Here is a 273,728-nt window from a genome sequence, read left to right on the forward strand (position 1 = left end):
TTGATGTAATGTTAACTATCAAATAATAAATGATGTGATTCACATTCAATCTGTATCTTTAAAATCGACTCTACTTACATTGTTTGATGCTGTCCCTGACCCATATACACCTACTATTCATCACAATCCTCTCATTTTATCTGAACACTAACAGAAATGCTGTGTGAGTATTACCACACACACATAAAAACACACACACTCTAACAGGCTCACTCTTTCATTCAAATGAGCACTTCATCCTGGTGAAAAGACCCTCTTCAGTTGTGCGCCGCCCCAGATTTCACTCCTGAAAAACACTGTGGCTGTGCAGGAGGTGAGAAATTCTCTACCAGGTAATAGAATTGGTCCATTTCTCTCTTTTCATCTCTGCGGACATAATGGAGATATGTTGAGATCTGCTTGCTGTGGCAGAGTGTTTCAGCTCAGCACTTACTGAGAATTGAGAAGCTGTGGGTTAAAGAAAAGAGGCAGAAATGTGTGTTGAACCAAGTACATATTATTATTGTGTTTGAGTGTGTGTTTCTATTTCTGAGTTTAGAGACGCAGTGTCTCTACATTTATATAAGTGTAAAAACATACAAATGTAAAATATGAAGAAAACGTTCTACTCAAGGCCGTTTTATCTTTGTCTGCGCTTCCATTGTTGCACACTCAAATGGTTTTATTTGCATTGGCGTACAGCAGGAAAGGAGGGGGAACACTTGCAGGACATCTTGTGTGTTTGATAAATGAGTCTGAGCTGCTCCCCTGGGTGCCATGGTACAAGTGGTGGTGTTGGTGGGAGGGGATGCAGAACAATGCGCATGTCAGAGGCAGAGATTAATGGTGGTTCCCTCTCTGAGAAGAGCAGGTCTGGCTATGCCCATCAAAGAAACAGGACCAGCTGCTAAATTACCTCTTTTGTTGCTCACCTGTCAGAGGGTCATCTGGCATTTAAAGCAGCAGATAGGAGGATTGTCACCATGTAGAGCTCTTGCAAAATAGTTTTCTTCCATTGTGTCACTGTTACAGTCGTGAAGGTTCCTGTTGGAGAATCGGAGCTATGTTCACTCGTTCAAAAGAGGAGACAGAAGGCTTTTTTCTGTCTGTGAACATCTGGCAGCTCCAAACACTGTTTCACTGCTGCACATGATGTGCTTTTGCATTCTGCTGTGTGATAGTGTTTTCTCTTTACTGGAGAAGTAACAGATTTGACCAAAGTCCTGCAGTTTTTTGACAACTAATCAGAGAAAGCAAAACTTTCACATTTTTGTTCATATTATAGTATTGTAAAGCTCTGTTTTTGTCTATATTTCTTATCTGTGATTGGGCCATGGACCATATAAAACATGGACATAGTCATAGTTACCCATTTTCCACCAAGTCAGTTCCAGGGCAGGTTCAAAGCCAGTGCTTAATCTGGTTCCAGAGTAGCACCAACTCCTTGCTGGGCTAGAAGAAAGAACCGCTTACAGCAGGGGTTGGAGGTGGGGTTATCATGAAGTGGCTCTCTTGTGGCCCGTGGAAAAGCAAACTGGTTCCAAGGAGATTCTCAAGTTGAACCAACTCTGAACTAGTACTAGCACCAGCCCAGAACTGGAGCAAGATCACTTTAGAGGAAAAGAGGTAAGTGACAAATCATGGCAGAAACCACATTGGGAATGCTAGCTCAACCTAACTTTTGGTCAACCTTTTCCTCCACTAGACAGGGCAGCTGAAGAGAAACAGCTAACGTGGGACATATAGAGTGGGGGAAGACATGCAGCAAAGGGTCGTATCCAAGAGTCAAACCAGAGACTGCCACGATGAGGACCATTGCCCCCGCAAACTTTTTAAAAGGATTGTGGACACCCCAAAGATCAGCTGTCTCTGGGTATTGAAAACTTAGTATTGAATTATGTTAATTTGAATTAAAGCTGCTGTTGGTAGGAATGGTGTAAAAAACTGTACTTTTTTTCTGCTGGGTTTGAACAAAAGGTCATAATACCCATCAGTACTCATCTGTAAGTAATTTGAGATTATGGCGAAATCTCTGCGTTTTACAATGCCTTTGTATCAAGCGATGTTATTATTCCCCTCTTTCCTGTTATCACGGACCAATCAGATCTACTCCCCGACACTCTTATTTGGTCAAGTGGCAGCCCCACTGTGTTGCCCTGATTGGCTGGGAAGCCACTACTTCCTCATAAAATGCACACAACAATCTATTGTGTGCGGGGTTACGGGTGGTGAGAGGAAATCAGGTGGGGTGGTGTAGTGTTGACATTCGAAATCTCTCTTCGAACTGATGTTAATATCAGACTACCAACAGCAGCTTTAAGCTGCTACATCACATATATAATTTGATATAATAATGTATTCAGTGACATGGTGAAAAACTATGTGACAAAGTGAAAGGTGTTGCTCATGAGATGATAAATATACAGAGACATATTTCCTGACTTTGCTGCTCCCTGTGGCTATATGGAGCTCTATAGTGCGTTTCAGCAGTTTTGCTCTGCAGCTCGGTACATTACTTGTTTGATTAACTTCTGCTCGTCTTACAAAGTTGTTTTTCGCTGTAGCTGTTTTCAGCAAGATGCCTCTGGTGAGAGACCAAGAAAGCAGAGCTCAGATTGATTCAATTAATGTTGGACCTTTTTGATTGCTTCTTGTCATATTTAAGCCGGTTATGTCATTATGTAAGCTGGAAATTACGTTTGATGCTATTATTTCAACCTAAATAAATTGTTTTTTTTACACTGACAGAGTTGTTTTCAGGTATTTTAAGCATTTCACAAATATAGGTGTCATTAGTGCAGCAATTCAGAATTTAAGGATACCCAAATAAAATGTTTGCCTCACCAGGAACTTTCTAAATGAGACATGCAGAAGCTGTATTGTATCACTGACCTTAATTGCTGCTCTAAGCTAAGTTTTTTGTCACATTTTAAAGCACTTAATCTCTGCTTGATGTCTGCCCCGGCTCCCGAGGACTGTCCACACGGGCCTAATTGTACAACAAGCACATTACGAATCACTTGAAAACAACAATAGTGTCTCTGTACTAAGGACCCAAGGCTCTTTGTGGCGCACACAGTAAGTACAGCCACCTCCGTCTTAGGTGAAATAGCCCCATGGATCTTCATAAAGAGGCTGCAGCTTCCTGCTGCTGACATCCATCTGAATCTCCCCGAAGATGTGGCTGTGCTTGTGTTTCATTTGTGACTGTGTTTTGTGGTGGTGGCAGGGAACAAAAAGAGAACAAAAGAGATGGGTGAGATTGCGACATGCCCTGTGTCTTTGATATGAGTTTTTCACTGTATTTATCACACTCACTTTAGCATGGAGACTAGATAAGATTGCTGGTGATGGGATACAGAGGGGTAAAGGGTTAAAGGTCACAGGCAGCTATGTAGAGGAACAGCAGAAGAAAAAGATTGGGAGACTGACCATAAACAGAAAGAGATATCAGAAATAAATTAGGAGAAAGAGATTAAGCGTTTTGATGAGAACCCCCTTCCACCCACACAAGCATGTTTTTAGGGATGCAATTTTTACCAGCATGCTTGACTTGACTGGCTATTGCGAAAAGAAGTACTGTGAATGATTTTCATTACTTTTTGTGGCCTGGTATATCCTCAACTGAGACACTTTCTTACACCTTAACACCTCCTCTGCAAAACAAAAATCTCTGCTGGCTAGAGGATTTAAGTCATAAAACAGTCAGTCACATGAGCTCTTACCGGGGGCGTCATTCTATTTGACTCTCGCTTCCTTTTTCCATTACAGCTCTTTTTTGTAACTGTGGGAGGTTTTTTAATTTACATTTCTTGATCAAGTTTGATGCATGAATACTGGGCTTATCCTTTTTTTTTGCAGTTAAGAAATAATTGAAATCCATTTTTTATTAGGTCTTTTCTGCGTTATGACAGAGATGTTCCTTTCTCTATATGGATACTTAAACTAAAAGCAAGAACCAAATGGATTTTACTATGATGCAAAACATAAACGTTCTATTATATAACAGATGCAGGCCTATAATATTAAATCTGAATCCCTTCATTAAAACTGATTTCTAGTGTCAAATATCACCAAATTGTTTTGTTTTTTATCTTTAATGAGTCTTACATTCTCTGCTAGTTTTACATTGTTGTTTTTGTGAAGTTCTATGATAAATTACTGGAGATAGCAGTAGCTGTTTGAGGTAGATACATAAAATCCACAATAGCACAGCCGTGCAGATTGGTGTGTAGGCTACTGTTTTGGAGTAAAGATGAGGACGTGGTTTTTGCTGATACAAGTTTCTCCTTTTCAAGAATAATAAATGTCGGTGTGTGATGGTGCATAGATTAAAGAAGGAAGAGGGAAAAGATTGCACCTTTAATTTTTGGCCATTTTTCTGCCTCTTTTGATAGGACAACTCAGGAGAGGCAGAAATCAGGGGAGAAAGCAGGAGATGACATCAATGAATCAAGCAGTTCTTAGTTTTATAGCGCCAGTGTATTACAACAGTTATCTCAGACACTCTCCAAATAGAGCAGGCATAGACTGTTCTCTATGTGATATTATTTAGAGAGATCCAACATTGATCCCTCATTGGAAAAACACTTAGTGACATTTGGCAACAGTGGCAAGGCAAAACTTCCTAAGGAAGAAACCTTGAGCAAGACCTGATTACAGACTGTATTAACATGCCCCTGTGACATTACCCCTTGGTTTCTGAATAGAAGTTTTGAAGCACAAACATATTGAAAATGCTGACTCATCCAATTTCCCATCTAGCAACGGAGGTAAAGCTATGGCAGCCCTTAATCCTGGCAACCAGCTACATCACACCGCAGCCTTGCCCCTGTTTTTTGTGTAACACTAGGCCAAGATTAAATCAAAACAGATGCATTTTTTTTTAAAACACTCACCCCTGTATCTCAGGGTCTTGTTCGCGAGTGGGGGTAAAATGGAGCGTGAGATCCACAGGCGGATTGGTGCGGCGTCAGCAGTGATGCGGACGTTGTATCGGACCATTGTGGTGAAGAGGGAGCTGAGCCGGAAGGTAAAGCTTTCGATTTACCAGTCGGTCTACGTTCCAACCCTCACCTATGGTCATGAGCTGTGGGTCATGACCGAAAGGATAAGATCGCGGATACAAGCGGCTGAAATGAGTTTCCTGCGAAGGGTGTCTGGGCTCGGCCTTAGAGATAGGGTCAGGAGCTCGGAGTAGAGCCGCTGCTCCTCCGCGTCGAAAGGAGTCAGCTGAGGTGGTTCGGGCATCTGATAAGGATGCCTCCCGGACGCCTCCCTTTAGAGGTGTTCCGGGCACGTCCAACTGGGAGAAGGCCCCGGGGTAGACCCAGAACGCGGTGGAGGGATTATATCTCCCGCCTGGTCTGGGAACGCCTCTGGATTCCCCAGGAGGAGCTGGAAAGTGTCGCCGGGGAGAGGGATGTCTGGGTCAATTTGCTTGGACTGCTACCCCCGCGACCTGACCCCGGATAAGCGGAAGAAAATGGATGGATGGAAGGATGGACCCCTGTATAATGTGTATGATAGAGAAACCAAGCTGTATTTTTTTTTATTTCTGCTGTAAAATCTGCTTTGACTTCATTTTTCAGCTCAGTAGAGTGCCGCTTGGATCACATTCATGGTGGTCATCCATCTGCTATGGCTGGATAGCCACAGGCAGCAAAGGGCCAAAGGTTGAAGTTGAGCCCACACTGAGAGGCACACGTTCTCACCGCTAACATTACCCAGCCCCAAGGTCCAACATCTTTCCAGAGGGAGTTGAGCAGTAAGTAGTTACACATCCCTTTTATCACTAATTGAGGTTCCACATCCGATAACGATGACAAATACAAAAATAAGCCTCAGACATCGTGTTTGTTACATATCAGTTCTGTTGCGAATGTTAGTGAGGGCTCAAAAGTCCTTTCATTTAATAACATTTCATTCAAAGACAAATGCGGCACACCTCAAAGTGAGGGACCACTTTTGTGTTGATTCATCTCTTTCTAGCAACCTAAAACCATCATACCAGGCACAAAACATTAATAATAATAGTTACAAATAATGATAATGATATAACTTTGAATGTCATTAATTACTTTAAAACAGAGCAGCAATTAAGTTGTGAGGGGTACACGTCTGCCAGCATGACAGATGCAACCTGGACAGCAAACAGTGCACCATGTGTTCATTGTAGCTGAACCTGTATCTTACAGGAGGTTGAATTTAGCTGTGGTGGTACCGTTCTTAGGACTAAATTGTGTAAATATGCATAAATAGAAATGTCATTTCAGCTGTTAAATGGTGTCTTGGACTGTTTAAGGTTAAAGTGTCAGGCTACTCACTGGCTTGTTTTTTGCTTTAGAAGACTTCATACCTACAATAACAACTGGATTACTTAACCTTTGCCCCTAACACTGAAATTGGTCCTACAGTGAGTCCGTGATCTCCTGCCATCCTTCAAAAACTTCTTCTTTTCCTGGAGCTCAGCAGACTGTAGTTACATAACCAGGAGTAGACATACTAATCAACAACAACATGTTGTTTGTGCAAGTGTTTGACCTATGGCTCCAAGCCTCAGACAAACCATCTGACTGGTTTTATTGAAAAGGTGCTGTGTACACTCGACTGGTCTGAGTGCACCATGGGTTAAGATGAGCATTACTGTGACAGAATATAGGAGGTTATTAGCAGCTAATGCCTGGAGGCAAGAGAAGAGACACAGGAGATAGGCTCGGAGTGTTTTCTGCGGGCTGGCTTCCATGCTAACCATGGCTCTTTTACTTAAATCCTCATATTAAATTATCTTATGGCCATGAGTTGCAGTGGATACTGGGACTTAAACATTCATGTCAGCATGTTAGTCACGTGTTTTCTGTTAGGTCATGTGCACTGTCGGGACATTACAATCACATGGTACGTATACTGTGCAGAAATGTTTTGTTGGCAAACACAGATCATTTGTAGGGAGGTGTATTTATGGAAAACCTTGTTACTAACTTGAACAGGTGAAAATGATTAATCTTACAAAAAAAGAGTGAGTTGGGCGCTTTAGAAAGATTATGAAGGAGGATGGCTCCCTCTGCTGTTGTAGAGTGATATTGTTTCACTAAGCTTACATATTTTTGACAGAGACTGAGGTTAATACAACAATTGGGATGATTCATGGTGAACAAAATGTAGACATATACTCCCTGTTGTTTTAGTCACAGGTGTAACCACTTGCTTTATCAGATATCCTCTCAGGCCTGTGCGTGTGTGTGTGTGTGTGTGTGTGTGTGTGTGTGTGTGTGTGTGTGTGTGTGTGTTTGTGTGTGTTTGTGTGCGTGCATGTGTGTGTATTTGTGTGTGCTGACTGCTTGATTAACATCTCTCTCACTCTCCCTATAATTATGTTGCCTATAACGAAGACATTTTGACACATCTCAGTGGGCACTTGTTTAATAAGTAAATAAATGTTGGCGATTTTCCATTCAACAACTTTGGCTCCAGCATGCCATAGGCATTTTATTATCTCTAACACCTGTGCTTTTCCTTCCATGACAGGTCACAGTGGGTATAAACTGAGCAGACTTCTAATTAACATAGAAAGAAAAAAACCCTCTGGGTTTCAGGGACTTTAATAAGTATCAGCACACACCTGTATAACCACAAAACAAGACAAAAATTAAGTGGACACCTGAATGTTATACTCATATGTGACTGTTGAATATCTTTTGGCAAGTCAATTGGTATCAACCTGCTGCTATAGCAGTTGTCTCTCCTCTAAAAGTATTTTTTACAGATTTTGGCAGCAGGCTGGAGGGATTTGATCACATTCAACATCATACATTTTAAAAACAGGCCCCAGCTCATATACTTGGAATCAAGTTTTAACCCTGGTTTTTACTTACTTACTTACTTACTTACTTACTTACTTACTTACTTACTTACTTACTTACTTTTTTTTAACCTGAAAATAAACAGAGATCAGGGGTATGTCCAAAGAGGTTGCATGGGCCTCCTTTCAAATTGTGTCGGCCATCCTTGGTGTTACCCCAAAATCCAAAATCATGAACATCAGTAATGACAGGCTCCTGTGAAGTCCAGTCCAGTACTTAAACAGAACTTTGTTATATGGATCTTGCAGTATGCAAAGGGACATTATGATTGGTTGTGATTGCTATTTATCTTGTAAGGTGTGGTAAAGGAGTTCTAGAATTATTCCAGAATAAGTTTCACTTAGCAAACAAAGTCTTGAATAGGCCAGGGAAGAGTTTGGGGGAATTCTGTCAACGTATTTGTATTGATAACACACATACAATACTGTATGGTCGTAGTCGCTGTGTTGTCACCTATTGGTTTCTGAAGTAGGTGTTTTGAAGCCTTGAGATACAGTAATGGTCTCCATATTGAAAATGCTAACTCGGCCTAGCTTCCCTTCAACCTAAACACAAAGAGGTTGAGTTGAGGAAGGCTTTTAGCTTCCTTGCAACCAGCTACAACGCACGCACCTGCAAGTCTACTCAGCCATGGCCCCAATTGTGCAAATGTATGTGTAATTCCTGCCCTTTATATGAAATCAACAAATGCCTTAAAAAGATATTCACAAATAATAAAGGAACTACATAGACCAATGTTATCAACCAGGCTGTAAGCAGGTTTATTTTTGCTTAAACGTTGAGCACTGTAACATGGGACCTAGACGAAAATTCCTCTGATTTTTAAGCCAGCCTGGCTATATTTTTCAACATTGGAGTTTTGATTTTTGTAACCATTTTTTTACACTTCAGCATTCCTTCATTAATGCATATTTTTTATTGTTCTCAGAGATGTCTTTGTTTTGGATGTGATTCTGTCTTCTGAATGCATTCATATACCTCCCAGAAATTCCTAGAAAATATGTACACGTTGATAAATGAAAGCTTTTACTGAAATCAAAGATCATTTTACACGTAAAAATAGATATGTAAATAAATACAATAATATATTTTTCTACAAAAGCTCTTTAACCTAATCACGTCTAAAAGTATTTTTTACAGATTTTGGCAGCAGGCTGGAGGGATTTGATCACATTCAACATCATACATTATAAAAAACAGGCCCCAGCTCATATACTTGGAATCTAGTATATTATACTATTTGCAATCCTTAAAACAGGAACAGAAAAGCAGAGTGGCAAAGTGAAGCAGATAGATGATCACCTGTATATTTTCTATTATCTTTCACTACTTGCCACTATTTATAGAATATTTATGATAGCACGTGCCAAGGTTTTAAATATTGCATTTCCATTTAGCGGGCACTTTTAGGGGCTACAAGTTGCTCAAAGTGCCACTGTTGCCGTGGGTGGTGGGAGCATGTCCGCAGAAACAGACCTCCTGTGCTGCTTTGTGGGATCTCTACTTCCTTCACAGCCTCCATACATAACTGGGACTGCTGGTGCACAAGCTGACCGCTCAACTGAAACACAAAACAGACACACAGAGTAACCAAAACATCCAAAGTAACCATGTGTTCAGACATATAAAGAAACTATGTAAATCGCTGCCGTGCCTTTATGAACTTCCACTGGTGTCCACTGCTGGTCGGTCGCTGTTTTGGGCACGGAGACATAACCACCCGCTCTCCTTCTCTGTCCAAACACAGAGCCCCCATGGGACCCCACCGCACCTCAGAGTCAGAGTTCAGGTCACAGTGCTGTGGTGACAAGAGAGATCATCTTTGCCACTGTGTGTAGCCTGTCTTTCTCTGAGTGTCACAACTGTTGTCATGGTTACCTGGCTGCCTGTCCCGCTGCAGGGCGCTACATTCATGACAGCACCTTGCAGACCCTGCACCCGCGGGAGGTCTGCGCAGCTGCCCATGCCCACATTGTACAGCTAAAAAGAAGTCAGTCTGTCATGTTAATCAGAAACAAAATAGTATATTTCAATGTCAGTGTGTGTGTGTGTGTGTGTGTGTGTGTGTGTGTGTGTGTGTGTGTGTGTGTGTGTGTGTGTGTGTGTGTGTGTGTGTGTGTTAGTGTGTGTGTGTGTGTGTGTGCTACCTCTCCTGAAAGAGCAGGTCTGTCTTGAGGGATATAAAGTTGCGGGTAAACTGTCGTCAGGTACCAGTGGAAGTTCCTGCAGCCAAGACTTCTTTTAAGATGCAGACGCTCTGTGATGTTTGGACTCTCAGACTGATCCAGAAAAAAGAAAGTCATACCCTTTTAGTCTTCTTTTCACTTACATATCAGTAAATTTCTTGACTAAATCGAAGCACGCACGCACACACACACACACACACACACACACACACACACACACACACACACACACACACACACACACACACACCTGTCTGATGAAATGAGCGAGCGTATCCCTCCTGTAGAAGATCTTCCTGTATGCGTCCATCCATGTGTCTGCAATGCGAATCTTGTTCCTCTGAAGAATTTCCTGATCTGGGAAGCGGTAAGGCAAGTGGTGATGGTCTAGGTGAGCCACACGGGAGCAGGGGACTACCTCCATGGAGCCCCCGCAGGACCAAACCTACGATAATAAAACAATTTAACAATGGTTTTAAACTTCAAAATAAAATCATGAGAGAAAATGATGGAAAGTATTTTCACAGCTGCAGGGGTGTGTCTAAAAAGATGCTAGGGGTGGCATGGGCCCCCCCTGAGAGATCTGATTGGCCACCCTGAACAACTAGAGACAAAAAGTTTTCAATACATTTATTATTGATAGACTGTGTGCAAGACTCTGCTTGCAACTCTTGATTACTACAAATTATGAATTTGGACAAACATCTTCTTTGGATTCCTACAATTATTATGTTTAAGATTTATATGTTGCCATTTTATCATGTGACTTAATGAAGTAAAAAAAAATCACAGACATAAAACTTCCTTCAGATACTTTAATGTTAGTAGCTTAAGATGATGTAGGATGAGATAGAAAGGACAAGTAAATGCTATTCATTATCTATTTTGTGTTGAACCACTTTCATGCGGCCCAGAACATACTTTAATAACACATTGTGAGTTTCAAAGGTCACCAGAGGAAAAACAAGTGGTCAAGTAACATTTTCCTCTCATACTTGAGCATTTGTCAACTGGCCCAGACATTCCCAGACCTCTATTCAACCTGAGATTTCCATTTGCAAAGTGCACAATGTCCCAAAACAACATTCCTGAAGTCCTGACAGAAGGCAACAAAATTATTTTCATTAAAGCAATGCAGCAGAAAAAGTCATTTCCCTGTCCTTTGAACGTGTGATTTGAAGGATCAGAGTGGAAAGCTGATGACGGTAAGTTTTCTATTTACCCTGATTGACAGCTCAATCTGTTCTCCTCCCCACAGCAGCATGCCCGGATCGTAGCCCCCCACGCTGTGGTAGAAATGTCTGTCAATGGCCACAACACCACCTCCTAATACTGGGCTCCTGAAAGACACACATTAAACATGCTTACTTATGTTTTTGGCTCGGCATTCAAAAAACATGAAAAGTAAAGTTGTGATTTCTTGTTGTAATTTGGAATAATTTTTTACACAAGAAAAACAGCAAAAATAATCTAAACTCACTTCAATGGTAGAACTGCTGAGTCTGCATCTTTAGGTTTTAGCTGAAGATTTGATTCCCAGTGGAAGTCAAGCCTCCAGTCAAACACTCCCCTCACTGGCCACTGGGTGGCATTGTACTGAAAGGTCTGCCAGTCTATCACATCCATGATGGGGGACACCACTCTGGTCCTATGCAGAAAGACAACAAGTTCAGCTGAACAGAAAATTTGATATTCGGATCTGTGTTTTTCTTCTTTTGTGTTTTCAAGTTCACTTGACTGAAAATGAGGAGTTCTTATGAATTAGAAATGTGCACCTTTCAGTCAGAGATTTGGGTGAATAAACAGACTTAATATTCTATTCTTTATATTTGTACTCAGTAGTCAATGCCAGTGTGTAGGGATATTATCCTAATAAGGGGAGAAAAAAGTTCCACACCAGAGCTTGTGTCAGTAGGCCAAGTTCAGAGACACACATCATCCTTTGTTGGGGTCTGTTCTGGTGCACATATGTTTTTTGAAATATTCCTCCCAATTGGCCACGTATCATCTGATGCTCACAGGAAATGGAGCAAAGAGATTAAAGGGGAAAAGGAGAACAAGAAATAGAAAGAAGGGTCAAACATGTGGCTGAGTGTTTGCAGATTTGAGGTCTGGGAGTTCAGCCTAATTAGCCAGTGTGATCAGAGGCACGCTGCAGGCAGCCCCAGACACAAGACCTGAGCCAAATCATGAGAGCACACATGAAACATGTATCCCGTGTTTGACTAATGAAGGAGGACAACTTATAACTCTCAGACCTGCATCCTCTCACTTTTATCAAGTGCTCCTGTCAAACATAAGAAGACAACAGAGGACCAGGCAGGGAGAGTTTAGGTCCAGATGCTAAAATGGATATTTACATCTTCATCTTAGCTAATCGTCAATACAGAATTCTGTCTAACTTATTAGAGGTGTTTTCTGCATTTAACCGACAAATCAATTTACAATCAGTGTGATTATAGACCAGTTAAGTAAAAGAATAGGAAGGATTTTGGACTATGTTCATTACTGTTGTTAATAATTAGTTGGGATGGATCAAGGGTGACGCCCAGGATGAAACCATTGACGTCTGATTGGCCCCGATAAACTTTGATTGGCTATCTAGCTGATCAGAGGTGGGAGTTAAGTTCATTCCAACTCAAGGGACTTTTGTGACATTTAAATTCAGCACAATTTCTTTTGTTAGTACTTTGTTGTAACTTTTGGTGAAGGCAATCTTATTTTGGGTGCATTTAATAATTTATATTGTAACTTCATTTTGGTTTAAAAAAAATGTACCTAATTGTCCTAATTTTGTTTTTTTAATTGTGCAAATACCATCTGTGATGTATTCTTAATAGTGTTCCACTGAGACTGGTATTTTGTATGTAACACGAGCACCCTTCCTGTGCTCCCTGAATATCGTTGCTAGTCTCTCCTGGCCTCGTGGTAGGTTTATTAGTAATAAACTCTGCAGAAACATGTTAATAAAACTTTTATTCTATTGTTCATGTGGTATAAGAGGGAATATCCATCTAACACTTTTGTGGCGATATTAAGATTTTTGTAGATTAGCTAAGCTCACACCAACAGTTAGCTTTTGCCTAATCTTTGATTTTCGTGTTTTTGTAATTACTTGGGCATAGAAGTTGCCACAGAAGTTGTTGTGGGAGACCTAAAATTCTTCTATTATTATCCAGAGGTAGTGATTTCATAGCCTATATCATGGTCAGTCGGTTATATCCTATCCACATGAATTAATGTGTGCAGGTACCTGTAGCGAAAAGAAGACTACCGATAGCCACTACAGTACCCAAAGTAAATGTTTATGCTTGGTTCATTAAACAACAGAGAGTATCGACCACTGGCCAGGGATGTATGCCTAACAACTGTGATTAAAAATGTTGAATGGATTCTATATGTCTGGGCAGTGGCGTGTACAGAGGGGTGGCCAAGGGTGGCACTGGCACCCCTTGAAATCCAATTGGCCACCCTAGGGGCCACCCCAAAATCCTAAACTATGATTGGCTATTTGCCTTGTCAGAGGTGGGGTTTCTGTTAAAATCTATAATTTGGGATGAGTTGAAAGACTGACAGTAGATTTCTTTGTTAGTGCCCTCAAATGTGACTTTGAAAAAACATCTTTTGTAAGACCTTAAAGACTTAAGCTTAGAAGATTTATGCCACCTTGTCATGTTTTGTTTTTTTTAAGTAAAAAGGAATATCACAACTGTTTAATACTTTAATGAAAGTAGTGTGATAATCTGACTTAATTTGACTACTTTGATAATATCTTATTGCCTATAGAGATAGTTATATACTTTATAGAGATGATATGGCCAGTAAAGGCCTCATTGTATCATGTCACCTCAAGGTGTACTGTAAGTAGGTCAGCTGAGAGCACTGTTACCGTCAGATGATAAGAGAAAGAAACTTGTGGTTATCAGCTCTGCTTCAAGGACAGCCGAGTGCCGAGACACACACACACACACACACACACACACACACACACACACACACACACACACACACACACACCATATTCATAATGAACAATAGTGAACAATAAACAGTTTGTCTGGAAGACATATATATCATTTGGTACATACTGTACGTGTTAGAAATTAGGGCCAATAGAAGATGGCTGCGTACTGACACCCAGCTGTACGCCTCTCAAGATGATACTCTATTTAAGATTATCATATCCTGGACTTGGGGCTCATTTTGCTGATTTCCTCTCTGTCATTTTGAGACCAGCGCTGTACTTCTTTACCTGTGACCACAATACATGTTTTCTGAGACCTGAACGAATTCTCCGGTGTTCATTCTTAAGCTGTCAACAAAAGAATTGGGGCTAAGGTTGTGAAGACAGAAAGGGTAAATGTTATAAATTTGTAAATGCACTGGCCACCCCTGCCTACGTGAGAGCTTCATTTGGGCCACCCCGGTCAAAAAGCTCTGGACACGCCACTGTGTATGGGTACAAACATATAGCTCATTCCTCCTTATCACATCAAGTAAGAGCTTTATTGGCCAACCCAAGTCAAAACACTCCAGAAACGCCCTGATGATGAAATTAAAGATTACCTGTCCTGGGCCACTCTCTCCAAAAGCGGCTCAAGCCAGCCCTTCTGACATTCACAGTGGGAGTCCATGAACACCAACACCTCCCCTGCAGCTCGAGCAGCACCCAGAGATCGACACCCTCCGACGCCCAGCCGCTTGGTGCTGCGTATCAAACGCACCCTGTCCAGGTGAGACACATACTCACTCAGCACGCTCTTCAGGTGTCCTGGGGAGTTCACAAACACACTGAAATGGGCATGAGTTTAATACAGGTCATGCGGATGTGTGTAGACGAATGAAGAGACTCACCTTGCGTGCTTAGGTCGTCCACCAGTAGGACCTCCTGCAGATACTGTTTGGGTGCGGTGTCCAGCACGCTGTGCATGGTGCGCAGCAGCTTGGACCAAGCCTCGTCGTGGAAACAGATAATAACACTGCTTGACGGCAGAGACTCGCTGTACTGCTCCCCTAAACACCTGTTAAGAGAGAAACGTGCACAACAATCAAAGCGCCAACTTAAATTGTTTGATTTTATTTAAAGAAGGGTTTGAGCACATCTGCAACTCACCCAGGATGGCGCACGTCAGGCAACCTGCGATGCAAAGATATTCTTTCACTGATTACCTCGTTTAATCCAAATTTCTGCACCGCAGAGAGCTCCAACTCAGTGTATTTGTCCCTTAGTTGTAGCTGGACTTCATTCCCAGTTTCACTGTGCGTCCGTGGCACAGGAGCTGCGGTTTCCTTACTAACCCCTGGTAGAATCACCTTATAACTCCCCTTCCCCTGCAGCGGACTCTTTGTGCCCTGCGTCGATGGAACAAATAAAAGCTGGTCTTCCTGCAGTGATTCCAGAGCGGCGACATCCACACCGAGCTCTAATGCAGGGTCCCAGGAGTTTACAATGATCTCCAGGTCCGGCGCACTGGGGATCCGCTGGAGGGGTCGGCGAGGAGGACCAGGATTCGGATTCGGATGACCATGATCCCGGTCCTGGTTAAAGAGATCTGAAAGGGCCAGACCGACCAGGGCGAAAACTAGGAGCAGCAGCCAGAGGCAGACCACCCTCCTCCGGACAGCTGCAGCTCTGACCCACAGCCTCATAATAAAAAATTGCGAGGAGGAAAAGAAGGATCCAGTGCTTAGAAGTCAGCCCAGTGTTTCCTCAGCTTTCCCATGTTTGAGCTTCGATTCCACTTTGAAGTCATCCCAGAAAGGTAATGAGACTGCAGGAATTATCCAGAAAATGAAATCAATCACCGATCAGCTCTTTGAAGTGTAGCGCAGCATCCATGGAGTACCAGTTCTGGAGCAAGAGAAGAAAAGGTAGAATCAGGACACACTCTGAACTTCAGTCTGAGAGGTGCGCACACTTTGTCTCTTATCCAGCTCATCCCGTGGTCCTAAAGCCCGCGAGGGAATCTCAGCTCACAGCTTGAAGATGCACCTGACACACCCACCTGCTCGTGCACTTGAGACCCGATTCTCAAAGCAACCTCAATATTAAAGATGGTAAGATGGGTTGAATCAATGAATGTAGGCCTTGTTTGTGTACTTTTCAATGTATATCACTGTCGATTTGGGGGATTTGTAAATCGCTTAAATGTCCAGTCTGTAAATTCTTTGTTCATGACTTGTGCAGAATTCATAAAATAAAGTTATTTAAATGTTTATTTTACTCCAAAAACTCACATTTTCTACCAGGAACAAAACTAAATTCTTCAAACAAGCTCAGACCGTTAAGGAATGATACGGTTTTCCGTTTCCTCTGGGTAATTTCTGTCTGTGTGTGTATGAGAGAGAGAGAGAGAGAGAGAGAGAGAGAGAGAGAGAGAGAGAGAGAGAGAGAGAGAGAGAGAGAGAGAGAGAGAGAGAGAGAGAGAGAGAGAGAGACTAAACTTCAAAGCTATTCTCTACGGCCAGCTGGCGGCGCTTCGTGCGGTCCCATGACCGGCTCTCGTTGCCGGAAAAGTGGGCGTCCGTGGCTTCGATCTCCCAGTTCTACGAGTAGAGCTTGGCACAGTGGGTTGCTTTTTTCAACTGAACGGATACAAACAAACACATTTTTTGTGTTTTATTTTCTTTTTCGTTGTCCCTCTTTTTTTCAAAAGTTGAAATTCTCATGAATCAGTTTTGACAAGCTAATTTGTTTTCTTAAACTGCACATGACGCCAGCACGGCACCAAAATTAGATTATGAAAACTAAGTTAAGAGGGAAATGCCCAAAATTCATGTAAAGATGTTCGTGGAAAATGTTTACAATGTGACCTCAGGATGATATTTTATTTGTGATGATAGCCAATAGGAGGTCAGACAGTGGGCAGCTTATCTTCACCACACTACAAGCAATAAAGACCTTCAGCGTCAGCGTGCTTCACGAGCTCTGGTCTGTATTGTGACTGACTGGAGATGTGAAGGCACATGTAACCTTGTCGTGCAGACAGAGTAGATGTGAGGCCAGTTTGGCAGCAGCAAGAACACCGGTGGTGATGGTACTGAAGGTGGTGGCCCTTTTTTGAGTGGGGGGTGGGGTCCCTCAATTTTACAAAAGGATCCTTCTCTGTGCGCAAGATGACAGGGTAAAATGTCTTCAGATGAGTCTGATTACAGCGCACAGAGGAGGGGAGGGGACACCTGCAGAGACAGATTGACAAGTTGAAAGAACTACAAGGGGAGGGTGTTGTAAAGAGTGTAGAAATGAAAGAGGGACATGAACGAACAGGGACAACGAGAGTAAGAAGGGACCCACGTCTGACTTGTGTGCTCTTGTGGGAAAATGTTTATAAGCCTCAAGACTAGTCAAACGGAAAAATAGCTCCTTCATTTATTTCCAGAGCTGCACAGTGAACACTCCCATATGTTTCTATCCTGCAGCCAAAACACACTCACGCTGTGGGAGTGTCCACCGCCAGCAAAATCTGCAGACACACGTAGACACAAAAGGAGCAGGGACACACGGACACACACACGCTCACAAGACAGAGAAAACACATGCATACTTAAATCCACATTCTAGGGAACGATCCTGCATTCCTCAATGTGAGGCGAAGCCAGACCTGCAAATGAGAAAGCACGACAAGCTCTCTCATCCACATTGAGCAGAGACAGAGAGACAGAGAAAGACAGAGAGCAGCGCCCATTGGCAGCGCGATGCAATCCTGTGTTATTGTTCATTCACATTTGTGTTTCGGTGCCGATGGTGTCTTCTTTTCTGGGCTGAAAAACAGACGAAAGAAGAAGAAGAAGAAGAAGAAGAAGAAGAAGAAGAAGAAGAAGAAGAAGAAGAGATCAAGCTGTCCTTTGACAAGTGATTCATCGTTCAAGGCTGTTGTTTTATCACTAAAGATGCCAATTATTAACCAGTTCAAGCTTCTAAGAAGTAAAAAATATTGTTTTTGGTTTTCTTCCATTTTCTTCTTTTATGACAACTGGATTCTGGGATATTAAAATGAACTCTCTGCTCTGTCTCTTGAATAGAAGAGACAAAAAGATTGATCAGTTAATGATAAAAGTTTTCCAAAATGAAGATTGTAGTTTGCTGCAACCATGCAATATTCTGAATGTTAGGTTAAAAGTGTTCCTTGTCTTGTTTATTTGTGTTACTTTGTTATCTAATTAGAGGAAATAAGCTCAGTACTGCGTGATTAAGCTTCGGCAATGACCAAAGATTAACAAACTATTACAGAAAAAGAAGAGTCAGAGAGAGTAGGGGAGTAACTTCTGAAGCTGTACATCTGCCTGTGAGCAGCAGCGGAGAGGTGCTGCCCTCTGTCGGAGGATCAGCAGTACAGCCGTAAATGTGTTTTTTTTCCACCTGTTTGTTTTAATAAAACTCAAAGTTAGGGTCCACCTGCTAAGAATTCATGCAGAAGATTCAGTCACATCTCACGGTCTTCTTCATCGGACTGACTTTGTTGTCCGTTGTCAAAGAGGTAAAAGAAAATGACACGAAAAAAAGATCCTGTGGTTCAAAGTCTGAGGTTCTGATGCTTCTTGTGGTCATAATATTATATTATTTTTGTTACCATTTGGGTTTATTCACACTCAATGAATCATAACTACTAAAATACAAACAACTGAGTGTCATGGCATATTTTAAAGGCTATAATGTATTGGACTATTTCAGAAGAAAATTGACCAATTTCTCTGCTTGGGGCGCGAGGCTTTCAGAAATCTATTAAATGGCTATATTTCGAAGAATTGAACCTTTAATTTACTCGATACGCATTACTTTTTAAATTCTTGTCATATTTTTTTTCTATGTGTCGCCATTAGCATTATATTTGAGTCCAACCATATTGTATAAAGCAGAAACGTGTCTGTTATTTTATAACATTTTACCTGGTAAAATAAAGGTCTAATATACAATTGTGCTCGTAAGTTTACATACCCTGGCAGAATGTAGGGTTTCTTGGGTAGTTTACTGTTGTTTTTATGAAACAAAAGAGTAAACACAGTTGTTTGATAACAATTTTGCAAGTTTTTCTCTTATCATTCATATTCTCTGAAAAATGCCCCCAAAAAATCACAAATTCTGTAAACTTATGAGTACAACTGTATGTAAGCATTCCTCATTTGTAACACTGGCTGTGAATCCGCTTTAGTTTCGTGTTGCTGAATTTGCCCACGCCCTTTGAAGTAGTAAATTACATTTTTATTCAGTGGTTACTTTTCAGTTTGTGAGCCCTTTGTTACAGTTTCCAAACTCTCCTCGTTGCAACAGAAGAGCCGCTGAAATAAAGATGATTATCACATGCTGGATTGTGTTGAAGGCGAGTGCCAGTCTCGCTGCTGCCCATCACACACTTTCTTCTGCTTTTTTCAGCGTCTCACGCGCTCATTCAGAGTGAGTGTGTCACAGTGACACAGCTCCATCAGACTCATGCAGGCTATCAAATCAAACAGTCACGGGCTCAGCTGTCACGCGTGGACATTTGAGGTTAAAAGTCTACGGGATCATTAATATCAAAATCGATAATTGTAGGACATTTGTGATAGGCTACATTATATTTAAAACAATTAGACAAATCTTGACAAGTCGTTAAGACATTTGTAGATTTCTTTGAATAATTTCTTTTTTCAAGGCAAGTAGAAATATCCAAAAATAATCAAATACTTTGCAAAAATTTACTGTTTTTGTCGTTTGTATTTTTTAAAGCCAAGTCTCTCACAAAAGTATCCGGGTAAATCCGTTTACTGCATGCTGCTTTGTTACTTTTTGTAGGAGACTACAAACTTTTCAAACAATATCACAAAACACAAAGGTGAAGACGACAGGTGATAAGAAGTAGCTTTATACCTTTTCCTTACTGACGGAGGCATAAACACTATCTGGGATTAAAGCATGGGTGGATTAAAGGCTCGCTTTGGGTAGGGGGTCAGGGCGCGTGCGGACGCAGCATGTCCGCGCGCATCTCATCACTCATGTGTTTCCTGCGTCCAGGACTCTAATGAGGAATGAGATGCGCCCAGTTAGAAAACATCACATGTTTGTGCGCTCATCGGCCCCCAGATTAAATTATTGTATTTGAGGACAGACAGGCAGAGGAGCTGTGAGAGCTGGAGCAGCAAGGAGAGGGGACACACTCGGTTCGTGAACAGACATACTGATTTCTGCGGTGGAAAGTTTATTTTTTCTTTTACATTACATTTAATTTATTTCTTGTTGGTGAGTGAAATGGAAGCCCAGCATTTTGTTTTTCTCCTGGTTCTTGCCTTCTCTGTTTATCAAGCTGATGGGCGCAGAAGTAAGTGCTACTCCATTAAACTCTTGTTGAATTGTATATATTATTTTGAACTGTGAGTCTCGTCAGGTAAAGCATTATTAACTGTAGAATGATTACATGTTTGCTTGTTTTAAATGTATGCTTTCATTTTAACATTTAACCTGAAGTAACAGGAACTGTTTGATGTTATGGTTCTTGAATTTTAAATAGTTGTGGCACTCTAGTTCACAGGTCTGAAATACATTTTGATATCCGTCTCACAGTTTGAGCAGGCCTAATAATCTTGTCATCAGATCTCTGCACTCAGAGTCCCATGAGCTCAATTAAGGCGAGGGCCCTGGCTGACAGTCTGTAGCCACATAGAAATAATCCACCCAACAGAAACAACTTTTTATCCCAAAAAAGGGAAAAAATAAAGTTTTTTTAAACTTTAAAACAGTTAGTGAATACACAAAAAATATTTATTAGTTTGTACGTGATCCAAAATGAAGCCTTAAACACAAACTATTTTAAGAAATGACATATCTATTCTAAGGCTGTCTGCTTAACCTTAATTGTGTCCTTAGATTCTGCCTCTCTGAATTGAATTTCATAACACAATTTGTGCTGTCCAGCAGCCAGAAACAAATGCAATTATACTGAATAATTTAATTATCAAATTAAAAACTTCTGGTATAGGAAGAGATCAGTTCTTCAAGACAGACATTTTGATTGAAAGCAAAGGGATAGACACTGTCATCAGGTATCAAATGTATTCTCATCTCCTTCTCAGAAGAAAGACTTTTAAGAGTTAACAGAGAGAGAAAAAGAAGTGGAGCTACTTTTGAGGTCGTCATGTTTTCAAAAATAACACATGATAATCTTGAAATATAAAAAGAGAAATTTTCTTTAACATTTTACAAAAGTAAGGTGAGGGAAAACTCTTGGGGAACAATTAAGGGGCCCTTGAGTCCTAAGTTTGCTTTGTTTCTTCTTTTCAGCATACGCTGACATTTTCCCACATAAGCATGATATAGCTGGGAAGATTCCATTTCCAATTCCACCAATCCCTGGCTGGGACCCTGACACCAACCCATGGGACGATTACCTCTACCCTCCCCTCAACCCAAAGCCCAAAGAGCTCATGCATCACAAAGGTAAGAAAAGTCAGCTCTATCCTCTTAAGTGTTTTCAATTTTTTAAGATTTTCACTTTTTTACTCACATGTTTTCCTGCAGGTAAACCAAAGGTTCGTCTGACTAGTGACAGCCCAGCTCTTAATGGATCTTGTGTCTCCTTCACTGCCAAGCTGGAGTACCCTCCATGCCAGAAAGAGAATGCCAACGGAGACCTTATTTGGGATGAGCACTGCGAGGACGGTACGGAGCTGGAGGCCTCAGGTGCTGTCAAAAAGCCCGGCCAGGCCATGCACACAAACAAATCCCGGGTTCCACAGCCTTGCAGTACACCAGACCACCATACAACACCAACTGTGTACTGCTGAAAAAAAGACTATTAAAGCAGGATTTATGTTTTGATCACTTGGGGTGGTGTGAATCACTGTTAACACAGCATCAACATATTAACAATCACCTTGTAGAAAAACAAAATTTACCCTTTGACGCAAAATCAAGCAGACAAAGAGATAGATGAGCAAGTGCAGTTAACTGATTGTCCACTTGGTCAATCACAGTCCTATATTCACTTGATTTAGCTCCATTTTGGTCTCCTCTCAGGCAGTGACAACCTGAATGCTAAAAAATTGAAAAGCGTAATAATAAATAGAAAATAAGTAACTCTTAGGGTGCACAACAGGTCATCAACCTTTTATTGTGTTTCTAGGATAAGAGCAACTCTATAGTAACATTAAAAATACCTAAACAGACCTTTTGACAAAAATGGGTGAGAAACTAGATGATATATGACAATTACTGCAATACGCCTATGTGATAAGAGAAAAAATGAACTATTTTCAGACTTTATATGAACTTGAACTTTCTTGTGTTTTTGAATACACTACTTCTTGCTTCCACCCCTTGCCCTGTGAGCAGCTAATGGACAGGTGCGTTCTGGCTACGTGTACAACTGGACCTCCTGGATAGACGACTACGGCTTTGGAAAGTGCACAGACCTAAAGAAATGCAATGTGTTCCCTGATGGGAAGCCCTTCCCTCAGAGCAACGACTGGAGCCGCAAAACCTATGTCTACGTGTGGCACATGATGGGTAAGAACACAGGTTTAGTACACACACCCACAAAGACACCAAGATAAGTCACAGTTTTGCTCTCCATTCACAATATTCACGTGGTGGGTGGCCATTACCCCCTAGCATTCAATTCTGGGTGGAGCTCTAGAACCCAGAACACATAGGCACAACACAATAACGAGTGCGGTTATTGTATTGCACCTATGTGTTCCAGGTTGAAAAAAAACTTATGAGATAAAACGTGTTGAAAAATTAGGTATTTTTCGATTGTTAGACTTTTGAAAAGTTCTGTTAGTCTTGTGTTAGTTACATTTTCTCATGCCATTTCTCCTCTGCACTGCAGGAGCCTCACATTTGTCAGCAGTGCTGTCAATCACAGCATTATGCTCCTTTTCAGCATCAAATAATTAATAAAATTTAACTTTGGAAGACAATCAATTGAAGAGTTATTATATCAACAGAAACCACATTTGAGAGAAAATTACCTCTAATCATTTTTTTGAAGTGTTTTCTGTGAGTTTAGAAAATGACCCATGTTCCCTCTGTGAACATGGATCAGATGAGGTTAATGACCTGTACTGCAGCCAGTCAGAAGGAGGAGCTCCTCTTGTTTTGGCTTCACGTTTAGGGGGCTGCCATGCTGTCCATGTTTTTATACAGCCTGTGGTTAAACCCTTTTGTATGACTCATTTGTTACCAATAGCTATGTCACAATAGTTAACATTAGCATTCAAAAATGCTTTCCATAATACAGGTAAATTGCCACAGGACAGTAAGTAACACCTCTCCTATTGTCTTTAAGCTGCTGGTCAATCAGGGAGCAGTGAAATACTTTTGAAATTGTCAGATTTACTTCAGTTATCTTCTTAGCTAACACAGCACTATAGCATTATAACAACATCTGAGCTTCTGACCCTTAATGTGAAGTTAGAGGAAAATTACCATTGTGTGAATTTTGTCCTTGCTTTGTGTCAAAGGCCAGTACTCTGAGACATGTGACGGCTCCTCCTCGAGTGTGACCATCAACACCACCAACATCCCTCTGGGGGCAGAGGTCATGGAGGTTATGGTCTACAGGAAACGTGAGCGCAGAAAGTACAGCCCCCTTACCACAGACAACACCATCTTCTACGTCACAGGTGAAGAGAATCTGGCACATTCAGCTTGTACAGTTTTATCTGTCAGTATGCTTCAGCCTGAGTGACAGAAACAAACACAAGAGAAACCTTGACAATGAATTATTTATGACTCCTCTTCACTCACTCTCTCTCTCTCTCTCTCTCTCTCTCTCTCTCTCTCTCTCTCTCTCTCTCTCTCTCTCTTTAGATAAGATCCCAGTGGCGGTCGACATCTCTCAGAAGGCTGCGGTCAACCAGTCTGACAATGTTTTCTTTCGTGGCGAGGACGTGGTCTTCAAAGTCCAGCTCCACGATCCCAGCGGGTACCTCAAAACCGCTGCCTCCATTGACTACATCTGGGACTTCAGAGACGGCAACCAGGTGGTGACACACCGGGACCTGACCACGCACACCTACAGCAGGCTGGGGAACATGAGTGTGAAGCTGGTGGTGGAGGCTGCGTTTCCAATAGAGTGTCCACCAACCGCTGCCACCCCGACCCATCTGGTCTCCAAGTCAACACCTCCAACAGGTACTGTTCAACATTTATATTTTGTGGTATTAGGGTAGGAGCATAGGGGAGGGAGGGGGCTACTTCTGACTGAAATGTTGCAACTATAAGAGAGTGATATATAATACCAGTAGTCCAGAAAACAATGTGCTGTGTCATAGTGGCTACATCCACTTCTATTTAAGTCTTATTAAGACTTTGGAAAACAGTATTTACTTGTACTCACCCGTTTTCACTTTCAGCAGTGTAATATATGAAGACCTTGTAATTTGATTGAATGGACCAGGAAAACTATTAACACTGCTACACTCAGATTACAGTCTGATGCACTGCTGTTAAACTTTGATGTTCTGCTTCAGGAAGATAAAGAACTAAGACGTGACTTCCCCTGCACAGATTGCTGAGGTGTTACACAGCAACTTAGATGTGTCATAACAATTTTCATGTGTCTCCTCCCCCAGAGGCCCCCACAGCTCCTCCAGGTACTCATGCTGCTACTGTCAAGACGGAGACCACACGGGGTGAGTTCAACCACTAACTGTGTGTTTGTGTGTGTGTGTGTGTGTGTGTGTGTGTGTGTGTGTGTGTGTGTGTGTGTGTGTGTGTGTGTGTGTGTGTGTGTGTGTGTGTGTGTGTGTGTGCGCGAGGAGAGAAAACAAGCAAGAGAGACGGGGGCAGAGCATGGATCTTGTTAAATATTAATGCAGAGTCTAGTATGAATATAAAACACACTTTATCAAACACGCATTCTTGTCCAATGAGATCAAACATGCCACTTCTTTCTTGCTTTAGCACCACCCAGCACCAGCCGACCTCTCCCCTCCTCCTCACCCTCCTCGTCTTCCAGTGCCATGCCCTCAACAGAGCCCCTCCCCCCTACTGTGGCCAGCGTGACCCCAGAATACGACCCCACCACTCTGCCATGGCTCCTCACTAGACGCCTCAACAACAATGAGTGCTTCCGCTACGTCCACGGTACCTTCATGGGCAACATCACCATTGTTGGTATGTGGGAGGCTCCGTCTACTGTCCAAATGAAGATCTTTATTGGCCTTTTGTTCATCATATTGTTTGAAGTGACTTCCACTGGATGGCGCCAAAGCCAGATATATATTTTAGTCAAACACAAAGCAGTTTTAAAGATCCTGTAAGGAACTTTCCAGATGTAGCATATTGGTAATCGTGTCCTTTACATGTGTAAGTAGTGTGTCAACTAGCAGCCTGCTGAATGGTTGAGGCCTATCAGATTTCAAGGGTAGCCATATCACCCCTGGCCACCCCTTTGGATCCAACCCTGACTTTCTGCCCAGTTGTTCACCTGCATGCTTGACAGCCTTAGAGGTTTTGATGAGTAGACGCTGGCTCACAGTTAAATTCTTCATTGGTAAGTACGGTAAATAGGATCAGCCTGACCCTAATGACTGTGGAAGTCCCTAACCTTGCTCGAACTGCTTCCACGAGGTTTGGATCTAAAGATTTGATTGAAATGCCGTGAAACAAATAAAATCCTCTGTCCACTCTCGGGACGACTTATCATCTAGTGCCATCATCAGGTCAGTGTGTTTATTTTCTAGTGCCTTAGTTTAAATGGAATAACCATAAAACTAAGAGCATTCTCATCCTCTTTAGCTAACTTTGTGCTTATTGGTAATAGGAAAATACTAGCATGCTGACGCTCAGGATGCTAAGATGTCAATGTGCTAATTTAAGCAGTTTGGCACATTTGATTACATTAAACCAAACAATTCATTAGTGTTATCAGAGAGTGATTTATCTACCCTTTCAAAATAAAAGTAACTCAACTCCCTCCTCGTCATTTCGGATGAGGACACTTGAGGACAGGATAATAATTGGATTGGATAAAATATTGATCTATTCTAGTATGGTCAATTTTCCCTCACTTCAACTCTTTGCGAAGCCAGACACATATTCGTAGACACACAGAGCCCTCCACTGAAAACATCTGTGCTTATTCTTATCATTATTCTTTATTCAGATCCCCATTAGCTGCCACTAACGCAGCAGCTACTCTTCCTGGGGTCCACATAAAACAAACGTAACATACAAAATATACATAAAATACAAAACTAAAAATTCTACAAACATTACAAAGAAACATTAACATGTCATGAGAGGATGATTAGGCATCTAAAACCAGAGTCATTATTATGTTTTCTGCAGAGCCCAAACACACACTGAAAAGCCAGCCTAACAGACGCATTGTGGATGTTTCCGCCTCCAGAGTGACCAACACTGACATCAACTTCTTGATCAAATGTCTGGGCAGGTTAGTAGATCAGTATTTGAACAATATTAGTGGATGTTCAAGTGAAAGTGTTTATTTCAATGTTCTTCTTTGCATTCTGGACAAAATACAGAAGTGTGTATTCATAAAGGTGCTTTTACTTTATTAAATAATTAGAAATATAAAAAAATGAAGCACAGTGATTAAAGGCTTCACTTTGATTGGAATTAAATAATGTATACATTGTATAACAAACTCTAATCATGTTAAGATTTCATAAAAATTAGATGCAGTTCAGGAAGCTACAGCTTCATTTGATGAACTATTTAGGTACTGTGATGTTTCTTTTAATTTCTTGGCTATAGAACACATTTCTTGCATGGTAATACAGCTGTGTTTGATCAGAGCTGAAGGTCACTACACATGAATATGACTTCACGGGAGTTTTACATGAAAACTAGTTTGATTCTTTTTTTTTTACCACCACTTTTCCATCCCACTCCTTCAGCATCCCTACCTCCGCTTGCACCATCGTGTCAGACCCCAGCTGCACTCGAGTGAGTAGCATTATGTGTGATGACGTCCCCCCGTCGACTCAGTGTGAGGTGCATCTCAGGCGGACATTTCTGGAGCCCGGCACCTACTGTGTCAACATCACGCTAGAGGACTCCAGCAGCATGGCCCTGACCAGCACCACTGTCACCATCAACAAGTCCCAGGATGCACCTGGTTGGTTAAACAGAGACACTTGCAAGCCTTTTAACAGCTTGGTTTTCTGTTTTGATATTTATTGAATACATTTTTTTCTTGTTGTCTGATCTATTTAGTGTCCAAGAAGTCTCGTGCTGCAGGCGTGGTGCTCTCCTCCAGTGCTGTGCTGGTGGCTGTCTTTGCATTCATTGCCTACATGGTCTGCAGGTGATGTAGAACTGTTTTCAAATACATTTTTCATCAGTCAACTCTGTCTTTATACATTATGATATTTGACTATCCCGCACCTCAAATTTTCCTCCTTTTTTCATCCTCTCAGGCGTTATAAGGCGTACCGTCCAATTCGCAGGTCACTGGTGGAGGACGCCAGCGGCCATGCTGAGGTCAAAGGTCGCATGGTCCGTCTGAGGGAGGCGCTCTTCCCCTCCAGTGAGGAGAGCCATCACCTGCTTACTGAGAGACGCCCCCTGTAGGCCCTCATGGAGCTTCACCAGAGCATGTCTGTGCTTACTAGAAGAAATACAGATGCAAAACCATGATTGATATGCAAATTTAAGCTGAAGTGAAATCATCTTAACATAAAGGAATCATTGATGGTTGTAGAGAAATGTAAGTAATGAATACTAATGATATGTTCATGTCTAAATGTAATTGTTAAGAAGCTGTTGATACGTATATCTCGAGCACTGCTTCTTTTGATCTGCTTCTCCTTTTTTATTGGCCAGAGTATTAATTATTTCTGTTCTAGCTAAAGGAACTACTGAGTGCAAAACCTGTGCATAATATTGATCTTTGACTCTAATTATAATAATCTGAAAACGGATTTCTAATATAAAATGTTTTCTTAGAATGGTACCTGCATGCTCTTTTTCAGTCAATTAAAATTAAGATTTTCAATTGTAACTTTCAGAAACTAATTCAGAGAATTCACTGGAGACTTGACACCAGGCCTGTAATAAAGGTTGTGAACTAACGGCTCATCTTTTCAACTTGTGTTTCCATGGGTTTATAAGATGAACTCCATGACTGATATTACTTCACTACACTTACAGATCATGCACAGGTACCTCAAGGTCTTCAAGGTGAAATGGAGCAAAAATATAGTTTAAATGGCTTTTTAAAATCAAGGTTAAAGCCATTGAAAGCCTCTGAGCATCATTGTGGCAGATACACTACCCTTTATATCCATCAGTGACACTTTAGAGAAATAAAAAGGTATCACTTTGTCAACAGGGGTCGCCAAAATCAACACAAACTGAAAGATCCTCACAGGAGCCTCAACTAGCAAACTGAGATGTGGAGTGTTTGTTCACTCGCAAATTCTCTTCCTTCCTCTCTTCTTAAGCTAACTGTAAGATTGACCAAAGATATGGTAAGCGTTAGAATTACACTATTCCAAAGCTGATAAATGAACTTTAAAAGATCACTTACTAGAGATACATTCCACCCAACAATAAAAAAAGTAATGGTATGGGCCCCCCTTTAAAATCTGTTTGGCCACTGGTGGTGCCCCCCCGCAAATCCATTACTATGATTTGCTACTTCCCTCATCAGAGGCTGGATTTGCATCAAGATCAACTGTAACAACTAGGAGTAGATTTCTTTACATATAAATGAAGTAAATTATCTTGTGTTGGTATTTCAAATTGAAGTACTACAAAATCTTTTTTTTTGTCATTTATAAAAACCTATTCTTACTCAAGGTTTTAAACACAAGACTTTCATCTGTAGATGAGTGTTCCCAGTGTCTCATCCCCCTTCATCTTAATCTTAATCCATCTACCACTGCTTAGATGAAGATATTTAGTGTTTTAGTGTGTTGACATTGAACAAACCCCTGATTTTCAGGTGTATTGTCCGTGTTCCTTTTTCACTACCAATGCCATAATTAAGATGCTGGAAGAGCATCTCAAATTTACTAAAATAATGATTATAATACAAAGTAAACCTGATGTAGATGGCAATCAAACCATGGACAGCTGTCTTTGAAGTCTTGCACTTCCAACAGAGCTTTCAAGAAGTGGCTGTTTGCTACCTTTACACTGAATACACTGCAAATAATCCAGAACAACAAATTGCCAACCATGTGAAATCAAGGTACGTCTTCCAGCAATTTTTAATAACAAAAAAAAAAAAAAAATCAGTCTTCACCACAGTATTTCTCTAACAGAAAAGCAACATTTAAATGGTTTAATGTTCTTTTTTGGTTCTAAAGAATTCCCTTTTATAAAAAGGACAGCATCTGGTCACAGATTAAACATGATAATCATGTGAACGTGGCATACAGATATACCCACACACAACACAAACAGTCACACGACAAAATTTGATTATTTTTTTTTATTCAGAGGCATTTGACAAGTGGAGCTGTGTGTGAAGGGGAGGTGATGGGGCACAAGCATGGTTGCAGAGAGGGGGAGGAGGGAATATCATGCTGAAGTTAGATCACTTTTCCAAAAAAACTCAGAGACCCAGTCCCTCAAATCTGTCTCATACCAAGAGGATGTTTCACGTTACACAGCCAAGAAATGCTAACAGAAGAAAAACAGCTACCAAATCAGCGAGTGAGTGTAGCATCAGTGAAAGACAAAAAGGGAAAAAAGACAGGACTTGTTATCTATTTTGAAGTCTTACAAATCAGAAACAAAAAAGAGACAGGCCCTTTTTTTAAGAAAAGAAAAGTATTTTCTCATTTAACTATTGAATGCAAAATCAAACACGTGATTTGACCTTTTTTTCACAAAAAACCCAAGCAAAAGTTCAAATACATGTAAGCCACACCACCAAAAAATTAGAAATCAGAAAGAAAGAACCATCGTTTGAGGATTTCAATTAAGCCAAAAAGAGTATATATAAACACTGGCAAAGAAAATATTTTTGATCACTTTTCAATTTTTCTCTCAATTCTAAATAGTACATGATTTTAGTTTAATTTTCATTTTTATCTGGGAAAGCATGGGGGGCAAAAAGGAGGGGTGGGGGGGCTAAATCCTAACAAATAGAAGAATGCCTCTACTTCAAATACATGTCTAAAGAGGTAGATCAAAACAAACTGCAGAGGAGGGGAGAGGGGTGAGATGGGGAGGGGGGCAGTTTGGCGGGAAAGCAGGAGGTGTCAGGGATAATTTTAAGTATCACTTGGGCCCCTCAGTTAAGCGCGGTGTCAGGATGGCACGCCCATGTAGAAAGAAGTGTTGGGAAAGGGAGGGGAGGGGGGCTGAGGTATCAGTGCGCGCTGGCGCTCAGTGGGGGCAGGGTGGGGTGGGTGCCTAGTGCCACAACAACCCCCCACCCCCTCAGCTGAGGTAGACGGCGTTCTACTGTGGAAGCATGGATACACTCGAGCACTTTTACCACAATCAACATATTTACATTCGGCATGAAGAGACAAAATGAAATAAATCGTATATTTATTAAGTTTTGGATTCCTTTCCTTTTTTCTTACCCCCAGTGAGAGTTCAGTCAGTATTTGTGGGCCTTTTCTGGCTCGTTTTCCCTGTTTCAACTAAGAGTTACATTTGTGGGATACAGAGAATGTTTAAATCATTGTTTCCTATAGCGCAAAAAACAAAACACTTATGCGTCTATCAGTGTGACTCCCCCTACCCTCACCATGCAGTGAACGACGGTAACATTGACTCTGATGGCCTGGCTACAAGGGCCACTCTGAGCTGACAAAGCTTGCTCGATGAAAATAAAACCTGCTCGGGCTGGGACCTTGTTGGAGGCCATCGTAAAAGAAGGTGACAGATGGTTTGAGAACAGAACAGACAGAAAACAGACGCTCTGAAGGAGCGTTACAGTCCATACTGCCCTGACCACAGCCCTCACAGGAAGGCAAAAAGGATCTATTTCTGACAAATTAAAGTACCATTACCAATAATAATGTCAATCCCAAAACTAAATGGCATTGCTGCAGTTATGTACTGTTGGCATTATTTGCATGTCTTAGTTGTTTTGTAGTTTTTCTATTCAGAAGATGGTGGACCCTCAGGGGAAAAACTGAGGCGATTTTCTCTCGATACTCCTGTCAGCCGCCAGCTGAGGGGGCGCCAACTCGTGCTTCGGGGCTGCTATGTACAAACAGACTTTATGTACAGGGTCATCTTAAGTCACACATACACATGAACAATGCCACCTAAAGCACCAGAGTTGAAGGCAAGGTCAGTTGGCAGCTGACCAAATTTTAAATTTTCTTAAAAAAATAAAAATGTTCAAAGACTATCAGCTTTATAAAGTATACAAAATACCACAAAAGCAAAATAAAAAAGAAAGGAACATTTTTTCATATATATATAATCATTTTCTTTTCTCTTCTGAGGTACTAGATCCTGAGGTAGTTAAGTAAAATGCATATTAAATTGGTTTTCCTGGGCAGCAGCAGTTCGGCACTGTTTCCCTAAGTGTCAGTCATGGCGCTGCCCTCACCTCTAAATATATATTCATCTATGTATATAGGTCTATCTATAAAATGCATCCAAATTTATAAAATGCCACTATCATTACAAGGGCAGGACGCCCAATATAATCCACCCTTTCAGGGGTCCTGTCCTGAAACAAGAATCTTTCCCCTAAACATGGCCCACCCAATCTGAGCCAACCCTCCCCCAAAATAAACCTCTCTGTTGGTCCAAACAGGACCTCAATAGCAATGCCTTTTCCTTTCCACAGAAAAAACTCATGAGAAAGCTTCATCAACCAATTAAACACTAAAAAAAAAAAGTTTCAACTAAATCTGAAGTCAACCAAACATCTTGTCAGGTTTGAAGTACCACACCGAGGAGGTGATAGGAGGGGGGATCCTTATTTCTTCTTTGTGTTTCTAGTGTAAAAATAGGACAAAATATAAATTCAACACACCCGTGGGGGAGGGGGGAGGAGAGCGGTCGAGGGGTGTGTACGTGTGAGAGCGGGTGACGTTGTTGGTAGCCCTCAGAAGTACATTCTCACAGAGATGCAGAGAGGTGAGGTGAGGTGGAGGTTCAGAGGCGTGGGGTCTCTTTATAGCCACACTTGAAAGTTCTCCAAGCAAGACAAAAAAGGGGCGGGTGTTTGGTTAGGTTCTGATAACCTTTGACCCCTGAGATGTGTGTTACGACCCCTTGTCGTCTCCTTCTCCCCCTGGACTCTGCTGCATCAGTCCATCTGACAAGTCTTCTGGCAGATTCAGTCACCGTTCCTCCAGGTCTGCTGGATCTTCACTTCCTGCGGGGCACTGGAGGTTGGGCTCCAGGTGCAGGCTTGACCTGCTGTTGTCTCCTCACCTGTGCCAGGATCTCCTGAATCTTCCTCTGGGCCAGCTGGAACATACAGGAGAAACAGAATCTCAAACTTAGGAAGCCTGACACCTCTACATCATAGACTGCTCTCATATATTTCAGTCTACAGCTGTGTTGAATTCCTGTCCCTGATTGGTCAGTGGCAGCGCTCTAGGGCCTGCTGTTTGATAGCAGACTGTTGCTATGAAGAATTGACTATTGCAAGAGATGCAGCTTCAGTCATAAACTCTGTCTTGGTCTGACCACTGATTTGGAAAGAAAAAAATCAGCTGAATGACACTAGAATCACTAAGTTTGAAAACATTGACAAAGATGACAATTACAGTTTTAAACTGTCTGGTGTTTCAGTGATGGACTCAAATTCCATGTATACAGCTTCAGATGCCTGTTTAGTGTCAAAATAAAACTGGATTTATCTTTTATAAACTGATTTCTTTCAGTTTTTGTGACAGAATGATGCTTCCCTTCACTGGAAACCTTCATTTAAATTTGCTTTTATTGACCCAATCCAAACAAACTGCTCTAACCTCTGTTGGGTCTAAAGGGTTAAAAAAGAAAGTGTCATATGGCTCTGGGTGATGAGACACCAGACCTACAGTACATCTACCTGAGGTAATGCCTTACTTCATGAAAACCCACCTGGCATGCAAAGAAGTGACCGCTGATTTTCACTATAACCTGGTCGTTCTCATCGGGCGTCTGGTCCCTGGGTACTACCACCTCTGCACAGGTCAGGTTCTGCAACTCGTTTACCTGCAGGCACAAAACAGAACCAACATTTAAAGATTAATTATCACAATGATTTTCATACTTGGATGGAGAAAAATGTATGAGCACGTATTAAGAATTCATGTCCTCTATTACCGTTTTTCCTCCTTTCCCAATGACCCGTCCAGCAGCAAAGGAGGGGACCTTGATGTGTGCCTCCAGTTTCACCTCCTCCTTGGGTCCAAAGAAGTTCTCCTCCTTCAGCTTGCCAAAGAGGCGACACTGAGCCTACAGCCGGACAAGTACATATTACTCATGCTGCACTGAGGAAATGGGAAATGATTTTATTTGGTAAAGAAGCCAAAGAAAAACACATTTCTGTACTGGCTGTAAAGAGTCACAAATACACTAATAAAAAGAAAAAAAGAGCTGGTTAACAGCTGCAATCATCAAATTTTACTATGTGGCTCTGTCTTTTATTTCTACCGACAATGTCTTTATGTGTTTATGTGGCTGTAATGAGGTACAACACCTTAAACTGAGCCTCTGGCGGTCCAACAATGATGACCATCCTCTGTTTGGCATCCATTCCTTCTGCTGGGGCAATCTGACGGACGGCAGACGGCAAGCATTAAAAACAAAAGCAACAAAACCTCATTTATGCTTCCAATTACTATCAATCAAAATTAATGCAGGTAGACAGTTGGGGTAAATGTTATCAGTGAGATACAGAAATTTGCCTTCTGTCCGTCACTCACTTTGATTGAGGCTCCGGCAAAGTGTGACAGCTGCTTGATATGTTGACCCTGTTTTCCGATGATTGCTCCCACTGCGAGTGCAGGGATGAAGAGGTGCACCGTCTCCGACTCTGGTTGTCCCTGCTGGGGTGAAAAAAACAATGTTACAACTATTGTGATTGAGGGATCATAAAGCACAGCTCGTTGAACTCCAACCATGGATGGGGAGAAGCAGAAACAGTGGATCTAGCTAAGGCGATTTAGACCTTGAAGCTATGTTACAGCTCATGCCCTTTAGCTGGAATCAGCTGGTTAGAAGACACATACCTGTTCCACAGTAACAGAAACACACATCTTTCCACGCACACTTGTTTTTAGAGTGTGTGATTGACTTGAGCTCAGTCAGGGAGGCTGTTGCATAGTCAAAGAGGAACAACAAGTAGCACTGTTGGTTTTGGATGGAGCCCAATAATCCAATCAATGAGTCAGCTGAGGGCACACTAACAACTTGCTTTGGCAGCTGCTGAATCTGGAGAAGGCCTTTCAGCGCTGAGGATGTATTACTCGCCGTTACAGAAACATTCACCTTGATGAAAAATGCTAATGTGACATATTTGGCACAAGCGTAACTGTGAAACATCTGGTGAAGCCGATCTAAAAACAAAGCCATTGTTGCCCTACAGGTCTTTTGTCTTCCCATGCATCCGACTTTAAACTGCACACATATTAGGGCCTCGAAAGGTCACAGATGAAGGGGCAGCCAGAAAGACAACTTTCATGTAGCAAACCCTGCCCCCTAATCCCGCAGCGAGCAGCCACAAGCCGTGCAAAGCACTTTGGGACGGGTGACTTACAGCAGGGGGCGGGCTGCTCGCCGACAGCATAGAAGCCCAAAATGGCCCCTCACCCCCATAAGGACTGCACTACAGGGAAAAAGAAACATCAAACTGAGTTGCTAAAGACTAGAAATCAGCTTATTTTCTAGCCGGACCCAGGATTGTTCAAAGTATCAAGACGTTAATGAAAAACAGCTACTCCTTGGTTTGCATTGGTCGTGTATGGGGAACAATGAAGAGCTGCATGTGACAAGGAGACTTACTCCATATGACGGGCATCCACCGTGGGCTCCAGGAGGTGGGACGCTGGACATGGAGGGACCCATGCCTGGTCCTCCACCGGGGAATAAACCCAGAGCGTTCAGATTCAAACCTGGAATCAGGTTAGACTGGAGCTGCAGAGGAAGGAGAACATTTGTATTAACACAATATAAATTACAAGACGTGTGTGCTTGTTCTCGTCAAGCAAAGTCTTACCACTTTTAGAAGTGTGAACAAAAACTAAAATGGAAAAGTAGAATTTGTGGCAGAAGTGTGTTCATATGCCTGATATGTGTACATCGGTGTATTCCAGGTGTCCACATCATGTGGTATGTTGCCACAGGGCTTTAGACAGTCTACCATCTTGTGCAGGTGCAGTCAGGAAAAACAACAACTTGAAGTTGGGGAAATGTCTTGTGACTGTGCAACTGTACGCTGTCAGCCAACCGAAATTCCAGCTTATGAGGCTGTGATCAACCCTTTGCCATATGTACAATATGTGGCAAACGACATGCGATCGGATAGTCTTCAGAATCAGTTGATCCATATAAGGTTGGCTTCAATTTGCATTGCGTATCCCTGGCCTAATACTTCATATCAACCTTTACATCAGCAAAAGAGACACATTTCAGCACAAACTCTCTGACCCAAACAGTTTTACCTCAAAAAGAAATGCCTAGACCGTTTCCATCTGTACATTTTACAGCACAGATAGTGCTTATTGCGCTACATTTTCCATCTGACATTCCCTAACCGTTCTTGTTCTTTGTATCTTTGGTTCAAAGCTGCATCAAACTATATCAACAGTCAAATCTGGACTCCAGACAGTAAGACAAATTGAAAAGAAAATCAAGCAATAAAGCAGAAAACCTTGAAAAGAACTGCCTGATGTGAGCAGGTGTGTTTTAAAACCTGAGCAGTAACAATTGTTTTAAATGTGAGCCTCACTCAGATTTCATTCTTTATCATGGACATTTTATGTGAACATTTTTAATCAATGTCCAACTTTTAAGACCGGAATAAACACCATTCTAATCCTTTCTGTTTGAAGCAGTAAAGGTGAGAATTATTCCAACAATTAATGAAATATTGTAGGTCTTTAAAGATCCTCCAGCATGTCAATTTTCACCTCAGAACAGCCTTGTTCTTCTGCAGATTAAGAACAACCAAATCACCCAGAAGCCCCTGGTTCTCAAGTTTGTCAGATTGTGGGTGCTTATATAACAGCGATTCAGGGTATAAAAGTTCTTCTGACAGATTTGTTCCCAGATTTCTGTTGTGTGTATCCACTTTATCTGATTCTCTTCCTGAATACAGTTTCTGTTTTCTGGTTTCATGTTTTCTACACACTTTGTCAAAGTAGTTTTCCACACAGCAAACTGTCTCCCTCTTTCAGGGCTATGAATTCATCCCAACTTAAGTTTTTCACAATCATGCAACAGAGTTGTGTTTCCTTTTTGCAGCGTATACTTACATTCATAGCAGCCATGTCACTATCATAGGATTCCCTGATCTTCTTCATCACCTCCTCCTCGGCTTTTGCGCATGCCTCGATGGGGCCCTTCACTGTGATGGTCCGCTCTGGGTTGTACAGAGTCAGTTCCTGCAGGCTACGCAGCATAATATGAAATAAAAAGAAGTGATACATGAGAACAGTTGTTAGAGTATAAATTCTGACAACAAAGCAAATACAATAACATTAAATATGCATTGGTAGCAGGCAGCACTTTTGTGAATGAGCTGCAGGGACTACGAACAGAGCAGTGTCAGTGGGAGAAGTCTTACGATGAGATTGTGATCTTGCAGCCCGTATCCTGCTCGATTTTCTTCAGGTTGCGTCCTTCTTTCCCAATTAATCTTCCTACAAAGTTGTTGTGTGCAAGTATCTTCAGCGGGATCTCCTCAGTACTGAACGAGACAGAGCTGATGGTTAGTGAAATGCTCAACAGTAACTCAACATTCGAGTACAACCTTGTCTTCTATTGTTTAATATCTTTTCTTTCCACTTGCCTCACAAAGGAGACATGAGCATTTATCTTAAATCATCTTTTCTAATAAGACAGTTGTGTTCACAGCATTCCTTCCATCTGGAATTATTCTTGGACTGAATTTGTAAAGAGTTGAAAACATTAAGAGGTTATAATAAGAAGCAGATAGGAACATTACATGACTTTAACAATTGAATTAAATCCCTAACTGAATCAAGAGTTTATATTTGAAACAAATGTCCACTTCTGGTGTTTCACCAGTTAGTTACCACATCAGATTTAAGGTCCAGTTAAACCAAAGGAAACATTCTCTCTTGCTTTCATTTTATTTTTAAGGCACCCAAACTCACAACTTTGTGTCAATGGCCTCCTTTGCCATGATCTCCATGATAGCAGAACAAGCGCTCGAACAGCCTTCAGGGGTGGAGTGAATTGTGATTGGCTTCTCCGCTGCACCTGCATTCTCTTTCCTATGGATGTCAATCCTGGAGTGAAGGGAAGGCAAATTAATGGCATCCTCTGGTTACAAGACATTTCAAAGTGGCGTGAGGTTTTCTCATAAGACATAAGGCATAAAGACAGGGAACAAGCAATAAAAATGAGATGGGGAACATGAAAAAGCAATGTATGACAAGAATTAGGGAATAATTACAAAATGTGTTACCTACAAAAAATACAATACATACAAATAAATGTCAAATAACTTCAGATTGAGAATAAAAATGTGTTTTGGAGTATTAAACAATGGAGCTGATGGGATGTCACCATTTCAATGGATCCACTAAAAAAAGACATTTTTTCCTGGCTTTCTTACTTATCATGTGGCAGTGTTACATACTTGATTCTGATTGGTCAAAAAAAAACAGACAACAGTTATTAGTTATGAATAGCAGAAGGCAACACTTTGGACAAGCTTATCACAAGCATAAAATCAATCTCAGGAGGAGTTAACCACTTTCTGTTGACAATCTGAAAAAACGTCATTTCCGATTGCTTCAGTAGAATTTTTAATATCACCAGCAGAGACAGAAGATGAGAGAAGTCAAGAGACAGCAACAGATGTTTAAACACAGCAGGAGCTGAGTGAAGGAGACATTGATCAAACTGAAGAAAACAGACAGGAAGAACCACAAACCACGACACGGTGTGGGGCTTTTGCAGAAACAGTAAGGGGACCTTAAACAGGTGCTGCTGTTGTTTACTGCATCGGTTATGAATACCAACAAAAAAAGCCTAAAGTAAAAAATTCCCCATTAATTAAAAAGTATGTTTTAATGTTACTCTGACCCTTCAGTTGGCTGGAATAAATATGGTTGCACCGATCCTGAAAACTGAGACAATTTCTTTGCTGCATAAATAATCTTGTCTCACCCTGTCAGGATTTTATTTTGCATAACAACCAGCTAACCACACATTATCCCTTACATATGGCAAAACAATTGTTTCTGGATCACTTTTTTTTCCCCCCCAAGAGTGGCTCAATAATTGAATTTCAGGGTCTGTGGGGAGAAATCAAAAGATCTGGCATGCAGTTTACATTGAAGGCAAGGCACCAGGAGGAGAATTGTTTCCTCCAAAGTGTAATGGCTGATGGGATCCAACTGTATCATACTAATTGAATTGGTTCTACGTGATAGAGACCATACACTGGATTTTAAGAAACTGAGAGCTCATCTACATTTCTGATTTTTTTTTCTGTGAAGGAAGATAATACACTTCAGGTTTTACTGACTGCTGGCATATGAGCTTTCTGATCATATTATTAATATACATATGAGGAATGCTCATTATTGGCTTCGGTAATTACATCAGCAGGACTGGTTTGCACTCATTTCTAAGTTAGATTTTTTTTTCGTCAATACAAAGCCTTTCTAGAGTGGTCATGCTTGAAATATGTTTTTCCCCATCTGTGTTAAGCTTTCCAACACTCATGAATTTCAACATGCAAGGCTGTTTTTCATGCTGCTTCTTTATTACCAATGAGTACCTTTACCTTAAAAGGAAGGGCAGGATAGAAGTCAACAGTACAGAGAAAACAAAGGATACAGCACATTGCAGTGTTCAGCATAAATCTGACCTCTGCTTACGTACTTTGAGTGGGTCTGTTTGGTGATGTCACGGATCGTAGTGCCCTCCTTGCCGATAATTGCCCCGACAAATTGTGTGGGAACCAGGATGCGCAGCGGGATGTCTGACTGCACTTTGGGCCTGGCGCCCAGACCAGGAGAGCCAGAACGAGGGGTTCCACGGGCGTTAAAGCCTCTCCTGCCTCCTGCTGAAGGACCCTCTTGGGCTGCAGTCTCATCTGGGATATAAGATACTTTCAAGGCATAGTTTTCCATCATAGATCCATTCAGCTTCTCCATCGCCCTGAGGAGAAAAAAAGAAACATTTTTTAAAACTCCTGATTGCCTCTGAATGGGTGATTTAGGAACATGAGAAGGTATGGAGTGAAGGATAAAATAATTTCATGACAATGACTATCAAGGTTTGGGTTTGGCTTCAGTCTAATCTCTTTATCAGTGGGGATATCCAAGGAGCAGGGACATTTTTACAAAGTTAAGAGGATGATGTCCAAATGTGTACAGTCACCAGCCATAATGAAGACCACAAGGGGTATGGGGTGATGCTCAAGCTCAACAAGGCAGAGAGGCAGTGCTTCAAACATCACTTGTCATGAGCTAAATAGAAATTCCCTCCACCCTCAAGAGCATCCACACTTGATACCTGTCTGCTTTGTCAGCACCAGGATTTAGATTTGCACTGAAACAATCAATCATGCCTGGAGACTACTACAACCACCCATGCAGTGAGCAACACTGCAGTAAGATTCATCTACACCAGGGGGCACCAGATGGCTAATTTAACCCCCTCCCTCTCCAACAAACATACACACACGCACACACACACACACACACGCACACGCACACACACACACACACACAGTTCCCCCTCCTCCCCATCATCATTGCATGTGAAATAAACTGGACTGTTTTTTGGAAGGAGGAAATCAGGTGCAGTGTAAGAACACTAGACAGAGTAAGTTGGTGTCATTTCCAGTGGAGGATGCTGGGTAAAGTGAAAAAAATACAGCAGATACATATCAAAGACATGAAGACAGATAAGCGGGAGTATATGCTGTGAACACACTGCATATGTGTGTGTGTGTGTGTGTGTGTGTGTGTGTGTGTGTGTGTGTGTGTGTGTGTGTGTGTGTGTGTGTGTGTGTGTGTGTGTGTGTACTCACAGCCTGGCCTGGTCCTTGGTTGCATATCGAACATTGACTACTGCAGTCTCTGTGTCAGTGTTTACTGCGGGAGATCACACAGCACAGTCAATTCACACATGTTTAGTGACAGTGACACAATTTACAACTATGGGCTACTTTTTCAAAAGTGAACAATTAAATTATGTGCTTCATTAATTTTGCAATGATATATTTATTTAAAAAAACAGATACTACTGTGCTGATAAAATATGTTGCAAAAAAAAAAATATTAATGCTTTATAAAAGTGTTGTGGCGAGGTGGTGGAGTCATTAAATGGAAAAATTGCTACAGACAAGGAATTTTATTTACCTTGTTCACAGCTCTCTACTGCACCATACGTAGCAAGCATACCATCCAAAACCTGCGAGAAAAGAAAAGAAAAAGCATGATTATGAAAGACTTTGACCAGAACCTGTTAGTGAGCAGGAGCTCATCTGTGGGAACCAGCTCTGCTCACTGCAAGGACACAGTCCATTAAATCTGAACCCCAGAGTTCAATGTTGAAGTACGTGGAGAAATTGGCTGCCTTCTTGTAAAAGGCTTTCTATCTCAAATTACAACTCTCTCCTATGGGAACCTACATGCAGCTCTGGGTGCTGTGATAGTTTTAAAAAAATCTGTTTTTGAACAGAACGTGTGTAGTGATGAAAAAATAATCCTTTCTAAGAAACATTACATTTATCATCAAAGCACTAGTCATTGAAAGGCAGGAATTTAATCATTCAGGGAAACACGTCCAGGGCTTTTTGCTTTCACTTCTTAGGCTTTCTTGACATGCTGAAAAATAAGATAAATAAAAATTCCCAAAATGTTGAATTATACACATGAAAATTAAGAGAGCAATAAAGTGTTTGTTTTTTTTTTAAATAGGAAATTCATCCAAATAAAAAGTCCACGCAACGCTGGACAACAGCCCTAATCTGGAAACCAGAGGATTTCAATTCATAGATGTGATCAACTGTGGGCGAGAGGGGGAGCGAGGGTTCTAAGCTAAGCTAAGACATCCGACCATGCTCATTCCAACGCAAGGCCACACCCCCAAGAGCTCAACCCCACTTTCTGGCCAACAAGACAGCGTCCCTGCCCCCCCCCCACTCCACCAACCCACCAACCAACCGAGCAAGCAACCTCCCGCCTCCCTGCCACCTCCTCCCCATCATTGGCTGCTCCAGTAACGTTATGAGTTTCCTCAAGCTTAGAGTTGCCGGCTGCTTGCTGGATTCTCTGCCTGTCCATCCACTGTGCCTGGCCAATGGGAATCCAGGCCATTCAGGAAAGGGTGGGGTACATTCCAGCAGGAAGCAGGGGCTGGGGGAGGGGTGCGAGTTCATGCTACACATTCTGTGAATCGGCGCACATGGAGGGGAAGGGGAAACCATCCAGGCCCACCCACCCACTACAGCTTATGAACACACCACTACTCTCGCCAGTATTCTCTCGCTGCAGGGCTTCACACACTCTGACCCATTGTCTTATCTACCTGATAAGATACATACAAGGCCTTTGCATCAAAAGAGCCTTTTCTTTTCTATTCCTGCATTCCTCCAACCCCTCCCCCCTCCTGAGGGACAGAAACCTCCATGTCACCTTTTTGAAAAGGCAAACAGCTCGCTCGCTACATGCTACGAACATGGGTGGATCTAAAGCTGCAGTTGAGGGACATGCGTAGGCAAAACGAGCCCACCATTACAAAACACTGAGCCTGACCGTAGCCATTTGATCACCAGTGAGTGAATCATGATGAAATCTAAAGACTCCCAATTCAAGACAAGACCAAACAATTGTTTGTAATTCAAGAAGAAAATTCCCATTTGGCCTCAATGCTCTTTATGGAGCAGAAAATTCAACCGAAACACTGCATGCACACACTAGGTAAGCCAAACCTCTGCAGAGGAGGAAAAAAAAAAAAAAGTCACATAAAGCTGCGTTCATGGCACATAAGATCCCACACGGAGGTTAACAGTGGGATATGAAGCCTGACACAAATTAGTTCTGATAAAAAGGTTCAGTGAAATTTGTAAAAGTATGCAGAAATAAAAGAGCCAAGCAGATCAGAAAATCAGAAGAATGTTTAGCTGACACTGAATACAAAGGAGTTTTAAATTGAACTCTTATCAGAGAAGGAAAAAAAAAAGACATGGAAGGAACACGCATACGCACACACACACACACACACACACACACACACACACACACACACACACACACACGCACAAACCCACACACACACACACACGACTGTTGCTCAACACTTTTTTTCTCTAATCAGGCAGTGGCCTTGAAATCTGACCACGTTACAGCTCACCAGTTCTATTGATATTTTTCATTTTTACGTGACATATTTTTGCCCTTTAACCCTTTCTGGAAAAAAAATCAAAACAAGTGGATTGAATCTGACTTTAACACCGACCTTGAGCGTCAGTTTTTACAGCGTAAACTCTGCTTAAATCCTCTACGGACACCCTCCACCATCCAGTGAACTCATACGAGGTAATCTTATGTAGCTCAGACAGTTACGAATGATCACTTTAAAAAGGGTTTCCATAGAATAAGTCAAGTAAAATGTATAGGTGTATTTTTTTTTTTTTTTACCTAGAACACACCAAAAAAAACACTTCCTATTAATCCATTATGAATTATACTAATTCAAGAAATATAAAATTACACCATGGTTGTTTGTAAGCACCATTTTCAAGAGGATTATAACAGAGTCAAATGAGGGAATTTTTAACTCTAGAAATAATTTTCTCTCTAAACATGATACCTTTATTATAATAAACACGCTAAAAATGGTAGTTTTCTTCAAAGTTCACTCTGTGCCATCACTGGATTGTTTACGTAGTTTGGTAGAGTTTGAGTTGTACCATTAGTGTCAAGAGTATAGAGCTATGAACTGAAGTGTTTTTTGACATTTATGAATGTCATACTTTTAAATAATAACAGAAAAACAATGCATCTATGTGTTACTCAAGACACAAAGACTGACTTTCAATTAACATCTTTTAGACTCTTAATTTTAAGTGTGTGACTGTCAGCTCATCTAGCATGGCCCTGTCATTGCTGACTGGATTTTATGAAATATCGTACGTGCGTCAATTTTTTTCCCGATCCAGTACATGTTAAGGACACACCGACACATAAGCATCCTCAATCAATTCACAAACAACCCTCCTTCTACAAATGAAAGCAAAACTGCATCAGCATCACAGAGCACTTCACTCAAATACATTTCTAGTCTAGGAAAAAAAAAGAATATGATATATAAACCCAATAAGATGTGCGCACTCTGGCCAGCCAAGGGGCCATGCCAAACCTCGTCTCATGAATGTTTCACAACTCAACAATATGTTTAGTTGATTTTGCCCTCAAATGTAACAGGAGCTTTAAGCACAAAACATACTGTATATATAAAAAAGGCATTCGTGCTCAACCCAGCTCGTAGGGGTCTGTGCTGAAAGACACCCTGACAGAACAATTCCGTCACTTTCCCCCACATCAGATCCTATGCACCTCTAGAATCAATTCAAATCAACTCAACAGCAAGGGTTGTATGGTTAGAAAACAGACTTCATAGTAGCCGACATGTGTAGCAACTAAATGCGACAAAGATCATGCAACTGTTTAAAAGGTACAGTGTGAAGAAATGGGAATATATAGCAACAACTAGCGGTCAGATTATCGACTGAACGCTCCCTTGCTCACCCCTCCAGTTGGTGACGCGACAGTGGCCTTTGAGGAAAGAAGCTCCTTGTGATGGATAAGTAGGATTTAACGTGTATCAAGCTTATACTTTAAAAACACCTATCAGCACACATTTGTTTGTACAAAACAACATAATCTCCCGACCAGTGAATCTTGCACAGCCACTCGCTAAATAAAAAAATGCACGTTGCTAGTTTGTCCATTCTGTGCTATGGTAGAAACATGGCGGTGGATGATGGCAGCCTCCATTGAAGGGACCCTGCTCTTCAGTAGATACAAAAGGCTCATTCCAAGTTAAAGCAACATTACTTTAATATGAGGTGACTGGGTGAAGTCTCCTCTGTGTGGACCTCTCATTTCACTAGAGACCCTTGTCTATTGAGTGACTAGAATTTATAATAATACTGTACAATCTTCTTAATAGCTTTTCCAACTTGTATTTGTAATCAGTTCTGGTCTACCAATCACAGTTCCACCCAACGGTTGTTGCGTTACACCTGCCTCATCTGCTGCCTTTATTAAATACATCATCAAACTCGGCTTAAACCCAAAAAGGAAGCAAAGGTGACTCCAGTGGCCACTAATCGAGAGCCCAGTTGGGCTGCCCGATGGTGCCCCGCCCTGGAAGCATTCAGAAGCCTGTTAGCACTCACCTCCCACTGCATGTGAGGCGGGATGTTCCTGATCTGCAGCTTACAGCTCCTGGAGGGAGAACAAGGGAGGAGGAGGTGGGGGATGGACAAGGGAGGAGGGGGAGAAAAAGGAATTGATGGAGGTAGATGGAAGAGAAGAGGGGGAGAATAGAGAATTAGTAGCTGACAATAAGCACAATGATACAAATGACTGCAAAAGGTGTCTTATTAAAATGAACAAAAAAAAGAAAAACAGCAGGTCTTTCTTCTCTCCGCCTTTTGAGTGAAACAGAGCAGGGTGGAGAAGCTGCAGATATGACTTCTGCTTTAATTCCATTCCCAGCCCAGCAGGTGTACCAAGGCACCCTGGGTAAAGCAAGGGAGGAAGTGATGGAGAAAAAGCAGGCAGAGGGGCGATTTAGAATCACCGCTGGGTGGCCTAAATTGAGGTGAGGATGCTCAACATTGAAATTAAGCTAAAATGCACCACGCCCTTCATCCCAAATCACCGAGTGTGTCACACAGGGTTAGAGGAACAAGATAAGCAGGAAACAGGATAGAGAGGGGAGTCCTACGAGAGGAGAGTGGGGGAAGACGGCTGAAAGAGGCAAGATATGCTGTATCAGAATGTTTCGGCTACACACTTTAAGTCAAGGATGTGCCCTGTGGCATTGCGTCATGAGTTACAAGCACTGCAAGGTTCAACCAATAGAGACACTTAAGCATGAGCGTTCGGCTGTTGAATCAAAAATGAGTGACAGGAGGGGCGGAGGGGTGTGCAGGTGCAAAAAAGAAGCCAACGGGAATCTCCAGTAGTGGTAGTGCCACAATACATAGGAAGAACCCAAATTGCATGCCCGTTTGTAGAGTGTGTGCGCTCAGCAGAAGCAAGTGGAGACCAGCAGCCACAATGGCACTGCTGTGCTAGAAACAAGCAGGACAAACATCCCCAATTCATCCTTTTTAGCTTGAAGCTCCCCCATTTACGAAGTTTGTGTACAGCAGCATGTTATGAATGCGTATGAGTATACTGGCTGTGTGTGGAGGTCATGCAGACAATGGAACTTGTGGATCAATGAGTCACAGAGTTTCACAAGTGTCCGCCTGCATGTGGATGTTGTGTAAAAATGTGAGAAGGGTGCAGGACACTCCAAAGTCCCCCTGCACGCTGACACATACACACACAATCCTAAAGGAACAAAATGTACATACGGTCAAGAGAGAGAAGTCAAGCGTGAACACACACAGTGTGAAATCACAAACTCTGACCCCAACCCATTTCCACACCAGCCTCTCACTCACCCTACTTGATATATACATGCTGCTCATTTATGTCCCATAGTTTGAGGACACAATTGTGTCTTGTGTGTAAAAACTTACACAGCTAACACTCCACACGTCTCTTGTTCTTTCCCTCAGGCTTCACTGAGCTGTTAAATGATGTCTAAAAATGCAGCTCATCTACTTGCTCCACTTGTAATGGTTGTTTTGTAATCTGCTGTGTAGAAGATAACACCTTACAATGTGCAGCATTTATAAACTATTTACACCATGAACTCAAATGTAACAATAAAAAAAAGTGTTACAGAAAAAGGTCATTCAGAAAATAAAAATCACATATAAGAACATCTTCAAAACACACTGATCACATGCAACAAGGTCTGTTGCAGTAGCTGAGATTCCTCAGCTTAGCCAGGGCGACCATAATCAAGCTAAGAGAAGCTCAACGACGTATTTAATTTGGGACTTTAGGGAACTACTTTATTCTAAATGGCAAATTGTAAAGAAAATTCCCAAATAACTTCCAAGAGGAATTCCAGCCCTTTCCGGCCCACTGTGCCATTCCTGGCTGATCCTGCGCCCCCCTCCCCTCACATTCTGTATGCTCTGCATTGCGGTGGGAACGCCATGCGAAATGTGCAAATGCACCGAGCACTTCCAGTCGGATTAACCTATAGCTCCACACACAGAAGAAGTCAGCCAGGGTGTGGGGCGGGTGGGGGTTGGGGGTGGTATACATTCCCCAGTCCCAGCCTTTGATTTGGGGAAGGGGGGTGGTGCGAGAGGGGTGTGGTGTGTATGTGAGGTTGGGGGCGGGGGTGGGGGGCTAGCCCTGTTTCAGGCAAGGGTAACAAGGGCCCTCTCTGCCCTGTGGGGGTGGGGCTCTGTTACCATGGACACGGACAAGTCCACTGACAGGAACATGTAGAGCGGGGGTTAAAAGTGGGAGGGGGGAGGGAAGGAGGGGAGGGCCAAGAGTGACTGGGGTTGGCTCGTCATGTGATGGCCAGGAGGAGACCCTGCTCCTTATTTACTTTTAAAAAGGACCAAACATTCTACATGTTTCGCCCCCGTCTACGACGCTTAGCTGACACCTATGGGTCCCCACCATGAGGACACGAGTGAGTGTGTAGACGGATACGCAAACGTACACACCATCAAAACACACAACACAGAGGAACTCACAAGATAAGCTCAAGACTAACCCACACCTGAATTCAACTCCATTTGTCTTCAACCTTTGCTTTTGCACTCTACGTCAGCACCAGCAGGGACAGTGTGGGACACTCCAGATCTGTGCTCAACGCCCATCCATCCACAGCCATTGACTATTCAGCATGCAGAGGTTCTGAATGACTGACCTCCACACAGTCTGGTTTCCGCTGCCCTCTCACAGGCCTTTAATGCAACCAATGAGCTCCGTTCAACAAGTTTGGGTGGATTGGTTGAATTCCCCTCGGAGAATTCCAATGTGCTGAATGTCAACAGTTTGAAATGACTCAACTTCTGCACAGATGACACGTGTTTCTTTTTCACCACCTCATAGAAAATAAATCAAATATGTACATAAGAGTAAGCCAAAAACACAATGACACTGATTTGAGCCTGGTAGGAGGGAGAGCTAAGGAACCTGTGCCTGCAGTCCAAGTAAAACAAGGGGCCACATTCATAATTTCCGTGGCACCCCAAGTCTTCGTCCCAAATCTCAGATTTTTGCAGGTGGGGCCCCACGATGACCCCATGACCCAGAATTCTTGAAATATGAGCAAGGAGCCACTTCTTCATACAGCCTCAGTAAGATCTACACCATCGCCACAAATTTAGAATATTCCCTTCAATGCTTGCTTTAAAAAAAATAAAGATTGCTGTGACTTTACAAAACTAACTTAAAAACAACTGCTACGCTATAAATGTTGAAAGAGAAATCAAAGGTGCATACACATGTTCAACATCCATTTCCATATTGCTCTAGTGTTCATACACACACACACACACACACACACACACACACACACACACACACACTCACACACACTCACACACACTCACTCACACACACTCACACACACTCACACACACTCACACACGCTTGAGGCCACCCTTTCTATAGCCATGCCTTTTATTTTTCTTTACGTTCATACGAGTTAGTGAGTATATTGAAGAGAGAAGGGCAAGCTACATTCACATTGTTTATTTTACCCAACAAGAGAGGACAAGAAGTCCAGTCAGAGCCCATGCAATACTGGCACTTCTGAGACTAACTTATAATTTAAAAAATTCATAAAATTTAAAAAAATATTTAGATAAATATGGAAACTCTTAGTCAAGGGACTGATAGCAAAACAATATTTTATGCAGCTACTTTTTTCAAATTTGGATGCGTAAAAAAATGCCATTTAAAATAATCCAGTAAAATTGGGGAAATGGATTTTTTTTTTAAGTAAATAGACCTGTAAGGTTCCAGTGGATGCTATTTTTTCTTATGGTCTCATTTATTCTATACTGAGAAGACAGTAATTTAAAGTACAAGACATTGTCAATAACGGTAGGGTGTGTTCTTTAAATGCCAGCTTAAAAAAAAAAAAAAAAGCCAAGCACATAACAGTATCAGAAGTCAAATGGCCATAATATGGCTGAAAGATTTAACAGCTATGAAGATAATTGCATCTACTGACCTGATTTATCAATTAACTTCTTTTGCTATTCTTTGCTGTTAATTCATATTTTTCATTGTTTAGGAGTTACCACAGAATTTAGCAGATGTTTTGCACAATACACAGGAGATAATTCTAGTGGGCTTTGGGCCTCAATCAAGTCAAATTCAGGAAGAATGTACATCAAGATGCATTTTGCCAGAGCAAAGCACCAAACACAATAGCCCATCATCTCAAGCAATTCCATCTTTATGAGTCCCAAAACTGAAGCTACCCCACCTCGATCTCTGTGTGCTACAGCACTTCCCCTTCCTGGGGGGTTCAAAGGTTAAGCCACAGTGATTGGCCCAGCCCCCAGTTGATATTTGCAGGTTGGAATGCAAATAGGAGCCCCAGTGTGCGAGTGTGTGTGTGTTTAGTATATAGTCTACTCGGAATACTGTTCCCATTCACTATTACTATGTTCCATGTTGTACAAGCAGGGCACGTTTTACTTTTTTTGAAGTGTGGCTGAAACTCGACTCTGGTGCAGCCATAGCCACACAGCGAGCTTCAGTAACACACAGCAACGTCACCAGCTTTTCGTGATCAGGAAAATATGGAGGAAGGCGTCAAGATTTCACGCAAAATTCCTCAAGTAGCTCATCAGGTTTAATTATTTAAACAGCAATTTCAAACAAACAGCCAAAAAGCTAGCAGGGGAAGTCGGAATGACCTTCAGGTAGAAAGCACGTGAAGAATACTATCTAAAATGTCCTGCTTTACTTAAGTCACATATTTCAGCTCTTCCTTAAAATCAGTGTAAGACACGTGAAATAAATTTGAAGCCCACACATTCCCCCTCGATATTTGAAATGGCAGTTTTTACTATACGTAAATCAGTTTATAATTGTATCTAACTTTAAAAGACAACCCCATACCTCTAATACCACAAATAAACCATTCTACCAATTACAAAGCGAGAGCCATTTTGATTTAATTTACGAAAATGATTTATAAAAAGGGAAATGCGTCAACAATAAAAAAAATACGCCACAATACCAAAAAGCTCCAGAAATATACGTCCTCAGCCCAATTTACGATACGTGGACTTAAAAAACATAGTTTTGCTACACTTGACGTAAATCATAAAGTGAAACACAATAGCTCGGTGTGTTTACGGGGTTGACTTAAGAGTTCAGGTTTTCTGTGACTTGAGCCCCAAACCTCCCATTCCAGTCGCGTTTGGGAGTCCATCTCATACAACAGCAGTACAATGTGCAGAGAAGGGCGGAAGCGTAGGGCAGGCAGGGAGAATGACAGGCAGATCCATCTCAAATGGACGACTCCACAAGGCCTTTACGCCTGCACATACTCTGCACACATTTCAGCATTCGCACCCAGCCTCTTACTTATCGTCCTGAGGTTTGAGCTCACATAAGGTCAAGTACAAAACGTATACATGAAATAGTAGGGGATGGGGCGACAAGATACAGGCATGTGCACGACGGTTTTAGGAGCACCCCACAGTCGTGGTGAGAGGAGGGAGTACACAACCATACGCCCCTTTTATTTGACCCCAGAGCATTCAGAAAAAAGACACTATAACTAAAAGAAAAACTCTCACACAACTGAATTATCAGTGTTCAACAGCAACATATGTAGGCCGAATGTGACTTGAAGGAAAAAATATCTTGCAGAAAATAATTTAATATTTATCTGAAGCTCCCAAGAGTTGAACAGGGCACTATAAAATTTAACTCAACCTACCTTTGACGTTTAGGGACCGAGTGCTCCACTTCGAGAACTTTCCCATGAAGTTCAACTTTACCTAAAAAAAAGAATTAAAAAAAATACAGCTGTTAATTTCACTAACCCATTAGACTGCCTCACTTTCTGCCTTTAAGGAAGTGTAATTTAGCTTAGGGTTTACTTCTCATTGTATGTAATGTGGTCAAATTTGCCTACACTTGGAAGCCCTAGATGTTTTAACATTGTGATGTTAGGAATACGCATTGCTTTAAGTGTGTGAGCATCTAACAACACGAGGACACAAACAGGCTACGTTTTAGCCCAATACGTAAAATAACAACACTTAAGCTAAATTGTTACGTGGTCTTCATGGACAGGCTTTACTTCAATTTAAAAACAAACCACGAGACTTAGTGAATAACACAAAACAGCAAATGGTCGTAAGGCTCTGTTAGTTGGCCTACATTTGACCAGCACAATTAAACCACCTGGTGTGTCAGCATGGGCGAAATGGCTTCATAATGTTACGAGTTGTGGTCACAGCAGAAGGCCTGTAGTTTGAAACCTGGACGAGAGAGCAAGTTCAAACTAAGGCGAGAAAAAGCAAGCAACACTGTACAGCCTCTGCTCCTGTTGTGCCAAAGTGCTGTGTGATAAAGCCCACAAAAAGGTTCACTTCACGGCGTTCACAGCCCGCTGCATAGTCGCCCCACAGTTAACGGCACACAACCTGCAATGGGGAAACCTTAGTATTCTCTTCCTCGTGACTGTGTTTACCATTTTATCAAGACACACTCTAGTAAAATTACAAGAGCACAATTTCACTCAAACTAAGGGCAGCTATTTGCCTGAGCCCACGGTGTCAAAAGGCCAAGTAAAGGTTGTGTGAGAGAAAGAAACGCTTGGATACACCCCCACCCTACAGGACCCAAGTAACGGCAATCTCCACACAATTGCAGCAGTTCGTGCGTTTTTCCAAATGCCACTTTTTTGTACCCACCTGAAAGAACATCGATGGCCTTCATTGCAGACTTCTCGTCCGGGCAATCCACAAACGCATAGCCAGTTTTGACAAGAAATGGACCAGTATACGGAATCTTCCACTGCACAAAGATAGTTTCTAACTCCTCCTCGATCACCTCGACGTCCACGTTGCCAATGTATAGCTTATTCATGTTGTGCGCCGAAAAGGGACAATCTTTACGCTGAGGGAGAGATAGTTATTTGCACTCTCGGACGTGCAGTGTTTGGAGTAGCCTAAATCGCCTTTACTACTACGGAGTGGCTGTGGCGTGCTTCCCGGTCGTTCAAGCCACAGATAGATTTAAACTGGCAGCCTCACAGTGCGTTCGCTCTCCCTCGCCCCTCTGTCTCTATCGCGCAATAAATAAATGCTCAATTATTAATCTGGTGTCTCCAAACGATGGCGGGCTGGGTGAAAAGGAGGAGAAACTACTTTGTGTCTTCCTCCAAACCCCTTGGCAAAGAGACAGAGAATGTCACACACGGTAAGGCTGGCGCCCGCCTCTAAGTCTAGAGCCTAGAATAAGAAGAAGAAGAAGAAGAAGAAGAAGAAGAAGGGGGGAGAAAAAAAATCCTCCGCTATTCCGGCTTTTTTGAATGAGCCACGTGTTCAAACTACAAATCAGCCCACACGTGAGGAATCCCAATTGCTCAATTAAGTGTTTGGGATTGGGGAAAATTGCACGGGAATCTGGGGTGGGGACAGCAGAGGGGAGTGGAGAAAAGGGGGAAGAGTGGATTGGTGTTGGGAAAAAACCTGGCGAGCTATGTGCGTAAAGGGATTCCGTGAGAACCCAGTGTATCTTTACTAGAATCACATTCGTGTGCTTTTCTCTGCAAAGGATTCTCATTGGTCAGTTCAGGTAGTAAGCGGTAGTGCACTCACGCACGCCCATAACAGGGAGACGCTGATATTGCGGGGGCTTGTGCGCACGGCTGTGTTAAGTGCGCTGCGCTGATGACACACGAGGAGGAAAAGGGGGTGGGGCACATCATAAATGATGTTGCACTATATTGTTAAATTGTATACTGGACATATTTATGTTTGAAAATGTTGACTTGGGAGGGCACTGTGTCGCTCAGTGGGCCCTCGCGCAATGTGGGAATGACACGTACTACAATCCACATAACGGCATCCATCTTCTCCAGCTAGTGTGGAGCCATGCCCTCCCTGATCCACAACTCAAAGTCCAACAACAGGCCCGACTTGCCCGTGGTCACACAAAATGGCTTTCAGGGGTGTGTTTGGGTCAGATGAGTGCGGCTTTGCCACTTGTTTGTTCCAACTAAAAGGCCGAAAGCGAGAAACCCCCGACCATGCGGTCCGCATGCACATGGCGATTTCTCCCTGCTATACCTCTGGCATGGACTTCCATTTACTTTAAGAGGGAGGGGTCTCCTACACTAAGGTGCCCCTAGCGTCCTATGTAACGCACGGTCAGATTCAAGCACGTGCTGAATGCATGTCTAAAATATTACACAACTGTCAGTAAGATCTTTTGGAAATCAGAGGGAAAGGCTGATTGATTAGGCGGAGTGCACTCTGCAGAGAGCGGCCATGTTTGCAGGACTGCTGGGTAGCAAAATCCGTACCTGTTGATGACACTGGTGTTGTTTCTGTTACAGCATGGTCAGTTCCACATTTTCCAAATGTAAGCCCCCCCCCAAAAAAATGCACAGAGTGGTATGCATGTGGATTGAACGAGACCCAACGGATGCGTAAGGAATAAATAGAAAGGTAAATAGGCTACATGATATCTATCTATCTATCTATCTATCTATCTATCTATCTATCTATCTATCTATCTATCTATCTATCTATCTCAACAAGCTAGTTGATTAGAAAAAAAATCTGTCAAAGCTGTCTTGTGCATAAGTGCATTATCAAATTTTACCTTAATCAAGGTTGTAATGTTGCTCTTTTTTTTAACATAATGGACATTTTTAGGCAGCTATTGTCATGCTGATTGACTATATTGTGTGCTTGTGGGTGGGTTTGCAATAAGAAAAAGACACTGAATGAACAACTCCTTATTACGTGATCAGCAAAACATAAATACTGAAAAATGTCCCATAAATTGATATTTATTGCAACACTTTTCCATAATATTGCATTAGTTGTGATTTTTGGAGCTAAAAAACAGAGAACTGAGTGCACGTTAAAACATTTTTCAAGATATTGAAGGTTTATCTTATTTCTAATCTCTTTAGATTGTAATTTCTGCATTTTGGAGTGTAGCTTTATAAACTCAACAAGCATGACATCCATCAGTACGTATTGGTCTTATGACATAAGTGTTAGACAGTTAAAGACGTGATTTAGATCCTATAATTAGGCCAATGCATTATCATATGCTTCAGGCTATGACCTGTATTTTGTGAGTTACGAGTTGTGCATCAGAGTAGGGCATGTAGCCAAGAAGTGACTATGTAAATGTTCAAAAAGTCAATAAAGCTAAATAATAACACTTCAATTCCATTTCCCATTGAATGTTTTTATTGCAATTTACTGATATAATTTGCCAAAGTAAGCCTTTAATTTGATTTTGCTAATTCCTTCTGCCTTGTGCACTGTTTCAGCAGGAGAAAACGTGCTTAAGTTTAGGTGTGTTTAACCTCCATGTAGCCCTGCTATTATCAATTCAAAAGCTCTGCATTTAGCTAATGTGTTAGCTCTGTGTCCCTGCACTGTTCGCTAATTAAAAGGCCTAGGTGTGCACGCTCATATAAAGCAGGTTACAAAAAGCAGTGCTGGGTTAGTGGGCCCTTCAGCCAGTGGCTCAGACTGGGGCCATGGCTGTCTCAGTAGGTTTACTCCTCTGCTGCTGAACAAACAGACAGAGCTCTCTGATTGGCTGAGGAGACTGACCAACCAGAGGGCTGCAGACCCGCTCCGTACTACTGCTGCTGGCTCGGCCTCAACGCGCTCATTCATTGGCTCCTCGACTCGACTATTCTATATGAATCAGCGCGCCAATTATGCATTTCTCCCCATGTTTCCTCTGTTGAGCTTTGTCATAAGCCATAAAGATCTAACGAAGTACGAGTCGGCAGCCAAGTCAGTGAAACTTTTCAGAGCTCTGCTAGACTTTTCAGGAAGTTTATGTTGTGTTTACATCCATGGGCTGCTCCTATACACGTGTCAGCTGGTAAACGAATTAAAGAGTGGGTTTAAATTCCACTTTTAGGGCACATCCTACTTCTCTTAAATTGTATAATAATTTGTTTCAAGTTTCAGCGTCGGAAAAGTTTTCTAAAAAGTTCTCCCACAGATATTAGATCCATGTTTCTTTCTGTATGGGCCAATGCATGGAATTTATAAAAGCAAAGCGGCTTCCGTTGGCCTTGTTAGGCTTATACATTTTTTTATAACCCACTTTGTTTGACTTTATTGTTTTCTATCGCACATAAAGTAACACAACGCCTGCAAGTGTCATTTACTCTTTTACACTGTGCATTATCTAAGGTTTATTTAACGTATGGGTGTAAAAAGCAGTCATATGAGTGCTCGCTCACTCTGGTCGTTTAAACTGTTGCATGGCTGCAGCCTATCTGCGTGTGTGGCTACACTCTCTGCAGGAGGAGTAGTGAATGTATCGCTGAGGAATGCACAGAAAGTCTCCCCGCCCCCAGTTTCTGGACTCCTCGCTATGGACAAATTCCATAGGGGGCAAAATACTGACATAAAGTTTCAGACTAGACTGCATCCTATGTGGGAAGATTGCGGTTAATGTCAGTGCAGGAACAAGAACTGACAAAATCGATCTGGTGAAACACAGTCTGGGATATTTCTAGAGAGAGAGAGAGAGAGAAAGAGGAGAGGGAGATAGATTATTTAAGTAAAGCGCAGCTTATAGCCCAACTTTGAGCTGCTGGCCTCACTCCAAGATGTAGACTGTCTACGTCGCCAAACGCGAGGCTCTTTCACAAAGCCCTTAGGCTACATTGAATCAAGGGATTCTGGTTTCCGGTGAGGTTGTTTTAATTTTTTATTTATTCTCAACCGACTCTAACCTTTCACTATGTTTTCTTTCCACTTGAGTTGTTGCCATTAAATCCACTGACTGACCGCTTCGGACACAGTCAGGAGCACTGTGGTGTGCGCCATGTTGAGGAGAATCTGGAGACTTACAGTTACATTAACTGATGGAAACAGTGACCTTATCGATGCTAATACAAGGCTTTTTTAGGGGGGTCCAAACACATGCTTTCTATTTTTAGCAAGAGGTTTCATGCAGGCTCCAAAACACAAAAAATTGATGTGTTTTCCTCTCAGTCTCTCCTGTGGGATGACACCCTCCATCTCATTAGAAAATGGCGGTTTGTGCCCCCTCAAAACACATGTCAAGAAACATTTCTTTAAACACAAAATAACGAGTTAATGCTTCATGGGAAAATATAAAAAGGCACACATATTTCAGCTACTATCTATGTTATTTTTAAAACAATAATGGTATTAAAGAAACAATGTTTTTCTCGCTTTCTCGTCACTTGCATCACTTCTCGGAAAACAAAGTAAAATCCTGGAAATTATAAAGAAAAACTAAACCCCCAGAATACGAGGGATTATTTAAATGTAAGGAGTTTTTAGGACAGAATGCTGTCTTAATTTGTAGAAATAAACTGAAAAATCTAAAAGTAGCAGACTGACGTAGTTGCCGTCACACTATTGTTCAGATCCACAAGTGGCAGCAATTATCCTTTTATTTTGTAGTAATGACATATTTGCTCAATTGCAAGCAATTATATATAATCATTTCTGCACACACTGCAATGTGGGTGAAAGGAAGAAACGTGAAATTATATTTTGTTTATGATCATTTTTTCAACAAAAATATTTACATAATTGTATTTAAACATATGCAGTTTTTTGTCTTTTTATGTGATTGTAACCGGATTTCTTTGTTTGTTGTTGTTGAGCTTTTTATCAGATTTCCTCCACATGTTCTTACATTACAAAAAGTCTGATGGAAGTGGGAGTTTTCACGCTCAGTCACATGAATATTTGGTGACTTTGCCTCACATTGCAGCCTGTATGCCCAGGCTTTAGCATGTGTCTGTTCTATAGAAATTCTTCCCCTCTGACTGCTGTTGTTGACTGGTTACAGAATATTGGTTGATTTGTTTCACTGTGATTTGTGTTGAGAAAACTTGTCTGGTAAAAATCAAAAGTAATCAATTTTGTCCCAATCCTTTTGTCTTAAAGAAGAGAGAAACCTGGCTTGTTTAGCTTAACACTTGTGATTAACATTAAATTGTGTTAATTTCAAAATGTGCATGATTTGTCCAATCAGGAATAGCACTCTCCTTATCATGCTTTGCATGAAGAATTCCATACAATGTTTTTTTCAGTGCAGCTTTTATTTTCTGTATGTTAATACTAGTTTGACCTAAAGTGTTAAAGCTAATTATTTATCATCTTTGTGATTTTGGGAACTAATTCCAGTTAAGAAATACATATCAGTGAGGAGGATATGACTCTTTTGGAATGGGCATCCTCCTGCTTTTGCTGATTAAATAGATTTCTGCTGTCCATTGATTGTCTCATATTTAAATCTGAGATGTATTTAAGTGCAAAATGTTAAATAAGAGTTGCAAACAGTTTTTAAATTCATCATACATATTTTAATGTGTTTACTGAAAGGAACCTAGAGCGTAAAACAAACTATTTTCACAGATTTCTGGAACCGTAAAGAGCTGTTTTTACACTGAATCTGGACACATTTCTAGGTGTAAACATGAATACAGAAAACCTGAAGTGTATTTTTCAGAAAAAATCAGATAGTTTTTTGTTGAAAAACTTTAGATGAGTGGCTGGAAATGTAAGTGAAAAAAATTACTGATACGTCTTTTGTCTCACAAGAGCTCTGTCGGATAATGAAGATAATCAGCGTGTAGTGATGAAATAGCAAACAGTTGTAAATGTTTGTTGTTCGGAGTGGAGCCTCATGTTTACTGCTCTGAGGTGGGAGCTTTAAGTCCTCACTCCCCCCTGCCTGTCCCCCCTATCCATACTATATTGAATACATACACATGCAGCCTGTTAACGTTCAGATATTGTCCTGTACATTAGCACAGTACCTCCCAGTTTTACTCAATTAATCTAAAAAAAAAAAGTGATGTCAAAGCTACAAGTTTCCTTTAGTGTATGTCAGATGTGAGGTTTTCTGCCAGAAAATGTAAACCTTCATTAATGTACAGCTCTAAATCAAAGTTGATAGAAAACAGGAGATTAAAGAATGTTATATGAAATGTATTGCATGTGTCTACTCTCCAAAGTGATCACTGTTTGCTCTCATAACCTTCTTTGTAAAGTGCTTGTTTCCTCTGAGCTACAGTTAACTCCACTTTTAATATTTATCCTTTCTCTGAACCAGAACTTAATGCATCTAAGTGAATAAGCTCCTTAGATTTCATGTTACATAAATTCGAAATGATATGGAACTATCTTCACACTCTGTCCCCTACTGGTGGAGCTGTTGGTGGATGACTCTCGCCATGACACCTGCATCATCCGTACGATCTCAGTTTAGAGAAAGTAGCTCATGCATCACAATCACACCTGCATCCAACCATCCAACCATCAATCCGAGTGAAGTACATGTTTTTTCTTGACCCTGAATGTTATGTGTCATTGAATTTAAAAAAAAAGAATGGCAGCACTAGATGACTTATTGGGTAATAACATAGTTTTAGTTACTTTCTCATACAAACCTTTCAAGAGAAACACCAATGAGCAAAGTGAACTTCATCTAAAATCTTCATGTATTCAACAAGAATCTGGCTTTGAGTGTTGAGTCTTTACAGAGACAGACCTCAAACTTTGACCCTTCTATCTCTCCAGTGGGCAGTTACCTTGGAACCTGAAGAATTATTTGAGTCAGTGGGAATTAATGCATAACTCTGAGGGGCCCCATGACTTGTCAGCAGTGATTATTAACCCCATTTGAATGAAGTGCCGCATTATTGGGGCTAAGGTACAGATAAAGCAAGCTCCATTTCTTCAAGTTTACTTTGGTGATTAGCACACTTGGCTTCCAGATCTCGTTTACCCCCATCGTGTTGAATATCTAAACCTGGATCTTATACTGGATGAAAACTCATGTTTGGTTGGTGCAGATGACACTTGACGTGTCTCACATAGAAAAAAACGTAACTGTGTTCACTCATCTAAAGAGTATAAGAAAAGTCCCGATTATTGCTATGCCATCTTATTCATAAAGTGAAATTAATCTCAGGTCATATAAACGTTATTGCATCGTATTAGTTACAGGGACAGGCATTTCATTGTACAACCAAGCTTTTGTTGTTGCTATAAATATGCAGAGAAATGAGCCTTAACACTTTATACTCTGATTCAGAATATTCGGTCTAATCTGTTTCTGATGTGTAGTCTTTGTGTTTCATGTACTTTAAAGCCAATAAAAGTATGTTCAAAGTTCTTCTCTTCATGTTTTCATTGGTGTCACCTGAATGAGAGAAAAACTCAACATTAGGTTCATCTAAATTTTATATCCAGTACCTACATTAACTTGAAATGGACAACATCTTGCCGCTGGTCCTCTTCTGTGAAACTATCATCTTGTTTTCTCACCTCACCCACTCAATTTAAAGTATCAACTCCCACCTGTACAGCCAAGCAGCTCAACCTTTATTTCATGCAGAAAAAGTCAGAAAACACACAGCGAACTTTGGAGTTTTCATGTATTTGTATTGCCATAAAAAGACACAAACCATAAAAAAGTGATACATAATGAAATTCTCTGGAGGAACTCTCAACATGATTCCCTTAACAAAAAAAGTAGCTGAATGTGAGCAGAGAATCAACACCTGATGGTGGCAACACTTGTTTTTAAAGCCCAATACGCTGCGTACCAGTAAACTTAGTCAGTGCTGGGTTAAACTGGGATTATCTGTTATTATTAATGATATTTTGTTTTTTATAAAATACAGGTTGTAAAAACAAGTGTTACAAGTATACGAAAATAAAGTGTTCTTTACCAATAGACAAGAACATTTTAAGACTCTTTGTTAGAGCCAGATTGTAAAACTAATAAGGTGAACTCAAAAGTGTTAAGAGACCTGATATTAATTTCTGAGTACTAACTATGAAATAACCTTGGATTAAAGTTAAACTTTTCAACAAAACAAAGATTAAGGTCACAAAATTGCAAGAACAGAAAGGGTTTCTTGTTCGTGTCTGACATGAAACCACATCGCATCAATCTTCAATTTTAGATATGAAAACAACACTTCAAAATCGCCTTGCCATGACTTTTAGGATATGGATGCATGACCTCATTGATTTATGATTAGCTTTGGAATGATGTGATATGAATAATCATTAAAGCAATATTATGCCTAGAAATTAGGCTTTAAAAATTACACTTTTCCAACCCACTTGATAAAATTACACACATTTTGAATCCAAAAAAGTATTGAGGGATGTTTTTCATAAATCAAGTTAGAAAAATGTAATAGTAGAAGAGAAACTTGGGGCACTTCACTAAAAAAAGTTCAAGAACAGGTGTGTTTTGTTGGCCTAATTGAGTAGTGTGTAGCTGTAGTCTCCTCAGTTAACACACCAGAGAGAAGCGACTCGGATCCTGGATGATTAAAAAAAAATGGTTTTAATTTGAATTTCTGACTTTAATCATTGAAATCACATTTCTCTCCCACAGATGATAACCAAACTCCTATCGTCTGACATATGTAGTCATTTACTTGAATTTCTCACCGTACACGACAGCAGTGATCAAAGCAACAAATCTAATAATCACATGACAGAAAAAAGCATCATTGCTGTAGAAAATACAGACACGAGAGATGAAAGTTGAACGAGGCCAGTTATAAACAGTAGTTGAGTTCTTTGCTCACACTCAGCTCGGTTGCGTCAAACATTAAAAAATTAAGACATCTATTGCATGTAAACAAGAGCGTTCACAAACTGAAGAGTTGTGTTGAAAAACGCATGCTTATTGAAAATGTCCCCAACAGAAAACACAGTGATGAGTCACACACCATCAATTATTGGAGGGAAGTTGAACGCCAAAAGGAGCAACTTAGTATCGTCCTGCAGAAAGAAAAGATGACATTTGGATTAGTACAGGTGTAAGTTTGTTACTAAGAGGATACACCTGCTTCCACTAGTAATGGAGGTACATTTATCTGTTTGGTAATACGTTGTAACATCAATCTGGTTTATGTCAGATGCAGTTAGGCAAGCTTTTATTGTTTTCATATCTCTTCACACTTACGAGGGCTGTAGGAGCGAGAGCGTGAGCGAGACCTGTACCGACTGTAGTAAGGTGACGGAGAGCGCCTGCGACTGCAAAGAGACAAAATATCAGACATGTTCTCCAAAGTAACAGCTTAACAAGGACTTTGTACCCACAAATTTGTACTCACCTATACCTGTAATCATACTCCTCATATCTGTCACAACGCTCATAGCCGCGATCATAATGAGAGTCTCTCCCCCTCCTGCTGCTGCTGCCACCGCCACCGCCACCGCCACCGCCTCCGCTGCCCCCACCACCCCCGCCGCCGCCGCCACCACCACCATTACTGTAGAAGTAAGAAAGACAAGGCTGTGATTTTAAAGGTGGCTTATCCCTTGATATAAACAAACATCATGTCAAAACAGGTTGCTACAAATCACGAATATGTTTTAAGAAGAACAAACAAAAAACTTTGACACCCGTGTTGATCTTACTGAGTCGGTCGGCCCATGTAAATTCCTGGTGTGGGGGTATGTGCACGTTTGGTGATGGAATAATCCACTCGGATTCTCCTGCCATCCAGCTCCATGCCATTGGCTCGCTCCATTGCCTTTAAAAACATGTCACCACACTATTAAAGGATTTTTTGATAAACAGTATTTAATTCACATAGGCCCACCTACATCGCACACTGTTACTGCTCACTCTGGGATTCATGACTGCAAGCTGATGGGAGATTGTGGCAAGGCAGACACCTAGTGGTGCACATGTGCAATCACACTTTAATGTAAAAAAAAAAAAACAAGGGTAAAAGTCTGAAGCATGGACTTCTGGACCTGCATGTAAGCTATGAAAACAGAGTGCCAAACAGCATGAAGTCTTTAACAACTATATATGAATGAAAATGATGGTTTAATGCATCTTTTTTTTTTAGTCTTTCATCTGAATCTTTAGTCTTAAGTTTGAGCTGAATTCAATAATTGGAAAACTGTTCAATAACTTGACTCCATACCACAGAAATACCTTTTCCTCTTGGTTCTCTATTTTCATAACCAGAGACTATTTTATGCTTTACAACAATAGATGATTGAAATTAACTGAACAACAAAACAGTAAACACATACGTTTCTTAAACCAAATATCGATTGTTTCCAACCAATACTCAATGGCACATTTCTCTTACCTCCTTGGAGTCCTCAAGTCTCTCAAAGTAAACAAAGGCAAAGCCTCGGGAGCGACCTGTGCGCTGGTCATACACCACATTGACCCCTGCCAGAGGTCCGTAGCGCGAAAACACCTCCCTCAGGTCTCGCTCTGTGGTGTACAGGCTCAAGCCAAACACACCCACACATGTGCTGGGGTCAGGGTTTGCCTGGAACGGTCAACAATAAGGGTCAGGGTTGATGGTGTGGCTTGCAGCAACTACCTGTCTAATGATTTGCAGTCAATCTTTTCACTGGATGCAAAACCTGTTCCTTTTTTCTTATTGTAAATATTAAATGCACTATGCAAATAGCCAGAAGTATAATCATCCAGAACTCGAGCAGAGAAAACAACACTGTGCCAAGGAAATATTCTTGTTTATTTCATTTGGAACTTCATTATGGCGGCTTGTGATGAATTGAAACTGTTGAGGAGGGGGTTCAGTACTGAAAAAAAAGCATTCTGACATGTAACAGCCCTACAATCAAGCCAGCTGCTGGGTTAGCGTTTAAAGTTCAAAAAATCTTTATACATATTCTCAGTGGAGCAACAAAATGTTAACTTGTCAAACAGTATGTGTTCAGTGGGTAAACTATGACAGATTTAATAACCCCTTAAACAGCTTTCAAAAAGATTGGAGTAATGCAACAAACGAAATCACTTCATTTGCCCCCCGCTGTGACAGAAATCTCCTTCAGTTTCTGTTTTTGCAGCAGTGCACAAAACACGACTGATGTGAAGCAAACTGCTTAATGGGAACAGGTTTTTCCTTTACTTTTCCTGGTTTATTTCTAAAAAATCCACATTCCAAAGACTTAGATGCAGTCCCCACAATTTTGATCCTTTATTTTAAATGGCTGTTTTGTCAAAACTTTTGGGTTTCCCTTGAAAATGTCAGAGTCTCACTAGCACAGGAAAATGTAGCTTCTGAAGTATTTGTTAGGTAGGGGATGCCCTGACTCGTTTTAAATGCAAATTTTATTCTTATTTTTAATATATTTCTAATTTTCCTTTTCTTTTCTCTTTTATTATATTTGTCATTTTAATTGTGCTCTTTTATGCTTGCCTGAATGTTGTGTATGAAATGCGCTATACAAATAAAGTTGCCTTGCCTTGCCTTACTGATGTCAGGAGCCAAAATGTGTCGTGTTGCTCTAATGTTTGCAAGCTAGAGTACCTCACTACGGATTCAGAGAGGAGGGTTTTATTGGGCACAAGATGTTACCTATTAGGCAAAGTGATTTGTTTTCATGGGAGAAAATGCAGGCAATGTGGGAGCATTACGCAGTCTCTGAAAAATATCAGTTGTTGATGCAGTTGTTCTGGTGACATTTCAAGAGGAGGGAGTAGTAGCAACCATTTAGATACATCCTCTCTAATTCTCTCATTTGAAAAACAGACACAGAGAGTTACAACACAGAAAACATTGAGCCCATAATCAGCTATTAGTTACAATGTTATTTCAAGCATCCCATCGGCCTTCAGTGACGTGGTTGGTGACCCAATGTACAGTACAGATCTGAAAATCAGTGAAAGATGTCCGACCCTGGGAGCAGCACCTTTGACCCACATACACACATTTCATCACTCTGTCTCAAAATATTTTCAAGGTCCACATACCCTAACATCAGCGTCACCACCACCGCCATGACTGCATGCTTCTTTTGTGTTGTCATGGCTCTGTTGATATAATGAAAGGAGGGGAGAGTTAATAAATAGGGGTTATTAAAGGTCATTTCACGGTGGTTTCCCACAGCATCAATTACAAACACTTCCTCATGTATAAAAGAAATAGAAAGGCACTTTCTCCTTTCTTGAAGTGTTACGCAAGTTGTCAAATCCCTTTGATTAAGTTTTGATAATGCAACTAGATTCAATGTACACATGTTTTATGCACATTTGGTGAAATAAATATAAATCTTTTAACATGCTGGAAACACGGGAATTTGCCCCAAATGAAGACATAGTTCTGAAAAACCCGGATAACATTTGTAGCTTAACTAACGTATTATTCAAATTGTTTGATAACAGGCAGTACACTTCATGCATAGGACCTCACTGGTTTTCAGCAAAGTTTTACACTAAAACAATTTCCCCAAAATAATTATTTCCCTTCTGTTGCTTATTGTTCTTTCACACTCACTCTGCTGCCAGTCTGACGGCGACGGCTGGACGTCGGGGAATTGCTCTGGCTCTTCTTGCGACGGTATTCCTGGCTGTAGGAACGGGAGCGGGACTTCCTTCGGTTGGAATAGGAACGGGAGCGTGACCGGCTATAGCGCCGGTTTGAGTGCCTCCTTGATTGAGACCTAAAAGGATAGAGCATGGGTGTAGAAGCATCAAATTTAAGGATGACTAAGGCTGAAAAAAAGGTGACATACAGGAGCAATCATGATCTGGATATTTAGAATTATATGTGATAGCTATTAGAAGACTTTAAAAATATGGCAACAACTTACCTCGATCTTGAATGAGAGCGGGATCTGGACTCAGAGCGTACAGAGGCCCTGGCTGGGCTAAGGGAGCCGGACCTGCTCTCTGACTTGACCCGATCCAGACTCCCACGATCAGATTTAGGCGGGGAGCGTGACCCCTATTGTCAGGGCAGCATGTTAACAACTTTCTCATGGACAAGTACACTTACTTCTTTGCACAGAAAGAAACTAAAACAGAGTAGTGGAGAAGTATGTTGTACACATACAGTACACCTGTCTAAAAAAGCACAACTTATTTACTGTAAAGAAAGAGTTAGAAACTTTATCATTTCAATATATCAATCTTTGGTGTACATTTATTAACCATTTATATTAAATATGTATATGACAGGTTAATTTGCATGTCCGCCTGGGTCATTAAGGGGAAAAAGATCAAACATGCACTTTCAAGAAAAAGACATTTGTGACACAAACAGTGTATTTACTTAACCTAGGGACACATTCATTCTTCCAGATTCTTTACACGCTACTCCCTTCTCTCAGGTTTTCTATCCTTCTTCGTTCTTCTTTTTTCAGTTTTCTCATTTTCTGATTCCAGGTTTTTCCTCTCTTCACCCAAACTGACACCAGTTTCATTTTAGCCATTACACTGCAAGCGCTTCTATCTGACACCCGTCTTCCGTCACATTTCCTGCCTTTTCCACTTCTATGTTCTGCTCTGTACATGTTTTCATTAGCCTTCTTTTATCTTGAAATTTTGTCTTCATCATTCTTGGATAAAACTCTTCAAATCCTTCACGATCAATAACCTTAATGAAAAAAGAACATTCAATAAAAATTAAGATCATAGCTTTAGGAAGAGGAAAATAACTGAAATAAAATGAAAAGGGAACACTGAATGCAGTACAATTATACAGAAGCTCCAAGCAGACGTGAATCTAGAAGTCTTATTTCCCCTGGTTTCCCCTGACCACATGTAATGTCACTGTCAGGTTGTTTTCTTGAGCTCTTCACCCTTTGTTTCGGGGATAGCAAAGCTAGTTGTCTTGTTTCAACAAATTAATTTATCTCATTGTGCCAAGATAACAAATGTACCTGAACATACCATGCTTCCACACTGATAAGTTTAGCCCATTTGACGTAGGTTTGTTTTGAGCTCTTGCACCTCTGCAGAAAGGAGTAATTGTCATCTGACATGAGATCTCAAGAGAACGACTGAAAGCACAGGAAATACAATGTAGCGACGCACGTCCGCTTAGGGCCTCCGTACAATTACATTGTTGCTACATTGAGTTTTAATTGTCCAGAAAATAGGCAACTGAGCATATTTAAATAATGACCACAATGAAAAGTCTTTCATGTGTAGGAGCAATGTGTCAGTTCTAAAAAAAGAGGGTCAGGAAAGGAAGAGTGGCTGAGGACATGAGCTAACATGAGGACAAATACTAACACGGTGTAGATCAAGAAATAATGTTTAGCTAACTTTAACCAAAGTGCAATAAAGGCTGCATTAACAACAGTGTTATCTGCAAAAGAGTGAAATACATTAAATTATGAATTGAATGAGCCAGGTGTAACATATTCGCGGACACAAATAGGACAGGCTAAAAAAAGACAGGTCTGTCCCCAGGGGTTTAACTAAGCTAGCTAACATTAATGAGTCAGATTTCAACAGTCTCACCGTGTTCTTCGGTAACATTGTTTGGCAGAGACATTACACGGACATTTATCTATCTATTTAATGTAATTAATGTGATCAAGACAGCGTGCACAGCTCGAGTAAACAATGGGCTAATGTTTTAGCATTGGCTCAAATGTAGCTGTCACATTCCCTAAGTGTTGTCTGTCGGCAGCCACGAAGAAGGAGAGACTTCATCATTCGATGCAGTTACTTACCCGCCTTTGGTAGTTTCCTTCCTCAGTGTCACTCATTGTTCTGTGTAGCTTTTACAAGCAACTTGAGTTAGATAATGTTCTACACTGGCTGAGGTTACCAGTGAGAAGATGGCGCGTGAGGTGGGTAGTATGTTTATTAGCTGCAGTCTGACGTCATGTCCCGTCTCCTTCCGGGTTCTAACCAGTGGGAGACAAAGTACACAGCTTCATTACTTAAGTCAAAGTATAGATCCACTTGGTCAAATATTACTACAATACAAGTTAAAGTTGTTCTGTCTAATTATGACTTGAGTTAAAGTACTGAAGTACTTGCTTTTAAAAAAAACTCAAGTATTCAAAGTATATCTCAAAACATTGTATTTTTACAAAGCATGAGTGCAGTCAAGAATACATGGGGTACATTCTGTTACATTATGTTTATCTAGAAACTATTACTTGAAATCTCTAAAAACTATACCATGGAATAAAAACAGAAACTAAGTTACTCCAAGCACAGACACCTTAGTTTGAAATGTTCATCTGGAATGAAACAAATGTTACGTAGCTCAACACACTTTCTCAGGTTGGACAGTGAATTTTTGTATGTTTGGGCAGAGTAGGAAACAGGGAGAACATTTCAAATGATACGTATCATTCTTCATTTCAAAAACCTCTAACACGGGCTGAAGATATGGACATGGGTGCTCAGGTGAATAATTATAGCCATCATTATCACCTCTAAATGAACTGCCTGATCTGAGTGAAATTTGCTCTGTGTTTGCTCCATGTTCAACCGTGGAGACGAACGATATACAGGTACGACTAAACCACTGATACAAACAGAACTACACAGACACATTTTACGGTCTTTGGGATCAGATTTCAGAAAAGAGAAGGAAATTCATGAGCTGACTTAAAAAGTAGTAACTAGAGCATTGATAGAAATGTAGTGGAGTAAAAGTAATTAGTTCCTCCAAAAAACAATACTCAAGTAAAGAAAAGATACTCAAAAAATGTAATCTACAGTACTCAAGTAAATTTACTCTGTTACTGTCCACCACTGTCCAAAAGGGCATAAACACAATAAAAGAGCAGTAGGGTGACATCAGCTAAATTGAGCCACTTTTTGGTTAATTGCTTAGGAAACTAAGAAAAAGCCATGTATGACACTGAATTGTGTTTTTATAGTTAATAAGGACTGTTTTTAATATTTTTGTGTTGAATTGATGTAAAATATATGAAATATAATATAAATAAAATATAATTGTTTAGGTCTTACAGCTCTTGAAACATCAGCTGTCCCACATTTTTTAGATGATCAGTGTTCAGGTAAAATGGGCCACCCGATCAGCTAAAATGAGTCACTGAAGCTGTAAGACCTAAACAGTTATATTTTATTACATCAATTCAACACAAAAATATTAAAAACAGTCCTTATTGTGCAATATATTTATTCCCCCGTGTGCCGCAGTGTAATGATTAAGTCCAGCGAGGATTCCCTGTAAACATGTAATTAAACCTAACAGTACCTAGCAGACGTAAACAAACCTATGGCCCATCATTTTAACCCATGCACAATACATTTAAACAACATTTAACGACAAAATAGGGTTATTGAAAATTATAAACTTGTAAGATGTTTTTGAATACCTTTGGCAAAAACAGGTAATTATGTTATATTCATGTGAATTTTTTTAGTGAACTTGAAGAAACAAACAAAACAGAGTAGTGACATTTAATTATTATAAGCTTAATTATTTAAGGATTCAAAAAGTATGTCTAATGTAACAATTTGAAGTGCAATAAAAAAGGTGTTCTATGAAATGCAAAGAAAGCCACCAGCAACAGCAGCAGCAGATGTAACACAGCCTAGACATAGGATTTTAATAGAAGTCCTGCCTCTAATAACAGAAATAGCCCGTCATAGTTTAGGATTTTGAGGTGGCACCTTGGTTGGCCATTCAGATTTCACAAGGGAGCCATACCCTGGCCAACGCTTTAGATACACCCCAATTAGAAATCCTTCAATTACAGGTAAAAGCCTGGGGTAAATGTCAAGGTTCACCATTGTACATGGTCAGATATGATTAGGCTGGTAAATTACTACACCAAGTACACCAATGTTTTGCTTTTGGGTTGAGTAAATCTCTTGACATATTTACGTCTACAAGCACAAACATAATTGCACCATTTATCGGATTCACCTGGAATGATGAAAGCAAATAAAACTGGCCTTTTATTTTCATGCAGATAATGAGTTAACAAAACCCTGTGAATAAAACTCAAGATTTGTTTTCAGACTTACTTTAATCCATGAAAATTAAGTGCAGGACCTGATATAAAACACATTGATGATGGGGGATGGGGGGGTATACAGCCATATAGGCCATTTATTAGATCTATCTCACAGTAGCTGAGTGGTCTACCATCTTTTCTACCATATGAAGCACAGAACATTAATTGCACCGCTCAGTATACACAGCCAAACCACAGTGTGATAATTCAGTCTAGAGGCCATCACATTCAGTTTAAGTTTGTAATGCGAGAACTACACCATGAAGAAACCTTTTTCTTATTTTCAAGTGCATCACCCTCATTGACCTTAAATACATTCACCAAGCATCTTCTATGACAATTATCTTACCACACAGTCTTCAAGTAGCACCCCCTTCTACCGCTGGGTGTTCTCTGCATCAAAGAAATCATACCGTAGACCCTAGTAGACGCTGATAGAATAAATATCCCAAAGCCTCATCTTCATACCCTTCAAATATCCTTAAAAGGCAAGGATGGATGAGCCCAGTATTTTTTAGGAAATCTCTGTAGAGTCACAGTGCAACATGTACCCTGAACATGTGTAAGCAGTAGGTCAGTTTACTTAACAGCATTACAGGGCTAAAGACCGACTACACAGTACATTCAATCTGCTCTGAACCTAAATTAAACTTTTCTGAACAGCTGGCAGGGGAAACATTGGATTTGAACTCAGACATAGCACTCATCACTTATTTTTTAGTGGCAAAAAGGCATCGTCTCATCATATTCTGGATGAACCTCCAACAGTCTTGCAGCGAAAGATAAATACATATTTTTACTTCCTTCAGATGAAGTGCAAAGGACATTCTTTGGATTAGCTCTGTCAGAACTGACTTCAATCTGTTGTTTATGTTGAGGCTAAAAGTAGAATATAGCTCATTGTATTGAGAAACTGCTCCAGCTAAAACAGATGTTTGTCTGTTCCTAAATATGACAAGTATATTGTTTCATTCAGCATTTTGATATGTTGAAGAAGTATTTAACATGTTTAACAATGTTGATAGGTGAGATTTTAAGCTTTTTTACAATGAAGCATATGTGAACCAGTTACAGAGTGTTGAAACCTAGTTGTTTTTGCAGAAACAGGCATAGGATTTAAATATGACATTGTAAAAAAAATGCTGAAATTGAAGCCAAATAAAACAAACAACGCAAATATATAAAAAATCTGCTGGATATTCTTGATAAAAAATAAATAGATATCAGCACGCGATAGGAAAGAGCATTATGAAGTCCTTTATCTTCCCTCTGAGTTTGAAGAACCTTTCATATAAATGTTCACACTTTCAGTTTATTGACGTCCATACATCTCAGTATTGCTTGTAATTTGTCTGATGTGATTACATCAATGAAAGATGCTGGAAAATGTGATGTGCTGAACATAAAAAGAACTCTATCAAGACTATACTCCTTGATGCGGTCGAGGCCTGTTGGGGATGTGTGGGTGAAGGCGGGACGCCCCCGGGTGGCTACCAGGTGTTTCATGCTTAGAGGATTTCTGTAGGGCAGCAGGCACAGAGGCAAGTACGCCCCCTGCTGTGTGGGAGGTATTGGTGGAGGAGGCATTGACCACAAGCTCAATTTTTCCTTCCAGTTTGACCAGTCGTGTCAGAATATCATCCAGTAAAACAGCTATAGTCCTCTTGAGATCAGCTAGGTATAAGGGAAACAAAAAGAGGGGGGAAACACTAATTATTGTTAGGTTTAATGAGAACATCACATACAGACATAATCACGTCAAATCATTTGTACTTCTACTTTAATGCTTACCATATCCAGCCATGGAGGTTCCCTGCATCCCACCTGGTAAAATCTGGTTCTCCTCAGTCAGGACTTTGACGTATCGCCTGCTGAGCTCCAGAATCTGCTCCCGTAACTCGGCGCTGCTCTGATGGCGAGGCTGCTGCACAGTGTAACGCAGCAGCATAAGTCCCCATGCCAGGCCGAATACCAGCAGCAGCACACTCAACTTCTGTGACATGTTCCTCCGCAGGAGTGCAGCCAGCATGGTACTAGGGCTGGCAAGGGGGGAGGAGTGCTGGAGGGCCTGATAGGTCTTTTCCTGAATAGATTTACCCCAAAAAATATTGTAGATTCTTTATTCCAGCAAGAAAATTCCTGTTTCTTCTGTCTGTATCCACAGAGAGGTCAGAGGTTAAGTCCACTACAAAGCATTCCTTGTTTGCAGTGGATTCATTCAAGTTATCTCCAGCAGGACATGTGCTCGCACGATACCCATACAGCCCAAAAAGTTTCTCTAACCACTACAGCATCCTGCTACTCCTACGAGCTTTTGTGAAAGTGTTGAACAACAGCTGAAGCCAGGAAGTGGAAACAGAAGGAAGCTGACACCCACACTGCCTCTCAAAGGCAGTCAGGGGCTTTTGGAAAGGTGCCTTGTCGTCATGAAATCTAAGTTCAAATCACTGTCACAGACTCGGTGTGCAGAGAGGGAATTCGCAGACATTACTGACTGTTGGAGAAGAAAACAAAGATAAACAGAGAAGAGTAAATCAACAAAAGAAAGTCATAGAGATATTTCTTGTTGTCAGCAGAGATTAACGTGGCAGTTTTTTTTGTGCAGTGCTGAAATTCTATTTATTGGAAGAAAAAACATTTTCAACTGTCTACCAAAAAAGCACTTCAAGGGAAATCTCTGCAACCATTCTTTGTAAACCCATTTTGGACTCAGAGCCCTGTCGAGCATTGTGGGTTTTATTCATTCTGACAGTGAGGATTTCTGAGTAGACAAATGCAAAAAGATTTTCCACCAGACACAAAAATACTGATGTAGATGCTGGAAGAAGAAGAAGAAGAAAATTAATCTCATTATCACTGACAAGAAGCTGGTGGCTACATCAAAGTGACTGCCTGGACTACTTGACAATTATTCAAGACAGGAATTTGCTATGTTCGCACAAAACCCCCTGATTAACAAATGATGAAACCTGATGATTACCAGTTTAGATTTCATGGGACCCACTTTGCATCTCAAGAATGGAGGGGGGAAAACTGAGGCACAAAAGGTTTGCATGTTGTCTTCTAATCCTGCCTCTCAAAGGTTATTTGGCAAACAAATAGTCTTTAGGTGAATTGTGCACATGCAGGGGAACAATTAGGCAATAGATTCTCAGTTGTCATCATTTTGTCAACAATTTGATTCTCCTCACTCTCTCTTGGGTGTTGGGAGTGTCACTTCCTATTGAGGTCAAAGAGGGGGCATTGACAGAGAGAATAAATTATGAAAAGAATGGTAACAGAATCCGGTTTAGCGGTGCTTTCCTATCTCTATCTCTGTCCATGCACACAAACATGTCCTTCCTGTGACCTGTGGTGGAACTGTGACTGTTTTCAAAACCGCCTACTGTACTAGAAGTGTGTACTGATTTGGCCAAAATTCAGCATGTAGTTTGCAGTATGTGAACTAGAGGAAAATCTGCAGTATGCCAAAACTCCCCGGATGTCTACTGATTCGGGAAAATGTCATAGTATGCATCGGACCAGTCTGCCTGTCGTACTGTTTCGCATAATGCACAGCGCTCATTCTGCTTTTTCTTTTTTGACGGGGGGGAACTCAGTTTTTAGGTGCTGTGAAAATCACATAAAAACAACTTCCTAACTTTTTAAATCATAAGCGGATGCTAAAGAAGCAGTTTTCGCTACCAGCTTGGCCGTTGTTTACCTCCGCTTTCCGAAACCGTAAATTCAGTGACGTCTGGCCCAGCGTACTGCAACACAGATCCAACAGAACAGTCTAAATTCGAACGCAGTATGTAGTAGGCAGTACCTACTGTCTACTGCATTAGTAGGTAGGCAGTATGTAGCAGGCCGTTTTGTATCAACAGGCAAGATGTAGAAAGGAAAGGGGTAACGACTTGATGAAAGTAACAGCTGAAACCAGTCAGGGAGCAAAACATGATTGACAAATATGTAACAAAACTGTAACTTGGACACCCTGCCAGCCCCTATAGAAATTCAAACTCTCAGATTCTAGCTCCAATAAGCAGCTTACTTTTTCAGCATTATATTTTAAATGTGAAAAGCAGGTAACCTTCTGCAGTTAACCCCGAAACTTTCCCATGTTCAAGGTTAACAAGGAGTTCCTCCAGACGAAAAGAAAAACAAACAAACTTTCAGGAGGATTTTCTGTGCCTGGCTTATGTCAACAGATCGTATCAATCTTGCTTTTACACAGCGCTGACACTGGATGACTCCCAGAAGAGTTATAGTATTCAGACACTCCCTGTCTTCACTGTCATGCCAGGCTATTATTCACGTGGCCGGATCATTGTTCTGAGGAAAGGCACACCATTTAGGGCCAGGCTGAAGACAATGAATGTTCCAGTTGTGTGGAGAACAGCTCGACCACAGTGCACCTAACGGGATGATTGACAATGATACGGATCTTGGTTCTGGTCAGAATAGCTGATCTACAGGTTAAATATTGACCACAGACAGCTGCTACCCGTGACTCAAGAGCTTGTTGGCATCGCAATAGACTTAATCGGCTGACCTGTGGTGCATAAATTGAAATGTGGGAGTGGAGTAGGAGACTTTAGTTACCATGCATATTAGAGCGCAATAACTTTGAGACTGCAGCTGCATAAACAGAGTCAGAGTGCAAGCTCACGGACTGATCACCTCTTCAATGTTCACTTGCTGAACTTTTCAGGATGGGTTGCAGTTACACATTGTCATAATAGGTTACACATCTAAGTAAACTTGAGTAGGCCTACACGTAGCAGACAAACACGAAAAGATGCATAAGCTTGGGATCCTCACTTTAAAGATTTCTATAACTTGATAGTGAAGGCGCATGCGTAAAATTTCGTATAGACAGGTGCGTAGCAGAAAATATTAAAACGCAGAACAGTGAAAACTCTCCCTGCATAACAAGTAACAGGACAGCATACAGGGTATTACTCTTCATGTGAATTTTCCTCTTAAATGTTTTTTTAATGAATCACTAGAAGTCACTCGAGCTCAGTTAAAGCTGCTCCAACTAAAACAAACATCTCGCGTTAGCTCGGAATGTTAACTGAGCTGTGCTTTAACTTTAAGGTTCACAAAATGCAAAAGCAAATGATTAAACTGAGACTTCCCTCCCCTCTTTCCCCCCAATCATAATCTGATACTTTACCCCTGTGTGTTGTCTGGAAGGCTACTTTGGGGTTCAGACAGGAATGAGCAGGCTCCAGAGACGCAGGGTCGGACCGCCTGTCTGAGCTCCAGCTGCTACCTCTGGCTGACACTGAATGATGCTTGTTGTTTGGCAACCCAGGGCTGTAGTTCCTGTCGCTGGACAGAAATGTCGTGAGCAGCCCTCTGACTCCGTTCTCACCAAACAAAGTATCAGCTGAGATTAATTTTGAGGTGTCAGTTCCCTCTGTAAGTCATTTCGGGTTCTTCTTCCGTGGTATTGAAAACGACGAGGTCCTTTCAAGCAAAAGTCGGTGACCAGAATTCCAAGCATGCAATTCTGCTGACTGTCATGGTTCCTTCTGAACGTCTGCTGCGTGCGTCAGTGCTACTGCATTGTGGGAAATGTAGTCTCACTGCTCGTTCATTCTAAGCTTGACACGAGGCGAAGGGCAAAAGGAAGAAAAGTGACAGAAACACTTTTATATATGTTTAATACTGACTGAAGGCAAACATTAGAACTGCAAAAAAATGTTAAACAGTCAACATTAATTCCAGTTCACTGGTGAAATTCGTGAAAACATGGTGTTATCGGTGTTACCGAAGTAAAGCGATGTGGCGTAGATGTTGCCAACTGTCCTGTATTAGCCGGGACATCTCGTATATTGGGCTAAATTGGTTTGTTTCATACGGGGCCTCAATTGTCCCTTACATTGACTATTAACTCTTGTAAATACAGCAGACTGCACTCTACAGATCCTAGATCAGATAAAACAGTAGATCACGTGCCAATCACACCGCCTGTCATCCAATCACAAAGAAAAACAAAACAAGATTCCTTATTTACTTTTGTGCATTGCCTTTGCACTGCTTTTCAGTACCTGCATCCAAATGGACTTGAAGCATTTTTTTACTCGTACTGATCGGGTTTCCTCTTGTCTACATCTTTGCTTGTGTTGTTCTTGTTCTCGTACTGTACGTCACTTTGGATAAAAGCGTCTGCTAAATGACATTATGACATTGTAACAGTGTAACACAGGCCCCCTCACGCGCATCAATTGTATACAGCGCAGATGCGTCAAGTCCTGCAAAAAAGTGTGGAGAGGATTTTCTCTCTGATGGCCATTAAATGGTCAGATTCAAGAAACAGATGCAGCACAGAGCTGATCCAAAATGAACTTCAAATATCTGTAAACTGTGACCTGTCACTGAGGACTTCTCTCCGACTGTGCAAAAGGACAAAAGACTGCTTGAGTCAGTCAAGAGCAGGAAAAAGTATCCATGGAAAAAGTACATTTGGTGAGTCATACTCCTCTTTTGCAGTCAATTTTTCTATTGCCTGTTTTTTGATGTAAAGAGCCAAATTGTTTAATTTAATCAAGTTTTTCCTGTTAACTTGTGTGTTTTGTGTTTGTTGTTCACTCTCTGACCATTAGAGGGCCCTCTACGACCATTTCCATGGCAACTACAATACTGTAAACAGCAGTTCCATGCTTATAGCTCACAGAAAAAGCTAACAGCTAATTACTATCAGATGTTGAACAATGGAGACGATGACTCTAGATAAATCCGCTTTAAAAGCCGTAGATGACTACTGGGAGTATAAAAGGTTTGTCTGCTTTCCTATTTATCTATGGAGTGCGTTCATACACTACACACATACACTGTTTCTATTGTCATTTGGTGACTTGCAGGCCAGCTAATTGTATCTTTAAGTGATGTTTATGTTTATATATCCTTGTCTTAAAAAGGATTGTGGGCGATGATGATGGAGGAAAACTGTTCACCCCAAAACAATATGAGGAGTACAAAAGAAAGATGATTCCTCAACGGATGAAAAACAGGCTGTACGTGAGCTTTGGGGTGCCAGGAGGTATTGACTGCAAACTCATTGGCCCTGAAACACAGTGCTTTTGTGCACATAGGTAACAAGGACATTACACAACCACACGTTATTTCTCTATTTACACTCTACCACACTCAAATAAATATATGACTAAGCATATCTAGGAGAAATGCATTTTTCTGTGCAGGTACAAGCAACACAAGACCGATTTTGAATTGGTTTCTTCTGAGCATCCTCTTGCTCTACCATGCCAGGCCAGTGGATGTCGATGTGTGACCTTTCAGTATGTGCCCCGGATTGGGCCAAACCCTGTACGCTGCAGGTGTAAACACTTACCTGAGGATCACAGTGAAGCTGCTGGCCTCTTGTGCAAGAAGTGTAAGTCAGTAAACATTGTGTTTGAGGGCTGTCACCAGTCATTTAGACCACAATTGACCCTGGATGAAGCATAATAGAAATAATGATTATTCTAAAAGACACGTTTTTTTCATATACCTTTTTTTATAGGCAGTTCTTGCCCTGGGTATCAGAGCCCCTACACCTGTGGGTGTGGCAAGCCCAGCTTTGCTCATCGAACCCTGGTGAATATAAGTGATTGCCAGACAGAGGTCTTCTGTGTAAAAATAAGAGAATAGGATCACACAATATTAATACAATGTATTTGCAGACATTTTTATCACATGATTTGAACTTGCTTTACATTATTTTCCTGGCAGATTGAGACAAAACAAGAGAGGGAGACACGAGGTCAGCCTACAGGCAGGGGTGTCCCTTATGCTGCCATGGGGGGGCTGACAGGCTTCAGCTCTTTGTTGGATGGTTATATCGCTTTGGAGGCTAGTAGCTCAGGTCTGAACCACATATGAAGCCTTAATGTGATGAATTAATCTTTGTCTGGCAGCATTGGGATCAGTTTTTATATTTGTGCAAGTGTTATAACTTTTACATTCCATGCACTAGAGGGGGGGATTTCACATTCCCCTGAGTTTCTCATATTTCCTGAGTTGAGAAGTTGTTTTTCCAACATTTGGTGTGCATGTAATGCTTTGTAGGGAAAAAAGACACTATGGACAAAAATAATGTGTTTTAAAGCTACTCAGAGCTATTCTAGGTTCCTCTACATGAATTGTAACCAATGGCCACAATCTAATACAATGTATACACACCAGCTAAAAAAGATGACAGGAAACATTCACTATGGTTTATTGTATGTTATCAGCTTTGTTTTCTTTAGTGTTGGTAATGAGAGGCATCTGCATGATTTTTTCCTATAGGGAACAGATTTTTCCTTTAATCCGACACCAAATGAATGCAGGATAAGCGTCCTTCGTCCAGCCTACCTGAACTGCTCAGTCTCACCTTTTTTTCTTCAAGGAAAAAGTCTTAGTTTGACTGTTTGTTTCGTGCATAATGAGCTCCAATGAAGAACAAACACAACCATTGCTTTGTTCATTTTTATTTTTTTTTAAGACATTTTTGATGCGTCAATATTTTGGTCATACAGCTTTTGTTAGACTGCTTCAGATTTCTGCAAGTGTGTTTGCAGACATGCCTCTTGAAGGTGGAGAAAGTTCCTTTAAGAGGCATGTGAGGGCAGCAAAGAGCAGCACTGAATCTAGTCTGCAGATTGGGTTGTCTTAGTCTGAAAAGTGTATTCTAAAAAACATCCTTCAGCTTACCGTACATTTTAAAGGGCTGTTTGGACTAAACAAGATGACACATTTCATATTGAAGCATGATTTATTGTAGTTCATTACTTTTACCAGCCTCACTTTGTCATCATTATGAAAAATGTCAATGTTACTTTAATTTCAACCAGAAAGCTTAGGTACATGAAGGAAGTGTAGAGATTCAAGTAAACTCTGAGAAATGCCCTGCATATGATTTAAGTTTGGGTTATATAAAACCAATCAGAAAGTGTTTCTTTTACTTTGTCTGAAAACCATGGCAATTTAATTTATGACAGGATGTGCAACATTCATTTTACAATCCATTCTTGTGTAGTAAATTATGTATGATTTAATATTCTGTTGACTGATTATTTAATGATTTAGCATTAACCTTATGCGACCCATAGCACTAAAGTAGGAGTTATGTTCAGGACTGATGGTAGTTAAGTAGGTGCATTTAAAAAATTTCAGTTTTGGTTTCCAAACAGTGAGACAGATTCTGGTACAGTTATTAAGTCCATCCATGTGAGATACACAGCACCCACTGCTTGAATGCATCCCATTTCATTTTCATAATCTCTGCTACATCTTTTTTCAGATCAAGTCAGAGAAGATGGCTGCCGTCAGAGACTCTCAGGATCAAGGATCAAAGAAACGTCTCCTAAAACATCACACGCTCTTCACTGTAAGAGACAAGCAAATGACTGAAATGCATCATTCTGTTATATGCATCAAACCATCTATTACATATACAATAATTCAAATGTATGATATTGAATAAATCCCACATATGTGATCAGTAACACTTTGTCTTGTCCAGTGTTCTTTCACAGTGAAACTTTTTTCTTTTTCAGTGAAGAGTCTGTCTTTGTCTGAGTCGTGACGTTGTGGGATATTCAGCTGTCAGCGACAGTAGTGATTAAATCCCACCTCAGAACTAAACAGTCATCTGACAATGCATTGATACAAATTGAGGTTTGAGTGTGGGGAGCCAAAAGATGCATTACTATAACAATTCATATTTTCAAACTGACAGAGGTTTTTTTTCTACTTTTTAGACAAAATCTGAATACATCAAAATTTAAAAGGACCTGTCTACATTTAAATACAAACTAACAAAGACATGTGTTTATCATTTCAACAACTGCCATCAGACAATTTCAGGAAGTCTTTTTTATTGTAAGGGTTAGTATGTTGAATTTAAAGGTTACACCAAAGACCACAAATCTCTATGACTTGTCTGAGTCATAACTAATACCCAATACAGCCCATTCCTACTTTGATTAATTCGTTTTTCTAGCACTGGCTCATTTTTCACTCTTGATTTATGTTCCATAAAATGGTCAGTTTACGCATTTGAGATCCAAATGATTGATTTTTTTCTTAGTAAGAGAAACCACCCACTCAACGCGTCACCAAAATAACAGCAGAACCATAAAGCTACATGCTCAACGATGAGCAACGCTTTTAATTTTCGGATTGATGTACTGTCTACGACTGATTAATCCCATTTCTCACGGCAGATCAGCAGTGATGAGAGCTGATTTAATCCACGCACTGAATGGAGATTGAAGCAGGTTGTTTTCTCTCCTCCATTGGCAGGCACACTTACAAATGTCTTTAACTATGAAACAAAATTAACAGGAATCTAAACAAGGATTCACACCCACTCCACACTGTGAGAATGGTACGTCAAACTGGATCAGCGTCTGCACTGGTGCTGGCCAGTGCATCTCAAGTCACCTGTGCTGTAATGTAAGCATCACCCGAGGGAACTTGGTGTGTTTGTATGTGTGTAAGTGAGCTGAACAGGTGGTCATGAGTCAAAAGACGTGGGGCTACGTCAGAAGGATGGCATGGGTGCACCTGGGTCCCCTCAGGAGGATGGGAGTGGAAGGGATCCCATCTGAAAGCTAACACTTCAGATTACGTGTGTATCTTCGATGACCATGGTATCACAAAAACGCACACATTCACAGCTGCATAGACTACTTTAACCAATCAGGTTTCCCCTTTACTTCTCAGAAAAGCTTTGTTTACTGCTAGAACAAGGCATCCTTTAAAAAAAAATGCTTAACCTGTCTCCAATGCTTACTCCGGGACATTTGTTCTCTCTCAGAAAAACCCAATTAATCTCAGAAGCAAAGGTCTGACGCATTAGTGCGACACAATTACAATTTAAGCTAATAGCCTCTCCACAGCAACCCCATTTAGGATGCAACAAGGGAAATGACTTTGGACATTGTTTAAAGGGAATAACAACTACACCTTTCTTATCCCCATAGAAACCACACCCAGCTTGACTGATGGATCAGTCACTACAAATAAAGGTACAAACATGGGAGGTTAAATTGGCAATTACTGCACAGGGAAACAATTACCCCAGTGACAGTTAAGGCAAGCTCATAAAGACTCAACTGGAACGGAAAAACACACTTCTCGAATTTCTATATGGAAGTAAGAAAGACTCATTGCAAAGGATTGACAGGTACTGTCATATCACAGAAAAATGTTAACCAGTCCGAGCTAATAGAAAAAATACAGCCTCAAATTCAGAGCAAGAGCATATTTTAGGTGCATTATTGACAAAGTGTTGTCCTCTAATTATTATCATTGGGTTGGACAAGTTTTAAATTAATTGTGTCTTGGTACATGCTGTCTGTTTTCTGCTTTTTGTTTGCATTTTAAGTTATCACAATACTACCCTAAGGAGCAATTTAGAATCTTTATGCTAACAATTTTAGCTGTGTTATTTTGTTCACTTGACATATTAGCATCTTCCAACTTGTTTTTGTTTGTTTGAACATATTTGAGCACATTTTAGCCAATAGTCTTAGTTGTTTTGTTTCTGTGACAGAGCTTGTATTGTAGCATCTTCTTGCTAATAGTTTTTTCTTTTCATTTCTTTTGTTAAACATTAACAAACCCTTTTTTTTCATCCTATAACTGACAATTCTGATACATTTGTATTTAATCAGTGTATTAGCATTTTCTAGCTCATTGTTTTGGTTTGGTTTTGTATTAGATAAGCACCTTTTAGATAATGATTTTGGTTGTATTGCTTTGTGAATAAAGTATTCATTTGTTATGCTTTTTGTCTTGGGTGTGTTTTGTTCAGAGTTTTTTAGAATATTTTATCATATACTGCAATTGCTTTACTTAGAGCAACTTAGCATATTCCAGTACATCATTTGGTTTTGTTAGCAGGAAAATATAAGCATCTTTATGCTAATAATTGTGCCGCTCACTTCACCTCTCATAACTATATTTTTATGACCCAGTGGCCAGTGTATTATGCTACATACACTTCTTCAACTCACTGTACAACTCTCAAACACTATAGGAACGACACATTAAGCAGCAAGCTCGCTAACGTAGCAGGGAACTTAGCTACTAAAATGTCTGATATTTATCTTAGGGTTGGTGAAGACCTGTATGACAGCTACAGGAGACTGAATATCTGACTTACGACTGCCAAGTAAACACAATGAGACTCTGCTGGAAACTTATATCAGCAACTGTTTGCCACCATGTTAGCCAAACACTTATACACCTGACCAGAAAGTTACTTCTGTCCCTAAATGCATCACTGTAGGTAACAATGTTAAACTGGTTTAATATTGATAAATAAATGATGTAATATCAATCATGTACTGTGCCCTGAATATTTGTTTTATCACTCAAGGTGCACAGTTGCAACAGCTTTCCTGCACAGTATCACTTTTCAATTAAAGATTTTTTTTAAGTGACCTATTTCTTACAGCATTTACCAACATTTTCAATTCCATGCTTTCTCTTTCCTTTAAGAATCCTTTGATAATAAGAATAATCTGCTTGTTTCTTAGTTAGGTCAGATTTTATTTTAACAAAATACAGCGTGTTCTGTTCCTTATTGAAGAAGAAAGAACCATCATAAACTCCTATGTATGACTTTGACGCACTGGACTGTGTGTGTGTGTGTGTGTGTGTGTGTGTGTGTGTGTGTGTGTGTGTGTGTGTGTGAGAGAGTGAGTAAGTTGTGATTCCTTTGTGATACAGCAGAACTTGACAGAGCAGTGACTTCAGAGAGGCTGTGTCTTGATCCCTCCATGGACTGACAGACTTGGAGGAGGAGGGGGAGGGTGTTGTGAGAAACAGAATTTGCTTCATCACAAAGCTGTGACTGAAGGGAAACTGATTGTTGATTTAAAAAACAGTTCTTGTATATTAGACCAACAAAAAAGTTTTTTTAATCCATTAAAATACGCACCAAATCACACAGACTCTTCAATGAAGTGTTGCAATGCCATTAACTCGTAATTGAATAGTGTGACAAAGTGAAAGTAAAGATAGTAGTATTTAAATTTCCATGTACCTAATGTAAAGGCTGCTTCAAGACACAATATAGTTCTGGGGAACAACCAACGAGATGGGTCCTAAAGCTATCTATTAAAACAGGTTTTAGGGACTTGGTTTATATTATCTATAACCAAAGAACCTTAGAACTTTTTTCTTTTCCAGCACATAAAAAAATAGAGATTTTAGGAATCACAGTCAATCATTAATCTAGAAGTCAATGACACCCTTTCATCTGTACATAGTGTAATAAGCCACCACTAGCAGCTATAGCTTTGCAATAAAGCTGAATAATAGGAACAGCCTGACACAGTCATAAGGTAACACAATTTCTTAAAGCGCAGAAAATTCTGCCCAAAGTTTAATGGAGAAATTTGATCATCAGCCACAGCTCTCACTGCTCCAAACTGGCATTAGCTGTAAGCATTGGGTTCTGTCTGTGCATTGTAGTTAAAGATCAGTCAGGAAGACTATATTTGCAGTAGCCTTATTCTCTTTTCCCCACTCATGCTTGCTCACTCACTTTCTCCTGCTGTCATTGCCTGAGGCTATCATTGGTTAATCAGCTGCTTCATCAGTTGCCTCTTCATCCAATAGGCACACCCTCATTGCTAGCCAATAACTTTTCTGCTCCCTTTTTAAATTAGATTCTTTCTCTGCTTCTAGTCCCTTAATGTTGTTGTTACACAAGAGCCCCTCCTCCTCTCCATCTCTGCCTGGTCTCTGCAGAATCATTAGTCTTCATTCATCATCCATCCGGTACCATCAAGTCATCAGCCACCATCATCACCAGTGGTCCAACTGGTCCCAACCAGTGTTCCTGCTGCTGCTCAGATGAGACATCCTTCGAAATCAAACCAAACCAAATCAAATCAAATGAAAGACCTTCTGTCAAGTCACATTGTTTTGATGTTTGCTGTAATACAGATTTCTTTAACTTGTCTCTCCTGGTTCAAATATTTTTTCTCAAATTGAAACATTGTCTCAATCTAATCATGTCTTTCCATGGACTTTGATGCAGTTGTATTTTCTATGACATCTTCCTCACTCTCTATCGTAACTTGTGCTGAAAAGCTCCTTAAATTCACAAACACAATTAAAAATGTCAATAAGAATTTAAGGGATGCTATGGATAGATTTTTTGGTTTTACTTTGGAAGTAGCCAGGCTGTTTCTAGTCCTAATACTCAACTAAGCTATCAGTCGCTAGCTTTCGTAGCTTTTCCCTTTGCAGGCATGAGAGTGGCATTAGTTGAAATATTTAATTCTGGTGATGAGATCAAACATAAATACTCTGCAAAACCAATCCTTCAAAGAAAAAAACTATAGGTGCTTTTAAACAGCAGGAAGTTTCCCAAGGAACTAGTGACCTTTTGAGGAACTCTCTGCATTCAGATAGCTGGTACTAGGGTCTAAATTTAGTTCAAAGCTAGTTGATCTACCACTTGAAAAGCCCCTGCTTCAAGGGTAATACTTTTCAAAGGTGCGAGGGATGTATACGGTGGAAAGTCGCTTGTGAACACAGTCACTCTTTGAACTTAAACACCAGTTAAGGTCTGCCATACCTTTGGGTGTTTTGAATCCGTTTAGCTAATCGCGCTTGTGCCGCTTGTCTCCTTAAAAGTGTTGATAAAGAAAATCCAGTTGTAATGCAATAAAACTTGATCAAAAACAGTACAAGTTGAATCTCCTCCATACTAAAAAGCTAACTGTAATGTCGCTTATGACCAAGCGGCAACCTCCGGTCTCAAAATATGAAGCCCATGCGGAAGTGTTATAAACTGCAATACATCGAAAATCCGCTTGAGGCTGGCTGCAGAAACACTGGAAACCACATAGACATGAATGGGAAAAAGATGATATTTGCAGCATTAATAACCATGTTTACAGCCTGGTTCAAAAAACGGCTTGGCCCTACAGAGCTAATCTCTCTATCGGCACACACTGTACGAGGGGTGAATTTATTTCTAATGTGACGGTTCAGAAGATGTTTGCCCAAATAAGGACATGACTGACGTGACTCCTGGTCTGGAACACATAGCTATTGGCTAAGAGGCTCACACTACGTCACACTCTGCCTGGTTGAGTTCTGCATTTCCAATATGGCTGCCGCCATCAATTTGCTTCAAAACAGCTCTCAGGAACAAATGGGTGACGTCACGGATACTATGTCCATATTTTATACAGTCTATGCTTATGACGATAACAGCTTGTCTGGCACCTTATATGGTGTTAAGTTTGTTGTATGGCCTTCGTCATCCCACTGCCTTCTATTGGACTGTTGGTGAAGTGCGATAAATTGCATTGCTTCTCTGGCCTGATTTGCATAATCTTCATGGGCCACAGAAACCATTTAGTTCCTTGAAGAGAGGTTCCTGGAACTAAAAGTTCCTGGTACTTCTGGTCAAAAAGCCCCTTATATTGCCTGGCTATAACGTTGCGCAACAATACATTTGCACAAATCAGCAACTACAGCTTAAAGCCCATTAGAGGTTTTTTTATGAAAACATCCATTTGCTGCTTCAGCATGAGAGTGTTGTGTGCCCCTTGTGAGTCTGACCTTGTGTCTAACAGCTTGTGTCCACAATAATTTAACATTACACAACATTCAACCAGCTACCCGAACATATACGCTACAGTTACCTCAGAAATGCCTTTAATTTGCAGAATAACTATTCAGACACAGTTAATGGCTGATTGACAGCAATGTGGAAAAAAAGTGTTTTGAACGCTTTCTGCCACTTTCTAATGCATTAGCTGAACAGCTTAAATCATACATTTACCATCCATTATCAGGCAACTCTTCCATGAAGCATGCATCTACAGGCTAGTACATTTAACCTGGCTGTACCAGTTGTTATCACATTTACTGAAGAGGCTCAATACGCTGAGGGGCTGAGGAGGTGCTCTCCATATTCAGCAGACATTAAAATGTCAGACCACAACAGTGACGTAGTTAAGACATTGTAGCATCCTTCATTTATACTATGCATCTTGTATTTAAATACGTTGATTTCTCCATAAACATGAGAGCCAGTTTTATGGGGTTACATAATTTCAATTAAAGTTTGCCATTTAACCCTACATATTACCCTGTTATTTTTTATTAGATGATAATATATTAAAATGTATTCAACTTATTAGGATAATTTCAAAAGACATGCAAAAACAATGCACGTTGCTGCAAGGAATTGCAGCTATAGGGGTAAAGAAAGCACTTATAAAAATACTGTTAGACAACACTCATTTACAGTCTTTGAGATTCAACAAATTGGAAACCTGACAATGAGATGATATGTCCAGACTCACACAGGTCACAACAGTTAAATGATTTAAGTTAAGTGTCCCTTTGACGTGGTTACAACTTTCATCAGCTTTCACAATACCAAGGCTCAGGCCACTAACCTGCACACCTGAGCCAAACCCACCTGTCTCAGCTTGACATTCTGTCCGTCTGTCAATCAAATGACCTGAGAGGCATTTCTCTTGACAAGACGTTTGTGCTGCTTTCATCCCGGAGCAGATGTGGCGAAGACGCATTTGTAGACACACATATACACATACGCACACAGGCTCACATTGTGTAATCTGTGAGTGTGTGAAGACAAGGTGCATTGAAAAAAGAGGTAACGACATCTAAATTAAAACATTGCGACGAGATAGGGCGACTCTTAAAGCAGTGGGGGTTTAATTAGAGTGATAGAAGAACAAACGGGAGAATGACAAAGGACATCATTTCTGCATTGAGCAGTTGTCAGTATTGTACTTACTCTGGAATAAAAGTGGTGAAGAGCTTGTGCTCTGTGGGATTTTATTTGGCTGAATAATTGCTGTTGATAGCTGTCAAGTTATGTCAAAGGAAAAGGAAGGAGAAATAATTTTGTGAAACGCTTTTGAGGGGTTGATAGCTCACTGCTCAGAGAAATGGATAACAAAAATGATACTAAGACGAATTGAGTAAAAACAATTAAATTATTGTTAGAGCACTGTAAATTACATCAAATCAGTTCTGCAACCTAAAAGATGGATTTGTTCTGATTTGATTCTGATCAAATTTGGTTTTTCATGAAGTTTGGACTTCTACAGCAAACATCCCTTAAATATCTAATCTGTGTCTACCTCAAGAACCTTTTTACTCATATCACCTGCAGTTTCATGCTGCAGCCCACGTAAACAAAGAGAGGCTGCTGATGCTTCTCTAATAGTAGTGCTTGCTTACCAGGAGTAACATATTGTCACCGTAGAACAATAGTTGAGACAGAGGCACTAATTTTCGTGTCAGACTTGTGTGTAAAAGATGTGCAATAGCCATGAAAGCACCAAAGTGCTATGATATACGGCTCTTTTCCACATGTCCTCCCAGTCTGTTTGCATGCAACGGCCTGATAGAGAGGATGCACCCCGTCGGCTGTCAGAATTTCCTTCTGCAGTTGCACATACTGCAAAATTGAAAAGTGTGATTCACAGCGACAGAAAATTACAGGCCTTTTCATCTCAACATATCTTGGGAGAGAAACTTATTGTCCAAAGGAGGCTGATGAGAGGAGGGAAAAACTAATTTGCATTTAAACAGCTCGCTCTGTACAGGACTCGGGATCTACAGACGTGATTTTCTGATAACGACAAATTGAGCTCCAAGAAATTCTCCTACACACCATTAACAATAAGGTACATCCACAGTCGCAATGCATCAATGTTACATTAATTGTGGGTATGTTTTCTAAGACTCATTAAGGAAACAATTCTCTTGTAAATGATTGGTAGCCATCTTCATAATAGCATTGATATTATTACTGCTGATGTTGATCTGAATTGATGTCTTGTTAATACTCCATTAAGCCTGTCATTTTGCATTTTTCTTTCCCTCCAGCTGGAGGAACGGTGCCCTCTTCCTTCATTATGCCACAAAGAAATCCAGCAGATTTCCGTTGTTATGTTACATTATGAATTTTTCACTAATCATGCTTAGGCTGACGATATGCAAAACCAATCCACTGTATCTGTAGTGTTAGGTGAGGATTGAATGTAAGAAGATAAAGCTGCATATAAGAGGAAGTCTTCAGGAAAACATATCTGAGCTTTGGTTTTATGTTGATTACATTTTTTGTGTATTTGAGTAAGACATGGACTCTACATAGAGGTGGGAGCCATGTCTCCACCTACCCTTGTTGTACAGAGGTGATGCTAACCCTCCTAGTCTCACCAATACACACAAAGGAGCTGATACCTTGCACTGGTGAGATAATTGGAGCCAGAGTCTGAGCAATAAGGATTTGCTAGAGGAGCAACTGACAGAAGAGCCAGGTTTGTTAACAGCACTATCAATCCTGGCTTATTTCATAGCATCCAAACACTAATTCTAACTTAACTTCTCATAAAAAAATGAACACTAATTGATATAAATCAGCATGATAAGAACAAACATTAACGACAGAAACCATATTTGAGAAAAATGAATTTCTGTTCCATTTGATCTGAATCTTATTTTCAAATTTTTTGTCCTCACTGTTTGGGAACTGCATTACATCCATCTTTTTATATGGTCGGCACTATTTCAAGCTGTAGATTAATACTCTTTTATTGCATGAGTGAGCACTATGTTGGCATCTCAGACTTGCACATAATATAATGGGTCTAAGCATCGATGTACTGTACCTCATTTGGCATTTTCAGATAGGAGGACCTTATTTTAAAATTTCACACTTTCTATAGTTCCCACATTTATGTGTCTGCACTGCATGTACTGACAATGATTATATTTCATAAAGTGCTGCTTCAAGGACTTTTGTTCAGCACAAGATGAGGCGTAAATAGGGTAATCTGCAATGATTGTTCAGAACATACGACAACGTTATTCCATCCTCAACGACTATCCTCTAAAAACCCCAACAGCTTGTAACATTAGCCAAAAAAAGAATGGACCAAAACATACAAAAAAATAACAAAAGTGAAGCCAAAATGTGTATAACACCTTTCACTCTCCTTTTTCTTTTACCGTGAAACCCACAACAAAACAAAGCATCCCCAACCACCAGCTGGCTCATGTCACCATGTTCAGTAATCAAACATTACTTCTTTTAAAACTCTAAATATCTCATGAAGCGTGTTCATGCAGAATTGTGTTTCCGTGTTTCCGATTCGTTTTGCTAAAGTTGTACTAAGCTTCTCGCTCTGGGTGTTTTAAAGCTACTGGTCTCCTGGTGGCCCGGATACATGTTTAAAAAGATAAAACGCGCTCCCCGAAGACATGGATTCATCTGTGTGTGCTCTGTAATCCTGTATGACAGGCATATTTGCTTTGGCATTCATCCAATATATTGTCAACATTCTGTTACAGAGCTGTACGAGTACAAGAGAGATTAGTGTCACTTTGGTGGGGCTGTTTGAGTCAATAGCACACTATTTAACTGGAAATATTTGGGTTCACTGTGATCATAAATCACTACAGCAGCAGTAATGCAACATTCAACAGATACCAGGGAGCCAAGTTTCACACCTGTTGACAGCAGACATGTTGGATGTACAGATTTGTTTGATATACTTTTCAAACCCTTATGCCATGATAGCAGTGTAGCTTCTTGGGTGGTACAGTAGGTCTGTCTACCACTTTTGGTGGTAGTTTGGTCTAGACGTGTTTTCTTGTAAAGTGTGAGAAAACACCTTCAGATGTGGTTGGCACAAGTTGTGTTTGTTTTGTTATTTTTGGGAGCCAGAAGTGACCTCTGACATGGAGGTGAATACACATTGCGACCTCTTTATCCTGCTTGTCTGGTAATCTTTGTGGTGACTTGTCAATCACGGGTTGCCAGGTATAAAGCCTGTCAATGGAGCCATTTATATGCTATCAAGTGAGGCCTGAAACTCAACAGTAACATATATACTAAAGTAATAAATCAGCTAAGAAGTAGGGTAATTTTTTATCTGGCTCAAAACAATCATAATTCTAACAAGCTGTCAAAAGTACATTTATTGGCAATGTTTTGAAACCCAAATGTTTCCAATAAATGTGATTTTTAAGAGTTAAACAGTGTGCAGGAGTTCGGTTGCACTTCTTTATAGACCATTACCTCGCCTAACTAACTCATGATCTTTTGAAATAGATGAAGTAATTTGTTGGAGTTTCAAGCACCAACAAAAGAAAATGTGCTACATTAAAACACAAACAAAGCTACGAGCAGCATGTTGCAACCAAGCGACAACCTCCGGTCAATGTGGAAGTGCTAAAAACTGCTATGGTTGCAACCAAGTGGCGACCTCCGGTCTCAAAATATGAAGCCCATGCGAAAGCGTTAAAAGCAGGAGTTCATTGAGCGTCCGCTTGAGGCTGGCTGCAGAAACACGGGAAACCACATACACACCAATTCAGAAAGCCAATCTTTGCAGCAGAAATAAACATGTTTATAGCCTGGTTCAAAAAACGGCTTCTGTCAGAATAGAAAATTTTTCTATCGGCACACTGTACGTGGGGGGGGGGGGATTTCTTTTAATAATGCGACAGTACAGAATATATTAAGATTACGAGTTTTGCCCATTTAAGGACATGACTGACTTGACTTACAGGTGGGAAAACTTTAGCTGTTGGCGAGGAAGCTCAAAGCCCGCCCCTTTACCTCACACTAGCTCGACAGAAGTAAGGTTGCGCTCAGAATTTCCAATATGGCTCCCGCTGACGGTTGCCTTCAAAACAGCGCTTCAGAACAGATGGGTGACGTCACGGATACTATGGCCATTAATTATACAGTCTATGGTTTTAACATGTGGTTATGACTTGGATTGATATCATTTCCGCTCTGCTCTGTGTTGGTATACGTGTGGTGATCACCTTTAGCTAATGTCCTCAGCTGGTCAAATATTTCCTTTATTCAATCAAGCCTCAGCTGTTTAGTGATTTGCAAATGTCAGCATGATGAACTGGTGAACCTGTTAGACAACATAGCATACCTGCTCTACATCTGCATGTCATTCAATGCTAATTATCAGTGTTAAAAGTAATGCATGGCTATGCCTGAGCATGCACAGTTTCCCAAAGCTGACTGAAGACGCCAAGTGATGTTTGTCTCTCAGTGATAAGAGTGACATGTCCTCTCCTACTTTAGCCTGTCTGCTTCAAGGATCAATGAGTCGTGTATTTAGAGGGGAAACATTTCATCAAATGTCAGCTGTGCAAAAGACTCTGGAGCTGATGCATCTATGTTAAATGATCATATTCAATTTACTTTACACAATCATGCGTTTATGCAAACACTAACTGACCTCACACATTTGTCAATATGCTTTAAACATCTTCTTCACTCAGATGCCAGGTTCTTCACATATTCACATAGGCTTAGGTTGTTTGCTTAAAAAAGGTGTTATACCTCCAAAGTGAGTCACCAAGTGTGTGTGTGTACCCTGAAGAGGACTAGAAGTACTAATTCCTGCCTGCCATCACCACGATTCGGTCATGACTTTGTGCTCCTCACTCTCTCTCTCACTTGTGCCTCATTCCTCGCCTTCCTCTCAGCATCCTGTGTCATACAAAAAGCTCTTCACACATCCTCTCTGCAACTTAAAAAGCAGCTCAGTTGAAGAATGCTGATTTTGATAGATTATATGGCGACGAGCTGGTATACAAAAGAGTTATGAATGGGAGGTAAATGAAGCACTCGGGGATACAGATTCATCTGAAGTGCTATTTGGGTTTTCTTATTAAGTGGGTTTCTTGGAGATCAGGCTTTGCTTTGAGCGATGCGTCTCTATATGCACATTTAAATCTTTTTGTTCCCACTGAATATCCCAGTATCTCTTCATGTGATTGAGTGAACTCAGAAATGAAATTAGTGGACTAATTCAGTCAAACAGCTTCTCAAAAAAAACGTCTCGTCTATGTGTTCGAGATCTTTTTAGCGCTGATCATCGTCACACGAGCATCTTTTGGTAAGGAGGCTGCATGTGAGAGATGTTTTTGAAGTTCACCCACGGTGTCACATCACTGCCATTCTTTTGTGACTTCAGATGGGATTACTGATCTCATTGATGCAGAAGAATCACTACTTGATTGTGGAATAATTTATCACCTTCTTCCTTACAGAGAAGCCTCAGAAATACCAAACATCACACTCAGTCTGTGTCTGTTTGACAGGGTGTGTTTGAATGCAACAGTTATTAGAAGGGCAGGCTATATGTGACAAATATATGTGTGCACCTGTTTAAAGACAACACCTGCATCTGGGATGTAAAATGTGATGTTTTTAATGTAACACCAGTTCTATTCCTTAGGAAAGTACTTTCAAATTTTCCACAATGCTATTTTTGCAAAACATCCATGATGCCTTATTTTGCCTAGTATTCCAAAATATAACTGACTGAGCTTTAAATACGACTTGATCTCTAATCCCTCTTGGTCTCATTGGAAACAAGTCTTATTAGCTCACTCTATTTTTACTTTGCATTGTTTGTTTTACGTATTTAAATAACGGGGATAAGGTGTTGTGCGCCAAACTAATGACAGCATCATTGGTGACGTTCACACAAAGAAAGGCAGAGACTTGCGGTAACCGGGGCACAGCTCTGACGCGTTTTTTTTTTTTTTTTTCCTGCAGCGCTTTGGCGCACACAGATATAAAACCCGCTGCGCACCAAGAACCCAGAAGAGCAGAAGAGACGCCACAGGACTGCGTGGAAATTTGCCATTGATTCTCTGAGAAATGTAAGTAACATGATAATAGATTTACAAAAACCTTTGACATGCAGGTTTTAACTTATTCTAACTATCTCCAGACTACTTTTGGGGATCTCTATAAATTATCTACTTCTAAAAGTGCTGGTTGATGTATTTTTTTTAACTATGCATGTATTAATACTCCCTAAGTAACGACTTTGAGGCTGAACAGTGATAAGTCTTTGCACAATCAGTTGTAATAGTTCATTTATTAAAAGCATAGGAAGGCTTAAACACTGCTTTATGTACTGGACCAACAGTTTTGTTTTCTCTCCCTCAGATGCATCCTAACTTAGTGAGCTGGCTCGGTACTCTGGGCTTCCTGCTGTGGGCGCTGCTCTGCCTGGGAGCCCTGACGGAGGGATACCCGGTGAAGCCGGAGAACCCCGGGGAGGACGCTCCGGCGGACGAACTGGCCAAGTACTACTCAGCCCTGAGACATTACATCAACCTCATCACAAGACAGAGGTAGGCGGACTAATCACACTTCTCTGTTTGGATAGAACTCAAATATTGAAAACGGAGCAACAGCAAATCTCATTTCAAATTTAAATTAATATAATGGAGTACTTTGAGATCATTCTTAATTTGATTACTGCATTGATTTCATTTTTCACTGGCCACATCATGCTCTATAATATTTGAGTTATTATTTTATGTTCATTTGTGCAAAGTTTGTTAATTCTGCAAGGATTGTGAGGGCTGCCGTTCCTTTTATCTGAAGGCAGACCAAAAGCCTAAAGTTAAAGGTAAAATATATTGTTAAATGGTGCTTGATGCATGTATTTTTTTTTACAGTTTATGCCATTGTCTATGTAGTACTAAATAATTTACCAGCAACAAGACTGTACCGTAGGAATACAGGATTTTAGTTTGAGGAGGGTTGCCTTTTATCTTGGTAGGACCAATGCAGATTGCACAAATACAAATATATATACCTCTGTATTTAATGTGAAATATGTATTTACCCTAATATCTCTACCATTATACACTTAACAATAGTCTTAGTATGAATGTGTCCTGTCATATTCTTGTTATAGTAATCTGAAATTGGAGCATTTCCACATCAAACAAACTAAATAATAAGTCAACCTTGAATTTAGCCTGTTGAAGCTGCAACAGCGGTTCAGTCTGCAGCTTCTGACTTCTTGTTAAAAAGCAGGGAACACCTGCTGTCCATTAACCCCTTGTTAAAAATGACACTGAGGAGAAATAACTGCCAGCGCCAGCACGCCGTGTCAAATCACTCACAGTTTCTTAGCTTTCTTCTGTATGTTAGGGACAGGGATATCTCTGCAGGCGACCAGACACCCATAGAGACAAGTGCACGATCACGGCTTATCATCTGAGGGACAGAACAAGAAATATTACCACCTGTGATGCAACTCCTGTCTGCCACTGCTGAGTCTCAGTATGACTGTTTTCAGCCTTCACTGAGCTTATAATTGGACTTATGACATGAGGACATGCAGAGTACTAGGTTCAGTTTTTTACTTCTGCAAAGGTTTTTCTCTTTTCATCATCAACCAAAAGGTTCAAGTTGGTGCTGCACCCCTTAACCCTCCCCACAAACTCACAAATCATCTCCCTGTTTGCATGTTTGATAGTCTGTGTCTCTGTGTGTGTTTCAGGTATGGAAAGAGGTCCAATCCTGAGATTCTGGACACACTGGTCTCAGAGCTGTTGTTGAAGGAAAGCACAGACGCGCTTCCACAGTCTAGGTACGAGTGTTGAAAAACTGAATGTAAGACTTTCATGTTGTTACAACTCTCTCAGTTGGCTTATCTTTACTTTTACTCCCTTCTCCTCAGATATGACCCGTCAATGTGGTGATGCTGCCATCAGTGTTCACACAACCTCACGGCTGACATTCTGACCTCTACACACCTGTCACTCAACACCTTCCCGTCTCAAAATGACAACCCTGTCACCGTCCCGTTTACCTCTCAGTCGCCACGCAAAGTCAACCCCTCCTCCTTCACCCATCTGCTACAGTCACAACTGCTTCTAGTATGTGCCATAAAATTGTAAATAGTTTATTCAGAGTTCTCATCTGTGGCACATTAAAGTAAAGTGGAGGAGGGAGCGTTGATTGTATTGCATTATTGTGCTATTAAAGATAATTGTTTGAAAAAATACATTTCTTTGCTTCTGTATGGTAGAATAAATGTATCATATATATATATATATATATATATATATATATATATATATATATATATATATATATATATATTGCAAGATTTAAGTGGTTTTCTTTTAACAAAAGTGAGTCATTGTATGAATTTTTAAACATACAAAGTTTGTCTTATAACTGTGAATCTCAAATGAGGAATAGGTGGAAAATTTGAGCAAGACCAGTAGCTGTCATCATATTTTATATCCAATGTGATTTGTTATTCATAGATTAATTATATCCTGTTGTCTGATTACTGTGAACACTGATTCTGAATGTTCCCCTGACATGAAAATCGTTAGCATCTAGCCCTGACTCATCTCAGACACTGTTTGCTTGATTTTTTTCCCTCAAGATAGATCATGTCAGGACTTGCTGCGCCACACCTTGCCTCCCAGCAGAAATCAATGACTGTAGTGAAGCTAATGTAGCTCAGTGGTTCTGGATGATAAGGCAAGTGCATGAAAAGTGCATTTAAACTGGGTCTGACGAGCATAAATGGTCTACTTAAACCTCATGGGCTATGATCATAAAAACATCACTCAAAGCGAAGCTACCAATTAGGTAGCTAATGGCGCCCTCTTGCGGCAATGAGGATAAGTACCTGTGACGGTAAATGAAGGGAGAAATTGCATTTCCAGGGACATTACCTGCAATTAAACAAGTGGTTAGTCTGCCGCAACCGGGCAATGAATCAACCAACTGAGCACAAATCAAGCTGTTACAGTCTGCAGTGGAAACAAAATAGCCCCATAACTGTTAAGCTATCCAAATGACTCTGACAATGAGAAATATTCACTTTAGAGCTGCAAACTGGTGTTTCGGTTCAATGAGTGACCCTGTTAACTGGTGTCTTTCAGTCCTCACCAGAGCATTGTAGTCTTTTTTTTTTTTTTGTCACGTCAAAATGTACTTTTAAAATATGTTATTGATTACAAACCAAAGACATTCACCGTGGAGTGTTCATTATGCGAGCTGTTGGAACTTCAACCACTGACGCATTCAGCTGATAGACGCCAATTACCATGGTCACTCCTGTATACGAAACACCGGCACGTTTGCTAGCTGTCCTATTAGCGTAGCATTTAAATTGTCAGCATCAACATGGGTTTCAACCGGTTTCAACATGAATTTATCTAGACGTCAAGGCTACAACGAGAGGCTTTTGTAGGCCATTTATTGAGGCCAAAACTCCGTGGGTTTCAGCACACGTGGATTTGAGTAGCGGTGAAAACTACTAAACATTGTTACAGACTCCTTTAAATATGCCAATAGTATTATAAAGCTGGACATTATGATATTTTCGGAAAATATTGACCAAGTTGATCCTTCAGTTGTCTGCTGTAGCCTGGTTAAATATCACTGTGGCACGTTTCTTATGCTAAGTTGTATTTGTGTGAATGGACGTGATTGACATGATAGAAAGAAAATACTACATGCTATAATGTACTCACTCAGAAAGGGATGTACCTCGACGGCTATTGGTAGACATTTTACAACGTCAGTAGATGAGGCGGGGCTTGTCAATTTGATTGGCGTCGTGTTCTCTGGTAGTCTGCTGCGGGACCAGGACAGACAGCTGAGGGGGGCTTGAATGTCCAACCGGGACGGTCGGTAGACCAACGCGAACTCGCACGCACAACTCACAGGTAAGTCGCAGCTCGTGGTCTGATATGTGATGAGAACATTTTGAATTCATTCATCCTTCGGTATACAAATGGCAGACAAAGACACTTTCCCGTGTTTGAGGCGCAGTAGAGTTTGACAGAAGGGGAGGTTTACCCCCCAGTAAAGCCCGCTGTGCTGTGAGAACAGGATTTATTTCAATATCAGTTCGCGTTGGATGTCCGTTGTGCAGCTAGATGCGTCTTTTTCTCTTTCCTTGAAAATCATGTGGAAGAACACAGCGGATGGGTTGTAAACGTAAGTGTGCGCACGCCACAATGGCTCGGATGGGTAACAAAAAATGGCCGCACGTGTGGTGAGATCGGTGTGAATGTGGAGTTGTCTGGTCAAGCGAGCATTTGGCACGGATCTGGCGCACGGTCGAAGCGCACGGATGTGGTTGTGGCGTCGATACATGACTTGGGAGACTTGATTTAAGAGCTGCAGGTAATAGTTCTGACATGATGAGGGGGTTTGAACACACCACAGTCCCAGAATGATAGACTGAAAGACAAGCAGTAAAGGGTGTTGGGCTTTAAAAAAAAAAAACACAGAAAACGCGCATCTAACTGTAACATCAAGTCACACGGAAATCTGCTCCAGGTAGTCTATTTCACCGACTTTCTTGTCCAGATAAACTTTCAGATCACATACAGGCTAAACAAAGCTTAATTTGCATGAGACGATGCTTAATGAAAACGGAGAAGGGACTTGGCAGCCAGACACTCCTATTGATTTTTATGATTTGCCTCCTCCAATGAGATGTAAGTGCACCGTGTAATAATAATGCACTGACATGATGTCAAAACCACTTTGTGTGAGCACTTAATCGAAACGTAAAACCACTTATAGATCACAACAGACTGTGCAACTCTCAATGAATCTTTGGTCCTCCTTGCTGAGAGGAGCACGGGGTCACTTGGCAAGGTTCATAAGCTGTTTAGCCTCGCCGCACGTGATTGGGGAAGCCCATGTACATACGCAACATCCCTTGGGATTCTTCTTAGGCAGTTGACACAGGCCACAAGGTATCAGAGAGGGATAGTATGGATCTTGTTGCATCCAAAGCAGGTTCTGAGGGTCTTTCTTTCATCATTTAAATCTTATTATAAAACCAAAATCAGATTTGTTGAATGTAACAGGAGGAACAAAAGCAGGAAGGGAATCTGACTGAGTCGTTTTAGTGCATTAGAGTAAATCTAAAGTCCCTCAGCAGAGATATCCAGTAAGTCTTCTGAGTCAAGATCCAGGATGACCTTTATTGTTCTGCTTAAGTAGGAAAAGAAAAGCACAAAGTTGGACTGCTAAGCGTACATTTACATACGTCTTCCTGTCAGTGTCAGCTGGGCGGAGGGAAACATGGATTTCAAGTTGTTCAAATGTTGGAACACATAAGAGTTGTCAGTGAGTCATTCAGAGACCTAATCCAGCACTCAGAGGCTTCTACTTTTTCATTATTAATATGGGAGAGATGTTACAGAAAACAAGGAAGGCGGAGGCTGAGCAGGAGAGAGATAAAGACGCACACACGCACATATGCTCACATACACATAAATCTTTTCTTGAGTGACTCAAACCTCCCGGCTATGAACAATACATGTATCAGAGGGCTGTCATCTACACACCTACAATCAGCCCTCCCTGCAGCAGGCTGCTCCTCCCTGCAGTTAACACATAATCATGAGCTAGTTGCATCTCTGTCAGGAAAATACACAGCTACATACAGGCCGGAAGGACCTTTATATTAAAATGTACTGTTACTCGAATGTAAGAATCTTTACAAGGCAAGATAGGGCAAGTGTATTGCTGTTTTTGTAGAGCTAGTGCAGTCACCAGATTTTACCCAACAACACTATTCTTAGTTGCAGATAAATAATATTCATCCATGATGTTCAGTTTAACACAGAACACCTAAATAAGGAGAGACATTGTGAATCTGAAAAGAAGACCCAATAAAAATCCACAGAGACCACAAATATGAGCTTGTGTGCTGCAATGATTCACTGATAAGAACATCATAAGATTATTTAGTTCCAACTGTTTCATTATCCATGGATTGTTTCTGTACTCTTTCAAGCAAAAAGTGTCTGGTTCTAGCTTCTGAAATGTAAGAATGTGCTGCTTTCTGTCGTTTGGTTGATAAAGTCTTTAGGTTTTGAAATTTTTTGGTTGACAAAATGTAAAAATTGAAGATGTCACTCCAAGCTCCTGGACATTGTGATGAATATTTTCACAACTGTATGGCATTATGTTTACTAAAGACCATGTAGTACATCTTATAAAGAAAAGGTAAATTATTTTCTGTTTATTTAAACAAAAAAGGAGGAATGGACAATCATAGCCTCTCGTGTGCATTTGTGATAACCAGCTTTTTTAAAAAAAATCATCTGCAGTGAGTTTATCTTAGGTCATCATCATGTTAGCGTACCAGCTCATCTTGAAGTCTCACTGATTTCTGCTGGAGCAACTCCAGCTTGATACCAGAGTATAGCTCTGCATGTGTTTGCATTTCTTGGCAGTATTTAAAATATGACAGGGTGAACAAAGAGAGAGGCAAACTGGCTATGAAAATGCAAGAAGTGTTTCTTGTCTTATCTCGTCCTCCCTCTCTCTTCTCACATCCCGTTTTCTTCATCCAACATCATTTCTCTCTCTTTTAAACTTTGCAGTTAAGAGCTGTTGCATCACTTTGCCCTTCCCCTTCCCTCCTATCTCCTTTTAGACTAATGAACAGGAGCAGGATGCTGGGAAGGGAGAAAAACTGAGAAAAAGCAGACGCGACTGCCATGTGGCACGTCAGATTATGTCATGAGGTGCTCATTATTAAGATTGCTGCACGTTCAGTGCTAAAGGCGCTGTGATGAGCTGCATGTAATTGTACCACTCCACGCTGTTTGGCAAAGAACAGATATCCCACCAGCTGGAACATCAGCGGGTGGAGAATGAGGTCATAGCTGGTGATGCTGGGAAAATGCAGCGATGCAACAATTGATGTCTTTGTGTTAAACGCTGGTAACTTAGACAGCAGTGTCAAGTTAAGTGTGGAGGTAAGCATGAATCAGCACAAAGTCAAGTCTTATTATTTGTGGTGGATTTGGAGACAGAGCGGATTGCATCAACTTTCCACAGACAGCAGCATCAGGAGCTGCAATAATGGAGCGAAAACTGGAGGGAAATATGATAACTGTAAATATTCTGCAGATATTGATCTTCAAAGATGGCCATCTTGGGGCCAGCAGTGTAATCCTCTTATTTGAGCGGCTGTGTGAACACAGGGAGTGACCTACATAGAGTTTGTCTGGAAGCAGAGGGTGATGGGTGAGGGCAGCACAGGACTGGGTTGACTATCAGGGGGTTGGTCATATGAGTAACCAGTTCGTACACACACACACACACACACATGTAGCTCCACAAACGCACACTTCTTCCCGGATGTGTTGTGTTTCTCTGGCTTCTGCTGCCATACTGGTGTCATGCAGTGGAAGCGCTACAGCTCACTTCACAGGAAGGTTTAATAATTGCGCACTGCTTCCCCTGGAGTCAGCCAATCAAGTGACATCTGGACTCGTCTTCTGGCCTCTTTTGTGATTCTCAAGTCATTGAGAGGAACTGAGAGTGATGGCTGCACTGAGAGCCCTGCTGCGCCCTCGGCTCCGTTGTGCGCAGCTGAGCAGAGCCTTAGTTTTTGTTAGTGAAGAGAAAAGGGGTAAAGAGAATATATAGACATGGACTGAATGCTTTCTCTTGGATGGATACTTAATGAACAGAATCTGACAATGGCAAACATGCTGCTACAATCCAGAGAATCCCATTAGAGGAGGCTACACATTTTAGAAGTGAGGCAGATTCAAAGTCACATCCAGAAATCTAAATGTACAACAAAAACATGCTAGGAATGAAAGAATTAGCTGAAAAGAGCTGCAAAAAATACATAAACAATGTAAAGTTAGAAACACACAAACATAGACAACAAATGCAACTGGAAAATCATAGCAAGGGAAGTGCTCCAGGGCTGTAGGAGGCGCTCTTGGAAGTGAGTTTTGTTGAAATGTTTTTTATGGTGAAAATATTTACCTAAAACATTTGGGGCACCCAAATGAAGTTTTGATCGATCCCAGGTAGGGATGAAAACAGCCACTGACAGTGTGGAATACGGTATGGAGGTAGTTTTCTTGCAGGGTTTAGCTCTTTGCACCCCAAGCTAACCTCCTCTTAGGCTTCCTGAAATGGTCACAGACTGATGACTTTGGACTTAACTCAAGTTCTCCTCTTAGGCTTTTCAGGTAGTGAAATTATTAAATAGAATACTTGATTCTTTCGTCAAGCTCCAGTTAGCGCCCCCTGCAGGCCTAAAGTAGCACTGTTGTGATGGTTTGTGTGTTGTGAATGCAGCAACTTCTGTTTTATTCATTTCCTTGGTTGGTGTTTTTGACCTTGCATCATTTATGTTTTCGCTTCTGTTTTAAAATTTCAGTTTTATTTATAATGGGTAATTATATGTATTATTGAATTTTCCTTCTTTCTGAAGTCTGAACTTGCAGCCTGTTTCTCCTAAGTGAATTCTTGTGGGCCGCTGCAGCACATTTGCCCTTGTTGGCCACCACAGTGTTCTCCTTGACTGCATTATATTAACGGATTTCAACAGGGATAAAGCCTTCCATCCATACTCCACCAGGGACTATAAATTCACAAAATGTGCTCATTGAAACACTCAATGTGACGTAGAGGGAGATTTCCTGCTAGCGTGACAACAACTGGAGGAATTAAAAGGACACAGAGCCGGCTGATGTTTGTCTGTGCTTTTAATAGCGTGTAGTTGGACACACACACTTACGCATTTACATGTGAGGGAGCAATGATGTTTTTTTTTACAAAAACAAACCCTATGATCCCTCCTTAATCCCCCTTCCATGAGCTGTGCATCATCTGAGTGTGAGGGCACTCAGAGGACGTTTGTTGACTATGTAGCGGCCAATGGCAGCTGGGATCGCAAATGACCACTTCCTGTGTTTTTTTTCCTCCTGCTGTCCCAAGAGGAGGAAAGACAAAAGTCAGTGATGGTCACAAATTTTAAAATTACTACAAAAAAAAAACATCTACACAGGTATTCTATAGTATTAATTCATCAGAAAGCATCTATGGGCATTCAGTCTGTCATGCAGCTGTCATGACAGAAGGTAAAATTACCTGGCAGTTTCTCAAGACTTTTTTATGTGCCCCCTCTCTCCTCTTTATCCTTCAAAAACTTGAGAGGCTTTGCCCACAGCTCTGCCTAATCTTTAAGGATTCCTCTTTCTTTCTCTTCACTTCTTGTTATCTATTCTTTATTCTCTTGCTCTGTATCTTTTCTCTGACTCATCTGGATTTCTCCAACTGCTTCTACCTGCTTTTATTCCATCCTCTAAAACCATCATGCATGACCCTGTCTACCTAATTCTGCTCCCTGCCTGTTCAGACTGTTTTGATTGGCCCTGTCCAGCTTCTGCTCTTTCGTGTGGATGATTTGACAAGGACTTGCCATGGTGGCTTTTTCCTCCATTAACATTCTTCCAGAGGATATCCTTCACTTCCAATAAGCGTGCTGAGCCTGATTGTAATCTGTGTTGTGTAATGAATCAACCCCTCATCCATTCTCAATCTCTTCCTCCATTGTTTATCTCACACAATTAAGGACAAATTAGCTGCGGCATAATGTGTGAAGAAACCCCTGTTTAAGCAATAAAAACCCAGATAACCCAAAATTGATAGACTCTCTTTTGTTGTCATCCTAATGTTAATATTTTGGCATCTGTTCCAGTTGAGATTGGGTTAGCATGACCTAGACTAGAGAGGAGCCCAAGATCAGAGGTTAAATCAACAGTTCTCCTAGGTGTGTCTGAGAGAGAGTAATTATTCAGATTGTTAGGACATTTAACAATTGCTCTATCACATTTAAAAATATATATTGAGTAGGGGTGGGATAAAAAATTAACACCACAACACATTGTCAACCTGACTTGTGTGATACAATTTTATTGCCAGTGCCAAATATCGATATTTAAGTAACTGTAAACATACTCCCGTTCCAGTGTAACTTGCTGTGTCATTGTCTTATGACTCTGCATGGTGGAATTAATTACATCAATCCTGTGCCTCATCTTTGAGGGGATTTGATTATCTTGCAACTTTTCATTTATCATAACAGAATCGTATCGAGATATTATGTTATAAAAGCCATGTATTGTATCGCATCATCAACATATACCATACCCTATCCTACCTTATTGTAACCAATCCTTTACTATAGTACCGTATCACATTGTATTGTACCCAATCCTATACTGTAGAACCGTATCGTATCGTTTTGTACCCTATTGTACTGTATTGTGCCCAATCCTATTCTATGGTATCATATTATATTGTATTGTATTGTACCCAATCCTTTCCTATAATATCGTATCGTATTGTATTGTATTGTACCGTATTGTACCGTATGGTACTGTATTGTACTGCATTGTACCCAATCTTACCCTATAGTATCATATCACATTGTACTGTATGGAATCGTATTGTACCCAATCCTATCCTGTCGTGCCATATTGTATTGTATTGTACTGTACTGTACCGTACCGTACCGTATTGTGCCCAATCCTATCCTGTAGTGCCGTATTGTATTGTGTTGTTGTATTGAATTGTACCGTATCCTATCGTTTGGCTTCGCATCCCACTGCACTACATGGATTGTACCGATCATATCCAATCATACCGTTCCTTATTGTGTCTTATCGTATCATTACCAAAATGTATCGTACTATTCTGTTCTCTTTATAATACTATCCAATTCTATCGTATATCATCCTATTTTACAGTTTTGTGTTGTGTCGTGACGTGTCGTGTCGTGTCATGTCGCCTCACCTCACCTCAACTCACTTCACCCTATCATTGACCAGAAAGAACCTTGGATTTCCATATCACTATCTTTCTAGCAACTTCCCTTTCCTTCTTTTCCTCTGGCCATGAGAAAAACATAGAGCGAAAGAGAAAGAGAGGCTGAACGAAATGAAGCATGCAAGAGTGATAATCTATTGTTTTGTGGGTGATTGCAGCCATCGGTTATTTGTAATCACACCATTTCATTGTTGTTTTTTCTGCTGGCTTGCATTTTCTAATGGTTCATTACACAATGGCTATTCAGAGCAGCATGAATGGGTTTAGTGCTGCTAGACAGTACAGTTCTATTGGAGAGATGATGATTTTCAAATGGTACTGCTGGGTTAGAGAAGGTCCTTTCCTTTAACATTCAGAGTCACTTTGAAGGGAAACCAGAGTACAAGAAGTCTCAAAGGTTTTGGGGCTAATGCATGATTACCAATGCTTAGTAAATTTAATACTGATTCATGAAGTTAAACATCAAGTTGTTTCTGCTGACTTTGAAGCTTTTAGTCATTTTTTGATCAGTCCTTGTCAGCAGATGACTCTGATATCATTAAACTAGGATTGGTTTAATTATCTGGGGCACCTCTGGGATTCTTTGTAGATGTTAGCTTAAAAGTTAAAAGGTCTTTGTTTTAATACAGACCATGTGATACAGTCAAAAGAACACAGACCAAGTGTGTTAGTGAACCTAAATTTCAGATCATTTCTTTGTCATTTTCTTTGATGGGCCAGTATCACCAGTAAGATACAAACACACACTAGAGATTCAACATTGTGCACATATACATGGGGTGTGTGCATGTGCTTGACTTTTCTGGCCAAAGTGAGAGGAGAGTCTCTAGGGTACTGAGTACTGGCCATTTACTATGACTGTGGCGCATTTCCAGCTTATGATGCAGACATCATGGGATTGCAGAGGACAATGAATTGGCCTGGGTGACTCGGTGTATCAGTCTGTGAGAACAACAGTCTCAATATGCAGACAAGAGTGCTATCTTACAAGAGACGGGGATGGCATAGATAGATGATACCGATAATCCACTGGGGAAAGAAGCAACTGTGTGTGTGTGTGTGTGTGTGTGTGTGTGTGTGTGTGTGTGTGTGTGTGTGTGTGTGTGTGTGTGTGTGTGTGTGTGTGTGTGTGTGTGTGTGTGTGTGTGTGTGTGTGTGTGTGTGTGTGTGTGTGTGTGTGTGGGAGATAAAGCAAGAGTATGTATCTGAATGTTAAAGTAATAGTGTGTGTGAAGAATGATGAAAACTAGTTTGCAGAAAAGCTAGTTGGACTGAATATTTGGGAGAAAAAGATACGCCTCACAAACTTTCTCACTTCTCTCTCTGTCTCTAGGTCTTCACAGTTGACTGATGAGCAGCCAGTAGGACGGGGGTTGGGCTACATCAACTGGCACAGGTAAACACAACTTTCACAAAGCCCCTAGGAAAAATGTTTTCTGCTTGCTGACATGATTTTTTAGTTAACCGGGAGGACTGCCAGACTTTGAAGCAAAGATGTGCAGTTCAATGCCTCTAAAGAGAACCCTAACTTTTAAGAAAGTAAGGAAGCAGCTGGTTTCCCTGTTTATCAGTATATGTCCAAGTGGATTACACAGTTGATACTACTTTCTCCAGACTTTGAAGGCCATACTAATATTAGTCTAAGACTGAAGTTTAAACTCAGTCTTTATATAAAGAAGACTTTAAGATTTTCAGTTACTGCGTTTAGACCAGCTGAAAAACACATGTCAGTGCTATGATCATACAGAAATGTGCTTACAGAATAAGCTCTAAAAGAGGGACATTAGGTTGACATTTTAGAGTTAGGTCATATTTCTGATCAGCCCTATATCTTTAATTATTGAGTCATATAAAAACACAACACAGTTATGATTTCAAAAGAAAATCATTTACTTCCTTCTAGACCATGGCAGAGGAAAAGTTGGACATAGGCCTTTCAGCCACATTAATGAAAGAACACTACTGCAAAACCTGGCAGTGCAGCCAGGCATTCTCCCTGCAGTGATGCTTCAGCGCTGGATATGCTGAGAGAGGGAGATAGAGAGATTCTGTAATCTCGTGCTTTTGTGACTGGATTAAAATCCCATGTCCCAGGCTGGGGGAGGGGTTGATTTGTCCTGGCGAGGATAGGGTGCAGGGAGAGGCGGGGCGGATTAAATCCTACAGATCTGCTCCTTGCCCAGCTGTGATGCTGTGGGAGGAGCTTAATGGATGCTGAAAGGGTGGAGCATATATTGAACGACACTTAACACTGGGATGTATCAGCAACAAGAAGGGTAACCAAAACATGTCTGCACAGCTTTTTCAGTTTTGTTTAAGACAAGTGGTGGATAGAACTGAAGGTTTGTGATAGCTCTTGGTTCTGACACATGACAGCAGACCAGCAGGGCAGCTCTATGATAACTATAGATGTGGGTCCTTCAGTAGACTCAGCCTATCATGATTGGATTTATGGCCATTTATCAATGGCCATTCACTGTGCCATGATGATATACCCTAAATAATCTGCTGTTCTCTGTATTGAGCACCAACAACAGGCCAAGGTTCTCATATATATTGAAATTTCTTAACAGGTGCAGGATGAATACCAGACATTTTTAACACTGACATTCATGGTCCCCACTAGATAAAATGCTTTAACTCTATTACCCTGCCGTCTTTTCATTTTGCACCTTCATAAAGTTCCAATTTACATGAATCCAATATTTTAGCCAATCATCACGACTCTACCTTTGGTTTCTGCCGTATTGTCAAAACTGTATGCTACCTAAATGTTGGTGAGCATGTTCATGCCTCACGTTTGGTTAACATTTTGGGTATGTTAGTATGCACATGCATTCAGGTCAAAGCATTCCTTTGCCTTAGTTCAGCCTCAAAAAGCTGCTTGCATGGCACAGACTGTCAATGCAATTTATTTCCAAGACTACCTTGATTTAAAATGCACATGCATTTATTCTGTGTAGGGATTTACTCATGTCTAAAATTTTCATGTAAATGAATCACCAGGAGAGGAATATTTATAAGACAGTATTGCAGCCAGCAGCTAGCACAAAACCCTCAGGGCTCATGCATTGAGCTATTTAATTTGCAGCCCCAAAATGTGCAGAATCCAGTCACCACCTTAAGTCTACTGACTTAGCAAGAAGAAAGGTGGTGAGGGCACATTAGTTTAAGGAGGGAGGAAGTCCAGAGTGAAAAATGAGAGAGAGAAAAAAATCTCCCATTAGGCGGATTCATGCTGCTTTAAGGAGGTGGACAACTGCTGAGTGAATGCGTACGAGCACAATCTGCACACGCTGAGAGTTTCTCCACATTCCTGCTGCGGGGTGTCCAAACCAAGAGTGGTGTGAATGAGGAAAAAGAAGGAGGAAAAGAGTGGGAATGTAGGGTCAGGCCCCCTTCAGTAACACTTACTTATGTAAGATTACTTACATAATGACACATTGGAGTGGTGTGTATGTGTGTGTGTGCCTATGTCTAGACAAGTGGGGCAACTCAGCTTTGGGTGGGGTCAGGGGAAACAAGAGGAGGGGTACTCAAGCAAGCTCTCAACAGCAGGAGAGGATTGTGGGATTATGCGAGCGTGTATGTGTGTTATCAGCAGAGAGGAGGGGTGAGGGTTGGGATGGGAAGGTATTAAAGCCGGAGTGGAGGGAGGGAACTGACAAGCATTGAACTCATGTCCACATCTGTGTATGAGATCCAGCTTTCTACCTCTCTCTGTCTCTCTTCATGCCTGACTCTCTGAACTTATCTTCACATCCGCCACATCAGTTCTTCTTACATTTCTCCCCTTCATCTTTCCTCATCCTCACTGTTCCTCTCTCCCTTCTCGTTTTTTAATATCCCCTGATCTTAATCCCACTCTATTGTTGCCCTCTTTATGTCTCTTTGCTTCTCTTTGCTTCTCTCATTCTATGTCCTCAATCCCCCATCTCTCTCTTTTCTCTCCTCTTTACTCTCTCTTTCTCTGTGTTTTTTGGGAGTTTAGAGGGTCAGCAGTGCCAGACAAGACGATTGGAGGACAGAAGACATAGTTGCAGAGCTGCTGGTGGTTTACTAGTGGTTAGCCGTAGCATACTTGTGGCAGCAGGGAGGAAGAAGGAGGGCTTGGCGATGGTCACGGCAATGGAGGATGCGTGTCCCAACGGGGTACGCGAGGAGGAGGAGATGACGTCCCCGGGACAACCTGGTGTAGAAGGGCCCTCTGCTGTGCAATCCCCCCAGGAGCCAAATACATCTGGAGGTGAGGAAAGGAGGAGGAAGATGTGTACAGTGTGTAGATAAACAGAGAGATACTGTAGACTGTGATTTGGAATTCAATGTTGTGAAGAGATTGACAACCGCAAGAAAACTCAGTGATAATTACTTCAATTACAAACCTCTGTCGTTAATCTATGATGTACTCTGACGGCACTATTGGATAAACTTAATAACCTCTTTGTTGCCACGGTCTGAGAGTACATTCTGAAATTACTTTGAAATAGAGACTCATTTATCAAGAGTTTTAACTCTTCATCCATTTATTTTAGCTAACTTTAACTTCCTCAACTAATCAGTCTTTTCCAAGCAAATAAAACTGTTTACCTAACTTTAGATAACTATGAAACTGTTTATCACTCAATACATTGGCTAATACATTAGCCTACTTGTTGCTAACTATTTAAACTGTTAACTCATTACTTTTGGCCAACTTTTTAATAGCTTATCCTGCCCACTTGTTGCCAACAATTTAAGCTGTTAAGCCTGATCTTTACTTTAAGCAAACTGATGCTAACTATTCACACTGATGTTAGTTTGAGCTAATTGTAAGTGTTACTTTAAGCTAACTATGTTAACTGTTTTGCCATTATTTTTAGCTAACTATTTTAGTTTTTCCCATAGACTGTATAAAATATGGATTTAGTATCCGTGATGTCACCCATCTGTTTCTGAAGCGCTGTTTTGAGGCTGATCATTGGCGGCAGCTGCTGCTATTGCTGCCGTCGAGCCAGTGTGGCGTAAAGAGGCGGGCTTTGAGCCTCCTAGCCAACAGCTACAGTGTTCCCGCCTGTCAATCAAGTCAGCTGTGCCTCTCATTGGAAGACTAGTAATCTCAATATCTTCGAAATTGCCTCGTTAGAAAAAACTCACCCCCCTACAGTGTGTGCCGATCGAGAAATGAGCTATCCAGACTACACTCGTCTTTTGTACCAGGCTGTAAACATGTTTATTTCTGCTGTAAAGATCAGCTTTTTTGAATTGGTGTGTATGTGGTTTCCAGTACTTCCGGAGCCAGCCTCAAGCGGATCCTCGATGAACTGCCTTTTTTAGCACTTGCGCATTGGACTCGTATTTTTAGACTAGAAGTTACCGTTGGGTTTTTCCATTAGCCTACTTGATTCTAAAACTTCAAACTGTTTCGCTTACAGTTTCCTTTAGCTAATTATTAAAGCAGTTGACTCTTTAGTCTACTTGTTGCTAACTATTCAAACGATTTAATAATTTCTTCAAGCTCACATCTTCTCGCCATTTTCACTTTTTCAACCATTTATCTGCAGCTAGCTAGCTAGCTAGTAGATAGTGTGCACTTTCAATCACAACAGGAAACATTCAAGTGTTTGATTTTTGAAAGTTTTGATTTTTGAAAGTAGTTTGCCTACTTTACAATCTCACCACGTAACCCCCAGCAACTGAACTCCTTGAGGTACCCCTGGATGAAATCACTGCTTCTGTAAGAGTTGCATTTTTTTCCCCTGAGGCAGTTCAAATCTTTTCCTCCACTACTGAGAAAATACACTGAAACATACTTTGTCAATAGTGATGTTACTTCTGTGCCAGTGAAGGTGCTCCTCTGATCTTCTGCCTGTGAGCTTGAAAATAATAGTACAAATTTTAATCCAGGATGCCAGGTCCTTTCTCGTGGGATTTGTGTCGCATTCGTTGAGAAACAGAGTTAGGAATTATTAAGCAGACAGTCCCTGCATTGGCATTCACTGCACACCTAGCGCTGGTAGGTGAACATACAGAGGCGGTAGTTGGATGGTGAGAGGGACTGCAGACAACCCAGAGGGAGGAATTAAGAGCAGGTAAGCAGGATGATTCATTATGTAGATGAATGAACTGCTCCACCATAACTGGCCTGCTGTAATCTCTAGCTTTTACTACTTCTTCAGGGTAGGCTTAGCGTAAGGCTGGTAGGTGGTTGGTTGTATCTCCATGCCATATTTCATGGGATTATAGAGTCTTTAGTAAGGAGGCTTTAGTTCATTTCCAATCTCTCACGGGATGGAAAACCACCTCTAGGTTTTTTGTTTGCATGAGTTATGTACACAGAAGTATATGAAACTGGGGAGGGGTGATGGATGAGCAAACATTCCTGCGGTTGAGGACGCAGTGACACAGTGAGCTGACCAAGTGGATAAAGGTCAACACAGAGAGCACAGAAACTCAAATGTGAGGAGGGCTCCAGATGTAAGTGTTTATTTTTGTGTATTTTTGATTTCTTGTTGTTAGATGACTTCAGCTTGGTTGTATTGAAGGGTTTAGTTATTGTTTGAGAAGTAAGCGTAAGTCTCTCTTAGTCATGCTCTTTTTTTCTTTCACAGAAGCAAAATAGGGATGCAGCTTTTAGGAAAATGCTTTTTAGTTACACAAATGGACAAAGCATAATGCAGCAAAGTTCATGAAGATGTCTGGTATAGCTGGTGTAGTGCAATCAAGGTGGTGGATTTTAGTGCTGGCTTACAGTATGTGCTATGTGCTGTGTCACATGGGGTTTTATTTATTCTAGGTTGTAAAACATAGTGTGGGCTCCCCAGAGGAACTACCAAACCTGTTCATCCAAAGTCTAAACCTGAGCCACATCTTGGATTGTATTTTTATGTGATCATGCAGCAAATATATCACTTTAAATTCAAGATTAAATGGTCTGCAAGGCAGTTTTAACCTCCTCCCCTATTTGTTCTTTTTTTGTAAGAGAATCATAAATATTTAAGGTTTGTTTTTGCACCCAGCCTGCTCTTTATGCAGTCTGTCTGTGATCTTTGCTTATCAAGCCACAGTCAAGTTTCCTCCACATTGTGAGACAGATTGTATTTTCACCTGTCTGTCTCTCCCTCTCTTTCTCTTTTTAATCATGCACCTGTATTACAAAGTGAATGCATGATGGATGGATGGTGGATGATAAAAAATGACCCTGTCAAGCTCTCGTTTATCTGATGTGAGGATTTTTTTGTGCTGCAAACTCAAAAAACAGCAGAATTTTAAATGAGCCTTGGTTTAAGACACAGAAGTGCTTTAATTTTGGATGAGAAATCCAACCAGCCTTGACAAAAGAGGAACATCTTGAATTCATATTTTAACTGATGAGTTGTAGTTTTATTACCACAGATGATGCAGTAGAATCTATGTTATATCCAAACCTGTATAAACAATTATGTAATGTTATTTAATAAAATAATGTTACTCAAGATATTACATGTAAATCTTTTCAACCTTTACACGTATTTGTGAAATGTATGTTTTTAGATTAGGTGCCTTAAGTTCCATACTGCATATATTCGTATTGGTAACTTGTGCGTCATTGTTTTACAAAAGTACACTTATCTCTCTTGACACAATACCACAAACGGCTATGTGTTGTGCGTCGTATTTCTTCAAAGTAGTGATTTAGAATGTGCCACTAAAGAGCCGATAGAAGAATTAAAGTACGACTTTGTGACAAAGAACGTGAGCCAAGGTTAAACATAATAAAAGGCTAGCAGTGTACACCACAAAGGTCATGGAGTATATCCATTGGGTACAAGTGCTGACTGGACATGTTTACTACCCGTGTAAGTATATAATAACACAGAGAAACACACACACACACACACACACACACACACACACACACACACACACACACACACACACACACACACACACACACACTCACACATTGAAACGCACATTCCCAGGGATTTCAGTGTCTTAGATGGGCTTATGTGGGCTTTGAGACCCTGGCATTAGGGGTGTTAGCTCACTGATACCAACCGTCCATGCCTCTCCCGCTCCCTCTATATGTGTACACAAGAATATTATATCAGCTGAGAACACTTGAATCCTGGAGTTTTATCCATACAGATGACGTGCAGGTCTACAGTCCGATGACTGAGTTTCTATCCTTTTTTTTTCTTTTTTTCTAACTGTACCTCAAAATAGAGCTGCAATATAGTATATTAGAGCGTCCAGCTTTGTGATTTGACTGGACTTTTTATAAAGGGAGTGAAAGGACTACAAACATCGCAGAAACAGGAAATAAAAACTCTACTTACATGATATACATATTTAAATAATGTATATATTTTTTTGAAGCATTTTTGTCAACTTCTGTAGATCTTAGACATAGGAAACGTCAAGACATGTACCCAGACTCCTGTCCCTTTTATCATCTTAGACTTAGATCTTAGACTTTATCATTGTTTTGTGTGTGTTTATGCTTTGTATGACTTTCACACCTAGCTGCTTATCTCTCATTCTCTTTGTCTATGTCTGCACCTTTCGCTCACGCCCCGTCCATCCAGCCATGCAGCAGGTGTTGGATAATGCGGCTGAGGCTCCCACCTCCGCAGGCGCCAAAGACATCGACCTGCTCTTCCTGCGTGGCATCATGGAAAGTCCTGTGGTAGGCTCCTTCGCTCAGGTAGCACACATTCATACATACACATCTCGGGATGAGTGACAGCGAAAAAGCTAGCAGACAAACTGCTACCCAACTCTGGTGTTGCTTGCTGTGGCTGAGGAAACGAAGTACAGTAAGGCTTTGACTCACACATAAATCTCAATGCATCTGTTTGTTGCAAATATAGACATTTTGCCAGTTACCGGTGATGTATTTTTACTCTTATAAGCCTTTTTACTGACAGTGCATGTTTCACACTTCCTCTGCGCACAAACTGTTTGCTCTGACACACTTCTTCACTGCTGTCAGAACTCGGAAATGTAGAGAGCGTAGAGTTCAGATAGAGGACAGCTGTAGCTCCTTCTAGACAAGCTGTTGTCATTTTCCGCCATTCAACTACCTCCCACAAGACGGAACACATAGACACAACAGTTGACTTAACACAAACAAATACTCATTTAGCTGTTCACTCTGAAACATTAGGCAGACAGCTTGTTTGCTGGAAAAAAAGAAACCCAGAGTAAATCAACTCTTACCTGAGTTTAAAATCTGATGTAAAGTTGGAATAAAAACTAAACATAACACTAAGGCTCACCTCTTCCATCTGTGCACATCCTCCCTCTCTAAACTCCTCTGTCCCCCTCAGGCTCAAGAGCAGTTGGAGGAGCCAAAGCTGGAGGCGGTGCAGGACAACAACATGGAGCTTGTGACCGAGATCCTGGGCGACATCAGCAACCTTAAGGTTAAAGATGACAGTGCTGCTGAGCTGTCCAGGATCCTCAAGGAGCCTCACTTCCAGGTGAGATGGAGAATCCACTTTTGATACAGACACTCAGGTAAAAGTAAAGAAGAATAGAAGTATGGAAGTATCATACATGTGCCAACTGTCACTAATTTCAACCACTTTTTATCAAATATTTTTACAGAATTTGTTCCCAGATTTCTGTCTATATGATTGACATATGAGTTTATTATTGTGTCCTTTGAAAGTTTATAGTACAGCAAACATAACATTTAGCCTGGAGTTGTTTTGACTGTAGTTACAGTAGCTACAGCTGATGTTTTGGATCCTCTCCTCATGCATCAGTACATTAACCTTTATCCTTGGAGCTACCAGGGGCTTTAAACTGCCTCGACCAATAGGAGGGACACTATTGCAAAGCCTCTGCGCCAATCAGAGCCCTTTGTGCTGTAAGCTGAAGGATAAGACCCTTTTGACCTAGAGAGAGAGAGAGAGAGAGAGAGAGAGAGAGAGAGAGAGAGAGAGAGAGAGAGAGAGAGAGAGAGAGAGAGAGAGAGAGAGAGAGAGAGAGAGAGAGAGAGAGAGAGAGAGAGAGAGAGAGAGAGAGAGAGAGAGAGAGAGAGAGAGAGAGAGAGACTTTTTTACATCACTAATGAGTGAAAGAGTTCCACAACTTGATTTCTCAATCTAGAAAATGTAAGTTTGTCCAATAGTTGGATGGATATTTTTAAAAGTAGTACTAGCAGCATGTCAAGATAACAGGCTGTGATGAAAGTTAATGGATGGATGTGGATGAATAGTGAGCAACGGATTATTTAATTGATTACTTTTGGGTGGTAATCCATATTTCGGATTGGGCCATTAGATTATTATTTTTTAGTATGTTTTTTCATAACCAAATTTTTAGCACATTCAAGACCTCAAAGTGAAGTGTCCAAACAGATTGGTTAGCATATTTTTTGTGAAACATTTTTGTAGAAATCACACCCTGAAGGGGGAGTTATCCTACTTTACAATTCATCAAATACATGACATATACTTCACTAAACAGCTGTCTGCTTATTCATGCTTCACAACCTAAATCTGAAATGTGGTGATGCCATTTATTTAAGTTGGGCAGCATCAATGGTAGGATTCCATTAAACATGTGTAAAATCTTGATTTAAAAAAAAAAATTAATATATATTTTTTTTCTAGTGTATATACATGTAGTTGATACAGACATACTAACAAGTACAAACATTACAAGACATGGAAGGACACATTTATACACGTGTGAAGAGAGAGAAAACAGAAGAGAAGAGAGGGGGAAAAGGGAACCAAAAAAAAAACTAAATAAAACAAAACTAAATAAAAAAACAGATGAAAAAAAATAAAGACAATAATAATAGTAATATTAGCAATCAATAAGAGTAATAACGTGGCAATATATTATAATAAGACTAATCAATAAGTAAAATAACTCTTAAGACCAAAGGGGATGAAAAAAAAGAAATAATAATAAATCAATTGAAAAGGAAAAGAGGAAAAAGTGAAAGAGTGAGGGAGAAGCAAAAAAAAAGAGTAAATACATGGAGGGTAAAATCTTGATTTAAAAAAAACAGATTTTGATGGTTTTCAAATCATTTTAAGTTTATGTTTGAAGACAACACATCAGATTCTGAAACAGAAAAATGTTATAAAATGATATATGCTCAATCTTCATGTGATGCCAGCAGCAAGCTTTAAAAAGGTTGGCACAGGGGAAACAAAACACTTAAAAAGTTGAGTAATGCTAACAAAACACCTGGAGGACCATCTCTCAACTTATTAGGTTCATTTGCAACAGCTTAGTAACATGACTGGGTATCAAAATGACATCTCACAGAGGCTGAATCCTTCATCAAAGAGGGAAGAACCTCCTATCATCTTTACTTTTGGACTGTGTGAGGAAATAGTTCAAGAAAGAATTTGAGTATTTCATCATGATATCATCAAAAGATTCAGACAATCTGGAAAGGGAAAAAAAGGACAATGCCGATAACTGGTACTAGGTGGTTGTGATCTTTGAGTCCTCAGGTGGAGCTGCATTCAAAACAGACATGACTCTGTAGTCGAAATCATTGCATGGGTCCAAATTCACATCCAAAAATCACCGTCTGTGAACTCTAGTTTGTCAATGCATCCACAAATGTAGGCTAAAACTGTATCATGCAGGAGGAAACCATGTTTAAGGATGATCCAGAAATTTTTAGAGTTGGGGTTGTAGATAAGTGGAGAAGCATCAGCGAGTTAGCAAACTAACCTTGTAATGTTGCTCAGAAAGCAAAATGGTTGCTTAAATCAGCCAGCATATGCAACTGTATTACTATCCTGCATGTATGTCTTACCATCTTACATGTGTATGTTATCCTGTATACATATGTTACTAGGTTGTTATTATTCTGCATGCAATATGGTCATGTGCCTTGTGTCTTGATAATGATAATAAAGTACTTTTATTTGTATCCTAACCTATCCTATAAGACTGAGTAATTACACAGCAGCAGAACCACCGAGCTAATTTCACTGAAAATATATTAATTTCTAAAATGTCTATTTCAATATTTCATAATAATAATAATAATGTGCTTTTTCTTCCCTCAAAACATCCACATTGGACGGAGACTGAGTATCATCTTTCTCATTCTGACTGTCCTCCTCTCTGCCCTCTAGTCTCTTTTGGAGGCACATGACATGGTGGCATCCAAATGCTACGAAGTCCCGCCCCCGACCGAGATACCCAATGATGCAGCGGTGAACAGCGCTCTCATGCAGGCTGATGCTGTGCGCATGATTGGCATCCGAAAGAAGGCCGGCGAGCCACTGGTGAGCAGAGAAAGACGGTCGGGGTGTGTGTATGTTTGTGCGAGTGTGCGTGCATATTACTAGAGGGGAGTGAGTGAGTACACAAATGACCCATTAAATCGTGAAGTGTGTGAGTGGATGCCAGGACTGAAGGAATGTGGGTGAAGGTGAACCAAATAAGGTGTGTGCACACGGTAATGCAGATTGCAGGGGATAAACATCACTTTGTCCTTCCATTCAGGGCGTGACATTTCGAGTGGAAAAAGAAGATCTCGTCATCGCTCGAATCCTCCATGGCGGAATGATTGACAGGCAGGGTCTGCTCCACGTGGGTGACATCATAAAAGAGGTGAATGGAAAGGAGGTCGGCAACAACCCCACCGAGCTGCAGGAGATGCTCAAAGACTGCAGCGGAGGGATCACGCTAAAAATCCTCCCGAGCTACCGAGACGCTCCCGCTCCTCCCCAGGTAAACACACACAGACACTCATTCACAGGCGTCCAGTGAAATGTAAGCACAAGCACGCACACTTATGTAACGGTGGGCAGATGCTGGGCAGCGGTGCAGGGCTGGTGATCTGTCTGAAGGCCCTCCCACAATCCCCTGCACAGGAATCTGAACCCTGGAAGCCCTATTAATAACACTCCACATGTTAACTAGGTCACACTAACCCTCTTGAGCACACACACACACACACACACACACACACACACACACACACACACACACACACACACACACACACACACACACACACACACACACACACACACACACGCTTATGATAATCTCATGCTCCCTCACATGGACATAATAGTTATTTTCATGATATTTTTAATACATTTATACAGTCTTTACTCCCGAGTTAAAAAGAAGACATCCTGAAGAAATGGTGCATCCTCAGACATAAACTTTGAAATGCTTGTGCTTAAATTGAATGAACTGCAGTAAAAACTGATTGAGACATAATGCACACTCACATCCTGCCCTGTGGCTCGGGGCGGGCTGCACTCACACTATATTTTACTGGCTGCTTTTATTACTTCCTTTGGCTGCTTGTTTAATCTAATACACCGGCCTGGGCACTTACCCTTTCTGGCAGAAGTCTTCACTGTAGTTGGCGCAGCGTGAACAGCTGTGTCGGTTGCAGAGTGGGACGTTGGACGTAAAGGGTGTGAATGAGCTACTGTTACTGTGCCAATGTGTGAGACTCCATGCCGAGCTGGAGTCTCTTTTATTTTTCAATTTTGAGCTCATCTGCACACTTGGTCCACAAGTTTTATATCTTCATCAAGACAAACTTTCCTACAACCACAACCATGTTCATTTTCTGTCACAGGTTTATGTGAGGCCATACTTCGACTACAACCCAGCCAATGATAACCTGATCCCTTGCCGAGAGGCGGGAATGGCCTTCAAGAGAGGCGACATCCTTCAGATTGTCAACAGAGAGGATCCCAACTGGTGGCAGGTGAGCATTTTTATGATCATATCCATGATTCAGACACATGCATGTTGAAAGTTCTAAAACTCCACTGAACGGGTCTCTGATCTTTGCCAGGCGTGCCATATGGTCGGAGGTGCTACAGGACTGATACCCAGTCAGTTCTTGGAAGAGAAGAGGAAAGCTTTCGTCCCTCGAGACTTTGATGGATCAGGTATGTTCATTTATACTTTTTTCAGTAACACTGACGTTAGAGATGGATTACTCCAAACACTGTGAAATGGCTCTCTGCCAGACTTCCTTCATTTCTGCACTTCTGCTTTTAATACTGTGAACTGATTTATGGCAGCAGGACCTGTTTAGACATTGGTCTGACCCTGCCCCCTTCTGGCCAAATACTGCAATAACATGCTACACAAGTCCTTAAATGCTCCATCTTGTTTTGCAGGGATCCTTTGTGGAACTATTGCTGGAAAGAAGAAGAAGAAAATGATGTACCTGACAGCCAAGAATGCAGGTCATACAGCGTGCCATGTTTTTTATTTGACAGCTTCAGAATCTTTCTCTTCCTTACTGTAATGATTGCTTCTGCGTTCTTACAGAGTTCGACAGGCATGAGCTTATGATCTACGAAGAAGTGGCAAAGGTACCCGCATTCCAGAGGAAGACACTGGTTCTGATTGGTGCTCAGGGCGTGGGTCGACGCAGCCTCAAAAACCGACTCATGGTTCTTCATCCCACACGCTTTGGCACGACCATACCCTGTATGTCAAGCTTGTTTTTTTTCATATTTCAGAATCCAGTCACACCCTAACTTGTAAAACCTGTTAAGATATTCCCTTATTATTATTTTTAGACACTTCTCGGCGGCCACGTGACGAAGAGTTGGATGGTAACTCCTACCATTTCACCACAAGGACAGAGATGGAGGTAGATGTGAAAGCCGGGCGGTTCCTGGAGCACGGCGAATACGACGGTAACCTCTACGGCACAAAGATCGAGTCCATCCATGAGGTGGTGGGAACAGGACGCACCTGCATCCTGGATGTCAACCCACAGGTAAGAAGAGGTTCAGATGAGGTGTAACATATTACTGATATATTATTATCAAAGACATTTTTGCATCTTCTACGGCCTTCCTTCAAAACAACTCAACAAACTACAATATATCCAGAACTCTGCCGCCCGCCTGCTCACCCACACCCGCTACCGTGACCACATCACCCCTGTCCTCCAAAACCCCCACTGGCTCCCTATCAAACAGCGCAAACATTTTAAAATCCTCCTTCTCACCCACAAAGCCCTCCATAACCAGGCCCTCTCTTACCTGACCGACCTGCTCCACCACCACACCCCCTCCTGTAACCTCCGATCCTCCAACGCCCACCTCCTCTCTCTACCACCTGACACCAAGCACCGAACCTGGGGGGACAGAGCTTTCTCTGTCGCCACCCCCACCCTCTGGAACGCCTTACCACTTAACATTAGAAACTGCCCCAACCTGTCCACCTTCAAGTCACTCACCAAAACCCACCTTAGAACTGCTTTTAACGTGTGATTGCTTTTAAATGTATTTTGTTCATGTTTTTATTATTCTGTTGTTTTATATGATGTTTTATCCTTTATGCAGCGTCTTTGAGTTTTTAGAAAAGCGATTTACAAATAAAATGTATTCAAATTATTTTGCAACATTGTCAGGCAGATGATAGAAAGAGATGTAATAATATTTGTGTTGCCTCTTGTCCCGCTCCTCAGGCTCTGAAGGTGCTGAAAACAGCAGAGTTCATGCCTTACGTGGTATTCATTGCAGCGCCAGATTTTGATACTCTCAAGGGCATGCACAAAGCTGTGGTGGACGCAGGCATCACAACCAAGCAACTCACGGTAAGTAGAAACACCTGATTATACATTCACACTTTCACTCACAGGACTGAGACATTTCAGCGTCTTAATGACTGATGTTTGATTTTTAAAGATGTTAAGATTGAGCTCTAAATAAATACATTATTGGTTTGTTTATTCAGTAATAAAAACATGAACCCATCACAGTTCTTGTGAGTAAAATGTTAATCAGAAGGACTGTTGCTTTCCTCTACTTGATTTTCTTCTGGAACGATGTAGTTCATAATTGACCCAGTTAAGTCCAACTATATCAAAAGTGAGTTTGTCAGTTCATGGATAAGTTAGAAAATGTTTGACTTATCATATTCTAGCGTTAAGTCAGATAAAACATATTCTTGAATTTCAGTACCCCCTCCCCTGCCATGCATTGGATCTATGAGCTAGCTGGCAGTGACGCATTATAAATAGATGGTACCAATACACAATCTATCACTGATTAGTTAGTCAGTTATTGATGAAATCCTTTGAGCAGTAAATGTGACGTAAGCAGGGGTGTGTCCATACTTTTTTTTGACTGGGGTGGCCTAAATGGGGTGCTGACATACACAGGGGTAGCACAGTGTATGTGGGCAAACTTTAAAAGTAACACAACAGAGAGGCAACAATTAATTATTTGAAGACTGAAAAAGATGTTTGTCACAAAGTCATAATTTAAGGTACTCAAATAATTGTAAGTACATTCATGCACACAGTTTAACCGTCAAGATTTAATTTATGGAAAACTTTCCTGTACAATAACATTGTCAATTAATGTCATTTTGACAGTGAAGACAGTGTGCAGGAGTTTGCTTGCAATTTTTTGATGGACTGATGATTCCTTTCCTACGCAACTGTCTAATGAAATACAAGTGTGATAGATGAGTACTTTTTCTAAATTTGAAATAAAAACAAAAGAAAACAAGCTACATGCAAAGACAGCTAGCCTCTTGTAACGCAAGTCTTGCCTCTGACAAAGCAAATAGCCAATCATGGTTTAGGATTTTGGGGTGGCACCATGGCACCCCTGGCCATCCTCCTAGACACACCCCTTCAAATGAGTAGTGTTACCATCAGTGATCTGTACATCCTTCATCCTCCCCTTAACTTTCCTTTGATGGTCTCAGGACGTGGACCTGAAGAAGACAGTAGATGAGAGCGCTCGGATCCAGAGGGCGTACAACCACTACTTCGACCTGACCATCGTCAACGACAACTTGGACAAGGCCTTCGAGACATTACAGGCCGCTGTGGACACGCTGTGCAACGAGCCCCAGTGGGTCCCGGTCAACTGGGTGTACTGAGAACCAGCTGCTGTGTTCACACTGACCACTCTGAGCGGGTCGGCATGACCCACCAGCATGTGTGTGATTTCAACCTGCAAAGGCCAAAGAAGAGGAGGAGAAGTAATAAAAAGAAAAAATTCTCTAATAATCACTCTTCCTCCTCTCGGGCCTGCACGCTGTGCAACTTTTTTATTACTCAAAACTCAAAGGGAAAGAGTGCTTATTTATTTTATAACTTTTTATGAAAGATCTTTCTATTCAATGTGGAATTCCAACGATTGAAACAAAAAAATCTGGTTGCGTTACGCGGGCCATATTTTTGCATTAATTTATTGTAGTTTTATTTCGTAGTCGTTTCTATTGTTTGATTTCAAGTATTTGTGTCAGTTTTTCTTCATGGACATCAAGGATTTATGATCACCATCATAACCTCAATCAGAAGACGAAGAAAGGAGATGGATTAGAGGAACTTTGAGCGGTCATTGTCCTAGAAACCTGTGTCACATGTCTGAAAATGTCTAAAGATCTGTGTAGACGTTTAATTTTTGCTTCCAAACAACTTAAATCCTTTAGAGTTTTATGTAGCCGACCCTAAACACAGGATCAACAGTGCAGAAATAGAGGTTCAAAGGCTCACATGCGCACAATACAGTCAGTATGTAAAAGAAAATCAACCTTATGATGTATTTTTCATGATCAAACACTCTGTTAATTTCGTTTACGTTTGTGTTCTTGTCCTAGTTTTTTTCTCAGTGATTTTTGATGGTGTCTCATGTTTTCTCAGGCATGATCATTTGATTAGTTTTTGTTTACTTTCCTCTTACCAGCCTGTCTGTGTCTGACGTTGTCATTGTCTCGATAAGCCAGTTTGTTAATGTTTGATACTTGTAAGTGTGGCACAAACCTGCTCTCTTTTTACCGTCCTGATCTTCAGTGTCGCAGTATGCCAAAGCCCTGATCTTACTCCAAATAAAGATGGAAACTCATTTTTGTTCAATCAGATTGGTATTCCAGCTTCAGGCTGTAAAACACGTGTATGATTTTTACACCTAACTTTGGATGGTAAATCATCCAGCAAAGCCAAAGGGTCAAACTTGTGCTATTGTTCGTCTCACATTTGAAAACGAGTAAAAACAGCTCTGTTAATTTGTTTTGAAACTTGAGGACAACACATGTAGGCCCCTGAGAAATGACAATATGTGGATTTTGTTTGCAGTATATATTTCTATATATTAAGTGGAAGGTCCTGAGGCCACTCTGTGCCACGTATTAGAAGAACAACCCTGCGGTCTGTTGAACTATTTTCACATCAACCTCATGTCTACTGTTGTTTTTACATTTTTATCAGCAAAGCTATGACGAATAAACCTTAACAAACCTCACGAAACAAGTTTCCTCTTTGAATCAAGAGTCTATCATTCATAATGTATACCTATCAAGTGCATTGCTGGGTATCAAACCTTTTTAGGTATAGTTTGAAGATTGGTAATGCACATTGTACTATGTCAGTCATTTGTGGAGACAGAATTTAAATTAATTTATTTACATTAGTGGATAAAAACCATGCAGAATCCTCAGGTGTACAAAAGTGAAGCCAATGCAAATTGAAAAACAAACACTGCAGGTCCACGAGTGTCCACCTGAGGCTGTAACTGCAAATCCATAGAAGCTGATTAGGCCCCTTGTTAAAAGCAGGAATAAACATGTTTACTGCCTGGTTTGTTGTATGTCTGTGTAGCTCATTTCTTTATTTGTGCACACTGTACTGACAAAGAACTTTTTATAGTGCATCCATTAAAATAACATAAAGGCTAACAGTTACACATACATTTGCAGAATTAGGAGCACTCCGCCTACTTTACTGGCAGTACGTACTGATTTGGCCAAAATTCAGCATGTAAGTTGCAGTATGTGAACAACAGCAAAATCTGCAGTATGCCATAACTACCCAGATGTGGTACTAATTGGGTAAAATTATTCAGTATGCAGTGGACAAGTCTCCCTCACTCTTTCCTACATTGCACAGTGCTAACGTTCCGCTTCTTCTTTTTTCAATATATGATGGGGGGGCACTCAGTTTTAGGTGCTGTGAAAATTATTACATGCCATATGAACCACTTCCTAACTTTTTTTTAGTAATAAGTGGATGCTAAAGAAGCAGTTTCTCTATCAGCTTGGCCATTTTTTTCCTTCCGCTTTCCAAAACCGTAAATCTAGCGACCTCTGACCCAGCATACTGCAGAACAGATCCAACAGAACAGTCATACTACATACTACCTTCATACACAGTATGCAGTATGCAGTACGTACTGCATACTACATTCGTAGCTAGTATGTAGCAGGTGGTTTCGGAAACAGCCCTTGTAGAAGGCAGTAGGTATTACCTACTACATACTGTGTTTGAATTTAGTCTGTATTATGACTGTTCTGTTTGATCTGTGTTGCAGTACACTGGGTCAGACGTCACTAGATTTCCAGTTTCGGAAAGCGGAAGTAAACAATGGCGAAGCCGATAGAGAAACTGCTTCTTTAGCATCCACGTATGATTTAAAAGGTTAGGAAGTGGTTTATATGTAATTCAATAACCTTCACAGCACCCAAAAACGGATTTCCTCTCGTCAAAAAAAGAAGGAAAAAGAAAAAGCGGAACGAGCGCTGTGCATTATGGGAAACAGTACGCGAGGCAGACTGGTCCAATGTATACTGAGATATTTTCCCGAATCAGTAGACATCCGGGTAGTTTTGTCATACTGCAGATTTTGCTCTTGTTCACATACTACTTACTACATACTGAATTTTGGCCAAATCAGTACGCACTGCTAGTATAGTAGGCGGTTTCGGAAACAGCCAGCATTTCCAAAATGGCCACCACCGGGCTGAGAAACACCTTTTCAGGTGACAGGAAGTGAAGTCATAGAAAGTATTTTTTATACAGTCTATGATGAAAATACTCCTCAATGTGTGACTATCAAACCGTGGCCATTTGATAGTCACTGGAAGTCTCCATTAAGTGGAGACTTTCCTGTACTATGTATTATCCTTTCCCGGATAATACATTTGAATTTGGTCAAGACAGATGGCTGTCTAACACGAGTCTGGTTCTGCTCGAGGTTTCTGCCCATTAAAGGAAGTCCTTGCCACAATAACTAGCTCAATACTGCGTGGTGCAATGCTCATGGAGGATTAAGATGAGATAAGACCGTCCTGTCAGTACGAGGGGAATGGATCTTATCCAGTCTTGACGTTGGGTCTTCATTAATCATTTAACATAGAGTATGGTCTACACCTGCTAGGTTTGTAAAAGTGTCTTGAGTATCTTGATGTCTTTGTTGTGATTTGGCACTATACAAATAAAGATTGATTGATTTGAAATTGCAATTTTCTGTGGATGCCCCAGCAATGAGGAAATATTTGAGCATTGCTCAAAAGAGAAACTTAAACGCTCTTTCAATCCATCATGTAACTTCATTAGTTACATACTGGGTTGGCCTGGGACACTTTGTGTTTTTAAGACTTTCCCCTTTTAGCCGAAGTTTATTTTTGGATGGGAGTTTGTGATTTTCCACTTTCTATTAGAAAAAAGTCACATGCACACTTTCTTCTTAAGTCACTGACGTATAATATAGTTCTTATACATCTATCTTACTAGCAGATTATTTAACCTACAACCTCTTAACTTCAGCAACAGGTCTTTAAAGCTTCATTTGAAAACTAACAATGACATACACTAAATATATTTTGAACGTGCCAGGAGACAGAAGAGTGAATAATAGTTAAAAAGAATATAATAAATATCATTGTAATGGTTCATATCCAGGTTCTTGCTACTCTGAACAGTCTCACACAGTCATAGCACACTGAGAAACTTCCACTGAAAACAGCCTTGTATGGAAAGTAGGAAAGACAAATGGATTGGATAATGAAAGAGTCAACACGAGAAGTTTTTCAACATTTTTATTAATTAACGCAACTTACAGTCAAGCCAAAGAGTGAACTATATTAAGTGATACGTATTCACATTATGTCCTAACAGGGTTTACAGCATATCTTGTGTTCTGTAAGTATAGTTGTTAACAAACAAAAAAAAAAAATCAGGAAATGAAAAATAGAAATCAAAGCTCACAACTTTACAACAACAAGAACAAGGAGCTTAGCAGTGGATGTGAACAAATTATAAATGAGCAACATAAAGACCCTCACCAGAACAGGAATGACAGCAAATTCAGTTTTGGCATGTCGTGGTTTAAATAAGGGAGAAGAGAGAGAGAGAAGAAGAGAGAGAAAGAGAAATATATAAACAACAACTCAGAGCTGAGCTCAAAATGACACAAATGAAGGGAGGTTTGAATTCACGCGGCTGTGCTGGGCTGCCTTCGTAAAGAGACTTTGGTCACTTTGCTTCTCCATCATGGCTTACAATTAAAAAAACAGTGAAAATGAAAATGGCCAGTGAGGGAAAAAAACGGAGTGCCCTGGAATCAGCTCTATGTTTGGATGAAAAGGGGGATATTTGACATTTTCAAGAATCTACAGATGATTGTCTTCTTTTCTTTCAGTTTTGCGGTGGACTACAATTCCAGGACAGTCCCTACATTCATAGGAGGTAGATAACATGGCAACGCTTCAAAAAAATGTGTCTGAATCAAAAATGGAGCTTTTTCTGTCAAGTCTGTGAAATTGTAGTGCATAATTTGTTCAACTTTTAAGGCCAAATAGGGACCTCACATGTAGATCTAAGGCTATATTAAGACAAAGGTGCAGGGGAGGAGGGGGTGGTAGTGATGGGGGATGCAGTATAGCAGATACAGCCCTTTCACGACAATACCTGAGTCAACAGTCGTGTTTTATACCACAGAGCCTCGCAGGAGGCTTCTTTGTCAACTAAACCCGATATTTTTTTTTTGGCTACACAGACACAGAAAATGCACAAAAAAAGTAAAAGACAGAGCACAGAAATATGATGAAGCTACAACTGAGAGTGACTGATGAGATTTGTGTAAAAATTGCATAAATGACACATTTTCATTTGGCCACAAGGTGTAACGAACTCATTTGTTACAACAGAAGTCGATCATATTTACGGGTTGTGGCGTGTGCACAGCCTGTAGTGACATTCAAACCTCCCAAAAAAAAGGGGTAATTAAAATTTTATTGGACATTTTGAAGTACACTACAGAAAAAAAAAGTCAATGCAGCATATATCAGGCTTATGAGGTACTTCATGAATATATATAGATATATCAACCTTTTTAGAAAAGCTCTTCAAAGTCATATTATTCCTTATAATTCCTATTGATAGCATAAAATACCTCGTCAGTTATTTCTTTTTACTTTCTGCCCTCATGTGGGCCATTTTTTATTTGAGACTGCTTGGAAAGTGCAAAACACAAATACTGATCGTTCTATGCAGCATCTACACGCAAGGTTGCATGATAATTAAAAAATGGAAAGTCGATTTTTTTATGTGGCGCACAAGATTTTTGTCAAATCTTTCTTTTGAAAGAATCACAAACCAGATGGAAAAGAGAGAGATCCGACAAAAGGCACACATAAAAAGAAGTACGAACACGCTGGATGTTTTCAGTTAAAGTTACGACAGACTGGCGTTATTCGCCACACATCATATGTACCTTTCATTGAAGTTTAGGTTGTAAAGTGTGTTTAAATGTGTATATTCCCTTTGTAAGTTGTTATCTTATACCCTTAACATAAATGGCATTGAGTCTGGCTTATTACAGGATAAGTGGAAAGGAACTGAGAACGAATGGTTTTATTGCAGTATTGGGTTGACACGGCAAAGATATGTAGGTATTTGATCATGTGGAATGGCTCTATCCAGTATGAAAACGACATATATTAACTTTCTGGTCAAACCAATCCAGTACAAACTGGTTCCAAGAATGAAAATAAACTTTTTCATGTCTTACATGTTCACTGAGCAATATCTGGACTGGCGTTATAAGGACAGACTGATGTTCAACAAACAAATTACCAACAATCCGCAGCCAACACACCAACGTTATTGCTGTACAACACCTTTCCAACAAATCTCAACCATACTTCTCAGTTATACCAGTATTACCTCCAATAATCAAACACTGTCATATGGAAAGAAATTAATTTCTGATGGCACGTTTGCTGATAAATGATTGGGTCATGATTACAGTCCTGGATTGTGCCGACTGTTTTTGAAAAATAATGAGTCAATAGAAACATGATGATAACCCCAATTACAAAAATTTGGTCCCCTACAATGTAACCAACTAAAGCAACCAATCAGTCGTACACGATGACTTGGTTTTTCCATTTCTTAAGGTTCAAGGAAAGAACAGTGTGCTCTTACACTATATTGGCTTGTATTGGTTTGGTCACAACAATTTTTGATTTTGTTACCATTGTTATAAATTAGGGCTAATATTAGCTAGCACCTGACACTGCTCTGAGGTAGTTTCTTATCCAAGTTGGTAAATAAGAAGCCAAGTCATGCCGAAGACTAGAAATGCTTTTAAAATATAAAATACCCACAATGTGCCTTCCATGATTGGATACACGTACATCAGCTGGATGGCCTTGGTTTGGTTTGGTGAAGCTCGGTAACAGTTCTCCACAGTCAGCATTACATTTACTACAGAACCTAATTCCACTTCTTATGTCCACTGAAGGAAGCTACGTCGCTGTCTGGTTCAGTCACAGCAGTCAGAAACTACTTGTTCCAATCAACGATGATGTTGGATCTCTTTGCTCAGCTAATCTTAAATGTCGGGGTCAGTTTCGTTAGAGCAGATAATGCTCTTGAAGTCTGACTTCATTCGTGAATACACAAGTTCATATTGTTGCAATTTTGAGCCGATCATCTCATCCAAATCATTTACTTCAGCTGTTCTAAAATGAGTACAATTTGCTGCAGAAAGTTAGCGCACCAGTAACTTAGCTTAGTAACTAAGTAACTTGGTAACTTTAGCAACCCAGTAGCTAGAATATCAGCAGTGTGGCAATATTTCAAACTAGAAAGTGAAAATAGTCCAACAGCCACGTGCAATATAAACAATCATTTTGTGAGGTGGTAGCAGTAGAGCTGCGTTCAATACTAATGTAACAGATCGCCTTGTGTTTGGCGAGTGTCTTTGCCTTTTGAACCATATGTCCCTAGAGAGTTACCGTAGGCTGCTGTGAAGCAGTTATTGTTGCTGTAATATGGCTGGCTGTGAACATGTTTATGATATAAAGTTTAAGCCATGGTAGGAGTTCCACATTGATGTCCCGTTTATTATTATTTTCATTAATATATACAGTTATACAAACCTAGAACGCTTGGCTACCGACCAATGGGACAACTGAAATATAAACATGCTCAGAATACAGCGTGTTCACTAAAGCAACGGAGGAAAAGGTTGCTGCGCCAAAGCAACAAACTCTGGACTTTAAAAGGAAGGACAAATATCCTTGAGAAAAACTGGATCCAACAGGACCCAAAAAAGCTGATTGGGAGATCCCTACTAGGTCATTGGGATCTGTTCTTTTGGGAACAATGTTTGAAGAGAGTTTTATGGCAATCCATAGAGTTTTTGAGATATCTAGGGTCAGATCAAAGTTACCCTCTGCATAGTCGCACTGCTAGTATAGCGAAAACAGTCGGCGCACCAACTCGAAACAACAATGGAAATTTGTCTGCCAAAGGACTGCTTTAACACACGGAGAGATTTCCTTAAGACGTTTTCTAAATCTCTCTTTTAAAACAAAAGGCTCAACACGACTGTTCAGTGGACAAAAGGAGCTATGGTAAGGTCAACACCAGGTTCAAATCTTTACTAACTGATTCAGATTTTGCTTTAACTGCTGAGACCTTGTGTGCACTGCTCCGGTGTTAAATGGCTACAGGTAAGTTTGTGAACATGATAAAGAATGACTGTCAAGGACAAAGTGATGCTTCAAAAAGTTTCTTCTAAAAACAGGAAGAGAAAATAATTCTTGCTGAAGCTGGCTGAGTGCCTTGAAATTAACAAAAGGTATCTTGAATATCTTTAAAAAAACATCTGCGTTGTCACACAATCACCAAAAGTAAGGAACAAAACAATACCCGGATAAAAAACCTTAGCTTGTTAGCTTTCAAGTGGCACTGCGCTCTGGGAGGATTTTGGGGATTTTACAGGACAACTCTGTGACATCAGAGGAATATATGACTGAGGGCTTAAGCAGAAGCCAAAAACTAACAGCAAACACACACCAAAGCAACAATCAAATATACACGCACACGCACACACACACTCACACTCACACACACACACACACTCAGAGCTCTTATGTTACAGCACCTCACACAATCATGACTCCAGAACATACAAGATGACAACTCTTTGCACCAGTGTGAAATGTTAGTCAACTACAACTACAGTAGCCAACATCCAGAGAAAGACGTCGCAACTGTATACTCGGTTTATACCTCCTGTGGATCAGTGAAAACATGAATGTATCAGCGGTGATGTGGGTGATATCTAAATCCAGGAAATATCAAAGAAGAAAACGTAATACTTTCTGCAATTATTAAAGCCTATAAATAGGATAAAACACGGAAAAATAAAAAGGCTGTACACAAGAAGCAAAGTATAAATGTACTGGATGGATAGCCTATACAATATTACAAACCACGCAGGCTCTGAGTACATTCATTGTTATTATTTGGAGCTAGGAAAATAGGTTCTACTCTACAAGAGGTCTCTTTATATTAGCAACAGATTCTCTACAAGAGACGGATGAGAGGCGGAAAGATACTTTACAGAGGAAACGTTTTAGAAGGAATCAATGTACGAGTTGCTGCTTCATCTAAAAACAGACTTTATTTTAATCCTCACGAACAAGAAATGTAAAAAACGCTGATCGTTACAACTTAGGAGGAATTTCATTTCAGCCTTTTGAAACCAGAAATGTAAGCAAAGTTACACATGAAAAAAATACATACTGACTTGTCAATTCAATTAGCTTATGATATGTGTATGTTTAAAAACCAGCTGTGTGCCTTGGCTTTCGCCGCTTTAAAAGATAGTCAGCCAAACTGAGGTGAAACATGAGACAAAAGATCCTGTGAGATCATTACCAGTGCAGCTGTTTTGAGTTCCAAACTGAGCACCTGGGGCACCATTAAATTTGTGAAACAGCGCCACAATCATTCAGGCTGGTGTAGTCGTTTTTGTTGCGTACACATTCTTGACTTCTTGATCAAGCAGATGTCTGAATATTGATATGTATAGTCTAGTGATACTCATATAGACAGAGGCCTTCCTTTAAAACACACATACATAAGTCTTCACTCAGCACTTTGGCATTCATGTCTCCTCAGAAATCGTGTCTTTTCGACACGTCAGTTTTGCATAAAGCACCTTTCTCTCACCTCACTGTACAAAAAGGCAACCCGTCCACAAGCTTCACTCCTATGTTAACATTTAAAAAGGCAGAAGGATATTTCTCAAAAGATGAAATGCTGAATGCTGGTTGGACCGGTAGACTCGCACACAGAGGCTCTCAGGCCCGTTGGCTGTGTCCCATCAGTGTAGTCTGAAAAGCCAACGTCTAGATCCAAACAAAGAGGCTGCCCGTCTGCCACCTGATGAACACTCTTAATGCCGAAACAGCTACAGAAGTCCATTCTTGTTTAGTGCAAAAACATCATCAAATGTTTGGGGTTTTATTTTCCGGGAAAAAGAAGCAATGCCATTCTGATCTGCTGTTTTAAGGTGCTGGTAAAGGTCATTTCAAACACAAACAGAAGCAGTAACAACAAATAAAACGCCATCTCATCAAACGATGATGAATTTCAGCACATTATTATTTAGGACACTTGTTAACCTTCCCCACTCTTTACACAATATGGCAGGCGTTTCTCTGAGGACATTCACACTGCCAATCACAGACCAACACCGGCGATCCACCTGACACCAGCCTCCATCAAACAACATCTTTCGTTCTGGTCCTGTCGCACTTGGATGACATTTGTCGGTACATGATTGGATGATTGAAATACAATGTCCTGTGGTGAAGTTTCACTGGTTAAAGGCCTGCTCATCTTTACATGAGCATATTTTAACATGGTTTTCATCCTGTGCTCTTTGTACTTTTGTCAGCTTTCAAGTAACTTTAACAGTCAGCACCACAGGGGTTAATTTACAATTTGTCCAGGCTAAGGAAAAACATTGATCAAACCTTGTGTGGGCTTTGCATTAGTTGGTGTCTGTCATTTCAATGGTGCATAGAATAAATGGAAAGAAAGAAGGGAAAGCTGCGTGTGACTACAAACACACGTCAAGAGTTTGGTCGTACAGCTCAACGCTCAAGAAGGACAAAAAAAAAGAAGACACATTCTCTCTTATCAGTTTGAGTTCAACTATGGGAAAATACACACCTACATAAACTGAGAAAGCGCATATAGCATCATGCACACCAAGCGTTTCAAACCTCTACTGTCAATGCAAGACTCCAAAAAAATGCCAATTTGATAGATAGCAGGGGTAATTATGCAGAAATGGCTCGCAGTGTGATGTTACCATAACACTTTAACAGGTAACAAGAGGTAGAACACGCGGCCATTTCCGTACAATTACACCAGTGTCACGCAATATGGCTGAGCCCCCCCGCCGCGATCCGTACGTAGAAGTCGCACCGAGGCTCTGCTATCAAAAGTGCATCCAAATTTTACATGTTGTGAGACCAGCACCGATAAGAACAATATTGACATCATAACAGTAAATATCAAGTACATGATTTTTTTTTTTCAGAATGCCCCACAAACACAGTCAGTCGGATTTCTATTTGCTTTACAGGTAATAATGAATAAAAAGGGTAACACAGAGAGGTCGTCAGAGGGAGACAAAAGATCCTCGACATGATGAAGCATCTTTTTAAACGTACATAATGTCAAAAGCCTTGTTGACCAGTCCAGTGAGGATTTAAGGTGGTTTACAGTGAAAACTTCTAGCACCTAGAATCAAGATGTCCTTTTGTTTTTGTGCTTACGTGTCTTTTGAATATTAATCATGTAAAAATTTGTAATCTTGTTTGGCTAAGAAAGATTGCGTGTTACAAAGGATACACCCAATTTTCAGGCTATAAAATCTACACGGTTACAAATGACCACATAAATACTTCATCCCGTAAGAAAGGCATGAAGATGCTGAAACGCACTAAGAAACACTACAAAATGCAACATGCTAAAAAACAAAAACAAAATAAAAGCCCTGATTATCTACCTCTAGGAATGACCCAAATTCATGTGAGATGCCCTCACTGCTAAATCTCTTGGTTAAAAATGATGCATAGTTAGAAAATGTAGACTACTCGCCTCCAATCTAGACTACGAGAACATTCGCCAGCTTAACTTAGTAGTAAAACGTATGTGGGATGTTAGGAAATGTCTAGTATTATTGGTAAGACTGTAACAGTCTTAGAAGGCAAGAGAGTATTTGCATTTAAAATCTGTATACAAATAGACAGTGTTAATTTAGACTACATGTGGGCCGGTCATTTAAAAAAAATCTCTATTATATTTCAGCAGCCTCCGCTGAAAGCTTATTCAAAATATACCTCATTACCAACTTTACTATATAGAATAAAGACTCACAAAAAGTCATTTGCATAAAACCCAAGCTTTTGTGCGACGACTGCTCCAAACTTGTGGAGCAAACACAGTTTTTTTTGTTGTTTTGAGGGAATTTCAATCAGTTAAACTCTAAAAATGTTGCAGCTTTCACTCCGCTGTACCGAACGCCTGGATACCGAGCGCCACAGAAATATCCCGCTCAGACTAAAGCACTGCAGAAAACACTATTCTGCTGCTATTTACATTAAAACATAAAAGAAGGGTTAATGTATATAAAGGAGGAAATAAAACGAATATCACAAAAATGCCTATATGTCTAAAACATGAGTCAGCTACATGCATATTCACTACAAAGAATTGATTGAAATTAAATTAGACAATAAAAACAGACGGAGGGTGGGGGGGGGGGGGGGGGGGGGGGGGGATTTCATCAAGTTCCCCTCTATGTTGATTTCTACATCATGTGTCTTTTTCTCAACATGGCTCAGAGTACATTAGAAAGGTGTCCTTGTTGGGAACCAGTCCCAATTAAATATTTCTGCAGATTGGAATTAGATTACTGATGCAGCTCTTTCAGTTCAGACTAACAGGAGAGGCAGAGTAGAATAATATCGCTGTTTTTCAATCTTTATCTGAGCACTGAAAGCTTCGGGAATAAACGAAAGTGTTGGTTCAAGGGTAGATGATAAATCTGATGCGGAGAATCCTTTAGTATGTTATCACCAGATTTGGCATTAAACGGTCATCACTGTCAATCAAGGACAAATACTGAAAACCCCAGCAGACGTGGGAATAATAATTCATAGTTTTACACAGAAAAGACGACAGAAAGGTGGTCTCAAATGGCACTTCTCATCACATAGTGCCCTATGTGAAAAATCACACACAAGCCTCAACATATTAAGTACTTAAAGTCCTGATTGAAGTACCCATTCTGGTCAGTGCACTTTGCTTTGATTGGCTGTTAAATAATGTTTGTCAGAGGAGTAAATCAATAGGCATTTAAACAGCAAACAGACCCCTAATCTTTTGATAAATTTGATCCTTCTCCCTTCAAGCACCGATGCCCCAACAAGCAATGGAGACAGGAGGAGGAGGGTGAACTTCTGAATTATTAATCACCCGAGTGTAGAATGATACTGTCCTCTAGTTTAGAAATGATTTCTTCCGTCAGTGTACATACTTTTGCGTCCATATTTTGCAACATAATTCCCTACGACAAATAAAAACACACACTAATGCACAACATGTAAAGAACACCTCTTCCAGCTCAAACCTCGAGAAAAGAGGGATCATTATGCGTCTTACAGTCTAACAGCTGGCTTTGTTTGGGTGAGTCGGGGGCTGAAGTACAATTGTAGACATATTGGTGACTGACAGGTCTCTTATGAGGGAGATCACCACTGTGAACTATCTACAGCTGACGGTGAGACAGCAAGGGGTAGTGTGTTTCATCAGTGGGATGTCACCCACGCCAACCTGGGGTTGTGCGCTCTCAGGCAAAGTACATGGTGCGCAGAGTGTCCTGGTGGATCTGGACGGCCTTGGCCAAGGCCTGTTGGTCCCGCCCATTACTCTGGCCTGACGTATGGCTGCCCTCAGCACTGAAATGACAACATCAAAATATTATAGAGTTGTTGAGGGCTGTTGGATCTACAAGAATACTTATATATGCAGCAGGTATAGCAAACGACTGGATCTTTACCTGTCATGCTCTTTGTCCACCAAGTGATAGCGAGCCCGAAAAGCCACCAAATGAGCGTAGTAAGCTGGTGCTGGGATGGAGACTGACCGGGTACAACGCACATATGTGTGACATAGCTGGTACGTAAGGACCTGCAGTTCGTCTGAGGAGAAGTGGTTGTCGTCCCAGAGCACATGGTAGTGAGACGGCCGGCTGGTACCCTACAATACGTGAAAAGAAAACAAAAAAAGTTTAAAATGGTTGTTTTGTGCCTTTAGAGTCAGTCTTATGTTCTTGGCCAGGTTTGCTGATCATCAGTTTACAGGCACATGAGCAGCTTAACTTGTCATTTTGGATATATAGGATACTAATCCAGTTCTTACCTGAATGCCAGCGTGACTGCAAAGGTAGAAGTCAAACTCTGATGGGTGGGTGATTTTGGTGTCCACTGTGGTACCTGCAGGAATGTTGCCACTCTTCCCAACCTGCATAAACCAAAACAGAAATAGTCAGAATGATTTCAAGTCAGCGGCCATGTATTGGATGGACACGACCAAGCCCATGTTTGACTGAGGTACTTGTACTAGTGTCACTTACTAAGTTACGAGAATCTAACTGAAGAGGCATCATGCAAGAGCTGCTAGCTTGGGTACATGACAAAAAAAAAAATTGTACTACTGCTACAGATGCTTCACTTCAGTCAATACGGTAACCCAGATAAAGAGCCAAACTAGAATTACAGTTGTTCAGTTGTATGCCTCTGCCAAGCAGGGAAGTCAAGCCCCACTCATTTACAACATCACTCTCTTCTTCTCACTGTTTCTCTCCTCCCGGCATGTGGCTGTCAGATTCTTTGTACAACAGCAGGTCAGGGAGGGGTAGACAGAAGGGATTCATTTTAAATGACCCTCCTCCCAATGACACAATACTGACCCTCTCGTTTCGGTCCATGCAGAACAGTCTGGTGTGGTGTCTCTTCTGCACCACCACAAAGGTGATACCGGGCTGGTAGTCTTTCTCCAGTTTGATGCAGGCCTCGCGGATAGCTAGTAACTCATGCTGAAGGACCTGCATTTTCACCAGTGAAAAGATTTACACGTGGACAGCAGTAGTAAAGTTATCAACGCTTTTTGTTAAAAATGTGCAATAAATGAAGAACACAGCATATGTAGCTAACACAACAAATACATATTCCTGATGTTGTTGATTCAGGATCATTCCTCCTCTGAGTCTCACCTGGTTGAATTGGCCCTCGGAAATGCCGTCACGGTAGTAGATGATTCTGGTGGGCTTGAAGCGGGTCGACTTATAGAACTGGATGAGAAGCTCCCTCACCATGGCAGCCAGGTCCTGGATGATGTCCTGGCGGTGCTGCTGCACCCGGACTGTTGCGCAATATCTGCTGGGATGGGCATCCATACTACCAACGACCTGGATAGGGAAATAAATATCAGTATTAAATGAGGTGAATTTACTACTGTCAAACACTATTTTTAATGTGATGTTACTCACAGCAGCGATTGAAGGCTTTTTCCCATCTCCAGCAGGAGGATGAGTCACATCTGCACCCAGGAAAATCACAGGCTGCTGGAACACCAACGGCCTGGGATTAAGAGTGCAGAGTAACGGTAGAGGTGAATATCCGATGGAAGAAGGTTATCACTGTATTTTGAATAGCACATAGCAGGATTAACATTTTATTATTAATGTCATCATTTTCACTAACCTGCCCTGTGGGAGGAGGATGTTATTGACCCCGCCCAGCTTGACGTTAATCTTCAGACACAGGTTGGAGAGGGTCTGAGGGGTTGTTTTTTGAACGTTCTTCACCTGCACACACTGGGTGGCCATGCCAAGTACTGTGTCTCCAACACGTTTCACCTCAGCTAAAACAAAAGGGAGAGAAATAGTTCAACATGGTGTCAGATACAAAACAAATGATTTGTGATCCTGTTGTGGTATACACAGACTGTATAAAATATGGACGTAGTATCCGTGACGTCACCCATCTGTTTCTGAACGCTGTTTTGAGGCCAAACGTCATCGGCAGCCATATTGCTGCTGTCGATTGATTGTGACGTAAGGAGGCGGGCTTTGAGCCTCCTAGCCGACAGTTACAGTGTTCCGGCAGGCAGATGGGTCTCTCATTGGAAGACTGGTAAACTCAATATCTTTGAAATTGCCGCATTAGAAAAAAATTCACCCCCCGTAGTGTGTGCCGATCCAGAAATGAGCTATCCAGACTAGACTCGTCTTTTGTACCAGGCTGTAAACATGTTTATTTTTGCTGTAAAGATCAGCTTTTTTGAATTGGTGTGTATGTAGTTTACGGTACTTCCGGAGCCAGCCTCAAGCAAATCCTTGATGAACTGCAGTTTTTAGCACTTCTACATTGGACTTTTAGGGCGGAGGTTGCTGCTTGGGTATTCATTATTAATGCAGCAATCAATGGTATGTGATTCTTGATGTTTATATAACAAACCCTGATTATAAAGATCTACTTTCTCTGTATGAGCAAATATTCCCTCAACAGCACATTGTATAAGGGGATCCCTCACCGTAGACGGGCGTCTTCCCCGGGAGGATGACGACCACCAGCTGCAGGCCCTGGTAGGTGTACTTGAGATGCCTGAACATAGGCTCCACACTGTCTGCTCCCTGGGCGTATTTACAGAAGCAAGGCTGACCCTGGATGGGCATCCCTGCATCCCTTGAGATCTTTCGAAGCTGATCTGTGAACGCTCTGAGAAAAGAGAGGCACTTGTTTAGTGAGGTTTAGGTCGTAAGAGAGGGTAATGGCAAGTGACAGGTAAACATTTAGGCAGACTGAGGAACTGGAGCTTAAATGCTTCAGTCTTTATGGGGGCTACAGGGGTGAATCATTCTGAATACAGGGTTGTCATGACAGTTGAGGACAATCCAACGATGTGAAACATTTTAATATGATAGCTTTGAGCTATCTAAAATATCCTTGTGGTTGAGGTCCTTTGTCTTCTTTCAGGTGTGTTTACTGGGCTTTCAACTTTTCACCACCAGCCTCTAGTTTCGACCCACCTACCATCAAAGAGGCCCATGGTCTTACTGATGTGAAACGACATTTGCACCGTGCTGGAGCTCTTTACTTACTTGAGCAGGAGTTCAGTGCACTGTCTCTGTGGTGCGAAGCAGGCGATGGCCCACACTTTGATCTCAATGCCAGTGTGGAACTGCTTGTTTCTCATGTCCCAGACTCCCTGGATCGGTGTGGCTATTGCTTTGTTCTGAAATGAATAATGACAGCATCCACATAAGTGGGAGTCCCTCTGCACAACATGAGGATACAGCAATAAAAATGCATACCAGTAAATGATGTATTGCAGCAACTCCAGGTCACCATACAAACACATATCCAAACTGTGGTTGACTCACCCTGCCTCCGTACAGAATTGAAGGTGCTTGAAGGACTCGGCCGTTTACTTCCGTCATCTCATCCCTCACCATCACTCCAAACTCACGAACGTATGGGTCAGTGTTGAAGTTGGCACTTCTCATCTGAGGAAAGAAAAAAAGCTGTTGTATTAGATTTCAAGATGATGATGTCATACCAGCCCAAATCCCTACATCCTAAACTGATTTAAGATGTCATTTGTGATGTTTCAAGTTTTTTCTGGAATGTAGTCATGAAGGGAGATGTGGTTGTTGTACATATCTGTTCAGCTTTCTTTTACAGATGTATAGAATCATTTAGTTAGTATATATACACATGTATAAATGGTTTGATATTGCGTCAAATTATATATCAGGCCTGTTCTGAAATGTATAGCATAAGCCAAGATGTTTTTGTATTTCAAGAATTAATTAAAGATCCATCTAAAACATGTTGCTGGCTAAGATAACCATGCATATTAGATTGTAATGTGCATGGAATAATGCATGTTATTATGAAATCTTTTTTTTTTAAATCCAAATGCAACACAACAACACGATATGGTCATTATATATGCGCCATCACTATTACTGAAAACTATGGCAGGAGCAGGGTTCATGACTCCTATGATAAATTAGCACACACCCATGGGCCTGTGCTGGGTGTCTCACTAAAACCTTGGCAACATGGGCGGAAACTTCCTTATCACACTAGAACACTCTGAGTGAAACTTCATTTTCAGAATGAGTATGGGAATTCAGCCACTGAATCTTATTATGTTTTAACAACATAGACAACAAACCTTTGTGTAAGTCAGAGTGACACGGTTGTAAAAATGAAAATGTATTACGAACATCATTTCAAAAGATTGCTGTTTTGGTGTGTTATGTGTCACAGGTCAGACACAACAATCAATGTAACAGACTTCATCTGTTTGTGCTTATTTGGTTAGCCTGGTGGAGCATCAAGCTGTTGAGTTAACAATCTTGACATGGTTTGTTTTTGGAGCACAACTGCCTGGCGTGCTTTACTGGTGAATCCCTGTAGGTAGCATCTGGCTTCTGCATTTTTACAAAACGAGCTTCAAACTTTTGGAAACCATGAGTCTTGACAACTATGGGGTGTTGTTACATTCAGCAAACACTTCCTTCAGTCACTTACCAGTTTACTGATCTCATCCTGACGGTCCGGTGCTGATCGAGCTGTGGCACGGATCATAGTGGAGGTCTGATTGTCTGTCAGCTTTTTGATGCAGCGCTGTCCTGCCACTATGTTACACACCTGAGGTGGACAAGCAGGACACAAAAAAGGGTCAAGAGAAACATTAACCATGAACCGGGTGACCCATCACAAAGACAAATAAGTAGAGGGGGGGTTTACGGTGCTTACCTCTAGAGGTAGGTAGGTGTGCTTCTGCTCCTGTCCCACCTGTAGACACGGGAGGTGGGGGTATCTCAAGATGAGCTTGTATTTGTCTTTGAAGTACTGTGCTACTGTGCATTCAATGGTTTGGCCGTTTTCCTGCTGCAGGGGGAACCTGAGGGAAGAAAGCACAATGGGAATGTCAGAGGGAGAGAAATACAGATACCTTTGTGCTTTGCGGCTATGTTTCTATTGATATGGACAAAGAGATATAGGGACAGGGCCTTCTCCATCTGTGCCCCAAAACTGTGGAATTCTCTTCCCCCCCACCGTCCAATTCTCCCCCTAGGTCGAGACTTTAAAAAGTCGTCTCAAAACGCACTTTTATTCATTAGCTTTTAACGGCAGTTGTTTTTATTACTGTTAATTTCATTTTTAATTATATTGCGCTCTTACTGCTCTTCTTTCCCTCTCTCTTCCTCTGTTTGTGTTTTTTTATTTCATTTTCTCTTCGTTTTCCTCACTTTCTGCTGTAAAGCACATTGGATCAACTGTGTTGTGTGTAAAGTACTATATAAATAAAGTTGATTTGATTTGATATGCAGTTTCAGCATCACAAAAGTCAGTCTCAATGTTCACACCATCAAGCTAAGCTTAGCACAGTAAAAAGGCAAGTTTTGCAAACCATCTACATGTGATAATGGAGGGAGAATAAACAAACATTTAAGATGGACACAGAATAGATAAAGGTATATTCTCACGTTTGGTGGCTGGCTGGTCTTCTGGTCACATTGCAAACTCGGTACTTCCTCTTCATCTGGCCGCAGTGTGTGATCTCCACCTTCAGGCCTGCATGCAGGAATCATGTGAATAGACAAAACGGAAAGGCTAACTTTAAATGACGCAAGATACTGGATTGTCTCCTTCCATGATGTAAGACAGGGTAGGAAAAGACAAACAGAAAATTATTTTCTTATTAGAAAACAGCAGCAATCTGAGGATACAACCTTTGAACATTGATCGCCTTTTTCAGCCTTATTATGGTTACTTTCATAGAGAAGTAACCCAAAGAAAGAAAGAAATCCAATAAAGATCTAGAGCTCGTATCCCCGGGCTTCACCTACCTTTGATTTCTTTTGTAAATTTGACTCTCTGAGAGTCGGTTAAAGGCTTCTGTTGTTCTTCAATGCTTTTAAAATCCAAGACCTCGCACATGAACTCGATTACAGGCTGGGCTTTGTAGAACGCGGTGGCCGAAACTGCAAACAGAACCAGCACACACGGATGAGATTTATAAAGAACAAAACAACCTTCCAACCCTTAAGAGTCGAGGAGAATCAACATGAAAGTCACCGTCGATGTTGAGCATCATTTTCCAAAGGGAAGGCCTGACAGATTGGTGGAAGCCAAACCACACCTCTCTGCCGCCGCCCAGAGGATTCGAGCATCCCTCTGAGGGCGTGAAGAAAGAGCGGCCCACTGGGGTGTACCTGAAACACACGACAGTCGGCTGTTAGACGTGACAACTTCACAACATTTACTTCTTCAATGCTTGACCTAGTCTTATACGTTGTTTTCATTACAAGATAACCTTCATGGTGAAAATGCAAGAAGTCCATCACATATCAACGAATCAGGGTTCAATCATTCCAACCGTACCTCATTGAGGGCAGATGTCTCATGACCACATCCAAGGCTTGGACTGTCTCAAAGGGGACGCTGGGTAGCCGCCCTGCAAGAGCCTCGTGCAGGGCCTGAAGGCTTACACAGGACACCCACTTGATTGAGACTTTGAAGCTGCGATCTTTGCCTTCACCAGGGATGGTTACCTCAAGCTCCACCTGTGTGGCAGATGGCAGGGAACACAAAAAGACAGCGACCATTACTTTTTTGAAATCTGGAGGATCGACTTGTTGAAGGTTGTCCTACATACAACCACATACCTTGTCTCGGCCTATGGGTAAGGGCATGGCAGTGTAGAGATTCTTCCTCCCGTCGTACACCGGCTTTCGATCTCCAAAGATTTGAGTTTTAAAGTGCTGGACCATGTGCTCCACAATCTCACTGAAAACAAATTGACAATGAATAAGCACAATGATTAAGTAATGCAGAAACACATGCAAGGGGCTGTTTATGAGGTATAAATGTGTACACACCGATTCACCCTCCTAGGACATTTCTCAGGCTTGATGTCGATGTCGTAATGGTAGACCTCCAGTTTAGGGATTTCCATCTCAAAGAAGTTGGCTTGGAGCTTGATTGTCCGTCCCATGGTGCCAAAGTCTGGCCGGGATGGAGGCTTGAAGACATATTCTGGCACTGGAGAAGATGGGGGATCTGAATCGGGAGGGTAAGATGAAGGTGAGCTTAAGTGTACCATTAGGACTTAATTATACAAACACTACAAAATGTCCCAGGGTCTATGAGACACAATTTTTGTTGTCTTCCCTAATAAGTAGTATTTTCATTTCATTTCTGGACAGTGGGCATAAAATGGTCATGTACTCTCTTTCAAAAACAATATTTAGGGATAACATAAACTCTAATAGTTGTTTGTTATTGTTTGTTTTACTTTGTTATCATTATGCATGTTTTTGGCAGAAATCACAAATCATCAACATATTTTCTTGCCTTGCAAAGCAGATTTTAAATCATGAGCCCAAAGGGGCTTTGTCTGGGGTGAAGTGAATCTGTGATGGAGGAATGACTCAGCAGGCAACCGGATACAGCTGATACAAATGTACATTTTATGGCAGCTCCAAGACTGCTCCTCGTTATGAAGCCCTTATCATGCACTCTTGTGAATGGACAAACATGACACCGTTAGAGACATCTAATCTTTGCTTAACTTCACATTAAAGCTGGAGTGACAGGCATGAACGTTGTTATGTATCTGATGATTAGACCTTCACAGCTCCCGACAGGAACACCTGTTTGTCCTCTACTCTGACAGCTCTTTCCTCCGTCGTGAAGAATATGCATCACGCTTTCATCACTTGTAGTCGACCTGAAGGCTCCATATCTACAACTAGAGCAAACTCGCCATGCCCATCACAGCCTTATCTTTGTGCTGCAGCTCCAGCTCTGTTTATTCAAACTGAATAACGCCAATAAAAGCAAGTAATGCATAGCTTTAATAACCTTTTATGTGCACAAGAGCACTGCTGTTAAGAGCACAGAATGAGGTGCAGTCAGGGTAAAGTGACTCTCTAGAATGACACTGTCCACTTTAGTTACTCCCATGTACAGCTAAATCACCTGGGACACATTTCCTGTGCTACTTATTGTTCAGCCAGAAGGTTAAACTGTACTTCACGTGAGAAAATACTGTCATGGTGGGATATAAAAAAGTTAAGTGTTGCCATATATACTGGAACAATAGGGTGGTCAGTAGTGGTCTTTTAAAGCCCAAATATGGAATCAGAACTTACCAGAGCTTGCTGACCCGGAGGACCGGGGTCCCTCAAGCATCTCAGAGGCTACAGAGGACAAAAATGACATGTTAAGAACTCAATGCAACCCCCGGATCTAAAGCACAAAGAGCATATTTCTAGAAGAAGTGAAAAGTACATTTGCACGTCTTATCACAGGAGCTTCAATTAAAAGGAACAACTATTCCTGATGCAAATGTCTTTTTCACGATCGCCCATCAAGGACGACTTTTCTTCAAAACTCTTATCAGTGTGCACACAGAAGGAGTCCAGCAAGCTGGCAATCTAATTCTGCTGAAGACACCCATTCTCCCAGAAATAGCCTTATGCTACAAGGCAAGACGATGAATAATGGAGTCCTAGACAAGAGACAACAGAGATGTCTCCCACAACATATACATCTTCAGAAGCCTCGGGGCAGACATGGAGTCAGAATATGCAATGTAACTTGTTTCCCTGTTTCAAGGACTTCATTTATTTAAGTTGTATTCTTCAGATCTTTACATCACATGATCATAACTTGCATTGCCAAAGATGTAAAAGCACCAAACAAACAGAATTCAACTTGACATTGGTGTTGGAAATAGCTGCAGAGCATACACTACCAGTCAAAAGTTTAGAAACACCTTCTCATTCAACAGTTTGTATTTATTTTAATTATTGTAAACACTGTAGATTAATACCAAAGACATCAAAACTATGAAAGAACATATATGGAATTATCTAATGAACAAAAAAGTGTTAAACAACCCAGAATATGTTTTATATTTTAGATTCTGTAAAGTAGCCCCCTTTCTCCTTCATGACAGCTTTGCACACTCTTGGTATTCTCTCAGTCTGCTTCATGAAGTGGTCTCCTGGAATGGTTTCTAATTAACATGAGCCTTGTCAAGACTTCATTTGTAGAATGACTTGCCTTCTTAATGTGTTTGAGACCATCAGTTGTGTTGTTCAGAGGTAGGGTTAGTACACAATGGATAGCCCTATTTGACTACTGTTGTAATCCAGATTATGGCAAAATCAGATTATTTCAGTTTTGATGTCTTCAGTATTAATCTACAATGTTGAATATAATTAAAATAAATAAAAAACATTGAATGAGAAGGGGTGGACAAACTTTTGACTGGTAGTGTATGTTGGTGTGGTGGTCAGCTTATTAAACTGTTTTATTAAATGCCGAAAATTATAAAAATAAACACAAACTCTGTATGTTCAATCTGTCATAATGGGAAAACTACCTTAGTTCTGCAGAGATTACAAGATACCTTAAATAGGGCCAGATCTTGAAAAACCAACTGATATTAAGACACTATCAGGTCATTAGAGAGTTAATACAATGTAATGCATGCAAGTCCACTTATGGCTTCCGTAGAATCCAACCCCTAGGTCAAAACATCAATATAACAGAGGGATACATCCAGTTTATAAATCTATGTATGAACATTTCCTTCATTAATGAAACTTTGCCAAGTTTCAGCCACTTCATGCACATCTCTCTTTTCTATCTGTGTGTTCAATATCATAAAGCCTGTCTTACACTGTCAGAGTGATCTAATGACGTTCGGGAATGCACATGTTAGTAAAACAAGAGGCAACATTGCTTTAATTGACCACTTTAAGTAGTCTACAGTAACCGAGCATGGCCCCTGGAGGTGATGAGATTAGATAGCATGGTCGGCCGCTTCAACTCTCTGTTTTCACTTCAACAAGGAGACACTCAACGAAATCATCTCTGTGTTATATTCATTAAGAAAACACACGTCCATCAATCTAACTTCATATCATTAAATTGTGTAGCTAACAACAAGTTGAATAAGAGTTCTCGGTGAAGCTAACATGGCTTGTTGTTGCACGCTAGCTAAGCTTGGGACGAAATGTTCTTAACCTCAGGATTTTCTTACTTCTGTAATTACTACATACATTAAAAAATAACTGAGTTTGTGTTTCCACGATAGCACAAAGCACTGAAACACAGAGATGTGAAATGAACGTGTTGTTTTTCAGCATCGTTTAGCCTGGTGTTAGCTGTAGCACTTACCTCCAGCAGAGGAATACATTTTGTCGACTTTTGAAGCGTGTGTCGTGGACGTAGATACTCCACTTCAATGTGGCCAAATTCCACCTAAACTCATACGTGGTCGAAAAGTAAATCTATAAACAAGAGCAATTGAGAAAGCCCAGTTCAGAAATGAAGATATTTAATAAGCCAAGTGGTAAATATTTGGAGTGTCTCATCCTCGGCACGGCCCCATCCCCCCAACACACAAAACGGGAGCCGAGAGAAAAGAGAGCACGGAAAGGACCCATGCAGGACAAGAGGAGTCCCTCCGAGGTACTTCCGTATTTGGCCACTTCCGTCAAACACATTATTCCTCTTCGTCTTATTACAGTATTCTCAATTGCTAAAACACACATTTCTTGACATCCACCACGCTTTTCTCAACACTATAAGCACAAAACCCAATTTTCAAACTACATTCACCAAACCTCTGACTCTTCCAGCAAAGCCAAACAGTGTTGTCAGATCATACCCCAAGAATCAGAATCAGAATCAGCTTTATTCGCCAAGTATGCTTGAACACACAAGGAATTTGACTTTAGTAAACTGTGCTCTCTTTGTACAAGGCATAAGAATAAGAATAAGAATAAGAATAAGAATAAGAACTACAATAAAAAATAAAATAAAAATATAATAACAATAACCTTAGCTATAAATACAAAGAAACAACAAATAGGCTTGACTAATATGTACAGGCTAAAATACTATGATAAAGTGCAGTGGTGAGTTGCAGAGGTAGTTTTTACATTATAAAAATAGAAGTTAAATAATACAAAAAATAGAAATATGGAATTCTGCTTGGAGAATTGTTGCATTGTATATCTACATGTATATTTACAGAGAGTGTTTATCTGACAGTTATGACACTGTTATGGTTTAGTGTTCATCAGAGTGACAGCCTGGGGGAAGAAACTGTTCTTATGGCAATCAAAATTAAGTCAATCAAAATTAAAAACAATACTGAGCAGTCATTACACACTACATCAAAAAACTGAAAACACAATGCTCAGGACATGAATCTGTAGAAATAATGTTTATTGTTCACAGTAGGCTCAATGAATTTAGCAAGAACTAAAAATATCCTCTTTGAATGTCGCACCTGTATCCAGTAAAAATAAAGTCAAAACAAATGTAAATGAGAAGAACATGATCTATCACAGAAGCTCAGATTTCATCAGAATTTACTGTTCTTTGTCTTTCTCGATTTTGCTCCCTTCGTCTTCCTCCTCGACCACCTCTTACATGCACTCTTCCTCTGCCTCTCAGATTGTTTAAGTCCATTGTTCCTTACATCATTAGCCGCGAGTGTGATCAGTTTTGAGTGGTTGTGTTTCAGCTGTGACACCTGTGCTTCAAATGTCTTTAACTTTTGCTACCTGTGCTTAAAATTATGCAGCACAAGTGCATCACAGTGCAACGTGTGTTTTAGTTATTGAGAATGTGTTTGCACGTTGTGTCTAACCAGGTGAAAAGTGCTTATGGTTTTGACAAAAGAGTGACTGATTCAATACATGGGTTCAGACCGCTAAGGAATTTGGTTCAGACGACAGGGTTTAATGTTTTAGCAATTGAGAAATACTGTAAATGGCGGGTGGCAACTAGCGATTAAGCTGAGTTACTGCCATCTGCTATGCCAGAGTATGGACCAAAGTAACTTTTTTTTATTAGAAGACAATCAAATATGTCAACCCTCAAAAGATTAAGGAAATAAATGTAATTGACTTAAAGCTGCTGTTGGTAGGAATGGTGTAAAAAAACATTCTTTTTTCTGCTGGGTTTGGAGAAAAGGTTATAATGCCCATCGGTACTCATCGGTAAGTGGAGTTATTTGAGACTACTGCGAGATCTCTGCGTTTTCCAATGCATTTGTATCAAGCAATGTTATTATTCCCCTCATTCCCGTTATGACGGACCAATCATAGCTAATCTCCAATCCTCTGACCTGATTGGTTAAAGGGCGGCCCCTACTACATCCTTCGATTTGTTATGAGTCCGGCACTATCATGACTGCACACACCGATCTGTGTTGGGGGGCTAAGAGTAAATCTGGTTGGGAGGGATAATGTTGACATTCGAAGTCCCTCTCTCTGAACAGATGTTTACTCTGTGACTACCAACAGCAGCTTTATATAAACCAGTTTACTTTATGGAAATATCTTAATTGTAGTAACTGTCTTGTTGTAACTGTTTGCTCTCCTGTATTTTGCTTTTTGCTTGCATTCCTCACACTTTTCGCTGTCATTTTTAAAGATTGTGTCCGTGAACTGGTGCCCACACTGTAACATAGGCAGTCTGAGTAGTGCTTCACGTAGTTCATATAGATCATCTGATTTGCTTTGGGATGACATTGACTGTAAGGATATCAATGACAATGAACCTGTACATTTATGACCTTTTTCAATTTATTTTGCTCCGTCAGGTGTAATTCCATTATGATTGCCATCACATTTATGTATTTTCCGAAACGTTCATGTTTAAGTCTGGAAAGACAAAGGCAAACACTGTAATATTGTTTCTTAGAGCATCTGCATAAATAGGGATGAATGTTTTATGTGTATTTTTAGTATCTTGTCCACTATATCTGCCCCTGAAAAAGTAATTGTATTTGAAATAGAGAAGAGTTGGGGCCCAATGTAATATTTTTTCATGGGGCCCAAAACCTCTGGCAGTGCCCCTGTTTAAATAAACAGGGGGAAATAACTGTAACCAATGGGTAAGGTATCTTAGCCTTGTATGTTCTTCAATGTATTCCCATTTGTTTAGCCATTTTTACACACTACTCAAACATAACATACTGCCTTTGGTTTCCTGCTCCCCCAACAGAAGAGCCTTCATGGTTTGTTGCTCCTCTTTGTGCCCTTTCAGTTTTCCCATCAAGCAGACTTGTGGTTCTTCATTTTTTTTCTAATTTTTGTTCAGAAGAAATGTATGTAGGTACCAGTGCAAATGTTTACCATATGTTGAGCTGTCAAAAGTGATACTGTAGAAGTTGAAGTATCAAATCAAGCTTTTTACTGAAGTAAAAGTGTAAATGTACTGGTTTCAAAACTACTGAAAGTATAATAGTAAAATTAATGTTAGGGGAAAAAATGCCATTAAGGACAAAAGCTTAGGCTGCACCACAGGGGCCTATAGTGCACTAACCTACCTCCCCCAAAAAACATTTTTCTAAAGGCCATAATGACTATAATGTTGTATCAATATGTTAATGTATCATGTTTATACTTCTCATCCAACCACAATCAAATTCACTCTTTTGTGTGTTTTTTTTGAACGATGACAAGCTGGAATTAAAAAAGCTGAAATGTAATAGGATAAACGAGGCTATTTTTAAAATGTAAGGAGTAGAAAGTACAGATAATTGCTTGAAAATGTAAGGAGTAGAAGTAAAAAGTCGGCTGAAAAATAATGACTCCAGTAAAGTATAGATACCCAAAATTTCTACTTCAGTAAGGTAACAAAGTATTTGTTCTTCGTTACTTGACACCTCTGAAAAGTACTAATGCTGAAAGTCTGGGCTTTGAAGTTTGGCTGAGGACACCATCATATTTTGTCAACACGTCCAGGAGGCGAACTATCTTGCTGGCTCAACTCTTCAGTGACGTCAGACGCACGCTGCGCGCTCTCGGCCTTGACAAGAATTCAAATCTGAAAATCCCAGAAAGGGTCGTTTTGCCCTAATTGACTTGATTGCGCAGCATTTCTCATACGCCGAGCCACATGGTTATGTAATGTGGAGATGAAAAAATAAAATCCGTGGTTATGAAAACTTGAAAACAGGCAAAACAGAACCGGAACGAGTTCTTTACGCGGGCGAGTTGTGTTTCCGGGGCATCAAAGTCAGGTAAGTAAATACTCCTTTATACAGTCTATAATAAAACAATCTGCTACAACATAAACAATGTACCGCATTTCCTCCGTTCCTTAGGTGTACAACTTTAACATTTTGTACTGAGGAAGGAATTGTGTTGTTAGAATGCTTACCGACACATTTTGAGCAGCGAAAGAAAACACAAAATGTAATTTTTTTCTGTTTTTAGCTTGGAACAAGTTTCAGATGTATGGTACATTTCTTTAAACAACGTTGAATTTTTAATGATCAATTAAAATATTTTAGTCCCTACAATATTTTTTGGGTCCAGTCACTCTTAGACATTATTCCAGTTTATTGTCGATGTAATGCTTATGCTTTGCACTAGTCTTTCTCTTCCGCCCTTCTCTTTCTTTAATTATATTCCTCAGTGATAGCAGAGGTAAAAGTGCAGAGGACATCACTTCACTATGCACTGTGTATGAGGTACATACTTTTAAAACATGTTGCATATTGCATCCCAATCCTCATTTCAGTTTCATTTTGTGTCATTTCTACGAATCATGTGATTTATTTCACTCGTTTGCTTTTAACCTGCACTATTTTGTGAACCTGTTTCTCTGCGGGTGTCCCTTTGGTCTGAGGAGTGCAGCTCCTCTGTTCGCCCACTAGTCGGCGTTGTTCACCGTTAAATGTAGCCCGACTGTGACTCTGAGATTTGATTAGACATGCTCCTTTAACTGTTTAAAGATGAGATTAGATTAGATGGATCATTTGGGATACTTTTGGGTAAACTGGTAAATGTCTTTTTTATTTTCAAACAAATGAAAAAGCAGCCTGCATGGCTTTGGAAATTCGTATTTTATATTAAAATAAGTAGCTTATATTTTGTTTTGGTACAGCAAATGAAATACATTGGTTCCGCTAATTTAATATTGTTTGCATAGGACCTTTAAACATTATGTTTAATAACAGAAAAACAGTGATGTGCTATAAAACCTATCTGTAATCAGGTTTAGCTTAAATGTTAAATTCAGTGTTAAAATAGAAAGAAAGGTTAATTAACATTACATTATTCTCTTGTATTCCTCTTTCTATGAGAGTGTAAACATGCTCAAGAAATTGATAAAATTTCACCTTTTTAAGAAAAATGCATAAACAAGTGAAGACAATGTTAATAAGCGGTCGGTCTCAAAGCAGGAGGCCTTATGGGTAATGAGGTTTTGTCTCTCTAATTCATCCATCTGAAAACGTCGATTGGCCACGCGGCCAACACTTAAATTGGCCCCATTGATTGATAGCATAAAAACACAACAATGCAGCCACATAGCCCGGGTGGTTTCCCCCCTATAAGAAAGCTGGCGGAGTGAACTGGGTGTAGCTGTGTCTGTGTGCGCCTTGGCCAATGGAACCAGATCCTCCCTGCAGTGCGTAAGAGCGCGATTTAGGATTTAACCAAGTCTTTGCTGCGGGGCTGGCTGCAGTCTTCACCAGAGCCCGACGGCCTGAGAGCCTTCCGACGATGTCAGTGTAGTTTTCGCATCACTTTGGAGTCAGACTGCTTTTGTTTTTTGATCATTAAATAAAACAAACCCGAGCGTTTCTTCTCGAAGTATGACTGGAGTATTCGACCGGAGGATCTCGAGTGTGAAACCCGCCGACTTTCAGAGCTCATTTCAACTCTCCACCATGCACCATCCGTCTCAGGAATCTCCTACTTTACCCGAGTCCTCCGCCACGGATTCTGGCTATTACAGTCCGGCCGCTGGAGTCACACACGGGTACTGCTCGCCCAGCTCCACTTCGTACGGGAAACCCCTCAATGCTTACCAGTACCAGTACCCGGGAGTCAATGGATCCGCTGGAAATTACTCGACAAAAACCTACACTGATTACAGCTCGTACACGACCCCCGCCTACCACCAGTATGCTGGGACTTACAGCAGAGTGCAAGCCCAGCCAAGTCCTCAAGGTAAGCTACGGTCCGCAGATTTTTACATTTTTATAAGAACAGAGTATAAGTGGGTAACCTCATATACTTTACAAATAGGCCAAGTTTCACGTTTAAGGTTTATTTTGGTGTTGCTTGTGCGTTTTTTCTGACAGTTCTCCTTGTATAAAATCGTTAAAAATGCTGTTTGAAGCTTAATGCATCAACAACAATATATTATTTATATTATTAAGTGAGATATTGAATACGATTATATGTATGAGAATACTTTTTTCCTATTTTTGGAATTAGATTTGTCTATGAAATTTCTTTGTCATGGAAATTTAAAGGGCTAAGGCGACAGCCGATGCAAAGAGTTGTTACCAAAAAATGGTAATTGCCACAATTTTTAATACTTGTTTATTTTATTTTATTTTGTTTTATTCATAGAAAAAGAGATCAGCGAGCCAGAGGTGAGGATGGTGAACGGCAAGCCGAAGAAAGTGAGGAAACCTCGGACCATCTACTCCAGCTTCCAGCTGGCCGCCCTGCAGAGGCGCTTTCAGAACACACAGTACCTGGCGCTGCCGGAGAGAGCCGAGCTGGCTGCCTCACTAGGACTAACGCAAACACAGGTGAGAATACATGTGAAATTAATTTTTTACCTTTTTAGTTGTTTTTTTATTATCGTTTTCCACGCCTCTTTGTTGACGATAATGATGGACGTTGGAAAGCTTTGTGTCTGTGCGCTTTTACGCATGGTGCATCTGTTAACTCTTTTGTTTCTGCGCTTTTATTCAAGACATTAATGCTCCTGTTTGTCCCATTTTTCCCCAGGTAAAAATCTGGTTTCAGAACAGAAGATCAAAATTGAAGAAGATCATGAAAAACGGTGAGCTTCCCCCGGAGCACAGCCCCAGCTCCAGCGACCCCATGGCGTGCAACTCCCCACAGTCCCCTGCCGTTTGGGACACACAGGGCCCCTCCAGGCCGCACAGCCTGCAGCCACAAAGCATCAACTCCACGGCTGCTAACTTTTTGGAAAACTCGGCCTCATGGTACACCTCCGCCGGAAGCTCCATGACCCCCCACCTGCAGGCCCCCAACTCGATACAGCACTCGTTGGCTCTTGGAGCGGGGACGTTATATTGAAAAAACAAACAAACACACAAAAAAAACTTGTTGTTCATTTCAAATCTTTTTTTTTCTCCTGCTTCTATGGGACTCGTGTTCAAATTTCAGAGGAATATGCAATGTATTTGATGACAGTCATAGAAGAAACGTGTAAAATGTGTAAATGTGTGCATGTAATTTATTGCATTTTTGGAAGACTATTAAACGTTTAAATGGACAATGGACCTTTGAACCCTACGGCCTCTCTGCAGTCTCTTGTTATTTTAACCCTGCTATTTACACGGAAAATCACGACTTAGACTCACACGCATAAATAATGTCTGTGAGCCTCAGGTGACATTTGAACACACGGTTGTAAATCACAGCTGCTCAGTGGTGAGATGACTTTATACTGTAAATCTAATCTCTCAGTCGTTTTCTTTTGCCATAATATTTTAAACCTATATTCATTCCGTGATTTGAGGTTTGTTTTATTAAATACTTATATTTCACATGGCGAAGATGTAAAAAAGCTCAATCTATGTGGAGAACGATCCTTCCCTTTCATCTGTATTGGCAACAATTTAAGGGATATTATAATAATACTATTTCGTGTCTGCATTAAAGGGTGATAAAGCAATAGTGTAGAATTATACAGTTTGTTTCTAGAAAACTTGGCCTCTAGGCTGAGCCTCAACATACCGTGATAATTAGACAAACCTTAATTAAATACTTGTGTTTCCTGAACTGAATTAATTTGCCCATTTCGATGTTAATTTTGTGGTTTAAGCTAAATATCATTAGAAAAGTCTTATGTAATATTGCATTGAGACATATTAACGATGGAAGTCGATGGTGGCCCTCATAATATTTTTTTAATAATCTTACTTATGGTGATATTTTTATCTTGTTAGTGTTTAATAATTGTATCTGTGATACACCTGTGATCATACTGTACAAACCCAGTATTTTATATCCTTCACTCTGAAATTATTTTCGATTATTATAATAAGTATTATCATTATTACATGCACTCCTGCCTCTGATCACCTTTTCTCGTACATATTATATTTAGTTGGAGATCCTGATCGTGTGTTTCAGCCTGCCGCTCCTCAGTGCAGAGAAAAGCCTCCTCCTGCAGCAGACAGTGTGCACTCGCTCGCGCTTTGTGTCCCCTACAATTAGCCGCTTTGAATGGCAGAGAGGAGGCGAGGGGGGCGGCACGGAGATCTGAGACAATCCGCATTCCTGTGGGGGTAGACCGGCTCCAGAGCTCTGCCACTCCCGGCCGCAGCCCACCTTCCGGGTAAAATGAAAAAAAGTAGAGGGAGAAAAAAAAGGAAGAAAAGAAAAGACAAATCCTCCACGATTTCACCATGTTATTAGCAGGCAGTAATACCAGCGCTGCTGCTGCAAAACCGCTAAACAAACCGCAAGGCTGAGGGACATTTGAAAAGTGATCTAATTACATTTCAGACGACATGTGCACAAAAATCATCTACGCTTTTACAAAGCATGTAGCACAAAATCCCCATCCCCTCTGAATCTCAGACTAACAATAAACAACACTGCATCTGACCCACACACTGACCCATGCTCGTCACCATTCCCACCTAACACACACTCCTCTGTCCCCTCCTGATTGCAGTGACACTTCCCCATAGTACACAAACACGAGCAAAATGCTAATGCTAGTAGAAATCTTCTTCTTCTTCTTCTTCTTCTTCTTCTTCTTCTTCTTCTTCTTCTTCTTCTTCTTCTTTGTCTCCTTCTTCCTCTTCTTTCTTTCGTGCTCTTCTTCGTGTAGAACACCACCGTGGTTGTTGTTTTCCACCATTCCTCCTTTATACTAAACGGTTGTGGCGCACCTTAATTGCCGCGAGCAGCAGGTCACTCGAGAAATTTAGAGTTTTAACACCTGTTCGTGCATAGATACACAGAGACCCCTATATCTCCCTCATAAACACACAAGCTACTGTATGTTCCCCACTATTTATCTCACTCGCACACACACTCTCTGTGTAACACACACATAAACACACAAACACACACTCGTGCTGCCATTATATCGAGAGCCCCCGTTTATTTCCAACCGAACATTTTCCACTCAGCTAGTTTCCCCCCGTTTTGCAAATCGAGTCTAAATAATGACAGTTAGCTTTACTGGACAGCTTCAACTGTAACACTCCACAATAATTATTCTCCAGGATTAGGGCCTCCATTATCATAATCTGGACATTGACAATTACCTATAATTTGCAAAGATGCGCTTGGTTCTTGATTGCAGAGGGCTTTTTTTTTCAAGCTCGCCATCACTAAACAGTGACAGTAATAACAGCTAATTTTGCAGGCAATATATAAGAGCTTACCGGGGTGTGCAAACACTTTCCCACCTGGATTTGCTTATTCAACCAGCAGCAGGAAAAGCGTGCGGAGCTAGCTTTTGGGTAGTCTGTGAGTCTCAGCAGAGCGGAGAAAGGTAAGGATGACTCTCATATTTTCTATAGCCTGCTAAAGCTGTGACACCCTTGACTAGAAACTAGACCACAAGGGTTAAGAGAATGTAGTATTATATTTTCCCAAAAGCTGATTTAAAGCCATTTGTTTGAGTGAAATTTTGATTGTGAGTGTATGGGAGGTTGTGTACTGGTGCTTTTGGATGCAATCTTGTCAGTTGGTTGTACATCAGAAGCCCTCTGTGGTGCATGAAAAAGAATAAGGAGTGAGACATCCCTCTGTGTATTTCCCTCCCCCATATCTGTCAATCTGCTGCACTTTGCTTCTATCTATCTATCTATCTATCTATCTATCTATCTATCTATCTATCTATCTATCTATCTATCTATCTATCTATCTATCTATCTATCTATCTATCTATCTATCTATCTATCTATCTATCTATCTATCTATCTATCTCAAGGGTTTTTTCCATTTATCTATCAAAAGGCTTTTTACCATTTGCACCACATGATAAGATGCCACTTCTCTGATCTGAATAACATGACTGTGTGTTTGTGAGCTTTGTTGATGTTTACTCGATGCTTCCTCAGGCTCCCTGCAGCCTGAGATCAGAGTTGCAATGGCCTAGGAGCAGATAGTGAGTGAGGCCCCATGTCTGAGGATGAGGATTGGGTGGGTGGTGGGTGGGGGGTCTCCAGGTATAGCTGAATGTGCGCCAGTGGGACATCCGCGACTTGACAGCTGCATGAAGCTTTTCAGCGTCGTAATTTCAGATAATATCCAGAGCGCTCACTCCTCTCAGCAATTTGTATATGAATAACCGAATAATTTCCCCCTTTTGTTCCATCTGTGCTACCTCAAATCCAAATAAAGATGCCTTTTAGTATTAAAAGTGGTAGAAAATTACAGGTAATTATCTTTGACGGTAAAAACGCTGTAATCAGCGGGCTACATCAAAAATTACCCTAATTATGCCTGCATTTATGAGAATGGAAAAAAAGCCTCACTTGGATAAAAACCCACAAATTGTCCCAAATATCTCCTTCATATTGAACGCCGCTGCAGCTGGCTGCTTTGTTCAAACATCGATCCCGTGGAGCTTGGCATTTAACGGCCTGCATTAGGACGGAGAGAAGGGAGAAAACATTTTGTCAATACTTCTAATAATTGAGGGAGGAATGACAAGATGAGCTGGACCTGGAGCAAATGTCTTTCGGGGTGAATGTAGACAGCAGCAGTGCAGGGTAAGTTAATTTCCTCCGCTGTTTGATAAATCTATATACTGTGGCGTTCTTTGGATTTATTCAAAATGGGCTTTTCACTGCAGAAATGTGTCATCAGCTAATGTTCAAATGTCTGCTAGAAGCTCGTGCACACCAGGGGGACGGGAAATAGGCCTATAATAATGTCATGTTGGCCCAATATGAAGCATGGAAAACGGGGCCTTAAATGAATTTTTTGAAATCATGCAACAGCAGGCATCGGTTTTGAGTCACGGTTTACTCATTCTGACAAAACATAAAAAGTGTATGTACAACCAAAATCGCAGATTATATTTACAGACAGACAATTTGCTTGCTTTTGCATGTTGGGGAAACAAACCAAAAATAAAAGCAGTCAGGAGTCCATCATGGCTGAAGTTCTGGGCGCAAAAGCGCATGAAGAGTTCGCAGTCCTTGCCCCCAAAAAGTGGCCAAAATGTCACTGAATATATTTGGTATATTGACGTTCAGATGTTGACATGAATGAAAGCATAACAAATATGCGAGCCCACTCAACAGCTTAAAAAACAACAGGTTAGTTCCCTTGTTTGTGTCTTCACACCGAGGATTGGCTGCAGTTTTATCCCTCAGCAGAGCAGCAAAAAAGGGTTATCTCTCCTTTTCTCTCCAGTCTCTGCGCTCACACAAATTGTAGGCTACGTTGGAGAAAAAAAATTAAACTGCATGGAGAGGCCTCCTCTGCCTCTTCACGAGTCTATCTCTGCATTGAATCTTGATGTGGGGAGGAATACCAGTGAGAGTAGCCGGGCATGTAGCTGTTGGCCGGCATGTTAACTCCTTTGGAAGAGGCCGAGACGTCCCAGATTGGAGGGATGGTCGGGGAGCGCGGGGAGAGTGACATGGAACCCGGGATGGGGTCGCTCTCGTGCGGGTTGCCGCCTTGTTTGAGCAGCTTCTTGAACTTTGACCTCTTGTTCTGGAACCAGATCTTTACCTGGGGGAGGAGAGGAGTGCGTGTAATTAAGGACATGAGGATAAGGTGCTTTAGTGGAGATGCGTAAAAGCTGCAAAATGTAGGAATTCAAGCTTTTACACCAGAAAAATATCCAAAGCGTGAAGACAATAATAAACTATAGTATTGATAATATTCTGATCTTTATTGTTATTATAAACGTGCTAATTCACAGGTGTTAGTGTAGAAATCCAGAGTAGAAATCCTCCCTCTTACCTGGGTTTGCGTCAGTCCCAGAGAGGCAGCCAGCTCCGCGCGCTCCGGTAAAGCGAGGTACTGTGTTTGCTGGAAACGGTGGTTCAGTGCTTGCAGCTGCAAACTGGAATAAATTGTCCGAGGTTTGCGAATCTTCTTGCCTTTCCCATTAAAACGAATTTCCCCATTTTCAATCACCGTCGTTTTCTGCTGCTCTGCAACAAAAACAATCAATGTTATTATTCAAAACCAACAGCCTGGATTACATCTCTGTCTCTGTGCATGCAGGGAGGAACGGCTGAGATAGTCCCGAAAGGAGGAGATAAATTCAGAAGCCTGGAATAAAACCGCCTGCAATGATAAATCCTGGCTGATCACATTGCATTGAAGCGGCGTGGCAGCCACAATCCTCATACGCTGTCATATTTAGGATATTGCTCGTAATGACATGTCAATTAAATGCTAATTACAACATTCAGGGCGTGCGTGCTGCCTAATTTTCACGAGTAGTTGGTGGGGATTGCACGCTCGTGCATGATCAGCCCGGGAATTAGAACAGGTTTTGTGGGAAGTGACAGGAGAGCTGAACAGGAATGAAAAACACAGGCTAGGGGAACGGTAAATAGGCTGGATCAGGAATTATCCGGTGCCATTTACGCGCGATTTTTCTTCGGCGTAATCGCCCACACCTACGCTTGAAATATCATTCGTCCGAATTTGGAGTGGCCGCGCGGTGACTTGGGCATGACACCAACACTGGCAGAGAGAAACGGTTTGATTCCCATTTGAGGGCCACCCATATTTATAAGACGGTCTGCCAGAAGCCGGTGGATGGACAAAAGGGGGGGTCTCTTACCTGTGCCGTCTAACCTTGTCTGTCCTCCCGTGTTGTTGTGATACGACGGCAGGTACGGGCTGTGGTGCGCGTGGCTCACGTATGGGTAGGGTAACGACCTGTTGTAGGTGTTGGTCCCGGTGTACGCGGTATTGTCGTGCTGGTGGTGCGCGTGTGAGCCGGAGTGGAGACAGTGCAGCGGGTAGTGTCCGCCGGCCATCGACGGGGAGCTCTGCTGTGAGTGCGCTTGCTGCCCAAACTCCATGAACGCAGACTTGGACGAGTCCTGAGGCTCCAGACCGTCAGCCATCGTAGTCATGGTCATCATCGAATTTTCTGCCTTGAGAGCACTCACCCCCCTCTCTCTCAAGACCAAATCGGTTTTCTCTCTCTCGCTGTGCTGTTGTCTCTCTCCCCCTCTCCACCGCGGAACAGATATTGTCCTATTAACACCCGGATTTTCCACACGCGTCTTTATTCCCCCCTTGTCCTGTGATATTCTCACCCAAAGTGGCGGAAGGTAGACATAAGTTAAGGGCGAGATTTTTAGGTGGATTCTGTTAAAATTGAGCCCTTGCTTCCAGACTTGATGCAGACACTACAAGTAAAATGGTTTGTCTCCAAAGGGCAGCGCCTCCCGATTGGTCATCCAACCCAACGTCATCAGAGCTCTGCGCTTCACGGAGACTTGAGCTGGAGTTAACCCACCTTACCAGCTCCCACCACAACTATGGGGGAAATAATATACGGTGGGAAAGACGCATAATTCCTACAGACAAGCTTCACACGTAAAAAAAAAAAAAGGCTTTTGGAATTGCCGAGTCGATTTTGTTTTTTACCCAAACCCCCAAATTACGCACGACTCGACAACATATAGTGCGCGCTTTGATTTAGCTTGACGAGGCAGCAGTCTATATGTGCCTGTTTTTTAACTCCTCCTCTCCTCGGATAAATAATTACTTTATAGGAGAACATCACACAAACACCCTTTTAGATTGTATTAAACTGCAAAACTGATTTTTAAACCAATTATTAACAAAATGTTTACTAAATAGCCTTACAATAAGGAAAGCATTGTCTTCAAAATGCACGTGTACTGTGTGGAAAGATTTAATGTCCTTTATTGTCACTGCAAACATTTGAAAATAAGTATGGGATTATTATAGCACTATTAGACATACATGTAGATACAATTTTAACGATTTATTATTTTTAGAGTGAAAAAAATAATGCCTTAACAGGTGAAGTGCCCTTAAAATTAGTGAAAATATTTCCAGAAAAATAAATGTTTTTTTAATCTATCAATTAGAAGTTTTGCAAATATTATTAACAGAATAACTCATTATAAAACACATTTTTTGCAGTGTATTTTTTCTCGCCTAATGACTAGCCCCTCGTGAAGCCCCCCTCCTGCTCTGAATGTAACATATATTATAACTGTTGCTTTCTCCTGAGGCTACTGACCATATGATTAAGGATCTTCAGACAATTCAAAATACAGCACATGTGACACATCAAATAACAATATGCCTGGGGTACAATAGGTTATTTTTCACGTAGAAGGGTGGATACCGAGATAAATTGACAGTGTCTTTTATCCCTGTTGTAATATGAGGCCTGATTTGGTCCTCAATATATGTAAATTATACAGTTTGCCTCTCAGGGCTGCGATGTTCTGTTTGAAAATGAGAATAAAATACGATTTCTGTCTGTTTTACTCATTCAAATCATGGTTTACACATATTTTTTCCCAGTGTTTCATTTAGCGAAATTCCCCCCAAAAAGGCGATGAAAATAATTACGGCTGCAATCAAGTTACAGCGAAAACCTATTTGATTAGCGGCCACACTTTACTCAAATTGCAACTATAAAATTAAGAACAATTCGCCTGTAATGATTATGGCCTGGATTTATTTTGGGAGGGTGGAATAAAAGTGGATATAGCATAAATTATCCCCTAATTACACGCCAGTGTCGCCTCAATTATCCTCTTATCAAAAATGGTTGTCTAAACGCAGCGTTTAGTTTCAATTTTCTCCTTTTCTGTAACAAGAACTTGGTACCTTGCTATTATCGTCAAGCTACGGTTGTTATTTACTTTGTGGGATTTAAAAAGTGCACACAACCCAGCCGGATAATCATTTTACAGCAGCGGACAGAGAGAGGAGCACAGAGACAGGGATGTAAGCCACAGGACATCCGCATGGATCTATTTTATTCCTCCAGATTCCTCTTGGTTATTTAACATTTCTTTTAAAAGTGAGTTCCCTTCTTTGTCTCCAGGAGGGCTGCAGGTAGGAGCCTCTTTTGATGCTCTTCTAATTTCGCTGACAGTGATGGATGATTTTATTCCCTCTAATAATTCTGCTTTCTTGTTTTGTTTTGCGCACACGTATTGCGCGCCCAAGCAGACTTTGCAGGAGCACCTTTGGTCACCCCTCAGTGATCTAACACAGTGGCCAATTCCCCTGCCCGTGTTCCACTTGGACACGCAGAGCAGAAACAAGATCCTTTACCTTTTCTAATCGCCTTTGAGAGCAGCTACAAAGACATGCATACTCTGCTCCCTGCGGGCAAAAGTAAAAAAAGTCTCCAGGTTATATAGATTGGATGTGACAGTTTTTGCAGCATCATCAAGTGTGTTTGAGTGTGCAACCGCAGGATTATTAAGTTGCGGGATGGCCGTGCGGGTGTAATGTCAGAGTCTCGGTGTCCCGCAGGCGTGTTTAGAGACTTCTCTGTGCACACTGAGATTAAGTGGAGTGGTGAAAGGACGGATTTGTTTGAACGGAGAGAACATGACATAGTCGACCTTGGTGCTTTTGAAATGCTTTACATGTAGCATGAATGTTGACAAGCGTGTCTAATTGAGAGGCCTGCAGGATTGTATCAGTGCAGGATTTCTAAACGGTTAAATAGTTTTTAGTCTGTGCAAAAATGATCTTAAAAATCAGAAAGCGCCTTTATTGCATCTCACCTGCTGCATCTCACCTCTTGATGTACTCCGTCCTATTAGGAGTTCATAGCCTTATTCCGGGGAGACATTATTTTATATTTCACTTCCTCAAAATGTCACTCACAAAATGAGGCAGCGGCAAATCTAGAAATCACTTTTGTCCCTAAGTAGATGATTGACCTTCAGCACAATCAATGGCCATGCTGGTTTAACAGAAGTGGTCTTTATTTCCAGCTGTCTTATAAACGCTGATGAATGACTCTCTAAAATCACTCCAGGCCTGGGATTTCCCTGAAATCCACTGTCTAATCCGAGATAGGAAAAAATGAAAACATCTCACATCAAGTTTGAAGGTGTAACCGGGCTTTATTTAGTATTTAACACAGTCACAGACAGTTAAAGTAACCTCAAGTTTGGTTAGCCAACTTCAATCTAATTGTAAGTATCATTTGGCCTGTTTATGCACGTATAGTTCTTCACACGTTTCCAACAGACTGGTTAGAAAAGATGTGAATATACAGTAACTAGCTCCCCCTGCATTTCCTCTCCTCCTTTCTGCTTGTGTGTCACAGGCTGTTTTAACACCGCCCGTCTTTTCTAGTTCATCCGGCCACATGTGTTAATCATATCTGAGCGTTAACACGGAGTTCCAGAAAGACACAGGTCATAATTGTCGCGAGTGGCTGGGCGTTTGCGGTCGTTTCCCTCTAACAGCTATTGACTGGCTCGCATGGAAAGCCACCTCCTCGGCTGCTCGGGGACCCGGGCGGTCGTGGGGAACGCAGAGGCTTGTCACTGCAGAGAAAGATGGAGAAGCAGTTAAACAACATGTCTCCCTTCCCCGCAAAAGCGCAAAGCCACTGGCGCTGCGCAGACAGCCAGGCGTCGACGGCTCTAAGTCGCTGCGCGTGAAGGGCGGGAAGCAGATGCATGCTACACACAGCTGTCTGTGCAACATGCTCCACTGTAACTTGATTCAGAAGGAGCAGCAAACACACCCACAGCAGCCCAAAGTGATCACTGATCAGCCTTTAATGCTTAAGCAGAATTCATCCGTGCCCAAATGGTTACGCGCCGCTTTTACGCACATAAATTGCGCATGGTGCACTAATGCAAACCCACTTATGCAAAAGCTTTGATGTGTTTTGTAAAAGCGTGCAACTACATCAAGAAAAATTGCGGTTTGGTTTATAAAGAAAACCATGCGCGCTCCCAGGCACACGACTGTTTACAATAAGTTTTGCATCAGAAATTAGGATCGCATTATCTCTCTAGTAAATGGCAAAATTGGCATATGCATGGCCCCAGGTGCAGACGAGGGGGGACTTCAGATGGACCCAATGTAGCGTGATGCTAGTGGAGCTAAATGACCACAAATAAGCAAAAGGCCCTGCGCCACTGAGCCTTCACAGCCTCTCACACGCTAATGGATTTAATTTGGCACGGCTCAAGCTGCACTGGTCCCACTCAGGGCCCGGGTCCTAATTAAGACTGCTTGTTTCTCTTGTCGCCTTCTCTCTCTGTATGCTTTGGGCCCAACTAAGAAATTGCTTCACGCTGTTTCCTGCACCAGACATGTGTTTTTCAGATTTTGACATTTGTTTCAAAATGGTGAACTTAAAGATAGGCAAATATAGCAGAATTTTAGCATTTTTGGTGAGGTTTATGCGTAAAATCAAAATCATGAGAAAGGCAAAGAAACGGGCGCAGTTTTCTCAAGTAATGGGCTGAAATATCATACATTTTTTGGTGATTTATGCAAAAAATGCTTAGCAGAAAAAAACGAGGGTTTCGACATAAATTTAATGTGTCCTATCTGCAGAATTTGAATCTAAATTAAATATTCCTAAGTCTGGACTTATTGCTGCTGGTTACGCGTTATATGAGCTGGTGAAAACGCAAAGCTATAGGATCTTGTATACTGAGTCAATAAATAAGGAACCATATTCAAAATTGTATCTGAATTTTATGTCAGTAACAAATAAGACTGTGAGAGTGCCAGGGCGCGTATTGGTCCCCCTTTCTTCCCTCTCTCGACTTAATACGCGACATTATTAGGTCTGACAGCACAGTGGTCGGTCTTGAAGGAGAGGATTTGGTCGATAGATGACAGACAGGAAGGCCAGCAATCATGGGCTCTTTTTTTATCAGAATGTACTGTTCGATGCCGTTTATCCCTGATGATAGAAAATTGCTCTGTTGCCAGGACGCTGCCGCCGAAATAGAGGGCAGGAGCAACATTTCCATTTTCCAGTTTGAAAGCCATTGAAATGAATTAGTAAAAAATGAAAAAAAGAGGAAAAATGAGAAAGAATCCCCTGGTAAACAAAGGGGAGCAAACAAAGATACCATTTTCTTTTGCCGAGAATCCAACCTCCTCATTTCCCCTGTTTTTCTCTCTCTGTCTCTCCCTCCCTTCAGTGAAGGTTTTACTTCAACAGTTGCAAATCACATGCTTGGCTTCTAATGTAGTCCAAGGCCCGGGCCTACTTCAAAGACAATCATTTATTTCCCAACCTCCCGGAATAATTAGAGCGCCTTTTCATCCGTCGTGACAGAGAGAGAGAGAGAGAGAGAGAGTGAGAGAGAGAGAGAGAGTGAGAGAGAGAGAGAGTGAGAGAGTGTGAGAGAGAGAGAGAGAGAGAGAGAGAGAGAGAGAGAGAGAAATTAAGACAGAATAGTTGACGACGAGGAGCATTAAGCGAACTCCTGAAATGTTTAACCAGCAGGAACAAATGAACAAAAACCTGTCACAGTGGGAGAAATGGCGAAATATTGAAGGACGACATTTGGTTTAATCAGATTTTAGAAACCTGTGCGTAAAAAGTTCAATTAGGTTTGGAATAATTTAACAAAGAAGCAAAAATATATTTAAACAAAGGCCTTATTTGCCCTCAATATTTTTTTAAATTATAAGCATTTGAAATCAAATTATTTCTATGGCTTTGTTTTTGTCCCTATCACTAGGGATCACCCACTTTGTCACACCAACAGCTTTAACGTGTTGACATGTACATTTTTTATTATTCTGAATACACTCTCCAAAACAGGTTAACTAAAATAAAAAAATAAAAAAACAAGGTCAGTGAAAGGATTTAAAGAGAAAACGAGGATAAAAGACAATTCATAAAAAAAGAAAAACAAGAATAATATCAGTATGGTGGATATTTAATGTCTTAGTGGGGGATTTTTCGTTAAGTGATATAATTAGGTGTAATCTGGGGATTATTTATCAGTGACACAGACGGATCCTGTGGTGAAAAGGCCTCATCAGTCTACAGGAGGGGGTGACTGTCTGTGTCCGAGCAGGCAGGTGCTTTTAAAACCTCCACAGGCTCTGAACGCGCCTCCTGCGCGCGCCACACACTGCATGGAGCCTGATAGATGGAAAAATAACAGCCGAAGCACTGGATTTGAGTGAAGCTTTGAGAAGAGATATAATAAATTGTGGTGGACACCGAATGTACCACTAAAACAGTTGCAATCCCTACAGGAGGCCGTTACAATGTGAGTATAATTACAGGAACATTACAGCTAAATCAGCTGGATTCTTAATGAGGTTTGGTGCGAACAAGCAAAACTTACAAATTCAAGGTTCAAAATTATGTTTCTACTGAATTACCGGGAGTCAAATTAACTAATTCGGCCACACAACATGAGTATTATGTGAAATTTAAAACAAAGAAGCTAATTCTCTCTAGGCTTGGATTTATTCTGTAGGCCTTCATGGTGTAAACACAAATTTATGGGATAAGCCTGAGTAAACGTGTAAAGTATGAACTTTATAGGATAATAATGACAATGAGACTTAAATTTGGAACATATGCTGAATAAATAAAGCCAATAATGATCAATCAAACTGCTTAATTTAAAGCTCATCTGCAAATGCAACCAGATGAACCTCATAGAAGAGAAATGAACCTTGAGGCAGTGTGATAAAATCATTCAATTTACAGTAGAGGAAATAATGACTGCTTTCGATATTAAGGTTTGATATTAGATCAGATTGAACCTCACTATGAGGCCAAAAAACGCAGTAAAAATCCAGAAAAATCCAGTTTATTTTGTTGAATAAAATACAGACACACCAATATATACCTTGGATGCACACAACAGAACAAACTAATAAGAAAAACAGTGTGTGCTCCTCCAACAGGAAAGTCCTGGCTCTCATATGGGAGTGAAAGCCCCACTGGAGAAGGTGCTGCACACAATGGCCTACACTGACTGTGGAATAAAGGTGTTTGAAATTTAAGAGCCCGTTGTGAAGTGAAGTGGAAAAAAAGGGCGAGGAGAAAAGGAGTCACACCTGGTGAGATGTGGTGAGGTGGGCGAGATGCTGCTCGGGTTCTCAGGGGCTGGGAGTCGGAGGAGTTTGTCAGGTGATATCTGTGGACCTTTGTCTGCTGCACATTCGGACACTCCTACCTGAAACTGCAGCTCACACCAGGCTGGGGTTGGTGGTTTGGTCTTGTTGCTTTATGTTCTCTTCAGTCACATGCTTGCACATTGGAAGTTGAAGAAATAAAGTAAAGTTGTGTTGGGGTTTTGCAAATAGAAGCTGCTGATAACAAGAGAAAACCTGCAATGTAAGGTTAAAATTCAGTCTTTTTGCCTTTTTTTGTTATTTAACAGTGAAGGAAAAAATCATCTCAGGCTGACAAATTTGCAAAAACCACCTCTAATAACTAAACTGATCATAGTAAAAAAAAAAGTACACAGTTTATTTTACTTCTGTAGTAATAATATATAATAAAGATTTTGTGCCTTTGGGTAAACGCATTAAATACACACAGCAAAGACATCTCAATTTACAAATAGAAATGCCTTTTGTTCTGCATTATCAACACCATCATCATTATTATGGATATAGTGGATGTTTCTTTCTTTAAAATGTATGATAATCTGGCCCATGATGTCCATTGAGATGATGTTACTGCTGTAACTATTATTGTAATCATCATCATCATCATTACGTTTCCCAAATCTCTGGAGCGTCAAAAGTGTTTGAATGTTGTTTAAGCTCTTACATTGCACATTCTCCTTAAAACAATACCATAAAATGACCAACGTTCAGAGCAGAAAATATAAAAAGATCAGGACATCCGGATCATAGAGAGATGTTATTGTGAGAAGTTTAAAAAGGAACCAGAATGTCAGCAAAAATCACTCATTGAGCACTCTAAATTGAAAGTCCCTTTTATAGGGTCACTGTATTATAAAAACTACTCCAATAGTGTCCATATATCTATATGTAGAAAATGTCATTATATACACATTATGCGGATTTTTTAATAATAATCAGTATTGTTGCACAGCGTTAAACCAAAAAAGAGACTATAAAATAGTCCTAAACTTAGGACCACCTTGAAAACAAGATGGTACATCTAAAGGGGTTCATCCTAGTAAATACATTTCAATTTGAACATACCTTCTTGTTGTTGTTTGAACAAATTTCTTTATAATTTATGGACAAAATGAACAGCAATTTATTCCTGATGTAAAGAAATGCTGCATTTAGGAGTCAATCATATAACCATCACACTGGTCTTATCTAAAATTTAAATATTAGCCCTTTATCAGTTATAAGCCGAATGTTCTCCAGTGTTCTCTTAGTTAACTCAGAACAGATCACTGATCAGTTTAATGATTTGGCCAAAAGATCAAATCTGAAGCCAGCCTCATCATATCACAGTTATTAATTATCTGCCTCTCAGCCTTTATTTTCATTTGCTCTGAACTGTCAGAATGGAGTGGAGACATTTTTAGGACTTTGTCCATCCTGCTGAAGTGAAGGTAGCCAATTATTGCATTCATTGTCCTTGAAAATGCATTACGCCTCACCTGAGGGCTCACTCACTCACAGAGACTGAAGGGCCGATTAACAGACGACTTCTGACCTTAATCCATCGCAAAAAATCACCCAAAAGAGCCAGACGGCAATCAGCCATTCTCACCCAGTTCAATGTTTCAAACTTTCTTATTGTTGACATCTCACCTTGGGCGGCAGGAGGGCAACTCTGAGTTTGGGACCTTGAACACTGACGTTCATTTATAAATGTCTGAAAATGAGGTGAGATGAGTGAATCAATCAGAGGACTTCCAGTCTGTGTGACTGTCTGTTAAATTTTGTTAATGAAAAATATGTCAATTTCATGAGTTCATTATGAACAAGTGGCCCTCTTAAGCCCCCCGTTTTACATTAATCTGCACTATAACTATATTTAATAACACTAATACAATTCAAAGCAGAGAAGGACATTTTCGTTGTGTCATTTTAAAAAAGTTAAACAAAAACAAATCCTCTGAAAAAAAGACATTTTCTATATGATACCTACTGTGATTTTTCCACCATTATCTTTTACACATTAATTTCTAATAACAGGTGGCAATGAGGAACATAGTTAAAATGCATCAATAACAACACATATCTGTTTTTTAGTACAATTTTTTTGTAATAATCATGTAATAAACAGAAAAACATGTAAAATAACAACAAAATAAATTCATATTATCTTTAACGTTATAAATAGAAGCTTTAACTACATAACAAAGACATTCAATCATACAATTAATACAAACTAGGTGCTTGTGGCTATGTTATATGTTTCTGTAATAAATGCCTTATCTGATTATAACTAAATCATGTAGTTTTATAATCATTAATTAAAACTCTACAGCTGTTTAAAACTATATGACATATCAGTGTAACAAATTACTAAAAAAGTATCTGCTTTTATTTATTATATATAGTCAAACAGTCATTGATTGAAATTGTATATCTGCTTATGAACACATGAAATGTATTATTATAATCACTTAAATGTATAATACCTGGATTTTACTACATAATATATTGCTATTATCACTTTATAAACAAACCGGTTATAACTGTATAATAATCATGTAATAAACACAAAACTTGCATATAAGTAAATTATGTAGTGTTATAATAAATTAATAAACATTTATATCTGCATTGACTACAATACATACATTTTAAAAATCACTTAAACATAAATATCTAATTGGGTTATAACTACACTATTTTTCTTGAATCTTTTCATTAACATAAATCTCTGCTTATAGCCATTTTATAGAGTAACATGACCATTGACAAACATTTTACAGTAACTGCACTATTGTGAGTTATAGGTCTTTTTTAAATGTTTAAATATAATGCTTATAAGCACTTAGGAAAGTGTTACTGCACCGCATTTTATGTTTGTGTTTGCTTTATGAAAGACAATTGAAAACTTAAACAGCCGTAGTATGGCATCTGAAAAAAAGAGCCAAGAAGTTATGGTTTAAAACCATTATACTTGAAAATAGGGCTGTGCGTGCAGACTTAATTCAGTGTAAACCAGCTCGCTGTGCCCTTTGTCAGTCTATCTTTGGTGTTTTGTCGACTGGGCATTAACATGTGAGTGCAGCTTCCTCACCTCAAGTGATGAACATGAGTCAGGCATCATGTCCTGGTGAAAACCTTTTCACTGATGAGTCATTAAAATGAGCACTAAGAGAGGGAATATGAAATTAATTTCAACCACAGAAAAAAGGTGAAATAGATTTTTTTTGTGAAGGTAAATGCCACTGAATAACTTTTTCTCTCCTCTCTTTGTCTCCTTGTGCCCCCTGCCCCCCACCCTCTCCCTCTCTTTTTGGCTTTTCCATCACACCCACCTTCCTCCCCCTTCTTCTCCCCTCTCCCCCCTCTTGCATGTCCAGCCGCTGTTGTCCTCTTCTCTCTCCTCTCCATATTCCTCTTCATACCCACTCTACCCCTCTCTTCCTCTCCCCCTCAACCTCGCTCCCTCTCCCTAACCCCACACCTCTCTCTCTCTCCCCCACCCCCTTTTAGGTACGCCTCCATCCCCTCTTGGCAGCTCCATCTCCTCCCCCCTCCCTCCCTCTCCCTGGTTGGTTTCCACAGCTGTAGTGAGTGAGGGGCAGATGACCGGAGAATTGGCCCCTGGGAGAGCGCTGAGCCATCCTGGTGCTATTAGGCTCGTGGCTAATAATAGGTGTTTCAGACCAGGGGAAGATCAATCAGGGGGAATCATGGGGAATGTTCGGAGCAGCGCTTTTTACACATCGGCCCAGATGGATGAAATTACACTTGTCAGTTTTTAGTTGCATTACTCCCAAATTGGTTGTCTACTCTTTTTTTTTCTCCCTCCCCCTCTTTCACTCCTTTCTCTCTCTTTGCCCTCATTCATGTGTCAGCCGCCCGCTAAAGGGATTCGGCGGTGAAATCCATGTCATTTTTGTCTTTTCCCTGTTTAGCCCTCAGCTAGAAAACTCTGTTAGTCTGCATATGCACTCAGGAGAAATCACTTTGAGATCTTGTCTTACCGCTCAGGCAATTTCCATGTAAGAGGAAAGTGTGCTGCTGACAACATCCTGTGTTTGTGTGTTCTGCATGTTTAATAGAACAATTTTATTGACTCAAACACTTTATCCTACTAATGGATTTGTTTTCAAGCCAAGATACTAAATGTTCACCTGCTAGCAGCTTCTTGCATTTGAGAATTTCTGCTTTGTCTGTTTGATACAGAATATTTGGGGTGTCTTCAAATAAACGTCTGACAATTAAAACATTTAAAGAGAAACTTTGGTGCACATTTTTATAGTTTATCTCAAGAAGAGAATTAATAAAGAAAATCCTCTGTCTTTGTTGTAGTTCTCAGTGTAAAAGGGGATCAGAAATACTGTGCATTTCAATCATTAAGTTGATTTACACTCATTTGTACTGAAACAAAAATAATAAATCTGAAAATTGCATTACATTTTTAGTCACTACGATACATGCGTACCCAATTATGTTCAAGTTAATCTATCAGATGCATCTTCATAGTTGTATTGTTCCTTTCTTGATTGAATAAAATTCACCAAACAATAATGACTCTCTGTTATGTTTATTTAACAGTCTGGTGCAAATGATGGCCTACAAATAAACTTGTTGCAGGAAATGTAAAAAGGGGAACATGAGCTAAGATTTGCAGATTGAAAACAACAAAATGAAACAATGAAATGATGCTGTTGAACATTTACATCAAACTTCAACCAAGCTCTATATGCTTCTTTAGTACTGTCCTAATATTCCTTTTATAAATAACCAGGGCTCATTATGTTTAAATCAAGTTTAAAATTCTGTTATTTCGCATTTCATAACAGTTTTGCAGTCAGTATTAACAATGTCAAAACATTCTTACCAGTGTCTTCCTTTGGATATCACCTTCATTTGATTGGCTGATTTTGTACTTCCTGACTGGTCACAACATGCCAAACTGAGGATGTCCTTTAGACCCAAATCATCCAATGTGTTGACTGACCTACAGTCAGTTACCACCCAATTAGCAACCGCTGTAATTAACTTCTTGGATTTAGTTTCATCACAGGTCTGTGGTGTTGCACAGAGTCCAAAACCATGTTCTGCTGGCTTTTGTGATGCGGTTTGCCCGCTGACATCAGTCTGATAGCTGCACCTGTATGCTTGGCTCATAGATTTTAACTCAAATTTGAAGTACTTATATTTTAGTTCAGTTTGACACAAACTGCATAATTTTTTTTAACTCCCAGAGCTGTCTGTTTTTCAAAGTGAAATATGCCATTTATAAGCACAGTGGTGTCATTATATCCCACCATGGGGATAGCAGGAAGATTCTGCATGGCTTAACTATGGTGTGTCAAAAGGGACAAAATAGCACATGATTAAAATTAAAAACAGGATTAAAGAAATAGGTTGTTAATTCTGGACCTTAATCACGCCTTGATTCATGTTTTAACACTAAAAGCCCAACACATGACTGATTTAGGCCAGAAAACCCACCAAGCACATCGTGTAAACCCCTTTAAGCTCCTGATGTGTTAGACTACATGATAACTAGCTCAGCATGTCGATCAGTCAGAAAGGTGACTATGGAGGCTGGGAGGGGATCATTTTGTGTCAGCCACACAACAGCTATTTGTTTCTCTGAATTCAGCTTCTAGCTTTGACAGGGTAAAATGTTTACAAAGCTTTCCTTGCCACCTGTCCTCACATTAGCTCATTTTTTCCTTCCTGTGGCTAACAGCTAAGACTCTGGGTAAAAAAAAAAAAAGATGAGGGGGGTTGTATTATACTTAAGTGCTTGCTTGGGTTACTCCTGTGCAAGACAAGCAGATCCTGCACCCTGCCATCCAAACACGAGCATGACAATCAGCAGAAGATTGGTTGTGTGTAAAAGTAGCTGTTCTGAATAGCTCACTGGGAAGACCAAACCTTCCCTCTACCGCCAGCACCACCCATCGCAGTAAATCAATACAGCCCCCAGATGTTGGGGTCTCCTGGTCCACCGGAGCGGCCTGATGTGAAGATGTTCCTCAATGTCTGATTGCACCAGGGAGATGACTGGAAACAGAAAGGCTTCTTTGACTGAAAGCACGGTGACCATGGGGGAGGAAACCAGAGCTGCTGTGAGCGAGAGAGTCTCCTTAGCAACGGGAGGAAAATTAACATTGACATCCTGACTTCCCGGCAAAACTCGTCCCGGGGTTTCTGCTGGATATTTCCATGTGGCGAGCAAAAAAAAAAGATGTTCAAAAGCTGATATAAAGACACACTCCCTGCTTGTCATCCATTTATATTGAAATGAGTTTTTTTCCCCCTCAGCTCGGCTTGTGTGTGGTGAATACAGAGTCCTAATGTATGTATTTTGCTCATTTTACTGTGTCTGGCGTTTCCGCGCCTCTCCTCTGCGACTCTGTGTTTGCCTCCTGCTGTGGTAAACACAACATTGCTATGATAGCACATGCATTTCAGAAAGCTCAAAACACCGCTGAGGAGCCGAAACATTCATTCTCTCTCTCTCTCAGCCTCAATCTCTTTCCCCCCTCTCCCTCACTTCCAGCCAAGGTATTCAGCTCCCATGATTGCAAACACGCATAATGACAGCATCTCCCGGGGGCCGGCGGAGGTACCCCACTGATGCTGAGAGACTCTATCCTGTCGTCACATTGCAGGAAATTTGTCGGCTGTGCAACGCTGGAGCCTGGTGAGCTTTGGCGAGGCACCACCAGAAGCTGGGCTGGCTGTTTTTTGTTAATAAAATGAAGTGCAAATTGTGGCGGGCTCGTATGCATTGGAACAGCTCACTGCTTCCTCCCATTACGAGGCCAGGGCGAGCGCCATGGAAGCGTAAGCGTGAATACATTATAAAGTAATGAGGAAACATCCAGGAGAGGGTCATGGGGGGCGTCAAGCGGCTCCAGAGGCCTCACCAAGAGCTTTCAGTGTGCTCCGTGATGGATTAGTCATTCGCATTTGAAGAGCTAGCGCGAGGTGGAGTTCAACAATGTTACACATAGCAACAGTTGCTAAGAGTTGCAGCGAGCGAGGCCTATTCAGTTTGTGAATATGTACAGTTGCTGCAGGAATATAGGTGAATAGAGATAGAGCTGTTTTGTGTATCAATGATGATGATGGTGACATTTGCAACAATGCTGCATAATATTCATGAACATGGAAACTCTGCTAGAAACCAGAGGATGATAATGTAAACCATTCATACCACAGCCGCAGCATGGGAGGGAAGAAAAAATGTCACTAACATTTGAAATTTTAGGCAAATTATGCTTTGTGGATGTACTAATGGCATCCAGAATCCTGCCGTGGCAGCTGGAGTATATCCTTCTCAAGACGCCCCCAAAAAGGATCCCAATAGGTCTACATGCAAAGCTTAGATTGGATGCTCACCTGTAAGAATGCAGGTACCCATACTGAATCCTAATCCTTGCTCAGTACAAGAGAAATACCACAATACAGATTACTATTCCTATCACGATATGGTTCATATCAAGCTACAATACCTATCATTACACGAAATATCAAGATACATATCTTAATATGATACATGCCATGATACAATACATATCATGATGCACATCATGACATGACAAATATCCCAATACAGGTCATGATATCATACATATCATGACATGAAATACATCACAATTTGACACATATAACAATACATCAAAAGACTTCACATAACATAATACTTTACAATTCATGATGAATATACCATACACATCACTGTAAATGTCATAATGTGGTATATATCATGATATAATACATATCATGATATGACAAATACCACTACATATTACGATGCAATGAACTCTATGATATGACACATATCATGAAGTAAATCATGACACATTACATATCATGATACTTTATATATCACAAGAAAATACATACAATGACATGATACATATGAAGTATATCATGATACATTGCATATCATGATACCACACATATCCAAATACATGTCACGATATTGGCAGAATGTTACAATTCACTATATTTTTTAAAATTGAAATAGTGTAATCAAGGTTATACAATGTAATCACTTTGTATTAAGAACAATGGAATGAATACAATTTGATTTAAATATTTTGTTATTATTTATGATCATGTTTTATTATTTTTTATTGTTATTTATTGTATATTTGATATTTCAGTCTGTTTAATATTGCACTATTTACTGTGCAATCCTTTGTAATGGATTTTCCCAGGTCAATAAAAAGACAATTGTAGGTAAACCAGAAGTAGGTCCATATTTTTGAGAACATACATGAATACATATTTAAGTGTGTCTTATCAAACTACTCTCCAACAAATCATCTGTCTAACAGGAATAACACAACTTTACTTTAAACCCAACTCTCTTCCATATGTCATAGAAAATGTGGAATTCACAGTGACATACTTACAGAGAGAGCCAGCCTTGAGTGCATATATAGACTCTGCCTGTCAATCATGCATCACGCAAACAGGTCACATTCTGTACATTCCTGTAGGCTGGGGTGGGTGGCAGCAGCGGGGAAAAAAGAGGAGGGGGAGGGCTGGTTTGAGCCTAGCGCTTTAGAACCACTTTCGGTTTCTCTGCAGCGCAAACGCCCTCCCATTGGCATTCAGTCTCTGATGAGCCCGCCGCACCGCTATGGAGTCGCCTGATGGAACGCCATGGCAACGGCCGACACCTGGCAAGAGTTCATCCCACCTCCTCCTCCTCCTCCTCCCTCTCTTTCTCTCCCTCTCTTCCATCATTCCCCTTTCCCTCCCTCTCCTCCCCCCAGATGCTGGAACATATTTCCCTCAGACTGACTGAAAGCCCCTGTGAACAAATAATGGGTGCACGCCAGTCTAAATAAAGTGCGGTTTATGAGTTGCGGTCAGAAACGTCTCCCTCTGCCCCTCTCTCTCTCTCTCTCTCTCTCTCTCTCTCTCTCTCTCTCTTGCTCTCTTTTTAATGTTCTGCACAAAAAAACTGTTGCCAACTGTTTTTTTTTTCCTTTTTTGGGGCCATATGGCTGGTTGGTGATTATACAAAGCCATTTTTTCCTTTCTCACAGTGAGACACATAGTCAAATAAAAGAGAGCGGCTCCACACTAGTAGTCTGCAAACCCAATTCATAGACTGGAACAAGGCTCTATAGCCAAAACAAACCAATGCGTCCTATTGCCATTTTTCAGCCTCTGCTTTTCAATAACATGTTGGTCTTGAGTGTTGAATAAATCTTCTGAAGCAAGCTTACACTTGGTTATGTTATCAATTTATCAAGTTAATCAAGACTGGATGGAGTTTTGCAAGGCACACGCAATTCACTGACAGGTTGAATAAATATTCAAGTTAACCACTGTTTGAAAGAAACCCTAAACGTATCAAAGAAACCCAAAGTACTGATGATGGAAGATCCTGTTGTTCAGAGTATTTCACACAGACATAAGATTGAATTATTGTTACTAGTAATATATCAACTGAGTTGGTCAACATTTTGGTAGTCACGCTTACCAAGCACTAAGACTGATGTGTCTTCTACAGGGCTGGAGTCAAAACATTTTTAGCCAAGCAGTGACGGGAGACAGCTAGCATGCCTCCATCTGAGGAGAAGAAAAATACCAAAATAAATACATTACATCATTTTTCATTTCACTTTTAAATAGAATACACGAAGGACTACTTGTACTTTAGGAAGTAGCTAAGTTTGGCTAACAAAAAACAAGCTTTGCTAAATGGTTTCAAGGAATGGCTTTAAGGAATTAGCAAAGGCACTTTGGGTTACAAGCTAACTACTGCAGCTAACCTGGCTAAGCTAACAACACCACTATCCAAGCTAAGAATTCAACACAGTTTATTAAAACCCTTTCATCATGTTCCTCAAATGTGTTTTCAGAATACTTTTTTCTTTTGGAGTGGATTAACAGCTTTTATGAAGACCAAAACTTGAGCTGACCAGAGGATCATGCTACTTATTGGCAGGACCCAGAGGAATTTTTTTTTTACTGCTTGAGACCATGACATGAGTCTTATTTGAGACTTAAATGAGAGATCTCATTAATGGCTAATTTTCTTCTCTTTTTTTAAATATATTTTTGGTCTTTTTCCCTTTATTTGACAGGACAGCTGAAGAGAGACAGGAAATGTGGGGAGTAGTGAGCAGGCGAAGACATGCAGGAAACGGTCTACCGGCCGGGAATCAAACCGGCGACCCCTATGACGAGGACTGTAGCCTCTATATGTGGGACGCTTAGACCACTAGGCCACCAGCGCCCAAAGGAATCCACCCCTTTAATTGTAATAATCTGGCTAAATCTGGTCAGCCCTTTTGTGGCCCATATTTTAAATAAATCGTCTGTCATACCTGGTATGAAATCGCTATATTTTGCAATTTCTCTCAAATCCACTAAATCTTTGTGAAGTGGTTTTGTTCCAAACAGACTTGTAAAGGAATGACCATATTATGAAGTCAAAGAAGAGATCATTTGTCAACTAAATAGCTGATCTTGCAAGTGGTTCAAATGTTTTAATTAGAATTGCAAGTTTGTGGACAATTACATTGAAATCTCAATTTTGCAGGGCACTATAAATGTTCATGAAAAGATGAGCTCAGGCTCTTTCTTTGCTCCATCTGAGCTCAACTTGAGACACAACTGAGTCTGACAAAAATAAATGGATGAGGTTATAGATAGAGAGCTCCCTGATTTCTCCACCTGAGCTCAAAAGGAGTCACAAAACTTGAGAAATGCCTGAAAATCATTTCAGATTTTGACGAGATCTACTTTTGATCTGAAAGGGAGCCTAAGTTGAGACTTTTTGCAACAGGAGACATAAGCTATAGTCTCATTTTGCTTTCAAACAGATCTCATTGTTGTCTATGATGCATAAATGAAACACTTTTGAGATCTCCTCTCTAAATTTATTTTCCTATGGGGAATCTTTCAGGAAAAGCTAATTACACTCAGGTATCAAGAAGTACCGAAAACAGCTAGCTGACCCCAAACTACAAAATACTGTGTTTATACAATCAGTTATGGGTTAAACATTAAGATAAAGTTAGAAAAATAAACTCTACAACAATCTGTAATAGTTCATAAAAAAATCACTGCATGTTTTTTTTCAGATTTGTAGTTACTATTTCACTAATGTCTGTTATATGACCTAAACCTCTTACCTCTACATTACATGGTGATTACACTCATACATGCATATAATATTACCTTCAAGGCTCCCTAACAGAGATCCCATTCTCTTTCACTCAAACTTGTGCGTGGATGTCCTTTGCTTAACTGACCCTTCCAGTAAGCGTTACTTGACACTAGAAGGCTTTTTTAGAGCAAGCTGAAAAATTGAAATTAATTTCTTGAAAATTTAAGATGACTGTTGTCACAATGTTATTGTGATTATTTTATGCACTGTTGTCTAATTAGGTTGCATATAGAGTTCTCAGTAAACATTAAAATATCTAGTCCAGCGTGCCTAAATTACTGTTCCTTTATAATGGATATCTTGATGTTTTTTTTGAGAATGCTTTTTTATTGCATCTATTACCAAGAATACATATCACGTACCATGATTTGTCATAAGATACACCTGATATGCCATACCCTGCTGAATCCCTGTCAGGTTATGAATGGGGGGGTGGGGGCAGAAAAAGTAGATTGTCATAAGGTCTTTTCTCTCAGATCATAAATACACTAACTTTCACAACATGGTTTGGCAACTGTCAGAAAGTGTGCAGTGTTTGGTTTGGTGAAGTCTTAGGCCTCAATTTCTTTTGGTCTGGCAACATTTACAGGCCTCATTTCATAAACTGAAACCAATCTGTGAGGGCAAATTCGTGCCAGTAGAAAAAAAAATCAAGATAGTTACTGCTGCAAATTCAAGGAGGAAAAAGTTCTGTGGTTTAAGAAAAAAAAATGGCACAATGAATCATATCTATAAATATAACAAGTCTACCCTCATTTCAGCAAGTTCTTGTCAGTTTGACTGACCAATACAGAGCTGTCTTTTCATCTTTCTGACATCTCTGCATTAATGTGCGTGACCATCACCAAATTATCTAAACTAAATTACCAGAGCTGAGTAGGCATGAAGACAAAGAGGCACAGAGAGAACTGGATAAAAAAGTTGTTTGATAGCTCATAAAGTTATGAGACAGAGTAATAATTTAAATGGTGTAATAGAGCTATGGTTAATTCAAGTAGGTAATCATGCGGTGCTTACCATAATCACATTTATGCATGCACGCAAAGTGGAAAATACCTATTTGTAAGTTTATTACAACAGCACCGTGCTTAATATCGCTGCATGAGCTGACACTCTGCAAATGTTATGAATTACAGTCTCAAAAAACTATTGTAACCTCCAGAACAACCTGTGCATGGCACATTGCCAAATCTGTGTAACACTTTAAAAAGGTGTGGTAATATTGAAGGTAATGTTAAATAATAAAGAAAGAAAAGGAAGTTTACAGCTTTCAGCAAATGGTCTGGTTTCAGTCTCTCTGTGACAAATTGTTCTTGATGTTTATTGTAATGTGTGTTGAGTATTTAATTGCTTTTAAATAAATACAAGTAGAAGCATACTAAATCAGTGTTTATAGGGGTGTGCAGGGTCTGGATTATATCTACATATTGTGGCACTTGTTCAAAAATAAGCTACTCATTAGGGCCTAAATGACACAAATGCTGGTTTTGGCAAATTCTAATTGAATTGAAAACAACTTTGGAGGCCTTTTCCCTTTTAAAAAACTGTTTTTTTTTTACAGACTCTTAGCTTTCTATAACATCTTCTATTTCGAGGTTTAATTTTGTGTTAGCTACAGTGGGAAGTAGCCAGAAGGCCTGAGAATAGCGGGAAGTGTTAATGAGCATTAAAAAGCTCTTAAAGTATAATCATCTCCATGGACCCTTGGTCTGAGGTAATGCCTATCACATGGCCTCTGTTGGCATCCTCTCCCCTAACCACAACCCACTCTCTTACAGGCCAAGAACCATGAAACTAGAACACTTAAATCAACCAGCTCACACTAAAATGCTGTAGGAGCTCTTGTCGTCTTTCAATACAGCTAAAAACAGAACCTGTAGTCATGACATATAATTTACTGACCTGTGTTAATTTATACATGTAAGCTCTGATATTTGAAAGCTTATCATGCCAGTCATGTATAATGGAAAATGTTTATATACTTGTTGTGGAAAATCCTGATATACTTGTTACTCTGATTCCTAACTGCTAAAAGGTCATGGTTTCAGTATGTATCCTGCCTGTGTTCAACAGATAATGTGTAAATCATGAAACTGTGTGAAACTGTGAACTTCTCATAATGTTTTATCTCAAAAACCTGCAGACAATTTGCATCTCCTGACTTGCTGTTCAACCCTTCGTACTCTTCCAATATAATGAACTCCCTTCTCTTCCCTTGCTGAGCTTCTTTGCAGACTACAAACTTGGTTTTAGAAGTGGGATCCAGATGAAGCCGCCTCAGAATTCTTCGTCGGACTTTTGACTGATCATCCAGGACGAAAAGAATGAATCCTGCCCTTGAAGTCTCCACAACAACTTCAGGAGACTGGAGCCTGTCCAGGGAGATTATGGGTTAAATCTTCCTAGGATCCAAAAAACCTAATACCCAGTGAGATAGATGATTTTCCCTGACAAAGAAAAATCAGACTTCTATGGCAATGAAATCGTCCTCACATTAGTTTTATGTAACTGTCATTCTGGTCATTTTCAGGTTACTATATTTGTTGTTGGGACAAAATATTTGGCCTGAGAGATCTGAATCCTGCCTAATGTGTGGACTCGTATGACCATAGTGCCTGGTTGTAGAGCCAAGTGTCTATGCTGTAAATTTAAACACAGCGAGGGTAAAGGTAGAGAAAATAAAATTTACGAGGCAGATTATCCTCTACAATCCAGACCTGTGGTTCAGAATTTTATCCCCTTGTACTGAACAACGCGGCACTCAGCGGAGACGTTCGTGTGGGAAGAAGACGTGTACACCCACCGAACCATTGTGAATGAGAAGCTCAAGAATGAGCTTAGGATGAGAAATGGATTAGCATAAGAAATGTTTAGATTTGCTGAAGAAAGAAGCAGACAGTAGAAACGGAGAGCAGAAAGGAGGTTAAGTTAAAAAACAAGAAGCCATACAGAGAACAGAAGAAACACACACACACACACAACCCAATACACCACCACCCACCTCTCTGTATCCTCCTCTCCCGCAGATGTCGACCCTTGTCGATGATGATCTGGACACGTGGCACCACGAGCGTGGCAGCCAACGCCCTGGCCCACCACCATCCTACGATGCTACTGTGCAGAATGATCAAGGCCTTGAAGAAGTGCATGACGGCGCTCATGGCTATTCAAAACAGCCCAGCTCATCATACAAACTCAGATCACGTTCCACAAAGGTCATGCCTGATTCTTCAACAAGTCACAGCACTAAAAAGCCAGACTCAGGCGAGGAGGCTCAGTCCCACCTGCCCCACCTTCCCATGGTTGAGGTCATGGCCCCGATGTTCCAACACATGGGAACCGCCTCTGGAAGGTCTCCCTCCTATCACAGCAAGAGGGAAACAGCTTCGTGATGAGTTCAAAATTTTTTTTGCAAGATGTGGCAAAGCCTGTGGACTGCAACATGTTGGCCCGGATGAGTGTTTTCACTGTGGCCAGAAAGGAGACTGTGCTGCTGACTACCTCTACCGCAACGAACATCCACCTGCTGAGACATTTCCCGCTTCTAACTAACAGACCAGCAACCATGTGTTCAGTCATCCGAGACATTGAGTGACAGCCTGCAGCACCAAAAGGGAATTGAGATACACACATACGCATGCTTAATGCAATGAAGAAACTTCTTCCCTCCATATATGTACACTTATATCAGAGGCTATCAGAGCTTTAGAAGCTAAGGCTAAAAAAAACTCCACAACCACCTCATCAGATGTTTAATGATGACAGCTTTAAGAAAATGCCTACTGTTGTTTGTGAGATCTCTGGTAAACTCTTTACATTTTTGGTTGACTCTGGTGCTACATATTCAGTGATTCAAAGTTAAGACTATGCTCAAAACTTTCACAAGAAATATTTTTAGTACCTATATCATGGGAAGGAGGTTTGATGGAAACGCTCATTTTTGATTTTCATTCTGACCTTTCACCTTATGATATTTTGTTTGCAGCACCACCCAGTGTCGGAACACAGACCCCCAAGGCTCCAGCACCAGATAAGGCACTCTGTGAAGTGGTGATGTTAACTTGTTGTGTTAACCTCTCCAAAGTTTTCTCTGAAACCAGATTACAGTTAAAAGCTGCCCTCCCAGCTCCTGCCACCTCTCACCTGCACAGCCCCCACCCAGGTGACTATGTGGTGATCAAAGACTTAAGAAGAAAATACTGGAAAAAACTTGCTGTTCACCCCCCTTCGTCCTCTTTCACTACAATGTCCTCCCTTCCCTTCCCTTGCTGATCTTCCTTTCAGACTACTGTGATACTCTGTATAGTTTGCTCCTTCCTGTATGAATAAAACTCACAAAGGCAATTTCTTTGCTTAGCGCGTCTTTATTATTGAAACAACTCACTTAGTAATACAAATTCCCAGTACACATGTACTAGAGGAATAAGGCTGTACATGAATCTGTCTTTGTGTGGAAATCTATCAGGAAGTTTGTCTTTTGTATAAATTGGACAATCACATATTTGTCTATTCACTTGTTAAATGAGTGCAGTTCACAGAAAAACTGACCCTCCCTTCACTTCTGCTGAATGGACAGGCATGAGATGAATGTGAATGACAGGTGTGAAGTGGCGAAAATATCCGCACGCAACCAAAAACAATAGTCTTTGTGTTCGCCGTAGGAACAGGTGACAAAGGGTTTGTGTGAGACAGACACGCCACATCGATGTCAAAATGAAGGCTCTGTCAAATTGGTGGATGTTTGTTTTTCCTTGGATGGATGGCTTTCTGGAAATCTGTTCAAGAGGGAAACTAAGTAAGAAGCGAATGTTCTTGTTTTACATCAGCCGAACATCAATCAAAATACGAAAAAAAGAGAACTTACGTCCAAAATTCTGACCGTTGTTTTTCAACTGTTCAACTTTTCAACTCATGTCTCTTCTGTGGCTGAGACACCATGCCAAATGTATCCCGGTTTGTACATGTTGTAGTTTGTTTGTAGTTTTGGAAATACAGTAACGTTGGTTTGGCACATCGATGTGGGTGTAAAGCAGAAAGCCCTCCACAATAAAGATGTGTCTCCTCTTCCTCCTTATTATCAGACTTTGATCTCAGTATTTAGGGTGTTATAAACGCCATGAGATTTTTGCCCAAATAAGGACATGACTGACTGGACTCCCGGTCGGGACCACATAGCTGTTGGCTAGGAGACTCAAACTCCGCCCCTTTATGCCACACTGCTTCGTTGAGTTCTGCATTTCAAATATAGCTGCCACCTTTGACTGGCTTCAAAACAGCTCTCAGGAACAGATGGGTGACATCATGGATACTACGTCCATATTTTATACAGTCTACTGTCAGTCCGTCTGTCCGCTGGTTATGCCATGGATGCCAATGATGTCCTTAATGATTTCAGATGGTCAAAGCTCGAAATAAAGTGGATGAGAGTTCAAAGCGTCAAAAGCTGGTTCAGGATCAGAGTGATTGGATGGGAAGAAAGGTTCCTCGATTCCACCATGGCACTTGAGTTCTGAATAAGGCTGAGTATGTGAGTCGGCTTTGTTGTAGCTTAGCTCACTGAGCTCCACTTCACAAGTAGCTTGCTCACCAATTTTGACCGTAAACAGTAGGCTTTTTTCAAATGTAATTTGGGTTATTTATGGGCTTCTACTTTTAGGTTCTCTAGCAGTTATTGTTTTGGGAAACATGAAACTCATTTTTTACAACATGAGCAAGAGCTCACTTTGTTGAGCCTTCAGCTGTGTCCACATTCAGGGGCTGCATCCTTTGAGGGGTGAATTTCAAGACCAACTCTGTCACAGCTGCATGCTAAAGGATTTCCCATCTTAAAGGCTCTTTCAAACACAGCTGACAAATGCGTACTTCTTTTTCCCAAAGATGCATCAGGCGCAAGTTCCATTGTGCCCCAAATCAAGCGGCCAAGTAATACACTTAAAATATATGTTTTTCTGTTTCAACTGAATTGCTCAATACATTGAACCTTGTAACCTCAGCTTACCATTATAATAATCGATTAAGTTTTGTGAGGTTAGTTATATTAGCTAGTTTGAGTGCAGCTTTAGAGGCTGTTAGGCAACAGGAGCAGGAGCAAGTAACAAAAGTTTAAGGATGGAAACAACTGCTGTGAATGCAGACCAGACCAACTTTCAGTTTGGCTTGATATGAAATGAAGCCCTTGAAGCCTACGAAGGCTACGAAGCCTAGGACCTTTGAGGAATACTACCCCTAATTCAGGACACAGCTTTTGTGAGCCAAACCACTGCAACCAGCTCACTGGAATTCTGTTCAAGTTAGCTAGCTTACAACAACAGATTATTGTATGTTGCTGTGTTTGTATATACTCACATCTATTTATGAGACTAAAAGAGAGTTATTTCTCTCCCTGCTAAAGACAGTAAACTGGGCTATACATGACCAACCACATACCCTAACCTCCCTGAAAAAATAAATATGTACAGGGTAATATTTCAATTTCCAGCATATGCACACATAAAGCTCTTTTCACATGTAAAGTGTATCAACACCAACTGGCTGTAACACGTTAGTCATAACAAAAGTTACAGTAACTCACACAACTACTAGGATTTATTTGCTTTCAATGCATAATTGAACAAGTCTGTCGCTACATAACCACTTCAAAATGGCTATCGTAAATTATCACACTGTAACAGACGCTTCCAGTGAGTAAAAGTGCTGTACTTCTGATGTAAGAGGAGTCGTGTACAGAAAGCATTAGGGGACAAAAACCCCTCTTTCTACTTGATTACAACAAATAAATATTTCTGAAAGAGGGATACATCTTCCGTGAGAGTGTATCTGAGGCGCAGCACTGGGCTGCATTCATGAATCGGAGCAAAGAAACTTGAAATGTCTCCATTAGCAGCAGGGTAGCTGCGCTTGGTTACAGAACGTTTTCTGACTCACTCATTCAAACTTTGTTTTACTGCTCTGACACGCACTCATGACAAGCAGCTAAAATGCTGCCTAATAAATATTGCCTTCGTTTTCATGCTTGCTTTGAGGTAGCCTTAATTAAGCAGGCACTGCTCACGCTCTGCAGTGACATATGTCCCAGCATGAGCCAAAAATAACAGCACCAGGGGAGGACCTAGGAACACGGAGGAGAAGGTGAGTGCTTTGTTGTGTGTCTAAGTTGCATGCGTAGGTATCTGTGTGGTGTAGTGTGTGAGTGTCTCTGTGCTGGGAAAAAATTATTCCAAGGACCAGAGACTCTTAGATTTTCAATTTGAGTGTGGCTGCATATTTGCATTAAGAGTGCAGGCCTGGGTTTCTTGTGGAGTCTCCCAGAGGAGTGCTTCAGAGGCTGAGGCCCCCAGGGTGACGAAAAAGCCTGCTTCCATGTGAGCAGGGCCGGGGCAAAGTCACCTGTGAGAAGGTTGAGAAGGAGGAGGACGGGGTACAAAAAGGAGAGAGAGATGGTGGGGGGAGGATTAAATAAAGACAGAGTAAAAGAGGAAAGCATTTCATGTGTTTTTTGTGTATTTGTCAGATTATCCATATATTTAGAGGCCTGTTACTTTGCTTTGCAGGTGGAGCTGAAGCTGTGGCAAGCTGTCCAAGAACGCAGGAGGTCCATTAAATCAAAATGACTGTAGCATACAGTAAGGTGAGCAATACGTTATCTCAGGGACATCTGCATATAAAGAGCAGTGTCTACATGCACCAGCTAGCAACAACTTGTCTGCTAAGGTTTTTCCCTCAGTTAAGGTCTCAACCAACTTTAGCTGTCTCATGTTAGTGTTCCTCTGTAAAGACTGCTTCCAAACATTTTCTTTCTTGTGCATTCATGCATTGTTCTATAAAATATTTGGAGCAACACAAGATAAATGTAGCTAAAAAGTATTGTGGCTATTGTGACCAATGTGCAAAGAAAAGCGAATGTAACAGAACATAAGTAATGTAGCATTAACAAAAAAATAATAATCCGAAAAGAAATGCTGCTTTTATAATGGTTACTCAGCTTTGTCTTATATTGCGTTCCTAGCAAGTCTGAGGAGAAGACAATGCCACTGTATCATCCTTTCCTTTTTTTTTTTGCCTTCTGATGGAGAGTCGGCTTCAGTCAAAGCTCCTGTGAAGAACCTTTAGTTTGTGTTAAACTTCGACGCTCCCTGTGGACAGCATGGTACTTCTCTTTGCTGTTTTTGTCCTGTACAGAAGAAAGTAATGTGTTTAAACGAATGACAAAAAGTATTATTCTGTTTCAAGGTGACCCCAGAATCTTAAACTGTGAGACAATACTAGTAAAAATCAACAAATGAAATATTTTCACTTTTGGAAATGTCCACAGTCTGTAGGTCGGCACATATGGCATGGCTGTCTCTACTCTCTATATGCAACATAAACATAAGCGTGACGTGTGCATCTTTTTGAGATGTCAAAGGGACTCAACAAAATATTGGTATTGTTGACCTGAGAATTAGTACAGTTTGAATTGTGTCATGGTTTCTTGAGAGCAGAGTAGACACAGTGCACAGAACAAAATGAAGCACCTTCCTGGCAGTTTGAGGGGAGGTGTAGACGAGGTGTGGACGAGTTCTGTAAGCAGTAACCGCTGTGAGACAGTCAGTAAATAAAGTCTAATTTCTGTGTTTCTCTCCTTTGTTTTCACTAACCCAATTCAGTCTTGATGCTGATAGACTTGTTTGTTTTCGTTGGTAACATAGAGGCAAATTTCAGTCCAATTAAAAACCAGTAAAATAAGATCATAACAGTAGCTCAGGACCGTTGAAACCATGAAAAATAGTCCATTGATAGAGTATCAGTAATTTAATATTAAAGCTGATATTCATTCATTTCCTATTTTTTCCCAGCCAGTGGCAATAAACAAGCTGCAACATAACATTGTCTCACATGTGTTTGTATCTAGTTTATATAAAAATATGAAAGCTAACCAAAAGTCTTCTGTTTACTCATGAAGCAGTAACTGAGCAACTTAGAGCAAGTTTTACAGTGAGGGGGGAACAAGAAATGTAAATGAACATACGTACAATGTGAAGTTGTAATGGACCAAAATTCTAGCTACAGAAAACAGGAAAAGACAAATCGTTCCCGTAGTCACATTGTCTAAAGCTGTGCTTGTCAGTGCTGGGATTCTATGATCAGACATTGCCATCTATACAGTATATCTTTCTTATAGGACTAGGCCCTAATCCAAAATCTAAAGCTAAATTTGTAGGTTGAGGAAAAATGAAAGCTTTCTTTCTGTTCACCTCTTGGGTCCTTTAGGTCTCCACTAGGGTGGTCTCAATAAGTCAGTATTGATGGTAACCATCTTTTCAAAGGATATTCAAAGAACTATTGATAACGTGCTAAAATGTAAGCATACAGTAATACTTAGTAACTAACTGGGTCATAGTGGGAGCAGTACTGGCTCTTTATGTTGGTTGCCACCTGCCATAAAATGGAGGAAAGACTAAGAAGAGGTAGCTGCAGTAGTAGAAGAAGGAGACTCAGTAACCAGCTAGCTAATCTTTACAGCAGTGTGTGGCTACTAATGCAGCGTAAATCATGTTGGAGGAGATGACAGAAGAGAGCCAGGCACTTTACCCACATCCAAAAAAAGTTTATTTGCAGACTCACACACAGTTGAGTAAATTGCAAAGTTTCTGTCACAGGGCTGGTGACTCGGATAAAACATACTTTTGAACATCATTAGGAATGGATGATGACATGTAAGTCAATTTCCTTTATTAATAAAGTTTATGATGGAAGGTTTCGCTGCACTCTTGCCTTGGCTTTCCTTAATTTGACTGATAGCATACTTTATTTCTTAGTCTCCCATAAATATCATGATAATATTGTTATTGTGAATAATTTTGGCCCCAACTATCATGACGGCACTAGTAGCCACCAACTCCTGAGAGAGAAATATTCTGCTCCCTAGCTGCTAAATATTCAAACCTTTTCACAAACTCTGTTCGGCTGACTACACAGTGTGGTGCAGGCAACTTCCATTGGGTTTCTTAGAGCTTTCATGTAGAACTCAGCTGCCTGCTACAGCTGGAAACATAGTTGATGAAAATTGTTATAATGAACCAAATCAGAAAAGTTGTGAGCTGGTAAACCAAAACAGTGAGCCATAAGACGTCAAAATACTGGTGAAGTGAAAGAGTAAGTGAAACACATTAAGGAGGTACAGGATCTATTTGTCACTATAAGCAACAACTCTGGTATTATAAATGCTTAGCTTTAACAGTAGCTGTCTTAGAGCTCCTGCTAGCATGTTTTCCAGTTTCATAAAAAGTACTTGAATGTAACTACTGTTTTTACTCAAGTTGACAGTAATGGCAAAAATCTTTATTGGAAAATGGTTGAAATATAGACTTCATAAAATCAAATGAACCCAATTCCTCAAACTAATTGTGACTGTGCACTGTTAGATTAGTATATGGCACTGTGCTTTTGAATCCAAACCAAGACATCTACCACCAACTCCAGAGCCAAGTCTTGAAGAGCTGATCCTTGTAATCCAAAAGTGATAATTGGTTGCGTCAAGTCTGGATTTGAAAGTGCGGTTTCAAAAAGAAGCTGTTTCTTATACATCACCTCCCAAATAGAAAAAAACAACTATTACACCTATATATGCCCCTTAATGTTCACTATGAGCCAGAGCTTTAGATCCAAAACATGAACCGCATTTTTGTAGCCAAGAGCTAATTGATATTTTTCCACAAACAGCATCCAGTAAAGTTCTCTAATGGCCTTAAATCTTAATCACTGCAGTTTCTCTAGACCAGACATGACATCATGGCAACAGGTAGCCTAGTTTGTTCCACGGGTCTTTAATCATCAAGATTGCCATCATAATGGCTGAGTGGGCCTCTGCTTCACAAAAGAAGGCCTCTCTGTGTAGAGGAGTCAGATAAGGTACGTTTCTGCTTCAAACAGAAGAGGGGAGAACAGTGTTTCCTTTATTTTGATGATCTCAGATAGAACGATACTCAAAGATGCTTCCATTTATGAATACCTGGAAGCAGCAATAATCAGCAGTATATGGAAATGAACAAAACAGAGTGTCATGCAGATGTGGAGATGCTTTCTAAATATGGTAAAGTGGACTAAACAACCACAGATGCGTCTCAGAGTTTGGCCTTCATCAGCTAAAGATTCAAACCATCACCAATAACCAGACCTCTGCCAAAACACAATCAACTCCCTGTCAACACATTCTCTGCATCCTTCCTCTCCTCCCTCCTCTCTTAGCCTTGCATGTTGGATGCCTCGGTGTCAGCCACACCAGTTATTCCCCTAATCCTAAACAGATTGGCTTCCGCCACAGAAGAAAACCCTCAGTCTGGCCGTCTCCTCTGCGCTCACTCCGCAGAAACCCCCATTAATCGGCAGCACATGGCGATAGGTTATGGAATGGATTACGGGCCTTGCGACGTATGTGGTCCGCTGGCTGCTCTGGTGCTCGCACAGTGGTGTTTAGGGACACACTCCCTAACGAGGAGACAGAATTGATCGGCGCTGTTCTCACTTTTACAGCCTCCCCTTCCGACCAAAAGGGGGAGGGGGACAGTTGTCAGTCATTCCTAATAGTTGCTCCCCTCAACAGCGGAGTCAATGGCTTTCTCCCTGATGTGAACACTGCATAGAAACTCATGCGGCGGGCTGAACGTGTAATTATCAAACTTGGAGCTGCTTATTAAGATGAGGAAGAGGACAAGGCGATTGTGGTTCTTTTATTTTTTGTTTCTCAGCACAATGGAGTAAGTGGAGGGCTGTGAAATCATGGCGAGGAAGAAGGATCCGAGAGGAGGACAAGGGAAGGAGATGGGGGGGGAGAGAGAGAGAGATGGGGGGGAGAAAGAGATAAAGGAGGAGACAATCAAGCACACACATACATGAACACGTGTACACACACACACACACACACACACACACACACACACACACACACACACACACACACACACACACACACACAGAACATAAAAGTGAGGTAACCATAGTTGTCTTTTTTTTTCTGATGCTGTGCCAGTAGGTGGTATCTCTGTTGTGTGTGTGTGTGTGTGTGTGTGTGTGTGTGTGTGTGTGTGTGTGTGTGTGTGTGTGTGTGTGAATCTGTGTGTAACTCTTGGGGGCGGTCGAGGTCTCAGAAACACAGCTGCAAGGCCTACTCTGCCTCTGTCATTTGTACAGCACTAGTCTGCCAAGGGTGAAAAGTGACCAAAATTATCCAAGAATCCAGGGTGAACGGTGTGTCTGTATGTGTATGTTTTTGGTGCGTGTGTGTTTGTGTGCTTGCGTGCGTGTGTGTGGTAGGGGGTATCCTGATTCTGGAGGGAAGGGTGAAAATTACACCTCTGCACACATGTCCAGAGTGGATCATACACCAGGTGGTTACGAGCCTTCAGAAAAGTGAGGGCAGCGTGTGATTGTGTGTTGGTATGTGTGGGTTGTGCTACTGATCTTACAGCAGAACTTCATTTGTTTGTCAACATAATATAATATCATATTTAAAATACACCCAGTAAGTTATACTTTCTCTGCTAAGGTGCTTGGAGTTACCATATTTTAATATTTTTTCCTTACAAAAAGAGAATGAAGGGAAAATTATATCTGCCATGAACAGAGATATCAAACAATCACTCATTATGGTGATGAAAAAAGATTGCATTTTATTCCTATTTCCTGTGGTGACACATTTGCATTTCACATTCTTGTGCACAGTGCAGTAATACATTACTGATTATGTTTTGCATTAGAGAGATTACTTTGTATATAATGATGCAATTTTTTTTTCAGGAATAACAATTTAAAGTTTATTGATTCATTATATTTAATATTCAGGAAAATTCAGGTTAATTCAAAATTTCCAGCAGCCTGCTCATGCGGTTTCTTACAAAATCCTGATAGGATGATGATTTTAAATGTGTCCTTTTGACAGTTTCATCATTAGTTAGGCTCATGTCTTTTTTTTTTTTTTTTTTTTTGCACCGGACACACACCAGAACACATTTAATACAATTTACATTAATGCCAATGATAGCACATTGTGCAATCGATGTTTTAGTGACTGAAAGCAGGGCTGTTTGTCTAACAAAGCAAGCAAAAAAGTAAACTGCTGGCAAGTAAACACATCTAAACAAAGTGGATTGATTTCTATTTACAGACTTCTTAAAAATGCAGAATCTCTTGGCATGGGACTTGATTTTGGTACCAGAGCTTTCTGGTTTCTGTTTGGAGTCCATTTGTACACCAGTCCCCATGTGTTGTATTGCAGCTTTGGCTGAAAGCAGGAAGCAGTCTGTGTGGAGAGCAAAGAGGGCAGGTCACAATCGTTCTTAATGTGTTTCCAAAAACCCATCAGCGATCATCGAACCGCAATGTAGCTTGATTTAACATCAATAATTTTTCATGTGAATTCCAGTGTAGCATAAAATTCCCTCTTTTATTTTGTTTCTTAGCACAAACAAAATTTTCGCTTCTAAAGTTGCTAGTCAGGTTGTAAACAAAAGCAACTCATACAAAGGGAAGTTTTGTCAGAAGTTACTTCATTCAGATTGGTTAAAAGCCCATAACGATGGCAATTGATTCCCAATAGCAAAAGCAACGCCAGGGACATCCTGACCACACACTGATTAGAATCAGCTTCTCCAGAAGCATTACCAATCAAACAATTGGAGGGACTGTTTGTTAAATTTCAAGAGTAAAAGGATATTTAAGTGAATATTTCTTGTCAAATCGTTTTTGTCTTTAGTTGGAAGCTGAGTAATTAGTAGGATATAAGCATCATGTTGGGTTCTTGGTCACTTTGTTAGGATTCTAATTTGCATAACCACCCGTTCACCTTACATTTTTCCAAACCCAAAAGCTAGCAACACCAAAACCATGGAAAATAGGCCATCGCTAAGACTGTGTTGTCATTAGATTAAAAACTGATGGGTCCTGAGATAGGCTGTAGAGTAAAATTTCACCTTTTTATGAACTTTGTGTTGAAGCCATGAAGGAATTCAAGTGTTTATATTATCTTATTTTTGAGGTTTAGGGTAGGATATTGTTGTATACTTTTTTGTGGTGTTATTTTTGTTATTTGTTAACGATATGGTTTATTGTAGGGTCTGTTAATTAGGTTATTTACGGGTCATGTGTTAGGGGTGGGGATATTGAGTTCATATAGGCGACCTGTGTTCTTTTGTTTGCAGGTAGAGAGAGGGGGTGAGCTGGGTCTCCGTACTTTTTGTTGACCGCTATTTATCGCTTAGTTTACGCATATTTTCGCTATTTTCTGTTTGTGCACTTTATCATGAGTTGATTATCCTTTTTCGTTAATAAAAGGTTAAACTTACTTTTTTGTGCAATAGTGATTTTTGCTTTTAGTGTGTCTCACAATAACTAGGCCCAACGTCAGCCTCTCAGCAGCTTTTGGCTCTTTGTAGTGGCTACACTTTGTAAATGAGGAAGACTTAATTGAAAACAATCATAAGTAACTTCCAACATGTCTGATCTTTGTCTAGTCAAAGATGTTATACTACAGCGTACTGGCCATATATGCCAGCACACTTGATAGGCCATTATGTCCAAGTGTGTGTGTGTGTGTATTTGTGTGTATGTGTGTGTATGTGTAGGCCTATGTCTGCGCATGTAAGGCTGTTAACAATGGGACCAGTTCATAGACGCCACTGCAAGCGGCCCAAGGCCAGAAGGATGTCGGCTCAACAACAGCTCATACAGACGACTCCCTGGCTTCTCGCCCATTATCTTCCCCCAACCAGAAGTCCTCCGTGTTCTTTGGCCTTTCACAAGGGCAGAAGAAGACACTCAGAGACAAAACTTGAGGAAGATCACATCAGTCTGGTAGTTTAAAAACATGAACCTACCCTGCAATAAAAAACATTTAGATTACAGGTACTACTCTTTGCAGAAGATAAACGATTTTATGTTTTCTCTCATGGTCTGCGAAACAAGACGAGCTGTTGAATATTTTACATCTGATTAAGATTCTTTTTTTTAGATTAACTACAGCTTAGTGATGTTGGCAGCCTCTATATAATTTATTATCAAGTACACAAACTTAATTTAGGTAACTGTAGATTTTAATTTTAAGCTGGAACAGCTTGCTTTTATTAAATTAATGCTGGGGGCTAACCTCTAGCTGCTGTTCACTGATATTGTACATTGTACATTGCCACTGGTGATATTAACAACTGTGTGTGTGTGTGAGTGTGTATTTATACTCATTATTCAGAGCTGTGGATGTTCACATAATGGAAGACAAGAGGTGTTTCACTGAACAGGTCAACTCAAAGTTACATCATTCTAAACTCTTTATCATCTCTTCACTGTGATAAAAGCATTTAAAAAGTGCACACTTTATTACATGAGAGGGTTTTTTTGGGGGGTGGGAGTAGGGGGTGGGGGTGCTATCAAACACCTGCATGCTCATGGTTGTATTTTTATTCTGTGGAACTCAAATTCTGCAGCCTTACACAAGAAACTGTAACAATAAAACACCACCCAAGCACTTACAGCAGATGTGAAGTTAAGTGCTACAGAGCATGTTGATTAATTGCCTCATTGTCGATCAAAAGACGAGGTTGTCCTGTCCAACCATTTTATCCAAAGCCAGATGGGTAGGTCCCATTAACTTCTCTAATAATGAACTACAATCTTACTTTTAAATAACTTTGACACAGTTTGAACTCATTTTCTTCTGCAAAGATGGTGGAAAGGATCCAGTGAAACCCTTAACTGACCTGTGTTTCCTCATTTCCCTAGGTCTGGATCTGAGAACTTGTCACACAATCCCTGAATTTAGTGCTCTTGATCAAAGGTGCCGTGATTTGTTTGAAGAGCTTGGATCTATGATAAAGAGGCGCTCATAACAATCAGTGTTTGTTCTTCTTTTTCAACATAACTTGTCCCCTTTTCTAGTTGAACGTTCAAGCATTGATCGAACATGATAGCATCGACTCTGACCTCTGTTTGACAGTAATGGTCGCGCCTTGACCTCTGGCTTTTTTGTCTGAGTATAATGATGACCCTGCATCTTTTATGTGAATGCATGACTTAGCAAGATGGAGGGCAGATACTCAGGTGATATGACGTACAAAAAAAGCAATTGCACCACAAGTAACAGAATGGTAGAGATTTAGTAAGATGACAGATTTTCACTAACTTTAACCAATGTTCATAAAATACCCAGGGCTCCCCTGGACTTTATTAACCAACAGCTGCAGTTTCAGGTCTCACATACATGCATGGGAACTTGTCCTTTTTCCCCTGCAGTCCCCCTTACTCTCATTCCCCCATCCACTTCCTGCTATCTACAGAGCCAATCTAAAGCTGCGCTATTACGATTCCTGTACTCAGTGTGTTGGCGGACGATTTAGAACATCAACACCATCAATCAACCCGCCGATGGGGCCGACCAGCTGGCTGAACCGTCCCGTCGTGCTGCTGGACAATTTGTCATCCTACGAGGCCAAGTTGCGTTCATGTAACTACACCAAAACCTTTCTCCCCACCGTTTCTGCCCTCGCTAAAAACCTCTTTTGAGGACTTTTCGACTCGCCCTTTCAACTACTTTCCTTGGAGCCTCAGCAGGCTCTTTACTGAAAGCTTCACTTTGTTTTCTTTCTGTCTCTCCATATGAAGATAATTAAACACTTACACAGACATCCATGGGACAAGGCTCACTTTGGTTTCACCTCAGTGATGGTTTGTTTCTGCTAACTATAAAGCAGCACCCGGTTTTATTCACTTCTCTGGCTGTTATGAGCTGGAAAAAGTAAGCTATGCATTGGCTGTTACAAATGTTTCCCCTTTTGCTTTGTGTTTCGCTGAGGTGGGTCATTATCCACCAAAATATATAGCCAACAAATAAACAAAGAAATAAACATGCAATGGAGAAACAATGACTCATAGCTCTTTAAAACATTGGATATGGCCATTCTGCTCAAATAAAGGTTGCAAATATTTGATTTTATGTAAGCTTCCTGTATTCTGAGCTGTAATAACAGAGTACTACAGACTTAACACTACTATAAAAGACATAGGGGGTTGAAAAAAAAAGGCTTTTCCCAGTCTAATAAGCAGAGAAGCAGGGTTCACTCTACTAGAGTCATGTTATGTAGCCAAATCAGATTAAATAATTCATCAGCATAGATGAGAATTGTTGAAAACTGCAGATATACATATGACAAATGGCTTTTATAAATTTCCCGTAACAATGATGTCATAGATTCCTCACTTTCGCAGACACACACACTTCCCCTCTTAATTGCTCAGAGCTTTGCCTTATTTCTCGCTCTCGTTCTACAGGCCAGCTGAGGGGCCCCTGGGGGCACTGCGGGGCCTTCGAGTTGTCCAAACACCCCGAACGAAGGTCTGGGGAAGTTCCTCACTCTTTTGTCTCCAACGTCTCAGCCGGGGAAACAAGTGCAGCACAGTGCGCAGACTTGCCAATGTGTCAGCTGGGGTCATGATGTGGCTGCTCCGCAGTCCTTTGCAGTCACGCTACTATTTCTTCCCTTGGTGCCCCACTGCCCCAGCCTGCCAGACACACAACCAGCTGCACAACTGACTGCCCTTTGCCAGTTTAATCAGCCAAGGTCAGCGACAATCAACCAGTGATGATACACATCTGTGTGAGCAGGCAGGCAGGAAGGTATCAAGCAGCATGCATACTCTAAAAAAATACCATTGCCAATTCCAACACTTTATACACTTTTACCCACAAACTGTCTGCGTAATTAGAAACATAAAATCATGTTGTTGCAGTCTGCAGAAAAGCTTTGTTAAATGTGGATGATCAACTTTCAAGCATGTGCAAGAGGATTAACACGAGTCTGCAGCAAATCACAGTTGTCGCTTCCAAATTTTGGGGTAAGAATGATTTCTGCTAAACAGAAACATACACCAAATCTGGGCGGCTTTTAACATGATCGCACGCAACTTTATTTGCCTGTAAATAATTTTCCAACATCCCATTCAAGAATTGGAGCGTTTGATTTCAGTTTTATGTGAGCTTGTTTTACAAATGCTGCACAGGCCAAGAGAAACTGTACCTGGCAGACAGTCATGCTAAAAAAAAGGAGGCTCGCCTCACCTTCTCTCGGCATTAATGAGCCCAGAAACAGCTTGGATCCAAAACCAGAACTGATTGCATGCATTGTAAAGCAGTTGCTGAACACATTGCATGACAAACAATGGTGCAAAAGTGGTTTACAAATTAAAAGAAACAGACTGGTAGTAACATATAATGTTTAAAAATACTTCTTTCAATATGATTGATTGAAAATCAAAGAAGAACATTAATAGCAACATTATTAAAACATTTCTGGCACTGAGTTGCGCTATTCTTGCATTCAATCACCAGTTGCAGCTTGTGTGGCGTGCTTTGGATACCTGGAAGAAGAATGTGTTCAGGGGCATGGGGGGGCGATTGGGGTGAAATTACAACAAGCATTAATTGGACCCTTGGCATTGGCCTTTCTTTGAAAAGTCTTAATGACAAATCACCACTTTCCCTTTTTCCTCCTTGTGTTTCATCTGGGTTCTACCCAGGATGCACTGCTCAAACCCTGAGAGCCACATCATTGGCTGAGCGGCTTAAGCCTCGCCAATGGCTGTATTCATAAGAAACATTTTGGGTTTTATGCCTGCCTGGATTTCAGTGCTAGATTTACTTTTACTGTGCTACTACCAGCTGCCAGTCTTGAATTTAAAAAGCAGACTGGCAGAATAAGTGAGAATTGGAATTACACTGTGTCAGGAATGCACCTTGCATAGTATCAGACATGAATGTTAAATTATATGTTTTTAATGATTACTTCCTTTACAAATTTGGATGCTTGAATGAGAACCAAACAAAAGAAACATTACGGTCAATCTGGATAGTATTTCACCATTCCTCTCTGTTTAATTAGATATTTATTCTCACCTCTTTTCCCTGAAACTTGTACAACTGATAAACAGACACACTGTGCATCTTTGTTTAAGAAAATCAGTGAAGAAGAAGAAACAATTAAGAAACAGTAATGACTTTAGCAAAGGGGGGTGTTCGATGTCAGCTCTTGCATACCTTCTGCTCTGTTTTATCGTTACCTCCCCAAACAAAAATGACAATTTCTGTGAGGGAAACCTAAATTGAAACCAAGCGGGGAAGATAAGGAGGAATAAAAAGGCTTGATTAAAGATTTAGATTTCACATTGTCCCATCTTTCTGACAAAGTTGGTTTCTTATAAAACAGATCGATGATCGTTGTTTTGACAAAGCGCTAATAATTACATCTTTTACCTGACCAGGCTGAACAAACATACAACCTTTGACCCTCAAACAGAAGAGAGGATTGTGTCCCATTCACAACATGAAACCACAGTCCGACCCTCAGACCTGACTGATGGCTGAGGGTTACTGAAGTTAAATCCAAGCCCAGGTGACCACTGCCAGTCCCTGTCTGCAGCCTCATCTTGAGAGTCTAACTACTTAATAAGTGGCTGTCCCAGGTTTCCTGGACAAAGTCCAGACCCACTGAGGCCCCCTCCAACAAACGCCCAAAAGCATAAGGAGGGCTTCATTTATCAATCAGACCAATCACAGACTTTTCCGGGGCTAGGGACAGCCACATGTTGGGGATTAGGATGTGGAATTTGGTACAACCAAATTGTGGAGAGTTAGTCAGTGAGAGATTACGACGAATCAGCAATGAAAAGAGTTGGATTACACTAGTTGCAGCTGGATCAATGTGCACTGGGTATCACCTGTCCATCTAAATTTAAAACACTTCAACATCCAACTGTGTAAACTTTATTGAACACAGGGCCTGTGGCAACATTTGAACCAATGGGATAATGCTAAATTGTGGCATTCAGAACTGTCTCTTCAAATACTAATCTAATACCGGGTTTGTTTATCCTACATATGTATGATGACGGATCATTTTTATTTCACCACTTCCAGAGAAATCTACATCTGAATGACGGATAGTCTAAAACCAGAGGGACATTGCAGTGGTGTCCCCAAAAAATGTTCATGGCGGTGGCTGCAGTCTTGGGGTGACACACCAAATCTAAAATGTAGAACTTTTGGTTATAAACAAGGCGGAGGAGTTGAGGCAGGCCTTTAGCCTCCTAGCCAATAGCTTCAATGTGTCCACCTGTCAGTCAAGTCAGTCATGACCCTATTATAATGCCTTATTATGCAAAACTTAGTAACCTTGGTATCTTTAAAACTAAAGAGTTAAAAAAGCATCCCCACACAGTGTAGAAATAGAGAAACATGTTTATTTCTGCTCTAAAGATGGGCATTTTGAAATGGCTGTAAAAGTAATTCCTAGGTTTTCAAAGCCAGCCTCAAGTGGGCACTTGTGGAACTGCAGTTTTAGAACTTACACACTGGCTTCATAACTCAACAAGTGGGGGGTTGCCAATTGCCAAGAACACAAGACAATGGCCGCCTTGTGAAGTTGGTGCACTGTAACAGTAGTGCAGAGGAGAAGTCGTAAAGACAAACACATATGCATGTGAAGACAGCTTTTCATTTGTAACAGAAAAAAAATACTTTTCCTCTGTAATAGTAAATTACCTTGCAATGTCTGTGCATTTGTACATAAATGGCTAACTTAATGAATTCCTAACTCTTGCAGTTTAAGATAATAAAATGTGCACATCTAGAGAATGACATCACTGCAGTATAAAAAGGTTGATCTGAAAGCTTGGAAAAGATAATTATTCTGACGCAGCCAGCACATGAGCCACGAGCTGTGCAACTGATTTAGAAAGCCAAGCCATCACCGTCACCTCTGGCATGTTGTGTCACTCCTGCTCATTTCCATCCCTGCACACAGATGACAGATGAGGCTCTGACAGGTGTCAGAGAGGAGCAGAGCAGGTCTTGTCACTCATTCAGTGAACCTCCTGCTGTGTGGGACACGCACACTTTGATATATCTAGACTATAACCAGAGAAAGACAGAGAGGGAGGTGTGTCTGTTTCTGTGTGCAGCAGGAAGAAGAATCAGAACATGACCGCAGAGAGGCAACAGGACAAAAATAGGAGATACACTGGAGATGATAGTTTAGATGCCACAAAAATATGTAAAGCTCCTCAGCTGTAATCAAGCAGAAAAAAAGTTTGAGGTTTAGTTTAAGATTGAAATATTCTATATAAGAATTTAGAGCAAAAAGGTAATAAATCCAGGTTGCCTCTTTTTTTATGGACATGCGACATTCGTCATTCCCTCCCAAGGACCTTTTATGGCCCTTAAATTCAGTGACATCACAGCACAATAGGTGCACTTCAGGCTTAAATTAGCAGAACCGCAATAAGCATGAAGAGGAGGTTAGCTTTTTGGGAGAATGAAGATAGATTTCCACATATTTTTATCCAATTATTTCATTTTTTTATGGGTTTTTAAGTGGAACATAGAACATTGTACAGCACAGTAATTTAAATATATATTGGAATATACCTAAATATATGGTGTAACATCAGAATCAAAATCAGAGTCAGCTCTGTTAGCCAGGTATGCATGCACACTGTGAATGTGATACTGGTCTGTTATTACTCTGAATATACAGTTGCAAGAATACACATAAGGAAACACAAATAGCAAAGTTTGAAGTTGCTATTTACAGGCCTGTACATGTAAATATATAAACTATAGTGCAACAAAGAATGCACTGTTATTACAGTGTTTTTTCGAGAGCATCTATTCAATCTATTCAAAAAAAATATGCATAATATACATACATAAATATATATATATATATATTAGAGACACAATGAGTGCTTGATATTTTGATGCACTTCAGGTAAAATTCTTAATAAGAATAAATGAATACAAACATGTTTCAATTTACTTTCCTTTGCCAAATGAAGAAAACTATCACCATGTTGCAATAAAATGTTTGTTTTCTAACTGAAATATCACTTAATGGGAAATGTAAACATGCCAGAGCTCAGTAATATGATTCTACCTGTTAATAATGTATGACATTTTACATCTGTGGGATCCACTGAGGACGCTTATCTGTAATCTATTTGCAGCAGTCAATGAAATATGTGCCGAATCACTGTGCACCACTGCCAAAGAAATTAACAGTGATTTTACACTGAGGACAGTTTAAGCTAATGACTTGGTGTCAGCATGAGGATAGACTTTGCAGATAATGGGTACTTCCAATAAGAGTGCTTTTCACAGAGGGGGTTATCACCTATGGTAAGAGTGTGTAAGTGCTTTTCACGTACAGTATAGGTGCATGGCATTGGACCATGGACACAGAGGTAGCACACTATTAGCGCACATTACTGGAAATAAATTAGCATGTAATTTTATGATTTTATTTAATGATATTTTGGGGGCCTGAAATTAGAGCTGCTGCAATTGTGATTGAAAGTGTTTGGAGTAGTGGGATTATCTTGCAATTATGTAAAGAAATTGAAAACTCTAAAGGTTTGCAGAGCTAGAGATTGGATCCTTTTACCACATAGATGATAGTAACAACAGTAAACTATGTTATGAGAATTGGAGTAAAATGCTGTTTATTCTAGCATAGAGAGAGTTCAGCTCCACCAATAGAGGTGTCATTGTTCCTCAACTCTAACCCCACAATAGGGGCTCAGGTAGAATGCAGCGAGACCCCCCATATTTCATTTCTCCCTCGCTGATAGCATTTATCAGCAGCGTCCTGATAAAAACAAAATATGCAACTTAAGCCTGAGCAGGGCTAAGTCGCCGAGGTGGACAGGATTACCTGCAGAATAGCCGGGACAGGCATCAGATTGTACCGTCATAAAAGCCCATTAGCCTCTTGGCAAACTGTACCTCAAGCCTAAGATGACAGAGCTTTTCAAGACAGACAGGGGGGAAAATATGAAACTTAAATTCGTCTTGACAGATGTCTCAATGAATGAGACCCCCGGAAAAAGACTCTGGAGCACAAAACAAACACAAAAACATCCTTTCTTACTTATTTTTTTAAGCTTATTTGAAGCCCACGTGAATTAAATTGACTCTTCAGAGGAAATGCTGCATGAAATTATTACTGTTCTCCAGTGTTCCCCGATGGATATAAGCACTGATATGAACCCAGAGACTGGGTTTCTACACAACACACAATGGTGCAGACTTACTGACTGGCTGGGATTAAATTTAATACAGGATCTTGACAGACATATCCTGGAAGCATACTCTCTCTCTGAAGACTTCCTAGGAGCAAAGCTTACATCTTTTTTTCTTGGATTTGCCTCATTAATTGTCTAGTTAAATCCTTTTAATCCACGATGATCACTGTCTTGTATGTCTAAGGCATTTCTTTAGGCTTATGTATCCAGTTACTGCCTTGTCTTAATACTTCACAGTTTTGACAACAAAATTAAGCCCAAATACAATTCAGTTTTCTGAGGCATGCACATGCTCTTGGATTGAGTGGCACCTTAGGAAGCCTTTATTTTGAGGCAGGGAAAATGATAATGCAAGGTGTAATTGCTAGGGGGGGCTGTCTAGACTAAGTGTCCACAGGTACAGAAAGGAGACCGTTAGGCAACACAGCAGACAAACGATTCTCTACCTATGCACTGTCACTTTCTCTGATATTTAGGAGAAGAGGTCTTGTCTGTCTCCAATCTCCACCCATTTCCAGCCATCCACCTCTCACTGTGCACCGCCTCTAGGCCATGTTATGAGCCAGGCCCATGATAAAGCAGGTCTGGGGGGGCTGGAGGGGGGGTCAGACTGTCAGACTGGCCATGCAGGCTTCAGCTGGAGTCTTCCTCTGTCTGCCCCCCCCCCCACCCCCGTCTGTCTCTGTCAGTGTACTTATAGCGGCTGCCGACCTGTCCTTTCCCAGAGGGCTTTGTGAAAGGACAGAAATGTGATGCTGTGATACTCACACACAACTTATGGTAGAGACTGTCTGCAGTGGCCATATTGGATCTCTCCACCATGACCCCCCCTTCTTCCACCTCCATCTATTTTACCTGAGCAGGGAGACTCCAGGCGCCAGGCGCAGTGTAACTGCAGTCTCAGGTATGCTGGGCGGATGCTGCAGCCGCTTCCCAGGGCTTCACCTGCACCTGAGACTGAATGGCACCAGAGTGTTACTTCAGGGAGGGAAATTTTTCAAGAACATTTTTTATTCTTGCATCTTAATTGTAAAGAGTTACAACTTTGTTTGTATCTAATGAGAGAAAAAAGCAACTTAACATATCCACTTGGGGACTTACAATAGTTGTTTTTTTTTTGTCACATTTTGACATTTTATATACCATAAACTTCATTAGGTGATTTTGAAAATGATCTGCGAATGAATGAGTGATGCAAATACGTTCTACTTACAGCCTGAGACAAACTGATAAGCATGTAATACTTATTAGTGTTTTTAGTCTCGAGAAATGTGCTTCTTTGATCTATTTTGCTTGCACACAAGCTTTCATTAACAAATATCTTCAAAATCTAAAACCTGTAGTTTGAAGTAAACATTTGAACATCTGAGTGGAGACGGTGGCGTTTACTTCCTGCACTTTCTCTCTGTGTCTTGTTCCTCTTTACTCTGGTGGCATTGTCATGTGTAAAGGCTTAGGATGATTACAAAATAATTTGAAAATAGAATAAGTACCTTGGGCCTAAGTTGAGGTTTGCTCCATCTGTCAACATATGACAGCTGCAGAGCAATTTTCATTGTGGTACAAGTGGTTTTGTGGTAAATGTGCGCTCTCATTTATCTAAAATACATCCTAAGCTGTGGCTGCCGCTTCATTATTTGAGCAAGCCGCATGGGTTACAATGTGCATTTGTTCCCAAATGAAAAATCTTTGCTGAAATTTGACTGACTTGTGTGCATATGTTTTGAGGAAAGAGGACTGCACAAGGCTTTTTTGGTTGTGAGAGAGAGAGAGTGTGTGAGTCTGAGAAGGAGAGAAACAGACAGGGAGAAATTCAGAGCGGCTCAGAGAAAGAGTTGTCTGTTTCCCAAATATTTGTGAGTATTCTGTCGGCTTTGCTTCCCAGTGCGACGCTGACTGTTATACAAAACAATCTATGCTGGGAACATGGAAACAAGCAAACAGATGCTTGACAAAGATGCTGATATATACAAGGCAGTATAGGCTACATAAGCAGGTCTGAATAATTTTAAAGTCATATTACAAGACATACGATGGGAAGAAAACAAACACATAAGCTTGTAGAAGCAAGGGGGATTACAAGGGACATTAAGGGAATCCATTTATTATTATTTCTTTAACACATTTCTAATAATGAAATAATAAAACTATGATGGAAGTTCAATCCACTCTGATTTGTGCATGCTTCATCTTCACAGAAAGCTTAAAAACTCAGGCTAACTATAAGAAATATTAACTTAAAACTAATTAACCATAAGACACAAACTCACATCAACTGCAATCACCCACTTTGTTATTTAGAAAACTTCAAATAGCTAACAGTTTTAACATAATTCAAAAGGTATATTTCCAATGTTAAAACACAAATTTTCTTCATGATTTATTATTTGATAAATAGGTCTAAACACGCCAGTTGTTGTATGTGTACATCAAATGTATGCCTTACAGACCTTACAGAGTCACACAATGATGAGTTATTTCATGTTTAAAAACAAAATAAGACCTTAAAATGTAGATGAGCAACATTTTCGTGGAGTCACTTTATGGGCAAGTCATGAGTTATTTTGGAGAAAAAAGATTAAAAGTTCTAATTTAACTATAGACACACTTTAAACTTGTCAAAACCTCACAGTTTTAAGGATTTATGTCCAAAGTGTGTTCTGAGACAAGACTTCATGTATGTTTTAAATCAGGGGTGTCAAACATTCGGCCCGCGGGCCAAAACCGGCCCGCCAGAAGTTCCAATCCGGCCTGCGGAACAACTTTGCAAAGTGAAAAAACTACAGAGAAGACATTAACTGCATTTTTTCAATAAAAGTAACTACTTTTTCAGATTTGTTTGCTGGGGGTCGCATAAAATCATAGCGCTGATGGAGCGCACCTGAACAGCGCTCCGGGACTTTTTTTCTCAAAGCACTATAAGATGATCCAATTAGCACTAAAGTTTGCATATATGCAAACTTATTACAGCAGGAAAGGTGGATCCACAATCTTCAAAAGGAGCCACAAATTATACGCATGCTTACCATACATGTGCATGCCTTACAGGTGCACTCAGTCACTACTAACACTAGCACTATCCCTTCATACAACACTGTCCAGCAAGCAGACTGTTCATGCTTGAGCTGAGGGGTCCAAAATAGTCAACTTTACCTTGTTCATTATTATAGTCTCTCTGTTCTTTTGCGGTAAACATTACACACTGTGTGTCAGGTGAATGGCTAACCTGTGTGTTTGGTGTGTCCGCAGCAGGTTTCAGGGCTTCAAGACTAAAATATTCGGCCCCACTATGATACTCATCATGGCAAAAACTACAACAGCTGTTTCTGTAGAAAGATAGTTCATTAAATGTGAACATTTTCCAAATGTTTTGTACTTTTTTTGCACTAAAACAAAGGGAAAAATGTAGAGTTGTCATTATTTATAGGTTATTATGTTATGATTTTACTGGTCCAGCCCACTTCAGGTCAACTTGGGCTGTATGTGGCCCCTGAACTGAAATGAGTTTGACACCCCTGTTTTAAATGGTTTAACCCCTGACTTGTCTTTCCTTTCCACGCTTGCACTTTGTTATACTTTTTAGCAAGATTTGGGCTATGTTTGTCTGTGTCAATGCAGTGGAAGAGCCCTACAGCGAGAGCATGTATGCAGTGGTTGACAAAGTACAGCTTTATTACTTAAGTCAAAGTGTAGATACGCAATCTAAAATATTACTCCAATATAAGTGAAAGTTGCTCTGTCAGATTAACACTTGAATTAAAGCACTGACATACTTGCTTTTAAAAATACTTAAGTATTCAAAGTACTTCTTAAAAAATTTCAAAAACCTTGTTCTTTCAAAATACATAAGTTCAGTCAAGACTACACAGAAGTACATTCTGTTAGATGATGTTCATTTAGAAACCATTACTTGAAATCTCTAAAAACTATACCATGGAATAAAAACAGCAACTAAGTTACTCCAAGCACAGACAACTTAGTTTGAAATGTTCATCTGGAATGAAACAAATGTTATTTAGCTCAACACGCTTTCTCAGGTTGGACAGTGAATTTTTGTATGTTTGGTTAAAGTGGGAAACGAGGAGAACATTTCACACGATATGTATCATTCTTCATTTCAAAAACCTCTAACACGGGCTGAAGATATGGACATGGGTGCTCAGGTGGAGAATTATAGCCATCATTATCACCTCTAAATGAACTGCGTGATCTGAGTGTAATTTGCTCCGCGTTTGCTCCACATTCAGCCGTGGAGATTCACGATATACAGGTACGACTAAACCACCGAGACAAACAGAACTACACAAACACATTTTAATGTAAAATCATAACATAATAACTGAGGGATCACATTTCAGAATAGAGAAAGAAATTCATCAGCAGACTTCAAAGCAAAAGTAGTGAGCAACTAGATCATTGATAGAAATGTAGTAGAGTAAAAAGTACAATAACTGTCTTCTGAATGGATTGGAGAAAAGTAATAAGTTCCCCCAAAATAATACTCAAGTAAAGTACAGATACTCAAAAAATTTACTTAAGTACTGTACTCAAGTAAATTTGCTTTGTAAGTGTCCACCACTGCATGTATGTTTATTAAAGAATAACAAAAATAAAAGAATAATTAAAGAATAAGTTCTAGGATTTTAAATGTTTCAAAAATTGCCTTACCTTTTCTTCGACGTCAAAGATGGTTGCGGCTGCGCATTTCTGCGCACTGAGCGCAACTTGTACCCGCCTGAACATCTCGAGCGCCCCACAGACCCTGAGAGCCTTTCATTCACACACACAGCAGAGCAGCTACTCAGCTAACATGTCAGACAAGAAACAGACCGTGGACCTGGGTTTACTGGAGGAGGATGATGAGTTTGAAGAATTCCCAGCTGAAGGTAAGTAATACAAATAAAATGTGAAGTTAATTTCGTTAGACTCCGCGAGGCCGATTGTTCTGGTTTCCTCTGTGATGGGCCCAGTAGCAGTGACTCAGCTAGCATAGCATTTAGCAATAGCATTAGTTAGCATATTTATAATAACACGCCAACATGTTGAGGTTTTTTCCCCCCGACTGGTCGTTTCTGAGTGCTCTGTGTTTGTTCCCGTCATAATACTTGTAACATTGTCATTGCACGGTATTGCTTTCTGTAATTTTTGTATATTTAGCTTGTCTTGCTGACGAATGCTAGCCCGGGTAGCCTGACGTACCTGCTAGCTAAAGAGCTAAAGTTTTTAGCACACAGGTGGAGTTTGTCAAGAGTACAGACAAAGCAGATATTGTTTTTATTTAACAGTTATCTGACTCTCCTATTAACAAGTAGGTTGTATACTTAATTGGATTTTTAAAAGTAAAGTTAAGACTTACCTTTTTAATCCAGCTTTTAATTTGGAGTAATTTATCTTTAGCCCATGACTGCATTATTATTTCTATTATTATTATTATTATTATTATTTTAATCATTATTATTTGAATAATTGCTTTATCATGTATTTATCTTATTTAATTATTTATTTATGTATCTATGTATTTCTTGTATTCCTCTGATCTTGTTAATGCTACCTTAATTTTAACTTTTATTTCCACTTTTACTTATTTTATTAATTTTACTGTATTTATTTCATTTTATTATTTTATTTATATTTCTGTTGTTTTCTATCTCTCTGTTATCCTGTGAAGCTCTTTGGGCTTCATGTTTTTATGCATGAAAGGTGCTATATAAATAAAGTTGAGTTGAGATTACTGAAGTCATACTCCGCTGTTTAAACTCCTAGATTGGACGGGGCTGGATGAAGATGAAGATGCCCATGTTTGGGAAGACAACTGGGATGATGACAACGTGGAGGATGATTTCTCAAATCAGTTAAGGTAATCTCAACCTTCAACACACTTCCCTATGTCAAACTGCACTCCTTTGGGCTTTCAGCTTGTCCTGTACAACACATCAGACATTAAACATGGTGGACTGATCTGTTATGATAAGCTGACGGGCGCCACTATATTTCATAGAAATCACTCATGGTTTGCACTTATTTTCATGATGCAGATAAACAAATCTGTTTACTTCATGCACACAGACAACAAAGACATGTATTCAGTTCACAGTAACGAAACGACCAATTCATGTTATTCAATTTATTTCCAAGTTTGTGTGATTTAGCTTTCACAGATTCATGGGTTGATGAAAGTTTCCCATTTCTAGCTTGCACTACAGAACTGTAAAACAAAAGGGGCATGTTTGGACTTTCTTGATGATTGGATTGTTTTAGACAGTGCATATTCTGACAACCAAGATTTGATCTTAGACCAGGCTTATAACAGTTTTTCCTGCTTATGAAATAAAGGCATAGCATTGTATCATTTGGAAACCAGCATAGATCTCATGAAACCTTCTAATAGCTACTATTATTAACCAAGTCATATATGTTTTTATTTCCCCCTAAAGCAGCTTCTTTGAGGAACTCTCAGTTTGAGTCAATATATTCTGACCCCTCTGGACAGCTGGATAAATATCTCTGCTGACCTAACTTTCCTTGTTCTAAATGCCTAACATTAGGGATGCTCCGATCGATCGGCCACCGATCATTATCGGCCGATTTCTGTGAAAAAGTATGTGATCGGCGTATGCCGATCAATGCCTTTCATTGCCGATCACAAAAAACCATCACCTGTAGCTCATACTTGGCAGCCTGCAGCCCGAAGAGGACCTGTGTGTAATGTGCCCCCTCCCCCTTTCCTTCACACTGCGCAGGCGCGCAGCGGCAAACCACAACAAACATGTCTGCCGTGTGGAACTTTTACACAGTCTGTGAAAGTGATGTAAAGTTTGCATCCTGCAACACATGCAACGAAAAAATACCTCGCAGGGGAAGCACGTTAAAAAAGCCTCAACACAACAAATTTAATAAGACATTTAAAGAGCAAACACTTGGCGGAGTATGGTGAGTTTTTGAGGCTCATGGCAGTGAATGAAAAGAATACAGCTGGAGCAGCATCAGTCAGACGGCAGCTAACACAGCCCACGGTGGCAACACTCGCCTGTATGTGACAGTCAGAAGGCTAAGCAAATAACCCGAAAAATAATTGAATCGGGCTAGATGAGCCTTTCTCAGTGGTGGAAGACACCGGGTTCTGCCGACTGCTCTCTCACTTGGAGCCCCGCTACGTGCCACCGGGACGTAAATAATTCATAGACGTAGCGCTGCCAGAGCTCCACCAGACAGTGTACTCTCACATCGAACGTCAACCCTAAAGAAGGAATCCCATTCTCTGTAAGTTTCACGAGTTTCAAACATGGCATATTCCGAAAGACAAACTTGTGAGACATATTGTCTTTTATTTATTTGACTTTCTGCATTATTTAGCCCGTTGAGAGCCTTAATGTTTCCAATCTGTTAAAGATTGGGTTACTGATAGCAGGTACATTTAAGTGTCTTTCAGTTGTCTTTTTGACTGAATAGTTGCTGCATTGTGCCTGCAAGGTTTTTGTATTTTTTCTCTTGAAGAAGTTAGGAAAAAGACGTTTTTTTTCTAAATTAAGGTGATTTTATGGTTCCTTTTTTCCCAGATGATGTAGCACTCACCATAACTAAATTGAAAAATGTACAGAAAGTCCATGTGATCGGTATCGGTGATCGGCACTCATGGCTGATCGGTATAGGAATCGGCAGCATAAAACCTGATCGGAGCATCACTACCTAACGTACAACTTACAATAAATCAAAATCGCCAGTAACTGCAGCGTGCTCTTGATGTTCTTTTCTGACTGCCTATGGTTGACAAACATTTAAAATAACTTCACAGCAATAATACATTTTCTCTGTGATGGTCTAGTTTTCTACAAGACACATAAAGACCTCTGTTTTCATTTTTTCTGTCTATTTCATGACCAATTTATCGCTATTTTATTGTTATTGCTACAGTATATGAGAATTCACAATACACACATTGTAAAGGTTTGAATTTACTGAAATATTTTAAGATCATTTTAATGAAAACAAGCAAAGCTTCTGCAGTGAACATGGTTACAGTATACCTGTTAGGTGGAGGCCGAAGATGCCGTTAGAATCAGAGAAACATGTTGCAAACAAAGGTATCGTGTAAAACTCGAATAACAGCAGATAGACATTCAACGGTGACTTCTAGCTAATATGCCCGCTTAAATAATTGTTGTTTAAGTCACTTTTTATTGTTATCGCTGTATTGATCAATGTTTTCACACATTGAATTTTTGTCTCATGTGACGCAGGCCTACTTTCTGAATGTTTCTCTGTGATCAATGTTTCCGTCATGCTATATCTGAATAGCTGGCAATCATTGGTGTCTATTTCTTATTTCAATCTTTCGACTTCTCCTCAAAAGCTAAGGTTGTCATTGTGCAGTTGGACCCTTCATGTATCACTTGAATCAAAACTATGCAATAACACCTGTAAACTGACCAAAACACGGTCAAACTCTTACAGTAACTTAAGTTTAGGAGTGTTTCTCTTGCAATAGAATCATGCATACACTCTTACCAATCTTATTTATTGAATAATCAATAACTGTTGCTAGATAAGTGGCTGTTGTGTTATTTGAGTACACTTAAGATAGTAATACGCTATTGTTTTATTTTGTCCAATTATGATAGCCTTGCTATTAAGTTGTTGCTATAAGATATCATTATAGTTAAAGGGCACAGCTGCCATATATGTAATCATCAAATCCATAGCTGCACACATTATGCAATATTTATATATTCTTTCACTCCCATCTCTTAATGGTTCTTACAATCAATAGCAGAGGGTACTTATGCCTCAACCACCCACCTGCAATCATCTCTGCTGACTTGATCTTTCTATTTTCTATTTCCTCCCTGCAGTGCTGAGCTGGAAAAACATGGTTACAAGATGGAGACGTCATAACGGCTGACAAGGCCTCCCAGTTGTGGACGACAGTGGATATGGACATTTATATTTGAATATTACCGTGTGAACATGAACCACCAGAAGATTTTTGAGGATGTTAATTTGTTCCTTATTTTTTTGTGTAAGAAATGTTGATGAAAGTAAAGCTTTTGACAAAAGAGTTTCTTTGAGAGTTATTACTGAGAATCATTACTGTTCTTGCTTACTAACAACATTACAAATCTTCAGTCAATGGCATTTATGAAGAATAACTTTCCAGATAAATTGCTGAAGCCCTATTGTAAAATGAATACATTATAACTGTCTATGTACCACTGATTTATACAGCATAGTTGATGGTATATTGTAACTCACGTTGGATATGACTTGAAATCTGTCCTTTTGGTTTTAGAGCAGTTCTTCTCCTGTTCATGTATTCTTACATAAACTGAATCCATCTTTGCAGTTATTAAATTTTTCTTTTATGCATGACTGATAACTCAGGATTTCACTATATCTTCGAATCATTGTCCTTTTATAAGCTGTTGATTCACACAGATGCATACCTGACATGCTTACCACAATTACCTGTCATGGATAGCTTGTTCCGCCTTTGGACATTTTTCAGTTCATTTTAGACTACATGAATTTGAATGTACGTACTTTGTTCAACAGCTATACAGAATCTCACCGTGATATTTGTGATCATTTTGTACTTCTTACATAAGGCTCAGTTTACTAAAGCTGTCATGGTGATTTCTGTATGCCAGAGAGAGGAATGTATATGCAGGGAGACATGGAGATGCAAGTAAGCAGTGCACAGTGCAAGTACACATAATGTGAACAAGTGTGTTTGTGGTGCATGTTACGCACATACAGAATCAGTTCCTCTGCACTGTGCTGTATAACAGCCCCCTTCCCTCTCAGCCCCACAGCGCAGGGCTGAGTCCCTGAAGGAGAGATTATCCACTGCCGTGTTTGCCAGAGGCAGGGAGGGGGTCTCAGCATGGGGCCTCCCAGCCGGCCTTGCCTGGGCCTGCCCCTACTGCCAGCCAGGCCCTTCTCTTCCGCTTGGCACAGCGGGGACTCTCATACTGAACCAGAGGCCAATTTATCCCCGCCACACTCCCCCGGCAAAATGATTTCTCTCAGTGTTTTGTCGACTCTCAGTCCCAGGGTCCTAATGAGGTGAAATGGATGCCAGTAAGACCGAAGCAGCAAGAGCAGCTTTCATCCTGAAAACAACATCCGTCCTCTGGCTCCCAAAAAGCAAGGTAACATTAATACATGAAGTGAGATACGGTTTCAATGTACAGTTTTTATGCTTGTGTCTTTTACTCATTCATCATCAAAATGTAGTTTATGAAGTAGCTGCAAGAAACTTTAAACAAAATCTTTATAAGCTTTAACTGTCATCTTTGACTGCTTAAAATCCCCATCTTGTTTCTGCCTATGGACAACTTCATAAAGTAAACCCCAGTTTCCCAACAATCAAAATGGCTACAAACTCAGCATTTGCAATGCACTACAGTGGAGAAACATGAAATATGAATGAGCAAACTATTTTGATGTCATCAGTGGTTAACAAGTAAAATAGTCTTACACACACAGCAACTAAACTATTCATAAAATTTCACAACTAAGCATTGATTTAAGTTTTTTAAAATCAATGTATCAAAAAAACACAATACATGGTTGTATTGATTTCATGACAGGTGACATTCAGCTTATAAAACCATTCAGAAATTATCCACCTTACTACAAACAAAGTGTTAAAAGGCGCAAACTGCATCCCTTCTATATATGAGAAAACTGACTGTCCCCGTCTTGTACACATTAACGAATAGTGTTCTGTGTTTTCTTTGACATCACTTCCTGCTTCTTATTTGTACAACGCAAGTGTATGTGTGAAAGGTGACATATCACGCTTTTTTCATCAAAATATATTGGTCTTAGAGGTCCCCAGAACATGTCTTTAATGTTTATGCTCAAAAAAACACTTTGAAATCAGATTTTGGTCTGCCTGAAAAACCCTCTTCTTCAGCCCTCCTCAGAACGGTCTGTTTTCCCTCTGACCACGCCCCCTCAGGAAGTGGATGTGGCCTCGGCTCTCCAGCACGTTGATCTAATGTTTGCATGTTGGCTGAATATACACGCTGCTTACAGATTGCGTTACTTCAACCCTCTGAATCTGACCCAGAATCTGATCCTGACGGAGAGGTGCCTGCAGCAGGACCTTTCTGAACGATTGGTTACAGATTTAGTGTTTCTTGTTGTTTTATTTATCAGTATGTAGACGTGTGTCTTGGTACACAGCTACGAACATGTAGCTATGTAGCTATGCTAACTAGCGCTAGCACTTATCCATGATAAATAAAAATCATCCACTAGATCTTCAAATCTGCAGACGTGGGGAGTAAAACCGACCTCTGTGTTTATTAAGACAGCCTACAACTAGCATGCCTCCCTCCTAAGCTCCTTGTTAGCACATTTGTGCAGGTAATGAAAAACGGAGAAGTTGAGTTGTATTTTATACAGTCTATGGGCTGAACAAGCTCCGAGCTCTGACTTTGTTACAGACCGGATATTGTTGTGACGTAACAAAAACGTCACAAGAAGTCTGAAACGGCTCGTTTCACACACATTTACAGAAAGGTGGAGAAATCAGAACAGGGGCAGAATGGATTTTTTTCATTTTCAGGGGGTTTGTAGACATGACAGGGACACATATTTCAGGTAGAGAACCATTAAAAAGTCGATTTTGCATGATATGTCACCTTTAAATTAGGAGACTTGTTTTGACACTTCAAATCTTAATAGATTAAAGTTTTAAACTGAAAATGACCATTCTTAAGGAGGGATGACTTTTTATAGTGCCAACATTAATACACTTTTTCTCAAATTAAAAATAATCGTAAATCGTTTATGTTAAATATTGTGCCATTGTGGTAATATTTCTGCCACATTTAGAGCACTCCGCCTGTGGGTGGTCATTCCTACTCGCCTCTCATTGTTTCTCCTCGGCGTTGATTTTCCAGCACTATTTGGGAGTTTATATTTGGAAAGTGTTACACTCAGATTTTGGCACCATAGGATGGAAAAGGTGCAAGTGGAAATCTGCTTGTTAAGGTCAAGCGTTTAAACCTTGGCAACTGACAGCATGCTGACAAGCATCTGACAGTTCTCCTTGTCTTCTGGGATAATACAAAATCCCTGTTTACTACCAGTTATTATCTCAATCAGCTGCATATCACAGCCCAGCAGCTCTCCTGAGTGCACAGCCCGTATTGTGATTGAAAGACAATGCTACAGCTGCTGCTGATATGCATGTCAATAAAGAAAATAAATATTTTGTTGGCTAGTACTGTAGGAAATGAAGCAAGGTCACATGTTTATCAAGTGAACTCAAAAGTACTCTATACATATGTTCAAATCTGTTTATGCCCTTGAAACTGAGGGCCCTGTGTCTGATGATTATTGTAAGGGCTGGGGAGTCAGTGAAGTGAGAGAATCGGTAAGTGAGAGCAACAGAGGAGGACCCGTGACCATTTTGTTTGTGCTGAGAGCATGAGATTGGTCCCTTGTGTTTGACGCCATGAGGGCCTCAATGGGCCCTCAATATTCAACCTCTAACAGATCGCAAGGCTTTTCAGTGTCTCTGCAGTTGAGGTTCTTTGATCCCATTTAATCCAGACTTAAATTGGTGCGAGCACTTTTGTTGTCCCTTTGTGACCCACATGATTCACCTTGACATGTATGAGCAGGCTCACTAAGGATGATATTGACCGACATAGAAAAACCTGGATAACAATCTAAGAAGCGTGTATACTGGCATTGTCGGAAGGTTGCATCTAACAGGGCATTTTCCTGTCTTACTTAGTATTGGTAAAAATAAGTATTTCTAAAGAAATCCAAGCCATGTTCCTTTTTCCAGATTACATTCTGGATCCATCAATATGATAACTACTGATTTTTTGTAACTGATACTTTGGTATCTTAAATCTTCAATAGCATTTTTCTTATTTGCAAATCATTTTCCCTCGGCCCACGCAGTCCTGAGACCACATGACATCAAGCAAGAGAACAGCCTCTGGTGCTGTGGCGAGAGCTATTTCATAACACTTCATGTTGGGAGATGGCAGATCCATTGTTCTCAAGGCCCACAAGCCTGTGGGCGAGAGTCCCTGCCGTGTCTACTCTGAGGAAACACACCAGCCTCCCGGGCTATATTTTCCTCTCTTTTCTGCAGACACTGAATGCTACTGTGACCATCTTGCCTTTCTCTTTCCACCGCTGCATGCCCTGCTCTTCTCCGCTCTCCAACCCTTTTACCACTGAGTCGGGGAGAAGATGAAGCCGTCGCTGCACAGCTAGGAAGCATGCAGCTGCTACTATAATAGCCCTAATTGCACGTTTCTTTTGTTGAGCTGAAATTAGCGGCGGGGCTACAACACTACGACTAAAACCCCCAAAAACCTCCAAGGAAAGATGGAGGGGAGAGAGTAAAAAATAAAAGACACTCAGGGTGTGCTCACCAGTGAGACTGCCAACCCACTGTCGAATGGCCCACACCTGCACGCTTGCACCCCTGCTAAAGTAAACACAGATAATAAGGTATAATTACTTTAGAAAATAATAACGAGGAGCACCCCCTCAGACCCCCCTACTCCCAGTGACAAAGGGCTGCCTGTTTATTGTAGGGGGTAAAGCACCCCCAGAGGACACTAGCGAATGCCCTATCAAAAGACCTGAGGGTCCTACTGAGGGTCCCTTATAGGACAGCCATCAGTGTCGAGGAGGACTGAGCCTTTTAAGTCGCTTCTACCCTAACTACCTCAATTAACTAGTATGGATTGACCGCAGGCTACTTTTTCACTCCATTCATTCTCATCAAAATTATCCTGTGTTGTCTTGAATATTTAACCCCCTTTCTATGGAATCAGAAGAAACCCTTTGTGATCATATGCTTTGTAAAAAGAGATCACTTATATTTAATCAGACAGCAGCTTTTCAAAAGAAATAAAAATGTAGAATCTGTCTCCGGCCAGTAGATCATAGATAAAGCATATAACACTGAAAAAACAATTTATTGAAAAGTGGTGGCACGCTCATCATATCTTAACTGTGCTGTCTTCACATACAGGAAGACAACAGAAATGAGTTATGTTACAAAAAAGACTGATTCACTTTCTGTGAAACAACTATAGTTAGCCTAGCTTAGCATTAGGTACTGGGTAAACAATGTATTGCCCAGCTGTTTTGCTATAAAACCAGCATGTCTTTCCAAACTTTGGCCAAGAGAAAGCAGAGTTGTCTTTGATCTATAAAATAAGTATAAGTCGACATTACCAGAACTGTGATCTCAAGAAAACTAAATAAGTCTGAACTTTGACTCTACAGTGAGCACTAAACACCCACATTTTACCTGCAATGTCATAGTCCTGGTTGAGGGAAACATAAATCAATGGAAATATTTTCCCCCATATTACTAACAGATACAAAATCTTGGTTATATTCCACGCCTTGCTCTAAAAACTTGCAATGTTTTTTCGAGAGTCATCAGAGCTCAGTCGTATATGGGGATAAACTCATCCAAGCATGTGAACATGACACTGGATAGTGCAGACGGTGTGGGATCATGCCATGGCCTCACTGTCACTTAAACCTATCTGGATTTTAACCTGATCTGACAAGTTGGCACATAGAAAGAAACAGATGGGTATGTTTCAGTTTAACGCCATTCCTGGCGGTTGAATCGCTATGAAAACATAAGTCTTTGGTTTGATGTCAGGATGGATTATGAGTGCCTTGTTTCAGCTATGCAGTTTATGACATGAGCCGTCTTGTAGGTCTTCGACAGATATGTATAAAGGCAGTAAAAATATAGCTCAGCAGTCTGAACTGCTAGACAAGGTCAAAACAATGTGGTTGGAATTAAGAAAGGACCAGCGTCTGACTTGTAAAGATATGATGCCACTGAAATTTGTATTCGTCAACGGAATGTAAATTAAGTATTGAAACGAAACGCTGGTGACTGCACTCTGGCTAGCTGCAGCTAGCAGCCAGCAACTACTCCTAAAGGGTGCTCACTTTAGCTTTTCTTGTCAATGTAAAATCTGTGTAGTTGCTCAAGCTTCTTTGTAACTGAGTTGTTTAATGTACAATGTAATAATTACCACCGCTTGGCTAGTATAACAGAGTTGCCTTTTTTGTAAGTTTAGACTTAATGAACATTTTATTGATTTGATTTGGTCTTTCTAACTCTAAATCAGTTCAATAATTTTCAGCCTTCAAGAGGGTGAGGGCTTTTAGAATAAGAGGCCTTTTTATGAACATATTTATCTGATGCCTTAGTTAGGCATCTGAGAAATATGCCCAATATGGACATTAGAAATGTCCAAACAGAACACACCAAAGAACAACCCACATCCACTGCAAAAACCAAGCAAAACTGAAGTAGAACGCCACTAAGTGAATGTTTCAAATCTTTTTAAAACTAGTCTTTGTTTAGTCCAGTACTTTTAACACACAAAGGGAGTATAATATCTGCTGTGACTAAGGTTTAATGTAAAGTGAATCAGCACTGCGTGTGAGTCATCCCTATGCCTTCATTAAATGTGCAATCGAGCCAAATGGCCCAGAGAGGATGGCAGCGTGTTTTTAGCTGTGACGTCTGTGGCAACAACACCTCCTGCTGCGTTTCCTTCCCGTACGCCTATGATACCTGGCAATTAGGGAGTTTATTCTCTTTTTTTAGTCCTGGTTTTTACCCCCCAAAACTCCCAATATTTGAACACATGGCATCAGCCATCCACCGGTCCTGCTGCACTTAAAAGCATTGGACAGTGAAGGAAGACAAATTAACTGGGGAGAGACCATTTAGACACCAGAGAGGCTTTTTCCACCAGAGCAATAAAGCACACTTGATGTTATTATCATCTCTGGTGAATTATCAGGCCTCTGATAATTGTAATTAATCAATCATCAGACTCACTCATGCACTTCAATGAAACCCTGCATCACTGTAGATCAACCTGAGCAGTGTTGACCTATGAGAAATCAATGTGCAGCCAGGATTCAAGGCAAAAGCCAGAGCTTGCTTCATATGGATCAAGTAATTAGAGCATGTTTAATTGCATGTAACCGTTTCTGCATCAAGAATGTCCAAGCTAGGAAAACAATTGAGGAAAAAGTCCATTAAAGACCTTTGACATCCACTATAATCACATAGCGGCCATTTCCCTCTTACATTATGCGTAGGGCGGGAAACTAATGTTTTAAGTCACTGTACATCCATGCCAACTCTAAGTGGGAAGTTGTAAGAGTATTTGACAAATTGCCATCATTTTACAGCTTATGGTTTTCAAAAATAGACAAGATTGCCATTTGCTTATCATTAAAATTGTGTTACAAATGTATTGACACCACAAAACCTGTTTAGGCAACCCTAGGAAGACGGCTAGCATACCCTAGCATCCCACTAGTTCAGGTTGACTAATGCTAACTAGGATTTTGTTCATTCTAATACTATCAAACCCTAATGTTAGCTAGAAATATATTCAATTCTACCATTGGTAAACATTAATTTACGACAGTATTGATTAGTAATGACAGCAAGAAACTGGATGAATACTAATGATAGATGTTGTCTAAGAGAGTAGCCACCTGATAAGTTGTGGATTATGTTTTTTCCCCCCCCAAATTTACCGAAATGGGGATTTTCATCTGGTGCTTCCAGAACTTTCATAACATTCAATAAGTGGTGAAGAGATAGAGATATGTCAGTTTACCCATGTTTTTATGGTTTGCAACCCTTAACTCAACAATAAATCGTTATAGTAGCATTTAAGCTACCTATCGCTGAGTGTTCTGTCAAAGCAAAATGGCCATTGTTCGAATATGTCGAGTTACACAATCCCATTCAAGTGAACATAAAATTTTGGAGGACAAATCATACCCACAATTCTCATCGATCATATTCACCACAGTCAACAGAAATCCCCACTGCTCCACTGTGTGGCCAGCATTAAAACAATAGCATATGTTTAAAAAGAGAGTTCAATGACAGACAAACTCATAAAGAGGGACATAACATTCTCTCCCTCTCTCTTTTACTGTCTTTGCCTTTCATCACTCTCTTGCTCCAAAACACGCACGCACGCACACACACACACACACACACACACACACACACACACACACACACACACACACACACACACACACACACACACACACACACACGTCTGGTAAGGCAGGGTGGGAGGCCTTGGCCCAGCCACAGTCAACTGGTCCCAGTCCCAACAAGGAAACAATTAATCATGTGTGAGCGGCTGTCTGAGTGTCTGCTCTCTGGACAACAACAACACTCAGCCATTTATCTCGCCTCAAGGCAGGACAGACAGCCAGCACACCACGCAGGCATGCACTCTGTCATCCTCTCTTTCTCTCTCACACACACACACACACACTTACACACACTCACAGATGTGGAAGGCGTGCAAAAATGAACACTCTTCCAAATTCACTAAGATCTGCAAGACACTTTGCACACACTTCAAGTGTAAATACACATGCACGGAAAACACATTAATGCAAACACACGGACACTTTTAGCTGCAGATGTGAATGAGATTTGGCGATGCAGATACCCATACACACACACTGACACACAGGTGCTTGCTGTTTTGTCATCCTAATCTGATAGATGTCAGCACTTCCTAATGGTCATGCTGACAAATACAGGAGCTACATGTTACTGGCTCACTTCAAATTTCCAACATCAAAGACTGACTAAAACAACTCAACTTTCTTTCATAATTCCTTTGAGAGTGATGCTTGTTACCTTGGCTGCCTTTGATATTTCAAACTCTGTTTGCTGCTCATTACGCACAAAGAGAATGGTAGGACTGGCATATTTTACTTGCACTCTTCTAGTTTAACTCTTGGTCTTCCGACATGGCAAGGCAGGTTAGGAGTGAGCTAAAACAGGCAAGACTTAGTGGAATGAAAAAGGAAATTTGTTGTTGATTCCTTGTTGCTGCATCTGCCTCAGACAGGGGGTGGTTTCTCAGTGTGGGTGTGTGCTCATGTGTTGTTGAGTGTGTACCCAAATAACATGTTGGTTTCAAAAAGTGCCTATTTGTGCTGGTGAATTAGTGTAATCGTATGTGCATCAGTGTATTTGTCGGTGCACGTCTAACTTAGCGGGGAAAAAAGCCCTAAATCTCAAGTGGTAAAAACAAAGAGGCCGGTGTGTGTTTCAGGATGGGGCATCTGGATGGCATCAGGAAAGCCTGGCAGATTGGTGGTGACACAGGTTACTCCTGAGGTCCCTGGTGAGAAACACATCGGTGTAGTCTGCAAAATGAGCTTTGAAGCACAACTGCGTAAAAAGAGCAATGAACGTATCTGCATCCCAAAGGTTTTTTATAATGCTAGCGTTCTGATGTTAGAATACCCAGCTCTGGTTGGGGATAGGGTTGCACTTTGAAGGTGGAAAGAGTTAGTTCAGTACAAGATGTTTCAAAGTATGTTTACTGTCATCCATGCACCCAATCAATACTATTATGTGTAACACAAAAACATTAATCAGTGCCCTTTTGGAACTATTTTCAGGAGCAGGTTACTCACTGTTGTTGCATTGTATTGACGTATTGACTTATTGACATATATATTATGCACACTAAGTGTTTTTGAGCACTTTGAGAACCTAGGTGATACCAAACAAGCGTATTATCTCAGTGTGAAGGTGAACATTTTGGAAATATTTTTATACACAAAAACTAATTGACAAAATTTTGACTTCATTTTTAATTGCATAAGTCTAACTCCTGGAGCCAGTTATCTTAGTTTACTTGAAAAATGTAAAAAGGAAGAAAGAGCCTGACTTGGCCTGAATTTTTCAGTCTTCATGCTAAGCTAAGCTAACTATATGCTGCTCCCTGAACCCATCTGCTGTTGTCACACTGTTTTAAAGAAGTCTGACCTATTAATTTCCCCCAATGAAAGAGTTCTGTGTTTGAGTGCAGACAAAAGTCTGGTTGAGAGTGCCTATTCCTGTGTCTCAAGTTGATAGCCGTACTATAAACTTTGATGAGTACCAATAGTCTTTTTCTGAGCATCACATATTGCTTATCTGAATAATCTCTGTCCAAAAATGAAGCCCCTTAATAACTGGCTGTTGCTCAGAGGCTATGTTGTCATCAGGTGATCACCAATGGGTCCCCAGATTCTTCAAATGATGGAAAGCATGAGCAGAGTGACAGCTTGAACAGATGAACTGATGACCCTCATGTATAAAACAAATCCTCCTAAAACACTTAATCACACTCACTTATCCTTGTTACATTCTTTAACTCCTTTTGCTAACTTGAACTTTAATTAAGTCATTAAGACAAATGTGACCATCACTCTCTCTCTCTCTCTCTCTCTCTCTCTCTCTCTCTCTCTCTCTCTCTCTCTCTCTCTCTCCCTCTCTCTCTCTCTCTCTCTCTCTCTCTCTCTCTCTCTCTCTCTCTCTCTCTCTCTCTCTCTCTCTCTCTCTCTCTCCATCCAGGTGGCAGCTTGACAGGAAGGGGAACAGGAAAGGACTTAAAGATTTGCCGCTGCTTCCAGTCTCCTTCAAAGACAAATGCCTCTCTGATCATTTCCCACAATTCTCCTTGCACGGAGGCCTCTGTGATAAGTGGTTATGAGAAAGCGCAGGAATCTGACAGATAACTGCCTCAACCAGGGAATACGAAGGAAAAAAGGAGGCAAGTCTTCTCTTTTTCGGTCCTTACCACCTTGTCTCCCCCGCCCTCCTTTCCTCCAGCTGCTCTGTGTTTGTGGCAAGCATCTGGGTTCATTTATCCCCAAACCCAGGCAGGCTTGAGGACCTCTGTGCCCTCTCAGGTTGCAGGGTCTGAGCGTGCTTCGGTGTGGGTCCTTGTTGTTGTGGAGGAGAGGCTTGAGCCTGCCTGCTAGCTTGTCTGGACCATCTCAAAGTTCCCATCCACCCCTTTCCTTGCTTTGCTTGGCCCCCCGGCCCAGCCCAGATGCCCCGAAGCATGGTTAGTGTTGCGCTTCATCTGAGCTGAAAGATACTAAACAGATTCTTCCAGAAGCTACGGCGAAGACAGGCCGCCTTGAGGTATAGAAGAGTTTCATTGCAGATGAAAAAGAGGCTGCAGATGCCAAGCTAGTGCTTCAAATAATGAATAATTGGTTAGATGGAAGAGGAGTAAACATGTCCAACTACATTTTTTAGGATATCCATAGTTTACTTATGTATGTATTTATTTGGCCAATTTTACCCCTATATATTAACATAACTCCTTACATTTCCAGAACGTATTTAATTTCAGAGGAATCAATAATCATTATTTTTTATTTTGCGTCATTACTTCCCTCCTTCCCAACATCAAGACATATTTCAACCTAATGGGACAATAACATGAATAGATAACGCATCGTAAATAACACAGAAAAGATGATTCCTTGGCCTACGCTTCACGAAAAAACTGGAATGACAGATGAGGAAACTACATATAATGTATGTTATCATGATAAGAAGAGGGAGAGAGAGTACAGTATATGTTCTTGGGTAAGTAGCTATTGTGATTTTTTCTCAAGTTGCCCAAATATGACTTGTGTGTCAATCTTCTCTTCTCAGAATCAGCCAGAAGAAAAGTCCTTCAGAGGGCTGATTTTTACTTACTTATATAACCTCAGTGAAGAAGTTGATCAAGTTCTTTCTCTTTTACTAGAGTCTTTTTTCCCCCACAAGTTTCTGTACTTGTACTTGAGTAAAATATGCATGCGCCTCTGTTAGGTTGCAGTGTTGTTAATCTCACATCTCTCACATATTTATGAATGCACACGTTAACATTTGCATAATGAGACAAGCGGATGTACACCGCATCCACAATGTGTGGGCAGGAAATGCTCTCCCATGTCTCAGGACCACAGGTGGAAATGACTGAGAGGTCCATTCAGCCCTACTGTTTGGTATTATCCGCAGTTCACTCTGAGCCAAACGTCAGTCCAGGTTATCAGGCTGCACGGCTGAATGGAAGCAGAGTAAGTCTGGCTGGTTACTTAAAGTCATTGAGAAGTTATTCAAACACCCAGTTATTATGGTGTAAACAAAGGCCGGCCTGTCACACGCTATTACAGATATGGTGTTTACAAGAATGCCACTTTAATGCACTGCATGTTTTGTAAGATGATTAAGGATAGTGTTTGACAACTGGCTGATTGGAGGAATGAAAGTAAATTATAAGAGGCAGTTTTTTGTTGTTGTTGGTTGGATGAACTGCAGAGACCATGCAAACAGAGTGAACTCCATTATTCTGTTAATACATAATATTTCAGGCAGATGGAAGATTTATTTCAGTTGACTCAATTTGAACTGCAGGCTATATTTGTCAATTAATTTGTATTTTAAAATGAACTGCTTCCTTATAAACATGCTCCTGGGGTTGCTCTTTTTGACACATGTTATTTATTATTTCTGTGATTTATGTAACAGGACAATTCAGTACAACTTCTGCAGATCAAGCCCAGAAAACCCTGTTTTGGCAGTAAGTGAACAATGTAGTCCCCGGTTATTTCCCAATTGTAACTCTTTTTGGCTTTTTGTCTACAAACCAGTCATTTAAAAATGACACTAGGAATAGTGAAAGTGACTGAAAAATGGTTTTCTTGAGTTGTGGAAAACAGGACAAAGCCAGCGCCAGACAAGCAGCGTCTTTTTTCAGGTCAAAAATGTCTTACAAATTTGAATCTCATTACCATGTCATGAATACATCTTTGGGAATCCATTAGGCATTTCCTGCCTAAAATTACAATACGAATTCAGATTCAAGCAAAAAAGAAAAGAAAGAGTCGGGAAGAGGATAAAGCCTTGGCGAGCACATTACTGTACAGCTATTTTAGCTCTTTCAGTCCATTTAGGACGACTCAGGAAAAAAAGATGTGAGTGAGTGACAGATGATAGCTATAAAAGTAAGAACAAACTGGCCATTTTACTGCGGTAGGGCCATTTGAGAAGGCATTATTAACTTGTCAGCATTTCAAACTAAGACACAACTTTTCCTCCTCCAAAACACATCCCCATGTCTCTGTTACTTTTATTAGAAAGTCTTTAAACCTTTGACCCCTGAGGGCCTCCGTTATTGGCTGTTAATAGGAACTCACTGGTCAATGGGGCGACCCTAAGTGCCCTATTAATCATTTGTTTAGAGCTCGGGCCTGTGTGAGGCTGTGTTAAGTGTGGGTTAAAAATAGTAGGCGGCGGATTGTGACAGCCGTCCGCCACTCATCGCTCAAGCTGTCAGGACGCGTGGGCCCTTGGGGACATGGGCAGGAGACCCCTGAAGCCACTGAGGTTCAAAGGTTGCAAGGTTCATCATTATTACCCTCTTATTCTGTGGCGGTTGGAGCAACCCTTGTGGGTTTCATTACTAAAATAGAAGCTGGCATGGTGTCATGAAAAAGCTAAATCACTTCACTGCAGGTAATATTTAAAGATTTTTTTCAATAAACAGTCAAGAGTTTCATGTCAAAAGCTGCTAGACGCTGTAGTTTACATGTCTCAAGCAAATTTTGCAGCTCATGAATAATACACGAGCAAAGCAAATGCTGCTGCATGCTTTCTACACCAAAATGCCACAAGTAAGTGAGTTGTTTGCTGGCAGATTGACAGTGATGGGAAATAAAATGTCATGGGATCAAATCATTAATCTTGTCAAATATTGTCATATGACAGGGGAAAATACAGGTGTTGAGATTGCATCGGCTGATAAAACATTACTTACAGCCATTTTTCCAATAAGCGATGGACTCGCTGCTGTCAATATTTGGAGGGGATGTGAGGTATGCCCTAGCGAAGGCCATTTTGCGAGGAGCAGAGAGCCTGCTGGGAAAAATACAGTGGTTCATGCTGGGTCTCCGGGAAGCTGAAAAGCCACCAGCAAAAAGCTATGAATTATTTTGAGCGCAAAATACATTTTCTTTGAAGACTGTCGGGCCATTAGAGCCCTTTTGCTCCCTTTTAAATTGTTTTTATGCTGTGAGTAATGTTAACCTTTGCTTTTGTAGTCATGAAATTCTCTCCGCACCTTTTTCCCTCCTGGCACAAAGCACAGATGGGCTGGAAAAAGCTAGAAATAAAGTATAGGAACCATTTACTGCGAGGAAAGAATAGCTCTAAGGAAGGAACTAAGGCTTTTATTCTGACATCCACAGACCTAGTATAGTTCAGACTCAGTGTGCATAAGAATAAACCCCTGCTGAAATAACCATGTTCAATAATACAGCTTGGACAGAATATTGCAGAAAGTGCAATAACAACTACTCTACTGAGTATGATAATGAGTTTTTAAGAAGGATATGATCTACTTGATTGCACGATCACCATGCATAGTTTATGAGCTCATGGTCCCCTGTGCGTTTATACTTATAAGGCCCCTCTCTTAATACTAAGACGTTATGCCTTTCCAGCAGTTGCTTTAGAAGTTTTCAGTGGTATTTATAGTTATGTCACCAAATCCACCCACAATGACACTATAGTATTAAAACTATTGAATGTTTAGGAGGAGCAGGAATCATGTAATTATGCTAACAGTTGAAACCTGTGTACAGTTTGCCAGTGGTTCAAATATTTTCCTAACTTGCAAAGTGATCAAAGTTGTTGAACTACTTTTTTTGCCACTTTTTAGGGAAGTGGATAGCAGAAAGTGCTAACAATTTGGGGCAATGAAAGAAAGAGTTAGTTATAAATTTGTTTTTAAATTTGTAAAACAAACAAAAGTTAAAATTACTTGAACTTAAGTTCTTATGAAAAGCCAAAAAGGCATCATTTTGTTTTGGACAGGTTAATATCTCAAGTTTTCCAGTAAGGTGGATTGACTCAGCTCACCTTAAAATTGTGTTCAGCAGCTGCATTTAGTGCTTTTAAAAAAAAATTGTGCATGATAAAAAAAAAACACCACCAACTAATTAGGTTAATTTGCAACAGGTTTGTAGCATGACTGGGTTTAAAAAAGGAATTCCAGAGGGGCTGAGTCTCTCAGAAGTAAAGATTGGGAGAGGTTTATCACTCTGTGAGAGACTGCATTAGAAAATAGTTCAACAATTTCAGATCAATGTTCATGAGCATAAAACTGCAAATAATTTGCAAAGGTTAGCTAACAAGTTTAACAAATAGGCAAAGTGTTTGCTCTCTCATGGGAGTTGTAACTTGTCAGTGATGTCAGTTCCTTCTGCAGTGTCTCCGCAGGTCCCAGCCGCCTCCGTCTGGAGTTTTAGAGGAGATGTAGTTGTGCTGTGAGGCTTTGCAACCATTGTGAACGGACACCGGTCATTTCACACCCTCACACTTGACCCTTGGCTTAATTACTGCGTTTGTAAGCTTCTTTTTTGTGTATGTTTTATGTTATCACAACTGCTATGGCATAATCTCGAGAGACGATGTCAAAAAAACATTCCATTCAAGTAATTATTTCTGCCTCCAAAATTAGATTTAAAGTAAATTTGTGTCTACATGACGAATGAATCAGTTGTTTTGTGTTAAGGTTCCCTTTTCTTGATCATGTTTAGTAGATATATTCAACACCTTGACACTGACCTTTGAAATTCGATATTCCATTATATTGAGGTCCATTTGGTTGGAATAAGTAGTGTATTTGTCTATCAGGCTTCTTCTTGTCCCAATAGTATTACATATATCTTTAATCTCTAGATGAATGTACTTTTCTACAGCATTTCTGAACTGATGCACAATGCAAAGTGGTTCATTGGGTTCACTTTGTGTGCTTGAAAGCTTTATTCAAAAAACGTTGCTTATTGTCTTGCAGGTATTCTTCCTAGGAGGGCTGATCCCACTGAGTAGAAAGGGTTTTTTGAAAAGGTAGGATCTCACCTATGTATTTTTTTCTCTTCTCTTTTGTGTGTGCTTCTTTTTATAAAAGAAGCTTCTCTGTTGTCATTCGATATATGTGTTTCCTTTTTCTTATCAAATTCTAAAGCTCAGCGTGCATCCTTGTTTCTGTATCTGTTTTTCTCTTTACAGTATTCGAGTGTCAAGAAGGATGACAAGTGCTTCATGTCGCCACAAGACTGTGTAAGTTTGTATCTTTCCATGCCCACACACACCGCTACCGTAAGGCCACAAACTCTCTGGCAGAAGTGCTTTATCAGACATAAAAGTTTTAGAGTATTGAACTTTGTCTTTTGATATTTGCTGTTTCACAAAAATGAAGAAGCTGGTACGCTTAGAATTCAAGACAGGATAGGACAGCCTATTGTCCTTGGTTCCACACAAGCGGCAACCTCCGGTCTTAAAATATGAAGCCAATGTGGAAGTGTTAAAAACTGCAGTTCATGGAGCATCCGCTTGAGGCTGGCTGCAGAAACACTGGAAGCCACATACACAAGTTTTGCCTTAATAAGGGCATGACTGACTTGACTGACAGGTGGCACCCTGTGGCTGTTAGCAAAGAGGCTAACCTCAAATCCACGTCTTTGTCTCATAGTAGATCGACCAAAGTTGGGTTGAGCCAGCAACCGCTGACGATAGGCTTCAACACTCTGCTTCAGAAACAAACAAATGACATCATGGAGACTACTTCCATTTATTATACAGTCTATTGCTGCACAGCAACGCTTCTTAATGAGTAAAACATTTAACTGTTAAAAGAGAGCAGGATGAGATTTTTAGTCGAGTAACACTCATTACACATTTGCAGGACAAAATCAGTAAAGACTGCTTTGTCCACAGGGGGCGCCAAAATTACACAAACCAAAAATTCCCCACAGGAGCTTTAAATTCAAGATTCAAGTCACTTTGAAGGGAACTAGCACCTCTGATTCGCAGGTCAAGTCCCTTTAGATTAGATGCTGTTCCCTGCCATTTTTGCTGCAGTTTATAGGGTACCATAGATGTAACATCGGTGAACATTGGTAACATCATTGTTGTTGCTTTAGACAAAATGTCAAACCATAACTATGAGATAAAGCACATACATAAGGCCATATAGGATGTAGAGAATTTTCATACTAGGATGTTTTATCTGGGTGTTAAGGAGCAATCAATACACATGTATGAAGCATGTTCAGAATGTGCACCTTAGTTGAGGATGCAGTTTGCAAATCTGGGCTTAATCACACTATATATAACTGTGTGTATGGGTGTATTAGTTCATTTTTCTTTGCCGTCAAACAGCTTCATGGGAAAAGCTTATTTTTTTATTTAAAAAAGGGCAGACAATTGAATCCTTTCTGTGTTTGAAAATAGTCATTAAGAGGTCATTGTTAGACCATCAAATCTTGTGAGGAAGGCAAAATTATGCCCAACACCTTCAAGTTTTGGTTCATGCTTTAGCTGTTGTCTCAGACTCTGGAAGTGACCATTGTGTAAGCTACACCTTGTAGTATTGGAGTGTTTATTTCTGGCCTTTGGTCTCAGCAAATATATGGATATGGAGAGACAAACACTCGGAGAAACAACAATCCTTCTTTGTATTTCAATCATTGAAATTAAAAATCTTATTTCCATCAAATTTGGATTTGGAGTCTGAATCATGACACTGCAATGCATTAGAAAATACTTTCATCTTGGAGGATGTACTCACTGAACAACTACCATTGTATATGGAGGAACGTGTCAGTCATAGATTAGGGAAATATAAAGCTACAATTTTTTTGCAAAATAATAAAAGCAGCACAGTGTCTCATGAGGATCAACATCATTGCTGTTTGAAAATGTTTCTGGCAGAAGTTGCTTATCTGACTGTGAAATTGCTGTGGTGGGTCTCTCTTTCAAATTAGTCTCCTCTCATTAATATCAAGCCAACTGCAAAGTAGCAAGCTTATGAAAGACTCTTATTAAAGCCATCAGTACATGTATTATGTATCCCTTTGATCCTGTGGGACTCCCTTTCTAGTGTTATTTTGCATTTTGTAAACAAACCTCTGACTGAATCCTTTGGTGAGAAAGAAAATCACAGAGGGATTTTCATATTTGAATTCTACTGCAAAGAGACATCAAACCACCAAAGGTCTCTTTCAGGTGTTTCCTTCTTTGTAGATATACCCCCAATTTCACACTTACTCCTCCCTCCATCCCCATCACCCCTGTTTTTTTTACATTAATATGTATGTATTTAATGATACATAATGATGGGTAATAAAATGTTAGGGTAAGTCAAAAAAAGAAAAAAAAAAATACATCGCCATGGTAACCACCTGGGCTTCTACAAAGACCAAAGTGCACATGGCTGCGTAGTTTCGTGTTATTACATCTGCTTTAAGGTGCATGAGTGTGTGAGTGAGTGAGTGAGTGTGTGTGTGTGTGTGTAGAATGGTGAGATGGAGTAGTGGGGGTTTTGGAATTGGAAAAGAGAGAGCAATGCGCTTGCACATACACACACACACACACACACTCACGAAAAAACACACACATGCACTGTAATTGCCCATGCTATTCAGGAGCACTCGGTTGCATTGTGCGGCTTTGGAGCAGGATAAATGGTGGCCGTGGCATCAGGGTAAATCTATTAGGAACCCATGGCCCAGGCTTTGTATCTAAACCTCATTTTGGTTCTGTGGAGAGGAATGGAAATGATACAGGGGCAAAAACTGGGGGGGAAACTCTGTTTAGACCTGAGTTTGGATGTTATTCAATTTTTTTTTTCTACAGTTGACATCAAAACGGCCTTATGATGCTCATACTTTGTGATGTGTTATTTTCCTCCTGAACCTTTATACAGAAATGATTTGATGAGACAAAGACTCCAGATGATTATTCTGCAGACCTGCGTCTGCTGAACACAAACAAATGAATGCAGAAAAATAGAGATGTGCCACCGCCAGCGCTGGCTTGAAACTCGAATGCATTGTTTTTCAAGCGCGTATCAGTGCGAACCTTATGAAAAGAACATCAAGCAAGACAAAACAAACCACTTTAGAGGCTGGTTTTTTTTCCAACCAGCTCGAACAATCTCATGCAAATCTGTTTGAGAACAATAAGTTTCAGTTTGTATATGAGTGTAGTATATTTGAAGCTTGTGCGAATGCTGCTGTTTTTGCCAGGTAGGACTCCATTTCAACAAGATGAGACAGGGGTAATAGATTTAGCAGGGGGTCGGATGGCAGGCGGCGTGCTCGCTTACTTTTTCTGTCAGAGTGTATCTGTGTGAGAGAAATTTCACTTCCATGCCAGTCTGTGTGTGTGTGTGTGTGTGTGTGTGTGTGTGTGTGTGTGTGTGTGTGTGTGTGTGTGTGTGTGTGTGTGTGTTTGTGTGTGTGTGTGTGTGTGTGTGGGGATGTAAACAGGGAAAATGCATTTGTCTGCCTCCCCCTCTGTGACTGTGTAAATCAGGGGATATAGTGACAGTCGTAACAATCTGTTATGTGGAAATCACTTTTCTGCCTCTTATTCTCGCTGCTCTCAGTGAGACAGAGAGGCAGATAGATGGATACAAAGAGAGAGAGAAAGAAAGAGAGACTTTGGAGGGTGTATATGTCTCAATTTCCAGGAATCAAATGTTGTGTGTATGTTTGCTCTGACATGCAGAACTACTAGATGGTTTGAAGGTGATTCTCTTTCCCTCGACTTCTTTATGTCTTCTCTTTTTTCACGTTTCACTTTCTTTACATCCCCCTGCTCTAATCATCACTTTCTTTACTCTCTCTCATGAACCATAATGCACTCTGGGCTCCCTCCATGTGGCTCTTTACAACTCCCCAGTACATTTCTACCTCTAGTCCTCCTTCCCTCAGATATTTTTATAGAAGCATCTTTTCAAGTGTGAAAAAAATCCCACTTCCCCCCATAGCCTCTTAAAAAAAAGAGAGAAAGAAAAACTTTGTTAAGAGAGCGTGCTGGGAAAATAGCAGTCTGCCAGCTGTTGTGGGCATTCTGGACTTGGACTGGTGGGTGTCCACACTGAGAAACCGAACAGACACTGGCAGCTAGCACTCACCTGGGTGTGTGTGTGTGTGTCTGTGCAAGCATGCTGTAAATGGGTGGAAGGCTGTCAGTAACAGTGCCAAGATGCCAGGGACAGGGGATTATTGAAGCCCCTCTAGGCCCCTCTCTCCCACTACTATCAACCAAGGAGAGCTGTCTCTCTATCAGCCGAGGCCTAACCAACACCGTGCATTTATGATACTTGTAAACAATGTTTCCAAGCCCGGTTTCCGGTTCAGGGGAGTGTATTTAGACGCCTGCTGAGAGAAGACAGATATAAAAGCCGGGTGACGAAGATAAGATAAAAAAACAAACAGAAATATATGGATATAGGGTGGAGTTTTAACGCCAGACTGACGTATCACAGACAGTTTAAATTGCTTTGTATTGGCATCCTAGCAAAAACATCATTCAGCTGTCATCTGCGGAAGCACATGCCAGAATCAAGTCCTTGTTTATGTCTTCTGTGTTACATCTCTCGTCTGATACATGTCACGGATATGTCTGCGCCTGTTTAAAGATTTAACAGAATCTCGCAGAGTGAAGTGAGCGCACTGTAAGCTGAAGAGCTGCCATGCAACAGACACACATTAGCCCGTCTCCAGAGTTCATCCTAGGCTGTGTACATGTAGCGGACAGCCCTGGACACATGCCATAACAGTTGATGGTTGGGAGATGCTGTTGGTTGATTTGATTATTGAGTCTACATAGCAAAAATGGCTTCCCCTCTTCTCTGGGTAATCATTTCGCAGCCGTCATGGCGCTGCTAATCAACCATCATAAGCTTCATCCCTGGCTACAGAGCTGTATGCGAGCACAGGGAATGTTTCTCGTGTGTGTGTTATGGAGATGCCCCCTGGATCTTGTCTGGATTCTAAACTGTCGTCCAATCCCTTCGTCATCAACAGCCCTCTCAGTTACACTAATATGCTGATTATCCACGTCTGGGAAAACACAGGCCGGACAAGCAGCGTGCATGTAAATTGATGCGTGTGAAAAAGAAGAAATCCGACTTTTTCCTTCAGCTCTGTGTGAGAACACTACTGCTTTCTCTCTCTGAGTCTTTGCACTGCTTTAACTCCTTCATTCAATTCTCGGAAGTATAATTTCACAGTGTACTGTACATCTGTCACAAAAGAATGATCATTATTGGAGAGTTTGATAATATTCCATCAGCGCTAGTGGCGATGGTATTGGCTTTGTTTTTAACAGTGGATCCACGGTAGCAGCAGTGTGCTTTTGTGCCGCTTTCCAACTCCTTCCAATCAGCAGGGGCATTTTTTTTTAGAGGTAGCTCCTTGGTTAATAAAACAATTTGTCTCTCCTTTGAAACAACGACAGCTCATTTGATGTGCCGCTGAGGAGAACTGTATGCTTACTTAATCCCTCTCAATATTTCTCTTACTTCCTTTTTTTACTCCCTGCAACACACAAATCTTTTCTTCAGTGGAAGTATATTTCTGCTAAAGTAAAGGTATGTATTTCTGAGCTTCCTTCTCTACCACAACCAAGTATCAATCTGAGACTTTTTCCATGCAAGGATGAAGGGAAGAGCATTTTTGCAGACTACATTCAAAAGACTTCAAAGCCAGTAATCTAAACATGCATTCACACTTTTATCAGATATCTCTAGCATGCACCACATATAAGAATATTTTCCTGGTGTTACTTTGATAACCAGTGCTTTTGCAAATGCACAGCTATCCTTCCATTTGTTTGACTCACCTCTGCAGTATTTTTCTGCTCTTAAATACATATAAGGATACATATCGATACCCACATGCAAACCTCTAACAACACAAGTCCAAACAAACACCTCTAAATTTCAACAGTGGCATAATTAATTACAGAAAACAGCTAAATGTAATCATTGTACCCCTCCTCCCTCGGTCGCCATGCTCTTGCTTTGTAAATTGAAATAGGTTTAATAGATGGATGCTCAGGGATGTCTCATTAGCACTGACCCCTCCTGTAATTATCAGAGCCATTTGTGTAATTCATAATGGACCTGTGGCAACACTGAACCAGAGACTGAATAAAGGCTATAGACTGCGTGGTCCAGTTCCACACTGTAGAGCTCTCCCAGGGGGGGCTCTCAGCAATGCTCATACAATGCTGATGTTTATGTTTTTGATGCATTTGTGTACCAGAAAAATGTTTGGACAATAACATACTTGTAAAAAGAGTAAGTGGTGTAATGACAGAGCTAATCAGCTTTGTATATGTTCAACTCATAACTTGTGTTTCACTCAATTCCCATCATTTGAATTATTTTCCACCTTGGCCTCCGTTCACCTGAAATGGCATATTGTATTACGGTTATATTGAATAAAATTATGTTTCCTCAACTGACTTCCAACTCCCTGCTCGCCTGTCTACTTGTTTAAAATGGCACACTTGAATATAAAACTTCATATTTGATTTTTTTTTCTGCTGGTGTAAAACTGGCCCTCCTTCAACCAGCTGCCAGCTAAGACCGGGAACACACACTGAGCTTTTTAAAAATGTTTTATTTTCTTACTGTCACACTCGATGAGTTTATGACATTACATATGGAATAACAGACTCCTGGATAAAAGGCTGCTTGAGTTACGCCTTGTGCAGATTGATAGGTTGTCTGAGTGTGCTGGTTTGCCACTGTGCTGCAGTTATTACAACAGAGTTTATAGTTTAATCCAGTGTTAAAAGAGCTTGTTTTTAATTCAATATTTAATTTCATTAGAGTAACTTTATTATGAATTATGTGACTCAATGAAATGAAAGACTCTGTGTCTCACATGTGTAGCTGATGAAGTATTTATACAGAGGAGTTGAAACATGAACACCACATTAATAAATTAGCTTTAATGACACTGTTAAACAGTTTGTTCAGCTATTCACTTTCTTTCCTCTTTCTCTGCTCTTCTCCCCCCCCCCTCAGGTTGATCTCCTTTCACGAGTTAAAGCGTTCCAGTCACTTCTGTATGCCCCAAACTCTCCCTCTTCATGGTTGCCCTCCTGCTCTTTGATAGAGCGGACAACAAAGTGACCACTTTTGGTGAGTAATCCTTCCACTGATTTACATGCTAGAGAAAGTAATACTGTAGCCAGGTTAGCATGCATGTACTTTGCTTCTTGCTGAACCATTAGCATGTATACAGAGGGTAGGTGCTGTAAAGTGCTTTACAGGAAACCTGGAATTATGTAGCGCTTGCAGAAAAGTACATACCTTAGAATACCATGGTAGCTTATGTAACATAAAGACATTTTATGCTCACTTTCAAATATGTGTTGTTTTTTTGTCTTGTCTTCGATGCATTTTTACTGATCTTACATATATTTTTAAGCCAGTCCCTTTAAATGTATTTAATCGTTTAAACAAAAGCTGCCCACTTAATTTATGTTATTTTACTTTATGTGTAGGTTGTGAAGATTTTTACACATTAATTACCCTGATGTTATTATGTAACTTTGCATAAAAGTTCAAGTCCTAGCTCTGCTTTTTTCTATGCATTTGACATTTAAGCAGACTTATTCAGCTGGTCCTAACAGGGAGCATGTTCCTCTTAAATGCACCACTAAAGAAGTTTCCATACAAACTCCTCTTTTATTTATGTGACGCTCTGACCTCCGCTCACAAACAAAAATACTGCACAAAGACGATAAGGTTAGATTGGAGGTGGAGAGCAATGTTGGCGACTAAAAGATGGAGATGAAGATTTTACAGGGGGGTGGGTAGGTCTGTGTGTGTGTGTGTGTGTGTGTGTGTGTGTGTGTGTGTGTGTGTGTGTGTGTGTGTGTGTGTGTGTGTGTGTATGTCTGTATGTGTGTATGTGTGTTTGCACATGATTGGCAGCATTACCCTGATACCTGGAAGCTCCGGGGTGAAAAGGGAAGACATTTGGACTCGTTGCTTATTTCACATTTGCCTAATTGATTTAAACAAGTCTAATGCCAGCCTTCTGTAGGTGTGCGAGGCGTTAGCACATTAGGCTTGATTTGAAATGCAGCGCACACATCCCGCTCGCAAACAGGGAAGAGTAAGTGAATTTCATTTTAATTGTTGCTGTCGACAGGGTGCAAGATCATTGCGACTGATTATATATGCACATATGTAAATTTTCGTATTTAAAAGGATCAATTAGAGTGACGTTGTCTTGGTGGCAATTAAAAGGTCTGCTGTTTTTCTGCTTCTCCCAAAGGTTAATGAATCACCCAATGCCTGAGAGTTATGAGACTGGCGTACAAGTGGAAAATTGCATGAAAAACATAACTCACATCATGCCATGCACAAACACTGACGGTGGTGTCTGCCACTTGCAACGGGCAAATGTTTCACCAAAAGCAAATAACTTGTGACTCAGATTATAGACTTGTCAAAGTAGCTTTATTGTGATGCATTACAGAATTCTCCCTTTTCTCCCCTGCTCCCTTTTTCTCTTCACCGGTCATTAGATTAAAGACCAGGGCTCAAAATAAAGAGCCTGCTTCTTTATTACCTTTTTAAAACATTAATAGCTGCAGCTCATGTTGCATTAAAGGCCCGTTTGTTTTCACATGCAGTAAACTTCATGCACTCTGATTTCTTTTTATTTCATCTTTCAATAAATCCATTTTTTATTTGATAATAAGCGGAGTAATTTCTGTTGAGCACAGGCGGCGCAGTGCTCTGAGTTTTTAGCACTTAAAAAATAAATGCCTAATTTGTTGGAATGTCGAGTTCATAAAAATTGCAGCATAAAATGTCGTTGTGCGTCAGCCAAAAAGACAAAAAAAAGAAAGAAGTAAAGAGGACTGAGTGTTGACAGGTCTATAAAAGCTGATAATATAAACGGCAGGCACTGCGGCGGCCTCTCCTTTAAAGAGTTAAAGGCTGTATATTTATTGCCTCATTAAAGTGTAGAAAAACAATGCACAAGCTGTCTTCCCTCAGAAGGTAATGCTGAAGTAAACATCACCTTTCTCTCCCTCCCTTTCTGTCTTTATAAAAAAAATTGCTTTTTCCTCCTTTCCTTTCTGCACTCGTTCAGCGCGGCTTGTTTGGTAATAAGAAACAGGTCGCTCTATTGGTTTGTTTTTGTTTCTTTAGTAAGGCTGTAATTTAGGACTCATGTTCAGTGTCTCTCCACTCCACTGGCTGCAGAGGCTTAGAGGGTTCAGGCAGGGGAACGCCACTGAGAAGAAAAGGCTTTTCCCTCTGAATACAGAGCCTGCAGAGCTCAAACACACTCTGCCATGTGTCATTCAAGACTGATTTAGAGTTGAGGAACTTAAGTCTCAATCAGAGCAGAATTGTGTTCTGCAGATTGACGTTGACGTTTTGTCACAAACAGTCACAGACGTTTTCTTTTCTACCCAAAATTTAAATAATTACTAATGTTAACCACAAGATAGGAAACACATGCTGTTTGTTAAGACCTGACTCACAAGACTTTGTGCCAACAGACTTTATATCTTTATTAAAAGATGGCAGAAGTATTTGATAATTACTTGTTGAGAAAAAAGGGTGAACCAAAACCACAATATGGAGAGGATTTTAACAGTGGTGATGGCTTTTTATTGTGGTAGTGTGAATATAGACTCATTAGCCTTGAGTCGAAGCGCGGTGTAATCTGTAAAACCATAACACATTGATTATTCTAACATTGTAAATGATTTAAAGAAAAATGATGTAGCCGAAGCATCATTGCTCATCAATGTCTGTTAAAATTGTTTAGAAAACAAATGTCAGTAGTTGATTTAAAGTAAGGGATAATGTGTAGTGAACGGTGGTTGTTTAAATTCAAACATCGTCAGGGTAGGAGGACCCTGACATGAAGCAGAGGGGCCTTGTTTCACAGCCTGACACGGAAACTAACGTTTTTGCCACAGTGTCAACAGGCAGGGGTGAAATGTGCTGACTTCCTTTACGTGGATTAAATGGATGTGATGGGTGATCAAGTTTTCCCCTACATTACCTCGCTATTGAGAATGAATTACTGTTGTGCAATTTTGACCAATCAGAAACAAGTATTTTACACAGCCGGGTAATAAGTAAGAATGTCAGGTAATGAAATAGTTCACTTATAATTTTTTTCTCATTTATATTTCTATTCCCCCAAATTATAATTCATCACACATTTATTTGACATCCATGGCTGTTTTGCCAATCACAGTTCAAAACACAAAACTTATACCCAGTTTGATAAGATTGCTGTTGAAACAATACATGTATCCGCTGCTTACATAAAACTTAAGTGAATCTGACTGAGTGAGACAGAGGTTTGAGTTCTCAGGTAGGTTTGAAATCCTTGTAAGAATAGTGGTTGGACCTCTTAGAGAAATAGAACTAGTGTTACTGACAAGTTTACTTAAAAAGAGGAGTCTAAAGAACATGTCTTGGGTCTAAGCAGGAGTGTTGTCTGCATTCAGCAATTCAGGAGAAAAAGCACAAAATAACCCTTGAGCAGGTCTGAGTGTGAACGCTGTCAGTCTTTCAGGGCAGTTATCCACTCTGATGGCATATATTTAACTTCATAACACTAAACTTTGCGTGTCTTATGATATTCTAACTTCTGTTTTTGCTAATTTTAATTTAGCTGTGCCAGAGTTAATTTACAAGTGTAGGCCCTGAATAGGAGACAGAGAAGAGGCCTCTGTTAAAAACAAATTGTACACTATAGAAAAACAACTGCACAACAATTCATAACCCTTATACAACATCATAAAACCTAAAGTATGAAGCTATCCTAAAGTATCCTCTGTCTAGATGTTTGAATGTTGTGTGTGAAGCACTTCAGTTTGCTGTTTTGTGCTATGTACATATACTTTCCTTGCTTTTCCTCGCCTAACGATGCATACAATCTAATGAGACAATAAAAAGCAGTTATATTTTTATGACTTGTTGCTTTTAATACTTTACAAGTCAAGATTCCGATTACAGGACTTTTGGCTTTAACTCAGTAAAACATTTCACTGCTAAATTCTTATATTGAGTTGCTAAATCTTGTTATTAAGCTGTCAAGAGCAACTTGTCATCATTCTGTCACAGTTCTAAGCAGCTTGTGTCTCATGTCTGTGTTGCAGAGGATGTGAAGCCGGTCTTCAGCCACACCACTGTATGTCCACCAGCACACCCCTGTGAGTTAATACGGCTTCACTTTGGCACGTAGAGAGACAAGAAGATCAGCTTCCGAGAGTTCACACAGTTTCTCTTGTGAAGTTCTCCTTGCATCTTTTCCCCTCACTCCTCTTTTCTCTCTGTTTCTTTTTTTCCTTTTTGTCCACCTTTCTCCCATCATCCAGTGACCGTCAGTAATAGTCAATAAATCTTTATAAACCCATTCATGTGCTTGCACACGCTGCCCTATCCCCACATGTTGTTTACAAGCTGCTCATACAATCCTGTCATGTAACTTTATAGGCAGATAACTCTGCCCAGACAAACATGCCTGCTCACAGACACACTCCTTTCCCTCTCAAACACACCCCGCCATATTGACCAGATTAGTCATTAATGAAACACTGAGGTTTATACGCTGTATATCTGGTACATTGTCTGCATTTGTTCTCCATTAGCAGCTAGCATTACTTGGCTTCACCTACACCGAAGCAGGTAGAGACGCAGTTCTACTGCCATAAATAGTATAGCTGGAATATTCTTGGTGTATTTGTGGTGTGTGAGCCATTTTCCAATATGATGTCTAGACTTAACTCAGGCCTGAGCAGAGAGAGGTGGTGGTGTAAGGGGTAGAGGGGGGAGAGAGAGAGAGGCAGCCTGCGCTGTGCCAAGTTTGCATCCACACTCACCATGTATCTGAATGAGCTTTTTATATTACACTTAACTTAGACCAGATGGCCTACACACAGTGGGCAGCAGTGCATGGATATTAGGACATTGTTATAAGTACGTGATTCCTTGTGTGTGCATGTGTTTGAACATGCGGTGTGTGTGCGGTGTGTGTCTGTGTGATTCTGTCTGTATCTTATCTGCTTTATCATACGTGTTAGCTGAAGCGTGCAAGCTTTGCATCTGTGTTCAGGTCTATGTTTGTGTATGTGTGTGTTTTTGTGTGCGAGTCTGTGGCGATGTGGCGAGTGGACGCTGCACTTTTGCATTGTCAGCGTGCCCAGTTCTCTCCCAGTCCGTCACTCAGTGGTTTCCAGCTCCTCACAGCAGCCGGCCAGCAGCCAGACACACTCATTGCTCAATATGAAATTCACATTTCCTGCTCATGCTCGCTGTTTTTGATCATTCCTCATAGCTTTTCATTCATGCCCTAATAAATGACAGGAGCGAGGGAACGTAACGTTATTGTAGGATGCCTCTCTGTGTAGGTAAGAGTAAGGGATGTACAACAGAGAGTCTATTCAAAGTATTGCACATGCTTTTCTGCATTTAATCTCTTATCACTTGCCTCACGTCCACTGATACTAATACAGGAATACTATAAATATTTTATCTTGAGTCTTTTAATACTTTCTTGGTTGTCATATTAAATCAGTACCACAATCAAAGTACTTAAATACAAGCCAAATCCAGGTATTGGCAGCTGCTGCAGTAATTAATGACAGGGCAATTATTGAAGACACAACATTTCCTAAATCAGATATTGAAATTGTACAATTACTACACACTTTCTGATTGCACTACTAACCAATGCTATGGTGATTTATTAACAGACAAAGCATTTGTAAATGTCCCTCAGAAGAAAATGACGCTTCAGAGTATTTAAAAGTTTTCACAGAGTTGTGAAAACCACCTCACACCCTCACACACCATATTCTAAATATTTTTCGGTTGTTTTTATAATTCTCTCCCTCTCTCACTCTCTGCCTCCCTCCCACCCAGGAATGTTCCCATCCTTTATTTCCTCCTCTTCCTGCCGTACATGCATGTGTTTATTGTGTTTTTCTTTCTGCCATTGTAACCACGCCGCTGCCAGATGCTCACAAGATGGGATTATCGGGGAAAACGTTTGCACCGCATATTTCTCACAAGGGCTCTCTCTGGCCAATTACTGTCTTGATGGAAGCCAGAGATTCTCACCAATTACATGCATTTTTCCCCGTCTCACGCGTGGACGCCGGCCAAAGCTCAGCTCGCACTGTCAGCGTGGTGTTGTCTCTGGCAGAGGCATTACTGATGTCCAGAGAAGTGGCACATAAATTATAAATCCTGGTGAGTTAAGGGCTTGGATTACTGGGAGGGGGACACTACATTTACCAATTTTTTCATAGCACCCAAAAAAGGGAAGTTTTGGCATTTCTAAGATTTTGAAAGTCACAACTTTGTGTTTGACTCTCTAAAAATCTGTAGCAGACCTGAAAATCTCTGCGTAGAAGGCTGATATTTATTTTTCACGTTTTGAGGAGATTGAGAGAAAGAATCACAACCTTTGAAAACAAACAGAGGTGGCTTGTCATGTTTTTTTTATTCCCTTCCAAGGACATTTGCAGCGACAGCAAATGCCTCAGCAAACTCTTTTTTTGGCTGTCCTTATGTCTCCAACTTTCCTCACTCCTCTCTCAAATAAAAACCATGTCCCTGCATTGCTCATGCAGTTGCAATGAGTTAAGATTTTAAGAGGCTGAGACTATAAAGTGCTCTATCCGCTGGACCACAGTTGTTTTGTTGCTTTGTGTGGTTGCTCTTTGTGGTTTTCCAGATGCTCCACTTGTCCAGAGAAACAGGATCTAATTTTTTTCCTTAATTTACAGATGGACACAAACACACACACACACACACACACAGATAAATCTAACCTTTCTGTTTTGCACACGCACAAGGTCTTGCATGCAAAACGCATCTTCTTCAACTTTGACTTTAAATATTCATCTCTACCCCTCCTTCTCGTTTCTCCCAGTTTATTTCACACCCAAGTGTTTTGACCTACTCGAAACCGACCGGAGAAGTGAGTCACGACACCGAGAATGCTGACACCAAAATATCTCACCTTATTTACTTTGAGAGTGTTTACGTGTGTCAATCTCTCCTTGTTTCCTTGCCTTTTTCCTTTCACTTGTACACTCTGCTGAGCCCCTGCTGTGCTCATAGGTGATACTGACACACGACTGCTACATTTGCTGTTTTTGCAAATCTGGCTCTTTTGTTGCAATGTCTATTCTTACTCCCCTCTGGTCTCCACTCAGCTTTGTGTAAATGTCACTCTTCCCCAGTCGTTTCTCTCGGGTGCCGCAAATTTAGAGTTCGATCAGTTATGCTGTCAGTGAAATATCACTCAAATTCAGCACAACAATAAGTCATAGCCTCATAGGGTTTTGTGTTGTGGTAATACCACTTTTTTGAGTTCCATTTATAACAATAACATCTGAAGCAATCAATTGAGTAATGCGCGCATGTTCAAGATTTAATCAGCACATTTTGTGTGTCGTGTGTGTCTTGAAAAATAATGTCTATTCTTTTTGGACAAAATAATAATAGTTTACTTCGAACAAACTTATTTACTTGTTGCACTGAAACTTCTAGATGTTGTGTGCTGTAAGAAAAAATATTTATTTCCCCAACATGCCTGTGAATTAGGAATGTGATTTTGACACGTCTCTGTCTACGTGTTTCAATATAATCTTTTCCCATCAGCATCAGGACAATTATTGGATTTAGTGTGTTGTACATTAACTTAATTTTTATATTGAGGTATATTTTAAAATGAAGAAATCTTCAAGTATTATATTCAACCACATGCTTCTAGAGCTGTGACAAAGCTGGAAAAAAGCAAATGTTTTTAGCTTATTACTATTAAAAAAATACCATTAAATTTGTTATAGGCCACATTCAAATGACAAGTCTTGATAAATGTCTTATTTCAGGATAACACAAGCAAAAAATCACCTGAGTTGCTTGTTATGAGTAAAAAAGATCTGCCAATGGAGTACGAATTTTGCTGACGTTTCTTGAGTTAATTTAATTCAAGAAACTTGACAAGTACATTTGCTAGCAGGTCTCACTTTTTGCTCATGACATCTTAAATCAAGATGTTTATCTGGTCATGTCAGGTAAATGCAGATTATATTAAGCTTAATGTGATTTTTTTTTCACTAGAATTTAGCCAGGCAATTTCAAGTTTCTTCAGTGCCAAGTTATTTTCATTAGCATAAATCTGCTTTTTGCACTGTTTTGATACCAATAACTTGGTTCTAAAATTTCAGAACAAGATAGTAAATGTACCTTATAACGAATCATTGTGTAGCTTGTATTATTCAGACAGCTTGATTTATATAGCCTATATCATTACCTGAGGTTATTCACTTTGTATAACAGAACCAAAGCAAATGCAAAACACTTTCACTATCTAGACTCGGCAAAGAAAATGAAGTTAGTCCTCTCATATATCAGACTAATTGATTATTTTAATTGCTGCAAATATCACTTCCCCGTCAGTTTAATGGATGTTAGGTGAAGCTATATATTCATGCAGAAATTGAAAATGACAATCCTGAAAAAATTTGAATAGTCTCTTAGAGATCTGCTCTAAAGGACATACGCATGAAATGCTTCTTTAGGCTGAATCCAACTTGGAGTCTCATGAATAGACTTTCTTCAGCCCCATGATTTTTTTCAACCAAAAGGCCATGAAACCCTGCAGGAGGGTCAACAGCAAAACCTACTCACTGCTCACAAGCTGCATTCACACTGACTGTTCCTGGAATATATTTTGTTCTGATATTTGCATCTTTTGCTGTAACCAAGTGCCTTTGCGTTAGCTAGAGGAGGCATCAAGATTGCGGTGCGTTTACAGCCCCTCTCTGTAGACTTGTGGTTGCAGGTACCGATAATGGCTGCTAATTTCAAAGGCCTTGAGGGAACTGTCCCCACCGCAGCCTGCTGTTGTCCCTGCGGACCTTTGTGTGTGTACGTGTGCGCAGGAAGCGAGACAAAGTGAGCAGTTGGGTGATTTGCCATCTTGCGTGTGTGTTCATATATATGTGTGTATGTGTGTTTGTATGGTTCTCCCTCAAGTGGGTTTAATAGGGATTTGGGGAGGGTGTGAAAAGCCCAAGCGACGCCTCACAGTAGGCAAACGACTGTTGGGAGAACAGACGAGAGTGGAGCCTGGCTGAATGCCGGCTCCCCTGAAACGTAGAGGGGGGACCTTGCACCACAGGGCCCTTCAAAGCCAGCCCTGTGTTTTAATGCATATGTGTTAATACGAGCCGGTTTATGTGAATTTGTATTTATGAAGGCAGCTTAAAGAGGTGTACAACCTACATATGTGTACAATATTATGCATTTACTGCATGATCTAACACCTTAAGCCTCTCTATTTCTCTTTCTCTCTGTACTTTCTCCCACAGGGGATGAAGCTGGAACATGCACGGCAGGCTTTCATCCAGCAGGACCAAAACCACAGAGGCTCCATCTGAGCTCTGGACTTTAGGGACATTATGGTGACCGTCCGGCCGCACAGGCTCACACCCTTTGTGGAGGAATGCCCTGTGGCGGTGGGTTTTTACTGGCTCTGTGTCTTCCATTTGTTGTCTTGTGAAAGCCAAAGCACACCTGAGAGTTATGATAGTCTGTTTATTTAACTCATCTTTTAGCTGAGATTTATGTCCATGGTACAGGGGAGTATACATCTGTTTTAGTCATTTCTTTCAAATGTTTTTAAAGTACTACAACATAGATATACTTAATATGACAGGTAAGATGATCCACACATTGAAGCTCCAGCAGGAGTTTGCACGAAAGGCCTGTGCTTATTTGCTTCATGGCTATGTTTGCTACATATTCAGCCAGCTAACAGGGCTAGCAACCAAACATTATTCTTTCTGCCATAAGAAAGTCAAAGGCAATACGATTTTTTTCCACTCCTTCCTTCCCTGCGTTTTCTTTTTTCTCCCACACCCCCACAACCAAACACCGTGGCTTTCTCCTTCCCTCCAGCTGTCCATCTCTCTTTACTCCTTCTGTCACCTCTCATCCCTCCTCTTTCTCTCTCTTCTTCCCTTCACTTCCCTTCATTTTTCCCCTCCCTCTCTCTCAGCCACCCCTCTTCCCTCTCTCTTTCTCTCTCTCTCTCCCTCCCCCATGTCTCTGTCTCTCTCCCAACATGTCATTACGTCTAACCTCTCTGGCAGTGTCAAAGCCGAGCAGGCCAGCTGAATGGGGGGGAGATAGAGACAGAGATAGATGGAGACTGGAGCTTTACAGTCCATCATTTCTCTCCTTGTTTGTGTGTGAGCAGCTGTGCGCGTGTGCTCTATTTGTTTTGAACTCTGAGATGTTTGTCTTTTTTTGTGTCTTGTCTCTTTTTTTTGTGTGTCAGTGTTTGTGTTGAGTGTGAGTGTGTGTGTGTCCATGCCTTGCCCCATTTCATAAACACCCTGTAGACTCTGTCATTTTCTCCGCTGTGTTTACCTCACCGACCAGACATCTTGGTGTGCTGTTAGTAAACTCTCACACAAACACAAATGCAGTCACGCGCACACACACACCTATGAAAAACCCCATAAACACCACAGACACATTAAAGGAGGTATTATGTCCGAACACATACAGAGAAACAACAACCTTTAATTCACTCACCACACATTGTTAATGACGAGCGCCACTCTTTTCACTCAGATGCTTGTCTCCTTTCGCTTTCTGTGAGAGACTCTGTGTTAGATATGGTGGGAACATCCATGCCTATAGGCTCATATGTATGAACAAATACAAAAGTGTCTCTCTTTTAGGGCAGTTTCACCAAGGCCAGAGCTTCCAGCTCTGGGAACAAACAGGGTGAGCTACATCCAGCCTCAGTTCAGTGTGTCTGTAAAGCAAACAGTGCCATCTAGTGAAAGGCGTTGCCTCAACCCTCAAGTGAAGAACTGCAAAGCCTCCAGGCTCATCTGTTACTGTGGCCTTAGCTAGAACAGGAAAACACATACATGACATACACTCAAAGACAGGTTTTGTATGCTACTTCTTTAAGACTGTGAGAGCATGATAAAATAGTTTGTGTGCCATCTGGAATGTCCTCAAGAGCTCAGCGTCCTATTTTTAATCTGTTACCTTTTTTTCTATTTTCTGTTCTTTTACCACTTCCTCCACCTCATAAAGAAAGTTAATTAAAGTCCCCGAGAGTGTTGGTTATGTGATGGAAAAAAGTAGTGGTTGAAACAGGTTTATTTCTCCCTGTGGAGCGACAGGAAAGAGGAACCCTGATAATTAACCACCAGTGCTTATCTCAAGTTTTCTTCAAGTCGGATTTCCTAACATAAACATAACCTCAATATCAACATGCATCTCTAAAGCATTTAGCATTTATCCTATAATTGTGTATGCAGGTTGTTTTGTCATATGTTCACATGTTGTCACAGTCGGGCAAAAACTTTGTGTCCAAAACAACTGCTTTCCAGGAAGTTAAAAAATGCAGTTTTCCCCATAACTTAAGCTTTTTTTTAAAAATACTTACATAAGTTATATTTTAGTAAGCCTACTGGCAGACATAAAGGTTAACATTGATTAATGGAAAAATGATTAAATATGGTGATACAAGGTTTCTGCCTGACAATAACAAGATGTGTTTCCATCATCATGCAGGTTGCTGGTGGCAGCACATCTTACAACTCGCTTCTTAGAGCTTCATGGAGCTTCATGGAGCTCATCGGGAGGACCTACAGCACCCTGGGTGGCCACTGCTGGGATGTGGAGGTCACCAAAGGTAGACAAAATTTGAGACACAAACTTTTATAACACTGAAAAGACTCATGAGCAATATGCAGTTACGTTCCCTTCAATTTTTTTTATGCAAGAGACATACACAACACACTCACAAATCAAATGTATGCATACATTTTACAGTATATGCACAAACTGGTGCAGTCCCAATGATAATGTATTTACATCATTGTGTTGAAGGGACGATAGAAAATGGCTTTTGTTTGGTTTTCTAACTCTCTAGTGGCATTTAAATGGGCATGCTGGATCAGACCAAGCACACGTACTGCATACCCGCAATCCCTGATGGAGCCACATTTGTCCATTAGACATTCTGGCACTAATCTAGGGTTAGCTTTTTTGTTCTGGGAAGTTTTATAATAATGAAAATGAGATTTTTCAGTCTTGAAAAAAACGTTTAACATTGAAGAGAGCTTAATTTGTTAAAGTTGTGGCATATAGTGTCAGCCTGTCGCTCCTGTGCACATTGACTTTTCTGAAGCCTTTTCCGTCCAAGATGATGATAATCAGGTATCTTTATCTATTGATCCAAAACCCTTTTTTTCAGACATTTTCTCTCTGTCTCCAAAGGTTCTTTAAACCATCATCCATCTCATTTGCTTACTCTTCAGCCGTCTCTCATTCCTTTCCTCCTCAGAGCAGGAGGCCTCATTAGCTTTCCCTAACTTCCTTCTCCTGGTCTAGGTTTCTAAAAGAATCATTATGACCTCTCTCCACACTGCCCAGGGCCACTGCTATAGCCTTATGATGCTATCTGAAGCCTTATCAGGGGTGTGGACCGTAGCCGACCCAGACCAAGTGCCCATTCGCTCCCCAGGCTGTTCCCAGCATGGCTACACCGAGGCTGGGCTTGGCTTGGTCCATGGTGGCCTGTAGCCAGCCAGACCTCCGCGGCCACCACCTACCCACCCACCAACTCTCCACTCCCTGAGCCATTAAAACCTCCTCTGGGACTGCAAGTGCTCGGCTCTGTGTACTACTGGCTGGCCAACAAACACATACTGCACACACCCACATGTATCAAGTGTGTGCGTATTCTGTAACGCACTATTTGAAACATTTCTCACATACGCACAAGCATTCAGAAACATTAACACAGCCAAGCATGCACACATGCGTAATAATCCTGATTGATTCCGTATGTGCAACAAGGCCACTGTTTTGCCTTTGGGACGCCATTACAGTGCTTAACGCCTACACAAAAGAGAGCACACAGGCGTGTGTGAGCATGTGTGCTAGTACGTGCACAGGAGACTTATGCAGAACGCAGCTTTTATTGAGACAGCAGTGTACACCACAAAGCAAATCATGAGTGTGCATGTTTGCAAACAGGTACAAATCAGGTGGGTGTTGATAAAGTTGATCTGAAATATATATATATATATATATATTAAATGCATCTATGTAGATCTATGTGGACTGAATATTGTTGAGCTAACTCACTGACAACGGTCTTTTGACATGATCCCAGTTTTACCATGATTCCTTTTTTTATCCATAGTTTTTAGCCAAGGTAACAGTTTTGCTCTAGGGTTTGGCAGTGTCTGTTGGCTGGTCCCCTGCTCTGGCTCAGACTGAACAGCCTCAGTAAGGTTGAGGTAGGTTAGGTTAATGTATTTGTACCTGCAGGTAAATTAGTTTGACAGTGAGTGAGCCAGCCTCCTTTCCTTCACACACAAACACACACAAACACACACGCAGACACACACACACACACACACACACACACACACACACACACACACACACACACACACACACACACACACACACACACACACACACACACACACACACAATATCAATAGCACATGACAGACTTGGTAAACATGATAGACAATGTGACGACAGTTCTTAAGACTAAAAGAGTAATTCTTAGTAAAAACAAGATCAAAATCTAATTAAAAAAAAGGTGAAAAAAACAAGACAAGAATTGTACCATTAGTAAGTACAAAAAGGAAAAACAAAACTTGACTATCCATCTGTTTTCTTCTGCTTATCCAGGGCAGGTTGTAGTAGCAGGCTAAACAAGTCAACCAATGCATCCCTCCCCTCAGTAACATTTTCCTGATCCCTTGCATTGGAGATTTTGAGGCTATACAGCCAGATCAGATGTATAGTTCCTCCACCAAGTTCTGGGTTTAGCCCAGGGTATCCTCCCAATTGACTGTGCCCAGAAAACCTCCAAAGAGATGCACCCTGAACCACTTCAATTGGTTATTTTCAAAGTCAAGAAGTAGCATCAATACCCCGAGCTCCCTCCAGATGTTGGAGCTCCACACCCAATCTCTAAGGCTGAGTCCAGACAACCTTTGGAGTAAACTCATATGTATCATTTGTATCCGCAATATTATCCTACTTGTCACTAGCCAAAGCTCAAGACCTTAGGTGAGGATTTGAATTAAATTGGCAAATCGTAAGCTTTGACTTCAGGCTCAGATCCCTCTTTACTGCGATTGTCCAGTACAATGCCTGTACTGATGCTGATGCTGTATTAACCCATCTGTCAATCTCAGGATCCATTTTATCCTCACTCGCCAACTCATGCCTCACTTGGGGTAAAGACCCATCCCTTCCTCAGGGAGTAGTCTACTGTATCTCACAGAGAAACATAGCCTTGGACTTAGAGGTGCTGACCCCCCTGCTCTGCACTTGGCTGCAAACCATTGCGTTGTCTGCTAGAGGTCCCAGACCAAAGAAGCAAAAAGAAACACATTATCTTCAAAAAGCAGAGATTTTGGGGTTCCCAACGTGGAAACCCTCTTAGTCCCAGGTGCATTCTGAGATTTTGTCCATGAGGACTACAAGCAAGGTCAGACTAGGGACATCCAGGCAATAAGTAAAACCATATAGATAATAAACAAGTTATAATAGATATTTGCCATCAGTATACACAAGATGAATGAAAACAGGGTCAAATGTAACGATAGCTGCAAATAGTTAAATCAGTTCTTCAACATCAGAGTTCTATAGCTATGTCTTGTTGATCCCACTGATGGCAGCAGGAACAAAGCTACATCACTGTTCTTGGTTTTACATGTTGGTGTTTTATACCTTTGTCAACATAGAAGAAGCCAAAATTCACCCTTTAATGGACGGGAGTGGAGTCATCTTTTAAAATAGAACCAGCCAACCTCTGCAACTATCTGTAGTGCAGGGATTCTGGGTCAAGCTGTGACTCACTGGTCAGCCTACGGTCACCGGTCAGTTTCTGTTCTTTAGAGACAGGTTGACACCAAACAAAGTGACATAGTAGATTCAATAAAAGCAGGATAAAAAGAGGTCACCGTGGTTTTATTGATGTGGACAGTTTTCTCAGGCAGGACAAGTGACAGTGACTTTTTTAACACAGTAAACATTGCCCTTGAAGTTTTTAAAAACATTCAAGGTCCCTTGAGGAAGAACAACTCAGACATTGTTGCTCCCCTGCCCTTTTATGTTTGGTCATAATTCAGAAAATATGAGTTTGTCTTACAGTTACTTGCAAAACAATGTCATACCCATTGGTCTCAGATTAGCTTTGTGCTCAGCGCCAACTTACTCTAAATAGTATGATGCTAATATGCTAATGGTTACATTGATAAACACTATATCTGTTAACTACAGCATATGGGTGTTGCCACTGTAAGAATGTTCACATACTAGCATAACCATTTATAAAGTGCAGCGTCACAGACAAAAAATGTTTTGTACTTGCATGTAAAAAACATGTTTGATGTCCTTTTCACGTTCTCTTTCTATGTTTATTGTTTTGCCCTGCTTTTACCATTGATTCTTTTTTTAGTCCACTTGAATGTGTTCTATAATTGTTTTCAGAAGTGCTGTATAAATAGCTATTACTCTTGTAATACTTAGTGCAAGCCTACTTTAGGCTCTCATTAACAGCAGAGCACTAATTGCCTCAACAAAGGATGACAGGAAGAGTTTAATTTTTAATAACTCTGTGATAATCATTGATTTGAATGCTCTTACTTGAAGCTGTCTAGTGTCAGTACCAAAACATCAGCAGCTATTTCCAAATGGAGTAGACCATCCTCTTTTCGATAGTCTCAGGCTTGATAAGAGAATCTTGGCGTAGTCCTAGATTCAAACCTTAATATGAAGAAACATGTTTGGAAAAAAAAAACAAACAAACCATCAAATACAATTTGACAAACTTTGGACACATAAGAAGCTGTCTTTCATGGATGCAGCCAAGACTTTTATGCATGCTATGATCCTTTCCCATATGTCATACTGTATCACTTGCTGGGATCAGGCTGGTGAGACAGTCATTAAACCACTTCACTCTCTGTATAAACAAACCTTAAAAATACTGGACAAAAAAACAATGCAATACCACCACTGTAGGATACTGGAGAAACATCATCTTTTGAGCTTTGAGAATTGTAAATTGTTTTCAAATTTATGTCTTGTGTAGAAGATTTCAAATGGCTTGGCCCCGCCTCCACTGCGTCAGTTTACCAACTTTCGCTCAGTGGACTCCATTAAATCCATAAGAATATCTTCGTTTAGAAATTGCAATGTACCCTTTCTCCGTACTGCCATTGGGCAGTCAGCTTTTTCTATGAAAGCCACAACTCAGTGGAACACCTTACCGGAGGATATTAAGAACTGTGAATCTCTCAGCAGCTTCAAAACCAAACTGAAAAGTCTGCTAAAGGACACTCAACACTGCAACCACTGATTTGATACTTTTAACTTGATATAGAGTATTGTTTGTTTGTTTGTGTGTGTGCGTGCGTGCGAGCGAGTGTTTTAACAATGTGATGTTTTAATTGTGACCTGCCAAGGGACTGCAGATGTAAATTAGCTTTAAGCTAACTCTGGTACACTGCATCAAATGGTGACATTTATGTTAAATATTGTACATGGTCCCTTTACAAATAAATAAAATGAAATAAAATAAGAAGTGTGGCTCACTTGTAGATAACAGATTTATTTTTAACTGTGTGAGGACATACCAGTTATGTGAGGCTGTGCATGTGCTGATGTAGGCTAGGAGCAAGGTAATTTTTTAATGTGTATAGAGGTCCGTCAAGTGTGTGTAAAAGTAAATTTTTCAGTGGTGGTGACCACAAGTTACAGGTAGACAGGTAATCAGCATTGTGATCTTTTTTAGGCAGTTCTATGTCTCTCTCTCTCTCTCTCTCTCTCTCTCTCTCTCTCTCTCTCTCTCTCTCTCTCAGGTGTGTGTGTGTGTGTGTGTGTGTGTGTGTGTGTGTGTGTGTGTGTGTGTGTGTGTGTGTGTGTGTGTGTGTGTGTGTGTGTGTGTGTGTGTGTGTGTGTGTGTGTGTGTGTATATGCTTGCAAGTGTGTGTGAGAGAGCCAAAGAGAGCATGCCTCAGGGGTAAGCTGAGCCTGGGCAGGGTGAATGGCTCCAGTGTAGGACGACTTTGTCACAACCCCAGCCTGCTGCTCTTTGAATAAAGCAGGTCAAACAATGCTGACTCCTCCGCTGTAAGCCAGCCTACAGTCAACCTGTTCTTTATTCCTCTGACAATAGACCTGGTCTTAAGTTACGGCATATTGAGGCTTACTCTAAAGAGCTCCTGAAGTCCATAACTCTACATGAACATATTTTCTATTCTGTTTTCTTTCGATGAATTCAACATGCTTTGACACTTCTTACTACCTACAACAGAGTCACAGAAGGTAACCGGAGTGAGTGACAGAGCTTTAGGGGAAAATGACCATAAAAAGCATAGCGTTGAAAACAGCTACTTCCTACGGCTTCTTTATTAATTGAATTAATTGAATTTTCACATTCCTTTATGCGTGTATTCCTCCACTACAACTTTTTACAACGGAGCCCCAATAAATTTGTGAATAACGTTTCCATAGTTTTTCTGGATGAAGATTTAAAATGTTTAATATATGTCTTTTTTGGAAAGATATGGGACAACGAAATCACTGAAATATGAAGAATATCGTCTGCACAGCAAACACAAAATAACTTGTTGACTGTTTAGACAATGTGTGTTACTTTAAATGTTTCAGCTAACTGCACATTAGACTAGCTCAAAATATGTAAATTAGCTCTTAATTAATAATTCCAAGTCTATGATGCAATATTTCAAGCAGTTAATAAAAGTATAAAATGGATGTAGGTCACAGTTGTCAATAATGGGAAACAGCCTTTGATTATGACTCCAGACTTTGCCTTAAGGTGATTCATTCAGCTCACTACTGCACACTTTGAATCATCTATATTGTGTAATCACTGTGTGTAATGTGTAACACATTGAAAATATATCACAACAAGGTGAATCTGTACAGCTGTAGTTCTGCAGAGAGGTGTTAAAAGCAATTTGTGACAATTTTTAAACATGCGGATGTTTATGGATGAGCATTTAAAGATTGTTTACTCTTGTACAAATCTGTTAAGCTGCACACCTCTTAAAAGTTAAGTATATAATGAATTGATGACTTTCTGAGGAAATATTTGTTAAAGTCTCTCAAGACAAAACAACTACTTGATTTTTTAAAAGAACTAAGGCAATACAGAATCAATTCATACTCCATCTTGCCTGTTTAACTGTGAACCATCTATTTTCTGAAGCATTGAAACTGCTGCAACAAAACACTACTGCCCTTGCATAACCGCACTGAGATCTGTGTCTGCAATCTCTGCAGTGGGTCTAACATATTCCCAGTGGGTTTCGGGATCTACCACGGTTGTTGCTCCTTGCTCATCATTTTGACAGACAGGATCTCAAAGCACAGCCAAGAGAGCGTTTAGTTTAGTAACATCTTGATTGCGTTGCTCTTTAGTGATGATGTAGTCTTCTTGGCTATACATTCGCCTGCAATGATGTTTGCAGCCAGATTTGCTGCTGTTGAGATAATTGCTAGCATGTCCTAATCTGTTTCTCTTTGAGTGTACTGTAGCTGCTCTGAGTATGAATTTTGAATATGAAGCTATGAGTGTGGGTATGTATAAGGTGGCATGAGAAGGTTGCATCCTTGATCTCAGATTGCCTTATTAGAACTAAAAGCGAGCGTCTTGAGTTTTCATACATTCTACATTTCTGCACCTGTGGTCATGTACTCTGAGCAGATATGTAAAAACTAAAACCAGCATTAGAGGGAGGCACTCAGCTGATTGTGCTGTAACAAAGCTCTGACATCATCACACCTTCCTTCTTTCATATTGATCCAGCAATGGTGCAGTAAAGGTGTCCCAGTGTGTCATTTTCCATGCAGAAGAGCTGAACATGCACACAGCACTGTTCTGTCCTTCCTGCTTCGTCAGCCCACAGTGAACCCACGTCACCTCTGTAATGCCTCTGTTACTGCCTCCGATGCCAGTGCAGTGGTGGGACAACCATCACGCCTCTGTGACATTCATATTGAAGGTGAGACGTTACAGGGGTGTAAGTATTCAACTTTAATTGGCAGTATGCAAAGGAATGTCATTCTCCCTGTGCACCTTGCAATGGAGGTCACCATACCCAGAGCACACTAAGAACTATCTCATATCTGCCTGGGAAAACCTTGGGACCTCCTGGTTGGACTATAGTAGGGGTTATAGGAAGGGGGAGCAAGGTTTTGACTTCTAGGGCATGCACAAGTTGGTTTGCATTGTCCATGATCTGGGGCACAGATAGATTTTAGAAAATGGGTTTGAAATAGAATTGTTTTTTTCTCTCTGGCAATTCCTATACTTCAGACTTCTGCAGCCACACTTGGATGCTTTTTGCAATGGTTTGGCCATCCATGGAGGCTGACATCCCCCTCCAGCTGGCAGATCCGTTGGAGCCCCCTGGTTAGAGACACAAATAATTAGGCATAACAATCACACTAGCTTTAATTTAAAACCTCAATTTAATGAAGTCAGACTTGCTGCTTTTTATTTCTGCTGGTCTGTGACCGCTGAGGAAATAATCATTAGTAATGTGGATGTGATGGTCTGTCAGGGAAAGGTATCAATCATATATTTCACAAGGAACAGGAAAATTGTAATCATAATTGTAAAGTAGGAATTGCAGCTTAATTCATACCTTTATCATGTAATGTTTTCCTGAGCTTGTGACCTGCAGGGTGTAAGTCTAACCCACACTTGCCTCCCAGAGCACACCTTTCACCCCAGGGTCCGTACCTCAGAGAGACAAGCGGGTTCTTCCTTTTCAAACTTCTCTGCCAAAGATTAAAAGAATGAGATCAGTGCCAAAGAATCCTCCTTCAGTCCAAAACCAATTCAAACTTATATTCAAAAAAAGAAACAGGCAATTCCAGTCTCTGTAATCTGCGGCATACAACAACTGTATTCGTCTCACATTCCCTCACTTCCTTTGCGTCTGTCTCCAGGGCCAACCAGTGCGATCATAATTTCTAACCCCGGCCTGAGACACCACCTGATTATTATTTCTGGGCAATGGGATACTTTAATAGCTCTCTCTGCTCCTCTTGATTGGAGATGCAGGAGATAATGGCCCCAATATTCAGAGGAAAGACATTGGAGGTGGTGTGTGTATGAGTTGGGGGGGTTTGGCGTTCCCCTGTTTCCTCAGCCTGGGAAATTTGGGACCATCATAGAGATGCAATGGAAAGAGTCAGAAAGGCGGTAGATTTACAATCCGAAGGTTAAATGTCTTTGTTATACTTGGATGAAGGGATAAAGCAGAGGGAGTTTTTTTAGATTGGTTGTCTTACTCAGTTATACCAACACATGTCATGATTTTTGAACGCCACAATATTTTCACTTGGAACAAGGGCAAAGTATCAGTAAATATTGAGTAACATCAAACTGACAGACCTACTTCCAAGGGCTGACAAACCATTCTATTCCTTTGAGGTTTTTTTTATTTTTACGACAGCTACTTGAAACCTCTCTACTTTTCTCTCCCTCCATCAGGCATGTTGGTTTAGCAGACATTGAGAAGAGCGCTCCGCGGGAAGAAGGCGCCCTGCAACTTGGCTGAGGTCCAGAGACAGGTACACAATATGAAAACTTGTTGATATGTTTTGTTTCCTCCTACGCTCTGGCATCTCTTTTTTCACCTCCATACATTCTCCAGGCTAGATGTCACCATGTAGGTGACATAGATTTATATGAAGGATACTGATACCTCCTGTTCTCAGGTAATTAATCTGCCAAACCAAAGCATCAGACATTTTGGGATTTTGGCATGAGCTACACAAAAAAAATCATTGAGACATTTATTTTACTGAAAAGTCTGCCAGAGCCCTCTAGCCCTGCACATTTTCAAAAGTTCATACTCAGGTTCAGACCAAATAGTGTCCAAGTAGCTTCCCAAACACAGGCTTAAATTTAAAGAGAAGTTCTCAAGAGAACACACCACCAGACCTCTCCCTGACTTGTGGTTGACGTCTTAAGAAAAAATTCACACAAAGCTTACAAATCCAAGGTAATAAAGAGAAGCTGAGCCATCCTCAAAAGACCTGACGAAGCTCAAACACGCTTCAAGTTGCATATAATATGTGTGTGGAGATTTTGCAGCAGCTAACAAGAGCAATTTGTTTTCATGAGAGCGGAAGAAGGAGGTATGGACAGCAGAAAAGATGAGCTGAAGGCTGTTTTCCTTCCCAGCTTTTTGGTCAGAGTTGTGTTGCCTGGTGGGTTCCAGCGCTACAGTAAAAGCTTGGCCAGGCCATGTTGGAGCAGGCGGGGGCCAAAGGGGAGAAAGCAAAGGGGCCCAGCACTACACAGACGCCAGTCCCACCACAATGAGCCACTTTAGGCCCTTGTGGTTTGGCCTCGGGGGCTGGCCGCCAGCTCGCTGCAGCTCTCTCTCATCTCCTGCTACTTCTCTCTATTTTTTTTTTTATCTATGTCTCTCTACTTCTCTCTCTTTCTACCCCTCCTTCTCTCTCTCTCTCTCTCTCTCTCTCTCTCTCTCTCTCTCTCTCTCTCTTTCTTTCTCTCTCTCTCTTACCACTAACTCTGTCTGTCTCTCTTTCTTATTTCTTTACATATATTGGGTCGCTTCTTCCTCCCTCCAGCATGCTGTCAGTTTGTGTTACTAAGTTTCAGCAGTCCTTGCACAGATAAAGCTGCAGAGATTGGTAGAAGTTGGGAAGGTTGTGTTTTAAGGAGACATTAGGGCAGTAAGAAAGCTTTGGGGATGATGTAGACGGAATTAGAGCTCACTCTGACAGGTGGACTTGTTCTAGAGAGCCCCCCCCCCCCCCCCCCCCCCACACACACACACACACACACACACACACAATACATACATGCAATTCTCCACCCCCATCTCCCCAGGGTCAAGAGGCCAGGGCTTGGCAGACCAGTACAGGTAACAGGTACCTCAGGAGGAGGGGGAGTGTGGCTTATGTTTCTATGTGGTTAACGCTAGCTACCAACACTCTTCTGCTTTTTGCATTGTGTGATGATAATAGCATGAGTTTACTCAGGATCAGAGACTAATGATAACCTGAGAGTGCAAATAATAGTGAAGGTACAAGCAATTGAAACAGCTTTCCATATCCCCTGGCTCAATCGGATGTGACATGTAAACAATTGGTATTTTTCATGAAGTCATCAGAAATTAAAAGTAAATGGAAACAGTAAAGACACTTTTTATTAGGAAAAGAGGAGACAAACATTATTGATTACTCATTGAGGAGTATATGAACCTGTTATAGCAGCTTATGATTGATGAAGATATTAAAGATTATTGTTGACACATCTTAAATGGACTTCTTATTTGTTTGATACTTCAAAAATGCAAAATAGTTACATTTATATGACAGCCCAGTGTGATGCAACAGCAGAATATGTAAGTTTGTAAAACCAGTAGGGATGTCAAACAAGCCATTTTTCAAATTGCTTGTAATCACTGAATTTCATTATTAACCACATGTATACATTTATTTTTCTGCCTCTTTTTAGTCCATGTTAACAATGTAAAGTAATTCCAACCAGTTTCTTGATTTGGTAATCAAATGAATCCAGTGAAATGTACTTTATGATCTTGATGTTTAGATTTCTTATTCAAACAAATGCTGAATTCCTACTCCAATGTGATCTGAAACCATGACTTAGAGGTAGACAAAGCTTCAAAGTGTATCATCCCCAGGTCTGTGGTGATTTGCATACTTAAAAATAGTGCTCTGCCAGCTTCTTTAATGTGGTTGCTCAATGACAACAGTTTGACATCAGCTGCACCTGCATGCTTAGCTCTTAGGCTGTAGCTCAAACCCAAAGTACTTTTGTGATATTTCATTCTGTTTGGTTGAAGGTGCAGATTACTTTCGACTCGTCTGGGTGTCTTTGGAATGTGGAATGGAGTGGAATGAGCTACTCAAAAGCACAGTGGAGTCGTTTTTTTTTTCCATCACGGTGGCATCAGGAAGAAGGAAGACACTGTGACGGCTTAACTATGGTGTGCTGACAGGGACAAAAAGCATGTGATTGAAAAAAAACCCATTGAAATCCCTTCATTACCTGTTTTGACTCTGATCTACCCCCACTTGACTGGCAACTGCTAAAATTATTTTCCTCTTAGCTGGTTATTCTATCAAAAAAGTTATTGACAGCTAATTATTTATTTTACGTTTAAATACCAAGCAATGACATCATATTCCATATTCTTTTGCTGCCTTTTCTCTACTCTTTCTGGTTGTCCCAATCAATTTACCTCACTGATATTTATTATCACTCTCTCTCTCTCTCTCTCTCTGTCTCTCTCTCTCTCTCTCTCTCTCTCTCTCTCTCTCTCTCTCTCTCTCTCTCTCTCTCACTGTGTAAGCAGCAGTTGGGTGGCTACATATCCCGCCTCATCCTAGTCCAGGAGGCAGAGTCCGCCTACAGGTTCACCCTTGGCTTGGTGGCAGGGGGTAGTAGTCACGCCCCATTGGCTCCCTGCATACCTTCACCCAACCGCCCATCCACCCACCTAGCTGCTTGCGTGCCTACCTGCCCCCGCCCTCTGCTGTCTTCATAAGAAAAGGGTAAGAGAGGGAGAGGGAGGACAATGGCCCCTCTATTGCCCTTTGCATTGCTTACAAGAACAACAATTGCTCCCTCTCTTACTTTTTCTCGCTCAATCTCTCCCTCTCTATCTCTTTCCGCTCTTCATCCTCCTTCTGTCTCACTCTGTCCTGTCTCTCGCCTCTCTGCCATGGGAAAACCCTCCTGTGTGGAATCTTTTGTACCTGTGTGACTGATCAGAAGGAGAATGAGGGCGGGGGGTAAAGGGTGGTGCCCAGGTCTTGTGTTTGGCTTCAGACTCCCCACTGTTTTCCTACGCCTCCTCCTCCCCCTCTCTTCCTTCATTCCTCCCTTCTTCTCCTCCTCCTATCCCACGGGAGACAACTTAATAAGGAGGTATGGGTCCGCCATCCCTTCTTCTTGCTCTCTCTCTCTCTAATTAAGTCTGTTGCCTTGGGTCGGTTCTTTTTGTTTGTGTCCGTCTGACAAGCTGAAGAATCGGGGACTCAAAACACGTTCAAACTGACTTCCCCTTCCTCCTCCGTCTTGTCCTCCTCTTCCTGCTATAGGGTCATATTAGAAAAACTGAATTAAGGGCACTGGTGGGGTGATAATGTTGAACTGTTTAAATGAATGCGTGTAACAAATAATCAGGTAAACAAAAATAGAGTATTAAAAGAAGTGAAAAAAAGGTTTTAAAACACACACTTGCATAATAACGTGAGTAAAAGTTTTGTTTTTGCTCTCTGTAGCTCTGGGTGCTACAGCAGTATTCCTCAATGATCTTAAGAAGACATGCATGCAGAATCAGAGGAGCAGTGTCTTCCATGTGGGAGAGCTTGTGTACATGATCAGCTTTGACAGTTTCAAGAACATGGTATGCTGCAAGGTCCTTTACTCAGGTCAGTGTGTTTGAACAACAAATGAACACCTCTTTATTGAATGTGTCTACTATGTTTTAAAACGCATTATAAATCATAAAAAGTGATGCAAAGTTTATCTCACATCCTGCAATAATACAACTTTGGTTACTGCAGCTTATTTGAGCTAATACATATGCATAATGTGATTTCCAGTTCTTTCTTTTGAGCATATAAAAATGACCACAACAACAGAGCTGTGAAAGCCATGGTGGTTCCCATGGTTGTGTTTGCAAGCAATGGGCAAGCAAAGGTTTACATCATATACTTTTATAGAAATGGACGTAGCAACTAAGACATCACTTATTAGTTTTGAAGACTGGCCGCCACCATGTTGGTTTTCAGGAGCCAGAAGGGTCCATATTTAGATGAGATGAAGGGTCTATGGAGTGACGGGTTCGGCCCCATAGGCTAAATGAAACATGGACGTAGTTACCTCTATGACGTCACCCATTGGTTTCTGGAGATTCTTTTTGATGCCCAACAATGGTGGGCACCATGTTGGGCTGGATGAGGCAGGCTTGTAGCCTGCTGGCAAATAATAACAATGTGTCCACCTGTCTGTCAACACAGCCATATCTCTAATTCTGCAAATGTATGTTTGAATTTTACCCTTTATTATATCGTAATGGATTCATTATAGAAAAATGTACTCCCCTACAGCATGTACTGAAAATTTAATTAGCTACATACCCAAACCGGGTTTTAAACAAGTTTAATATTGCTGCAAATATTGGCACTCCGATATGGGACCAGATGGGGATTCTTGGCTTTTGCAGCCGGCATCAAATGGACACTTGAGGAACTAAAGTCTTTTGCACACCGCATTGGTCTCAATTTTTAACACAGGAGATTGCTTCCCGGTTGGCCAACAGGAAGTTGTCAAAGCAGCTACACCCAGCCTTCATAGCTTACACCTGGGGCCAGTTCATTAGCAGGTGAATACGTTAGTTTACCTTTTGTTTACTTCCTGAGTTAAATCCCATTTCTGGTGGCTGACTTGGATTATTTATCAGACAAAAGAAGCTAAGAGAGCAAGAGGAATGTAGTGGACTTACCGAATTTCCCTCCCTGGGATAAATAAAGTGTTCCTGATTCTGATTCTGACTTGTAGCTTACTTACCCAAATCACTGAAAGAGCAAAACTATCTGCCATTATCTCTTCAGGGGGAGTGAACAAAAATCCTGACTTCTATGCATGAAGGTAAATAAATAAATGTATTATAAACACTGAACAAACTAACAAGCCAAGTATGATGAGGACATTATAAGGACTAGGCAGACAATAAAGAAAATAAAAAAGAGCTGAGATGAAAGAGAAGAAAGGACACAGGGGTAGTGTGAACAATCAAAGAGAGGGTAGAGGAGACGAGAGGAGAAGAAAAGTGTAGGGTGGACAGAGGGCGGTGTGCGTTCACCTGTCTGTTGACCTGTCTCCTTTGAAGTGATTACCGGCCGGCCGGGGACTTTCAGAGCAGGACAATGAACGTGACACGCAAGGCCACATACCTTTAAGCCTGTGTCATGTTGTGCTGATGCTGCACGTCTGAACTTACACACTCATTCAAACACACACACAGACACTGAGCAGACACACAAGTATGTAGGCGTGCACACACGGACAGGCAGGCGACTACTCGGACAGGCAGGTACGCACATACCAGGGCACGACTAATGACTACCTGCCCTGTCTTCAGAAACAGGGGTTAGGGTGTCTGTGTCGGCATTGTTGGGGTCAGATTGAAGAAGAATTGAAAAAAGGGTCCCCTGGAACAGTGGCAAAGCCTTTTTTTAAAACCCCATGATTTTGATTGACAGCAGTGGGCTCCCAAGAGGAAACTTGAATGCTTGAATTTCTGTGGGAAACATAAGAGACGTCAAGAGTGAAATGGCTTCACAGACGCAGAGACAGACAGGTCTGGCTCCAGGTAGCCGGGCAGACAGGTACCCCTACAGCCCTACTGTAGTTATGTAATATAAGTTGAAAGTGCTTTCACTGAAAGCCTCTGAGAGAAAAATGTGGAACCAACTGCGCAGTGCTGAAACAAATTGTAATATTCTGATTTAAAACAGCAAAGAAACAAAACATCTTTCAGGGTTTTATTAAGGGGGTGAATTTACCTAAAATACATTATGTGTATTTTTGCATCATTCCGCGTGTCTTTTCTGTGTTTTGGAAGACATTTTTTTCAGCTTTGCTTCTGTTATGAGGTTCAGGCAGGCACTTTTTGCCAACCTCCAAACTGAATATATGATTATGTATGTGTATTTGTGTGTATAGCAAGGCCACACTCCATGGTCTCCTACACACACACACACACACACACACACACACACACACACACACACACACACACACACACACACACACACACACTCACACACACACACACACACACACACACACACACACACACACACACACACACATTCTCTCTCTCTCAGTAGATTATTAACAGTGTTTGCTATTTTGAGGAAAAGTATGTGTCTGTGTGCATATGTGTGTCTGTGTGTGAGTGAGTGTACTTCTTGCTTTGGTTCTGGGTAGGGGGCCAAGTTTTCATTGTGCTCTGGTGTGATTATTTTGTTTATTTTTATCCTGCTCTGGGCTGTAATTGAGGTCTGTGTAAACTTTTGGTCGGTTTGTTTTATACTCTGCCCTTTTTTTTTCCTATTCTGGGAAGCAGTTTCCCTCTCTTCATCCTCTCTTTTACCCCGTCCTCCTCTCTCTCTTGTTGCTACTCTGATGTCCCCACACTCCACATCAATAGATTTCATTAGAGCCTGGGGGATCCTGCAGGGACGGACGCATGCAGTGGGAAGCCGCACATCATGTTGAGTGTGTGGAAGTGGTATATGTATATGTATGTATGTCCATGTGTGTGTGTTAGTGAGTGAGTGGGTAGGGGTACCACTGCTCCCTTTTTTTTTCTAATCATCTCATCGTTTTCTAATGATAGGTCTTGTACCACAGCTACTGGGTGTGGCGTCTGAGAAAGCCATAAAGCTCACAGTAAGTCTCTGCGTTAGAGAGCACACAGACACACACACACATGTACACAGACAGTATATCTTTAAACGCTTCTGTCCTCTTGGATTGAGTTCTACAATACGTAATACTATACACATAACTCAGGAATGAATGCCAACCCTGACCTACTTTGTAGAAATATTATTACATGACTGTGTGAAATACTTGGTACTGATTGGTCAATACTCCATAGCAATGGTTTGTTATTTATCCGTTGCTATGAAGAACAGACCGTTGCTAGCTCGATGCAGCTCTACACAGACAGGAACTAAATGTGATCACATCAATCTCCCCAAAAAATTTGTGTCAGTTTGTTTACAGAATAAAAACAAAGGAAAGAGATAAAAATAGTGGAGGACACAGGAAAGCCTTCCCAATTTGAGAAGGAAAATAAGATAAATAGTAAAAAGAACATTTCATAGGATAGTAAGGCAGAAAACTTTGATTCAGCTCGATCATTTGGTGAAAAATTTTTTTGCTGTGTTTTTCGATAGTAGCTTGTAGATGGTCGCACAAACTCCAAGTTTTGAATTCTGTTGAATTCTTGACTTGTTAACTGAGCCATGTGTGTCATTATTTTGATCACATAAGGAAGCAGGAAGATGCTGCTGCAGCTTAACTACTTTGTGCCAAAAGGGACAAATCAGCTCACAAAAACAGAAAACAAAAAAATGCATGGAAACTACGCAGACTGCAGGCCTTGTGATTGGTCAGCTTTGTATTTTCTGCATTTACAACATTTTGCTGTATGACCATGCAGTGGCGGTTCTAGACCAATTATACTAGGGAGGCCATGCTGGGGCCAAGGGTGTTGTCAGAGGGAAACATTCAACCCTGACCAAAGAGACTGAGAAGGGCGAGGACTGGCTGAGAACAAACTGGCAAAACATCAGTGCATCCCTATATACTAGACATATATACTACTGTGTACTATATCAAAATGCAGACTGACAGCAGCTGTTTGGCTGTTTACACTTAACATGAGTCCCTTAGCGCTCTAAGGGACTGGAACCAAGTGCCACACGCATGTCTTTCGCCTGTAACATCGGCGTGATGCCAAAGCTTTTTTTATTGTATAATATTATTTTGATGTGGAGGGGGGGCCACAGGGGGGTCCAGGTTCAGTTTTACAGGGGCACTGGCCCCTGTTGGCCCCTCCCCAGAACTGCCACTGTGACCTTTTTTGCAATACGTGCAGTGTGATCAACAACAACATTTGTTGCTCCAGTTTAAAATATTATGCTCCGACTCGCTGTTGTAGTTTAGACGGAGTATTGTGGAGCGACATGGACACTCCTACGCACAAATATGTAGTGCTCACAACAGCGTCAGCCATTAAGGCGTAGTGTCAACACAGAACTATAAACCAGGCTCAAGGTGTGGCATATAGTACAACTCAATTAATATCATGTTCCACTATACTAGCATTAAAATAATCCTTGTCACAGCTTGATATTATCTAACGCCTTATGTTTCCACCAGAATGACTTTGTGAGAGGAAAGACACAAAGATGTTACAGTCCCACCGGCTGCTGAAATCCTGGCTGTTGGATGTGTAAGTCTGTAGCCAGTTTTAAAAGGCCTTGGCCAAGTTTTCATTGTGCTCTGGTGTGATTATTTTTGTTTTTATATATTATACAATAAAAAAAGCTTCGGTATCACGTCGATGTTACAGGCGAAACACATGCGTGTGGCACTTGGTTCCAGTTCCGTGTGAGAGTGATGATGAGGGACAGACCTCCCACCCAGAGATGATTTTGAATATCATAAAACCTTATCTAATTAGATGTTACAATGTCATTTAGCAGACAATGTTACAATGTCATTTAGCAGACGCCTTTATCCAAAGCGACGTACATACGAGAACAAGAACAACACAAGCAAAGATCTAGACAAGAGGAAACAAGATCAGTAAGAGTAACAAAGTGCTTCAAGTCCATTTGGGTGCAGATATTGTCAGATTGTTCAGGGTCGTATCATGATAATAACAATGTAGCAGCAAGCGTGGCTGAAAAGGAAAGGGGGAATTTACATTGCTATACTGTTAGGGCGTTAACCTAATAGCAGGGAGAATCTTTGTTAATATGGAAGTAGTTCTAGAAATACAGAAAAAGCATGGCAATTGGGTAATATGTGGACTGGTTATGTTTGAACTAAAGAACAGAGGGATGTAGCTCACAACAAACTGATAAGATTGAAGAATTACCGCTGTAAAGTCATGCACTGCAATGTAAGCAGCTGAGGAACAGATCAGAGTGAAGAGAGGAATTGGTTCAAAGCAAAAGTTTAGACAGAAATGTATGAAAAAACCCAGCTAAATTATATGTATATGTGAATTCTGGCAGCAAGAAATATTTCTTTATTGAACAAGTATGAGTATGTACTCATAATCATCATCATCATGTTTTCATAAAAGCCAACATGAAGCCTCTCTCTATCCTCTCCTCATCACCCTGGCTCTTCAGAGTGCGCTGTGCTGCAGTGATGCTGTACAGTACACAGACAGTGTATAGAGTCCTCTGTGCACCGCACACATCTCTTAACTATGTTTACCTATGATCTGAGGGCTGCCTCCTGACAGTCAAACATATACAGGAATGAAGCTGTTTGGAGGCCAGGAGTTGACGTTTGTTGATGGAACGTGTAAAGAGCACACATGAAAGAGCAAATGTGCATACTGTACATACTCTCAGGAGTGTGTGCACATGACTGACAGGACAGTATACAGGTGCACTAACACACAAACACACTTCCACACACACACATACAAGGAGGAGAGGAAGATTGACAGCAGCGGCTACCTGAATCCCTCTCCATTCCTCCTCACCAGTCTGTTACCTGCTCCCCTCCCATCCTGGGTTTTGATCACTGAGCTGTCACAGTCGACCCCCAACGCACGCACGCACGCACGCCAGCACGCACACACACACGCACACACACACACACACACACACACACACACTCTGAGTCCACCAGGGCCAGCAGCTTCAGCAAATGAAAGAGGGTCTTTCACTTGCCCCTCTTTTGATGCTGATCACTAAAGCAAAGTATTTCAGGATACACAAGTCATTATGGGTTTAGCTCCACTCAGGCACATTCAATTGACCTTATTAGTTCTGGGAATATATTTAAGAAATGTTTAAGCTCCCTACAATTACTGCTTAAATTTAGCTTTCCATTTAGGACAGCGGTTTGTTTTGAAAAAGAGTCAAAAATTCAAAAGAAGATAAAGTCAGTGCAGGAAAGCAAATTTACTGAGGACATTTTCTGCACTGTTCTGGGTGTGAAAGGTAGTGGTTGCCTGTTTTGTGCGACCCATATGGATTCAGAAGCAGAACCATAACTGATGCAAAGAGAGAGGGGGGGATAAACGTAGAAGAGAGGAGTGTGGACGGATGGATTTTTCCTCTTTTCCTCCATGAGCCGTCATGACAGCTCCTTTCATCCTGGCTGAGGCCCTGGTGTTAGTGCTGGCACCGCACTCTGCCTGCCACTTTATCTTACACTCACTCACACACATACACGCACACACGCACACACACACACACGCACACACACACACACACACACACACACACACACACACACACACACACACACACACACACACACACACACACACACACACACACACGAAGTTGAACCCTCCTGAACCCTGTTCTAGTGAGGCTCCAGCCACAGCACATGAAATCTGTTTATATCATTTGGTAGCTGTGAAAGTGTCGGTGTGGACCACAGTGTCAGCCTCACTCTATAAAACAAAAGACAGAAACAGAGAAAGATACAGAGAATGAGGAGTACAAATATCAAGTGTTCCCTTTTCAGTCCTCAACTTTGATCAAAAATCATCTCTATCTTCTCTTAAGTGTTTTTATTACCTCATAATTCTTGTGTCTGTCCTCATCCTTTACAAATACGTGTCTCTCCCCCTCCTCTTCCTGCCTCTTAACCCATGGCTCAGCACCATTAAGCCCCTATCACGGGTTGCCAGTTTCTAATGATTATTTGGTAAGAATGGCATGCTCCATTGGCTGAACTGGCTGGATGCTTATCTGGCTGCTACTGGACTGCCTTTGAGTACTTCAGTTACACAAAAATACTTACTAGAGAAGAAACAGGGTATACTCAGAGGCAAAATACAGCCAGATGCTGACCAATTTCATGACAACATTTTGGGTTGATCTGAATGTATGAACGCAAACAGATTCTTTTTCGTATTTCACTACCATCCCCCAGTCAAATTTCTACAACTTGGAATGAGCCATTGTGAACACAGCGGGTAAAAAATTCACTGAGTCAAAGGGCTGGGGTGGTGACGTCACCGGAGCAGCTTTTCATGTACATATCAAGGCTGCTTCGTACAGCATGTCCTTTCCACTATTTGGTTCATTCTGTGAATGTATCCAAGCTGTAACATGGATACACTGCAAAAACTAAAAATCTTACCAAGTGAAATTGTCTCATTTTTAGTCAAAATGTCTTCTCCCAATTGATTTAAGATACATTTACTAAACAAGTAACATTTGAGCAAGATAGAGGGACTTTGTTTTTAAGACAATGCATCTTAAATATCTTGTTAAGTCAAACAATCTTGAAATGATCTTGTTTTTAGTTGTAATTTAGAAGAAACAAGGTTTATTTTACATTTCATACATTTTTCGAGCTGAGATCTTATTTGTAGAAGACGGATAATCTTGGTTTAAGACAAACTCTTTACTTGATTAAGGTAAACGTATTTTATTGGAGAATCTATCAGAAAACAGCTCCACTGATAAAAGAAAGAAAGAAAGAAAGAAAACAGGAAAAGTTGTTTTTTAAGGGTGGGTTACAGTTTTCAGGCACTGTTTCTTCTAAATCAGATCAAAATATACATCCTCAAACTACATGCACACAATGAAACACCTACTTTTGAGCATAGCTGGCTTATCCTAAAAAACAACATGACTGAATATTAGTATATCCAGCTCACTATGAGAAGACATTATATCTCAAAATGCTCAAATTAAACTTTGTAATTTTATTTCAAGCACAAGATGTTCTTAAACCTAGAGAAGCGCTGCTATAATACAACTCAAATTAAGGTGAATATATCTCAAATGAAGAAGTTGACATGAAATGTATTAGTGCAAAAATCTTTTTTTGAGTATAAAATACTAATTGTAAGCATTCCTGGCTTATTCTGAGACACTAAGCTTTAAAATACTGGTAAAATACTGCTTAAAATAAGTTTTCCCTGCTAATTTTTGAGATCACAGTTTTCTAAATATTACGTCTTATTTTAAGAAATCTTACCAAGCAAAGTTTCACTTGTTCTATGGCAGATGTTTTTGCTTACTTCAAGGTAAAAGTATCTTGAAAAAAGTTTTTTTTTCTTGTTTTGGAGGGGCATTTTTTCCAGTGTAAAAAGCTTGACAACATTGGAAAATTATATTGTTAACTTTTTACTTTCTGCAATAGACTGTATTAACTAGGCCTACATAAGTGTGTTTTTATGTATATTTAAACAATTACAATTGTAAACCTATTTTTATTATTTCAGTCTACTCCTTAGTCTGTTTTTGCTTACACTGTGTCCAGAACACTTAGAGCAGCTCTGACACCTGCATAGAAACATATAGAGTTACTAACATGTATATCCCTTAATGAGATCTGCAGTGCCCCTCCACGTGTCTGACAGGAGAACTTCATGCTTTGAGGAACATGTGTCAATGAGCTGGAACATTTTAGAATTTGGAAATTTTCAGGAGTGCATTTGTAAATGTGTTGTGGTAGCACAGTTTGCAGGGTTGGTTTAGGTCTTTATAATGAGTGTTTAAGTCAGGTCTGATGTGAGGGATAGAAACAGAAGGATCTTACAAACACAGTTCTGCAGGTTTAGCATGATGGGTGCTCAGAGTAAATAATTTTGATTTATGGATTGAGGCTAATGTTTTTTAGTGAGTGCTAATCTCTTGTTGAGGGGCTGGTGTGTGTATTTGTGTTCAGGGAGGTTCCTCAAACTTTACTAAGCTCTGCAGCACACACACACTTAAACACACATTCACACACACATAGCCAGGAGCTGCAATGCGTGCATAAGGTGCTGACGTCCCGGGTTTCTAAGGATCACCTTGCCTTGTAATTACCTGGGAATCATGAGAGAGCCGCCGACGCTGTCACTCCATAATCACAACCCTCCACCTCTCTGCCTCCACCTCGACCTTCCCTCACTCCTCTTGTTTTGACGACTCCTTTGTCTGTGTCTGTCTCACTGTCCTTCTCTCTCATTTGCTCATTCCTTTTATTTATCTCATTCTCTCTATCTGTGTTTGCATGATGAAAGTTTTTAGAGTTATTTTCCACAACAAAGCGGCCATGTGTGACAAGGAGTCTCTGCCTCGTCCTTTCTTTCATCTCATGTTGTCACGTCTCATTGTCAGCTCGTCTCTCTGAACAATGTTGTTGTTTACTCCTCTTTCGTAAACAACATCTCCATCTCCTCCATCTCCAGTCTCATTAGTATCCAATTGAGGCAGTGAAACGCTGCTAGGGGACTGGAGCCAATAGCCTCTTAATGCTCGTGCTATTAGCCAGCATGTAATCAACTGGGTTATTTCCATAAAACAAGTCATAAAGAGTTTAGCTGTGAGGTGTAGCAGCTTCTGAGCAGCAGCCCTCCTGCTATTCACAGCTTTTTGTTGGGTCTGTGTTATTTAAAAAGCGGCTGCACACACAACCTTGAATGAGACTATTATGATCTCTGTCTCTCCCTCCTCCTCCTCTTAAAAAAATTAAATTTTGGGACATTAAATTTAAAAAATCTTGTGTTTTAGATCCGAGTTGATGCTTTCCGTTAAAGCAAGAGAGGACAATCACAATCCATCGTTCATAAGCAAGCCAATGAAGGAGAGGAGACGAGGACAGAAACAACAACAAACAGACCAGGCCTATACAAGACAGAGTCGGCACCATGGCAACCAATTGCTATCTAATTGTGATGTGCGTGTAACTACAGTAACCGCTGGCAACTGTAAGAAAGGCGAGACAATACTGGGGAAGATGGGAGAGAGGAGGTCAAAGAATGAAACAGACAATACTGGAAAAAAAGAGGTCAGAGGAAATGTAGAAACTTCGGAAAAAAGCAAACTTTCCAAATAAAAATCTTCAAATGGTGTAAACATTTTTCAGGATTAAACACCATGCTGGAAATACCGTCATGTTCCCCGACTGGACACAGTTAACCATTTGTCTTGCCACAACTCCACCACAGTAGCAAACTCTCATACTTAAAAGAGCTGTGCCGGCCTGAGAGGCACAGAAACCAGTCTGAACTCGCTACAGTGTCCCTGCCCTCCCCTCACAAGTACAGGTTTGGAGATCGGTGTGAAGTGAAGTGAGAGGTTAGAGAGAAAAAGAGAAGCCAGAGTCCCCGCAGGCTCTGTGTGATGAAGACAAACAGCTGACAGACTCCAGTGCATCAGCTGGATTCCCGCTACTCTCCTTTTCTCTCCTCCTCTCTGCGTGTTTGTTTTGCAGCTGGTTGCTGAGGCAGCAACAACGTTGAGCTGCATCACTTTCTGCAATTGCATACACGCAGGATAATCATGAAACATTTGATTTTGATTTTATTTTAAAGTTTTTTGGTCTATACTGTCAGTGTCACTCAGTGTCTTCAACAGAACCTAGAAACAAACTAAAAATATCATTAAACAGACCGTTAATTCTGAAACTGTTATTTTTAGAGATGTCAAAGACAGATCAGAGATTAGACTTGCCACATCCTACATATTTTCCTTCTTGTCTTCCTCTTCATCCAGGCTAGTGGCTCACAGCTCATCTTCACCAACACTTTTGAGATTGGTTGTAAGATCTCTCTACAGGTGGCAGGAGAGATCACCAAGGAAGGCTGAGGGTCAGCATCCTACAAGGTGAGAAACAGAGTGAGGGTCAAAGGGGCTTGGATAGATCATCACATGGTTTAGGTCTCTGTTGGATTTGCAACATTAGAATGAAAGGATTATGTAAACTGCTGTATGTATAACTCATGAAATAACAGGTATGATTAGTTTTATTTTGATTGATCTGTAGGCGTGAGTGTGAATGTGTCTGGTTGTTTGTTTGTGTTAGCCCTCAGATAGACTGTCAGCCTGTCCAGAGTGTTTCCCACCTCTCATCCAGTGGCAGCTGGGATTACCTGCAGTGCCTGTGATTACAAATGGGATATGCAGAATAGATAATGCATGAATGATCTAGAACATGAGTATTCATTTTAAGAGACCAAACACAGGTAAACTTAAAATTACAAGACAATCTGTACACAAGTTATCTACACTAGCATTATACTTAAACGGATACATAAAGAAATCAAGAAGTGTATTTTGTGTACATTGAGTTATATCTTTTCTCCAATGTAATACAAATTCTCCTTGAGTTACAGGTAACTGAGTATTTGATTTGACTGTTTCAGGTGTGTCTGAGCAGTTCTATTTGGACATATGGAATCGAGCACTGGTATCACAACATTTATGCACAAAGAACTAGTTTCAAATCAATTAAAAGCAACATAAACCTTCAAAGCAACAAACTTGGATGTCACAGGTTGGAGTATGGTGTAGATAAAGACAATGTTTGCTGTTCATGCTGTTGTTTTCTTCTCTACAGTAAATGTACATACACGTTCTATTTAGTACTGCCTTCCATTAATATCAAAATCTTCTTTGTGATGGATTGTTCAGGCTTGGGACTGTCTGTTAAAATGTTTGCCATCAGTGTTCACTGACTTTGAAGCCAAAATGTTTGGAGCTCCCTCTGCTGACTGGATGCAGAATAGGTCATAAACCCTGCCTCTCTGATATTAACAGATGGAACTGGGCCAATTAAAATACAAGTCAAATATTTTTTTTCAAACACGGTGTAATGGAAAATGTTTATATACTTATGGAAAATCATAATATACTTGTTATTCTGATTCGTAACTGCTAAAAGTTCATGGTTTTAGTAGGTATCTTGCCTGTGTTCAAAAGATACTGTGTAAATCATGGAACTACGTGAAACTGTGCACTTCTCAGTTGCAAAACCTGCAGACAAGGTCGCATCTCCTGACTTGTTCTTCACCCATCCTTCTTCCTCTCCCAACATAATGAACTCCCTTCCCTTGCTGAGCTTCTTTGCAGACTACTGTGATACTCTGAATAGTTTGCTCCTTAGAGAGTCTTTATTGTTGAAACAACTCACTTGGTAATACAAATTTGCAGTACAATGGTTCTGGTCATAATAGTTAGTTGTTCATATGCTGATTAATGTCAAGTTGCTTATTTTCCTGAGAACTATAGTTTAAATTGGTTATTTGATTTTGAATAGAGGGGATGTGATGTCATGATTGACAGCTCTGATGAAGAATGTGGGCTCCTGCAGTGTTCTTTACTGGCTTAGCAGAGTAGAGGGGGAATGGCGAGAGAAAACATAACACTACCACAGGACTAGGGGTGGGCATTTAGAGCCAAAATACTATTCGATTATCATTGGCATTTATTCAATCATTATTCGAAGCAGCCATGCTCAGTCTCTGGAAATACGTGTGTAGTGGTGTAAGATTCAGAAATGGAGAAAATCACTGCGACTGTCGTTAATGCTTCTTCTTTTGCTATTAAATGCACTTAGCATTCTTCTTCTTCTGTTACTTAATGCGGTTGCATTAGCATAAGATGCTCTATAGCTACTGACTGGCGGGAATACCGTATTGCACCTGATGAAAAATTTTACTTTTAAAACTAGAAAATATTCGAAGTAACTCTTCGGTTTTTACTAAGTGAAAGAATATTTGAAATCATTGCCCATCCCTACACAGGACTCGTTTAATTTTCAAAGCAATGAGTGTCTGCTTCAAATCAACATCGCACTTCTGTGCACGCATTGGCTGCACCAGTGCAATATGTTTGTGCCCGTAGAGGCTGTCTTTTGGCTTCAGGAAATGAAGTGATGTTGTCCATTGTATATACAGTCAGGATGCCTCCTTTTCAGTAATTCTGGTGTAGCCAGCTGTTACAAAAATGGCTTCCAGAACTTCCTTTTTTGTGTTGCATTTACATCTGCAACATAAACACTGTCATTTCTTGGTCCATTACATCCCACAGGATAGTGCCCTCCCATCTGTTTTAAGGTCTCACTTCAATCGTAGACACACAGATGCTTCACCACCCATTGAAGCCAGGATGTCATTATATTAGTTTGCGTTCCTTCTACTTTTGCTAGTCTCCACGCGGACTTTTTTTCTTGTACTTACCAAATCCTGCTGAAACATGATTGGTCAATAATACTCAGATTAAAAAATACTACCAGAATAGAAACCAGAACACTTCCAATGCGGCCAGAGTTGCTTGTTCAAACATGTCCCACACAGGGTACAAGTTTCCCCTGTAGGATGTACGGGGCAGGGGATGAGTTTCAGGAGGCAGGACATGACATCAAAAGCAGGCTGTGAAAACCACAGTGTAATGTTCACAACATGATGATGGGGAAGTAACAGAGACTGGCACAATGACGACAGGGTTATGTTGAATTTACATCAATGCTCTGTGCAAACGGATATTCAGAACACTTAGCTGTTCTGGTCTTCAAAAGGACGCTCCTTCTTCAGCCTATGACGCTTTATTCCGCCCTTACATATCACTCAGACTATTGAACTATTTTGGTAACAGAACTTTTGTACAACAGATGATTTTTAATTTCATGGATAAGTCCCCTGGTCATTACTGTACCAGTGAACTGAAGTGACTTAAATCATTTCTAGACCTCCAGCATCTGTTTCTATTGTACTTTCATCAGCCTCTTAATTTCACAACAATCCATTACTTCTCATTACTATTATGACTAAATTATATGGGATTTTTCAATTAAATATAGGCCTACATCTTACCTTACCTCACATCAGCTATCATTTAAATCAACAATTCCATGTGGTCCCCTGTTCAAGCACAAGAAAAGGCACAATTTATGCTAAAAGCAGTATTTAACCTTAATTGCCATAATTGGTATTTTTCAATGGCACGGGGCTAAAAATTACAGTGCACTGTCTGAACATATTACAGTCGTATGATATTATGCGGCCAACACATTGTGAAGCAAGCGTGAAAGATTAGAGGCTAATGTAAAAATATTGGTTTTAATTTTGGAATATTTTCTCTTATTCTTATAAATATTATGATGGGGAGGGGGGCAGTCAAAGTGTCTTTTAATTCTTCTTTTAGACCTGTATGACTTGAATTAGCTAGTTGAGGCTATCGCTAATATTAGCATCTTAACATACTTGACGAGGACATTAGCCCTCAGGGTGACACAGAGCATGTCTAATTAAATTACATCAGTAAGTGCAAACGGAGCTGGCAGGGGAGACTCTGCTCAGACTGTAAACACAATCAACCGTGAAAATGTCAGTCTCATACCTGTGGTTGTTTTAATTTGCAAGTAAGATGTTGAAACTTGTGTCGTCAAATTTCACAGTTACTACTTTTTCAATCGAGATGTGTCCACTTATCAGCACAACAAACATCCAAAAATTGGGTCCTTTTCATGAGGCTGTAAGAGAATGTGAAGCCTCCTCTCATCTCTGTCTACCTGCTCACATCTCACTCCTTGTCTTTTATGACTCTGTTTAAGTGTGTGTGCATGTCCATAAAACTCCTGTCTCCATTCAGCAGTCTGTGAGAAAGATACACACAGCCTATGCGTATACATCATTGTCTCCTGGTTGATGCATAGACAGAAGACAAAGTGTGTTGAGAAAGTAGTAGCGCTGATGGTAGCAGAGGAGCAGGAGGAGGAGGTGGGGAGGAGACGAGCTCCAGCCTGCAAGCCCCAGACGGGCTGGCTCCGGAGGGGCTGCACCCAGGCACAGAGCTGCCTTTGTCAGGGTAATTATCCTGACGCTCACCCTTTGCTGGAGGAGCTACCGGTTGGTTGGGCGGCTAACACACTAGCGCCACCTTTCATCACTTGGGGGAACGTTGTCAGTGTATGAACTTGATGTTTCTTATTTATGGACATGAGGTGTTAAGAGACTCATACGAGAGAAAACAAAGCATTGTGAAATCCCTGCTGAAGTTCTTAAGTTGCAACTTATTGGGAAAGTCTTCTTCACACACTCTCTCTCTTGCTCTCCTTGTGCGTCACTCTAAAATTAAGGCTGCTGTCCCAGTCCCTGGGACGCTGCCTGTCTGTCCTGCTTCGATAGAATCTCCCAGCTTTCAGCAGCTGCTCGGGCCCCAGCCAGCCTGCAGGAGGGACATGCAGACAAGAATTGCTGGTGGAAAGAGAGGGAAAGAGATAGCCCAGGTATCTGCCAGCCCCCCCCCCCCCCCCCCCCCTCTCTCTCTCTCTCTCTCTCTCTCACACTCTCGCTCTCTCTTTGTGTGTTTGTGTGTGAGTAGGAACCTAAAGATTATCCCAAAAGAGTTTAATGAAGCCTGTCTAAGTCAGGGGGACCTGCTTGGCTCTTCAACGGCTTCTGCTGACTGAACTTGATGTATGATGCAAGGTGGCAGCTGGCCAACAGGTTTGAAATACAGGAGGGAACTCAATAGGTTTAATGATGTTGTGTTGCTTGTGCTGACGGACGAGGAGTTAACTTAGTTCAGCAGTCTTTCATTTTCTGCTTTTCCTCTTTTTTCTGACTGCTCTACATTCTTAGCTGCCTCTCTTACTTGCTGCCAAGAGCAAAGAACATTTGCATACATGGGGACCTGATTCTTCTGGCATGTTGTGATGACACAACTTTTAGAAGTCGTGTCTTTGTTGGTAGTATAAGTTGAAGCTTGAGTACACAGTGAAGAAACAGACAGTAGATGATTAAATCTTCCAGTTCAGCGGCAGGAGTTCAGGTTTTGATATGGCAGGACCCATCACTCTTTCTTTGCTTACGTTCTGTTTAAAAAACGTCTTTTTTCTGTATTTATAAGGGTTAACTCTAAAAATCTATAAAGTCTTCTCTTTGAGGTTCAAAGATCTGTGTCAAGGGAAACCCTATTCTCAGCCATCTACTTCACCTGCTATGCTCATGCAAGGCTTACCTCAGTGACAAGGATGACAGGATAGGGCAAGCAAGGATTATGTTTGCAATGGCTGAGGCCGTGTGTGTAGAAAATTACAGTTTACAATATGAAACCTTTGGTCAGGCCCACGTTTGAACAAAGTGTGAGAGGCTTTAAAAGGTTACACTCTGCTCTGTCCTCAGACCTCCACAGACCTGCAGTAACAGTAGCAGAGCTTAGAGTTTGGAAACCAGGCCTGCTCTGACCACAGGCTCCATGTCGGTAGCTGCTCATTAGAGCGCTGCTCACTGATTGGGGACTCAGATTTGGGGCTCTGCAGCAGGGGAGCGCCACACATGCCTGCCAACCACGCTGGTTAGGAAGGTTTCCAGCTCTCATGTACTGTACATGCACGCAAACACAGGAGGAAAAGCACTCAAACATGCTTGTGCATACTTTATGTATGTTCATTGTTCACCCTGCAAGAATGTGTACAGTCTCGTCTGTAGCCAAATCATAAAACTGAGAAAGGAGGCCAAGTGGACTTAACAACAACCGATGACTTAACTCTCTCCTCTACATGAAAATATGATCCATTTAAAGCAGAGTTTTAATATTGGATTTTTACCCCAAAGAAAACATTCATAACAGACCAGGTCTGCCCTGCCAAGCTCAAGGGCTTTAGAGAATTTGCATAAAAGACTTAATATTTGTTTTGAATCCTCAGAGATGTGTCAGCAGCTCTGTCTTTTTGACGCAGAGAGCAGCACAACATGGAAAAATCATAAATCCTGCCTCCCTCATCCACTTTTTACTCTGCTCTCTCACCACAAGACTGGCAGCCCGGCCACAGTCTCCGAGCTGAAACCAGCCTCATGATTTCTTTATTTTTTCATTACTTGGACACTTTTATCATCCCCCTCTCACATATATTTATCAGCGGTTACAGCATTCTGGCAATTAGTGTTTTACAGTCAGCACAGGAAATTGAATTACACGCTCAGTTTGCAAAGCATTATTTAGCTCAGCATTATGCGGGTCTGTGAAGAACAGTGTTAGCCAGCTCTAACCTGCATTAATGCTGCATGTGGGAAAGACCCCCTAGCTCCCTTTTCACCAACTCAAACAACCACACATACACACATTGTACAGTGGATTATGTCCCTCTCCTAAGAATCTGATTTCTACCAATAGAATATATATTCTTCTTGTACAATATATCCCTCTTATTGTGATATGCATTTATTTTCCGGTGCAACATCAATTATATAAACAGTTAATTAGCATTATTTACTGTGCAACATACATTATCTTTGTGCAATATACATATTTACTGTGGACTATAACAGTTCTAACATCCAATGTACATAATGTACTGTGTAATATGAATTATTTACTATGCAGTATACATTATCTTATTGCAAAACATATAATTTACTGTGGAATATACATTATTTACTAAGCTATACATTTTCTACAGTGCCATGTAGATTATGTGCTGAGCAATATCAATTATGCACAATGCAATATACATGTATTACATTCACTACACATTATTCACTGTTTAATATGCATAATCTACATGTCATGTACATTATTTACAGTGTAATATATATAACCTACAGTACTATGGATGTCAATCACGAGCATTATACATTATTGACTGTGCAACATGAAACGTTACACTTGAATGCATGTTGCCCTCGTTTCTGTGGATTTCTCAGCCGCTTGCACTAAAAGTGACGTTTTTCTTAAATTTGCTGTACATTGTGGAATGACATCTTGTTTTATTGTTCAGTGTTTCAATAGTTACTTGGTCTTAATAGATTACTTGCTCATAAGCTCTCCCCCCCCCAAACATTTATTACTCCTCTCCTCTCCTCTCCTCTCCTCTCCTCTCCTCTCCTCTCCTCTCCTCTCCTCTCCTCTCCTCTCCTCTCCTCTCCTCTCCTCTCCTCAGTGCAGGTGGTCAGTCTCCTCCGGGTGCCGGTCTGCTACCTAACGCTGAGTTGATTAGGCTCTCTGAATAGCTCGTTTGCCTGTTACAAAAACCAAGAAGTCAGGGTAAATGGTGGAGAGGGCAGTTGATGGTAATGACCGAGCCATCAATGATTGAGTCCATTCACGGCTGAAGTGGCTGGAGTGGGGGGCTTTGCAGTCACTCCCCTCAGTCACTTTCTGCCTGCACACGGGGCACAGTGTGCACTGCTCTCATTACCGTCCATTGTCTGGACCCTTTCAAACGCCTGTAAGAAGAGTGGCAGAGAGAGGAAAGGAAGGAAAAAAGAAGGGAGATTAAATAATGGCCACGCTGGTGGTATGGATTGGCTGATGGTGAAGTGAGAGGAACTGGCCCCTTCCAGTGTTTAGTGTATGTATGTGGCAGAGTTTCAGCAAGATGGTTAAGATCCGAGATGACGTGTTCAAAAAGAGGGAACAAAGAATGCTAAAACCTCTCTACCAGACGCAGGATTTCATTGGATCACTGATGGCTGCTTATTATGAATCATCTCATTTGTTCGGGGATCATTTTAAACTTGTGCTCTGCCGTATTTAGAATCAAACACTTAGCTGAAAATGAAGCGTCACAAAACTAAAACAGCCCTTGCGTTCTTCTTCACAGGCATGCCTGCTTCCTCGCTGGTGACCCCTTGCAGATGTGATTGAGACCAGGCTATAGGTGGCAGCAGTAACGCTCAGACCACCTACAGCAGTAATTGTCTCTGGAAGATTCTAAGAAAGGAGGGACCGCACACAATTGTTACGGAGCATGAGGGGCCATTGCCTCTCCTGGTGCCCTCATGGCCATAAGAAACCGCACTAAAGTGCCCTCTTGGCTACTGCTGTCGTACATAAAACATCACAAATTTCCTTCTCCGGTGCTCTCAGTGGAAAACACGTGAAAAAAGTGCCCTCTGAATGCTCCTCCAATGTAAAAAAAAAAAAAAAAAAAGGGCCCTAGCACTAGCTTACTTCGTTGCGTTCCCCAATGAGTGATTGAGTGGTTGCTTTCTCTTCGTTTTTCACCTTTACTAATTCATTTTAAAGGCACTTTGGACTTCACTGAATTTAAAGTAGAGTTGTTTGGCGATAAGTTTCTGTCCGGATTTAGGTCACTAATGCAAAATATTGTAAAGAAATTATGATATTATGACTATAAATCTTAATAAATGGGGGGATTCCCAGGCTACCTAGCAGTATGTAAATAAATCAAATGTATTGAATTTGATTAAATTGAGCTCAGTTTTAATAGCTGAAAGAATGAAGAAAGCCTAATGGACTCAATGATATGTTAAAAATTTCAATCACATAGCATGATAAATGTCTTGAAGTGGGCCAACCTGCATAATATCTATTTTCGGGGTGTCTACTACTAATATAGGTGATAGCTGGTTAATTTGAAGAGTCATGATCTGGACTTCACTGTAAGCTACATTTTCAGCCACCCATAAGTCAAAGCTTCACAGTGAAGTTATTTCTGTTGACCTACTTCTGGAACTTCCAAAATATATTAAAAAAATGCTAGGATAGAAAACACCCAAATAAAATCATATGTTGGGGGACCCTCTATAATTTGTTGTATATGTTTAACATTTTGAGTGTAAATATATATTTATTCTGACTTTTATCCCTGGGATGGTTGACGAGGGCAAACGCCAATTATGATTTGACTTGCAAAGTATTTGATAGCTTTTGAACTTTGGATTATAGTAAATACTCCACACCTGTGTAAATGTATCTATGTTCAGCCATGCAAAAAAATTATACATTTTTCGCCATTAGGTTTTAAAAGTTCTGAAATCTATAGGAAGCCTGAAAATGCTGCTGAAGAAATGTCAATGTCAAAAATGTTTCCTAAAAACAAAGCTCAGCAAGAGGAATCGTCTTCACCAGAGCTGGAGGAGCAGGAGGAGGAGACTGTGGACACTTCTCAGGCTGAGCAGGAAGAGGAGGAGGTTAAATAAACTCAAACGGAAGAGGAGGATGTCATGACAGTCACACAGACCCCCGTTACTCCTCTGCATGAAGAGAAACCCAGCATTGTTTGGGTCTGAGAGCGACATGTCAACAGCTAAAGCAGTCAAGAAAATTGTGTAGAAACACTGGAGAGAGATGGATGCTATTGTTGATGAAGAAAGTATGATTTCAGAGGAAGAAATGGAGCTGCTTCATTTAAGATCCTCCCGGGATTTGGGAACTAGCATTTTAGATTGTTAGTATCCTGACAAATAACTCTCAACAGGATGTGGTTGACACACCTGATAAAGAGAGCAGAGACACCACCAACCAAAAGATCACTCAGGAAGAAACTCCCCAGCAGAATCAAGGCTCTCTTTGTCCGCAATGTCCCCAGAGAGTCAATGCTGAGCGTGATGACAAAACTTAGGAGCAAGCATACCTACAGTCAGATAGAGGCGGAAGAGGAATCGTCAGTAAAGATGTTTATTGATAGTGTAGATGACCTCGTGAAAGAGATAATCCCTCTTGCAGATCAGGAAATACGAAGTGGTTCCAAAGAGGTTTGCCTGTATGAGACAATTGCTAGCAACGTTTCCAGCGGCAAGCATGAAAGTGTTGCAGAAAAGCTGATTGAAACACTGTCTGATCACCTGATGACTGAAGAAGAAAAAGAAATAAAGTCTCAGGTGAGGACCGAAGTAGACAGTTTCATGAAGTGGATGAGGAACTGGCTAAATCAGCAGGTACAACAGTGCAAGACAAGGAAGGACAACGTGAGTATGGCTGTGAGACAGAGAAAGTTAGTTGTGAGCATTCAGGCAGAGGATACAAGTGCTCTGGGAAAAAAGACCGAGACTTTAACCAGCTTCAAACCTGAATGTGAAGCAAGCCAAAGGTCTACACCTAAACGGAATGCGAGCCAAACATCCAAACCTGAGCGCAGAGCTAGCCCAACTTCCACACCTGAGCATAAAGCTAGCCAAAGCTCTAGACCTGAGCATAAAGCTAGCCAAAGCTCCAGACTTGAATATACAGTGCACCAAAGGGTCACACTTCTATGTGCTGTATGCCAAGTATCCTCACCTGAGCATAAAGCATCCCAAAGAGCCACACCTGAGTGTGCAATATGCCAACAATCCACACTTAAGTGTGCAGTATGCCAAAGCTACACACCTCAGATTGAGGCAGGTTCCTCTCCAAGGGACAGATCCCCCAAAGTCAAGTGGGATTAACTGACCTGTGAAATC

General features: G+C 40.7%; 12 protein-coding genes and 2 long non-coding RNA genes across 22 annotated transcripts; 7 read left to right on the forward strand and 7 right to left on the reverse strand.

The window, feature by feature from the left end:
• Nucleotides 1–8,578: 8,578 nt before the first annotated feature.
• Nucleotides 8,579–15,960, reverse strand: LOC117828440 (polypeptide N-acetylgalactosaminyltransferase 15-like). Its single transcript, XM_034705586.1, has 10 exons — nt 15,141–15,960; nt 14,882–15,048; nt 14,594–14,798; nt 11,508–11,675; nt 11,250–11,367; nt 10,278–10,472; nt 9,989–10,120; nt 9,720–9,821; nt 9,496–9,639; nt 8,579–9,402 (listed from the first exon to the last, which is right to left on the reverse strand). Exons 1-10 carry the CDS (start codon nt 15,674–15,676, stop codon nt 9,235–9,237), a joined length of 1,935 nt encoding a protein of 644 aa, XP_034561477.1. The 5' UTR covers nt 15,677–15,960; the 3' UTR covers nt 8,579–9,234.
• Nucleotides 15,961–19,957: 3,997 nt separating this feature from the next.
• gpnmb (glycoprotein (transmembrane) nmb) lies at nt 19,958–28,047 on the forward strand. 2 transcript variants are annotated; one of them, XM_034704149.1, is made up of 12 exons: nt 19,958–20,319; nt 21,279–21,434; nt 21,516–21,677; nt 22,329–22,502; nt 23,462–23,623; nt 23,811–24,134; nt 24,575–24,634; nt 24,906–25,118; nt 26,295–26,400; nt 26,867–27,087; nt 27,186–27,276; nt 27,389–28,047. In XM_034704149.1, exons 1-12 carry the CDS (start codon nt 20,250–20,252, stop codon nt 27,540–27,542), a joined length of 1,893 nt encoding a protein of 630 aa, XP_034560040.1. In that variant the 5' UTR covers nt 19,958–20,249; the 3' UTR covers nt 27,543–28,047. The 2 variants fall into 2 exon arrangements, with proteins under 2 accessions (XP_034560040.1, XP_034560041.1); XM_034704150.1 differs by having other exon boundaries at nt 19,959–20,319; nt 21,516–21,656.
• Nucleotides 28,048–29,394: 1,347 nt separating this feature from the next.
• igf2bp3 (insulin-like growth factor 2 mRNA binding protein 3) lies at nt 29,395–51,950 on the reverse strand. 2 transcript variants are annotated; one of them, XM_034705771.1, is made up of 15 exons: nt 51,148–51,950; nt 50,166–50,226; nt 44,503–44,551; nt 40,457–40,508; nt 40,126–40,189; nt 38,970–39,248; nt 37,229–37,363; nt 36,676–36,798; nt 36,365–36,500; nt 34,893–35,024; nt 33,815–33,934; nt 33,589–33,663; nt 33,213–33,344; nt 32,988–33,101; nt 29,395–32,369 (listed from the first exon to the last, which is right to left on the reverse strand). In XM_034705771.1, the coding sequence occupies exons 1-15, from the start codon at nt 51,320–51,322 to the stop codon at nt 32,268–32,270; spliced, it is 1,749 nt and encodes a 582-aa protein (XP_034561662.1). In that variant the 5' UTR covers nt 51,323–51,950; the 3' UTR covers nt 29,395–32,267. The 2 variants fall into 2 exon arrangements, with proteins under 2 accessions (XP_034561662.1, XP_034561661.1); XM_034705770.1 differs by having other exon boundaries at nt 33,815–33,937; nt 51,148–51,947.
• A 6,907-nt stretch (nt 51,951–58,857) lies between these two features.
• Nucleotides 58,858–66,098, reverse strand: tra2a (transformer 2 alpha homolog). 2 transcript variants are annotated; one of them, XR_004634296.1, is made up of 9 exons: nt 65,926–66,098; nt 64,054–64,838; nt 63,738–63,903; nt 63,215–63,274; nt 61,575–61,763; nt 60,886–61,001; nt 60,579–60,737; nt 60,428–60,498; nt 58,858–60,243 (listed from the first exon to the last, which is right to left on the reverse strand). XR_004634296.1 is itself a non-coding variant. In XM_034704712.1 (9 exons), exons 1-9 carry the CDS (start codon nt 65,959–65,961, stop codon nt 60,233–60,235), a joined length of 942 nt encoding a protein of 313 aa, XP_034560603.1. In that variant the 5' UTR covers nt 65,962–66,098; the 3' UTR covers nt 58,858–60,232. The 2 variants fall into 2 exon arrangements, 1 of the variants encoding a protein (XP_034560603.1); XM_034704712.1 differs by having other exon boundaries at nt 64,054–64,187.
• A 2,168-nt stretch (nt 66,099–68,266) lies between these two features.
• ccdc126 (coiled-coil domain containing 126) lies at nt 68,267–73,747 on the reverse strand. 2 transcript variants are annotated; one of them, XM_034705138.1, is made up of 3 exons: nt 73,361–73,747; nt 69,991–70,282; nt 68,267–69,873 (listed from the first exon to the last, which is right to left on the reverse strand). In XM_034705138.1, exons 2-3 carry the CDS (start codon nt 70,226–70,228, stop codon nt 69,623–69,625), a joined length of 489 nt encoding a protein of 162 aa, XP_034561029.1. In that variant the 5' UTR covers nt 70,229–70,282; nt 73,361–73,747; the 3' UTR covers nt 68,267–69,622. The 2 variants fall into 2 exon arrangements, with proteins under 2 accessions (XP_034561029.1, XP_034561028.1); XM_034705137.1 differs by having other exon boundaries at nt 69,991–70,693.
• Nucleotides 73,748–74,462: 715 nt separating this feature from the next.
• Nucleotides 74,463–77,678, forward strand: fam221a (family with sequence similarity 221 member A). Its single transcript, XM_034705293.1, has 7 exons — nt 74,463–74,658; nt 74,796–74,968; nt 75,111–75,284; nt 75,393–75,583; nt 75,713–75,786; nt 75,922–76,054; nt 77,474–77,678. Exons 2-7 carry the CDS (start codon nt 74,904–74,906, stop codon nt 77,581–77,583), a joined length of 747 nt encoding a protein of 248 aa, XP_034561184.1. The 5' UTR covers nt 74,463–74,658; nt 74,796–74,903; the 3' UTR covers nt 77,584–77,678.
• Nucleotides 77,679–90,571: 12,893 nt separating this feature from the next.
• npy (neuropeptide Y) lies at nt 90,572–93,047 on the forward strand. Its single transcript, XM_034705294.1, has 4 exons — nt 90,572–90,897; nt 91,190–91,377; nt 92,541–92,630; nt 92,721–93,047. The coding sequence occupies exons 2-4, from the start codon at nt 91,190–91,192 to the stop codon at nt 92,740–92,742; spliced, it is 300 nt and encodes a 99-aa protein (XP_034561185.1). The 5' UTR covers nt 90,572–90,897; the 3' UTR covers nt 92,743–93,047.
• Nucleotides 93,048–94,585: 1,538 nt separating this feature from the next.
• On the forward strand, nt 94,586–119,880 carry mpp6b (membrane protein, palmitoylated 6b (MAGUK p55 subfamily member 6)). 5 transcript variants are annotated; one of them, XM_034705287.1, is made up of 14 exons: nt 94,586–94,734; nt 103,011–103,073; nt 105,669–105,923; nt 110,224–110,324; nt 110,968–111,120; nt 113,758–113,910; nt 114,131–114,358; nt 115,230–115,361; nt 115,452–115,548; nt 115,783–115,851; nt 115,937–116,098; nt 116,191–116,393; nt 117,090–117,218; nt 118,340–119,880. In XM_034705287.1, exons 3-14 carry the CDS (start codon nt 105,794–105,796, stop codon nt 118,514–118,516), a joined length of 1,734 nt encoding a protein of 577 aa, XP_034561178.1. In that variant the 5' UTR covers nt 94,586–94,734; nt 103,011–103,073; nt 105,669–105,793; the 3' UTR covers nt 118,517–119,880. The 5 variants fall into 5 exon arrangements, with proteins under 5 accessions (XP_034561178.1, XP_034561182.1, XP_034561181.1 ...); XM_034705290.1 differs by lacking the exon at nt 94,586–94,734 and adding an exon at nt 94,912–95,008; XM_034705289.1 differs by lacking the exon at nt 94,586–94,734 and adding an exon at nt 95,089–95,197.
• A 2,558-nt stretch (nt 119,881–122,438) lies between these two features.
• ago2 (argonaute RISC catalytic component 2) lies at nt 122,439–142,292 on the reverse strand. Its single transcript, XM_034705286.1, has 20 exons — nt 142,007–142,292; nt 139,969–140,016; nt 138,694–138,874; nt 138,481–138,601; nt 138,197–138,378; nt 137,891–138,027; nt 137,662–137,796; nt 137,299–137,386; nt 136,565–136,712; nt 136,337–136,456; nt 135,178–135,300; nt 134,896–135,029; nt 134,328–134,512; nt 133,496–133,655; nt 133,282–133,372; nt 133,006–133,200; nt 132,703–132,837; nt 132,153–132,254; nt 131,791–131,990; nt 122,439–131,689 (listed from the first exon to the last, which is right to left on the reverse strand). The coding sequence occupies exons 1-20, from the start codon at nt 142,023–142,025 to the stop codon at nt 131,581–131,583; spliced, it is 2,613 nt and encodes an 870-aa protein (XP_034561177.1). The 5' UTR covers nt 142,026–142,292; the 3' UTR covers nt 122,439–131,580.
• A 3,362-nt stretch (nt 142,293–145,654) lies between these two features.
• dlx5a (distal-less homeobox 5a) lies at nt 145,655–149,139 on the forward strand. The gene is made up of 4 exons (XM_034704087.1): nt 145,655–145,871; nt 145,956–147,810; nt 148,219–148,403; nt 148,606–149,139. Exons 2-4 carry the CDS (start codon nt 147,453–147,455, stop codon nt 148,918–148,920), a joined length of 858 nt encoding a protein of 285 aa, XP_034559978.1. The 5' UTR covers nt 145,655–145,871; nt 145,956–147,452; the 3' UTR covers nt 148,921–149,139.
• A 3,691-nt stretch (nt 149,140–152,830) lies between these two features.
• dlx6a (distal-less homeobox 6a) lies at nt 152,831–155,351 on the reverse strand. Its single transcript, XM_034704088.1, has 3 exons — nt 154,628–155,351; nt 153,793–153,986; nt 152,831–153,558 (listed from the first exon to the last, which is right to left on the reverse strand). The coding sequence occupies exons 1-3, from the start codon at nt 154,932–154,934 to the stop codon at nt 153,319–153,321; spliced, it is 741 nt and encodes a 246-aa protein (XP_034559979.1). The 5' UTR covers nt 154,935–155,351; the 3' UTR covers nt 152,831–153,318.
• A 6,271-nt stretch (nt 155,352–161,622) lies between these two features.
• On the reverse strand, nt 161,623–163,614 carry LOC117827520. Its single transcript, XR_004634232.1, has 3 exons — nt 163,561–163,614; nt 161,872–162,144; nt 161,623–161,789 (listed from the first exon to the last, which is right to left on the reverse strand). It is a non-coding gene; the product is annotated as an uncharacterized LOC117827520 (long non-coding RNA).
• Nucleotides 163,615–200,450: 36,836 nt separating this feature from the next.
• Nucleotides 200,451–205,561, forward strand: LOC117828470. Its single transcript, XR_004634403.1, has 4 exons — nt 200,451–200,465; nt 200,883–201,081; nt 201,959–202,052; nt 205,045–205,561. It is a non-coding gene; the product is annotated as an uncharacterized LOC117828470 (long non-coding RNA).
• Nucleotides 205,562–220,135: 14,574 nt separating this feature from the next.
• LOC117828319 (calcium-binding mitochondrial carrier protein Aralar2) lies at nt 220,136–252,482 on the forward strand. Its single transcript, XM_034705358.1, is given in 15 exon segments — nt 220,136–220,237; nt 220,324–220,461; nt 220,912–220,964; nt 221,127–221,177; nt 227,947–228,000; nt 228,003–228,063; nt 232,071–232,200; nt 235,660–235,669; nt 237,309–237,446; nt 239,530–239,650; nt 246,874–246,928; nt 248,525–248,578; nt 248,580–248,604; nt 251,388–251,472; nt 252,319–252,482. Coding segments are annotated over 12 exon segments (915 nt in total). The 5' UTR covers nt 220,136–220,237; nt 220,324–220,461; nt 220,912–220,964; nt 221,127–221,159.
• The last annotated feature ends 21,246 nt before the right edge of the window (nt 252,483–273,728 follow it).

This window comes from Notolabrus celidotus, chromosome 16, assembly GCF_009762535.1.
Source record: "Notolabrus celidotus isolate fNotCel1 chromosome 16, fNotCel1.pri, whole genome shotgun sequence".
NCBI classification, from domain to species: Eukaryota; Metazoa; Chordata; class Actinopteri; order Labriformes; family Labridae; genus Notolabrus; species Notolabrus celidotus.

Coding starts and splice junctions, on each gene's coding strand:
- LOC117828440 (XM_034705586.1), bottom strand. CDS start 15,676: ATGAGGCTGTGGGTCAGAGCTGCAGCTGTCCGGAGGAGGGTGGTCTGC. Junction 11,676..14,593: donor GAGAGAGTGGCCCAGGACAG/GTAATCTTTAAT, acceptor CTTTCTGCATAG/GACCAGAGTGGTGTCCCCCA. Junction 9,822..9,988: donor GACCTGCTCTTTCAGGAGAG/GTAGCACACACA, acceptor ACTTCTTTTTAG/CTGTACAATGTGGGCATGGG.
- gpnmb (XM_034704149.1), top strand. CDS start 20,250: ATGGAAGCCCAGCATTTTGTTTTTCTCCTGGTTCTTGCCTTCTCTGTT. Junction 21,435..21,515: donor AGAGCTCATGCATCACAAAG/GTAAGAAAAGTC, acceptor GTTTTCCTGCAG/GTAAACCAAAGGTTCGTCTG. Junction 24,135..24,574: donor CAAGTCAACACCTCCAACAG/GTACTGTTCAAC, acceptor CTCCTCCCCCAG/AGGCCCCCACAGCTCCTCCA.
- igf2bp3 (XM_034705770.1), bottom strand. CDS start 51,322: ATGAATAAGCTATACATTGGCAACGTGGACGTCGAGGTGATCGAGGAG. Junction 39,249..40,125: donor ACCAAGGACCAGGCCAGGCT/GTGAGTACACAC, acceptor TTTTCTCCTCAG/GGCGATGGAGAAGCTGAATG. Junction 36,799..37,228: donor GAGGCCATTGACACAAAGTT/GTGAGTTTGGGT, acceptor TGTCTCGTTCAG/TACTGAGGAGATCCCGCTGA.
- tra2a (XM_034704712.1), bottom strand. CDS start 65,961: ATGAGTGACACTGAGGAAGGAAACTACCAAAGGCGG. Junction 63,904..64,053: donor CGCTCTCATTCAAGATCGAG/GTAAGTTGTTGC, acceptor CTATCCTTTTAG/GTCTCAATCAAGGAGGCACT. Junction 61,002..61,574: donor GACTTGAGGACTCCAAGGAG/GTAAGAGAAATG, acceptor ATGTTTTTAAAG/GCAATGGAGCGAGCCAATGG.
- ccdc126 (XM_034705138.1), bottom strand. CDS start 70,228: ATGCTGGCTGCACTCCTGCGGAGGAACATGTCACAGAAGTTGAGTGTG. Junction 69,874..69,990: donor AACCTCCATGGCTGGATATG/GTAAGCATTAAA, acceptor CCTTATACCTAG/CTGATCTCAAGAGGACTATA.
- fam221a (XM_034705293.1), top strand. CDS start 74,904: ATGGAGACGATGACTCTAGATAAATCCGCTTTAAAAGCCGTAGATGAC. Junction 74,969..75,110: donor GACTACTGGGAGTATAAAAG/GTTTGTCTGCTT, acceptor TGTCTTAAAAAG/GATTGTGGGCGATGATGATG. Junction 75,584..75,712: donor TGGCCTCTTGTGCAAGAAGT/GTAAGTCAGTAA, acceptor CTTTTTTTATAG/GCAGTTCTTGCCCTGGGTAT.
- npy (XM_034705294.1), top strand. CDS start 91,190: ATGCATCCTAACTTAGTGAGCTGGCTCGGTACTCTGGGCTTCCTGCTG. Junction 91,378..92,540: donor AACCTCATCACAAGACAGAG/GTAGGCGGACTA, acceptor TGTGTGTTTCAG/GTATGGAAAGAGGTCCAATC. Junction 92,631..92,720: donor GACGCGCTTCCACAGTCTAG/GTACGAGTGTTG, acceptor CCTTCTCCTCAG/ATATGACCCGTCAATGTGGT.
- mpp6b (XM_034705287.1), top strand. CDS start 105,794: ATGGTCACGGCAATGGAGGATGCGTGTCCCAACGGGGTACGCGAGGAG. Junction 111,121..113,757: donor TCAAGGAGCCTCACTTCCAG/GTGAGATGGAGA, acceptor TCTGCCCTCTAG/TCTCTTTTGGAGGCACATGA. Junction 115,549..115,782: donor TCGAGACTTTGATGGATCAG/GTATGTTCATTT, acceptor CTTGTTTTGCAG/GGATCCTTTGTGGAACTATT.
- ago2 (XM_034705286.1), bottom strand. Junction 138,875..139,968: donor CTCCGGGTCAGCAAGCTCTG/GTAAGTTCTGAT, acceptor CTCCCGATTCAG/ATCCCCCATCTTCTCCAGTG. Junction 138,602..138,693: donor TGTCCTAGGAGGGTGAATCG/GTGTGTACACAT, acceptor ATTTGTTTTCAG/TGAGATTGTGGAGCACATGG.
- dlx5a (XM_034704087.1), top strand. CDS start 147,453: ATGACTGGAGTATTCGACCGGAGGATCTCGAGTGTGAAACCCGCCGAC. Junction 147,811..148,218: donor AGCCCAGCCAAGTCCTCAAG/GTAAGCTACGGT, acceptor TTTTATTCATAG/AAAAAGAGATCAGCGAGCCA. Junction 148,404..148,605: donor TAGGACTAACGCAAACACAG/GTGAGAATACAT, acceptor ATTTTTCCCCAG/GTAAAAATCTGGTTTCAGAA.
- dlx6a (XM_034704088.1), bottom strand. CDS start 154,934: ATGATGACCATGACTACGATGGCTGACGGTCTGGAGCCTCAGGACTCG. Junction 153,987..154,627: donor GACAAGGTTAGACGGCACAG/GTAAGAGACCCC, acceptor TTTTTGTTGCAG/AGCAGCAGAAAACGACGGTG. Junction 153,559..153,792: donor TGGGACTGACGCAAACCCAG/GTAAGAGGGAGG, acceptor CTCCTCCCCCAG/GTAAAGATCTGGTTCCAGAA.